The sequence below is a fragment of the Ostrea edulis genome, chromosome 7 (genome assembly GCF_947568905.1).
Source record: "Ostrea edulis chromosome 7, xbOstEdul1.1, whole genome shotgun sequence".
Classification (NCBI taxonomy): Eukaryota; Metazoa; Mollusca; class Bivalvia; order Ostreida; family Ostreidae; genus Ostrea; species Ostrea edulis.
Genome location: NC_079170.1, coordinates 68,436,045 through 68,724,402, shown reverse-complemented (window position 1 = coordinate 68,724,402; position 288,358 = coordinate 68,436,045). Strand labels below are relative to the sequence as shown.

The 288,358-nt window shown below is 35.5% G+C and overlaps 12 protein-coding genes and 3 long non-coding RNA genes across 26 annotated transcripts; 11 read left to right on the top strand and 4 right to left on the bottom strand.

The window, feature by feature from the left end:
• Positions 1–163: 163 nt before the first annotated feature.
• LOC125653804 (uncharacterized) lies at positions 164–19,911 on the top strand. Its single transcript, XM_048883423.2, has 8 exons — positions 164–242; positions 680–790; positions 8,251–8,355; positions 10,663–10,767; positions 14,410–14,454; positions 16,528–16,650; positions 17,041–17,151; positions 19,237–19,911. The coding sequence occupies exons 2-8, from the start codon at positions 736–738 to the stop codon at positions 19,254–19,256; spliced, it is 564 nt and encodes a 187-aa protein (XP_048739380.2). The 5' UTR covers positions 164–242; positions 680–735; the 3' UTR covers positions 19,257–19,911.
• A 6,201-nt stretch (positions 19,912–26,112) lies between these two features.
• On the top strand, positions 26,113–30,458 carry LOC125653788 (long-chain-fatty-acid--CoA ligase-like). The gene has a single exon (XM_048883397.2). It carries the CDS (start codon positions 28,643–28,645, stop codon positions 30,335–30,337), a length of 1,695 nt encoding a protein of 564 aa, XP_048739354.2. The 5' UTR covers positions 26,113–28,642; the 3' UTR covers positions 30,338–30,458.
• A 23,766-nt stretch (positions 30,459–54,224) lies between these two features.
• Positions 54,225–55,307, bottom strand: LOC125656340 (uncharacterized). The gene has a single exon (XM_048886951.2). It carries the CDS (start codon positions 55,305–55,307, stop codon positions 54,225–54,227), a length of 1,083 nt encoding a protein of 360 aa, XP_048742908.2.
• A 1,770-nt stretch (positions 55,308–57,077) lies between these two features.
• On the top strand, positions 57,078–72,621 carry LOC125653808 (uncharacterized). 4 transcript variants are annotated; one of them, XM_056145190.1, is made up of 8 exons: positions 57,078–57,122; positions 58,245–58,438; positions 63,619–64,015; positions 64,605–64,659; positions 67,146–67,284; positions 69,334–69,470; positions 71,267–71,369; positions 72,313–72,621. In XM_056145190.1, the coding sequence occupies exons 3-8, from the start codon at positions 64,001–64,003 to the stop codon at positions 72,533–72,535; spliced, it is 672 nt and encodes a 223-aa protein (XP_056001165.1). In that variant the 5' UTR covers positions 57,078–57,122; positions 58,245–58,438; positions 63,619–64,000; the 3' UTR covers positions 72,536–72,621. The 4 variants fall into 4 exon arrangements, with proteins under 4 accessions (XP_056001165.1, XP_056001167.1, XP_056001168.1 ...); XM_056145192.1 differs by lacking the exon at positions 63,619–64,015 and having other exon boundaries at positions 57,082–57,122; XM_056145193.1 differs by lacking the exons at positions 63,619–64,015; positions 64,605–64,659 and having other exon boundaries at positions 57,083–57,122.
• A 3,205-nt stretch (positions 72,622–75,826) lies between these two features.
• LOC125653802 (uncharacterized) lies at positions 75,827–86,019 on the top strand. The gene is made up of 5 exons (XM_048883422.2): positions 75,827–75,986; positions 81,497–81,641; positions 84,959–85,095; positions 85,496–85,619; positions 85,710–86,019. Exons 1-5 carry the CDS (start codon positions 75,920–75,922, stop codon positions 85,975–85,977), a joined length of 741 nt encoding a protein of 246 aa, XP_048739379.2. The 5' UTR covers positions 75,827–75,919; the 3' UTR covers positions 85,978–86,019.
• A 5,996-nt stretch (positions 86,020–92,015) lies between these two features.
• Positions 92,016–128,499, bottom strand: LOC125653786 (lysine-specific demethylase RSBN1L-like). Its single transcript, XM_048883396.2, has 5 exons — positions 127,935–128,499; positions 112,164–113,436; positions 98,619–98,789; positions 97,692–97,800; positions 92,016–95,512 (listed from the first exon to the last, which is right to left on the bottom strand). Exons 1-5 carry the CDS (start codon positions 128,467–128,469, stop codon positions 93,617–93,619), a joined length of 3,984 nt encoding a protein of 1,327 aa, XP_048739353.2. The 5' UTR covers positions 128,470–128,499; the 3' UTR covers positions 92,016–93,616.
• Positions 128,500–128,588: 89 nt separating this feature from the next.
• Positions 128,589–142,446, top strand: LOC125653800 (protein SET-like). The gene is made up of 8 exons (XM_056145189.1): positions 128,589–128,968; positions 133,080–133,151; positions 133,735–133,852; positions 136,300–136,463; positions 137,771–137,850; positions 138,433–138,500; positions 138,645–138,722; positions 140,065–142,446. Exons 1-8 carry the CDS (start codon positions 128,708–128,710, stop codon positions 140,190–140,192), a joined length of 969 nt encoding a protein of 322 aa, XP_056001164.1. The 5' UTR covers positions 128,589–128,707; the 3' UTR covers positions 140,193–142,446.
• A 5,291-nt stretch (positions 142,447–147,737) lies between these two features.
• Positions 147,738–160,185, top strand: LOC125656341 (uncharacterized). The gene is made up of 3 exons (XM_056145797.1): positions 147,738–148,152; positions 153,960–154,158; positions 157,758–160,185. Exons 1-3 carry the CDS (start codon positions 147,738–147,740, stop codon positions 158,422–158,424), a joined length of 1,281 nt encoding a protein of 426 aa, XP_056001772.1. The 3' UTR covers positions 158,425–160,185.
• Positions 160,186–160,381: 196 nt separating this feature from the next.
• On the bottom strand, positions 160,382–211,366 carry LOC125653793 (histone deacetylase 11-like). Of its 4 annotated transcripts, XM_048883405.2 has the most exons (12): positions 206,984–207,115; positions 201,915–202,160; positions 201,476–201,576; positions 199,325–199,354; positions 180,507–180,623; positions 173,524–173,706; positions 169,342–169,438; positions 168,935–169,004; positions 168,042–168,150; positions 165,491–165,671; positions 163,647–163,693; positions 161,559–161,652 (listed from the first exon to the last, which is right to left on the bottom strand). In XM_048883405.2, the coding sequence occupies exons 2-11, from the start codon at positions 202,117–202,119 to the stop codon at positions 163,674–163,676; spliced, it is 1,113 nt and encodes a 370-aa protein (XP_048739362.2). In that variant the 5' UTR covers positions 202,120–202,160; positions 206,984–207,115; the 3' UTR covers positions 161,559–161,652; positions 163,647–163,673. The 4 variants fall into 4 exon arrangements, with proteins under 4 accessions (XP_048739360.2, XP_048739359.2, XP_056001159.1 ...); XM_048883403.2 differs by lacking the exons at positions 163,647–163,693; positions 206,984–207,115 and adding an exon at positions 211,285–211,356 and having other exon boundaries at positions 160,382–161,652; XM_048883402.2 differs by lacking the exon at positions 163,647–163,693 and having other exon boundaries at positions 160,382–161,652; positions 206,984–207,119.
• On the top strand, positions 181,961–184,238 carry LOC130048456 (uncharacterized). The gene is made up of 2 exons (XR_008797247.1): positions 181,961–182,362; positions 182,876–184,238. It is a non-coding gene; the product is annotated as an uncharacterized LOC130048456 (long non-coding RNA).
• On the top strand, positions 189,527–193,835 carry LOC125653789 (tripartite motif-containing protein 45-like). Of its 2 annotated transcripts, none has more exons than XM_056145185.1 (2): positions 189,527–189,828; positions 191,889–193,835. In XM_056145185.1, exon 2 carries the CDS (start codon positions 191,910–191,912, stop codon positions 192,495–192,497), a length of 588 nt encoding a protein of 195 aa, XP_056001160.1. In that variant the 5' UTR covers positions 189,527–189,828; positions 191,889–191,909; the 3' UTR covers positions 192,498–193,835. Both variants share the same exon structure in this region, with proteins under 2 accessions (XP_056001160.1, XP_056001161.1).
• Positions 211,367–211,573: 207 nt separating the features above from the next.
• Positions 211,574–238,409, top strand: LOC125655203 (protein lin-37 homolog). Of its 4 annotated transcripts, none has more exons than XR_008797245.1 (9): positions 211,574–211,702; positions 214,837–214,912; positions 219,284–219,328; positions 220,320–220,426; positions 223,825–223,997; positions 224,105–224,224; positions 230,118–230,191; positions 237,768–238,216; positions 238,259–238,409. XR_008797245.1 is itself a non-coding variant. In XM_048885397.2 (8 exons), exons 1-8 carry the CDS (start codon positions 211,678–211,680, stop codon positions 237,859–237,861), a joined length of 714 nt encoding a protein of 237 aa, XP_048741354.1. In that variant the 5' UTR covers positions 211,574–211,677; the 3' UTR covers positions 237,862–238,409. The 4 variants fall into 4 exon arrangements, 2 of the variants coding, with proteins under 2 accessions (XP_048741354.1, XP_048741357.1); XR_007362628.2 differs by lacking the exon at positions 238,259–238,409 and adding an exon at positions 224,303–224,368 and having other exon boundaries at positions 237,768–237,827; XM_048885397.2 differs by having other exon boundaries at positions 237,768–238,409.
• Positions 233,640–234,037, top strand: LOC130048454 (uncharacterized). Its single transcript, XR_008797246.1, has 2 exons — positions 233,640–233,707; positions 233,922–234,037. It is a non-coding gene; the product is annotated as an uncharacterized LOC130048454 (long non-coding RNA).
• A 9,614-nt stretch (positions 238,410–248,023) lies between the features above and the next one.
• On the bottom strand, positions 248,024–254,873 carry LOC130048453 (uncharacterized). 2 transcript variants are annotated; one of them, XR_008797244.1, is made up of 2 exons: positions 254,222–254,873; positions 248,024–248,350 (listed from the first exon to the last, which is right to left on the bottom strand). It is a non-coding gene; the product is annotated as an uncharacterized LOC130048453 (long non-coding RNA). The 2 variants fall into 2 exon arrangements; XR_008797243.1 differs by lacking the exon at positions 248,024–248,350 and adding an exon at positions 249,857–250,218.
• A 1,815-nt stretch (positions 254,874–256,688) lies between these two features.
• LOC125654365 (angiopoietin-related protein 7-like) lies at positions 256,689–276,918 on the top strand. The gene is made up of 5 exons (XM_056145183.1): positions 256,689–257,734; positions 259,259–259,407; positions 262,957–263,053; positions 263,830–263,991; positions 275,543–276,918. The coding sequence occupies exons 1-5, from the start codon at positions 256,825–256,827 to the stop codon at positions 275,785–275,787; spliced, it is 1,563 nt and encodes a 520-aa protein (XP_056001158.1). The 5' UTR covers positions 256,689–256,824; the 3' UTR covers positions 275,788–276,918.
• Positions 276,919–288,358: the final 11,440 nt, after the last annotated feature.

Genomic DNA, 288,358 nt, shown 5'->3' with positions numbered 1-288,358 from the left:
TGAACTTCACTCGAGAACATCCGTAGTCACACATTTAACATACTTGACGAAATAAACAAAAAGCTACAAGAGTGATTTACACGTAAATTCCACGATAGTGGTACACAATGCTCAAATGCATCGGGATCGAATCCGGTGTGCTATGACAGCGGGATCGGTATCCTTTAAAAGACTGTGTTTACATCCAACTGTATATCATCATCATGGTCATTTGACTTATTTGATATTTGTTGTTTATTGTGGTATGTATGAGTGACTGTGTCTTTCCTGGGTTTTCTTTTTGTTCTATACCCATTGTTATGATGTGTGAACATCTCGTTTGTGCATGTGTACGACATATACGGAAGGGTGTCATGGTTGCATTGTGTTTATCTGTTTATCTATATATATATATATATATATATATATATATATATATATATATAATTCAATAAAAAAGCAGGAAAATATACAGTTCCAAAATATATTTAAATCACTAGCGCTTTCTGGATTTTAACATCCATCCTCAGGTGAAAATTATATATACAAATTTACATGTCTTCTCCTTAATTTGCTAAAGAACCATGAGCTTTAGTATAATATCATAATATCATTTAACTGTAGAGGGCTCGATGGTCTGGAGAAATATAGAAATCTTTTGAATCATATTAAACAAAAATTCTCTATTTTTTACTTCAAGATACACACTTGATCAATGATGACTTTCAGCAAGTGGGATTATCCTGGGGATCTGAGATGTATCTATCACAAGGAAGATTTAATGCAGGGGGTACTGCTATACTGCATAATAGTATGTTAGAATACAGTATATGTAATCAACACATAGATGAGGATGGTAATCTGCTTGTACTTGAAATTAATGATTTTAATATATATGATTTTATTTTGGTAAATCTATATGGTCCAAATAAGGACAATCCTGTATTTTTTCAGTCAGTGGCTGATTTGATATCAAAGTTTGATTGGGAATTTGTCATCATTGCAGGTGATTTTAATTTGGTACAAGACACAACCTTAGATTATTTTGGTGGTGTGGGGTCTAAAAGAATCATTTGATCTGGTTGACCCATGGAGAATTGAGAATGAAAATAGTAAAAGGTGTACATGTACATGGACAAAACAAAATCCTACTAAGAAGGTTAGATTGAATTATTTTTAGTTTCAAGTGAATTGATGAATTTAATTGATAAGGTAGACATTTGTCCTAGGTATAGATGAGACCATTCCATGATTGAACTTACAATATAACATCACTTTCACTAAATTTGATAAAGGTAAAGGTTTCTGGAAATTTAACAATTCATTGCTGAATGATAATTTATATGTTAAACAAATCAAAGATACTACATGTATAAGAAATGTTTAGGAAAAATATACTGTCTTTCCATATACAATGTAGAACCTCTGTTGTTTATACAACAGCAGATGCAAATCTATTTTTGTCTATAGGTGATCAATTATTTTTTAAACAATTATTATTAGAAATAAGGGGTATAACAAGCAAAACAAAAACAAAAAGTTCAAGACAATGGGGAAAAAATCTAGAGGAAAAAATAAAAACATTGGAAAAACTCTATGATTCTGATAGTTCTACTGAGATTTTAGAACAATGAACTCAAGCTAAGAATAAGCTTGAAGAAAAAAGAAAAGGTTACATTAGAGTCTTATTTTCTGGAACAAAACTAAAGTGGATAGAAGACAGAGAGAACCCTACAAGATATTTTAAAGTTAGAAAAAAGAAACTGTCAATAAAACTGTAAGGAAGCTTGTAACTGATAATGGTATTGTTACACACCAATAAGATATTTTGTCAGAAATTGAAAGTTTTACAAGACACTACTCAAGTAATGACTATAATTTACAAGATGTGGGGTAGACAATTACAATGTAAATGTTCTAGATAATACTAGCTTCAAAGGAACTTCAAGGTGTTATCTCCAGATAGGAAGACCTTTCAACTCTTAAAAAATGAAAAACAATAAAAGCTGAGGAAGTGATGAAGTGATGGGCTTACTGGTGAATTTTACAAATTCTTTTGAAATGATTTAGGAATGTTTTAGTAAAATATCTGAATTATGGTTTTTTATCTGGTAAATTATCAATTACACAAAAACAAGAAATAATTCCTATACTTCCCAAGGGAGATAAACCAAGAGACTTCCTAAAACAATTTTGCTTTTAAGGTGGAATGTTACACCTGGTGATTGTTGCTGTATCAATTCCTCATTCATTTAAAGAAACCTCTGTAATAAACCCAGGTCACAAGTATTTGTCGTAATTTTTTCACAATTTCTTATTCATTTTTAAAAGAAAATTGAGTATTATCAATTATTAGAATTTTCAATTGCATGCTCCTGACCTCTTCATTTTGTCTTTTAAGATATTCCTGTTTACAATGTTTGAATTAAAATACAACAAAACAATATTATTTTTAGCCATCATATTGATTTTTATTATTTCTGAAAAAAGAGCTGTTTTAACATCAAAATTCAATTTCTTGAAAATAGGTGGTTAAATCTGTACCAACTTCTGTAAATAGAAAATACACATGTATATTAATGATATGAAAAGGTGAAATTGGAAAAACAAAGTTTCTATACAGCCATATATAAAAAACTTTATCAAAAAATTCCAAATGGAAGAGTTATCTTTCCACAAATTGCAAGATCCAAACAACATGGTACTTTTTGTAAGAAAATTATACAATTGTCATATATTTTTGTCCAAAAGCCATGAAATCTTTCTCAGATAGTGAGAAATAATACAGGAAGAAACATATGTAATGCTATTGTAAGAATCAACTTTTTGTACAGAATTTTAGTGCACACATGGATTGATTATCCATACATTTGCATATCAGAATAGCAGTAAAATAAAATGCATGTGCTGTTAAGGAGTATAATATTGTTAACATAACAGACTACAACAGTAGGATAAATATTTCTTCAATAGAAAATAGAAAAATATCTGCAGCCAACAAACATTTAAAACAAAATCTGTGAATTTCAAACTAAAACAAGATGAAACAAAGACCACATACTGAATTAGAATGGATGAGTGTTAACACACACAAATACTACACACAGCGATACACACTGACACGAAATACTATATACAGCAAAACACACAAATATATACTACACATAGGGCAATGCACACAAATAATAAGATTTAATTAACTGATACACTGTAATACATCTTACAGCAATTTCAAGTTAATAATAGGATAAAGATGTATACTTTTATTAGTTACCTAGGGAAAATCAAAATAACATTCAAATAACATGCAAAATAAAAGCTCATGTATGAAAATAGTTAAACTTGCCAAATGTTTTAGCAATGAAGAGGCTGATAATTTGGCAACAATTGATTTCATTTTGGTCACTGGTATTTTCATGTGAATCATTTTCTCTGAATTTCAATGTATGAAATGTTTGTAAATGTATTTACACATTATGTTTACCTGCTTATTTTATCTACAGACTGCATCACTACTGTATGTTTCATTAGAAACTGCTTCAAATACAACTCATGTTTCCCTTTCCCACCCTTCTCTTTAGAGTAAAATCTTTAAGGTAGAATGGAATATGCTGGGAAGGTTTGAAGCAGCTAGTATAATATTTACAATATACACTCTTCAATACCGCAGAAAATCATGGATTGAATTGATGATTAAATATATAATGTATACATTACATAACATATGCACATTTCAGTTACACTTCAATGTATTTTGTTTTTGTAAATCCCACTAAGCAAAAGGATTTCCAAAATAAAATTTCAATTCGATGTAGTTTTTCTGCCAAATATCAAGTTCAACAATGTACATCCTTCCACATACTGTTGCTATGTACATAGCCCTTTAAAGTCATCATAGACATCTTCAGCTACATCAGATTGTCAGATTCATCTTCATCAATGGACTGAACAGGTTCACAATCTGACACAAAAGTAAATGTGATCCTTTTAAGGAAGAAATGTTACAGTCTACTTAATAGAAATTTTTAGTGACTGCAATGATCTACTTTACAACAATTTGTATTTTACGTAAATATTCACCTAATTTAAATATTACACCATTAAACTTGAATAAAAATGGTCAGGACCAATGAAACAGGGTGCACATATAGCAACCTAATCTGTGATGACATATTCTCTTCCCTTTTAAAACATAAACAGAATTGACATTCGTATTCATGTATGTACAAAATATATCTTTCAAAATCAAAACCACTATTTCATATGCAAGTACATGTACTTTCAATAATAAGGATAAGGTGACAGACATACTTGTAGCATTATATGTAATCCTTTCCTTACACGTGATACATGTATGTATATTGTAAAAGTCAAGTTAATTCAGTAATGATATTGATGATGAATTGGTAATAAACATTCGTTTATTCTATGCTTGAAATGCACAACATTATAAAATCATGTGAACTTACCTTCTTCTCTTGACAGGTCGCGGTAGCTCATTGGTAGGGTGCTCGCTTCGTAACTCAGAGGTTGTGAGTTCGAGCCCTGCTGCTGCCAAGGCCTCGTCAAACATAAAGTGTATACTTTTGGTAGTTCGATCTATTAATATTACTCCTTCACCAAATACTCGGCATTAAAAAGCGAGAGTCACGGTTATTTAGGACATGACCTTAAAAGTGGATGTCCCGTATCACGGAAGACGTTGGCACAAGAAAGAAACTTAACACTAGGCCTATGGTAAATCACGTTTTCTCTGCGCTTCTAACGGTATCGCTTTGTTTATGAACAAGTTATTTTAGCACTCGTATATCCGTCAAATAACCCCTTCAATAAACTTATAAAGTGTTGAAAAGAACTTCAGCTGAATTCACCTTCATGAAAAGAAGAATTCTGTTTACGGGTTCCTAAGCTATTTCTCAAACGAATAAATCTGGGTTTTTTGCTGGGTTTTTTTTTTGTTTGTTTGTTTGTTTGGTTTTTTTTTTTTTTTTTTTTGTTTGGCCGGAAGACAATAGAGTTTCACCGGAATTACCGCCATTATGACGATGGCTCACTCCTTAATGTTTCTTACAAAATTGCCTCCTCCTGTATAGCAAAAATAGTCAAATAAGTTTAAGACTATTTCATTCATGACAACCAAAAGGGTTTCCTTTAGGGATTGAAACCCAATACATGTATTCATAAAACCAAGGCTATTTGTATTGGTTCAAAAACTGGTTCTAATGAAACACTGAATGGCAATACAGGACTGCGCTGGACTATACAACCATTTATGATTCGTATCATTATATATACACCAAACCTTGAAAATATGGAACAATTGAACTTTCATAACAAATTGGAAAGGATTCAAAAACAGATATCATAATAGTAAAAAAATTAACTTTGGTAAAATAACAGTACTAGTTAAAAGTACATTGTTCTCCAAACTCACTCATTTACTTAGCATTCTGCCTAAAACAAGTGCATAATTAAAAAAAATTAAAAATCTACTGTTTAAATTCATATGGAATAATAAACCAAATAAAATAGCCAGAAAAACATTACATCTAGACTATGAATATGGAGGTTGTAGAATGATTAATTTAAACAGTTTTATAAAATCCCTGACACTCACTTGGTTCAGGAGAATGGTAACTTCCGAAACATTGTGGACTTTGTTATTTACAGAAATTACAGGTTGTGAAGTTACACACATGCGTCATTTAGAGTTGGCTATATTAAACAAAAATGAAAACAATTTCGAATCCTTTCTTGAAGGAAACACTATCTTACTTTGTAGACTTTGCTAGTATTTTTACGTGTGCAAAAGAATACAACATGCTTTAAGAACCATTATGGTACAATGACAGGATTAAGGTACAAAATAAATGTATTTTTTTATGAATCCCTGTAGAAAATAGGATTCCTTGTAGTTCCTGATATTTGTACAAGTCAAGGGTGGGGTGTTTTTTTTGAGATATAAAAGCATAACAAATATTTTTTCTGTAACATTTTCTTTCACTGTATATGAGGGACATAAGCATGCTAGAAGTGAAACTTCTGGATCCCACTTTATTTGTAAGATTAGCTCGTCTTGAATTTATAAAAGTTTTATGTCAAGTAAGATGGGTTCAAGAAGAATACATGATTTCTTTATGTCTCAACTACATGTTCAACAAAAACCCGTTTTTTTGAAAACGTGGACTAATATTTTAACAATTCAGGATGATTTTAAGTGGAAACGAGTGTGTACTAATCTGAAATGTTTGTGAAAAGACACAATCCCTAAGTGACTTCAATATCGAATGTGCATATTATTTTGGGAGTAAAAAAGTTTGCATTTTTCATAGATTACTGACAACCAACTTTGTACCCTCTGTTCAATGGAACCTGATACCACTAAACACTTATTCTTTGATTGTGATGATGTTAGAATAGTTTGGTCATCATTGGAAGATTTTATCCGAGAACAAATGGGCAAAACTAGTTATGTCCAATGCATGTAATATTATATTCTTGGTGATGTAGAAAAATATGTTGGTTTAAATCTGATTATTTTATTAGTTAAGAAATATATATTTCAAGTGTCAACGTACAATTATATTTAATGATGTCCTTTTATATCTTAATGACAATTATCTATTAGAAAGGAAATTGTGCTGTGAGGATTTGTTTGAAAATAGATGGTCAACGTGGTGGTGCCTCTTAATAGATGGTCAGACTGGAGGTGCCTCTTAATAGATGGTCAGACTGGAGGTGCCTCTTAAGAGATGGTCAGACTGGAGGTGCATCTTAAGAGATGGTCAGACTGGAGGTGCATCTTAAGAGATGGTCAGAGTGGTGGTGCCAAAATAATACCTAAGACTACAGTGTATATTGCTGTGTATTTTTCTTGTAATGCATGTGCAAACAGTTATGATATATAACCCCTTCCGTCTATGTCTGGACATGTTTGTGTGGAGGGTTGATAGTATGTGTACATGTGTAAACGATTTTAGAAGATAATGATAATTATGATTGAAAAAGTTTAACAATTTTTGTCAAAATACCTCTAGTGAATGTGAAACTAATTGTGTATCAGGTATCTACTTATTCAATAACCACATATCAGAGTTCTGATCCTTAGGTCTTGTTGAGAAAAGTAAAACAAACTGCAATCGGCATAAATCTTGTTAAAAGCAGTCGTCTGTGAGGAAACTTAGACTTGCCTTGTTAATATATGCTTCGAGAATAAAAACATGGTGACAAAAGTCCGGAAAACAAAACTCAAAGAACCTCATTCAACCATAAAAGTAAGTCTTACCATTTTGGTTAGGATAGGTCAACCGTAACAAAATGAACCTTGATTTGTATCTGAACATTATAACCCTTAGGTAACCATGTGTCTTAGATTTCTAAGTTAAAGCATGGTGGGAAATAATCTGGAAAACTAAATTCGGCACAACATACCAATGATACATGTACCATGTATTTCGTACAAAATCACTCAACTATGACAAAATGTAAACTTAAGGAGGTATGCTACATCAGAGAAATTTGATGTAGATGAAAAGTGGAGGATATGTACAACAATATTTTGAAGTTGAAAATTTTCAAATTTACTTTATTTTGTCAAAAAATAGTTTTAGTGAAAGGTAATCTGAAAAAAATTAAAACCCCTGCTGGACTTGAACCTGTAACCTACAGTTCAGCAGTCGGTATTCTAACCTATTGTGCTACTCGGCTAGGTATTTAGATGGAAAAGGAAAAGCCAAATATTGCTAATATCGATTTTTTCATCCATGTTTTTAAAGGAAGTCAGCCATTATGACGATGTAGAGTACTACCTTAATCTGTAAACATACAGAAGTAAACCACATACTGAATTTCTGCTTCATAAAACACGATGAAAAAGTGCGGAAAATCAATGGGACACACAGACAGACGGACGCAGAGAGAGAGACAGACGAACAGCTGAAGAGGAAATCTATGTCGTTCGTCCCCTCTGGTTTCAGCTGTCGGGAATCGATAATCATAATTTTAACTTTTTATCTACACTTTTAAATATACTACTTACTCAGCACACATCAGGTGAAATTGATAGAACGGAATCGACTGATTCAGCTTACTCGATACCGGTTTTGTCCGGTTTTATGTTACGACTTCAGTGTCAGACGCGAGGGTTTCATTAGTTCATAAACAATGTAATATAATCAGGGGGAAATGCAGTGGAACATTTATGTAACATGTTTCAAACATTCTGATGTGATTTTTATGTAATATGTTTCAAACATTCTGATGTGATTTTAGTTCTGCAGTCGCTCCCTACAAGATGGCTACGTATCGTTGTGAGTGAAATGGAGAATGACTTGAACACAGAGAAACGGACTTTGGCACAACTTGGTAACATTCCAGGTACTTGAGCAATGAGAAACACGAATGAAGTGTGCCTTTTCGAAAGTTTAGAATTGATGTGAATATTGATCATAGTTCGTCGTCTTCACTTCTTTTACAATATGGCATGCCGATGTAACAGTTTTATCACTGTGAAGTTCTTTACAATATTCTATCAAGTGAAGCTTTAAAAAATTGAATGAAAATTAAGAATATATCATTTCAATATATACATGGGGATGCTTACACCTCTGGTGTGTTCAGGGGTCCGTGTTTGCTCAACTATCTATTTTGTAGTGCTTATAGGAGTTATGAAATTGATCACTGTTCGTTATCTTCACCTTTCATCCATATAATTCCATATATCCCAGTGAACTTGCAATGAAAGACACTACAGAGTCCTCCACGTCTGCTTCGCAAATAAATATTTTACTGAAAATAAATGTTACATTCTAACGGCAAACTATCAATTCAACTTTATGATATAGGGATGACTTTTCAGCTTCTCCATTGTGAACTTCTCATATCTATGCATCAATATTACATTATCATCTGCATATAGTGTTTATTTATCTCAACTGATTGGATACACAAGAACGTTTTATGAGTATGCTCATTTTTTAAATATAGACAGATTATTACCAAACAAGTTGATGTTCCAGGGTTTTCAATAGTTTAAAATCGTTTAAAGTCAACATTTCGCAAATTTCATGGTCGTTGTAACGATGTAGTTTGCAAATACAATCTGTCATTGAGTCAAATGATGCCTGACGTGTTTCTTACCGATTGTTAGGCGGGTCTTGGCACACTGATTCTGACTACGGATACTATGTTTAACTGATCAAGATCTAGAGTCCACGACTGGTGTAACCAGTCGACAGAGTATGCTTATTGTCCTAAAGACGTAATCCCACCTATGGTATATCCAGGGGTATGTGTTTAACCAATTCTCTATCTTGTATTCCTTATGAGTTTTAAGATAAATCACTGTCCGTTATCGTCACCTTTCCATAAACAAAGCAGCGGATCATGTATTTGGCTATGGATATTGCAGAGATGAAAGAAATGCAGCGTCCTTTAGTCTCCAATATATACCAATTAATCAATGATCAGAGTAGTAATACCTATTAATCTTCCGCAAGACAAATAGATATACATTACAGTATGGATTTAGAATGTAATGCGTATTAAGACCAGATCGGTATGATATCGTCTACCTGATTAAGCGGCATGTATTACCGGTGTGATATCGTCTACCTGATTAAGCGACGTGTATTACCCTAAAACAATTGATAAATGTAGTTCTAAACTCATCGATGGCTTTTTCTTCTTGTTTTGTTAATACAACAATAAAGTCGACAACTGACAATTGCATTCACTAGATTTATCACAGAAATATTATAATAATTGTATGTTACAAGGATATTCGACACTCAACATAAAGGGCTCATGGTGGGAGTGTCCGGTCGACAAGGGATGTTCACTCCCCCTAGGCACCTGCTTCCACCTCTGGTATATCCAGGATTCTGCGTTCGCCCAACTCTCTCTTTTGTATTGCTTAAAGGAGTTACGAAATTAATCACTGTTCGTTATCTTCACCTTATAAAAGCAATGGTCTGCTTTTCGAGATAGATACACGTGTGAACAAACATGGTGGGACACAGACCGGCCGATCCTCCTCCACGTGTGTGTAGTTTTGTAGGATTGTGTCAGATCAGTCCGTCAACATTATTTTAAATACTTGAAATATCTTTGAAAACAGCCTCACCTTTCTCGTTCACAAGAAAAATTCGTAGTCTACCATGAAGTCACCGTGACTTAATTCGTAACTGTGTAGGGTTATGTGATCGGTTGTATATTTCTTATCCATAGTAGAATAGAAATCAAGTTCTTATTTTCGTGGACGATGTAAAATGATCTCCTCAGTCTCATATTGGTGTTTGAAATATAAGTGCCGAGGCATTCAAATGCCTCCAATTTCAAAACAACATCTCTTGACCCCAGAGGTCATCCTGTACATTTAATCGGTGTTGCCACCCTGACTTTGCGCTGGGATGCATTTTTTGATTCAATACTGTATGACACAATATTCTAACATTTTCAGTAAACCCCCTTCTTTCCATTCCATTCTTTTATAATGGTCATCTTAATATGCGTCCAACAAAATTGTTAAGATTTGAAATTGTAATTTATTTTGTGGAAAGTAACGGTTTCTAAGAAGTTGCATAGATAATAGTGATGGTAAGAACGGTTCCCATGTTGTAAATCCCAACGACAGACAAATCTGTGTTTTGTTTGACACAATGATACGCATGTTTTCTTTTCTAGAACCAATCGGAGAGGACATGAAACTGGACCCTTCGTTCATGAAAGAGTTGGACTTTCTCTCCGGGGTCATTATTGGATTTGATGTAAATAACAACATTATTGAAGGTAGGTTCCCACCCAGGGGTAGTATATTTACTTCCAATATCTTCATTTCCGATATACTATACTATATATTACTTGCAGTATCATTACCACAAGTAACTTCATTTTCAATGTCTTCACTTCTAGTATCCTAACATTCAGTCACTACACTTCAAGTATCCTAACATTCAGTCACTACACGTCAAGTATCCTAACATTCAATCACTACACTTCTAGTATCCTAACATTCAGTAACTACACTTCTAGTATCCTAACATTCAGTCACTACACTTCTAGTATCCTAACATTCAGTAACTACACTTCTAGTATCCTAACATTCAGTCACTACACTTCTAGTATCCTAACATTCAGTTACTACACGTCTAGTATCCTAACATTCAGTAACTACACGTCAAGTATCCTAACATTCAGTCACTACACTTCTAGTATCCTAACATTCAGTAACTACACTTCAAGTATCCTAACATTCAGTAACTACACGTCAAGTATCCTAACATTCAGTCACTACACTTCTAGTATCCTAACATTCAGTCACTACACTTCTAGTATCCTAACATTCAGTAACTACACGTCAAGTATCCTAACATTCAGTCACTACACTTCTAGTATCCTAACATTCAGTAACTACACTTCAAGTATCCTAACATTCAGTAACTACACTTCAAGTATCCTAACATTCAGTAACTACACGTCAAGTATCCTAACATTCAGTAACTACACGTCAAGTATCCTAACATTCAGTCACTACACTTCTAGTATCCTAACATTCAGTCACTACACGTCAAGTATCCTAACATTCAGTAACTACACTTCAAGTATCCTAACATTCAGTCACTACACGTCAAGTATCCTAACATTCAGTCACTACACTTCTAGTATCCTAACATTCAGTCACTACACTTCTAGTATCCTAACATTCAGTCACTACACGTCAAGTATCCTAACATTCAGTAACTACACTTCCAAATTATACTTTTCCAGTATCTTCACTTTCAGTATCTTAACTTCAGCTATTTTCACTTTCAATGCCTTCGATTTCAGTATCCATTCACTTCCATATCTTCATTTCCAGTATTTTCACTTTCAGTATTTTCACTTTCAGTATTTTCACTTTCAGTATTTTCACTTTCAGTATGTTCACTGCAGTATTTCTTACTTTCAGTATCTTTACTTTCAGTATTTCTTACTTTCAATACCTTAACTTCAGCTATTTTCACTTTCAATACCTTCAATTTCAGTATCTTTACTTTCAGTATCTTTGATTCTAGTTTTTTTTCACTTCCATTATCTTCATTTACAGAATCTTCATATTTAGTGTCTTCTTTTCCAGTAAATTCCAGAACCTACACATTCAGTATTTTCATTTCCAGTCATTTTACTTTCAGCATATATACAAGACTCCATAGTGCGTTGAAACGCTACTTTACCCCGCACAATCAAACGTTACTTTATCCTGCATAATCGAACATTACTTTACCCTACACAATCGAACGTTACTTTACCCTGCACAATCAAACGTTACTTTATCCTGCATAATCGAACATTACTTTACCCTGCACAATCGAACGTTACTTTACCCTGCACAATCAAACGTTACTTTACCCTGCACAATCGAACTTTGGCGTGTCAGACCACAACACTTTACGCTGATATGTTAAGGCAGGTCATAATCCAAATATGTTCGTAATTTACACAGTCTTTAAAATCTGTGTTAGACAGAGGGAGGGGGCATTTAAAACTATTTTAGATGTTTATACGAGAACATTTTATATGATAACAACATGACATGTCATTACATGTATATAGAGATCAGGAATGCACTAGATAGAAAATGATAAAGTAACACATTACCCCATGATTTAAACATTCTTCTGACTGGTGGTATAAATGACGATAAAAAACACCCATATTTTATCAGAAGTGCTGCTAGAATCCTGCCGCTGTCAATGCGAAATGATTATTAAACATTTAAATACGAAACCATATGTTTTTCACATTTAACACTGATGTTTTACAGTTTGCTTTAAGAATTTTCTTAACGGATGATTTTAACAGTAATGACCGGGTGTGTCAGTATAGGACATTTTACACACTGTATAGACTCTAAAAGTATGCGGCATAGTGTATTACTTTGCCGTTTTATTTTAGTGTGTAACAGAGGAAATTCGGATCTCCGTTAAACTAAATGATCAATGAATGAAATCAACATACCTTCATACTGAAAGGCTAGAACAACTAGAATAAGGACGTGATCAATCTTATAAATCTCACAAGGAACACAAAATAAATAGTTAGACAAACAAGGATCCCTGGACACACCTGGTGGAATCAGGTGCCTAGGAGGAGTAAGTATCCTCTGTCGACCGGTCACACTCGCCGTGAACCATATGTCTTGATCAGGTAAACGGAATAATCCGTTGTCGAAATCATAATACCAATAATTTTTTACTGTTTTATATATATTTTATATGCAAGGTGAAGATAACGAACAATCATCAATCTCATAACTATATATATATATATATATATATATATATATATATATATATATATATATATATATATATCATGGCATATATTTCACATTTTGTCGATATTTACATAACACAGTTAAAAACTTCTTTACATGTGTCATCGTCACTTGTTGTATAGTTATGATGTCAACGTTTTGATGAAAAGTGAGAGTAACGAACAGTGATCCTTCTCAAACAACACGACAGCAGTATAATATTTAGCATTTTGGGGATTTTTATGTATGAAAACTTATATGAAAATAGAATGGGAATTATATATATGTTCTTAGTGATATACTTATTTCACTTATGACGTCATATTGTTTTGTTGATTTTATCCCAGCAAAGATTTTTATAACCTGCCTTAACTTTTGCGTAGGGTGTCAAAAGAAGAGAGGACATCGCATTTTTACATGACCTTCACTCTTTGGCGTCCTTAACGTCAACAAACCATCGCACTTCTAGTGCGGCCATCGCACTCTAGAGTCTTGCAAATATACATGTACTTCAAGTATCTTTAATTCCTATGTTTTCAATTTTCACTTTCAGTAGTTTTGCCTTCAGTATCTACACTTCGGTGTCTTAACTTCAGCTATTTTCACTTTTTTCACTTCAGCTATTTTCACTTCAGCTATTTTCGCTTCCATTTTCAGTATCTTCAATTCCTCTGTTTTCACTTTCAATATCTTCACTTCCAGTGTCTGTCCGTCCATTAGCTTCACCTCCTCTGACGTGTATAATACACTTACATGTACATTTGTCCGCCGCAGACCGGTAATAACACCTTATAAAACTTACAGAACATCACACCGAGCTGTGAAGTTTGGAATTAATATGGCTGACTTATCTATGTCCTTTTTCAGATCCATCACCTGTTTCGTGAGATTACTGGAAGACAGCGTTAGATTGGTAATGTGTTGGTCGTGAGTTCGCGTTCCACAGGGTTTTTATTAAGAATTGTACATCTAAATTCCAATATTTATTCATGCCAGTTTTGATCGATGTGTTTAGGCTTACCTGTGGAATGGATTAAATCAGGCTAACGCCCTAGTACCCAGGCTTGTAACATTGACACTTGACTCGTTTATTACATCTGTTGTGTATTTTGTTTTCACTGCACGTTTCTTTTCAGATTTTTTAGATCCATCGACACATTTTCTGAAGAATTGCTTTGGAGGTATACTGTACTCTCTCTCTCTCTCTCTCTCTCTCTCTCTCTCTCTCTCTCTCTCTCTCTCTCTCTCTCTCTCTCCTTTAATATAAACATCGCACCAATCACGGCAATATTCTCAGTATCTTGTATACCTTTCCTCGAACACATACATTGTAAATGTATACTGTTTTAATATGCAAATACAAGTCATCATTTGGTCATATGCTGTCTGAAGTGTTTCATACCAATTGTTAGGCCGTTCTTTATATACTGATTTTGAGCACGAATTATTCTGTTTACCTGATCAAGATTTTGGTCTCACTGTGGGTGTGACCGGTCGACAGGAGATGCTTACTCTTCCTAGGCATTTGATCCCACCTCTGGTCAGTTTTAATTTTATATGAGTTAGGAAATTGATCACTTGTTCATATACATTGTTTACGTCCCAATCAGGAATTTTTCACTTCAGTAGAGACGCCACCAGTATCAAGTGAAGTGTCACGAATTTTGCCCAAAACATGACAATCAGGGTCGTAGTGGGAAAGGTTCTTTATGGCGCCAACATCTGACACGGGGCCTCAGCGTTTAAGGTCGTATCTTTTCACTTCTAATGCCGGACGCATGACGATGGAACAGTCACTACCTATGTAAGGCGAAGAGAACGAACAGTGATCAATTAAAAGTTTAACGATCGAGAATTGAATCCGGGATTTCACCATTACGAGGCGAGCGTTCTCACTGATAGGTTATACTTTTCATACATTATGTATTAGCACGTTTTACATTCCATTCACGATGTCAGTAATTGCCCTATCAACAGTGGTATATAGGTATCAGAGTTACGGAGTTTACCATGGTTTTTATGTTGTGTTTATTTTTATTTTTAATTGAAGATTCTACATTCTCATCTATCAGATGTTTTATTTTTCTTTCACGTGCATCTTCAATCACCAAAGTGTGTCATGAAACACATGATTTCTTCTGTTCAAATCTCATCACGTGATAAAATGAATAGTATTGATTGTCTTAGACTCTCTTATCACGATAAATTGTTTACCTTTGTCTTGAACCAGCATGAAAATGATTAGCATTATCTTAGTTTAGCTTACATGTAACATATGATAAAACGACTACTATGATCTTACACCAAGTTATAAGAATAGAATGGTTACTACTGTCTTAGACTAAGTTATCACGTGATCAAATGATTAGTAATATCTTAGATTAGCCTTTCACGATAAAATTATTACCATTTTCGCAGACCAGAAATAAAATTATTAGTATTGCCATAGACTAGTTTATCACTAGATACAATGATAACTATTGTCTTAGACTTGCTTATCACGTGATTACTATTGTCTTAGACTTGCTTATCACGTGATTACTATTGTCTTAGACTTGCTTATCACGTGATTACTATTGTCTTATTCTCTAGACTTGCTTATCACACGACCACATGATTACTATTACTTAGGACTTGCTTTTCACGTAATACAACGATTAGTATTGTCTTAGAATAGCTAATCAAGATAAAATTATTGATATGGTCTTGAACTATCAGGATAAAATGATTAGCATTGTTTCAGACAGGTTAATCATACAAGGCTAGGGAACTCAGATGTTCGATAACAAGTATGTTCATTACTACTTTAATCTTTAACATTGAGACAATGTTTTTAATGGCCCCGGGTAAAGGACCACAAAGGTGAAGATAACGAACACTGATCGATCTCATCAATACTATATAAGCAATACAAAATAGAGAGTTGGGCAAACACGGATCCCTGGACACACCAGAGGTGGGATCAGATGCCTTGGAGGAGTGAGCATCCCCAGTCGACCGGTCACATCATCCGTGAGCCTTATATCTATAAAAGAAATAAGAACTGTCGCTTCAAATGCAAAAATATATTTTGTAGCATTTATTCGCAACTGAAGGAAACACGCAAACTTCGCGCCCCTCCTTTTTATTTCTTCCACTCGCAACTAATTCACCCTGTGTGCTCGAATGAAGTCCTCGAATAATTGATATAATGCAAATTATACAGTTACTTTCACAATAATATGTACTCAAATTTACCTTTTGCTATTCTGCAGGGAATAGTTTTGACTTGATAGACGATCCTGTGTATCTGAATTCTGTCGTCAACGATGTTCTCGATTGTGCAGTCATAGGCGTGGATCTGTTGATGGATTTGGTGGACATTGCTCCCGTGAGAGGTAGGACTGAATCTCTAGCGAGTGAAAGTGTTCTTATTTCATTCTCTGGAGGATGGTGTCAGTCAGATAAACTTTACTGTATGCCCCCTACAGACTCGTCCTAGAAATTGATGATGTATATGAGAGAGAGAGAGAGAGAGAGAGAGAGAGAGAGAGAGAGAGAGAGAGAGAGAGAGAGAGAGAGAGTGTGTGTGTGTGTGTGTGTGTGTGTGTGTGTGTGTGTGTGTGTGTGTGTGTGTGTGTGTGTGTGTGTGTGTGTTTTAATTCATTTTCAAAAAATGAATTCCTTCTTTCATTAATCTTGTAAATGACACCAGTCTTTGGATATCGATTAATGAAAAGAAAGATGGTCGTTCTAAAGACCTAATCAGTGGTTGATTTATTTACTAGATACGGATCTCAGGTCAGAACTAATCAGAAGAATGCAGCTGATGGGAGAAATTGCTTATGAAATACAAGCGCTGACTGAACTTCTGAACGAACTCAAACGAAACGTAGAAGGTGAGTAGCTGACGCATAAAGCGTAGATATAGGTATTCCTTCTCCTCAAATAACCCCTTTTATTGCACTCTTCGTCAACATCAACAGCGACAATCAACAACACACTTCATAACTACCTACAATCAACAACACACTACATAACTATCTACAATCAACAACACTCTACATAACTATCTACAATCAACAACACACTACATAACTATCTACAATCAACAACACACCACATAACTATCTACAATCAACAACACACCACATAACTATCTACAATCAACAACACACTACATAACTATCTACAATCAACAACACACTACCTAACTACCTACACTCAACAACACACTACATTACTATCTAAATCAACAACACACTACATAACTATCTACAATCAACAACACACTACATAACTATCTACAATCAACAACACACTACATAACTATCTACAATCAACAACACACTACATAACTATCTACAATCAACAACACACTACCTAACTACCTACAATCAACAACACACCTCATAACTATCTACAATCAATACCACACTTCATAACTATCTACAATCAACAACACACTACATAACTATCTACAATCAACAACACACTACATAACTATCTACAATCAACAACACACTACATAACTATCTACAATCAACAACACATTACATAACTATCTACAATCAACAATACACTTTATAACTATCTACAATCAACAACACACTACCTAACTACCTACAATCAACAACACTCTACATAACTACCTACAATCAACAACACACTACATAACTATCTACAATCAACAACACACTACATAACTATCTACAATCAACAACACACTACATAACTATCTACAATCAACAACACACTACATAACTATCTACAATCAACAACACACTACATAACTATCTACAATCAACAACACACTACATAACTATCTACAATCAACAACACATTACATAACTATCTACAATCAACAACACTCTACATAACTACCTACAATCAACAACACACTACATAACTATCTACAATCAACAACACACTACATAACTAGATACAATCAACACCACACTACATAACTATCTACAATCAACAACACACTACATAACTATCTACAATCAACAACACACTACATAACTATCTACAATCAACAACACACTACATAACTAGATACAATCAACAACACACTACATAACTATCTACAATCAACAACACACTACATAACTATCTACAATCAACAACACACTACATAACTATCTACAATCAACAACACACTATATAACTATCTACAATCAACAACACACTACATAACTATCTACAATCAACAACACACTACATAACTATCTACAATCAACAACACACTACATAACTATCTACAATCAACAACACATTACATAACTATCTACAATCAACAACACTCTACATAACTACCTACAATCAACAACACACTACATAACTATCTACAATCAACAACACACTACATAACTATCTACAATCAACAACACACTACATAACTATCTACAATCAACAACACACTACCTAACTACCTACAATCAACAACACTCTACATAACTACCTACAATCTACAACACACCACATAACTATCTACAATCAACAACACACTACATAACTATCTACAATCAACAACACACTACATAACTACCTACAATCAACAACACACTACATAACTACCTACAATCAACAACACACTTCATAACTAGCTACAATCAACAATACACTTCATAACTACCTACAATCAACACACTTCATAATTAGCTACAATGATCAACACATTACATAACTACCTACAATCAACAACACACTACATAACTATCTATAATCAATAAACGCACTGCAATAGCCACCATTGTCTGTATGGCACAATCTGACTGGCTGATAGTTCTCATGAATATTCCAAGCAAAAGGTCTTGTGGACATGACCCCTATTGGGTTATGGCAGATCCTATTGTAGCGATTGTGAACGTATCGTAGGATCTTATTTTAATTCAATTGAGCTTCTTCTTGTATAGTATATGTAGTTATCAATCTGCATTCTTCGTGTGTACATATATATTATGACACAACGTCTATTTCAGATGATTGTATTGATCAGTGAATTGAAAGCCCTCTCTGTCCGTCCCTGACCTTGACGGAACTGACGTAGGATCTATGATGACCATTACGCTACGGAGACTTCCTGTAGTGACATATCCGTTCTTCTTTCTAATTTAATTCATTTATCTCTGTCTATCTTATATTTATCTCTTTATATCTTGTATTTATTTCTGTATATCTTATATTCATCTCTATATCTTCTATTTATCTTTATATCTTGTATTTATCTCTCTATATCTTAGATTTATCTCTATATCTTGTATTAATTTATGTATATATTGTATTTATCTCTTTATATCTTATATTTATCTATGTATATTTTGTATTTATCTCCTTATATCTTATATTTATTTCGGTATGTCATGCATCAATCTTTGTATCTTATATTTATCTCTATATCTCATATTTATCTCTGTGTATCTTATATTTATCTATGTGTATCTTATATTTATCTCTGTAGATCTTCTATTTATTTCTATATCTTGTATTTATCTTCTATTTATCTCTATATCCTGTATTTATCTTTAAATCTTGTATTTACCTCTATATATATTGTCTTTATCTCTGCATATCTTGTGTACAATATTTTATCTGTCATCATACTAATTACGTATGTATATTGTTTTCTTTCTGTACGAATACATTTCCGTGTAAAACCCACGTGTTCATTTGTTTTTCTATCTCCGTCACATAGCGCTGGACATTCCCTGTATATTGTTCTTGTAGATTTAATTTACTTTTAGATAATGTGAACCAGTCAACAATCACATTCCCACCAATCCTACTTGTCCATTGTTTTTCTGTCCCGTTACACACTGTTGACCATTCCCATCCGTTCTATTTATAGATTGCTTTTCTGCCCCGTCACAGACTGTTGACCATTCCCATCCGTCCTATTTATAGATTCTTTCCTACCCTCGTCACATAACATTGACCATTCCCGTCCGTTCTATTCATATATTGTTTTTTTTTTTTTGCCCTCGTCACACGCTGTTGACCATTTCCATCCGTTCTATTTATAGATTGTTTTTCTGCTCCGTCACACACTGTTGACCATTCCCGTCCGTTCTATTTATAGATTGCTTTTCTGCCCCGTCACACACTGTTGACCATTCCCGTCCGTTCTATTTATAGGCTGTTTTTCTGCCCGTCACACACTGTTGACCATTCCCGTCCGTTCTATTTATAGATTGTTTATTGTTTTTCTGCTCCGTCACACACTGTTCACCATTCCCGTCTGTTCTATTTATAGATTGTTTTTCTGCTCGGTCACACACTGTTGACCATTCCCGTCCGTTCTATTTATAGATTGTTTTTCTGCCCCGTCACACACTGTTGACCATTCCCATCCGTTCTATTTATAGATTGTTCTTCTGCCCCGTCACACACTGTTGACCATTCCCGTCCGTTCTATTTATAGATTGTTTTTCTGTCCTCGTCACATAGCATTGACCCTTTTCCTCTAATTTACTTATACACTGTATTTCAGATTTATTTTCCTTTCTGAAAATGTGAACCAGTGGAAAGTCACGGTAGCAGAAAGAATTGAAATTAAATCTTTATGAGAATATGCTAGTTACGGAACCTCTACACACTTAAAAACAACCACAATAAAGCACACATGTTCAAGGCAAGCTGCTTAACAATAAGTTGGTGTTACATAGCTTTCAACAGTCTCGCTTAAAATCGGCATTTCACACATTTTATGATTGTTATAATGCTATAATTTGCAAACAGATTTTGTCAAAAGGTTGAGTGCTGTCTGACGTGTTTCATATCGATTGTTAGGCCGATCTTAACTACGGATTACTATGTTTATATGAAAAGGGATATCAAGCTCATAGCGGATGTGACCGATTAACAAGGGGCGCTTACTCCTCTTAGGGGAATCAAAAAACACAAAATTAATACACTATATTGCATTATTATTTAGTAGTACGCAGTGCATTTTTCAATTGGCTTATCATGAAAGTTTATATTCATTAGATCTGGTATAATGAGTGAATATATATAGGTTTACCCTGCTGCCCAATCCCATTCAGAATTGAATAAAATCATGACAAAAATAAACGAATATACAAATTCCTCAAGGAAAACATACCGGAACAGGCAGCTCCTAACTCAGAAATAGTGTGTTCATTCTTCAACGGGAGCATTCTAACGCAAGCGATTCCTAACTTAGAAATTACATAAAGCTACTATTGATACAGTAGGGTCCTTGTCACTCACAGCAGCGAATTACCCTGATTATGTGGAGCAAGGATGACACGTCACAAACATCCGGGTTTGAGTAGGTCCCCAGTATCCCTTGCTTGTCGTAAGAGGCGACTAAATGGGGTGGTTCTTCGATTGAGACCGCAAAAACCGAGGTCCCATGTCACAGCAGGTGTGGCACGATAAAGATCCCTCCCTGTTCAATGGCCATAAGCGTCGGGCATAGACCTAAATTTTGCAGCCCTTCACCGGCAGTGGTGACGTCTACATATGAGTGAAATATTCTCGAGCAGGACGTTATATAATATTCAATCACTCAATCACAAACATATTGTTATTGTTATATTCACATTGGCGCACACCTGCAGCGGCACGGGACCTTTGTTATAAAGGTGAAAAGCTTAAGAAAACGAACAGTGATCAATCTCATAAATCTTATAACGAATACAAAATAGAGAGATGGGCAAACACGGACCCCTGGTCACACCAAAGATGGAATCAGTGACCCTATTCACAAAATATCTTACGACTAAGATCAAAATTTACAAACACTAATTTTCTTATTTTTCATTTCTTGTAGATTTTCTTAATCAATGTGTGAAGTACATCCATATTTTATAAAACTTGAATACATGTGTATGACCTATTAATCGGTATTTGATTATCAGACAGATTCTTTTTCCAGCTTTTACCAAGTTTGACTAATATTAGCCTGCTGGTTCTGGAGAAGAGAAATTTTAGAATTTGTCAGTGTATTTTGACTATTTCGCCAAAATTATTTCCCCTTGGTGAAGGGCACTGTCCCACATTTGAACAAACTTGAATTCCCTTCGCCTAAGGATGCTTTCTGCAAAGTTTGGTTGAAATTGGCCAGATGGTTCTGAAGAAGATGATGAAAATGTGAAAATTGTACAACAACAACGGAATGCTCAAGTTATTTCAGATCTAATCAAGAGAAAAAAGTACCGATCCCGATCAAAATTGATAGAAATTACTAAATTAATCATATTGTAGCTAATTGTATGCACTGTTCATCAAGAATTTAGTTTCCTTTATAAATTGGTTTAATTCCTGAACCATTTTACATCATGGGAACATAGTTTTCTTATTACAATGCTCTCTATGACTACTTTTTTTTTAAAGTCCGATCGGGCTTGGTTAAAATTTGAGAAATCGTAATATATCTGAATTTTGACCATTTCATTTCAACTTCTTTTCAAAATATATTTCTCTGATATATCTTCTTTTTTCTAACTGACTTATGTTTTGAAAATTTTATCCGTAGATTTAAGAAATATTAGCAAATAAGATTTTAAACATATTTATTTAAAAAATCAGAACTTCTACCTGAGTCGTTTAGGCATGTTTTCTTAGATATTCATATTATGCATCAAATCACAGCGAACTTTGGACTCCAGAGTATCTTTATTGCAAAGAAAGTACCTTTTTTATCATTCCGGGATAAATCGCAAAAAATCATATAAAAGTACTTGAAAGCTCGTATCACTCTTTCGATGGTGAAATCATACTTCATCGGAAGTGTTTTAACGAGCCATTAAATAAAACTTTAGTGTAATGAACTACCTTAAACCTGCAGTGAACTTAGTCTGGTGTGGTGCTCGCCTTTATACAGGTAAATCTGAGTTGTGTTCAAATCATATCACAAATGTATACAATATAAAGAGAATCTCTTTAAGTACTCTTGTCTATTGTTATTAAGGGGGTACTCTACATCGTCATAATGGCTGATTTCCTTTTAAAACATGGATGAAAATATAAATATCAGCGATATTTGACCTATCCATTTAAAAAAAACATTGCCTAGCTGAGTAGCTCAGTAGGTTATGGTGCAGCACGTCGACTGCTGAACTGTAGATCGCGGGTTGTTGTCCAACAAGGGTTTTAATTTTTTATCAGATTGCTTTCAACTAAAACTGCATTTTTTTTTTTACTAACTAAAGTAGATTTGAAAGTTTTCAATTTCAAAATATTGTTGAACATATCCTCCACTTTTCACCCATATCAAATTTTTCTGGTGTAGCATACCTCCTTAACTATAAAAGCTTGGAACTATTTTCCAATACTCAAAAACGGAAACGTAGTCATGGATATCGTTCATATAAAAGACCAAGTATAAATGATCTCACGTTTGATTCACTTTTACCTTACGTCAATAGACAATTAGGTTCACGTCATATTCGTACAAAACTTTATTCTGTTTCATTGAGAGTTTTACATATGTTATTTGAGCAAGCCACAGCTAATCTATACTTGGATTTTTCAACATCTGAATATAGACTGAACTCTATGATTATGGATGTTGCCCATCACAGGCTATTTAAACCACCACAGGTCATGGATGATATTTCTTCCAAATCATGCCGCCAGTTCCTTAAGCTCACATTTACAAACAAAGGAATAGATGCCGTCAACATGAGCAACATTCTTCATCAAAAGAGTTCAGTCGTGTATTCCACCTTATTACACCCAGTGTTTCCTAGTAATCCCCAGTTATGGGTTAAATAACTGGACAGGAAGAGTTCATAAGCTTTGGTTAGCAGTCCTCCTAGGAGAAAGTCACTCCAAAATCAAACTAGGACAGATGGGGTTCTATAGCCATGTCAAGCAGCCCATCTAGGAGATGGATCACTCTGATCACAAAGCCTGGGCGGCCAGACTCATCCAGGTGGAAATCCGGCCTAGGCTGCGATAGGCCAGCAACCTATCCAGCTGAATTTATTTATCTAGCTACAGAAACCGCTATAGTAAACAACACTATTCCAGGACGGGGGACCTCAGGTCAAATACCTATCATGATGGCGGGCACTGAAAGCCGAGTGGATAGTGTCAACCTGACGGGGAAACCTAAATGGAAATCACAACTGATACCATAGCGGCACTGATGTGATAACAATCACTAACAGTATCCACAGACAGACAGACAGATTTCCTATTAATATACTTCTACTTTTGCATCCAAAAGTTTTAATTAACAAGATGCGAACATGTCCACATTTACAGTGCTCTCATGTGTGAGTATTTAAACTACACGTAAAAATATCCTCATTTTACAGTACTCTCGTGTGTGAGTATCAACTACGCGCGAAAATATCCTCATTTTACAGTACTCTCGAAAATATCCTCATTTTACAGTACTCTCGAAAATATCCTCATTTTACAGTACTCTCGTGTGTGAGTATTAATTACACACGAAACTATCCTCATTTCACAGTGCCTAGTGCTCTCATGTGTGAGTATTAACTACACGTAAAAATATCCTCATTTTACAGTACTCTCATGTGTGAGTATTAAATACACGCGAAAACATCCTCATTTTACAGTGCTCTCGTGAGCGAGCTCGGCTCAGTTTATAGTACTCTCGTGTGTGAGTTCGGCTCAGTGGTAAAAATAACGCCCATTTTTTCAATTATATGATGAACTGTAAATAATTGTAAATAAATTGCTGGACTTGAGTGTTCTTGACCCATAGCATAATCAAATATATATCATTTACGTATATATATTGTGATAAACTTTATCTTTGAAGTATTGGATTTCCATAAAGCCCCAAATACTAAAACCGAGTTAATGTATTTCGCGAGTGATATTTCCCGCGAAATTGGGTGATAATAAAGTCCTCTCGTATATTTAGAAATATACAGTATAGAAAATGTATGTACAAAAGGAATGTGATATTTCAAAAGATAACTAGTTCTAGGGCTTGTTATAATGAAATGCTATCTGATTTTAAATCAATCTTATTGAGTAAGCTATGCTATACATGTTGATTGACCTTGAGTCCCTCTGCACAGTGCTAGGAAGAACAATATGTTCCAGACATCAACCCTTTACCTTTCATGTACTTTTGGGTCTATTCTGTATTTCCACAAAGTTCTCTCGGTCAATAAACAAAATCAGGATATACCAGGTACACCTGTAATCGCCTCGCTCTCGTGTCACCGTTTACTGACCAGTCACAGCGGTATCTTCGTCCGCTGACCTGCCCTTTTAATTTATTCTCGGACAGTATCTCCGGTGTAATGCAGGTGACCTGTAACGAATTGACAATCTACTATTAGTCGGCTTCTGTTCACAAGCGGTCAGTTCGACGGACGGTCAGGGTAAGTGTACATTATTTAATTGATTTTATCCGTGTATAGGATTAATTAACAGAAAAATATTAATTTATGGTGTGTTTTGTAGATTGCAATAGAAACCAAACAATGGTTATGTTGAACGAGATTTACTAGGCTGTACCAAACTTCATCAAATTGTGATGTTTAATATATAAGACCAGTAAATTTATATAAATTAGAATTAGTTGGCAGATTGTAATAAAACTTAACCAAAAATAGCATCAAGGTGATATTTTACTAAACGGTGGAAAAATGAAATTGGATACAAGAAATAAAAATTACATCGCATTACGAACTTCTATGTGAACCTACATTTGTACAATCAAAACAAATATGTACATGTACATTAATTTAACAGTATGTGCTCGATGTCGCTTTGATGTCAAAAGTAGAGTTTGCTAACATGTGTATTTGAGGGTTGTTTTGATACTGATAATCCACGCCCCAGCATTCACTCACAGACATAACACTCCTTTCCGTTTTTTTTTTTTTTTTTTGTGGTTTTTTTTTTTTTTTTTTTTTTTTTTTGCATTCTGCTGACATCCCAAGGTTGATCTGAAATATGTATGGAAAATATAGGACAAGGTCTCGTGATACCGTATTGTAATAAACACGATACGGTCAGGTGAAGTAGCTCATAAAACGGTGTTAAGAAAACAAATCAAAAGTAAACAATTTTGGCAGTTATATGAAAAAATAATACATGACAAATGTTTCTTGCTTTCTTTGAAATACGTTCCATTAGCAAATGCATCTCAAAAGCTATGGCTCCTCAGTTTTCCGCGGTTTTTATAAGATTGATTTTGCATCACAGACAAATTATGCATTTAAAGTGATGGCGAGTAATTTGAAAATTAATGTTTATCATGCATGAAAATTATCAAAAGGATTTAATCATGCATACGCAAATCAAATGCATGTGATGAAGTCTCGATTTTTATTATTTTTTTAATTTTGTGTGTTCACATGAGATATGAAAAGAATGTTACATGCTAAGATCCACATCATATATACATGTATATGTCATATCAGTCTGATTGGCACCATAACAACCCTTGGGTTTATTTGGGACCTGTTGGCTGATATGACGCATGATATATGGATTTCAGCACGTAATATTGTATTATCATATACTGCAGTCTCTCATACTTTACAATACAGTGTACATATTGTATGCATACAGTATAGTATTTTTGAGGAAAATATCTTTTGACCTGATATGGAGCCCGACTGGTGATTTTACATAATGATATTCTTTTTATCACATGTGGGTTAATTTATTGCATTTTAAAGGTAGATTTTTAATATCTGATAGTTGTCGAACTATTGTAAAAACCTTGATTCATTGATTAACAATGTTAAAAACTTCCATACATTGATTAAATACAGCAAAAACTTTAATACATTGATTTACTATAGCAAAACCTTTGACATATTGATTGTTACGAGGGAATACGCAATTCCCGGATTGATATGCATTTTTGTACGCCGGCCTGATATGTGATATGGATTTTCGGACCGGTCGTTGATATTGGCTATTGTGACGTCACACGTATCGTGCAGTGCAGAATCTGCATAATCATTACCAAGTTTATGATGAATATTTGTTTTAATTACTCCATATATCTTGATATAGATAGATTAGATAAATACAAAACTGTGTTTAACGTTACAATTTGGTTTATTTCAATATTTAAAGCATTAATACTAGCTGTCATTTTGGTGTTGGGAAATTTAGTTCTAATATTGTGATTTTCTATATCAATGACAGAAAAAAAATTAATGTTTATAAACTAGTTATTAATATTTAATCTGAGGCTCTGAAGGAAGCATAATTACACTATTGTCTTCCCATACAAAATCGATTTTTATATAATACCATATGTTTAATAGAACCAAATTATTTAACTTAGTTTTACGTTTATTGACAATAATGGTTAAAAATCATATTAGCACATTTTTACTACAAGATAGAATTTCCAGAACTAGAGCTAATATCGCTTTGATTTATTCGCTGGGGAGGGATGTCGCTTAGAGATTGTTCATAGTCAATACAAGGAGTAAATCAAGAGAATGCCAGCTTAGAAAACGTCGCTTGATATTTGTCAAGTTTGTTTGTTTTTGTTTTTTGTTTGTTTGGTTGGGGTTTTTTTATTTTTATTTTTTGGGGGTTTTTTTATTTTTATTTTTTTTTTTTTTGGTTGTTTTTTTGTTGTTGTTTTTTTGGGGTTTTTTTTATTTTGGCGATTTTTCTGTAAATACATCCTCGTCAACGTTCCGACAAATTGAATAGCAGGGGATTAGGTACCACAATCAATGTCAACAGAATGTTGATAACCAGCGCACTGAGATTACGCAGTCTGTATCCGTATGTTAAACTACATGTACATTGTAATTGTGAATCAGAGCTGGAAATTTTCATCAGTAATTAAGAATTAATAGCGAACATACATGTAATATCATATATGTAGTTTTACTGGATATTTGATAACCGACTGCTCCACTTTACTCCTATAGTATAAACCAACTTTATTTTGCGATTTACCCATGGTAAACTTGTAGCGGCGACTAATTTTCAATCCGCGATAGTTTTAAACAAATACAATTAGACTGATTCGCGGTGAGATATAATCGTGATGACGATTTTCTAGTGAATCTCACGAAAATTTCTCTCTCGCAAATAGAAATTGGTTTAGGGTGAATTTAGTATCTTAGGGATTTGTTTGTAACAAAGAATCAGGTGAAGCAGAACAATGTTTAAACTTCTGAGAGTAAATTGTTAAACGAATTGCCATCTGCCTCTTTGATAAGCATAAATAACCTCTTTTCTCTTTAGATTTTGAAATTTGTCAATAATGTAAATAATGACGCGGCAATAAAAGTGATCAATACTAAGGAGAGTAACATTTGAATGAAGTGAACTGATTTTTAATTGATTTCTTTGACCACTATCATGAAAATTATACAATCATACACTCCTATATTTTTCACAATGTGCGTTCCCTGACATACATTTTGATGTTTTAGGCCAATCAACATGTCGAAATTCAGCTATCTGTCCAAACCACGGGAAAAACCGTACAGATACTGCACCATAACGGAACTAATAGAGAAAAACACGGAGCGATTCCCAGACCATGAAATCCTAATTCACCGGGGCGTGGAAGGATCACGTGAGGCGCTGACGTATAGAGAACTATACCTAGAAGCCTCCAAATTAGCCAGGTTTCTCGTCTACAAGGGTATTGAGAAAGGCGATAAGATAGCTCTGTTCGGACCAAACACACTGGAATGGGTAGTTGGAGAACTAGCAATTGTGTTGGCAGGAGGCGTAGCCGTTCACGTGACAATCAGCGTCACTGACGCTAGAGACTTATGGGATATTTTTCACGAAGCTGATTGCAAAGCATTCTTGATTGATCCGGGGAAAGGTGAAGCGTATCTGGATGCCATTTTTCAGCTTTTAGCGCTCTTCCGACGTCGTCGTCCTTCGAGGGATTATAAGGACATTGATTCGAATGACGCTACTGTTCTATTTCTCAGACAAGTTGACGGAATCCAAAGTTACCGCGATCTGCCTGGGATTCAGAAAATGGAAGACTCCAGGGTACAGCTGCCCCCACTGTACCCGGAGGACGAAATTCTCATTTTCACGACATCCGGCAGCACAGGAAAACCAAAGATGGTTTCACATTCTCATTTTGATGTCACCAATATTGACTTATTTGAAAAAGAGCCAACGTCGGAGTCAATTCGGGAGAAGATGTATAACGACAGACCGTTTGGTTGGGTAGGGGGGTCACCTGTTATCCAAGTTAGTAATGGCATCACAAGAGTCTTTAGTGACTCCTCAGTAGCGATTAAAGGCGCTGACGTGATGAAAGTCTGGGACATGATCAAAGATGAAGGATGTTCTAAAGCCCTATTGATGCCATATTGCCTCGGTGACTTGATCAGTCTTAAAGACTGTTATAAGGATGAGTTTAAGCTCGATGTGATCCTATGTGGAGGGCAGATGATCGATAATTACTATACGCAAGTTGTGGGAGTTTACACGAAAAGTCTCGTGGTGGTATATGGATCGACAGAGGCGGGCTTTGTGACGATGGGGTCAGCCTTGGATGAAGGAGACGTGTTAGAAATCGGCGATGTAGGCGGTCCGTGCGGAGGAGTAGAACTTAAAGTCGTGGATGAAAATGGAAAGGTGGTTTCTAGAGAAGTATCGGGAGAACTCTGCATCAGAAGCCGTATGACTTTTAAGGGGTATTTCAAGAATGAAGAAATCAACAAAACGTCATTTCTTGGAGACAAATGGTTTCGTTCGGGCGACACGGCCATGATCACAGAAAACGGCAGCGTTTTCATTCAGGGGCGGATCAAAGATATTATTTCCCGTGGCACCAGAAAAATCATGCCGGACTCGGTGGAAGACGTCATCATTCAGATGGGCGGTCTTCTCCACGTGGCCGTTGTTCCTGTTCCAGACAGACGTCTGTATGAAGAGGTCTGTCTCTGTTTTGTTCCGGAGAAAAAAGAGGATGTTACGGTTACAGTGAATGACGTCAAACGGTTTTGCGAGGAACATTTTGAAGTCAGGCAATCTGCAGACGGTCTTGGTGAAAAGCCGACATATTTCCTACAGTTCGAATCGTTTCCCATGCTCACCACTGGGAAACCAAACAAGCGAAAGATAAAATTAGAAGCAGAGAAACGCATCAAATCACAGGAGTAGTTCTACAATTCTTCATTTCACATGTATCTACAAACTATCTATCTTTAATTGGATCTTCTTCTTTCGATAAGAAGCCATATCTATATATTTTGTACTACATGTATGTTACTCGGATATGTAATAAATATTGTTTTTATAACTATTGTTTTGTATAGAAGGTCACCAATCAGTCAATCAATCAATCAATCAGTCAATCAATCAGTCAATCAATCAATCAATCCGTCAATCAGTCAATCCGTCAATCAATCAGTCAATCCATCAATCAATCAGTCAATCCGTCAATCAATCCATCAATCAATCAGTCAATTGATCAATCAATCAGTCAATCAATCAATCAATCAGTCAATCAATCAATCATGTATAGTAGGTCAGCCTCGTCTCTTCTCTAATAATAAGAGTTTCTGTACGATGTTACTCTCCTTGTGTGCTCGTAGGATGTACATTTTCAGAGATCCCACTATTATGATGGAATTTTTCGTGAACTTCAGACCCAGTACTGTAGAGATTTCGAGGCACATTCTTACGTTTTAGTGACTGTTCTTTACAATAATCTACTTATACGTACATTGATATTTCTTACTTTATCTTGTATCTATGATCGAGTGCACTGACAATGAATGCAATGTGACCGATCAACAAGGGATGCTTACTCATCCTAGGCACCTGATCCCGCCTCTGGTGTGTCCAGGGGTCCGTGTTGGCCTAACTATCTATTTTGTATTGCTTGTAGGAGTTATGAGATTGATCACTGTTCGTTATCTTCATCTTTCATGTTCCCTGGTTTGTCTGCATTGGCAAGGCTATGATAAACCCTCTATTTTGTTTTATGCATCCAATGAGTATATAATCTCTCCATTTATATATATATATATATTCAATTATGTAAACTCCCCATTTTTTTCCGATCTGTAGGATTTTTAATTACTATAATTTCGGTGCAAAAACACGTTTTCATTGCGCAGCCATTATATAGCTGTTTTACAGCGTTTTACAGTCAAACGTGGCTGCGTTAGACCAGATCTTCCATTTAAGGCTGAGAATGAATTCTATTGATAACGGATACGTCATTCTCGTCATGCATATTTATGAGAAACGAAGAAATTGTCACGCAGAGAGCCACGGGTGAAAGGGGAGATGAGCGTATACGATGATTTATACAAATATATAGATAAATTTTGTGGAATACACCAGCATTTTTCATGCAGTAAGAGCGTGGATAAAAAAAATGCTGACCCTGGAAAAACATCATATAGCTTAAGTCCATAAGTATGTCAAATACTCACACAATTTTGAAATATTACAAATCAAAATATTTCTATGAAATTCTTAATCAAAATAACCCAGTCTCACCTGGCAAAACACGATGGAGTGAACTTTTAAATGTAGACGATAGGGAATGGAAATAATTCATAAAATTCATTTCAGAGTGACAAAAGACAGTAAACTCCATTGGTTTCAGTACAGAATTATAAACAAAATCTCAGCTGCTAAATCCTTCGTATTCAAAATAAAAAAGTAGGCTCTAAATGGTGCACCTTATGCCACTCCGAGGAGGAAGCAATGGAACATCTTTTATGGGAATGTGATTGCTTACAACTATTTCTAGCAGAATTTGAACAACGTTTGGAAGATCTGATTGGGCGACAGATAGCAACCCTTATGTTCGCTCGTATTCAAAACAATAGTGATATAAAACACTATCAATTCATGACTGAAGAAAATATTGAGAGCATCACGAGTATATGCATGAGTAGTATAACGCGACTAGATGGCTGGTTCAATTGAGTGCAGTTTTGAGTGCGGTCCGATAGGGAGTTCAACGGAGTGCAGTTTTGAGTGTAGTTTGGAGTGCGGGGTTTTATAGACAGGTCAAGCAGTTGGCCAGGTGGCCGGGGCCACCTGGCGCGGTCAAGCTGGGCAGGTGGGGAGAGGTGGTGCTGTGTAGCAGGCGCGGTGTGGGGGGATAGCGTGTGAGCGTTTTGTATTCCTGGTGTATTCCTTTATGTTAAATTTTCAAATAAAAAGAATTAAAGAACAATGGTTGAAAGTTTACACATTTAGTAGTATAACGGGTCCCGATAGGGAGTTCAACTGAGTGCAGTTTTGAGTGCGGTCCGATAGGGAGTTCAACGGAGTGCAGTTTTGAGTGTAGTTTGGAGTGCGGGGTTTTATAGAGGGGGTCAAGCAGTTGGCCAGGTGGCCGGGGCCACCTGGCGCGGTCAAGCGGGGTTGGCGCGGTCAAGCTGGGCAGGTGGGGAGAGGTGGTGCTGTGTAGCAGGCGAGGTGTTGGGGGGGATAGCGTGTGAGCGTTTTGTATTCCTGGTGTATTCCTTTATGTGAAATTTTCAAATAAAAAGAATTAAAGAACAATGGTTAAAAGTTTACACATTTATTCAATGAACAATTTACACGCAGATAATTTACTGGTCCGTAGTATTGCATCATGTCTAGAAAAATAGATAGGCGAGAGGTTTCGTTTTCATTTCTCGGAAACGCGGCTATTTCTGAAAATCGCTATGACTTTGTTTTGTAAACAATGAGCTCAGCTATTCGGTAGTTCTCTAAAACTGAATTCGGTTAACATGCAAAGAGTTTCATCATATGTTCACTATATTGTGTGGTTTGAGTCAGATCTTTCTGCAGGAGAGGTCATTACTGCCCGTGAAGGACTGCAAAATTTAGGCCTATGCTCGGTGCTTACGGCCTTTGAGCAGGGAGGGATCTTTATCGTGCCACACCTGCCGTGACACGAGACCTCGGTTTTTGCGATCTCATCCGAAAGACCGCCCCATATAGTCGCATCTGACGACAAGCAAGGGGAAGTGAGGATTTATTCTAACCCGGATCCCATATAGTTTTGCGCAATATATTTAAAAATAATTCATTTTACTCTAAAAGTACTTTGGACCTAAACTCTAGTATGGATATAGCAGAACAGTTTTATAGTATATAAAAACAACTATCTGTGCACTTCGCACCCTATGAGATCACAACGAAAAAGTACGTCACGACGTACATTTTACAATTCATGTCTATATGGTGTCGTTCTATTGATAGGCGTTATCAAGTGATAAGCCGTATACGTGAAAAATTTTCTTGTCAAATAATATATTATTTCAATTTCGTATCAAATCACTCAACATTTTTTATATTTGCGCGAAGGTCATAATTCACATTGTGACCTTGAAATCGCTCCTCTATTTTCTCCCGATCCCAATCATCACTACGTTATGTAAGAAAATCTAATTTACATAATGATTGCGAGCAGAGTGTAAAGGAGTGACGATATACGGTGTATGGTGGTGTATAAAGTATATATATATATATATTTATATTCCTGTTACCATAGGAAAAGTTAGGACACACTTCTGACACCTAAAGAAACCCCCCCTTTCCGCATCTGATTATGTCTGCCCTACTCTTGAAAATGAAAAAAAAAAAAAAAAGAGTATCCTGCATTAGATGCATTTTAAATTTCCCTTTATCGGAGCACTTGGTCTCTATAGATCTGGGTTTTTACTATATCAACTATCTTTTTCTTTTTCTTTTTTTTTTTTAATATAAGAAGTCTCATAATTGTTCATGAAAAAGTGAAGATAATGAACAATATTATATAATGATTACACAATTGAGAGTAGGGTAAACACGGATCCTTGTTAAAGTAAATATGAGTGGTGGCAACTGCTATGCATTATTTTTGTATGGGGACGCCTTAATTCAATGAGAAACAATTTCTCGGAATTAGTCAAAGATAAACCAGTTTGTATATTTTACATTTTATTGAACATGCAATTTTTAAAACCATTATAAGAACACATGGACACAAGTCATACAGTTTGAACGCAATCACACAAGTTCTCTCTTCTTTTTAGGGGTTCCAGGGTTTTGATGGCTCGTTCACCTCGTTGCAGAAGTCATTACTTCGATTTCTAGTGGCTGTCAGTCACTTATCCAGGGTCCTAACTGTCCGCATTTGTAACAGGGTACATGGGGAAATCTAGCGATCAATGCTCCATTTCACTACAGATGTACCAGAGGTTGTTATTTTTCGATGCTGCGAGTTTGGTTTGATCTAGTTCCTCCACCTTTTTTTATTTTTTTTCAAGGATAGCCATGTGCTTGGTGACCTTCTGTTCAATTCAATGATTCTGTTCCCAATACTGAGGTGATATAGATAATGAAAAACTTTTTTTCTTTGTGTCTTGAGGGTATTCCCAGCTCTCTCCTCAGGCTAGTTCGGGGAATAAATAGATTTCTGACAGGGCAATGCATGGCCTGAACCATTTTCACTGGTGAGTATCTAATGTCAGCTGAGCAGACCTCTCATACGTTAGATAGTCAAATGCTATCTGACGTATTTCATACCGATTGTTAGACCGTTCTTGGCACACTGATTTCGACTATGGATAACTCCTTTAACCGGATCAGGATATAGGGCTCACGGCGGGTGTGACCGGTCGCCAGGGGATGTTTACTCCTCCTAGGCACCTGATCGCATCTCTGGTGTGTCCAGGGGTCCGTGTTTGCCCAACTATCTAGTTTGTATTGCTTATGAGATTGATCATTGGTCGTTAAAGTCGCCTTTCGTGTATTAGGCTGTAATAACCCATTAGGATACTCTTGGGGAGACTGTCGGTTTTTAAACACGCTTTTTATACTTTGTACGACGCCTCTTTTTTCTTTTCTTTCCTTTACCCCCTTGGACGGCTCCGGCTATGGCACTAACAACCATAGGGAGGAGAATGGAAAATATTCCGTGTCCTTTCTGACGCCTGACTCCGCGATGATACTTCATCGTAACTCGACTTTTCTCTTCAATACACCTTTCGGAAATGAAGTTTCACCAGTGTTCTACCATTTAAAAAGGGCATGGGGGTCCCCAGAGAGGTCATGATGTGAATGTCGATGGTATCGAAATGTTTTTTACTCAGTTTTAAATATTCGGCCCTGATGGGTTCCCATTTGGCTTGTTGTCCGTCCACCAGGTGAAACGTACAAGGAACCACCCTTAATAATTTCAATTCGTTGGACCCCACCACTTGAGGGTTCACGACATCGCAATACACGTACATGGATTTCTGATTTTCGTACACATCCGTGGTATTGTTCCCCAAGTAAGTCACGTTGACCCACTTGGTCTCCGGTTCGTTTGGCAGGATGGGTTTCTGACTATCCATACCGAGCTTGTAAGCTAAGGATGTGGGGAAGTGAACGCACAAGGGGATTTTTTTTTTAGTGTTTTCCCTTTAAACTGATACATGATTCGCTCGTATTTTTCGAAATTAACTAATTTCATGAAACTCTCTTCTTTAGGGTTACCCATCGTTTTCCATATCTTTTTCATACTTCCTGCCAGTCCTTCGTTGATTTCGTCGATTAAAGCCGCGGAATGAACGTAAGCTCCGGATCTGAAGTGAATTCGGACGATAGCCATCTTGCTATCGATGATTTGAGTCCAGGGGGTATTGGGCCATTCGACCAGTACGGGACACTGCCTCAAAGGAAGCAGCTTGACTTTTTCCAGTCGAAACCGTCCCCATTTGAAAATATCCGGATTTTTGACGTGGGGAAGGAAATCTTCGGGGACGAGGATATCGAAATAAGCCTCTTCCACTGTGATGTTTTTCAAGGCATTGGGAAACATCATTTCGGTTAAACCGACTTCCCAATCCCCGTCCGTCAAATCCAGGGATTGGGGTAATAAGATTTTAAACTGAGCTGCCGTATTGTTCGGAAAGGATTCCTTAGACCCATCACTGGGGAGCGTAAAATAAAACCCTTCACGTTGAGCCATGATGACTCAAATGATGAAAATGACCAACTCCCGTCTCTTCATACTGGTGCCCATCTTGTAAAGTATCTTATGTGAGTTCGCTTCGTAATACCCATGTGATAAAAAATAACACATTTTTGTAGGTTTACAACGTTTATTTATTGCATATTTTAGATGAAAAATGTCATTTGATGTAGCTTTTTCCTTCAAGTAGATGCAGGTCAATATTTGAATGAATTCAGTTTTGAAAGACGGTGTTTCTCGTTATACAGTGGTGTGATTATGTCACATCGGTTAGTCCTCCTCCTCCTCGTCTTCCTCCTCCTCCTCGTCTTCATCATTGTCATACTTATCTAGGTAAGATTCAAGTAGATATTTGTGTTTGCGAAGAGCCATCTTGGTTGATTTCTTTAATCCATGATTGTCGGACACAAATTCATCGATGGCGTCCGTCACCTTTTCGTGCGTTGTGTCTTCTTGCAACTGATACTGATCGTAAAGGAACCGCTCATACAGTTTTCTAAACTGTTGGTAAGTTTCTCCTTTGGTCTTTTCGTCTGCTTTCTTACTAGCTTTCTTTTCTGACATATTTTGGTTCAAGTATTTCTCGTATCTCTTCTGCCACTCCCCGGCAATATGTTTTCGCGCTTTATGTGCCATTTGGCGAAAGACGATATTCTCTTCCTCTGCGTCACTGTCAGTATCACTCTGTGTTGGAGAGACATCACTCATGTCAATATCCTCTTCCTGATTGCTGTCCCCGTGTTTTAGTCTTTTGTGATGCATCATGGCATCTCTTCGAGAAAATAAACCATGACACTCTGAACACTCAATCATGTTAACTGCTCGAATGCATAAAAGTGAATGAATAATTCCTGGATTTTAGGTTCTTTATATGTTTTCACCACCACCACCACCACGTAATTACCGGTCGCATTGCTCAGTGATAAGAGTGTTTGTTTCCTAACCAGAAGTTCATGAATTCGATTCCTCCTCATGTTATCGCCAACCTCAGACGTAAACATTGGTAGTGATTGGTCCTCCAGATGCACCGCATTTACGGGTCTTATGGTGGTAGGCGTTTTCAGGCTAAAGAGCCATCAATGCTACGGGTAGAACCACCAAGCATAGTATTTCAACCACAAGTGGTGTATATAAGGGTGAAAATTTCTCGGGATACGTGAAATAACCACCCAACTACTACCATCCACACTTTCGTTAACATCACACATACACTCTACCTACACTTTCGTTAACACCACATACCACAACCATTATTTTCATTAACATCACACACCACCACTTATATACCACGTACCACCATTCACATTTCCATAAACACCATTTTCACACAGCTAATGCCACATCAGATGCTAACACATGTGTTTTAACACCTTTTTGTTCTACACCAATCACACCACTACCTATACAGGTCTTAGAATTGATAGTTTTACATATCAATATCAACGAAAGAGATAGATCTACCGTTATTAGTTTGCATGTATCACCATCGTACTACCATTCACATTTCCATTAACACCACCTATACACCACATACCACCACTCACACACCACTTACCACCACCTATACACCACATACCACCACCTGTACACCACTGCTGGCACATCAGATGCCATCACTTACATATTCTTTAACATTACTCACACCACTACCTATACAGGTCTGAGAATTGATAGTTTTACATATCAATATCAACGAAAGAGATAGGTCTACCGTTATTAGTTTGAATGTATTACCATCATACTACCATGCATATTTCCATTAACACCACCATACCACCACTCACATTTCCCATTAACACCACATACCACCACCTATACACCACATACCACCACTTACCACCACCTATACACCACTCAAACACCACATACCATCACCTATACAACCCATACCGCCACCTGTACACCACTACTGGCACACCAGATGCCATCACTTACATCTTCTTTAACATTACTCACAACATTACCTATATAGTTTTGCATTTCTGGACATGACAATATTAATGAAAGAGATTGATCTACCGTTTTTAGTTTGCATGTGTCACCACCATACAATAACTCACATTTCCATTAACACCACATACCATCACCTATACACCACATACCACCACTCATACACCATCTATACACCACATACCACCACTCAAACACCACATACCACCACCTATACACCCCATACCACCAACTGTATACCACTACTGGCACACCACATGCCATCACTTACATCGTCTTTAACATAACTCACACCACTACCCATTTAGGTCCCAAGTTATGTATTTCTCACCATAACAATATTAATGAAAGAGATTGATCAACCGATATTAGATTATGTGTCACCACCATACTACCACCCACATTTTATTAACACCACATATCACCACTTGTACACCACACACTACCGCTTATACGCTAAATAACACCTACTCCCCACTATCGGCACACCAGTCCTATGACTTTGGAAACTTTAACACTACTCAGACTATTATCTATATAGGTCTCTTTCCATAATATTAATTAAAGAGGTTGATTTAGTTTTATTAGTTTGCATGTTTCACCACCATAACACCGATCACATTTTCGTTAACACCACACACTACCAACCAAATTTTCACTAACACCATATACCACCAAATTTGAACCACATACCACCCCTCACATTCTCATGAACACGACTACTGGCACCGCAGTTGCTACCACTCATATTTACTTTAACAAGGATCCGTGTTTACCCTACTCTCAATTGTGTAATCATTATATAATATTGTTCATTATCTTCACTTTTTCATGAACAATTATGAGACTTCTTATATTAAAAAAAAAAAAAAAAAAAAAAAAAAAAAGATAGTTGATATAGTAAAAACCCAGATCTATAGAGACCAAGTGCTCCGATAAAGGGAAATTTAAAATGCATCTAATGCAGGATACTCTTCTTCTTCTTTTTTCATTTTCAAGAGTAGGGCAGACATAATCAGATGCGGAAAGGGGGGTTTCTTTAGGTGTCAGAAGTGTGTCCTAACTTTTCCTATGGTAACAGGAATATATATATATATATATATATATATATATATATATATATATATATACACTTTATACACCACCATACACCGTATATCGTCACTCCTTTACACTCTGCTCGCAATCATTATGTAAATTAGATTTTCTTAACGTAGTGATGATCGGGATCGGGAGAAAATAGAGGAGCGATTTCAAGGTCACAATGTGAATTATGACCTTCGCGCAAATATAAAAAATGTTGAGTGATTTGATACGAAATTGAAATAATATATTATTTGACAAGAAAATTTTTCACGTATACGGCTTATCACTTGATAACGCCTATCAATAGAACGACACCATATATAGACATGAATTGTAAGATGTACGTAGTGACGTACTTTTTCGTTGTGATCTCATAGGGTGCGAAGTGCACAGATAGTTGTTTTTATATACTATAAAACTGTTCTGCTATATCCATACTAGAGTTTAGGTCCAAAGTACTTTTAGAGTAAAATGAATTATTTTTAAATATATTGCGCAAAACTATATGGGATCCGGGTTAGAATAAATCCTCACTTCCCCTTGCTTGTCGTCAGATGCGACTATATGGGGCGGTCTTTCGGATGAGATCGCAAAAACCGAGGTCTCGTGTCACGGCAGGTGTGGCACGATAAAGATCCCTCCCTGCTCAAAGGCCGTAAGCACCGAGCATAGGCCTAAATTTTGCAGTCCTTCACGGGCAGTAATGACCTCTCCTGCAGAAAGATCTGACTCAAACTACACAATATAGTGAACATATGATGAAACTCTTTGCATGTTAACCGAATTCAGTTTTAGAGAACTACCGAATAGCTGAGCTCATTGTTTACAAAACAAAGTCATAGCGATTTTCAGAAATAGCCGCGTTTCCGAGAAATGAAAACGAAACCTCTCGCCTATCTATTTTTCTAGACATGATGCAATACTACGGACCAGTAAATTATCTGCGTGTAAATTGTTCATTGAATAAATGTGTAAACTTTCAACCATTGTTCTTTAATTCTTTTTATTTGAAAATTTCACATAAAGGAATACACCAGGAATACAAAACGCTCACACGCTATCCCCCCAACACCTCGCCTGCTACACAGCACCACCTCTCCCCACCTGCCCAGCTTGACCGCGCCAACCCCGCTTGACCGCGCCAGGTGGCCCCGGCCACCTGGCCAACTGCTTGACCCCCTCTATAAAACCCCGCACTGCAAACTACACTCAAAACTGCACTCCGTTGAACTCCCTATCGGACCGCACTCAAAACTGCACTCAGTTGAACTCCCTATCGGGACCCGTTATACTACTAAATGTGTAAACTTTCAACCATTGTTCTTTAATTCTTTTTATTTGAAAATTTAACATAAAGGAATACACCAGGAATACAAAACGCTCACACGCTATCCCCCCACACCGCGCCTGCTACACAGCACCACCTCTCCCCCACCTGCCCAGCTTGACCGCGCCAGGTGGCCCCGGCCACCTGTCCAACTGCTTGACCCGTCTATAAAACCCCGCACTCCAAACTACACTCAAAACTGCACTCCGTTGAACTCCCTATCGGACCGCACTCAAAACTGCACTCAATTGAACCAGCCATCTAGTCGCGTTATACTACTTGCATGATAACGTCTTGAAGTAGTACTATTTACATATAACACAACTAGTGACGTAAAATGCAGTCTAGTACTGGTTACATATAACACACTTAGTGACGTAAAATGCAGTCTAGTACTGGTTACATATAACACACTTAGTGACGTAAAATGCGGTCTAGTACTGGTTACATATAACACACTTAGTGACGTAAAATGCAGTCTAGTACTGGTTACATATAACACACTTAGTAACGTAAAATGCGGTCTAGTACTGGTTACATATAACACACTTAGTGACGTAAAATGCGGTCTAGTACTGGTTACATATAACACACTTAGTGACGTAAACTGCGGTCTAGTACTGCTTACATATAACACACTTAGTGACGTAAAATGCGGTCTAGTACTGCTTACATATAACACACTTAGTGACGTAAAATGCAGTCTAGTACTGGTTACATATAACACACTTAGTAACGTAAAATGCGGTCTAGTACTGGTTACATATAACACACTTAGTGACGTAAAATGCGGTCTAGTACTGGTTACATATAACACACTTAGTGACGTAAACTGCGGTCTAGTACTGCTTACATATAACACACTTAGTGACGTAAAATGCGGTCTAGTACTGCTTACATATAACACACTTAGTGACGTAAACTGCGGTCTAGGTTTGATGCTGTAGAAGATAAAATATTAGTACTGTATTCCACAAACACTCATCCGCGTGACCTAGAAATGTTATGCAAAAGATGTAGACTCTCATTATGTTATGCATTAAGATATATTTCAGCAATTCATATCCCGCTTGTATTAAATATATACACGACGATTGTCTCAGTGTTGACTTGACTATTAAAAGTAAATAAGCGGTCGAGAGTCCGAAAGCTACATTAGAGGGTCTGCGGGGTTAGAACATTGAATTTGTTAAAAAAGAAATCAAAATTAAAATGACTTGTCAATTAAACTAAAATGTTTACTTATTAGTAAGGTGAAGATAACGAACAGTGATCAATCTCATAACAAGTACATTTCATTTGAATCCTGCGTCTGTGCTTCGTGATATATTTCTGTAGTTGTTTTTTATTGGGGGGGGGGGGGGGGGGGGTTCTTGTGTACGAGGTTCGTCATGCATTGTTTATCCCGTGAATGGATTGATAATCAAACACTCCTGATATACTACCGTACGATCACATCTATATATTGATTTAAAATACTATGCATGACAAATGGCTACATCAACTGGCCTTGAAAACAATGAATAGTAGTCCAACATTTGTATGCCGACATTTGTCAATGGTTTCTGTATGTACGCTTATGATATAACAACCTTATGAGTCTGCATGTGGAGATGTTCAATTTACCAATTATTCTTTTTAAAAATCGTGCATATGGCAACCATTCTTATTTATGATTAAAGTCTAAAATTTACATATCAATGTCTATATGTTGCAGATTAATGTGTAAATTTTACAGATTAAAGATTAAAATTTACAAATCAAAGTGTAAAATTTACAGATTAAAGTATAAAATTTACAGCTTAAAGTTAAGATTTATAGATTAATATGTAAATTCTGCGGATTAAAGTGTAAATTTACAGTTTAAAGGGTAAAAATTACAGATTAAAGTGTAGATATAGTGCAAATTTTACAGGTTAAAGTGTGGGAAATACAAAATAAAAAAGTGCTGATGTGCCACTAATACGTTTCCGTATTCATGATATTTAATTCATTCGCGATAAATGTTCCATTAACGAATTTTATGCGCTTGGGTTAACTAAGGAAGAAACGTGTATTCATAACCACTGATTATATTATCGTCTTTATTGAAAAAGATAGCATTAGAAAATAGGTATCGGTAAGTCATTTATTAATAATGAAAATCGATTTTCTTTTTCTATTATTATGGACACTGCGCTTCTAACATTTTTTTTTTTATCATTAATGGACGATTCGTCTGTGCTCTAATGAAAAAAGTTAATCATTAGTGGTTATGATGGTGTGTCATTAATGTTCGGTCACGAATTATTGTACACCCTGGGCGTGTAATAAACTGACAGAAAGTTAACCAAAACAAGGTCCAGATTTATTCCGTGACAATATATGGTAAAAGACTGAAATACAAATTGTAACAATCCTAAGGACATCATTTGAATACAGAAATTATTTTGATGTCACGAATTGCGTTCCATAGTTTTGAAATTTGAACAGCATCTTAGAGTAAGAAACTTATGCAATAAAATATCTGATTCCTATCAAATGTCTATAGTTATTTCGCTTAAACAATTATCAAGTAAAATGCTATTCAATAATATAAACTATTCACTAAATATGCATTCATGAAACACAGATGCTTAGAGAAGACAACAAACGACGCGACAGACATCTACATGTGGCGACAGACATCTACATGTGACTTACAGATTGTGCAGAAAACAAAACAACAAAGCATTTATCTCCTAACTTATGCATTGAACAGAATATTCTACATATTCATTACAAAGTTTCTGCATACATACACAATTACTTACACTGTAATTTCCTGAGATTTAGATAAAAAATCAGACGGAGACTGTCGACGCGTCTGCATCATGACGTAACATAAAGGTAACCAAAAATAGCAAGTCGTACCAATTCGACTCGCTTATCGCGACAGCACAATTAATATACTTTTTTGCATTTGCTAATGCAGAGTTCATGATTAGTGGATTTCTATCATTAATGGTTGTTACAACCCTCACTGCTACATACCTGACTGCTAAACATGGGTTTAAATTTGTGGTACTTCACATACAGTCGGTGACGTCTCAGTATGAGTGAAAAATTCTCGACGGGACGTGAAACAAACAATGAAACAAACAAACCAAAAAGAAATTGTGACACTAGTGAGAATTGTATCCAAATGTAAAGTACAACTTAGTACAACAAACTGTCACTTCACCTGGGAAAATTGAAAGTACAAACTGTCACTTCACCTGGGAAAAACTGAAAGTATTTCGTTTTCAGCTTCCTTTACTGATACATAGGCGGTTCAAATCATTTTGGGGTATTTCAATAGCATCAATTTGAACCCCATGAATATCACATTAAATTCTCTATGACGTAGTTATTATTCTCAGTGAGTTTAGCAACTAGAGATGATAAGACACTTTTAAGGTTTCCTACTACACCTTGAAAGGGTTTTTCAAATCCGTACTTGTAAACTTTAATGAGTTACTTAATCATCAAAGATATGATGATACGTAATAAGTACACATGTCATAAAGGCAAAACAAATCCAATCCTGGAGAAAAAGAACATGATTTTCAAAAAAAAGGTATTTCAATAAATGACACAAAAGACACTAGCAGGATATGCGGGTTAGTAAACTGATACCTTGTCCGTAAATATACAAACAATCCATCCATACCAGTAATTTCACAAAACATTTTCATCACGCCATCTGGTGACCTAGTGTTATAGAATATAAGTATTGATGTAGTTACGATGAAATCATCCCTGAGTATCTACATGTATAATGTACCATACTATTATTGTTTATTACTGAAGACATACGTCTTATGGCATACATGTTTACAAAAATAATAAACAAGTTAACAATTGTATTGTATGGCATGGCATTATATGGTATGTTACACAATACTGATGTGAATTTATAGACAGAGAATGCTATATAAGTAAATCATTACGTAAATTAAAGGCACAGTAAAGATATTTCCCCAAATCACACAACTCTTTGCAATATTTTACACTTAATAATTGTATAAGTTTCACACCAGATGGGTTTTTCCAATAATACCTCTTGATATGATTCCTGCGCAATTCAATAAAGTAAGGATATTTTAAAATAAAATGAAATTCATCCTCAATATCTAAATTACAAAGTTTACAATAGCGGTTATTTCTTGTTACATTAAAATGACGTCCACTCTCAATGGCAAGATTATGCGAAGACATTCTAATTCTACTAATATGTTTTTTATAAACATGTGGTATAGCCTTCATCAAGTACAATTGCAATGAAAAATAGTCATAAATGTACATATAAATTTTACATCTTCGTGAGTAGTTGATTTGTTCAACAATACTCTGCACAAAAATATCAGAAATTCTTTGCTTAATTATTGGGAAATAAGTATTACAATATACGCCTTTATATTCTTGATTACACCATATATTACCCAAACCTATATTAAATAGTTCTTTTTTTTTTATATGGATAGCCCAATTAATCACACGATTTCCATCCTTGTCAGCCTCTTCATGTAAACTTTTGTAACATGTTTTCAAAATGCAATTTTCACTTTGTAATAATTTAAACCAAAATTTAAAAATTCTAAACCAGCGAACAATGTGCATGGGCAGTCTGCCTCTTTCTATATACACCATAGCATTATTTGCAGTTTTCCTGACACCCAATACAGACTTCAAATATTCCAAGTGCACTTTTTCAACATCTTTTGCACTATGGCTACCCCAAACTTCACAACTGTAATTAAGTATACTTGCAACATATGTATCAAATGAGGATAACATTGTTTTTGTCTTTAAATACATTTGGCTGACTTTAGATTTCAAGGAAAACATTACGTTTCTGCCCTCACTGGCCAATTGCTTTTGTGTGGTGCTAAACTTTCCATTGTAATTCATTAAAACATCCAGGTATGTGAATTTATCAACAATTTCTATAGGTTTCCCATTCCGATGCCACCTTTCATTACTGCTAATTTTACTCCCATTTCTGAAAATACCTATTTTTGTTTTTTCTACATTCACTGAAAGATCCCACTTTGTGGTATAAGTAAAAGATGTATCCAGCATGCTCTGCAAATCATTAGCACTTTCGGAAAACAAATAACCATGTCGTCTGCATACATCAAGACAAACAGATTTAATTCTTGTATTTGTACACGGACCATCCCTTTTGTTAAGAATTTGATCCCAAAATCATTAACATATAATGAAAAAAGTATGTATGACAATACTTCCTCCTGTAATAAACCTATATCATTTTTGAAAACCTCAGACAACAATCCTGCTGATCTGACACAAGACTTCATATTTTTATAAATCACACGAATAATACCGAGTAGTTTCCCCTTTATGCCAACAGTGCTAAGTTTTTTCCATAATTTTATTCTTTCAACTGAATCGAAAACCTTTTTAATAATCTACAAAACAGCAGTACAACTTTGTTTCTTACCTGATGTCATATCAATAATTGAACTCGGCTAAATATAGCCTCCATTGTGTCCCAGTGTGGCTGAAAACCAAACTGCGCATCGGTAATAACATCATTGGAATTTGACCATAACAATAATCTCTGGTTCAAAATAGAAGTAATAGTTTACAGAAACAACTAACTAAGCTAATACCTCTATAATTATTTGGGTCTAATACATCCCCTTTCTTAAGTATTGGAACAATGACCGACTTTGACGACATTTGAGGGAAGAAACCTGATGAAATAAAAGCGATTAAATAATTTGTAAATAATAGGTACAAGAACATTTTTAAATTCAATAAAATGTTCATTAATCAGCAAGTCTGTCATACAATATGTTTATGTACTGTTTAGACTTATATAGAGTCTGTCTATGTACTGCTTAGACTTATGCAATCTGTTTATGTACTATTTAGACCTATACAATATGTCTATGTACTGTTTAGACTTATACAATCTGTGTATGTAGTATTTAGACTTATACAATCTGTCTCTGTACTGTTTAGACTTATACAATCTGTCTATGTATTGTTTAGACTTATGCAATATGTCTATGTACTGTTTAGATTTATACAATCTGTATATGTACTGTTTAGACTTATATAATCTGTTTATGTATTGTTTACACTTATACAATCTGTCTATGTACTGTTTAGATTTACATGTATACAATCTGTCTATGTACTGTTTACACTTATACAATCTGTTTATGTACTGTTTACACTTATACAATCTGTCTATGTACTATTTAGACTTATACAATATGTTTATGTACTGTTTACACTTATACAATATGTTTATGTACTATTTAGACTTATACAATATGTTAATGTACTGTTTAGACTTATACAATATGTTTATGTACTATTTAGACTTATACAATCTGTGTATGTACTGCTTACATTTATACAATATGTTTATGTACTATTTAGACTTATACAATATGTTAATGTACTGTTTAGACTTATGCAATATGTTTATGTACTATTTAGACTTATACAATCTGTGTATGTATTGTTTAGACTTATAAAATCTGTTTATGTACTGTTTACACTTATACAATCCGTTTATGTACTGTTTACACTGATACAATCTGTTTATGTACTGTTTAGACTTACATGTATACAATCTGTCTATGTGCTGTTTAGACTTATACAATATGTTTATGTACTATTTAGATTTATACAATCTGTCTATGTACTGTTTAGACTTATACAATATGTCTTTGTACTGTTTAGACTTATACAATCTGTATATGTACTGTTTAGACTTACATGTATACAATCTGTCTATGTACTGTTTACACTTATACAATCTGTTTATGTACTGTTTACACTTATAAAATCTGTCTATGTACTATTTATACTTATACAATATGTTTGTGTACTGTTTACACTAATACAATATGTTTATGTACTATTTAGACTTATACAATATGATAATGTACTGTTTAGACTTATACAATATGTTTATGTACTATTTAGACTTATACAATCTGTGTATGTACTGTTTACATTTATACAATCTGTTTATGTACTGTTTACACTTATACAATCTGTTTATGTACTGTTTACACTTATACAATCTGTTTATGTACTGTTTAGACTTACATGTATACAATCTGTCTATGTGCTGTGTAGACTTATACAATATGTTTATGTACTATTTAGTCTTATACAATCTGTCTATGTACTGTTTAGACTTACATGTATACAATCTATCTATGTTCTGTTTAGACTTATACAATCTGTCTATGTACTGTTTACACTTATACAATCTGTTTATGTTACTGTTTACACTTATACAATCTGTCTATGTACTATCTATACTTATACAATCTGTGTATGTATTGTTTAGACTCATACAATATGTCTTTGTACTGTTTACACTTATACAATCTTTCTATGCACTGTTTAGACTTATACAATATGTTAATGTACTGTTTACACTTATACAATATGTTTATGTACTATTTAGACTTATACAATCTGTTTATGTACTGTTTAGACTTATACAATATGTTTATGTATTATTTAGACTTATACAATATGTCTATGCACTGTTTAGACTTATACAATATGTTAATGTACTGTTTACACTTATACAATCTGTCTATGTACTGTTTAGATTTATACAATCTGTGTATGTAGTATTTAGACTTATACAATCTGTATGTACTATTTAGACTTATACAATCTGTGTATGTAGTATTTAGACTTATACAATATGTATATGTACTGATTAGACTTATATAATCTGTCTATATACTCTTTAGACTTATACAATATGTCTTTGTACTGTTTAGACTTATACAATCTGTCTATGTACTATTTAGATTTATACAGTCTGTCTGTCTACTGTTTAGACTTATACAATCGGTCTATGTACTGTTTAGACTTACATGTATACAATCTGTCTTTGTACTGTTTAGACTTATACAATCTGTCTATATACTCTTTAGACTTATACAATCTGTTAACAGAAGTAGCGTCTTTTTCAGACATAGTCTTTATTTCTGAGCATTGGCTTTGTAAGGACAACTTATCAATTCTAAATACATCTTTCCCAAACTCCATATACAGTATTGCTACTCCTGGTATTTTTAGAAACAACATTACAAGAGGAGGAATTGCCTTTTTAATTCGCAAATCCACTGAATTCAATATTCAGGGTGTAAGGTCATATAGCGAAAGAATTATGAGTATTAAGCTCGCTTATGGTGCAAATGAACTGTTTATAATTGGATGCCTTCTGCCATCTACAAATGTACATTTCGAATAATACAAAAATGTATTATCAGAAGTCTTCGATTTATTTGATGAACTGTGTGAAATTGGACCTGTACTTATTTGCGGTGACTTCAACACTGACTTTATAAGCAAAACCACAAGCTCAAAGTCAAAGCTTCTTACAGAACTAATGCATGACAGAAACGTGTGTAGTATATTCAAGATGGAAAATCAATACACATTTCAAACAAAAGACAAAACTTCCAAATCTATCATAGATTACATTTTAGTTCCTGAATGGCTAGAGTGTGAAGTAAAGTACAAGGAAATCTTTAACGACTTCAAATATGAAATATCAGACCATTCACCTCTACTTTGTGAAATAAATACCTCAAATATTTTTCAACTTCTGCCACCTGATATGTCAAGAAATATTCCTAAATGGTCATCTGCTGATCCCAAAAACCTTAAGAACTTTACAGAAACAACTCAACATCTTTTGAATAAATCCAATGTAACTAATCTTTCCACAGATGATATTGACCAACACCTTGTTTACGTTACTGCCTCACTTCTATCTCCCGCAGACCAACTTATACCATATGGAAGATTTAGACCTCATCTCAAACCCTACTGGAAAAGATCAAACCTACAAATTGTTCATTATGAAATGAGGTGTGCGCGACGAATATGGAAATCAGAAGGATCTCCCAGAGATAAAGACAGCACATCTTATGTAAATTACAAAACCAAAAAAAAAAAGATTTTTCGACAACAACACAGACAAGCAAGAAAAGACTGGAATCTTTCAATATTTGATGAAATAGACAAAGCTGCAGAAATTGACATACGAACATTCCATAAAACAGCATGGAGAAACACAAAACGTACTTCAACAGCAATTCCACAAAAATTAACTTACAACGGTAATACAGCAGACGATGTCAAAAGCATATGTAACTTATTGAGAGACTATTACTCTGATCTTGCTGAGGAAAAATATGTACCAGATAAATTTGATGACGATTTCAAGCAAAATATTGATAATGATATTGAGCGCATAGAAAAGAATATCAACCTTCAAAATAAACCTTATCCAAAAGAAGATCACATAACTCGAAATGATATTATGGACCAAGTGAAACACCTCTCTAAATGCAAGGCTCCTGGACCTGACTTCTTAACAAACGAACATCTTATACACGGAGGAAACAAATTGATTGAACATTTATGTATACTCTTCAATAATATATTGGAGTGTAAATATGTACTTGAAATGTTTAGAGTAGGTAAAATTATATCGATATACAAAGGTAAAAACAAGGATAAATATAATCCTACAAACTATAGAGGTATCACACTTACTTCTGTAATTAGCAAATTGTTTGAAAAAATACTTTTGTCACGAATTGAACAAGTTTTACACATAATAATGTGACTTTTCCACACGATTTACAGTTTGGTTTTAGATGCGAATATGGAGCGATTCCAGCTTGCTTTGTTTTGAAAGAAGCCTTAAATTATTATATCTCAAGAGGTTCACTGGTTTTCTGTGCATTTTTAGACAATGAAAAGGCTTTCGACCGAATATGGTATAATGGCTTTCTGATTAAATTGTATTATCTGAATATTGACAGTAGATTTTGGCAAATTTTAAAATACTGGTATAATGATAGCAAATGTTTTGTATCTTTTGGAGGTCTTAATTCAAGCCTGTTTAAAATATTTGTAGGACAAGGAAGAGTGCTGAGTGCTTTTATGTTTCTTGTATAAATAAATGATCTCTTGCATGAACTGTGTAAATATAATTATGGACTAAGACTTGGAGATGTACATATCCCGAGTATTTTATTAGCTGATGATACTGCACTTACTAGTTATTCACCAAAGGTCTTACAAAATATGTTAAATATTGTCGAAGAATATGTTTACAAATGGAGACTACATTACAATCCATCTAAAAGTGTTTTCGTTACATTCGGTAAATCACAAAAAAGGATTACTGTATTACTCTTTTTGGTAATGATATTCCTCAGAGTGACTCAATACTATACGCTGGATGCCTTTTACAAGGAAATATGAAAAATGATAAATTAACAGAACGTGTATGTAAAACTGCGAAATGTAAAATACATTCGTTATATTCAATCGGAGTCAACAAAACTGGATTACACCCAGCTGCCTTCTGCCTTCTATTCTTGTGAACTCTGGCCGACTTTATCAAATACTGAAATTCAAAAGCTTGAATATATCCAAAAACACTTTTCTAGGATCGTGCAAGGTTTTTCGAAATTCTCACATTCACTTGCAAGTATATCGAACCTTGGACTTTGGACTATACAAGGCTATATAGATAAATGCCAACTGCTCTTTCTTGACAGACTCTAGAGAGCGCACCATTCCTCTATTTTTCCCCAAATATATCGATTTATTACTGACACTCCGGTATCTTCAACGTTTTTACCAACTAAGACTTTATTAAAAACAGCAGAAAAATATCAACTCTCTGACACTATGAATTCCGCAACTGTCTTCAACAAAAAAGAATTCTCAAAAATCGTTGTGAAAACTATACGGACAACAGAGAAAAGACAATGGAGAGGTGCATTATCTTCTGATCCATCTCTGTCTACATTTGGAAAAATCCACACAAGACTGTGTCCAAACAAACTCTGGTACCTGATGAAAGAAGATCCGTCGAAACGGTTGCTATTTAATTTTCTCATACACCTTTCATCTATGAAAATCGTTTCTAAATTGTGCTCATTCAGTGACAAATATACGGATAACTACAACTTGCACATTCTCCTCGAATGCTTTTACACATTAGATGATAGACAATGTCTTTTAGAAATGATATTAGATATTATTGATGTTCATGAATATATTCTTTTTGAAAATCAGGATACAGAAAAACAATATCTATCGTTACTGGGTTGTATTGATGAAACTAGTTTCAATGACATATCCTTTTGTAAATGGAAAGAAATAATGCTGTGTGTTGCAACGATAATCTACAGAATAAGAAGTTGCTTTATTGTAGATTGCCGAAAGTTCTAGTTGATTTGTTACCTGAATATATGGTTATATATATTATAGACATGTTACTTATATTCTCCACTATGTAAATATGTTCTATGCTTGATACATGTAATTTCCACAAACTCTCCGTTAAGTCGGAGGAAATAAAGAATATCTTATCTTATCTTATCTTGTTGTTTAGACGTATACAATTTGTCTTTGTACAGTTTAGACTTATACAATCTGTGTATGTAGTATTTAGACTTATACAATCTGTCTATGTACTGTTTAGACTTATATAATCTGTCTTTGTACTGTTTAGACTTATACAATCTGTCTATGTACTGTTTAGACTTATACAATATGTCAATGTACTGTTTACACTTATACAATCTGTTTATGTACTGTTTAGACTTGTACAATCTATGTATGTACTATTTAGACTTATACAATCTGTTTATGTAATGTTTACACTTATACAATCTGATTCTGTAATGTTTACACTTATACAATCTGTCTATGTACTGTATAGACTTATACAATCTATGTATGTACTATTTAGACTTATACAATCTGTTTATGTACTGTTTAGACTTATACAATCTGTTTATGTACTGTTTAGACTTATACAATCTGTCTATGTACTGTTTAGATTTATACAATCTGTCTATGTACTGTTTATTCTTATACAATCTGTCTATGTACTATTTAGACCTATACAATATGTACTATTTAGATTTATACAATCTGTTTATGTACTGTTTAGACTTATACAATCTGTCTATGTACTATTTAGACTTATACAATATGTCTATGTACTGTTTAGACTTATACAATCTGTCTATGTACTGTTTAAACTTATACAATCTGTCTATGTACTGTTTACACTTATACAATCTGTCTATGTACTGTTTACATTTATAGAATCTGTCTTTGTACTGTTTAGACTTATACAATCTGTCTATGTACTGTTTAGACTTTTATAATCTGCTTATGTACTGTTTAGACTTATACAATCTGTCTATGTATTAGTTAGACTTAAACAATCGGAAGTCACCTTATTTTTCTATTTTTTTATGTTTGTATTTAACAAGATTTAGAAAACTTAGGGAGGCCTCAATGTTATTCTTGTTTAGGTTGTCTGAGTTATAGTTTTTATGCTCAGGGATCTCCCTATTATAGGGGTTGTAAATAAGTTGTCAACTTCTTCAATCGTCATTAATAAATGATAATTTTCAACCAACAATATGTATTATGTTGTTAATTGCCATGCAAAATAACAAAGCTTCACGGCATGAGAAAACCGGTTTCTTCGAATAGCATTTTATATTCTTATAGAAATGGAGAGCATAAATATATTTTGATGGATTTGCTTTCGGGTTATTTTGATTTGCTTTCAGGTGATTCTGATTTGCTTTCAGGTGATTCTAATTTGAGAGGTATACAATTTCTTGTTACATTGTTTGACAAGTTTCTCATCAGGTTTGCTATATACCTATTTACATGTGACACTCAATATCTACATGTACATATGGAATGCATTAATATGTTGACTGAATAATTTAGTTTGGTCATCTCTGTCTCCCCTTTAGAATGTTCACAAACTCTTCCAGCCTCGTCTTGATAAACTGGATTAAAATTAGATATTGCGAGTAAGAAAATCTAATCTACAGAGACCACTTAGAGACCGAGTCATTCCTACTGAGAGAACATATTACCCCACCTCTGACAAGTTAGCTGGGAGATCCTGAATAGTGATTGGCTCATTACTGTCACACGAAGACGTGGGGTATTCTATCCAACTTATACCAGGCTTCCTTGCGAGTTATCTTTCTTGTTGCATTTGTCAGCAACAATGGCTGCCAAACGGTTTGCAAGTTTGGCAGCAGACGAGATCGAAGAAAAGAAGTTCGTTTAAATTCAGTTGTCTTTAAACAAGGAATATTTATGGTATGGTGTTGTCTGTAGTTCTGGCTGCAATAGTCTCATGCATATTATCATAATAGGTCATCGGTGGGGTAAATCCGTTACCTAGTAATCTAGTGATGACACCAGGTCACTAAGGTTTATACCGTGCGAGGCGAAGCCGACCCCGGTATAAACCTTAGTGACCGTGTCATCCAGTACCAGGTCACTAGATGACTAGGTAACTAATAATCTACTCACGCCACTGAGAGAGTCTTCCTACAAGGTACCTCCCGTTAGCTGGACATGTTTTCAAGGTAACAAAACAGTAATCCAATATTCCTCTGACTTTTACACCCGCTTTAATATTGTGACATGTCCCCCGCCCATATCACAATGTAAAAGCGGGATAAGAGGAGTCTCGAATTAGCATGCATGTAACAGGGTGTTTTTATTTAAACAGTATTTTATTATGATAATTCATTATAGGATTTGACAGCAGGCAGTACCTATATATAAGTCTTCTCCGTGTAGCAATTGTTCTACATATATGCAGGTCTTTGAAAGTTCTCAATATAAGTACATTTTTATTTCCAGCATTTGAGAATTCTTTTGATTTCTGATCTTAATTTTGTGTCCAAGAGTCCGTAAATGAATGGATGGATTGCTGAATCTATGATATCGGAATTATAGGCCAGCAGACTCACGGACAACTCCGCGTAGGTCAGACGGTACCAGAACGTGTGTTCTCCCAGGACCATGGACAGCAGAGTGATGACGGTGGAGGGAATGAGATTGATGGCGTATATTCCAGTGAGGAGCATGAACGTGTAAGTGAAGCGATGTCTGCTGAAGTGTCCATATAAATTTTGTCTGGAGACGGTTTTCTTTAACATCGTATTAAGGCGTTCTCTAGTCTTGCTCATTTCTTTCTTCGGTGGCGTGTAGGTGTCGCTTTCTGCAGAGCGCGAGTCTGGGTCAGGAGAAAGTTTACTAGATGAATTAGATGGGGTTGTTCTCGTCTTTCTGATTCTCGTTAAGCCCCTGTAAATGACGCGAGCTATAAGGGAGTACAACACGGCCATGATGATCACTTGACAAAACACGAAGCCGATACGTAATGTGGTGTGTATTATTGCAGATTTCTCATATTTATCGCCGTGGATCTCGCTGCACTGATAGAAAGACATGTTTCCCAGAGAGTGTTTCCGGTGTTCTACGGATTTGACTTCTAGTTCACCAATGAAAATCCAGATTGGAGTCTGTGATATGAAAGCAATTAATAGTATCCCGATCAGGGACATCCACTTGAATTTTAACGCGAAAGGTTTTGAACCGCTGTAGTAGACAAACAGAAAACGGTCAATCGTTATCAAGAGCAGAATCATGGACGACACCGCGACAAACACATTAATGAAATAGGCCCCGCTCTGACAGATGACGTCCGATTTACGCACAATGAAATTAAAATTCAGATACACTCGAAAGACAGGTCCTGTGATACAAACAATGGCATCGTTTATGGCCAAAAATGGGACGAAAAATCGACCTGAAGCCCTCCAGTTGGGCATTCGAGACATATACACAAACACAATGATAATGTTCGATGAAACTCCGACGACACTGGTTACCATGAGAACGATGGATATCGGCAGTCGGTCTACAGCCATTAGGTGGTTAATTGATTCTAAAGCTGCTCTATCGGATACTGTTGTCGCCATATCTGTACAAAAATGTCAATACGATTTTTTGGTTTTTTTTTAAAACTCGGTGAAAAGTCTCCTTCACATCGAACTACTTGCAGTGTTTCGAGTTCCCGCGGTTAATTACAATAACCGTCTGCCTCCTTTAAGAGCGGATGTCTGCGTTCAGAGAGGAAAGGAATATCCGTCAAATATGCACCGATTGTCGCTACTGAGTTATCAACGCACTCTCTGCTCAGCAGTATCAAAACTGATCGGGTGATATTTTTCTCTACAGAAAAAAATGTGTTATTCTGACTGGAAATCCCATCATTATTTCGTCAGGAGAGGTTGATTATTGTAAGAAGTATATACATGTATAATGAAAACATTTCTGTCACAAAGAACGATATATCGTTGAATTACCCTATGAACTTGATTGATCTAATAACAATTCAGAAACAGATTTAAATGATAAGTAATAAAATTATTAGTTTTTCGTTGGATTGAGGTATGCTATGAAAAAATAAAAGACGGGAAACTTTGCAACATGCGCTACGCGCAATGATGCAGTTTTTCTGTCTCTTATTGTGGTATATCTATCCACACAACGACAGGGGCGGATTCAGGAATTGCGGTTACGGGGGACGCCACTTTATGAGGCAGGAGGTCTGGGGGCCGCCTTGAGACCCCCAGTGGGTCCAGAACGAAGCCCTGGTAGCGGATCATGGAGCGAAGCCCCCGGAAGCACCTGGATTTTACAGATTTTATAGGGCTTGAAATATGTTTCCTATTTATAGTCATTTGTACTATTTTCTATCATTTTTGATAAGGTGAAATAAATGACACAAATTTTAAGGGTTTTGGGGAAAAAAAATAAGTTCTCCCAATAAGGTAATTCAAGAAATCAAAAGATTTTGCCATTTATTTCTCCGGGAGTGGAAGAAATTATTGCTTTTATTGTCGTTTAGTACATTTTTCTAAACAAAATACTACGATTTACCTTAAATTTAAAAATTTTAGGGTGGGATGGGCGCCGGCTGCGCCCCCCCCCCCCTTAAATCTGCCACTGAACGAAAATATGTTAAATTAATTCCATAAGGACAGAAAGGTCGGTGTGAAATTGTAAAGGAATAATATGTATGATGTCTGTATGATGTCTGCATGCAAATAATATACATTGTACAAACTCCTCCTAGGCACCTGGTCCCATCTCTGATTTATACAGGGGTCCGTGTTTGTCCAACTTTCTATTTTGTATTGCTTATAGGAGTTACGAGATTGGTCACTGTTCGTTATGTTCACCTTTCAGTTGTATTTCTCAGTTGTCATCACAAATCATCATGAGGAAACATAAATTAAAGACTCATTCAAAAGAAAGAAAAAATATCGTTTATAACAGATCTTTGACTTTTTATAACAAGATTTCAAATACATTTTAAATGATGAAGCAGATCGTTGAATTAGGAAATGAATCACATTTCATGGACTGTATCGTGTGTACAATAGTTATTCCGGAAATCAGGGAAGTGCGTTATCATTCATGATTATTCATACGCCACTCACAGTCCTGCTATTGTGGCCTGTTCACTTCTTTTACTGAGCTGCATTATCAAAATCAGTTTCCTTCTAGATACCCAATCAAAACACCTTTTACCACTTATCACTGACGTTTAAATGTCATCATCCTCTTAGGAAAACAATAACCGCTGTATGAAATATACAGTCACGATATCCGTGTTGTATATACAAGTAAAATGTAAAGTTAGATAGTTATCTTATTTTTATTGTAACAAAATAAAGGTATGTACGTATCTCTTATTTTTGCGATTAAGAAATGATTTCCAATAACCTTATGAACTTGAGAATGACGTTTCAAATTTCCATCTTCTTCACAAGATTTACTGCCACAATAATTTATTTCACCCAAGCTTAACATAAAACATAGGGAGATATGATGTTTGAGAGGGAGATATGAAGTTTTGTTACCGTCTAGACCAATTAGATTACGCGTTGCATAGAATTCTCATACTTCGCACCATATGACGTCAAAATAAAAAAGTACGTCACAACGTACAAGTTCTTATACATGTAGTTGTATCGCGGGAAAATGTCATAATAGTATGTTGATATTTACTACAGTTATCGAGTGATAAGAAATATACGTGAAAAAATTTCTTGTCAAATGCTTATCATATAATCATATATTATTTCTTGTTCATATCAAATCACTCAGCATTTATCATATCTAGTTTGCGCGAAGGTGATATTCATTTTATATTGTTACCTTGGAATCGCCCCTATATCTGATTCCGATTGTCACTGCATTCAATTTGCATGACTATTACGACCAGCTGCAGTAAATGTAAAAGTGCAACGATGTACAGTGTATGGCGGTGCTTGGTGTTTATGTATTTATGTTCTTATCACATTGATATATCAGAAAGTGTAGGATGCAACTTTTGACACAAAAAGAAAACCCTTTCCGTATCTGATAATCTCTTGCGTACTCCTGAAAATTAAAAAGTATGGTGCATTAGATGCATTTTAAACTTTCGTCCTTTGATCAGAGAACTTGCTCCCAAGACTTTTCAGATAACGTAAAGTAGGTTTTGTTTTTCAATATAAAAAGAATTAGCCTGCATATAACCGATATGGTTGTACTGTCGTAATTATTACATTCATTTTTGTTGGTTCTATATCCATAATGTCACGTGATAGTCTCGTGATAAACACGTCTCGATGAAAATGTATGGAAGCTTACGAGGTATCGGTTTAAATGTCGATTCGTTCTCAAATATTTTTCATTAGATATTATCCATATAAAACACTTAAGACTATTTCATGTTTGTATTTTACTCTATTTTTGTATGGGACGACTTAATTTAATTGAGAAGGAATCAAGTTCTTTTTCATATTTATTAGCCCATCGTCTGGTATGATCTTCGACAGCATTCATAATAGAGAAGACGTTCTGTCGCCAATTGAACGACCGAGGTTCTCTCTATTTAGGACCTTTTAGAACAAGTGATTTCGGTTCCTCATTTTCATCTGTATCAACATCACAAGTAACGACATATCCAACTGGACTATAGTTGAAAGAAGACAAACAATAACACGTACGTGGATTAAGTTTATATTTCAATGTTCCATTATCAAGTGTACACTGTGTTTATGTCTATCAACTGATTCCACACACAACAGCTTCTTCTGCAAACATACAATTTTGTTTAAGGTTGGCCTCAAAGAAATGTACATGTGCACAAATACATCGGAGAAATGTACACACATGCATCAGACAGAGAAATGTACACACATACATCACACAGACAAATGTACACACAGACAAATGCACACACATACATCACACAGACAAATGTACACACATACATCACACAGACAAATGTACACACATACATCACACAGACAAATGTACACACATACATCACACAGACAAATGTACACACATACATCAGAACAGACAAATGTACACACATACATCACACAGACAAATGTACACACATACATCACACCGACAAATGTACACACATACATCACACAGACAAATGTACACACATACATCACACAGACAAATGTACACACATAATATCACACAGACAAATGTACACAGATACACCAGACAAATGTACACACATACATCACACAGACAAATGTACACACATACATCACACAGACAAATGTACACACATACATCACACAGACAAATGTACACACATACATCACATAGAGAAATGTACACACATACATCACACAGACAAATGTACACACATACATCACACAGACAAATGTACACACATACATCACACAGACAAATGTGTACACACATACATCACACAGACAAATGTACACAAATACACCAGACAAATGTACACACATACATCACACAGACAAATATACACACATACATCACACAGACAAATGTACACACACACATCAGACAAAGAAATCCGTACAAATACATCATACAAAGTTTTACAACTTCAGCATGATCACTTGCATTGGTGAATATCTTCACTGCTCCGTTTAATGAACACATAATAATGAAGAGTGATGAAATGATAAATTTTATACAGAATACAAAATTGAGAGAATGTAGAAGTATTGTATTTTATATTCGTTAAATTACATGTCATAAAAATCAGCTAACACGTGGATTTAACTTGTCATCTTGTTAACGGGAGATAACCATGTGTCACTCCTCGGGTCTATTGTCTACAAGGACGTCGTCATTAAATTTCATAAAAACTGTCATCTCTCCAGGACAGGCTATAAAACGATCGTAGAAAGAAGGTAACTTATTGTCAAAAGTTCATCATTATACTTTGCCTTTGTTGTACCAAGTATTTGACGGTATAGCTATGAATTTAATGTGTATGTCAATATTTGTTATAGTAAAATTGTCAAGGAACGTATAAACGTACAATAATCTGTCTTTATGTATAAAGCTTTTCACCAATATGAATACTAATTATCATTTCTTAAAAACACAATACATACATATACGTAACTCAAGGTCAAGTTCACACCCTGCATTTCCTGCAAATATGCTTCTATTTTTGGCATCCAATTTCTTAAGTATAAGTTTTTCAGTGCCTAAATATAAACCATTTTATACATGCTTCCCTACTATAGCCCTGATAGACATGTTATTGACTCATTATTAATATCATTATTATTCATATTATATTATGTCGATGTAATTGAAAATAAGGACCTGTAGTCATTCATTTTATACGGCTCTAAATTCAGAGAACCCTGTTCTTTCAATTGGCGATCTCTATTATGAATTATGTCGAATAGTATGCCAGACGATAAACTAAATATGAAAAAGAAGAACTTGATGCCTTGTCAGAATGGATTAAAATTATAAGAGGAATATTACACACATCAAAGAGAAAGTGGATATATCTATCTTTCTGTGTTTGGTAAATAAGAAGTGATAAAGGATTAGATAGGTTACATCAAATAAAACGAATTTGGCATTAACTCCATATTTGGTCCTCGTACTTATACTCCAACTGCCCTCTCAATACATGAAATTCTTCAAATTCATGCCTCAGTTTTAAACACATTTGATATCCCAGTCAATGAGACAAATGAATATGAGTTACCGTACCTATACTGGAGTCCTAAACTTCATAGAAACCTGTATAAAGATACATCGCTGTATCCAGCAGATAGTCTACATCGCTTGATCCAGTAAATGTTTTACCAAGCCCCTATCTTTGCTCCTCACGAAAACATTAACAGCTTTAAAGGAGAACTTTAGACGTACTGTGGCACATTGATTTTGACTACAGATAACTCCGTTTACCTGATCAAGATATGGGGTTCACGGCGGGTGTCACCGGTGGACAGTGGATGCTTAAGCCTCCTTGGCACCTGATCCCATCTTTGGTATATCCAGAGGTCCATGTTTACCCAACAATTCCTCACGATAAATTAAAGACTACACTTTTTGATATCATAGACAGTTGCTTCTTCAACAAAAATGGAAATGTTCATATCTAGTGATCAGGCATTCAAAAACTTACTTTGTTAAACACCACTCTGATTCCACGCACAGGTACTCTGAAGTTGAAATAAAAAATATGCTAGAGTTCCTCATTGACAATATCTTCGTGGTCTTTGGTGATCAGGTCTTCAAACAGTCTGTTGGAATCCCCATGGGCACGAATTGTGCCCTTTCTTAGCTGACCTGTTTCTATATTCATGTGAAGCAGATTTTATTCAAAAACTTCTACTTCAGAAGAAAAAAATCTCTCGCTGTGGCCTTCAATTCGACATTTCGATATATCGATGACGTTTTGTCTATTAACAATAATAACTTTCATTCATATGTCGATTTAATATATCCCCTGCAAGCTCGTAATAAAGGACACCACAGAGTCGTCCACTTCTGCTTCATACTTAGATATTTTATAGAAAGTGGACATTAACGGCAAACTGACAACACAACTGTATGACAAAAGGGATGATTTCAGGTTCTCCATCGTCAACGTCCCATATTTATGTAGCAATATTCCATTATCACCTGCATATGGTGTTTATATATCTCAACTGATTCGATATGCAAGAGCTTGTTCAGCGTATAGTCAGTTTTTAAATCGAGGTAAGCTACTGACAAACAAGTTGATGGTACAGGGGTTTCAACAGTCTCGATTGAAGTCAGCATTTCGCAAATTCTATGGTCGTTATAACGATCTAGTTCGTCAATACAACCTATCATTAGGTCAAATGCTGTCTGACGTTTTGCATACCGATTGTTAAGCCGATCTTGGCACACTGATTTTGATTGCGGATAACTCCGTTTACCTGATCAGGATATAGGGCTCACGGCGGGTGTGACCGGTCAACAGGGAATGCTTACCCCTCCTAGGCACCTGATCCGTGTTTGCCCATGTATCTATTTTGTATTGCTTATAGGAGTTATGAGATTGATCACTGTTCGTTATCTTCACCTTGCATAAAGAGTTTAATTTATAAAGAGTTTAATCTATAAAGAGTTTAACTTATAAAGAGTGTAACTTATGAAGAGTGTAACTTATAAAGAGTGTAACTTATAAAGAGTGTAGCTTATAAAGAGTGTAACTTATAAAAAGTGTAACTTATAAAGAGTGTAACTTATAACGAGTGTAACTTATAAAGAGAGTAACTTATAAAGAGTGTAACTTATAAAGAGTGTAATTTATAAAGAATTTAATTGATAAAGAGTGTAACTTATAACGAGTGTTACTTATAAAGAGTGTAACTTATAAAGAGTGTAACTTATAAAGAATTTAATTTATAAAGAGTGTAACTTATAAAGAGTGTAACTTATAAAAAGTGTAACTTATAACGAGTGTAACTTATAAAGAGTGTAACTTATAAAGAGTTTAATTTATAAAGAGTGTAACTTATAAAAAGTGTAACTTATAAAGAGTTTAATTTATAAAGAGTGTAACTTATAAAGAGTTTAATTTATAAAGAGTGTAACTTATAAAGAGTGTAACTTATAAAGAGTGTAACTTATAAAGGATGTAACTTATGAAGAGTTTAATTTATAAAGAGTGTAACTTATAAAGAGTGTAACTTATAAAGAGTTTTATTTATAAAGAGTGTAACTTATAAAGAGTTTAATTTATAAAGAGTGTAACTTATAAAGAGTTTAACTTATAAAGAGTGTTGCTTATATTCCCAAAAGATTCCCACTTGAGTCTTGTAAATTTCTAAAAAGTTTTTCTCTTTTTCTCCCAAGTTTCTCTAATGCGTCTCATGAAATTCTAAAGTCGGTATTTTATTTTTTTCTTCTTCAGCGTCTCTAGGTATGCGTCTCACAAAATTCACGACATTCCTTTAATGATATTGGGTATATTTCACTTCTTTAAATAACTCATTGTTTCATCATAGTTTCTAAAAAGAATTCTCGTTTTTGTTGTTACTGAATTCTAATATCAATTATCAGTTTCTTTACAATATGTGAATTGTATTTAAAATTCTCAATTGCTTGGATACTAAAATGATCTCTAGATCCTTTAACAACTTATTTAAATGTTCTATTCACAGTCCCAATAAATTCTTCTTTATTGAATGTATATTAATTTCTGTCTTAATTGTTATCGTATATGCTATATTGACACCACAAATAAAAATGTTTCGTTTTATATGCTTGAAATATATATAATGCAAAAGTGAAGACGACGAACAGTGATCAATCTCATAACTTCCACAGGGACTTCTATTTCCCTACACTGTAACTTAATTAAATGGTTGGCGCTTTGGGATTACGCAGGAATCCCCATAATCTTTATTTACTTTCACTCAGTCTGTAGGTTTTCACACACAGTGGGATTAGATCAACCTTAAAGGCTACTTGTCCTAATCTGGGGAATCCCCTTTATCATTCATTGTCTTCACTGTCTAAATACCTTTAATCGTTCTATTGGTTTTCGTTGATAATACTATTTCAACTTTTCATTCACACTATATGACTTTCAACCACGCTACATGTACCTTCGTTATAACTATTGAATTCTTCCACAAATTTTAATTCGAACATTTTAGAATATTGAATTAAGTTCAAATTATAAAAATTTGGTTATATGTGAAATGACATCGAATAGAATTTTGTTAACAGAGCCCCTGTGTAAATACTGTGAACCCAATTTGTTTTCTGGTTGATAGAGGACTCTAACAGGAAGTAAATGCTAACGCATGCGCTAATTCAGGACTTGTCAGGCTATCCCTACAGCTACTGAATTGAAAATTTATACATGTACTTATATCAATTATGTTACAGGTCAAGTTTGAGTCTACTCTGAATAATGGCACAAAGCAAGGCCCTTTGTGATGCTTGCCATCAAAATGATATCCAGTTTTAATCAGTTTCATCCCCAATAGATATGTATCAGTCTAGGAGCTTTGTTACAGCTGTCATCAAATGATGCGCAGTAATAAAACATCCGGGAGAGTGCTTCAATATTTTTCGTGATGCTGTATGCAAATCCGTACCCGATCACGTGATTTATGCGAAGTGATTCATGTGAGAGAGAAATAGGCGGAGACTGATGATTTAACACATGGCAACGTGACCAATACGTAAATCGTGTTCATTCGTACAAATAAAGATGATTTATCAGCTTTATTGCCAGTGAGGAACGCATGAACAACACAAGATTAACATGTACTGGTTAGAGGTAAGTCAACCATTCTTGGAGAAAGTATGAATTGATTAAATCTAAACAAACAAAATCACTATGATTGATTGATTACTTGATTGATTGTTTAACGTCCCTCTCAAGAGTATTTCACTCATATGGAGACGTCACCACTGCCCATGAAGAGCTGCAAAATTTAAACCTATATTCGGCGCTTATGGCCATTCAGCAGGGAGGGATCTTTATCGTGCCACACCTGCTATGACACGGGGCCTCGTTTTTTTGCGGTCTCATCTGAAGGACTGTTCCATTCAGTCGCCTCTTACGACAAGCAAGGGGGTGCCGAGGTCATATTCTAACCCGGATCCCACGAAATCACTATGAAGAATAACATTAAACACATACTTGTATAAGTATGATATAGTTCAACTCTGCAAAATAGCATCACTCTGAACAACGCATACTTGTGTTTTGTATTTGTTATCTATTCGCTATGCTTCGAGGAATTCATTCTACCCGTTAAATGCAATTTCATTGGTTGATATAACCCTTTATACGTAGTTCTCCACGTTACCATTTGTGTTCGTAAATGATATGAATATGAATAAACTCTCATTTTTACAAGCAGATTTGTTTTGTACTTGCTTTGATGCTGGGAAACATTTGCGGTATACACACAGAGAGTAAGTATTACTAAGTACTAAGGTAACGGAGAGAGAGAGAGAGAGAGAGAGAGAGAGAGAGAGAGAGAGAGAGGGATGGATGGATGGATGGATGCTTGGCTATCGTCTTGAAGGGCGAGGGGAAGAAAATGTGATAGGGCCCACGGCAAGTGTGACCGGTCGACAGGGGATGCTTACTTCCCCTAGACACCTGATTCCACCTCTGGTGTGTCCAGGGGTCCGTGTTTGCCCAACAATCTACTTTGTATCGCTTATAGGAGTTATGAGATTGATCACTGTTCGTTATCTTCACCTTTCATACATGTAAAGTGTATGTTCTGAATGTCCAGTGGTCTGTGTTTGCCCACCTCTTTATTTTGTGTTCCTTGTGGGATATATGAGATTGATTATTGTTTGTCATCTTAGCCTTTCAGCTTTTCCATCACCGCCTAGTTTTGGGGGTAAGTGAGGTGATTAACTACAATGGAAGACGTGATAATTTGCATCAATCATTACGTTTTCCACTCTAGTTAAATCTGAATAATTATGCCAATCTAAATTTTGCGAGCAATAATTCCGCTAAATTAAACACCATATTATGTTGGTGATCATGGAATATTGCTCCATAAATATGGGAAGATGACGATGGAGAAGCTGAAATCATCCCATTTATCATACAGTTGGGTTGTCAGTTTGCCAGTTTGCCGTTAATATCTACTTTCAATAAAATATCTAAGTATGAAGCAGAAGTGGACGACTCTGTGGTGTCTTTTATTTCGAGCTCACAGGGATATATCGAATCGACATATGAATGAAAGTTATTATTGTTAATAAACAAAACGTCGTCGATATATCTAAATGTCGAATTGAAGGCCACAGCAAGAGGCTTTTTCTTCTCAAGTAGAAGTTTTTTAATAAATTCTGCTTCATATGAATATAGAAACAGGTCAGCTAACAAAGGAGTACAATTCGTGCCCATGGGAATTCCAATAGACTGTTGGAAGACCTGATCACAAAAGACCACGATGATATTGTCAATGAGTAACTCTAGCATATTTTCATTTCAACTTCAGAGTACTTGTGCGTGGAATCAGAGTGGTGTTTAACAAAGAAATTTTTGAATTACTGGTCATTAGATATGAATATTTGCGTTTTCCATTTTTATTGAAGAAGCAACTGTTTATGATATCAAAAAGTCTGGTCTTTAATTTATCGTGAGGAATGGTCATGTAAAGTGTGGAAAAATCAAAGGTTTTGATGTTAGTCATTTGAGAAAAATTTTGCGATTTCAAGTTTACTAAAAGTTCTCTAGGATGTTTTAGAATCCACATTTGATAAACACCACTTCTGGCATATATAGTCGCACAGTAAGATTGAAGTTTCTCCTTCACAGCTGTTAACATTTTCATGAGGAGCAAAGATAGGGGCTTGGTAGAGCACTTACTAGATCCAGCAATGTATCTTTGTTTATAAGTGTTTTTATGTAGTTTAGGACTCCAGTATAGGTACGGTAACTCATATTCATCCGACCCATTGACTGGAATATTGAATGTGTCTAAAACTGAAGAATGGTTTTAGAGAATTTCATCTTTTGAATGGGCAGTTGAAGTATAAGTGCGATTACCAAAAGTGGAAATAATGCCAAGTTCGTTTAAAATACAGTTGTATTAATGAGCCTTACAAACAAAGACAATGTTGTTTCAAGCTTTGTCAGCTGGAACCAAAACATATTCTTCTTGTAACCTATCTAATTCTTTTATCACTTCTGGCTTACTAAATACAGAAGGATAGATGGTATGTACTTTTGTTTTAATATATCTAATACGGGATTTTAATATTCCTCTTATGCTCTTAACCCATTTTGACAATGTATCAAGTTTTTTTTCATGTTTAGTCCATCGTCTGGCATAATCTTCGACAGAATTCATAATAGAGATGAAGTTCTGTCGTTAATTGAAAGACCGAGGTTCTCTATATTTAGGACCTTTTAGAATAAGTAATTTGAGGTCCTCATTTTCAACTATATCAACACCACCAGTAATGAAAGGTCCAACTGGACTACAGTTGAAAGAAGATGAAGAACAAAAACACGTAGGTAGGTTAGGTATAATATGGTCTATATCTAGGCACTGCAAAGTTTGTTTATGATTAAAAAGTTTGGATGCAATAGTAAAAGTATATTTGAAGAAAATACAGGGTGTAGACTTAAACTTAAACGTATAAGAACTTAAAAAAAGCCAGGTCTCGTGTCTTGTTAAAGAACCATCACTGAGTGTTAGGCGTGGATCTAAATTTGTGGAATTTCACCTACAACTGATATGTGTGAAAAATTAATCCCGAAGCGACGAAAAATAAACATACTAACAGAATCTTTCAGGCGCCTGTAGTTGATTGGTAGTAAACTGATTGAAATGTTAGTATGAGTGTGGAGTGTCTTCATCTTGCGCTCTTTACTTCCTTTTATTTTATCATAACATTCAGCATGATATCTGCTTGGTACTTTCAAGGATGTCCTGTTGGTTCACGCATGACGAAGCAGTTCGACTTCGTAACAGAGATTAGAAAACGAGTACATGTGTCACGTGATGAATGCGGCGAAATCCGAAAAGTCCACTTCCAACCAAAATTGTTTAGTTTCCTTTGTAGGTAAGTTGACGTCCATTAAACATTTCTGTAGGTCAGTTAAAGTCCATTAAACATTTCTGTTGGTCAGTTAAAGTCCATTAAACGTTTTCCTCCCCAAATCAGTTGACTGTCCTGTCTGTTCTGCAGAGTGAATGTGATCAAGTTAGTGGAAATCATTCAGCCACGGAGAAGGCTTGATCACGTGCTGTTTTTTCGAATTAAAGATTCTCCGGTATCTTTCGTTGTCGTTTGACAAAGTCTTTAGAAACCCCTTTTGAGCCATTTTTTTTTTAATAAAACCACATCCATCAAAGGGATTTCATATTTGTTTTCTATCAGAGGTGAAGGTAACGAACAGTGATCAATCTCATAACTCCTATAAGCAATGCAAAATAGATAGTTGGGTAAACATGGATCCCTGAACACACCAGAGGTGGGATCGGATGCCTAGGAGGAGTAAACATCCCGTGTCGACCGTTCACACCGCCGTGAGCCCTATATCCTGATCAGGTAAACGGAGTAAAACTATGGGAAATAAAATGAAACAGAACTAATGAAAACAATGTATATCATTTCCTGTCCGTCTTCAGTTTGGGGCTGTAGGGCTACCACCAGGGGTGTCTGATGGGGGATCACTGTTCAGACCTCTCAAATGATCGAATATAGGGGGACCAAAACAAAACAAAACAGATGATTGATTGATTGATTAATTGATTGTATTTTGTTTAAGGTCCCTAATACCGGTGAAGGGCTTCAAATTTAGGCCTATGCTTGGCGTAAATGGTCACTGTGCAGTAAAGGTTCTTTAGCGTACGACACCTACTGTGACAAGGGGCATCCGTTTTTAAGGTTAACTCAGAGGACCCGTGGCATTTACACCTGATGCCGAGTATTTGGCAATGGAACTGTCACTGCCTGTTTTAACGACTTAGGTATGTTGCGGCAGGGATTCGAACCCCGGCCTTCCGCATGCGGGCCGAACGCTCTACCTCTAGACTACTGCGGCGATTTCAAAAACTGATGAAAAGATAGAGAACATTGTAAATCCTTTTTAGAGACCAAAAGAAGCATAGAGAAGAAATCACGATGAATTATATTGTTCCGTGTTGTTGGTCATCTTAGTGCTTTACATATCCTTTTATATTTGACCGACAATGCTAAAATTGCTTCGTAGTAGAAACATATATCGCCATATCGTTTAGATACAAACAGTAGCCTTGTTTACCTGGTGAGTACAGACTGTCATATCATTGCTTTGTGGTGTTCATACAAACAGTAGCCTAGTTTACCTGGTGAGTACAGACTGTCATATCATTGCTTTGTGGTGTTCATACAAACAGTAGCCTAGTTTACCTGGTGAGTACAGACTGTCATATCATTGCTTTGTGGTGTTCATACAAACAGTAGCCTAGTTTACCTGGTGAGTACAGACTGTCATATCATTGCTTTGTGGTGTTCATACAAACAGTAGCCTAGTTTACCTGGTGAGTACAGACTGTCATATCATTGCTTTGTGGTGTTCATACAAACAGTAGCCTAGTTTACCTGGTGAGTACAGACTGTCATATCATTGCTTTGTGGTGTTCATACAAACAGTAGCCTAGTTTACCTGGTGAGTACAAACTGTCATATCATTGCTTTGTGGTGTTCATACAAACAGTAGCCTAGTTTACCTGGTGAGTACAGACTGTCATATCATTGCTTTGTGGTGTTCATACAAACTCTGACGTCTGATGCCAAACAACACGTGATAGAAAGGATGGAGTCGCACATAGTTAACGCTGGCAATGCTACCCACAAGGTCAAAATAAGGTCACCAAAATGAGGCAGAGAAAATATATGGTATACCTGGAACATACAAAATTTATTTCATTATTAGATTTTACGAAGAACAATTGAATACCTTTGGAGAAAATCTGTGGAATATAAATTCACATGAATCAAAAATATACTAGTTATTTGGAATGCGTCGTAAAAGCTTATATGAATGTGACTTCGAAATGTGGGGCATTCCGAATTTGTTCATACTTATTGAATTCAAGTGATGACTCTGTGTGATTTGTGTTTCAGCTCATTTGACATATTCCAGTCCTATGTCAACGTTTTGAATTGTTCGGAAATGAATGCTTGTGTTCCTGAGAAGAACCACTGGAAATTTGATGCGTTTCTGGCTTTTGGGAACAGAATTGTGTGTCCCAAAAATGACCGTGAGTAAGCCATTCACCAAGTTTGAAAAAGTAAATACTTAGATTTAATTCGGTCTTTACATGTCTGCTCCTCATTTGTGTCTACAAGAAGGTTGTAGAATTTTGTATAAAGTATTAATGCATATTCCATATTCTGTATTTCATATTCCATATTTATGGAGCGCCAAATTAACATAAAAACAAATAATTGAAGATATCATCATTTTATTTGGTGCGCGCAACAATTCAATTAAAAATATCTTCAAATAATCAATGATATCTTCAATTCTGAATTATGCACGCATTAAATCAATTATTGCTCTTATTAATTCAATTGAGGAGAGCAATAATTGAATTGAAGTGCGCATTAATTCATTTGATGAGAGCAATAAAGATTTAATGCGCACATTAATTCAATTAAAGAGAGCAATAATTGAATTTATGATATCTTCGAATAATTGACATCTTCAGTTATTTGAATTTATGTTAATTTGACTCTCCATACATCTTTCATATTCTATATTTCATTTTCTATATTCCATATTTCATAACCTATATTCCATATTCCATACCCGCAAAAGAGGAGGGAATATATTTACTGATATTGACCTCTGCGTCAAACACTTATGCAAGTAGGTCAGAGTACTAATGAATGATCAGTAATTGTTGTGAATTCCAAGTAGATTATTCTTCCAAACAGTCTGCTTGCTATAAAGATTGATTATGCACTGAGAGGATTTCTAATGATTTCTAAGCTAAATGATCATGCAAACATTGATTATTCACATCGATGATTTTTTTTATCTAGGCTAAATGATTATACAAAGATTGATGATATACAGAGAGGATTTTTATTTTAGGTCAAATGATCACACAAGGTCAAGGACAATCAAGGATGACCTAATTTACCTTTAGAAGTGTAATAAATATGACTGAACATCCCCTGACTCATTTATAACAAACATTTGTAGCATTTTTTATCATTTCTTATAATTCTATCATTCACATAATATATATAATCATTCAATGATGTCATTATAGGATTAAACATTCTTTTTGAAGAATTTATCGATGTGTAAACTCCGGACATTTTACTCACAAACTGAATAAAAGTGCGAAGCACTTTTATGTTAAGTTTGTGAGTAAAATGTCCGGAGTTTACATATCGATAAATTCTTCAAAAAGAATGTTTGATTCTTATAATTACAATTCATTCACTTTATTTACGATTGCAAAAATTTGAATACTTTCCTCGCACTATGTTATTTGTTTTCAGGCGTGTATGAATACATCGCGTTTTCGGATTTATTGATGTATAAACTCTTGTTCAGCTTGATGTTTGTCCAATCAAAACAATTGTAATAAATAACATCGGAATTATTTATGTGTATTAATCAGTTATATCAAACATTGATATCATAAATTCACATCACATATTTATATCATATGTTTATATAATTCAATTATATCATATATTTATATGACATGTCTATATCACAAGTTGATATCATGCATTTGTATCATACATTTATTACATTCATTTATATCATATATTTCTATCATTCATTTATATCATATATTTCTATCATACATTTATATCATGTGTTTCTATCATACATTTATATCATACTTTTATCTCCTTCATTTCTGCGGAGCCTTTCGGTCACACGTAAACTATACAGAAATTTATTTCTTGATTCAGTTGTATCATACGTGTCTTTGATTCAGGTGTATCATACGTGTCTTTTATTCAGTTCATACGTGTCTTTCATTCAGTTATATCATCCATGTACATGTCGATCACACATTCATTACAGGACTGGATATCATGGTGGATTACATGAACGACGACCTGATCCAGAAGATGGTTTTCCAGGATCTGATTCCTAAACTCTTGAAGAATGAGTCCAGTGAATGCAGGTTAATAGTAGGATATGTAGGGGGTAGTTGGTACTATATAATAAGAATGAGTCCAGTGAATGCAGGTTAATAGTAGGATATGTAGGGGGTAGTTGGTACTATATAATAAGAATGAGTCCAGTGAATGCAGGTTAATAGTAGGATATGTAGGGGGTAGTTGGTACTATATAATAAGAATGAGTCCAGTGAATGCAGGTTAATAGTAGGATATGTAGGGGGTAGTTGGTACTATGTAATAAGAATGAGTCCAGTGAATGCAGGTTAATAGTAGGATATGTAGGGGGTAGTTGGTACTATATAATAAGAATGAGTCCAGTGAATGCAGGTTAATAGTAGGATATGTAGGGGGTAGTTGGTACTATATAATAAGAATGAGTCCAGTGAATGCAGGTTAATAGTAGGATATGTAGGGGGTAGTTGGTACTATGTAATAAGAATGAGTCCAGTGAATGCAGGTTAATAGTAGGATATGTAGGGGGTAGTTGGTACTATATAATAAGAATGAGTCCAGTGAATGCAGGTTAATAGTAGGATATGTAGGGGGTAGTTGGTACTATATAATAGCTAAAGGAAAATCAATACTACGATATCTAGAGAGGAGTTGCATGTCGGATATCTTGAGGAGAGTTGATTCTAAAATATCTAAAGATTTAATACTAGGATATCTATAGATTTAATACTAGGATATCTAGAGATTTAATACTAGGATATCTAGAGATTTAATACTAGGATATCTAAAGGAGAATTGATGCTAGAATATCTAGATGGGGTTGATACTAAGATATCTAAAGGAAAGTTAATACTGGTATATCTAGAAGAAAGTTAATACTAGGATATCTTGAGGAGAGTTAACAGTAGGATATCTAGAATAGGGTTAATACAATGTGAAAAGACAGTCTCGTCCTCGTTATAAAATGCTTGTTAAATGATTTTATCAATTCAGTGATATGAAATCTTGGTACACCGCGGCCGTGGCCAAGCTCTCATCTACCTGTAACAAAGACGGCACACGAGCTCTGATGGAGGTCATCAACGAGATGTTAGCAGAGTTCCAAAATGCATTTGTGGGAATCATCGAAGATCTTGAATATGGCGTGGTGCCTGAGAATCTTTGTCTGGACGACATTAAGGAAGCCGCGTCGTGTGCGTTGAGATCTATGTCATAAATGTACACGCTATGAGACAGTGAATGTACTTGAATAGATTAATAAAGAATGACGTTTTGATAAGAAAACGATCAAATTATCCGATATAATGTGTGTAGTATTGTTAAGGTGCAAACTTTTCACCCTGTTAGATCGGGGACTCGAATAATGGCGCTATGTAGCAAACACTAATGTATAAAATCCGCTAATGATAAAATTTACATTTACGGGTGCATTTGCATCATTGGTGGTTGCTACAGCGCTATACATGAATCAACCATTAATACGCATCATTTGTAAAATTTCACGTGCATTAAACAATACACCGCTTTACAAATACACATTATCGACCATCTTATATAACATCTACCTACATGTTCTAGTTTTCATCTTTCACCTATAATACAGCTGAACATGTCATCACTGCTGATGTTGATATCATTGAAAATTTCCACTTCATCTCTATCATGACTTCTGTTGAAGATTCTGGCAGGTGATGATCTAAATATGAAGAACTTAATTCACACCTGGTCAGAATGGATCAATCGGAACTCCTCGAATGTCTCGCGCACTCGACATAGATCTCGGATGTAATACGATGGCATCCATGAGCGAATTTGATGCATTGTCAATTGTGACGTCACAGCAATGCATCAAATTCGCTCATGGATGCCATCGTATTACATCCGAGATCTATGTCGAGTGCGCGAGACATTCGAGGAGTTCCGATTGCAGAATGGATAAAAAAGTATAAAAGTAATTAATATTAAAATCTCGTATTAGACACAATAATCATAGTTTCGGGCAGACAGACAGATAGACAGATATGATCCATAGGGCCTCCGTGGCCGAGTGGTTAGAACATCGCGCTCAAAATCACACGGCCTCTCACCTCTGTCGGCGCGCGTTCGAATCCTGCTCGCGCCGGTAAGTGAGAAAGTTTCCCAGTTTACTTTCGGAAGGTCGGTGGTCTCTTCCCAGGTGCATTGTATCTGGGTTCTCTCTCCCACCAACAAAAAACTAGGCGCCTCCATATAACTGAAAAATTGTTGAGTGTGGCGGAAAACATCAAATCAATCACCCTGAGTGCATGAAAACCCAAGTGATAAAACTTTTGTTGAGTTCGATATTGATTGTGACTGAACATGACAATTACATGCAACACATTTGATGGACAATAATGATTGGAGGTTAAAGGTCGCAATTTGTGGTGGAGGGCTACGGATACCAGCAATAGTACTGCTTAAACCGATGCATTACTGATCACACACATACCCTGCTTGTAAGCAGAATGAGGGGACAACCAGGTACTGAGGGCATTTTGTCCCGACATTATTAGTTTAGCCTTCCCCCAATATGTTTTTTTTTTAAGGACCCCATATGTTTCCGTATTACCTCTCTAAGTGTTTACATAACGAATCTATCCTGTTGATTATTTTTCGTATGCATTAATTAAAGGTATAGTGACATCATTCATTCTTCATGCTTTATTAAATATACAACAATAATAAATGACTGTAATATATGTATTCATGAGATACTTCATCAAATGTACAACGATGAAAAATGGCTGCGACATTTAAAATAAAAAAATGAATTCATTTGTTGATAGTATTTCAAAATGTTTTACCAATGACTTCATATTAAGGTAACTCCATGCCTGCAGTTTTATCTGATACAAGTTTTAAAAGGGTATTTATTTCCATTCATTAAAGTTAAAAGTAACAAACTATCAAATAAAATACACAGGTCATCACACTTTTTAAGATGCGAGACGTACATAAACAGAATCATATATCACCGTCAGAAAATTGAAATTTTCCTTAAACAGCGTTATCAAAATGTCATACAAACTGGTTATGACGATATAATAGCATTCATAACAATTTCATGAAACTGTATCTTCACAAAAAAAAATGTCTGTAAAAAATAAAGGAAATATATCGTGTAATAGACTTGTTTAAGAAATCAATGAAAACAGAGTTATTGCCCTTGGATTCAATATTTTAAAACGTATCATTGAATATTCATCTATAACGTAGACTTTTGAAATAGTCTATTTTTAACAAGATTTTTTACAATTCCTATCGGAAAACACTCCAACAAAATATATGTTCCTATCATGCATAAATCTAAATAGATAATAACTTTTGCAAAATTTGATGACATCACAGAAGGGTGGAATTCCTTTAAATATGAGCTGACGCTGACTAATGTCTAGTGACAGGGTATATGACGTTGCAGAAATGGCGTGGGAAGGACGAAATTTCCGGTTTAAGGCAATGTTTGGAATTAGTTGGTACTAAAATTCGTTTCCCTTACAAATTAATTCGTACCATAGCTTACATGATATGCAACTGATTGAATATACAGAGGCCTGTCCTAAATTAATAATTGATCCTTTTTTTTTAATTATAAAATCAAATAACTTTGATTAAAACAAATGCGTTTATCCTTCTGTGTTCAGTAAACCGGGGTCCGTGTCTGCCTATCTGTCTAGTTTGTATTGCTTATAGGAGTTACGAGAGTGATCACAGTTCGTTATCTTCACTTTTATAGGAGTTATGAGATTGATCACTGTTCGTTATCTTAACCTTTATAGGAGTTACGAGATTGATAACTGTTCGTTATCTTCACTTTTACAGGAGTTATGAGATTGATCACTGTTCGTTATCTTCACTTTTATAGGAGTTAAGAGATTGATCACTGTTCGTTATCTTCACTTTTATAAGAGTTATGAGATTGATCACTGTTCGTTATCTTAACCTTTATAGGAGTTACGAGATTGATAACTGTTCGTTATCTTCACTTTTATAAGACTTATGAGATTGATCACTGTTTGTTATCTTCACTTTTATAGGAGTTATGAGAGTGATCACCGTTCGTTATCTTCACCTTTATAAGAGTTATGAGAGTGATCACTGTTCGTTATCTTCATCTTTATAGGAGATACGAGATTGATAACTGTTCGTTATCTTCGCTTTTATAAGAGTTACGAGATTGATCACTGTTCGTTATCTTCACCTTTATAGGAGTTATGAGAGTGATCACTGTTCGTTATCTCCACTTTTATAGGAGTTATGAAATTGATCATTGTTCGTTATCTTCACCTTTCTTTCTGTGCAGAAAATGTGATCACAATACATTGATAAAATACTATACACACGGAAAATATGTTTAAATGGCTTGAGCTGTAAAAATCCTCACGTTGGTATTTCATGAAAGTTTGATCGTCCCTAAATGCCTTTAAGTGGCGTAGATTATATAACAATTGTGACAAATTATATATAGGATGTTAGACTATCTGACATTCATTTTTGTTAACTATAATACATACACATGTGTATATAAAGCACTCTCGGCTCCTCGTGTCATTACGTTTGTGAAGCAGAGCTTGAAAACAGCATGGTCACCGTCAGAGGCTTCCTTGTTCTTTTATTCGTGGGGGCGTGCCTCCAAAGTCATGGCGCATGTAAGTTTGCTTTCAATCTCTCTCTCAAAAAGAAGTTTTAAATTGATTGTATTGTTATTGATTGATGTTTTCCGCCACACTCAACAATTTTTCAGTTATCTGGGAAACTTTCTCACTTACCGGCGCGAGCGGGATGAATCCCGCGCCCACAGAGGTGAGAGGCCGTGTGATTTTGAGCGCGATGCTCTAACCACTATGCCACGGAGGCCCCTAGGATTAAATTAAATTAAAAAAGAGGAATGAAATTAAATTACAAAGTTTAATTGATTACATGGGACACTTGTTGTCACTAGAAGTTATATACATGTATTTCATATCATTTGTTTTCATTTGTCAACATATGACTCATTCATTTACTGACGATTTTACTTTCACCCGGAATATTCCACTGCTTCGTTTGACTTTATCAACATTGATTATTATATCGTATAAATCAAGTTGCCATGACATCGCGACATATGACGTCCTGGGAAATATGAACGCATAAACTACAGAAACTTTTTTACCGTATGAAACTGAGCCGAGTCTTCACTTCTTATGATTTAATTCCTGTTATCGTTCGATATTGCCTGGTGGTTTTTGGTGTTCGCTTTTTGGTATGCCCTGAATTCGATTCTCGTCTCTGGTTCTGTGTTAACCTCTAGGAGCGACCTTTCCTTCACATATGGCCTAACACTAGAAATGAAAAATACAGATCTTTCAGATGTGACCAAATAACGGAGGCTGGCATTAAGAGTTTTCGGACATATCAAAAAGAGTGGATATTGCTTTTGTCGACCTTGGGTTTTGGCGGCCGGAGGCTGGAACCTGACCTCGTCATCATGTTTACTCTATTGGGTGTATTTCCGATCACTTAGATTTGAGTTGTCCAAACCGTACAATGCCATTGCGACACCTTTTAGAATTATTCATCCAAATTGTAGTTAATGACACACGGAGAAACTTTTTTTTAGTTGTAATTCGATATAACACCCCCACCGGCCTCCTCGTGTTCTAATAAATTTATAAAAATTATCAAATTATCAAAAATGAATATGAATTTTGGATCATTCGTTTTTATCTAAGCCATGTAAAATTGTTAAAACCATTGATACACGACTTCCGACGAGTGTAAGAAGAAGGGAGGGGTGTTTGTTTGTTTGTTTTACGTTCCGTTGAGAATTTTTCACTCATATTGAGACGTCACCATTTGTATGAAAAGCCACAAATTTAAACATATGCTTAGGCAAACAGCCGTAGCAGTGAGAGTTCGTTAACGTGTCAACGCCTGCCGCGATACGGGGCTTCCGTTTTAGCTCACCTAAGCTGAAAGCTCAAGTGAGCTTTTCTGATCACCCGCTGTCTGTCGTCTGTCTATAAACTTTTTATACTTTCAACTTCTCTTGAACCACTGGGCCAATTTCAACCAAACCTGGTACAAACCATTCTTGGTTAAAGGGGATTCAAGTTTAGTTTTTTTTTCAAATGAAGGGCTATTCCACCTTCAAAGGGGAGATAATCACAAAAATGCAAGAATAAGGTGGGTCATTTAAGAATCTTCTAAAGAACCATTGGGCCATAAAAACTGAAATTTACAAAGAAAGACCCGTGATTCTCACTTCTAAATGCCGAGCATTTAGCGAAGGAGCAATCACTACCTATGTTTACGTCTTAGGTTTGACACGGTCATGGCATGATCGGGGCTCGAACTCATGACCTCCCGGTTGCAAAGCGGACTCTCTATCACTGAGCTGCCGAGACCTGTCTCCATGTTAAATGAAAGTACGCCTAGATTTTTCACATAGCTCGTCTTTTATACTATCCTTTTATACTATCCAAATTATTCAATTTCTAGTCAGAGTCTATAACATGGTTTAAAAACTCAGATTTTCATTGTATTCAAAATATTTAATGTATTTTTCGAAGAAAATATACAATGTACATAATACTACGGTTTTAATGATCTACAGTACTCATAAGTAGCTTTGATATCTGCAATATACAAAATAGGTCTGACGAAAAAAAGGCCTTTTTATAACAAAATGAATTTTCGATCAATTTCGCTTGTCCATCTCTTTATTTAGTGATGTTCAATGTTTCTGTCTATGTATACAGTGTCTATCTTTTTATTTAGTGATGTTCAATGTTTCTGTCTATGTATATACAGTGTCTATCTCTTTATTTAGTGATGTTCAATGTTTCTGTCTATGTATATACAGTGTCTATCTCTTTATTTAGTGATGTTCAGTGTTTCTGTCTATGTATATACAGTGTTTATCTCTTTATTTAGTGATGTTCAATGTTTCTATCTATGTATACAGTGTCTATCTTTTTATTTAGTGATGTTCAATATTTCTGTCTATGTATACAGTGTTTATCTCTTTATTTAGTGATGTTCAATGTTTCTGTCTATGTATATACAGTGTCTATCTCTTTATTTAGTGATGTTCAGTGTTTCTGTCTATGTATATACAGTGTTTATCTCTTTATTTAGTGATGTTCAATGTTTCTATCTATGTATACAGTGTCTATCTTTTTATTTAGTGATGTTCAATATTTCTGTCTATGTATACAGTGTTTATCTCTTTATTTAGTTATGTTCAATGTTTCTATCTATGTATACAGTGTATATCTCTTTATTTAGTGATGTTCAATGTTTCTGTCTATGTATATACAGTGTCTGTCTCTTTATTTAGTGATGTTCAATGTTTCTGTCTATGTATATACAGTGTATATCTCTTTATTTAGTGATGTTCAATGTTTCTGTTTATGTATACAGTGTCTATCTCTTTATTTAGTGATGTTCAATGTTTCTGTCTATGTATATACAGTGTCTATCTCTTTATTTAGTGATGTTCAATATTTCTGTCTATGTATAAACAGTGTCTGTCTCTTTATTTAGTGATGTTCAATATTTATGTCTATGTATATGCAGTGTCTATCTCTTTATTTAGTGATGTTCAATATTTCTGTCTATGTATAAACAGTGTCTATCTCTTTATTTAGTGATGTTCAATGTTTCTGTCTATATATGTATACAGTGTTTATCTCTTTATTTAGTGATGTTCAATGTTTCTGTCTATGTATATACAGTGTCTATCTCTTTATTTAGTGATGTTCAATGTTTCTGTCTATGTATACAGTGTCTATCTCTTTATTTAGTGATGTTCAATGTTTCTGTCTATGTATATACAGTGTCTATCTCTTTATTTAGTGATGTTCAATGTTTCTGTCTATGTATACAGTGTCTATCTCTTTATTTAGTGATGTTCAATGTTTCTGTCTATGTATAAACAGTGTTTATCTCTTTATTTAGTGATGTTCAATATTTCTGTCTATGTATACAGTGTTTATCTCTTTATTTAGTGATGTTCAATGTTTCTGTCTATGTATACAGTGTCTATCTCTTTATTTAGTGATGTTCAATGTTTCTGTCTATGTATACAGTGTCTATCTCTTTATTTAGTGATGTTCAATGTTTCTGTCTATGTATACAGTGTTTATCTCTTTATTTAGTGATGTTCAATGTTTCTGTCTATGTATAAACAGTGTCCATCTCTTTATTTAGTGATGTTCAATGTTTCTGTCTATGTATATACAGTGTCTATCTCTTTATTTAGTGATGTTCAATGTTTCTGTCTATGTATACAGTGTCTATCTCTTTATTTAGTGATGTTCAATATTTCTGTCTATATATGTATACAGTGTCTATCTCTTTATTTAGTGATGTTCAATGTTTCTGTCTATGTATATACAGTGTCTATCTCTTTATTTAGTGATGTTCAATATTTCTGTCTATATATGTATACACAGTGTCTATCTCTTTATTTAGTGATGTTCAATGTTTCTGTCTATGTATATACAGTGTATATCTCTTTATTTAGTGATGTTCAATGTTTCTATCTATGTATACAGTGTCTATCTCTTTATTTAGTGATGTTCAATGTTTCTGTCTATGTATATACAGTGTCTATCTCTTTATTTAGTGATGTTCAATGTTTCTGTCTATGTATATACAGTGTCTATCTCTTTATTTAGTGATGTTCAATGTTTCTGTCTATGTATATACAGTGTCTATCTCTTTATTTAGTGATGTTCAATGTCTCTGTCTATGTATAAACAGTGTCTGTCTCTTTATTTAGTGATGTTCAATGTCTCTGTCTATGTATAAACAGTGTCTGTCTCTTTATTTAGTGATGTTCAATGTTTCTGTCTATGTATACAGTGTCTATCTCTTTATTTAGTGATGTTCAATGTTTCTATCTATGTATACAGTGTATATCTCTTTATTTAGTGATGTTCAATGTTTCTATCTATGTATACAGTGTCTATCTCTTTATTTAGTGATGTTCAATGTTTCTGTCTATGTATACAGTGTCTATCTCTTTATTTAGTGATGTTCAATGTTTCTGTCTATGTATACAGTGTCTATCTCTTTATTTAGTGACGTTCAATGTTTCTATCTATGTATACAGTGTCTATCTCTTTATTTAGTGATGTTCAATGTTTCTGTCTATGTATATACAGTGTCTATCTCTTTATTTAGTGATGTTCAATGTGTCTGTCTATGTACACAGTGTCTACCTCTTTATTTAGTGATGTTCAATGTTTCTGTCTATATATGTATACAGTGTCTATCTCTTTATTTAGTGATGTTCAATGTTTCTATCTATGTATACAGTGTATATCTCTTTATTTAGTGATGTTCAATGTCTCTGTCTATGTATATACAGTGTCTATCTCTTTATTTAGTGATGTTCAATGTTTCTATCTATGTATACAGTGTCTATCTCTTTATTTAGTGATGTTCAATGTTTCTGTTTATGTATATACAGTGTCTATCTCTTTATTTAGTGATGTTCAATGTTTCTGTCTATGTATATACAGTGTCTATCTCTTTATTTAGTGATGTTCAATGTTTCTATCTATGTATACAGTGTCTATCTCTTTATTTAGTGATGTTCAATGTTTCTGTTTATGTATATACAGTGTCTATCTCTTTATTTAGTGATGTTCAATGTTTCTGTCTATGTATATACAGTGTCTATCTCTTTATTTAGTGATGTTCAATGTTTCTGTCTATGTATATACAGTGTATATCTCTTTATTTAGTGATGTTCAATGTTTCTGTCTATGTATATACAGTGTATATCTCTTTATTTAGTGATGTTCAATGTTTCTGTCTATGTATATACAGTGTCTATCTCTTTATTTAGTGATGTTCAATGTTTCTGTCTATGTATATACAGTGTATATCTCTTTATTTAGTGATGTTCAATATTTCTGTCTATGTATACAGTGTCTATCTCTTTATTTAGTGATGTTCAATGTTTCTATCTATGTATACAGTGTCTATCTCTTTATTTAGTGATGTTCAATGTTTCTGTCTATGTATACAGTGTCTATCTCTTTATTTAGTGATGTTCAATGTTTCTGTCTATGTACACACAGTGTCTATATCTTTATTTAGTGATGTTCAATGCGTCTGTCTTATTGTGGTTCAGTGATATAATTTCGGTGTACCGTTTAAGCGGCTGGTGATGATTGTCCTATGGCTTCCTGTATGGATAAGAAAATTGACGTTGGTGCAGAAATGGGAAAACGAGTGAATGTAACACGCGATGAAAATGGTGTCCGGATGCAATTCCAGCCGAAGTTCTTCACTTTCCTATGCAGGTCGGTTAAATGTCCAATTCCTCCGCACTTTTTATAGTGAGGGGGTCGACAGTTTAGTTTCCTATGCAGGTCGGTGAAATCATTTGATATTGCGAGTTTCCGTGTTGAGGCTTTAATGGATATTTGACGGTATGGTTCGACACAGCTATAGTAGGAAAATATGTAAGGAACTTTTTACATTAAATTTTTGAGACAGTGATACAAGTATACGGTGATATAAGGCCTCAAGTGTGTGCAGATTTTTCTGCGTTGTAAATTGCAGATTTTAAATAAGGGGGTGGATCTGTAGCTCTTAGATTTCTGTCTTACTTACTCCTCCTAGGTACCTGATCCCAACACTGGTGTGTCCAGGGGGTCCGTGTTTGTCTGATCCCAACACTGGTGTGACCAGGGGACCGTGTTTGCCTGTTCCCACCACTGGTGTGTCCAGGGGTCCGTGTTTGTCTGATCCCACCACTGGTGTGCCCAGGGTCCGTGTTTGCCTGATCCCAACACTGGTGTGACCAGGGGTCCGTGTTTGTCTGATCCCAACACTGGTGTGACCAGGGGTCCGTGTTTGTCTGATCCCAACACTGGTGTGACCAGGGGACCGTGTTTGCCTGTTCCCACCACTGGTGTGTCCAGGGGTCCGTGTTTGTCTGATCCCACCACTGGTGTGCCCAGGGTCCGTGTTTGCCTGATCCCAACACTGGTGTGACCAGGGGTCCGTGTTTGTCTGATCCCAACACTGGTGTGAACAGGGGACCGTGTTTGCCTGATCCCAACACTGGTGTGTCCAGGGGTCCGTATTTGTCTGATCCCACCACTGGTGTGCCCAGGGCTCCGTGTTTGCCTGATCCCAACACTGGTGTGTCCAGGGGTTCGTGTTTGTCTGATCCCAACACTGGTGTGCCAAGGGGTCCGTGTTTGTCTGATCCCAACACTGGTGTGTCCAGGGGTCCGTGTTTGTCTGATCCCAACACTGGTTTGTCCAGGGTTCCGTGTTTGTCTGATCCCAACACTGGTGTGCACAGGGGTCCGTGTTTGTCTGATCCCAACACTGGTGTGTCCAGGGATCCGTGTTTGTCTGATCCCAACACTGGTGTGCACAGGGGTCCGTGTTTGTCTGATCCCAACACTGGTGTGTCCAGGGATCCGTGTTTGTCTGATCCCACCTATGGTGTGTCCAGGGGTTCGTGTTTGCCCATCTAGCTATTTTGTTTTTCTGATAGGAATTATGAGATTGACCACTGTTCGTTATATTCACCTTTCATAATATGTTCAGCTTTGTTAATATGTTTAAATATAAAAATCTAGCCTTCTACATGTATGATATTAATGACAAACTAACAACTCAATTTTATGTCAAATGGGATGATTTATGCAGCTTCTCCATCGTCAACTTCCCATATTTATGTAGTTATATTCCATTATCACCTGCATATGGTGTTTATTCGACTGATTCAATATGCAAGAGCTTGTTCTGCTTATGGTCAGTTTTTAAATCAAAGCAGGCTACTGGCAAACAAGTTGATGGTGCAGGGGTTCCGACAATCTCGTTTAAAGTCAGCATTTCGCAGATTCTATGGTCGTTACAACGATCTAGTTTGCCAATACAACCTATCATTGGGTCAAATGCTGTTTGACGTGTTTCATGCCGATTGTTAGGCCGTTCTTGGCACACTGATTTCGACTACGGATAACTCCGTTTACCTGATCAAGATATAGGGCTCACGGCGGGTGTGACCGGTCGACAGGGGATGCTTACTCTTCCTAGGCACCTGATCCCACCTCTGGTATATACAGGGATCCGTGTTTACCCAACTATCTATTTTGTATTGCTTACAGGAGTTATGAGATTGATCACTGTTCGTTATCTTCACCTTTCAGGATAAAATATGTCTTAAACATGCCATTTTTAAATGCATTATTCAAGTTCTATCAATCAAAATCTGTCAAAATTCTGATACTAGTCTTATACTGTTTTTTGGGGGAGGGGGTGTTGTTTGTTGGGTTGGTTGGGGTTTTTTTTTTTGGTGGGGGGTGTTTGGTTTTTTTAGGGTGGTAGTGGGGGTTTTTTTTGAAGGGGGGGGGGGGGTATTTGGGGGGGGGGGGGGTGGTAGTGGGGTTTTGTTGGGTTTTTATTTGGGGGGTAGTTTTTTCAGGGTGGTAGTGGGTTTTGTTGGGTTTTAATATATCATTATGATATATCTCATATTATTCATGTTACTTATTCTTTAATTGTTATTGTTGCATAATGCAATAGATTGCCATATTCTAAATTTATAATCATGATATTGTGTGATATTTTACACCTGAATAAAATGAAACGATTTTTTTTTTCATTTTTTTAATATTTCATATCTTTTTATCATTTTCAATTTCATTTTGGGGGGGGGGGGGTGTTGACGAAGAGAAAATATGTGCTCCAAATTAAAACACCGAATTCCTCATCATGGCTGTTAGGAATGTTTTGAATTAATTGCTCATTGGTTTAGTTTAGTTCTTTAGTCCTTACACTATCTATAACGTTCGCGGTACGCCATTGTATGAAGCGTAGTCCTTACACTATCTATATACGTTTGCGGTACGCCATTGTATAGAGCGCTTGCTTAACAACTGGGATTTCCTATTCTGGCGAGGCGTCAATTAAAGTGACTGTGTCTTCAACAAGCAGCTGGCATTACAGTCAAAGTCGTTATTTGACATTGAAAAAGAGACCCTGTGTCAATGTAGGCCTTGTCTTAAAAACACATTGTTGGAAACAAAAGCTCCCTTAATAGATTTTTGGTGTGCTGTTTTACCTTAATATATGGCGCTGTTTTCCCCCTGGTTTTAGCCTGTTGATATTGTTTTGTGGTTTTAGCGTGAACCGCATGATATTTTTTTTCCTGGTTTTAGTGTGAACCGCATATTTTATTTCTGGTTTTAGCCTGTTGTTTTTTCTAGTTTTACCGTGAACCGCATGCTATTTTATTTCTGGTTTTAGTCTGTTGATATTTTTTCTGGTTTTAGCCTGTTGATATTTTTTTTTCTAGTTTTAGAGTGAACCGCCTGACATTTTACTGGTTTTAGCCTGTTGATATTGTTTTCTGGTTTTAGCGTGAACCGCATGATATTTCATTTCTGGTTTTAACTTGTTGATATTTTATTTCTGGTTTTAGCCTGTTGATATTTTTCTGATTTTAGCGTGAACCGCCTGATATTTTATTTCTGGTTTTAGCCTGTTGATATTTTATTTCTGGTTTTAGCCTGTTGATATTTTTTCTGGTTTTAGCGTGAACCGCATGCTATTTTATTTCTGGTTTTAGCCTGTTGATATTGTTTTCTGGTTTTAGCGTGAACCGCCTGATGGAGACTTGCTTAAGTGGACTAACGTCCCAGGAACTGGACAAGTGTATTGAGAGAGAGGAGCAGCAGTTGTATACGTCTATGATACGTACCCAGAAGAAAATCGTCTGCTCCAAAGACGAGCGTGAGTATGACGTCACGAGACGTAGAACCGATTGTGGTTATGGTTCAGAATGTTTGTTGGTGTGTTTGCTAGGGTTCTAGTAATCGATGGGAGATTTTCTCTAGTAAATGAGGATGTCATGTTGTGGGATATAAGATGATGATTCGGGATTTAATGAGACGTGACGTTTATAGTATTGATGGAGGTTTGCAATCATTGAAGATGCCATGTTGTCTCCGATGGAGGCCTTGTCAACAAATTTTGTCTGCTGGTTTGAATAGGGATTTTTCACAACTATGGTGTAGTTTAGTTTTAGTTTCACACAGGAATATCCCTAATGATTAATAGATGTTCACGATCTCTTTTGTTGTTGATTTTTTTATGGTATTTATTTACTAATATTTTTTTTTTGTTATTGCAGGACTTGACAAACTGGTGGACTGTATGAATAACGAAGCTGTCCAGAGATTGTTTTTCGATGACCTCGTGGTCAAAGTCGGGAAATTCAAGAGTGAAATAGAAAAGAATAACTCCAACATCTGCAGGTATTAGTTTCAAAATCCATAATCATTGTTGTTTATATCATCTGCCTTTTGTATCTTTTCCTATTCTTTGAGATAAATTAATAATTTCAGTGAAATGAAATCAGAAATCCGTAAAGCAGTGACGACACTTTCCGATACCTGCGACCATGACGGCCTGCGAGCGCTGCTGGAAGGCATCAACGAGTTAGTGGTAGAGTTCGAGAACGAAATTGTCAACAGGCTTCCAAAGCATTTGTCACGTGATGACATTTGTCTGGATGAATTCAAGGAAGTGACGGAAACTGCCCAGACCTCCCTGTCGAGACGGGTACTTCCCATGAAGACTTCACGGATCATTGGAGCAGTTCTCGGATTGTAATTGAATACAGTGTGTTTTATCAATAAAGAAGTACTGGCATTCTATAGTGTAATATAAATACATGTACACTACACGTGAATATACGAAAGAAAGGTAAACAAAACAAGATGTTTTTGTGAAACACTGATGCCCCCGTATGCTAGCCACAGAAATATACATTGTACATGTGAATGCACATGTGAAATATGAACGACCCATCACTAACCATTTAAAACTTATGGCCTAGGTAAAAAAATTGTCATAAGTAGGTTAAACTCCCAGGTCAGGGTCATGAGGTTACAATTTAGTTACTAAAAGAAAGGTCTTGTCAAAAGGAAATACGCGTGTGAATTATAAAAGCCTTTTCACCAACCATTATTTAAGTTATGGCCTAAGTTGCAGTTTTTCAAAAGTAGGTCATACTCCAAGGTGAAGGTCACAAGGTCAAAAGGACTGGTACCAAAAGAAAGGTCTTCAGGAAATCTTTTTACCCTCTTTATTCCCATGAAAAATTGTGACCCCATTATGATCCGACCCTTGCCCCACGGGGTCATGTCTTAATTGAATTAAAATTCATGAATAGTCTACGTCAAACACTTGATAACCATCCCCCCCCCCCCCCCCCCCCCCCCCCCCCCCCCCCCCGCGTTCTAGCCCATGAATGAGAACCCTGCTAAAATTGATCCCTCACTACCCATATAACTATTTTCTAATAAACTATTCACAAATACGCTCATTTATGATAAATACACATGTTCTTATGACTATAGTAATGATAAATGAAGTTATATAATGTGGGTAGCTTACAGCATCAACAAAAAACCCACATAAAACCAACAAAAAAATAAGACTTTACGTTTCACAATAGAACAAGCACATCGACTGTTTAAACTTATTTATCTTTAAAAATAGTAAAGTTAAACACTCGCTGAGCTGTGGCGTATTGACACAATGTAAACATTCTGCAAATACAATGCGAGTACTAGGTCTTGTCTCACAATGCCACCACAAAACATAGGTCTGCATCTCCAGAACACTCAGCAAAAAGGTCTGCATATTAAGGAAGTAGGCTACACCAGATAAATTTAATATGGATGAAAAGTGGAGGATATATGTACAACAATATTTTGAAATTAGAAACTTTAAAATTTACTTTTATATGAAAAAAATGCAGTTTTAGTAGAAAGTAATCTGGGGGGGGGATTTCAAACCCCATGCTGGACTCGAACCCGCGATCTACAGTTCAGCAGTCGACGTGCTAACCTACTCAGCTACTCAGCTAAACAACATATATTTTATTGAATAGACAAGTATTGCTGATACTTATATTTTCATCCATGTTTTTAAAGGACGATGTAGAGTAACTCCTTAAGGATACTCAGCATAAGAAAACAGAAAAATTAAAAGAATAATGAGAAAAAAGAAAAACATAAATACTAAACATGGGAAAACAGAAAATCAAGAATCCTGAGCACGGGAAAAACAAGAATACTGAATATGGGAAAACAGAAAAACAAGGATACTAAGTATGAGAAAACAGAGGGAAAAAAAACAAGAATACTGAGCATGGGAAAAACCAAAAATACTGAGCATGGGAAAAACAGAAAAAAACAAGAACACTGAACATGGGGAAAAAACAAGAATACTGAGCATGGGAAAACAAGAATACTGAGCATGGGAAAACAGGGGGGAAAAAACAAGAATACTAAGTATGGGAAAACAGAAAAAACAAGAATACCGAGCATGGGAAAAACAAAAAATACTGAGCATAGGCAAAACAAAAAACACTGAGCATGGTAAAAACAAAAAATACTGAGCAAGGGAAAAACAGAAAAAACAAGATTACTGAACATGAGAAAACAGAAAAACAAGAATATTGAACATGGGGAAAAAAACAAGAATACTGAGCATGGGTAAAACGAAAAATAAAAATACTGAGCATGGGGAAAACAAAAAAACAAGAATACTGAAAATACTGAGCATGGAAAAGCCAAAAATACTGAGCATGGGAAAACAGAAAAACAAGAATACTACGTATGGGAAAACAGACAAAACAAAAATACTGAGCATGGGTAAAACCAAAAATACTGAGCATGAGAAAAACCAAAAATAGTGAGCATGGGAAAAACAGAAAAAAACAAGAATACTGAACATGGGAAAACAGAATAAACAAGAATACTGAACATGGGAAAAACAAAAAATACCGAGCATGGGAAAAACAGAAAAAACAAGAATACTGAAAATACTGAGCATGGGAAAAACAAATAAAATAAAAATACTGAGCATGGGAAAAACAAATAAAATAAAAATACTGAGCATGGGAAAAACAAAAAAACAAGAATACTGAAAATACTGAGCATGGGAAAAACCAAAAATACTTAGCATGGGAAAAACAGAAAAAATAAGAATACTTAACATGGGAAAAAAAACAAAACAAGAACACTGAGCATGGGAAAAACAAAAAAAAACAAAAAATACTGAGCATGGAAAAAAAAAACAAGAATACTGAAAATACTGAGCATGGAAAAAACCAAAAATACTGAGAATGGGGAAAAACAGGGGAAAAAAACAAGAATATTGAACATGGAAAAAAACAAAACAAGAATACTGAACATGGGAAAAACAAGAATACTGAACATGGGAAAAACAAAAAACAAGAATACCGAGCATGGGAAAAACAGGGGAAAAAACAAGAATACTGAACATGGGAAGAACAGGCAAGAATGCTCAACATGTGAAAACAGAAAAAACAAGAATACTGAGCATGGGAAAACAGAAAAAACAAGAATACTGAACATGAGGAAAAATAAAAATACTGAGCATGGAAAAAACAAGAAAACAAGAATACTGAAACTACTGAGCATGGGAAAAACCAAAAATACTGAGCATGGGAAAAACAGAAAAAATAAGAATTCTTAACATGGGAAAACAGAATACTGAGCATGGGAAAAACAAAAAATAAAAATACTGAAAATGGGAAATACCAAAAATACTGAGCATGGGAAAAACAGAAAAAACCCAAGAATATTGAACATGGGAAAACAGAAAAAACAAGAAAACTGAACATGGGAAAAACAAAAGAACAAGAATACTGAACATGGGAAAAACAAGAATACTGAGCATGGGAAAAACAGACAACAAGAATGCTCAGCATGTGAAAACAGAAAAACAAGAATACTGAATATGGGAAAACAAGAAAACAAGAATACTGAGCATGGGACGACACAAAAACAAAAATACTTAACATGGGAAAAACAGAAAAACAAGAATAATGAACATGAGAAAAAAGAAAAACAAGAATACTGAGTATGAGAAAAAATAAAAATAAAAATATTCAGCATGGGAAAAAACTCCACATGGGAAAAACAGATAACCAAAAATGCTGAGCATAGGAAAATAGAAAACCAAAAATATTGAGCATGGGAAAACAATCAAGAATACTGAGCACGGGAAAACAGAAAAACAACATCCTCAGCATGAGAAGACATAGGTAGATTCGATATATCCCAATAAACTCGGAATAAAAGACACCACAGAGTCTTCAACATCTGCTTCGTACTTCGATATTATATTGAACATTTTGATGCTAACGGCAAACGAACAACTCAACTTCATGACAAACGGAATTCTCTCAGCGGCCATCAACTTCCCATATTTATGTATCAATATTCCAATGTCATCACCTGCATATAGTGTTTACGTCTCTCAACTCATTCGATACGCAAGAGCTTGTTCTGTGTATGATCATTTTTCTGGTCGAGGCAGACTACTGACAAACAAGTTGTTGTTACATGGGTTCCAAAAGTATCGTTTAAGGTCAGTATTTTGCAAACAATCTAATTTACCCCTACAACCTGTCATTGGGTAAAATGCTGTCTGACATGTTTCACACCGATTGTTAAAGACCCAACTTTAAGTTAACACCCTCAAATTGTTAGCCGTCTGTCAATCGAACAATTAACAATAGATCTCAAGTGGAGTGATATCTCAAGAAACTGTGGTATAGAGCTACCCCAGAGAGGTGTTTTGATAACAATAACAGTCAGTACCTACAGACATTCTTTAGATCTTGAGGAAGCCTTGTATTTGAGTGTTTTGATAGCATTGACCTGTCCACAACTGCTATTTTCTCGTAATTTCATTGTTTTAAAAAAGACCCCTGAACAACACAAATTTAATATAATTGTAATTGCCCCCTCTATATACGTGTATTATAAAATTACACAATCAGAAATCAAACAATAATTACCCATTCATTTCTAAAACTTGTAACTTACTGAAATAATTTATATTTTCAATTTATGATAGCTCTATATTTATAAAAGAAATTATTCATTGAGCCAATGACCGATAGTAAAAGAGAGAAAGAGGGGGTGATGTAGACTGTGCCATCTAGCTATAGGGATACAACCATTATACAAACACTATGACCAAAGAAACACTGCAGACGGCCCCGAGACCCTTCCTGTGTACATCAAAAGTATACACAGCACCCTAACCTCTTGGCCAGGTAAATAACAATAACCATAAATGAGCTCCGCCCACATCCAGTGATCCGTGAAGAAACCGTACGGTATTTTATTTGGGTCTTTAAGTCGTTCTTTACGAACTAATTTTGACTACAGATTACTTCGTTTACCTGACCAAGATATAGGTTTACGACGGGTGTGACCGGTCGATAGGGGATGCTTACTCCTCCTACGCACCTTATCCCACCTCTGGTATACCAGGGGTCCGTGTTTGCCCAACTCTGATTTTTGTTTTCCTGTTGGAGTTATGAGATTGATCACCGTTCGTTATCTTCACCTTCTCAAAAACACTATATGACTATTTTGGACCAGCCTTAAGAGTCAGTGGGTATCCGACGATGGTCCAAAAGATGCTTCATACCTAACTGAAGAAAACTTTAAATTTGAAAATGTAGGACATGTATCTTTGGAACAAGGGGGACATAATTTGTAAATTTCTGGACTCCTGTACCCTTGGGTCAGGGTAAAAGTGGACCAAGTTTTCTTTTTCAATTAGGTATGAAGCATCTTTGGGACCATCGTCGGATACTCACGGCTGATATCGTCTTCTAGTAGAGTGATAACTTATTTATTTTCTTCACATTTCATCATAATGCTGACGACAGTCACATAATCACAATTAAGGAAAAAGTCTCATTTGTTTGGGATAGGTAAACATGAAAAGCAATGCATCCGTGCCCCGCACATTTCATTCGGTGTCCATGTTGTTCTCAAAATTGTCAAAGAAATCATACAATCTGTGAATATCAATTAATTTGTGTAAGCAATCTCCAGTAAAACATGCTTACTGCAAAGTGCTGCGGACGAACTCAGTTATTTATATCCAATAAGTGTTGAGGACGAACTCAGTTATTTATATCCAATAAGTGTAGAGGACGAACTCAGTTATTTATATCCAATAAGTGTTGAGGACGAACTCAGTTATTTATATCCAATAAGTGTAGAGGACGAACTCAGTTATTTATATCCAATAAGTGTTGAGGACGAACTCAGTTATTTATATCCAATAAATGTAGAGGACGAACTCAGTTATTTATATCCAATAAGTGTAGAGGACGAACTCAGTTATTTATATCCAATAAGTGTAGAGGACGAACTCAGTTATTTATATCCAATAAGTGTTGAGGACGAACTCAGTTATTTATATCCAATAAGTGCTGGGGACGAATTCAGTTATCTATTTCCAACAAGTTCATATGATTCAAATCTACAGAGAATAAAATTCACTTTACTGAAAGCGAAACCAGTCGCGGTAGCTCAGTGGTAGAGCATTCGCTTTATAACTGGGAGGTCGCGAGTTCGAGCCCCGCTCGTGCCATGGCCGCGTCAAACCTAGGACGTTAAAATAAGTAAAGATTGCTACTTCGCCAAAACGCTCGGCAAAGAATCACGGATCTTTTGGATATGGCCTTAAAAACGGAGGTCTCGTGTCACAGCAGGCGTTGGCATGATAAAGAACCCTCACTGCTACAGCCCCGAGCGCTAAGCATACGTCTAAATTTGTCTCCAACAACAACACAACATTTTAAATCATAGATATATATCTTTATACTGTTAATCAACACATACAAGACAACTTTATATACATGTAGTTAATCAACACATAAATTACAAGAACACCATATTAAAACGGCATCTAAAACCAAAATTCATGACATCATGTTTAAATGAAAAATGTGACATGTGAAATTAAGCTTCCACATGAAGGCATAGATTGGCTGAACATTTGTTGCTTTTCTATGTAATGTAGTGGACTAAAAACTCTTATTTTTATCAAGTTAAATTTTACTTCAAAGTTAAAAAAAAAAAAGAAAAGAAAATGCATTGTAATTCATTGTGTCATTGACGTCAAAGACGTAACTTATATACAGCCCTATTACGTGACTAAACAAAGTTGCAGAGTGTGTACAATGTGATGGCATCAAACCTTGGTGTAAGTGTACATGTACACAGTAGGACATAAACTACCCCCTCACTACCTCGTCTCTAGTACTACCAATTCAAACTAGTACATCAGTACAATAGTACTCTGTACCTGTAAGTTTATTTTCCGGACTTTCAGTGTTCAGTGAGCGCTCTCCTGTGCGGTGTACTAATCATCTGCTATATGTACAACTATTTTATCATGAAAAACAATAGAAATTGCAATACACACAATGATATTTTGTACATTAACAATAAATCTATGTACACTGATAATAAAAGTTATGTACATTAAATACACAAACTTGTAAACAGGAGAGAGATGTCAAGCTTTTAATTTTCTAAACTTTTCCTCTCACTTAGGAAAGTTCACATACATGGTTCAGTGCACTAAAGTTTACAAGTAAAACACACATGGTTACACGGTTCAGTGCACCAAGAGGTAGCTGCCTTTAAGACTAAAAACATTTATCATAAAACAAAAATTACAACCCCAAATCCTTGAAATCATAGTAATGAAAACAATCTAATAAAAATATTGTAGCTTGTCATTTTGAGCAAAGAACAAGATTAACTAGGTCACAGAAATGGATTTTCCATCATTTTTTTCAGCAGATGAAATGTCGCTAACTTTCATATCTTTGCAATGTATAGGTTGACGTCAATTGTCAATTATGATCAAATTGAGAAAACCTGACATTCAAATCTTATTAATGATCTAAATCAACGAAAACAATTTGGGTGGACACATGATGTCTATGAATGGACTTTTTAGACAGTAGTCCTATAGTGTAAAAATCACCAACTCTTTTATGTCGCTTTGTTTTCCTGACTATTTCCACACGAAAAAATTACGGAACTTAACAAAAACATGTAAACTAAATTGTAAAGTTTCTGGACCAAAATCAGCTGTTCTTGCAGCCAGGCCTTTGCAATAACTGATAAATACTTTTGTGAAGAAAAGCAGACATCTTCGACACTATACCCAAATATTAGGCGTCTGTTCTACAACCTGTCTGACAGCTTAAAAGTTATAAATACCTTTTCCAACTTATATAATGCTACACTTCTCATGTGTGAATTTATAATATATCTAAATAAATCCATTGAAATTAAGGAGAGAGAGAGAGAGAGAGAGAGAGAGAGAGAGAGAGAGATGAAACAAAATAAATAATAATATGATAAACATTCTAATTCCCTGACTTTCTTCAGGTTGACATAACCTCTCCATTCGTATCCAGTGAATGTGAACTGTCCACGGGTTCTTTCGATACAGTCAACATTTCACTATCATGAAGCCCCATTAACGTTGATTGAACAGAAGAGTTTCTTTCCACTAAAGAATTTCCATCCTCCATCGATGGAGCAGAATCGGACACATTCACAACAGTGTTCGGGACATCCGACGGCACATTCATCATGCTTTTCTCACCTTCTGAAATTGTAATTTTCCCACATGGTGAGGTATCAGAATTCTTATCATTGAGGTGATCAGTACCATCAGCCTGTGTCCATGACATGCAACTAGTTTCATCGACCTCTGGTTTGCTGCTGGGAGTTCGGAGATCACAGTTCCTTGCTTGGGGTTGAGATAAAGATTCCGATTCACAATCCACTTTATCTTTTGTGACTTGAGAATCATTTAACATAATCTTTCCATTCTCACTTGCACTATCTTTCAGATCACCCCCGTCTTGCACAATGCTATCTGTCAGGTTTGAATGAAGTTTCTGTGCACTACTTGATGTGTGGCTGTGACTGTGCTTCTTTGGTGTTGACTGATGGTGACCTTTCTCTTTCCCACCTCCAGAACTGGAATAAGAAACTAGGAATTTTATTGGAGTCTTTTCTACATTTTGCTGCCATTCTAATTTAGACATTTTCACAGGTGTTCTTTCTCCACTTCCATCCACAGATGAAATGGGTCTTTTTTGGGGTGTTCTTTCTCCACTTCCATCCACAGATGAAATGGTTTTCTTTTGGGTCATCCTTTCTCCACTTCCATCCACAGATGAAATGGGTCTCTTCTGGGTCATCCTTTCTCCACTTCCATCCACAGATGAAATGGGTCTCTTCTGGGGTGTTGTTCCTCCACTTCCATCCACAGATGTGATGGGTCTCTTCTGGGGTGTTCTTTCTCCACTTCCATCCACAGATGAAATGGGTCTCTTCTGGGGTGTTGTTCCCCCACTTCCATCCACAGATGAGATGGGTCTCTTCTGGGATGTTCTTTCTCCACTTCCTTTTCCTGAGGAACTAGAATGATGCTTTCTGGACTTGTCCTTGTGATCTCCTTTTGGAGAATTCAAATGATGCTTGCTTGTTCTCTCTTTGGAATTTTCTTTAAGATGGTGAGATTTTGTGGGACTGGGCTTTGAGCTAGAATGTTTATGATGCTTTTCAGATAGACTTGAATGTTTTTGTACCTTTTCTGAATGTGAATCTTTCAAATGCTTTTTCTTCCCTTCACCATCTTTGTTGACCATTTCTTCATGAGGTCTTTTCACAGATTTGTCCGATTGACTTGATGAACTCGAGCTGTGTTTGTGGGATGTTCTTTTATCGCCTGATGAACTACTATTGTGCTTGTGAGATTTGTTAGAGCTCCTCTCTCCAGTGTTGTGATGCCTATGAGACTCCTTCTTATCTGGAGTGCCAACAGAAGAAACCTCTCTTTTACTTGGCGTACTAGAAGAATGCGACTTGTCTCTTTTGGCCAGAGTTTCATGATGCCCAATCTTCTGTTTCTTCTCCAGACTATGAGATGAGTGAACCCTTTCCTTTTTCTCTGGTGAGTTTTCAGGATGGGTCTTAACTGCCTGCACCTTTTCCTCCGAGGTGTTCCTAGGTTGGTCCAGGTCTTGAGATTCTGTTGCTTTTGTAATGTTGTCCTCTGTGATTTCTTCCTCCTCCAGTATGTCTGGGTGGTAATGTTGCAGACGACAGTGCCATGCTATGCTGGTCACCGCAGACACAGTCTTAAATTGATGGATCACATTTCGGGGAATAAAGTATATGTCATTATCTCTCAGTTGAATCCTTGCATAGCGAATTCCATCCCTGCGGAGCTGGTTCAGTTTTGCATCTTCCACCCATGTCACACACTGAAAAATAAATATTTCTATTACATTTCTGCCTTTCCTCTTTCAAAGAACCAGAGCCACAAAATACTAGAATTTTGGCCCTTTCGACAAAATAAATGAGACTTTCACAGTTAATGTTCTAGGATTTATAGGTTATAGAACAATTTATTTAATAACTATATCTTTTCTAGTTTTGGTTATACAGTCGTTTAAACTTTGTGTTGTTTTTCAACAGAAAAACTATGTAACGTCACGATGTTGACGTTATGAGAATCACAATGTTATACACAAAAATGGATGCATAGGTTAATATTTATATATCTTTTGGGCTTATTCTGGTTGTAAATCACAACTGTTAAAATACTAGGAACTTGTATATTTTTTATCACGATGTTTAAATTTGTGATATACCCCCCCCCCCCCAACACTTTACAATTTTTTTTAAAAATTAAAACACGGTGGACCTTTAAAATTGCCGGCACCTCTGAAGTCTTAATTTTCTGAGCGAGGTAGACCTTTAAGTCCACGGAGGATCTCCGTGGATATCTGACATCTGTGCCTCCTTTGTGCCACCGTGCACCTTCGTGTGATAAAACAAAGAAATAAATACTAAGGGAAATATTACTGGGTGAATATTAAAACATAAAACGGCGACTTGTATATACAGTAAAATATCTGTATCTCGAATATGGTTTATCTCAAATACCCCGCTTGAGTCGAAGTCGACCACCGGTCCTAGCCGTTTTCCCTATATAAAGGATTAAAAAAACTTCTGATATTTCGAACACGGTAATCTCGAATACTCCACTTATGTTGAAGTATTTTCAAGGTCCCATATCCTAAATTCACCTTGTTTATCTCAAAGTGCAGTCAATTTTCCGCTCTGCTTACCATACTTGGCGTCATTAAGTCACACCTTCACACCCGCGGCTACATCAACTGTAATTAATGACCGCTAATCCACACTCGCCTTTTCCGAGTAGACCCAGGTCTCAATAAATGGTTCAACAGCTTGGGTGATTAGTGAAGCCTTCCAACATTATGGCTAAAGTTCATCGCCAATTATGAACTAACACACCCGATTCCAGAGATGGTGTTTTGAATGACACACACTCTATCATTAACATGTGGGTTAGACAAACGCATAAAATCGTCGAAGTACGCTTGAAGGTATTGCTCTTGATAACGAAGCATAAAATGCGTCATGAATGTCTTACAACAGATGACGTAATGTCTCATCGACAACCTGTGGATTGCTATCTATGAATTGCTTACATAATTTACTGTGTCGGATTAAACTGGCAGCAATGCTGCATGCTATATGGTAAGTCATATTGTAGTTTAAATCTTTTAGTTTGAATTCCTTTTTTCCTGACCAGGCCATGCTAATATTCAGCCCGAATCTTGGGTGTACTGTAAATCAAAGAAGGACTTGCTCCCAGTGTACGTAAAGTTACGTTAAATAAAACAGTTATTTAGAATGTTGACAGTCTAAAGCTGCGTAGTAACAATTTTGTAAAATAAATAATATATGTATAGTAAAAGGGCAAAACAAGCTGCAACCGAAAACTATTATTAGGTGAGGAATTTCCCTTGCTTTAAAAATAAACACTGAACTAAAATGACCTATACATGACATGAAATAAAAAATGTAGTTTCTTTCTCTATAAGATACTTAAATCAGCCATATTATTTGTAAAATTCAAGTTTACCACCACCAGCGCATTATAACCGTAATATTTTTCAGCAAATTCGGAATATCGTTTTTTGAAAAATAAAAGTAGTGCTCCTAGCTCGCCCTAAAAATTTTTTGCATTGGTCAATTGAAAAGGTGTAATACTATAAAAATACTTTAAATATTTTGGGCGAGATGAAACCAGTATGGCTAAACCTTAACAAAATAGCCAGTTTTTGGTGAAAAATAACAAAAATACGGTACCATATCCAGTTCTAGTATGTATACAGCTTTAGTTGTGCTCCTATTTTCAAAATCTAAATTTTTTTTTAAACCCCGGATTCCGATACATATTTATAACACCAATACTCCTATTCAACATTTACTTTAATTTTTATATATTTTAAGGGCCATAATTTGGGGTTTGTGAATCAGGTTTTTTCTCATTAACTAATGAAGTATTTGGCCGCATTAAACCCATTCTTTTCCCAAGTTTATGCCTCATTGGTAAATCTGACACTATACCTGAGACACAGGCGGCTCATGAAGATCCAGCTGAAGTTTGTCTACCAGTTGCATAAAGTCCCCCGAGTGAAAGCAGATCACATCCTTCACAACCCGCGTGTCACAGCCCCTGAGAATGACAGAAAGAGAATTCATTATTTTCAAACAGCAATTGACTCATCATCCACCAAAAGTTAAGTAGACCTTTTTTGTCTGTCTGTGGAATATTTTTCTTCTTTTATCTTGCTCAGCCTCATACCTCTATTGTGGCCTTAAATTCACCCAAGGGGCCATGAATTAATACCATGTCAATACGTTTTAGGTTTGATATGCCTACACAAAAGGCCATGGGCTACATCGCTCACCTGAGTAGCTATGGCCCATAGTTAAAGATTTCCCAAACATATTCACATGTAAAACTTTGATCCTTATTGTAGCCCTAACCTACCCCCTTTTCATATGTTACAATTCACAGATATATGTAGTAAAACAATTACATGATTTTCTAATCTGTATAAATCAAATTTAATTTCATTGATTTACTTCCGGTTGGCAAGAGGCGTAATGCACTCACTTCACAATCTGATGGTCCGGGGTTGATACTCAATATTGACACTGTGTCAAACCAAAGACATATAAGATTGGTAGTGACCCAACATTCAGAAGTGAAAGTAATAGGTTCAAGCACCGAACATTCAAAAGTGAAAGTAAGAGTTTTGCTGTGCAAGTATACCATGTAACCATGTTTTACTGTATAAGTATACTAGATAACTGTGTTTTACTGTGCGAGCATACAGTATACAGTATACAGGGGGTCCTGGTTAATCCAATAGCCCATTTGTTAGAGAAAAATAATCAGATTAGCCAAACATTTGATTAGCCGATTGGCTATTTACATTCACAAAACTTTATACATCTCCATCTCTTCTAAAAGTTGTAAACACAAACCCCTCAGTTTCGGATTTCACTGCTTTTAGCATCCCCACAGCTGCTGTGGTCCTGCGGTCAAATCCATGCCCAACATGATCAGCATGACACCTAGTTCGATCCTCCACCAAGTTTTCCCGAGGTTCAGAAGCCCGAGGGAGATAAGAGAGATTCTTCAACTCATTAAGTCCCCTGCAATGAGTTTAAAAATAGATTTATTTCATACATGCAAGTACTAAGTAATATTTTGAAGGCAACCCATGCTCTCGTGAATCATATCTATTAAAATCCTAATTTAATACCAAATACGTTTCATTCATAAGCACATGATGTCTGCCATTGAATCCTTTTAAAGAGAGTTTGACAGACTGACATACAGACATTGTGGAGACCCTGCTTATGCAGAGGGAGACCCTGCTTATACAGAGGGATACCCTGCTTATACAGAGGGATACCCTGCTTATACAGAGGGATACCCTGCTCATACAGGAGACCCTGCTTATACAGAAGGAGACCCTGCTCATACAGAGGGAGACCCTGCTTATACAGAGGGAGACCCTGCTTATACAGGAGACCCTGCTTATACAGAGGGAGACCCTGCTTATACAGAAGGAGACCCTGCTTATACACAGGGATACCCTGCTCATACAGAGGGATACCCTGCTCATACAGAGGGATACCCTGCTCATACAGAGGGAGACCCTGCTTATACAGAGGGAGACCCTGCTTATACAGGAGACCCTGCTTATACAGAGGGAGACCCTGCTTATACAGGAGACCCTGCTTATACAGAGGGAGACCCTGCTTATACAGAAGGAGACCCTGCTTATACACAGGGATACCCTGCTTAAACAGAGGGATACCCTGCTTAAACAATGTTTTGTTTTGAAAAGGATGCATGCTGACTTAGTTAGATAATCTATCAGGTTCAAACTACATGTAGTGATTTCTACTCGGATACACATGCATTGTCATTTCCAAAATTTTTACAAAAATGTCTCTGTATCGTGGATTTTTCCACCTTCGCCATTATGTAGACAGGTGAACGGGTGTGTAACAGTCCTGGACATTAGTAGACGCTGATACATACTGTGTAGGTAACCCAACAAAAGCACAAAATCGCAAATGGAAGATTCCAGTCCCAATCCAGAATTATGTTTTCAATTACGTATAAATGTTTTAAAATGAAACGCATTTGTCGTCAAGTTCTGCTCGGTAAATTTTATGAATTCATGCTTCTAATGCATACACACAGTGTGCGAAACATAAGGCATAAATTATCATGATTATATAGATAACTCATTAAATAACTGAAAAATACATCTAAAAGGCAGAGTGACATTTCAAGGTTTCAATTTACACTGTAAATACTGTCACTCATCCTATATTGGTACTATCAAAACCACATATTAAGTACATTTCACAAAATTGCTGATGGTCGAATTAAGCAATTGTACATGATGTATATGTCAAAGATAACGTTTGTAGGGCTGGCCACCTGCTTTATATGCTGAAAATGACCGACATTTTAAAATCAAATCAAGGTCCCTTCACTTAATGTATGCAATTACTATCTAGCTCATTTACTGTATTATAAATATCTCAAAGCTTTCGAGAAAATCTAAATGCAGCGTCTCCATCGATATTAGGTGTTTTTTATGTACAGGGCCTGCATATTTTAGTGTCCGCCACTGGAAATCGGCCATCAATTTCACTACATGACATTGATCTCTATCTCTTCCTATTTGAAATTCTAACTTCAACATTCAATAAACTCCTTTTAACAATAACATGAGTTTGATATCATTTATACCTGAAAACAAATGGTTAAGAAAACTAACTCTCAAGATTTTCGGGTGCAGTTCATGCTGAAAGTTTTGCCACATACTCAGTTTATTCAGACGTCAGACATGAAATCATATGGTAACTTTCATGATACAACTTACTCCACTTATACTGAAGACGCTTATTTTGAAATATCGCTTATTTTGAAGTAAAACAAAATCCCCAGTCTCAGTCTCTTATTTTCTTTGCATTAAAATATTGGTTAAATTGAAATCGCTTATATTGAAATATCACTTATTTTGAATCCGTCTGCTGAGTAGATAATGTATTGTTTTTATAACCCCTATATTGAAGTCACCTTCAATGGTAGTTGTCCAGGTTGGTGGCCTTGATCCCAATTACACAGGTAGATGTCAGTTAATTGGTTTCCCATGGCTTACTTTTCATTGTGTGTTTTTATAGGAATAAAATAACAGTGGGGTATAATCACTCTTTAACAGCTTGATGACAGGATCATTTGTAAAATTTGACCTCCCCCCTCAAAAAAGGAAAACTTTATCATTGGACACCAAATACAAATTAATAACTGCATTAGATGTAAAGATTGAAGTCAAAATATGAAATGACAATTTTGCTTCACCCCAGTAATTTAAAACACCTTACCGCTATCACAGTGCGTTAAAAATAGTTTTTGAAAGATTGGGTTCACATTAAAATCTCCAAATAAAGTCTATAACATCTGACACGGACAACGACAATACCTTTACAGACAACATGATCCCACTTGCTTATGTTAGTGAACTTTATTTAAAAAAAATAAATCAGAAATTCTGATGTTAGACATACTATTAGTTACACAGTTAGTTAGTGACCTGATACGGAAAAATACATGGTGTGAAAAGAAAACCCGTATCTTTTCTTTTCACACCATGTATTTTTCCGTATCAGGTCACTAACTAACTGTGTAACGAATTTATCACGTCGAAGACCTCTAACTGTATATGTGGGGGTCTATATCATACAACTTAGTCAAATGTCTTTCCTTTTGACACGGCTGCAAGTCGAACCCGACGATAAATAAAATTACTCGCCCAATATGGATTTTACTCGCATGATACGGTTTTTTTCACGGCGTCATGTGACCAAGATCTGACCAATTAGATTTCAACAATTTTGTCTGAGGCGTGATAAATGTACATGTGTGTCAAACGTTTTCACGGTGATCGTTTCCAGGGAAGAACTTACTTCCGATATTATATACATGTACATATTGCAAGGGAAATATCGGCGACAAGAGCAAAAACGAAATTCCGGATGAAAATGTGACGTACAATCAACCTCGAAATTGTATGTGTAAATTTAATAATAAAAAGATTATTTACAGACGCAACCCAAATTAGACGACGGAATTTTTGTAGACATCGGAAATTGAAATATTCAGCATTCTTGGTCAGCTCAATAAGAAACAAAAGTTAACAAAACTCACAATCTTCAGTGGACTAAATTCAATCAATTATCTAAATGTTGTAAATTGTGTAATGTAATAAATTTGTATTTCTGCTTTTGTAATCGGGATCGAGATGCCAGATGAAACCTCCGATATGGTCGACATTTCCGAATTCGCTTATTTTGAACTTCGGTTATATTGAAAGCAAAAGATTGGTTCCTTGAATTTCAATATATCTAGAGTAAGCTGTATAAAAACAACAACATGCCATAAATATATTCTAAGTTTAAATGTTTCATTATATACATGACAGTACATGTAGTTTGATAGATAGAAATACAATAATACATAAATTAAAACTTATTGACATGTAGGAAACAAAAAAAATTCTAGTTTAGTAATGCATTTGATATCAAATGAAATTCCAATTATACAAAGAGAGCTAACTCATGCAATACCACAGAACTTAGTAACAAGAGGCCCATGGGCCACATTCCTCACCCGAGTTACCTTGGCCCAACATATTTAAAGATGTTCCTTATATTCACATGTAAAACTTAGATCCCTACTGTGGCCCCACCCTACCCCCCGGGGGCATGGTTTTTACAAACTTGAATCTGTACCATGTCAGGAAGCTTTCATTGTAAATATAAAATTCTTTGGCCCAATGAATCTTGAGAAGATTTTCCCTATAAATTTGTATGTAAAACTTTGTTCCCCTGTTGTGGCACCACCCTTTTCCTGGGGGTCATGATTTAAACAAACTTGAATCTGCACTAATTGTCAGGAAGCTTATGTGAATGTAAACCTCTCTGACCCAGTGATTTTTCAAAAGATTTTTAAAGAATTCCCCATTATAATTGCATGTAAAACTTGGATCCCCTGTTGTGGCACCACCTTACATCATGGGGGGGGGGGGGGGGGGTTGCTTTTAAGAAACTTGATTATGCGCACTTAATGTCAGGAAGCTTTCTTTGCAGGCCCAGTGGTTCTTGAGAAGAAAACTTTGATCCCCTATTGTGGCCCCATCCTACCCCCGGGGGCCATGATTTTAACGAACTTGAATCTGCACTATGTCAGGAAACTTTCATGTAAATATCAGCTTTTCTGGACCAGTGGTTCTTGAGAAGAAGATTTTTAAAGATTTTCCCTATATATTTGTTGTATGCCAGGGCTCGAAATTAATATGCATATGCCCGTCAGTCTGTGACTGGTTAAAAGTGTGACGGACTGACATACATTTGTTTTAGTCAGTCCGATGGGACTTATTACAGGTCAATTTTCTATAGCATCATTTTGTAAAATATATTTATGGAATCTTAAAACACACATTTGGCATGCTTTGATCTGTAGATATCAGACGAATCTGATTCATAAATTATAAATCCACATAAGTGTTACAATACTGTCTGAGCTAGGCATATTGAGTTAAATTTCATTTTGATAACATAAAAGAAATATGTTTAATTATTTCTGGAAAACTTTAGCTGTTGGACTGGTAAATTTTTCTGCGGACTGGTTGAAATTATACCCCATCAGTCCAGCTGGACTGGTGACTGTTAAAGACATAAAAAGTTAGCTTCAAGCCCTGTATGTAAAACTTTGATCCCTTATTGTGGCCCTATAATCTTACCCCCGGGGACTATAACTTTTACAAATTTAAAATATGGGGAAGATTTTTAAAAGTTGTTAATGGTTTTTTTTTTTTCACTCTCACTATTTTGCTATTAAATGTATCTCCCTTGGAAGGTAGCGTGACCCTTCATTTGAACAAACTTTTGGTTGAAATTAGACCAGTGGTTCTGGAGAACATTTTTAAAAGTCACCAATGTATTTTCACTATTTCACTATTATCAGGGTTTGACACTAAGGCACGTCCAACCGACCCAGTCTACTACTGTACATGATAGGCCCGGTCAGGTAAAATGTCGATTTACTTAAGTCCGACTGGTCGTGTTGAAAAAATAAACAAATTTAAGAAACTTTACTTTAAACCATTAGATATTTTATTCTTAAAAAACAAATAACTGTTAAGATTTTGCGAGCAATTTTGAATCGCATGATGACATATATGATCTTTATCTTTAGTTCTAACAAGTCATGGTCGGGAAGTGATGTTCTACGACATCTACACAATGTTAATGTGTGTATATAAAGTTATGTTTTGGATAAATAGAATTATTGAATTAATTTTCATTTAAAAAACAAAACAGTTCATTTTAATTGAAGAAAGTGTTTATCAAATTAATAAATTACATCGTAAACAGCAATTTTTCGGTGTTTACATATGTGCGGGAATGTCTATATTCAAATATGACTTCTCGTCCTCAAGAAAAGCAAAAGATGTCCCAAGAAAGAGAAAAAAGGAAAAGGTTGGGGAGAAACAAAATAGGGCTAAAGAAATAGAAATTTTAAAATAAGATTGAGGTTATCCTATTCTACATGGACTAAAGAATTTCTGTGCCGGTAGAATCTAAAGAAACTGAAAATGTGTTTGAAAATAAAAGCATCAAATTGAATGACAAGACTATATATAGATTTTTTTGAGACAATTAAGGCCACAGTTTTTTTTATTTCTTGGTTTACGGATCCACCAACCCTAATTTCTGGGAAATCGGGAAAAAAAATAAAATGCAAATTTCTACTTTTTTTTTAAATTCCGCAGATTCTACCCAACGAGTCAAACCGAAAATAAAAATAAAATGCATTTTAAATTTTACGAATAGAAAATCATGAAACGTAAACCTATTGATTTGTATTTGGTAATCACTATTCGTTTTGCGAAATATCTTTATTCCGTATTTTCAAAAACCATGCAAACAAATATGGCCATGATGACAGTAACGATACCTGTATATCGTTCTTGTCGACAAAATATATGCCAGATGGCATTTCGTCACCCCAAAAAAGGAAATTTGATAGAAATAAATATTTCTCATACAATTGGCGGTATTTTTGCAGTGCTATTTGGGTGTTTAAGGATGAGTGGAAAGGTACGGTTATTAGCGAGTTTACTAGATAGGATGTTCTATCGTTAAAGTGATAATGTCCTACGGATCCGGTTTGAGTGTGGTGAGGGCCTGTACCGAGACAGTTAGATTATTCTAACTAGTGACTTTATACCACAGCAGTACATGCCATATGGCGTCGGTGGCCGAGTGGTTAGGCCGTCAGACTCTCGACCGAAAGGTCGTGGGTTCGAGTCCTGGCCACGGTAGGGCTGACGTTTTGTCCTTGGGAAAGGCACTTTACATGAATTTCCTCACTCGACCCAAGTGTAAAAGGGGTACTTGGCTATAGACAGTGAAAGATATTGTTAGAATGTTAGTGCTCTAGTGCTTGTAATCGCAGCTTGCACTGTATGCTTCCTAGGAGGCTGAGAAAGTTCTAGACTGATATAAGGTCTGCCGGGGTAATAATGTACATTGATTATTGTAAAGCGCTTTGAGCAGCATACGCTGGAAAAGGCGCTATATAAAACCAATTATTATTAATTATTATTATTATAATAAACGTATTTGAATACATTGTATGTGCATCTCTGTCGTCAAAAATCCGAACAGGGAATAGAACTGTGTGAGAAATTGTTAGACGCTTTTGATACTATAATGAACGCCCGTAAAAAATATGACGAATTCCCAGATGAAACTCGGAAAGGTATGCATATTTCTCAAAAATTAGTGTACCTTGAATTGTGTAGTGGTGGAGAGAATTTGAGTACCAAATAAAAATGAAAAACTGAAAAAACTTTTCAAAAAAGGTGGTAGAGAATATTCTAAGGGCATATCTATGTGGGGAAAATGGGGTTAAAATTATTTCATGGGGTATGAACATTCTGAAATTAAAAATGGAATTAGTACATAAAATTGTAATAATGCTCCTATATTAATTTTTTTTTCATTATATTTACAATTTGTAAATGTAAATTCTTTGTTGAGCATATATATACTGCAAAATTACTGAACAATGTAATATACAGTGAAACTTCTCCAAACCGGCCCCTCAGAAAACCGGTTCTCCCTGAATATTGGCCGATTTTCAAAGTCCCGGCAGAAACCTTAACATTTCCTTACAAAGAAAGTCTCACAAAACCGGCCACCCCTGAAAACCGGACATCGGCCACTTTTTAAAGTACAATTGTTAACAAACATGTGTAATTTACCCTTATAATACAGGCCACAATTTGAATACTAGAAAATTTGGGCCAGAGTGGTGATTAAGATTGGCCAGGTGTGAAAAATGACTGACCTACAGGCCAGGTGGGAAATTATCCACCGGAGGTGTGAAAAACACAAGTGGCCTCTATAAGTTCTATAGTTTACCTGTGCTGTCCAGGGTGTTAATTGGTGCTTGGCTAATCCAAGTGACCCTTTCAAATTTCTGTAGGAAATGTTATAAACAGATATGCACATATTGAATGAATACAATCAATTAACGCCATATTGTTGCACCATGGATATAAGCGGTAGTTAATTAATAACAAACTCATGACTGTTAATGATAATTTTCAATAGATAAATGATTTTGGGGGGGTTTCCATAGACTTAAAATTCCTTAGAAACATCAAAATTAAAATTTTCAAAAACGTCAAAACAAATTTGTTAACGATATAAGCAATGGACGTAAACAGAGATTTTATAGGTAAGAGGAATTCCAATAATAGGCCTCTGTGTTTTCTTTATGTATCCTGTTATAAATTTTTAGTTAAAATTAGATGATTGCAGCAAGACTATTTCTCGTAATAATTACCTGTAGGTACTAGCGGTCTAGTTTGATCTCCACCGATAATTGATCATAGATCCCCATATCAAAGTGAGCAGTACCTACTCTGTGTATTAATTGCAGCAATCAAATGGCGATGTGTTTGTTTTGTTTATTAAAACATAAGCCGAAATTCTACATAAATGCTGCTAGTCTACAGATTTCTATACATATATATCAAATGCAGTTTTATTTAAACGGAATGTTTTCCATTATTTATGCATGTCAATGTAAAAATGTTTATTCATATTTAATTAGTTTTAGTGCTATAAATTGAAAATAAACATGTTAGTAAATTATTTTGTTTTATTTCCAATAGTGAAATAATAGTCCTTGAACACCATATCATATGGTTTGTGGTATGTCAATGAAATATCTAATACAAATTGAGCTGAAATGTCTTTAAATGCTAAATTCTCAGTATACCGGCCACCCCTCTAAACCGGCCGTTTTTTTCGGTCCGACAGCTGGCTGGTTTAGAGAAGTTTCACTGTAAATACTGGATACTTTACAATACCAAAGAGATATGACCTTACATATTTTCTCAGCTTATGCTTTACCAAAGTGTAACATAGATAATAATTATACACTGAATTTGAAATTGCATTTTTTTTTTCAAATTCATAGCATACTAGTCACTCTGAAGAATTTTTATCTAATATTTAGCAGTGATTTAATACATGGTTTGTTTATTTTTACTCACAAAATGATTTTAATAATTTATTGAAAATAAAACGTTAGATATCAAAAATGTTTATTTTAATTTAATTTTTTTTCTCCCGACCGACCCTTATTTTTAAAACAAAAATCCGTAAACCAATAAATTAAAAAACTGTGGCTAGCTAAATGCATTTTAGTTCAAACTTAACATTTGTCATTTAAAATAAGTATTTAGATATGAAAAATCTATCAGATTTTTTCTGGAAAGTTGGTCAGGGCTAGTGGATGTAAGGTCAGGTCAAGCAAAAATAATTTGAAGTAGCCCGATTGGTCTAGTGCTAAAAAAAGTTAATATCAAACCTTGGAACACTCATGTGAAATATCAAAGCTCTATCATTTACTGTTCAAAAGTTACTAGCAAGGTTAAAGTTTTCAAAAAGTAGGTCAAACTCCAAGGTCAAGGTCACGGGATCAAAAATGTTGGTACCCACGGAAAGGTCTTGTCACAAGGAATACTCATGTGAAATACCAAAGCTCTATCACTTACTGTTCAAAAGTTATTAGCAAGGTTAAAGTTTCAGACAGAATGACAGAATTACAGAATGACAAAAACAAAATATGCCCCCCGATCTTCGATCTCGGGGGCATAAAAATCACGGTATAAAATGTTATGTCTTGCCATATGGCATCTATATATACAAAATATGAAAGTCCTACCTTAAATAGTTCAGAATTTGCCTAGGTTAACTTTTCTTAAGAGTAAGTCAAAATCCAGGGTCAAGGTTACAAGGTCAAAAACTTTGGTACCAAAAAAAGGGGGTCTTGTACCAAAGAATGCATATGAAAAAGGTATCACTCAACATTCAAAAGTTATGCAGTGATTCATTTTGAAAATGGTTATCATGAGTTCAGCGGACTCCCCTTGATTACAATAATGAGTCCCAATCTAAAATCAACGAGTCCACATTTCATTATTTCAAACAGCCTGACAATCACAGGAAAACCACGTTAAGGAAGAAGCTTACTGTTGTCATCCACTTCTAGAGAATAAATATTTTGCTTTTTATTAAAAGCCATCAGATAATTCATTTGGAGAAAATTCTTATTCATTGTTCATATTGCAAAATGATTTTGAGATGAAAAATTTCTCAAGACCAAGTTCATTCAACAGATCAATCAAAGATTTGAATTTTGAGAGTGGTACAATGTAAATTTTCTGAAACTATCCAATCCATACACACAGATAAGTTTATGATCCGCCAAGTTAACTACGGCTGTCACAGTTCAAAAAATTTTCGGGTCGGGTCTGTTCTAAATTTTTTACTTCCGAGTTCGGGTATTTCGGTTCGGGTCTATATAACTATTTTTAAAATATAATATACAGTTAAAATCAAAAACCTTCAATGTATTTTGTCACAATAATTACTCGGGGACGTCAGGACTGAGGTTTAGACTCGATATCCATGGTACTAGAAACAGCATTGTCACTTTTACTTGTTTCCATCCATGCTTTCAATGTTTTCTCATTGATGATGTTGATCCTGTGGGGTATTTTCAATGTGTCTGTCATATGTTAGGGCTGTTCCATTAAAACATATGAGGTACCCGGGGACGGCAATTTAAAAAAAATCTATGGGTGCTTGTCATTGGTAGAAAATTGCATATATGGTGGGTACCTACTGCCAGAAAACTGCATCTGTGGGTGGTTGTTTTGATAAAATCTTTATTTTTTACCAAAACTAAGAGGAATGCAACAAGAGAAGGGAAGGGTTGAAAGTAGAATGTGAAACGAACGCCGTTTTCTGTCTTCATTTTATCTCGGTCGATGAGGTTCCGCGATCCGGTTATTGTTTCCAGTTTGACTCTAAAATTATAGCGACCGGAAATTAGGATTATCTCCCTTGTCCAAAATGGAAAACGAAACGTGCTCGTGGTCCTTTGAAACGGTTTTTGATTTTTTCTAGCTGCAATAATGTAGCTCGATCTATCCAATTTTTTTTTATTCTGACGTTTTCGGGATGAGGCTACAATTCCATAGGATCTACGTAATGGTGCAAAATAATTTTATGAATAACCGATAATAAACTCTTCACTGTGTATTAGTCCCAAATGTTGTTTACAAATTACACCAAAAGGAGTACCAACTTTGTGCTCGGGCATGTCTAATAAAGGTGTTTTTCATTAAATATAATGTACAGCATGCAAAATTCTTCGTCTGCTCCGCCATGCTTGTTAACGCGAAATCTCGTAGGTGGATCTAATGAAAAAGCTAAACATTGACAATCGGCGCGAAAATGTAGTTACTTGAGCCACTTCGACAAAGAAAGGAAAATCATATTGTTGCAGAAAGAATTTACACTCTGCTGTTCGGTTTTTAACTTGATATTAAATTCAAACTCAATACCGACGAAATAGCTTTAGCCTCCATACTTGTCCATTGATGTAAATACTACTTTATATGACATATGCAAATGACTTGACAATCGGAAGTTGAAACTTCAGTACATCAAACATGGCGCACAAATATGAATCGAGAAATTGGAATTTATCGAAATTGTTGAAAACGGTAGAATAGAGCTTCACAAATCTTAAGCTGCAGGTTGTAAATTTATATATTGACTAAGAAACATAGAATATCATTTTATTTACGTAAAGAGACACAATTTCTTGTTTTTTAATACTCAAAATACTAGTCAATTTTAAAACTTTTAATAGTTGTTTTTGAACATTTACAATACTAGACTTTTTATGAACAGGTAGACTTATAAAATTAATTTAGTTCATCATGTTTAAGAAAGACAGTCTTGATAAAATAAATTGATGGTTCTATGATCAAGCTTCATTGATGGCCAGTTATTTGAATGGTGATGACACCCAAGATACTCTTCTTCTCTTTACTATCATGCTTGGGAACATCTGAAAATAGACCTCTATTCAGGGGTTATAAATAGTCATTCATGCATATTGAATTTAAAGAAAAAGTGTATTTCACATTTATTTCACTTCTATGGGTGGTGCTGCACTAACTAAAATTGCTTCTGTGAGTGGTCCCTCATTACATTTTTATGCTTCTATGGGTGGTTACCCAAATTTTAAAGTGCCTTCCCCGGGTACCTCATATGTTTTAATGGAACAGCCCTTATTATATATTGTCATTATTTACAGTTTTGTCCACAATGCCATCATTTAACAATTGATCAATATACCGACACCTTTGAGGATTTTAACGACATTTCGTTTAAACATATTTCTAATAATGATTCTATTTTAAAAACCAAACCCGAACCGAAATAAGGGAAAATGGAACCGAACCCGACCCTAACAACACGACCCGCAGTTTTCGGTCATTTCGGGTACCAGTTGCAGCCCTAAAGTTCACACATCTGCTTAAAGTTGAATGCTGGAAGTTTTTATTCCTAGCTACATGTACTTTGTTCATGCCATTTAGTTTTTCTGTGTTCTGTGCAAATGCGGCAATAAATACATTTTTCTCCATTTTCTTCATTTTTCTCAAATCTTATGCCAAGAATTAAGTGTAAGCCATTTTTGGTGACATTTTTTTCACCTTTCAAATTTTCTCAACCTCTACTTCGTTTTCAGGAACGACGTTTGATTTCGGGGACTCTGCATTTAGTTTTTTTTACCCATAGTTACTGGCAATATTATCCTTCACATCACTTTTCAAAAATGTTGTTAACTTTCCCTGATTCGGAGGTTTTATAAAATAAAAACAAAATTCAGTGGAATTTGATCACATATTGCGAGGAAATTCAAGTTCCCAGTTTTGTTTACCTGCCATAATAATGCCACATATATCATTTGGTTTCATTGGTTAATGCAATGCGAGTTGACCAATGAAATATATCACAATTCTTCATTCAAAATATCTCAGGTGTGTAGTACGTTCTGGAGCTTAGATTTTGTACTAATTACAGGGGGGAATATGAAAACATTTAATCATAATTTTAAATTTTTATGCGTCCACTGGGATGCACAGTTATTGAAATCATGCGTCCTAAGCAAATTCTATGCGTAATTTACGCAGGACGCACGCAAAAATGAATCACTGGTTATGAGCTAGGTTAAAGTTTCAGATAAAATTTTGAAATTTGGGTAAAAACTTTAAGGTCAAGGTCATAAGTTCAAACATCAAGACATCAAATGTTTCAAGAAACACTGAAAAAAATAAATTGAAACTGTATCAGATTTTATGGTTCAAAGAATTATGAGAATGATTTTGCAAGAGTTAACACTTTAATTGCCCCTTGTTCAAGATTGTTTAACGTCCTGCTCGATAATTTTTCATTCAACATTGCTGGTAAAGGGCTGCAAAATTTAGTACTATGCTCAGCACTTACGACCTTTCAGCAGGGAGGGATCTTTGACGTGCCACACCTGCTGTGACACAGCACAAGTTTTGGTTTTTGCGATCTCATCTGAAGGACTAGCTGCCCCATTTAGTTGCCTCTTATGACATGAAAGGGGTGTGGCCCTTCATTTGAACAAACTTGAGTCCCCTTCACCCAAGGATGCTTTGTGCCATTAGTTTGGTTGAAATTTAGCCTACGTGGCTACCAAAGTTTTCAAGCTAGTTTCAAACCCTGTGACACTGTTTATTCTCATGATCTGTTTATTTCTTCTAGTTCATAACTTTAGATGCAGGCCCTATTGAATAACATTGTGGTCTCCACTCAAGAGAATAATCAAACTTGAGGTGCTGGTCTCCAGTTTTTGACTTTGTTTTAATACATCAATATGAACAATCATGACAAAAGAAAGTGAAACCAAAATCCTAACACGAGTAGCTATCTGCATGGTTTTCTGATAGACACGCACTTCAAATGCAATCTGCCTCAATTTGTGGCCCATGAATAAAAAAGATCAATATTTTTAAAGACTAAACGTCTACCTACCTTTTACGTTTAAATGGAGACTTGGGCATGTCAGCTGTGGGTACTGTCTGTTCCCCTGGTCTCGCCCAGAGAATGGGACCGTCATTGCTGCGATTCCTGGGCATCTTCGGTACGGCGGACCGGATTCCCCAGGGCATGACGACCTTTAGAAAGGGATTAGATTCCAACAGATTCAAAAACTCTGGAAAAAACCCACCCACCTCTTCATGTACTGTCCCCACCAGACTGATCTGTAAGAGCGGGCCACATCTAAAAGTCCCATTCTTGTATGACTTGATCATTTGTTCTTGGTATTTCGACATAGTAATGGTCTCAATGTCCGATTTTCCCAGTACGCCCGCTTTGACCGTGATTTCTGGGTGGTTTTCTGTGAAGTAATCTATGAAATCTGGCAGGTTAGTTATGGCATCGTGTACAATACCCATCACACAGTGCCCCACGCCTTCACTACTCTCACCGTACACAAAGTCAAAGTAGTCCTTCACGAATTCTTCCATCTGCTCCGGGGACAATTTTGAGATTTCGTTCTGATACACATGAAGAACCAATGCGCCACCATTTGGATACTGCTCAATGTGCATTAAATGCTTGTATTTCGAGTTCACAAGAGGGTTATCTTTGTTAGGGACCAGATCCTTATGAAGAGAGAAGACTTTAGAATCTGTCAATATTTCACTCTTTTTAATTTCCTGGTTGACCTCTTCTGAAGCCTTCGGAGTTTCGGATGGCGGTGCACTCTTTGCTGCTATGTTGTGTGTACTTGGTGTGGTACTAGTCTGGACCCCTCTGGACACCTTGTGACCGGTGATGGTGCCATGTTTTATACTGTGTCCATTCATACTGACCTTCTCTGGAGTCTGCACACCTGGCGTGTCATGCCTTCTGGATAAATTCACCTGCACATATCGATTTTCCGTCCTCCGCCTTAAGTTCACCTGCACCCCACAATTGTTGACAATGCGCTTCTTGCTGGATGATATTCTTATTGTATTTGTGACGTCATCACGACTTAGGACGTATGTTTTCTGAGGAGATTCTGTGCTTTCACTACCTACAACTTTTGCAGGACATGGTGTGTGGTTCTCATAATGGCCTGTTAAATCTGAGGGGAGCCGCTTTTCACTGTGGTGCTTATGTTTATGGTGCTTGTGGTGTTTTGGGTGGTGGTGGTGCTTCATCTTCTCCTTCCTCTCTGGACTATCCAAGGTCGGCTCTGACGGACTGTCATTTACATCACTACCGACAGGGACCTCCTTTTTCACCGGAGAAGACACTGAAAACAAGAATTAAACAATGGTTAAACAGTTACCCTGAGTGTGTATAAATATTCACAGCTCATCATCAGGTTTTGTGTATACATCACGATCATCATTATCGTGTATACATTACTGCCATGCAGAGCAGATCATCATCAGGTATCGTGTATACATCACTACCAGTGCAGATCATCATCAGGTATCATGTATACATCACTACCAGTGCAGATAATCATCAGGTATTGTGTATATATACATCACCAGGGGTCGAAATTAACTTCTTTTACCACAGGCTAATTTTAGCCTGTGGGTAAAAAATCCACAGGCTAAAATGAAAACCTACAAGCTAAAATAAAAATAATGAAGCAGTGCTCTTTTTAATGTTTTTTTTTTTTAAATCAATGGTTTTCCCCATCGTTATTCATTACTGAGCCTAGTGGGTCAACAGACATCGTTTGGACAAGACACTAAGTTACATAAGTCATATGGTGCAATGTTTAGGTCTCTTGATTATCGCACCTCTAATCCACAACCTGTTTACCGCAGGTCTAGATCCTGTCTTCCAATTTCATGTCACATCAGGGTTGTCATTAGTGATTTTTCAAAGCGAATCCGGGACTTATGGTTTTGTAAGCAGCAAGATCACGTCAGCCCCATGAACTTTTTAAATAATTGTCTATGCGGTGAGCAGTGCACTCGTGTCATCACTACAACCCGACCTCATTGACAATAAATTAATTTAGATAGGATATTTTCATGATTCTGATAAAAATAACTACCAGAAGACTTGGTAAAATATAGACTCCGATTTTTTTTTTAGATAAATGAACAAAAACCTTATACTTGCAATTCAATTTAATCACCCCTATAGGTGAACATGTCTATATTGTTCATCATAATGCGATGTCTGACCTCCAAAGCATCTGTTTGACTCTGAGTTTCTTAAAAAATTGTAAAAGAAAAATCCGGATAGAAACCGTTGTTGAAATCGGTCTTTCATGTAAGCGTTTGTATGATTCAGAGTGCAAGTTTAAGAAAAGCAAATAGCGCATCACCATATAAAATGGATACGATACGATCATAGTTTGTAAATCACCACTCGCTAAGATTTTCGAGTGTCCACTATTTGTACTTGCTATTTTTCAAATGTACTCGCATTTTGCGAGTATTTCTCGCTAATTTCGAGCCTTGATCACTACCAGTGCAGATCATCATCAGGTATTGTGTATACACATCACTACCAGTGCAGATCATCATCAGGTATCATGTATACATCACTACCAGTGGCAGATCATCATCAGGTATCGTGTATAAATACATCACTACCAGTGCAGATCATCATCAGGTATTGTGTATACATCACTACCAGTGCAGATCATCATCAGGTATCATGTATAATTCACTACCAGTGCAGATCATCATCAGGTATCGTGTATACATCACTACCAGTGCAGATCATCATCAGGTATCGTGTATACATCACTACCAGTGCAGATCATCATCAGGTATCGTGTATACATCACTACCAGTGCAGATCATCATCAGGTATTGTGTATACGTCACTACCAGTGCAGATCATCATCAGGTATTGTACATACATATCACTACCAGTGCAGATCATCATCAGGTAATGTGTATACATCACTACCAGTGCAGATCATCATCAGGTATTGTGTACACATCTCTACCAGTGCAGATCATCATCTTTATCGTGTATATATCACTATCAGTGCAGATCATCATCTTTATCGTGTATACATCACTACCAGTGGCAGATCATCATCAGGTATTGTGTATATACATCTCTACCAGTGCAGATCATCATCAGGTATCGTGTATACATCACTACCAGTGCAGATCATCATCAGGTATGGTGTATACCGGTACATCACTACCAGTGCAGATCATCATCAGGTATTGTGTATATGTCACTACCAGTGCAGATCATCATCAGGTATTGTGTACACATCACTACCAGTGGCAGATCATCATCTGGTATTGTGTATGTACATCACTACCACAGCAGATCATCATCAGGTATTGTGTATACATCACTACTCAGATTGGAATGCAATTTGATAGGACAGAGGGCCTAAATGATACAAAAATTATTATAGGCCATTTTGGCCTAACTCCATGAAAACTTTAGGCCCTAAATACATATGAAGCAATGCTGCAAAATAAACTCAAAACCTTAAAATTAAACTGACTTTTTATTTTTCATTTCTTCAGTTTAATTATCATGAATGCAGTCAACTGTTTCGGAATTTTTCTTGGTCGTTCCTGTGTTGCAATGCGTTGTGAGACGTCACCAGTTGTAGGTGAAGTATCACAAATTTAGACCTATGCTGAGGGTTCAGGGCCATAGCAGTGCGGGTTTTTTAACGTGCTAATGCCTGCAGCTACACAGTACCTTCATTTTTGAGGTTGCATCCAAAAGACCCGTGATAATCTCACTTCTAAATCTAGTAAATGACAAGCGTTTAATTGGCAAAGGAGCAATCACTACCCTAACCATGTTTACTTCTTAGGTGTGATGCGGCTATGTCACGAGCGGGACTCGAAGTCACGACCTCCTAGTTACGAAGCACTGAGCAACCGCAACCGGAAAATCTTATGTTTAATAGGGTTTGTTGCCAATCATGATCATCAAACCGGACTCTCTTCTTTGAAGCCGTTTTCTTTTTCAAAACTGGTTCCCGCTGATTGTTGCAAACACAAACGAGATCAACAGGGGCACCAATTAATTTTTTTCTCAAAGTATTTTGATTGGACGGGAAGTTTTTCAAAAGTAAATCAAAATCTTCTTTACAAACGATCGATTGAGTACTTGTATTATGACAAACTAAGACAGATAGCGGTTATTTTCCTGTGGCCGATAAACACTAAAAAACGATCGGCCGTACTGAACCAAAAGCAAAAATTTCATAGGCCATGTTGGCCTTTATCGAGAATTTTAGTCGGCCATTTTCAATATTTATCGGCCATTTGCCGATGGACGACGCCAATCTGAATCACTGCCAGTGCAGACTGATCATCAGGTATAAATGTGTATATACATCACTACCATAAACACCTGTGTCCTAATTCAACTACTTTTCATACCGCATAATGTACTGTATGCTGTATATATAGAACTTCTTCTCCTAACAGTCTAAAGGGTGCTTTGTGCCAAGTTTGGTTGAAATTGGCCAAGTGGTTCTAGAGAAGATGAAAATGTGAAAAGTTTGCGAAGACAAGAAATTTTGGTGCACCGCGATTCATACCATTCGATTCGATGCATCGATTACAAATTCCGGATTTCAGTTTGGTTTACATGTACACCAAAACAACAAATATGGCGTTCGAGTGATGTGCAGAATGTGGTTTTTATGCAACAGGGATTTAAATCACTACCGTGTTGAGAGTTAGCATTTTCACCACTCAGATACCACCAGAATATGGTCCGTAAGGTCATTGCAGTTCATCTTTTTAATTACATATATAGCATTTTTGTCAGTGGTGGAGTGAAATCAACATCGTAGGTATAATGACACAGATTTGACAGTTAATATGAGAGAAGTAAATCAATAAAGGAGATATTTTCAAAGACTCTCAATTGATAGAATTGTTGAATTTTTACATATCAATGAAAACAATATCATATACATTTTAGATTCACTATAGATTTGTTTAATAATCCAAAACTTATGCAGCACATTAATATAACAAATTTTAATAGTCTCACTGTCAATGTTTTCTTTTTTCTATCAAAGTTATAAAATGTCATCATAAATAGATATGATGTTTACAAATGACGACATATAGTTATATAACTTGAATAAAATAAAATCAAAGATGCTATACTCATTAAAATTGTTAATGTTTATGCTATTCTGATAAATTGGACCTAACAATTTAAAGAACCGAATCTAAAATAATCAAACCGTGGTGTTCTGAATCGAAACCGAACCGAATCGAGCTAACCCTGAATCGTCCCAGCCCTAGATGACAACGCCAACAGATAAACTTCGATCAGAAAAGCTCACTTCAGCCTTTGGATATTTTTTAAAAATATAAATGTTTGTGTAAAATAACTAATATATATATATATATATATATATATATATATATATTATTTTTCAAATAACATGTTTTAATGATGCCCCTGACTGTTGATTGCACAACTAAGATAATGGACATATAAAACATAATTATAAATCTAGCCTTATGGTGGACAGTGACAGGTATATATAGGGCTGAAACGATACGCCCCTTCACGATACGATACATATTGCAATATACTTATGCCACGATTCAATACTTTCAATACAATACAATTTACAGAAGAAACCAATAATAACATTGAAGAAAAAATTAATTATCAAGATTCAAAATCATAATTTTAAAAGCAAAACTGCCAAACGGTGAGATGCCTGTTCGCTGTATATTAAACTGATATAGTTTATTATTATTTTCGTCAACCTCAAGGCAAACAACAGTTTGCACATTATTTGACGCTATTTTGTCCCTCATGCAGGTAGAAATAAGGCCAAAATTAAAATTAAGTTTGTTTCCCCTTACCCGACCGACCCGATTAAAATCCGCCGACTGAAATAATTTTATCGCCAAAATAGCAGAGTTTTTTTTCCCCGTTTCCCTCAAAAAGTTCGTTTTTATAGTTTCGTTTCGTCGTATGAGCCGTAATCTTAGTAGTCTTTAAAAATCATTGTTGCCAGCGCGTTTGAAACAATTGAAAAATACGTTTGTAATTGGAATTCAATTTAGAAAGGGATAATAATTCATTATGGACATGGATACGGCCTGCATACTGGTAAAAGAAAATTTGTACAGGAAGAATTCTTCAGCATTTGTGTCACAGCGGCCGCGAAGTGCGGCAACAAAAATACAACAATATGTAAAAATGGGATCTTCGAATATTCTGTGGACTGTACTTGGGATGATGTCTACCATAACATCACAAATGATTCGGACTTTCGTCCCCACAAAACTGATGTTGTTGAGGTAGTGGTGTTCCAATCATCGATTATAATTGAAAATCAGTCGATTGTTGGCAAATTCTAAGCACTCAATTATGAAATTTTTATTCCAATTAAAGGGATTTTAGATTTTGTTTTCTCAGCGACTGTAGTTTTTGAAGAATATTCCTGCCGTGACTAATATCTAGTAACCTAAAAGTTTTTTTTATCGTAATGACGGCGCACACGAAATCGGAAGTATCCATACACGCGGAATAAAGTATGTTCGCTTGGTCAGATACTGAGATAGACGTACTTTGATTCAAGCATATAAACGAAGGACCATTGATCAAAGAGAATCTTGATACTAGTAAATCCATGTGTGAATTATGCAGATAAAAACCGCTTTTAAGGGCCACTGTTACTCTGTGCGTGTTTTCAGTTGGTGACAATTAATAGATCTGTTTTATTTTTTGTTTTTAATAAAATGAATTTCTTTCCTTATTTTGCTTTGCTGAATGTTAATCATATTCTAATTATGCCGGACCATCGTCAGTTAATGAATTGTAACTTTGATATACGGAGATATAACTGAAGCAAACAATATCCATTTGGGGCGACTTTTATATATATGTAATTAAAAGAATAACAAATACACAAGAAAATATTCACTTACACTCTCTCAGCTATATATAGAAACAACAAATATGAATGTGGATAATATTTATTTACACTTTTTCAGAAGTTGAATTAACTTTAATCATTATATAATTTTTCTGTCCGATTATAATCGATAATTATAGTTACAGTAAACCAATCATCGATTATGAAATTCTCACAGATTCCCATCACTAGTATTTATCTGACAAACTTGTTGGAACTACAACTTTTTTTTCATGACAAGTATGAAGACCTTCATGTAGTGAAAGACTTAAACAAGTGTCTCAAAACACAATATTCAAAGTAACATTGTTCTGAATATATATATATATATGTACTGTACCTACAGAAACATTTCATTATCTAACTTGTATGGCCTTTAGGTCTTAATGATATCTAGTCAACACACAAAAGACATTGAATTTGAGATTATTACTTTATTTAGTTAGCCTCATTATACATGTATGTTAAAGTGATATTAACAAACAATTTCTAGTCAGAAAAAATCCTCTCTGCTCGGTGTTCAGTGTCAAATTTTATACTTTTAAGTATTTCATTCATGTTTTGAATTTTTACTAATCAAAAAATACTCGGGGCTATTTTTACTTGAATAGCCCTTTTTCAAAGTTATCTAGTCATGCTATAGTCACTCATAACTTGTTCATATGTTGTATTAGTACCAATAAATGATTTGTTTGTCTGTTTCTTGTGTGTTTGATAAATTTCAGGAATTTCCAGAAAAAAATAAATAAAAAGCCTACCTACCTACCCACTTCCAAAAAGTTAGGTAGGGTAAGGGGAAACAAAAATATTTTTAATTGTAGCCTAGCTAATATGTACTGGCCGAGACTGATGTATTTTACTGAACCCGTTTGTAATAAACATATCGAACCGAAAACCGGGGCAATGAATCGAATATTGAATTGAAATATCGGAATATTTACAACGTAATACTGAGTCCCTGCATTTTAGGACAACGTAATAACGAGGTCTATTTTATATAGGTTTGTTAAGAAATGGTTTTGTGCTTTGAAATTCCAACGTAATATGCGGACTAACATAATAAAGGGGGAACGTAATAACGGGGTTCCACTGTATGTGAAAATGCTTGTACGTTATGCAATTTTATAAAATTCCAATGTTTAAACTTACAAGTAAAAAAACTACATGTTAATTCATTATTTCAACTTTTGTTTTGCATTGAAAATTGAGTTGAATACTAAATGAAACATTATAGAAAAGTTTGAGTGGATTATTCATAACTAGAAAAAATTATGCATTTTTCTCTAACTGGAATAAAAATGTCCCAAAAATTCTGTAGTGAGCTCCGCAACATGTGCATATTTTGGAATGCCTGATGACTTATACTTCTATACTCTTACTGGTAAGAGCTAGGCAATACAGTTACTAATGTGTCTACCAAAGAAACAGACTCTAGCTCAGGATTTCTAAGTTTTCTGACAGATATATTGTGTTTTGTAGTGTCCGCAACCCTGTAGTGTAAGACTACCAAAGAAACAGACTCTAGCTCAGTATTGCTAAGTTTTCTGACAGATATATTGTGTTTTGTAGTGTCCGCAACCCTGTAGAGTTCGCAACGGCTTTTTGATTTCATAGATTGTTTCAAGAAAATGTATTATGATTTATCTTTATGATAAGTCTATAACTATTCAAGTATTTACTTTAAACATGTAATGGATTAAAATATTGTGAAAATATATGTTCAAACTCGGAATTTACACCCATAACATCTAGTGTACATACATATTCAAAATCCTTCAATTTTCAGTCTAAAGTTACATATTTGAAGTGAATTTTCACATATTTCAAACTGAAGTGGAAACTAATTAAACAAATAAATGTTAAGATGTTAATTGTTTAATGATAAATCTAAATATATTCTAATTTAATTATGTTGCGGACACTACAGTAATGATATGTATTCCAATTTTCTTAAGTGTCTTAGACTAAAAGATTTCAATGAGCCACTAAGATGAGCAGCCCAGAGAGGTTAATGAAATCAAGGGAGAAGATAGAAGAAAGAGGGTGAAATTAAAAAAAAACCAGTGAAGCTAAAGAAAGACAAAATAAGGAAAAGGAGAGAGAGAGACAGAGAGAGAGAGAGAGAGAGAGGAGGAGGGGGGTAAAAAACAATCCCCAATTTCTTGCCACAAAAAGAGATTACATGAAAGAAAAAATACAGACAGAAAGAAACATTGAGAGAAAGTAAAGGTTGAAATTGAAAAGGAAATGCAAGAAACGGTGAACAAAAATTGGAAAGAAAAGAACAACTTTAAAAAGGAAAAGAATTAAAACCAAAAAGGGCAGAGAAAGAAATGTTATTTGTGACAAACATAATTTTCAGACCATAGTTATGGACAAGGAGAGGTTGACCCCCCACCCCCACCCCACGTACTGCTGGATATCTGAATACAATTCCTGTTCACACGAAATACAGAAAGTAGATTCCTCCTGGGGAAAACTAATGATAAAATTAGCGTCATACTTTCTGAGCCAATTTTATCCCCAAACAGTACCAATGACAAGTTATTTCATTCTTTTGATAATTAGTACTGTTTATATGCAAACATTATTTCGCAATCAACATTTAGTTCCAAGTTCAAGTTTGTTTGAATTTGAAAAAATAAATAATAGTTGTTCATAAATTTATCTACAGTACTTGCAGTGTCTACATTAGCAATAATTATCATTTCACTTTTATTTCATTACAATATTTCTGAAATAAGTGAATATAATAAAACATCTCTAATATTCTGTTCTTTTGATGATAAAGTTGGATAACTTGATTAAAAAAACAAATGGTTAGTTTGAAAGATGACACTTCAAACTTGTATACACTTTATAATTGATTTATAGGTATTATTTCCAAAAGTATCATTCTAGCCCCCCACCCCTCCCCCCCCTTTTTTTTTTATTTTCCCATCATATTATACCATTCACTAGCATAGAAAACAAGTTAGAGGTTAAGGTTTTTAATTTACTTCATTCAAATCAAATATGGATTCAATCAGAAATACTTCAGTATATTTGTAGTGTCCGCAACAATATAAAATCTGAGAGAAAACAAATAAGAGTCCTCAGTAAATTCTTTAATTTATGAAATTTACTCTATAAAATCATTCCTTAGAACATGTTTAATAGAATGAACATCTGTGACACCATCAATATTTTTTGAAACTGCATAACAATATATAATGAGGAAAAATTAATGGTCAATGTTATATGGTAATTTCCATTTTAAAAAAAAACCCATTCTACAACTTTTGATATCTAATTTTCCAGAGTTGATCCTATGACACGTGAATTAGTCGAGAAAGAAACATTTATCAACATTGATTTTAAAATAAATGACAATATATTAGATATGTGGTGTAGGATAACCTGTAGTGTCCGCAACAAAAATATCTATGTATTTTCAAAATTTAAGAAGAATGAAATGAACACATACACAATATTATGATAGATTTATTTGAATTTAGGAATATTCCATGTCATTTTCACATGATAATCATATAGGTCTTATGAGTATTTGTAAATGTAAATAAACCTACAAGATTGGAGACAAATTGGGCAAAAATATTAGTAGGACATTTATATGAAATTTTTTCTTGTTTTCAAAGAAAACCACAAAATTTTCTTTTTTATAATTAAATTTACTTCTTTCTGGTACATAGTCCAAACCAATTAGAAATTTGACCATGAACATTATCTTTGCATATTAAGTTTACTAGTTGTAACAGGTGTAATCTAGTGTCCGCAACACAGGTTCTTTACCAAAATTTGACGTGGCATAACTTTTTTTATAGGAATGCTTATACAAAAAAAATTTGGTTCTTGTATGCATACATATTGCACTTTCTAGGCAACATGTCAAAAATGTGCTATGTGGATTTTTATTTTTTGCTCCAAGTGCAACATAATTTGCACAAATACCGTGAAAATGGCGAATGCTATAGAACTGTGATCCTCTCGTAGGTACTGAAGATATTTTGGTCAGTTTCAGCAAACCAAATATATTAAACTCATGAAATTACATTTGATTATCTAATGAAAAATATTAATCAATAATTGATCCATATAATGAAAAGAATTTATCTTTATCTTTGGAAGAAATGTAAAAGAAATAGGACAATGGACAGTTTAATTATAAATCACAATTGACCACTTGGGGAGTATTGACCGGGACATGCAGTTAAAACCACTGCATGGTTAAAACTGGGGGCGGATTTAACCGCCCAACGCTGGGCACGGACCGTCTAAAGTATTATGCGGGAGCGATCCCCGGTAAAAGAAAGCTGACGTTAGGCCTACTCAAGAGAAGAATATGGACTATGAGTCATTTTTTTAATGGCCTGCGAGAAGATTCAATACGTACGGTTTGGAAAAATGGCCGACCATGGCATTTTCACATGTTTCACTTTTTTACATTAATTTAGGTTTTTCGGACTGACAAAATTTGGTTCTGTCCTGTGTGTTCATTGATTACACAGGACCGAATGTCCTGTGTGGTCCAAAAAACTTTCGCATAGATTGTGCATATCAACATACATATTTTCGATTGACGATAGATTTGTTTGATAATCCAAGAATTATGCAACACAGTGCTGCATAATTCTTGGATTATCAAACAAATCTATCGTCAATCGAAAATATATATGTTGATATAAATATGTAAAAATTCAATAATTCTATCAATTGAGAGTCTTCGAAAATCTCTCCTTTATTCATTCTCATGATATAAGTGTCAAAACATTTAGTCCTTGTCATTATCTACGATGTTGATTTCACTCTAGCACTGACAGAAATGCTGTATATGTAGGGCTAAAAATTAGCGAGAAATACTCGCAAAATGCAAGTACGTTTGAAAAATATTGAGTAAAAATAGTGGACACTTGAAAATCTTAGCGAGTGGTGATTTACAAACCATGATCGTATCGTATCCATTTTATATGGTGATACACTTTTCGCTTTTCTTAAACTTGCATTCAGAATCCAGGGACTGACACTAATTTTAATACCAACCTGTCCCTTCGGACAAGTTAACATGAAATTTAGGTTGTCCGAATGGAAAATGTACTTGTCCGAAACTGACCAACAAAAAACTGTAATGTATATGCATTGCATTCTCATGAGTGTTTTTTTATTAATAGTGTTACCCTGGTTTTCTTGTGATCTCCATGTGAAATCATTAATTAATAATAATGTATTGAATGGTTTCAAAACTCCTGTCACTCAGACAGCAATCTATGTATATACATTTTTACCTTAATGTTTGCAGGCAGAACACTTAGTTACAGACAGAAGTTGAGCCATATTTATGTACTTCCAGATCTGCAGCAAATTGCACAGTGACTTATTGTATTTTTCATTTTGGACATGTTTTTCGTAAAAATTATTCAATTTTAACTTCGGAAAAAGTGTTCTATATCTGTTTGTTCACTTCCAAGAATCACGCGACAATAGAGACATCTGATTGGCGCGATTAAAATACACCGTGAAGCTGATTGGTCGATATTAATGAACAATCTAAATTTAGATCAGGGAAAACCAGAAAAACGCCATATTGATTATCAGATTATTTCTATCGACGAGATGTACTTCAAAAACTTTAAGGACTCTTTTAACGTAGAATTTATTAAAATTTCACGGATACCCTTCATTTATTTTTGGTTGTCCCATCGGACAGGTAAACTACAGAACTTAGTTGTCCGACCACCGTTTTAAGTTGTCCCGGACAATCGGACAGCCGTTAGTGTCAGTCCCTGGAATCATACGAACGCTTACATGAACTACCGATTTCAACAACCGTTTCTATCCGGATTTTCTTTAAAGTGTTTTTTAAGAAACTCGGAGTCAAACAAATGCTTTAGAGGTCGGACATCGCATTATGATGAATAATATTGACATGTGCCACGAGTCCTGTTCACTTACAGGGGGTGATTAAATTGAATTCCAAGTATGAGAAATTTTGTTAATTCATTTAAATCTAAAAAGAAGAAAAATCGGAGTCTATGTTTTACCAAGTCTTCCGGTAGTCAATCTTATCAGAATGACCTACATCATATCTACATTAATTTATTGTCATATTGATGTCGGGTTGTAGTGATGACACAAATGCACTGCTCGGCGTGTAGACGATTATCAAAAAAGTTCATGGGACTCGTGATCATGCTGCTAGATATAAGCCATGAGTCTGGGATTCGCTTTGAAAAATCACTAGTGACACCCCTGATGTGGCATGAAATTGGAAGATATTGGATCTAGACCTGTGGTAAACAGGTTGTGGATTAGAGGTGCAATGGTCAAGAGACCTAAACATTTCACCATACGACTTATAACTTAGTGTCTTGTCCAAACGATGACTGTTGACCCACTAGGCTCAATAATGATGGGGAAAATCATTGATTTAAAAAAAAATGCATGATAAAAGAGCACTGGTTCATTATTTTTATTTTAGATTGTAGGTTTTCATTTTTGCCTGTGGATTTTTTACCTACAGGCTAAAATTAGCCTGTGGTAGAAAAAGTTAATTTCAACCCCTGATATGTCAATAATAAGATAAACTGCAATGACCTTACAGACCAAATTTGATGCGCATTTGTATGAACGAGGCATTAGAACTCAGTAACTAGCTAGATTTAAGTGTGTAAACATTAATGTTGCATACATTCTAACTTTAACTGCTGTAGCCGCTACATATATTTTTTCAGACATAGATATGATGTGACTGACAAATACAGGGGTCAAAATTAACTTTTTCTTCCACAGGCTAATTTTAGCCTGTGAGTAAAAGATCCACAGGTTAAAATGAAAACCTACAAGCTAATATAAAAATAATGAAGCAGTGCTCTTTTTTCATTTTTTTTTTTTTAAATTAATGATTTTCCCCACCATTACTGAGCCTAGTGGGTCAACAGGCATCGTTTGGACAAGACACTAATTTACGTAAGTCATATGATGCAATGTTTAGGTTTCTTGACCATATCACACCTCTAATATTCACAACCTGTTTACTGCAGGTATAGATCCCATGTCTTCCAATTTCATGCCACGTCAGGGTTGTCACGAGTAATTTTTCAAAGTGAATCCCAGACTCGTGGTTTATAAGCAGTACGATCACGAGTCCCATGATTTTTTTTTGTTTTGGGTAATCGCCTACACGGTGAGCAGTGCACTCATGCCGTGACTACAACCCGACCTCAATATGAAAATGAATAAATGTAGATAGAAAATTCTGATTAAATTAACTACCGGAAGACTTGAATTCTAAGTATGAGCTTTTTGTTATTCATTTATCTAACAAGAAATCGGAATTTATGTTTTACCAAGTCAATTTAATCACTCCTATAAGTAAACAGGTCTATATTTTTCATTATAATGCGATGTCCGACCTCTAAAGCATTTGTTTGACGCTGAGTTTCTTAAAAAATCATAAAAGAAAGTCCGGATAGAAACGGTTGTTGAAATCATTCGTTCATGTAAGCGTTTGTATGATTTTCAGTGCAAGTTTAAGAAAAGCGAATGGCGCATCGCGGCTTAAAACGGATATGATACGATCATGGTTTGTAAATCTCCACTCGCTAAGATTTGCGAGTGTCCACTATTTTTACTCGCTATTTTTCAAATCTACTCGCAATACGCGAGTATTTCTCACTAATTTCGAGCCCTGAAATAAGTCCCCATTTAAGAAATAAGGCGTTAATTGTACATATATATACACTCAGTCAGGTCCAGTCCAAAGACTATTTCTACCTACGTAGGTACTTATAGCTACGTAGGTATTTAAACCTAATCCAGGTAGTTATTTTACCTACTTTTTCCTTTACTTGCATTTCGTGGCCAAACGCAGGAACGGCGTGTACCAAATTTCTTGATTCACTTACACTGACGATGAATACCACAAAAATATTGGACAAAAATGATTACTTTCTAACTTTTTCAAATTTGCATCAATAACAGCACCCAGTTCCATTTTCTATGAGTTTAGGATCAAAGCTACGTGAGAAAAAGTGTAGAATGTCTAACAAATCTATTAATTCTAAAGTTTACATTCATGCAGTTTTACATTAAAGGTTTTGGGGGCGAATTTTCATGCATTTCCTCTGCATTCTTCACCCTCGTAAAATATTCAAATTTACACTCCGAATTTTGCTGTGCACGTGCACAACATGATGCATGAAACGACTGACCTGTTTAAAAGATGCGCTTTAATTATTATTTATTTATAGAGGGCGAAGCCCTCTCACGGCCCGAAGAGCCGTGAGAGCGGAGCTCTCCCTATAGGTAACACGTATATACTTGTTTTAAAGGAAAATAATGAAAAATTAACCCATACCTATGGAACTTGAAAAGTTTGGTACCAATGGCACACACGTCGTTCTGAGATGTTACATAAAATCCGTAAAAGCATGTAAACCTTATTTTGTTAATCATATATAATCACTCCACGATTAATGCCATGTTTTTTGTTGTGGTTCAAACGCTATGTTTGTAAATTTGCTAAATAACGACGCTGAATATGACGTCACAATGTACTGTTTACATTGATTGCGTTATATTTCCCGCGTTCAATATATAGGCGGATCAAATGTCCAAAAGGATGCTTTGATACAGCTCTGTCCTCGTGCTAACTTCGGGTTATTTTTGTCCTGTGTTGGATATAGATACTAATGCCAAAACTTTTTTGCTTCGCCCTCAAACACGGTCACGCCGAAAAACATTATTTTCAAAAACAGATAAACGTAGGTAGAAGTAGCTACTTTAAGTAGGTTTAAATACCTATGTAGCTATTAATAACTACGTAGGTAGAAATAGTCTTTGGCCTGGACCTGTCAGTAGCCATGGTGAAAACAGTATGAATTGTGTAGTGTTCTAACCTTTTGTAGATCCATTGGATGCACCATTAACAACTGGTTTCACTTTGATCTTTGGAGGTGAAGGGGAGATTCCAATATCTGAATCACTTGTAGATGAAAATCTCCCTTCACGACAAACATAATCATCCAAATAACCAGATTTTGACAAGCGTCGGTAATCGTGCTGTATGCGTTTTCGTTTCCCTGTATCAGGACTGATGCAAGGGTCGGGAATATGTCCCCCTCCTTGTTGTGAAACTGTTAAATGTGGTAGTTTCTTCTCAGGTAACAAATTCGACTCTTCAAACGAATTAGAACTGTTGTCTGATGAAGCATACATTGCATCAACAGCATGTGTAACATGGAGTCCAGGTAGGTTACGAAATAAATATTGATCTTTCTTTCCTTTCCCACCTGTGTCAGCTATGTCTTCTAGCTTTACACATACTTGCGTCTTTGTAGCATCATTTATTGGTTGCTTTTGTAAAATTTCAAAGATATTATTCCCTCCAGAGCTGTTCACATCATCGCGATCTGCCGCAGCTTCGTCGGCCATTTTGTTGACAAAACTCCCGGATGTAAACAGAAGGCCCGAACCTGGTTTTGTTCCATTTCACCTGATTGGATACTTTGGAAATCTCTTACTTCCGGTTAGAAAAATCAGCCAATAGGATTTAATTTCTTAGAAAATCGTCAGAAACCTCAAAGTAAGCGTGCATCTTCCCGCAATTTGTGAAAAACGTATAACTTTGGAAAGTTTTGATTTACAATCGTAACAAGAGAAATTGGTCAGTATGTCTGCAGAGGGTGCATCACCCGCTAAGCGGCCCAAAACCGACACGTCCTTTGAAGGGGATCAAAGTCAAGATTTTGATTCTGCAACACAGAAGTCCTTAGAAGACATGGATGCATGTCAGAATGAAATCGATGCTCTAAACGAACAAGCCAGTGAAGAAATCTTAAAAGTGGAGCAGAAGTACAACAAGCTTCGGAAACCATATTACGAAAAACGCAACGAAATGATCAAGAACATAGCCAACTTCTGGATCAATGCAGTATCCTTTGTGTTGTGTGTGTGTGTGTGTTAGATTGTGTGATGACATGATACTGTTAGATTGTATGATAATGTGCTATTGTTAGATTGTGTGATGATATGATATTGTTAGATTGTTTGATGATATGATACTGTTAGATTGTATAATGATATGATACTGTTAGATTGTATGATATGATACTGTTAGATTGTATGATGATGTGCTATTGTTAGATTGTATGATGATATGATACTGTTAGATGGTATGATGATATGATACTGTTAGATGGTATGATGATATGATACTGTTAGATGGTATGATGATATGATACTGTTAGATTGTATGATGATGTGATACTGTTAGATTGTATGATGATATGATACTGTTAGATTATATGATGATATGATACTGTTAAATTGTATGATATGATACTGTTAGATTGTATGATGATATGATACTGTTAGATTGTATGATATGATACTGTTAGATTGTATGATATGATACTGTTAGATTGTATGATGATATGATACTGTTAGATTGTATGATGACATACTGTTAGATTGTATGATATGATACTGTTAGATTGTATGATGATATGATACTGTTAAATTGTATGATGATATGATACTGTTAGATTGTATGATGACATGATACTGTTAGATTGTATGATGATATGGTACCGTTAGATTGTATGATGATATGATACCGTTAGATTGTATGATGATATGATACTGTTAGATTGTATGATGATATGATACTGTTAGATTATATGATGATATGATACTGTTAGATTATATGATGATATGATACTGTTAGATTGTATGATGACATGATACTGTTAGATTGTATGATGATATGATATTGTTAGATTGTATGATATGATACTGTTAGATTGTATGATGATATGATACTATTAGATTGTGTGATGATATGATACTGTTAGATTGTATGATGATATGATACTGTTAGATTGTGTGATATGATACTGTTAGATTGTATGATAATATGATACTGTTAGATTGTATGATGATGTGATACTGTTAGATTGTATGATGATATGATACTGTTAGATTGTATGATGATATGATACCGTTAGATGGTATGATGATATGATACTGTTAGATTATATGATGTTATGATACTGTTAGATTGTATGATGATATGATACTGTTAGATTGTATCAGTGATTTTTTTTGGGCCAAAATGCCACCGATATTCGGCTGTTTCCCCTCACAAAAATTAGCTATTTTTTCCCAATTATATATATATGTTTTTCCCATTTTCAAATCTAGGGAAATTAGGTCATTCTAAAAAAAAAAAAGATTTCCGTATATTGCTGACAAAGAGTAAATACGTTTCTTTCGTCAGTTTTATTCTCCAGACCACTGCACATGCAAAAGGTTTTGTAAAGAATATATAAAACAATAGAGGCATCCATATAAGCAGATATACAGCGAAGTATAGATAGTTTCCAGATACACATTAAGCCATATTGTTGACACTTTCATTTTGACTGCCATAGTATATGTAGGGTCAGGCTAATAACAGGAAGTGGCCAACAGTATAGGGTCTAAAATCCGAAAAATACAAACAGGAGAAACATTCTGGAAACTTGATTATTAATATAATATTTACAAGATTATGGGTACAAATGCTGGTGAATTAATAATTTATTATTTTCTTTATGAAATTAGACAATAAGTATTTCTTAGAAAAAGTAAATAATATTGATACAAGGTGTGACTTCCAATACATATTTAATGTTAAATAATGATTTATTTTATGATTTTAAATCAGATCCGAAATAAATCTCAAACAAAACAATTGTTACTTGATTATCTTATGCATCTTTACCATTTTAATTTACTATGAATGATTTTTCCCAATTTGAGGAAAATGTCGCTAATTTTTCCCAATTCAAAAGGAGGGGTGGTAGTTTGAAATACAAATAAAAATCACTGTGTATGATGATATGATACTGCTAGATTGTGTGATGGTATGATACTGTTAGATTGTGTGATGATATGATACTGTTAGATTGTATGATATGATACTGTTAGATTGTATGATGGTATGATACTGTTAGATTGTATATGATACTGTTAGATTGTATGATATGATACTGTTAGATTGTGTGATGATATGATACTGTTAGATTGTATGATGATATGATATTGTTAGATTGTATGATATGATACTGTTAGATTGTATGTTGATGTGATACTGTTAGATTGTGTGATGATATGATACTGTTAGATTGTGTGATGATATGATACCGTTAGATGGTATGATGATATGATACTGTTAGATTGTGTGATGATATGATATTGTTAGATTGTATGATGATATGATATGGTATGATGATATGATATGGTATGATGATATGATATTGTTAGATTGTATGATGATATGATACTGTTAGATTGTATGATGATATGATACTGTTAGATTATGATACTGTTAAATTGTATGATGATATGATACTGTTAGATTGTATGATGGTATGATACTGTTAGATTGTATGATGATATGATACTGTTAGATTGTATGATGATATGATACTGTTAGATTGTATTATGATGTGATACTGTTAGATTGTATGATATGATACTGTTAGATTATATGATATGATACAGTTAGATTGTGCGATGATGATGATATGATATTGTTAAATTGTGTGATGATATGATACTGTTAAATTGTATGATGATATGATACTGTTAGATTGTGTGATGATATGATACTGTTGGATTGTATGATGGTATGATATTGTTAGATTGTATGATGATATGATACTGTTAGATTGTATGATGATATGATACTGTTAGATTGTGTGATGATATGATACTGTTAGATTGTATGATGATGTGATACTGTTAAATTGTATGATGATATGATACTGTTAGATTGTATGATGATATGATACTGTTAGATTGTATGATATGATACTGTTAGATTATATGATATGATACTGTTAGATTGTATGATATGTCATCCATGGGTGTTTTTCTTGGTTGTACTGTCCCGGATTTATTTACTAGAGAGCAGGGCTTGAAGCTAACTTTTTATGTCACCAGTCCAGCCGGACTGATGGGGTATAATTTTAACCAGTCCGCAGAAAAAATTACCAGTCCAACAGAGTTTTCCAGAAATAATCAAATATATTTTGTTGATATCATTAAAATGAAATTTAACTCATTATGCCTTAGACAATATTGTAACACTTAAATGTGGGATTTATATTTACGAATCAGATTCTTCCGATTGATTAAACAGATCGAAGCATGCCAAATGTGTATGAAATTTCATATTAAGTATATTTTCCAAAATGATGCTTTAGAAAATTAACCAGTCCCATCGGACTGACTAAAACAAATGTCGGTCAGTCCGCCAGACTTTTAGCCAGTCACAGACTGACGGACATATGTTAATTTCGAGCCTTGGAGAGAGATAATCACGTTTTTGTGAGAATATATCGGTAATGGGGAATTGTTCCCAACCTGTTTATGGACAGAGTTAACAAATAGTGTTAAATCTAGGATCTAGAGAGGGCACACATAACATATTTTCAAAAGGGCACTTTTCGTCGCGGCAAGACAAATTTGGGGCTTTTCATTGTATCATACTTTGATAGTAATAGAATAATAATTTAGCCTCTTTAAAAGTTAATACCTGCTGCTTTGATTTTAAACTTTTCAATCAACCTTGTGAAATAAAGCACAATTGTTTATAAATAAGAAATATTTTTAAAAAATTTATAGAGAAAAAAGGGCATGGTGCAGTGCCATGCTAGTTTGCTTTAGATTTAACACTAATCTAAGATTTGTTAACTGTTTGATAATTATAATACATTTATAAATTCGTTGCTTTGCAAATAGTGAAGGAAAATCTTACAGGTACAATGAAACACACTTACGATGGATTCATACTTATCAATATGATGATATTTTTAACATGAGAGAAAAATCCCCAAAAAATTATTGGATATAATGAAGTTGGGTTATAACAAAATGTTTTTCACTTGCCCTGGGGTTTGCTATTGCTTTGTTTTACTGTATTAGGGAAATTAGCATCAGGTAATAAATAAAAATAACAGTATATGATTTTGTAATATGTCCTTGACTGTGACAAGTTCTTGAACCATCCACAGATCTCAGCAATCCTAGATGATGAGGAAGAAGAATGTCTGCATTATTTAAACATGGTAAACATCAGCTTCGGCTTTCAGTCTCGGGGTGTGTGTCATGTGATACGAGATTTAGATCAGGATGTTAAGAGTGTACCATGGACTGTTAAAAAATGGATATCACATTGCTTAATATATTTGTTATGGGTTTTCTTCATTATGTTCCTAAAGAGAAAGTTGAAATTCCTATGTTCATGCAAAAGTCTAAGTTTTACGAGTATTGTGGGTTTGAGCTGGAAGAGTTACTGTTCTTCTGTTCATCATCACAGAATTTCTTGGGGGGGGGGGGGGGGGGGTAAACAAAGTCGTATGTGTCTAAAATGAGTTCCCTCAAATACGTTATTTAATTAAGTGATGAGTTTTGCTTTTGAATAAGGAGTAACAATCGTTATCATTAAGTGATAAGTTATGTTGAACGACAGAATTTTCAAGGCAGAAAACTATGAAAAGTAAAAGATTTTATAAATGTCAACATCTTTATTAAAGTGAATTTGGAGAAGTTTGATGATATTGTCACTTTTTTTTTTTTATTATTATTATTAATTTTTTTTTGGTGAATGTGGAGGAGTTCGATGATTTAAATGTCATTATTTTTTTGTAGGTGAATGTGGAGGAGTTCGATGACATCAAATCAGGGTACAGAATCAGCTTTAACTTTTCAAAGAATCCTTACTTTAGCAATGAAGTCATATCTAAAGAGTTTCATTTGGATACTATAGGTAAAACAGCATTTCACACAGCATCCATAAAAAAGGGTCACGAAGTTTTGTGCAATAAGATTTTCATGGTTTCCTTTCCCGCCCTTTCATGCGAAACAGGTGACCAGGAGTCATGTTCAACAGGGGAGATAATCACAAAAATGCAAAAATAGGGTGGGGTCACTTAAAAATCTTCTTTTCAAGAACCACTGGGCCAGAAGAGCTGAAATATACATGAAAGCTTCATGACATAGTGGGCATTGTGATTCAAGTTTGTAAAAGTCATGACCCATGAGATTAAGAAGGGGCCACAATACGGCATCAGACTTTTACATGCGAATGTATAGGGAATCAAACTTGGCTGACTGAAGCATCCTTAGTTGAATTTGTTACCATGAAAGGTTATATCTGACTACAAGGGCATATGATAATTGATTAATATGTAGTCAAGTTTGATAAGTAAGTTTGAAAATTGTTGAATGTTTAGTCGTTACCTTTGAAAAAAATTTTTCTAAACCATGCTGCTTGTATCATGATAGTTTTGCTCAAGCTTGTTTATTGCTAGGAATTGCTGCTCAGGTGAGTGATGTGGCCCATGGGCCTCTTGTTAGCTCACCTTAGCTGAAAGCTCAAGTGAGCTTTTCTGATCACCCGTATTCCGGCGTCCGTCCGTCTGTAAACTTTTCACATTTTCAACTTCTTCTCAACAACCACTGGGCCAATTTCAACCAAAGTTGGCACAACACATCCTTAGGTAAAGGGAATTCTAAATTATTAAAATAAAGGGCCAGGCCACCTTCCAAGGGGAGATAATCAAGAAAAGGTAAAAATAGGGTAGGGTCATTAAAAAATCTTCTTCTCAAGAACCACTGGGCCAGAAAAGCTGAAATTTATATGAAAGCTTCCTTATATAATGCAGATTCTAAATTGTTAAAATCACGGCCCCCGGGGGTCGGATGGGGCCACAATAGGGGTCAAAGTTTTACATACAAATATATAGGAAAAATCTTCTTCCCAAGAACCACTGAGCCAGAAAAGCTGAGGTTTATATGAAAGCTTCCTGATATAGTACAGATTCTAAATTGTTAAAATCATGGCCCCCGGGGGTCGGATGGGACCACAATAGGGGATCAAAGTTTTACATACAAATATATAGGAAAAATCTTTAAAAATCTTCTTCCCAAGAACCACTAAGCCAGAAAAGCTGAGGTTTATATGAAAGCTTTCTGATATAGTACAGATTTTAAATTGTTAAAATCCTGGCCCCCGGGGGTCGGATGGGGCCACAATAGGGGGTCAAAGTTTTACATACAGATATATAGGAAAAATCTTTTCCCCAGAACCACTGAGCCAGAAAAGCTGAGATTTATATGAAAGCTTCCTGATATAGTACAGATTCTAAATTGTTAAGATCATGGCCCCGGGGGTTGGATGGGGCCACAATAGGGGGTCAAAGTTTTTTTTTTTTTTGTTTTTTTTTTTCGTTTTTATTTTTTTTTTTTTTTTTTTTTTTTTGATATAGTGCAGATTCAAGTTTGTTAAAATCATGGACCCCGGGGATTGGATGGGGCCTCAAGGGGGGCATCAAAGTTTTACATACAAATTTATAGGAAAAATCTTTTAAAATCTTCTTCTCAAGAACCACTGAGCCAGAAAAGCTGAGGTTTATATGAAAGCTTCCTGATATAGTGCAGATTATAAATTGTTAAGATCATGGCCCTCGGGGGTCGGATGGGGCCACAATAGGGGGTCAAAGTTTTACATACAAGTATATAGGAAAAATCTTCTTCCCAGAACCACTAAGCCAGAAAAGCTGAGATTTATATGAAAGCTTTCTGATATAGTGCAGATTCAGGTTTGTTAAAATCATGCCCCCCTGGGGTAGGATGGGGCCACAATAGGGGATCAAAGTTTTACATACAAATATATAGGGAACATCTTTAAAAATCTTCTTCTCAAGAACCATTGGGCCAAAGAAGTTCACATTTACATGAAAGCTTTCTGACATAGTGTAGATTCAAGTTTGCAAAAACCATGGCCTCCAGGGAAAGGTTTGGGCCATAATAGGGACTACGGTTTTACATGCAAATAGATATGGAAAATCTTCTGATATGGACCAAGGTGACTCGGGTGAGCGATGTGGCCCATGGGCCTCTTGTGTTATTTACTTTGGATTTTTCATGTTCATGGTTTGTGATATGCTTAATCAAGCAAATTTGCTGTAGATAATCTCATTTCTCACTCACTTTAATCTGAACAGGAGATCCGGAGTCCTAGATAATCTTATTTCTCACTCACTTTAATCGGAACAGGAGATCCGGAGTCCTAGATAATCTCATTTCTCACTCACTTTAACCTGAACAGGAGATCCGGAGTCCTAGATAATCTCATTTCTCACTCACTTTAACCTAAACAGGAGATCCGGAATCCTAGATAATCTCATTTCTCACTCACTTTAACCTGAACAGGAGATCCGGAGTCCTTTTCAACAGAAATCAAGTGGAAGGAAGGAATGGACTTGACCAAACGGGCACAACAGCAGGCCAGCCGGAAAAGGCGACGAGGGAACGGACGAACATTTTTCTCTTGGTTTAATGACAGAAGCGATCCATCAGCTGACGACATAGCAGAGGTAAGAATGCGATGTGATGGTCGAGCTTTCCCACACTAAAACAAAAATTCTGATAAATTATCCAATCCATAGGGACTGGGTCCAACTGCAGTGACAGTCCAGGAATATATAGCGAACTTTGTTACGACTGGGCAGTTAGGCCTCGGTGTTTAGAAACGATGATTGGAAGGTCTACGATTGGGCAGTTAGGCCTCGGTGTTTAGAAACGATGATTGGAAGGTCTACGATTGGGCAGTTAGGCCTCGGTGTTTAGAAACGATGATTGGAAGGTCTACGATTGGGCAGTTAGGCCTCGGTTAGAGACATTGATGATTGGAAGGTCCTGAGTTCAAGCTGTGCTCGTATCTTGGCTCTGTTGAACCTTTAAAGGGACTGATTCACGATTTTCACCAAAGTTTTATTTTTCATTTTTAATTATCAAAATCTACTGTCTAATGTATTTAAAAGATTTCAAATAAAAATTAAGGTTATATATTATCACAGAAGCTCATTTTAGAGAGTTTATTTGTTTTGTAAACAAAGATTGCAGTATGTTATTGTTTACGAAATTTAAAAGAAATGGATATTGATCTAATTTTATTATATCTTTCACATTTCAAGCATTTTTGGGGTAAAATGTGTCATCTAAAAGTTAAAATTTGTGACTATGCAAAATTAAGATGCTTTATATTACAAAATCAATATTTCACTTGTTTGTTTGTATGCATAAAAAGACTTGAGTCTTTGTTTACATAACACATATTTAAGGCTAAAATATTGCTTTTATTGTTGCATTCAGAAGGTCAAAATTTTGACTGTCAACATTAAATGAGTTATATTTTTGATGTTTAACATAAAAAATGAAAAATATTTTCATCAAAAATTGTGAACCAGTCCCTTTAATATTAGTTGAGTGACTGCTCCGCCGCAAAATGCTCGTGCAGCGTTAATGAATGTAGCAGGTCTTGGATGAGAGCTTGTAAATGGCAACCTCTTTACAGGGCCATATCAGTGAGGGTTCTTTATCAAAGCCTGTCGTGACAAGATGCACCTACAGCTGGAGTAGTCTCAACATGAATGAAAATTTTCAAAGGGACTTGAAAACAAACTAAGCAAAATTATTGGGAAGCACAATTTTTATAGTTTAGATATTTATGACAATGACCCTGTACATAGGTGGTAAATGTAGTAAAGCTTTAAAATGAATTTTCCGTATTTTTCTTTGCGTAGGTGAAGAAAGACGACATGTTTTGAAATAATTTTTCTTTGCGTAGGTGAAGAAAGACGACATGCTTTGAAATAATTTTTCCGTATTTTTCTTTGCGTAGGTGATTAAAGACGACATGTGGCCGAACCCCTTACAGTATTACCTAGCACCAGATATTGACATGGAGGAAAATGGAGTGAGGTAATGAAATCTGCAAATGAAAACCAACTTCAAGATACAGTTCAGATTTCATGGAAACTTTTTATACCCCCCCCCCCCCCCCCGCAACAAGTGGGGGAGGGGGGGGTATACTGGAATCGGGTTGTCCGTCCATCTGTAGACGCAATGGTTTCCGGGCTCTAAAGCGTTATCCTTTCCACCTACAGTCACCATATCATACATATGGACTACCCATGGGATGAAGATGTTCCCTATCGATTTTGGGGTCAAAAGGTCAAAGGTCACGCACACTGGACATCGAAGTAGCAATATGGTTCGGTTTGTCACGCTATTTGTTTTTTACACTCAGAAAAGAGGTAGTTTATACCTATTACCAACACCCTTTGGAAGATTTGGGTAAGCGGGGGGTATTCTTAGTGAGCATTGCTCACAGTACCTCTTGTTGAGTTGGGTGTACAAAGAAATTGCTTTCAGTGTGTATTTTAATGTCACATATTGTAAGGAAGAGACAAGAAAACCTAGGTTTTATCAAAGAAAGATGGGGTAGAGTAATTTGTACATTATGAGTTATTAGATTATTAATATTCATTCTGATATTCCCAGTGAGGAGGAAGAGGAAGATGATTTAGACGACTCTGTCGTGGTGCTGGACGAGGATGACGATGAAGACGGTCTCTATCTTTAGACTTTAGCAATTTTATCATTCTGAATTTTCTCTGTTGTAAGCGATTGATTTAAATCATTTGAATTGATTTTATCATTCTGAGTTTTCTCTGTTGTAAGCAATTGCTTTAAGTTATTTGAATTGATTTTAGGTGAAGAAGTATACGAGGTAGAAGATGATGATGATGAGGAATTTGAGACACTGGACTCAATAGGAGGAGAGGACGATGGTATGGGAACCAGTAAATAATTACTGTGTAAACCAGTAAATAATTACTTTGTGATTAAAGACTTATTGGCCCTTTATTCTGGAGAAGGAAGGGGGAGTTAAAGGGAACCAGTAAATAATTACTGTGTGATAAAAGACATATAGACCCTTTATTCTGGAGAAGGAAGGGGGAGTTAAAGGGAATGAGTAAATAATTACTGTGTGATAAAAGACATATAGACCCTTTATTCTGGAGAAGTAAATAACCAGTGAATAATTGCTGTGTGATAAAAGACTTATAGACCCTTTATTGTGGAGAAGGAAGGGGGAGTTAAAGGGAACCAGTGAATAATTACTGTGTGATAAAAGACTTATAGACCCTTTATTCTGGAGAAAGAAGGGGGAGTTAAAGGGAACCAGTGAATAATTACTGTGTGATAAAAGACTTATAGACCCTTTATTCTGGAGAAAGAAGGGGGAGTTAAAGGGAACCAGTGAATAATTACTGTGTGATAAAAGACTTATAGACCCTTTATTCTGGAGAAAGAAGGGGGAGTTAAAGGGAACCAGTAAATAATTACTGTGTGATAAAGACTTATAGACCCTCTATTCTGGAGAAAGAAGGGGGAGTTAAAGGGAATGAGTAAATAATCACTGTGTGATAAAGACTTATAGACCCTTTATTCTGGAGAAAGAAGGGGGAGTTAAAGGGAACCAGTAAATAATTACTGTGTGATAAAAGACATATAGACCCTTTATTCTGGAGAAGTAAATAACCAGTGAATAATTGCTGTGTGATAAAAGACTTATAGACCCTTTATTCTGGAGAAGGAAGGGGGAGTTAAAGGGAACCAGTGAATAATTACTGTGTGATAAAGACTTATAGACCCTTTATTCTGGAGAAAGAAGGGGGAGTTAAAGGGAACCAGTAAAACATAATGCATATGGTCACTTGTATTCTGTACAGAAGGGAAAAGGGGGTAAGGGAACCAGTAAATTATCATCAAGTGTAAGACTGCTGAGTTGCCGTATACCAAATGAGGTGAATTTTGGTCGGGTTAGAATATTTCAAATTATTTGTCCCAGGCCATATATAGAGAGATGTTGATATCTAGTGTGTGTGTGGTAGAATGCTTTCATTAGAGATGACAGAAAGAGAAGGTGAAGGTCATCCACTAGTACAGATAGATTGCATGGTTTCGTTTTACATGCTGTTTGTGTAGTTTCCTTTTACATGCTGTTTGTGTGGTTTCGTTTTACATGCTGTTTGTGTAGTTTCGTTTTACATGCTGTTTGTGTGGTTTCGTTTTACATGCTGTTTGTGTAGTTTCATTTTACATGCTGTCTGTGTGCTCACGTTGTAGACGGTGTTGAAGTCATTGAGGACGGTGATGATGAAGAGGAACTAAAAACAGCAAAGACCCCCACAGACAGCTCAAGTGATGCTCCCGTGGTGGTGAACGGTTCCAAAGAAGAGGGAGGGGGAGAATGAGGCCCCGCCCACTTCAACATCCGAGAAACAGTGTGTCAAACATCCGTCAGCTGAATTTTTTAACCTAGCGCATTTGTACTGTTCCATTATTTATTGTTGTTTGTTTGGTCTAGATTTCATCTTGTCTCGCATATATATATTGTACAATCACCCTCTGAATTGATCAGGTTACGTTTGTGTAAATCACAAACTGACTATGAACAGAATGTCTATTTCTCGTCTACAATCTGGACGCTTGTCCCTAAACCATCCATCCAAATATTTCAGTACAGCTCACAATGCATCATTCTCCTCACCTCTAGAAAAGCAGCATTTGCAATCTAACTAAGTACTCGATAATTTATGTCTATAGTTTAATATAGGACAGTATATAATTAACAGTTACATCCTACCCTATGTAAGATGAGGGGGTGTGGTCTGCGCAGGTCTATCTGTCATTAAACCGAGGGCTGTCTGCTCTACATCTTGAGAGCATACATCAAATTTGGTAAACTGTTTGACCAGGATTATTAGAAGATGACCCCCATTGATGATCAGTTCAAGGTCTTGGGGGTGGGGAGGGGATGTGGGGGGCTAACATGCATATAGGTATTGTTGTCTGACTGGTAATTAGGGAGCCCTTTACTCAATGGTCATGAAATTTCATAGGAGGATTGGTCATTACCACTGAGTGGGGGATTCCCCGCAATGGTGTTCGGGTCAAAGGTCATAATACTTTCCAGCATTCGTACATCAATTGTTGTTTGACCAACAAATGTAGATCTCTTGATCCCAATTGTCATCAAACTTCATGGGCAGCTTAGGCATGGCTAGGAAATGATCCCTATTGATTTTCAGGTCACAGGGCCTTTTGCTTGACCACAAAAGAACTGGAGAGCCTTTTACTATATAGTCACTACTATATGAAAATTGATGTATCTGATTGCATCTCAGGTCAAAAGGTCACCCTGTTTTCTAAACATGAATTTCAATATGGGGGAAGGGGGCATGTGTTTTACAAACATACCTTGTTTAATGGGAGTTTGAGGGCTAAGTATTTATTTAAACATGGCAGCACCATGCAAACTAAATGTGGCATATAAAGCACTGTCCATAGGTTTATTATTGAACAAGGAGAACTTTATTAATTTCGAATTACGCTAATGAATAAACTGATTGAATAGGCTTATTATTGAACACAGAGAACTTGATTAATTTCAAATTACACTAATGAATAAACTGTATGAATATAATTTATTTTCAGCTTTTAAATGACACAGACCTTACAAACATTCATACTGTATTGTACAGTTAAGGAGGAATAAGACACCCGAGAAATCTGATAGAGATGGAAAGTGCAAGATATGTACAGTATTATTTTGAACTTGAAAACTTTCAAATTTTCCTTATTTAGTTTTTTAAAAATGCTGTTTTAGTGGAGAATTATTTAAAAGAAATTGAAAATCTGGACTCGAACCCACTCTAAAGATCAGCAGTTGACACATTAAACTACTGAGCTACCTAACAAGGGAATTGGGTTTGAAAGAAATATTCATGTATATATACATCATGTTTCAATAGGAAGTCGGCCATTGTGATGATGTGCTTTTCCTCCTTAACTGTAATGAATGGACAGAAAGTCGTATCTATCTTAAATTCAAGTACAAATCATTTTAAAAATTTGCTTTAATAAACCTACAAATTTTGTTGACAAGAAATAGAATTTACTTTGGACGGCCTAAAATGAAAGCAATTTTAGCATGCCTTACTCTTCAAAATTTTTTAAGTATCCCTTTAAACATGATGTTTTTGTAAATGAGTTGATTTTTCATAGCAGGAGTTATTGGCCTTCTCATAGGGACATTGCATCTCCAGTTTACATTGGAAACAAATGACTAATTTTTTATTAATGATATATACACAGGGTCTACGTTGTATGATTTAAGCGCATTATAAACTATAATGTTTCTGACATACAGTAAAGCACGCCTATAGCGAACACACAGATAACAAAATCATGTTTATTGCGAAGTCCAAATTATTCCTCAATGAGAGAAAAATAAAATTAAGAATTTATTGGACATATTTTTGGTTATAATGAACGTTATGTCCCTGGAAGTTCGCTATAACCGTGTTTTACTGTAGTTTGTTGAACCATGAAACAATAGTTTGTGTTTTAAACAGGGCTGAAAAGTCTGGTATAAAATTACAGCATTGTATAACTACATTGTGTATAAACAGCAGTTACTGAAAATATACCACTAGGAGAACACCCTGTGTTGTTTGTAGTTCATTTGTTGTTTATATCTTGGAGATTTGATAGAGAGATTCTGATTAGAATGACTTAGGACGTTTTCTGTTTAGTGATATGGGTGTTAAGGTACTAAGACACCCGTAAGAAAATAGACTAAGCCCCGTAATCAAAATTTTATTGTCAACTTCAACTTGATTCTTATTGAATTTTCTACTTGACTTTACTCATGAACTGCAGTTACAGCCAATCTCAAGGAAATTTGGCACAAAGCATCTGTATAGCTGTCAGACGGGTTCGATCACTGGTGGCTCGGGTAGACCACCTGACCAGAGATTCAGGGGGCCTTGGTTTGAATCTCGGTCTGGTCTGTTGAATTTTCTCCCTGTTACATTTGGTGCGGTAGACCAGTCCCTGGAACTGACGGATGAAAATGCCTGTCAGGGGATAAAGATCCTGGTTTGACATTTAAGGATGGAAGAGTGTAGCGGTCAGTCGGGTTCAATCACTGGTGGCCGGTTAGCTCAGATGGTAGAGCATCTGCCTAGTTATTTAGGGGGCCCGGGTTTAAATCCTGGTCTGGTCTATTGCATTTTTTCCTTTCCTGTTACATTTGGTGCCGTAGACCAGCCCCTGGAACTGACAGGGGATAAAGATCCTGGGTTGATATCTTCGTAAGTGTGAAGACATTTAAGGAAGGAGGAATGTAGCGGTCAGTTCAATCACCGGTGGTTAGCTCAGTTGGTAGAGCATCTGAAGCTCAGTTGGTAGAGCATCTGACTAGAGATTCAGGGGTTCCGAATCCCGGTCTGGTCCGTTGCATTTTCTCAGTTTCACATGTAAGGGGGGATATGTCGGTCAGACGGGTTGTTTACCTGTGCCCAAATATATGATTTATAGCACCTGACTGGAGATTATGAGGCCTGGGTTTGAATATCGATCTGGCCCGTTGCATGTCCTCCCTTTCGGTCATATTTAGTGCCATTGACCACCCCTGGATTTGTAGGTGAATGTCCTGCCAGGGGCAAAATAATCTAGGTTGTGTGTCTTCGAGGGCGAAAACAATTTAAGGAGTGTAGCCGTAGTACGGGTTTAATCGCCGGTGACCTATTCCAATCTGGACTGTTATATTTTTCACTTTCGGCACCATTGTGTCATCGTACCATCGCGTCGATGTCCCACACCTAGCAGTAAAAGGAATCCATGGGATATTACTTGTTCAAAAACTTCTATTTTCTACCTAGAGTTCTATACGATACTCGCACTATTCCTTTGTCAACGGCTTTTAACAAAAATCTTGTAAAAGTTTCCATTATCCAACAATTATGTTTTGGACTAAATATTCAGTCATTATGAAATCGCTGTTTCCTGATCCTAAAAAATGGAACTACTTCGTAATATGCATATGAAAGTAGGGCATTCACGTGTTGGGGGATTGCTAAATATCCCTACGTGGGATTCATCTTGTGTTCCCGAAGTATCAGTCTTGGATTGATTGATTGATATTATATTGTTTAACGTCCCTCTCGAGAATATTTCACTCATATAGAGACGTCACCACTGTCGGTGAAGGGCTCCAAAATTTAGGCCTATGCTTGGCGCTTATGGCCTTTGAGCAGGGAGGTATCTTTATCGTGCCACACCTGCTGTGACGCGGGACCTCGGCCTTTGCAGTCTCATCCGAAAGACCGCCCCATTTAGTCGCCTCTTACGACAAGCAAGGGGTACTGAAGACCTATTCTAACCCGGATCCCTACGGGATAACTAAACGTAACTTTCGATATATTGATTTGGTTGCTAAAGGCGCGATGTTTTATCCAACCTGTAGAAAAACCTACACTAGGTCCAATGACAGAAACAAGTCAGAAACTAAAGATGATAGAAATAAGAAACTAAAGATGATATAATTCTTATCAAGGAAAGGCATTTGACTTTATTCAAATATATGGGGAGGAATATAGGGCAGAATGAGAGAGAGAGACTTGTCATTTATCCCGACTCAAACAACAGTGATTACAAAGCTTGAAACCTGAAATCCAAAACAAAAAGAAAATTTGGTAGCAAACTCGAATTTTGGAAAACTCCAAAAGGCGAACTTAAGTATTCCGCAAGGACAAGTCAAAGAATCTGCTATGATAATCAAAAGGCAGATTTTTGACTATACCACAAAAATTGCCAATAACCTACCATGGCCACCTCTCCATCATCTTTGAATACATGTGTTTAGTATTCTTACAAAATAGAGACTTTGGATATATATATATATATATTCTTCGAGGCCAAAACTATTTATCAAATCATACTCTTAGGACACATGTGCCTCGGCTATGAATGGTAAATGAATATTACCTAAGCACCCCACGTTGGTAATGAGTGTGTACCATATGATAAGAAGTACTATCAAGTTAAACTCACTATTAAACAGGTCGCTGTAGAAGTTACTCACAGCTGCTGGAGTGTGAAACGGCTATTTACAATGCGATTACAAATTCTGGATTAATACTGCCTGCAGGCATATCTCTTAAAAATATTTAAGTAATTCATAAATAAGTGGCCTTAATGTCAAACAACTCGATATACTTACAAGCAAAATATGTATATACACTCTACATGTTTGCAAATTTCCATATTGTGTTTGTAAGATTCTCGAAGTTTTTTCCCCCATATTTTAACAATATTTTAAAGCAAAGGTGCATATTATCTATATATGATTCAAAGACGTTTTCCAGTTTGCCACGAATTTTAAAGAGAGAAAAAAAAAATCATATTTTAGCCCCAAAAGTTGTAAATGTCCCCACATATTTATGTCAAGCATCTTGTCAATCAAAGGGTATATACATACGTTTCACATAATACTTGTTTGCAAATGTCAATTTACATCTATATAGGATCTGAAGAGTTTTTCCAGTATTCGGCATTATTATTATTTTAATACAGATTTTAGGTTTTTACCCCAAAACAGGAAAAGATCTCCATGCAAACAATCTGATTTATAGTTAAAGGGTTACATATTTTCAGGAAATAATTGTTTTCAAAGGTCCTTATTATCTACACACACATACACACACACACATATATATATAGGATCTGAAAAAGTTTTCCATTTTCGGCGAGTTTTTTAAAAAAAACAAACCCATGTTTTAGCCCCAAACCTTGTAAATGCCCCATATATCAAAGACTGAAAACTGTTGACCATTAGGATGTGGACGTAGGTTTACTATAGCTGGACTGACTGTGTTGACCATTGGAATGTGGATCAGAGAATCTCTGCATTGATCCTGCTTCTGATGAAATTTCAGATATAAAGCTGGATGATGGTTTTTATGGAATTCTGAGATTATTTGGATTATTTGTAAAAACAAAACCCTGATCATCACTATCCGACTCGGTTTCTGATCAAACCTTTTCCTGTACTTTATGTTCTTTTTCCTGCACTGGTCTTTTTAAAGTAGATCGATCCTCGTGTGATGTCATAGGTTTTTGCAAAATTCTCTGTTAAATCAAACTTTGCGCGTGGTAGAAATATATCTTTTAGAGTGATTTTATATACTGGGTGAAATACAAAATCTGGTAAACTATTGATAATGAAAAGGTTTAAATATTTTCCAGAGATGATCAACTATTTATAACGAAGAAATTTTTTTTTTGTCGATGGCACCTACATGTATGCTAGTTTTCCCTATATTGTATGTTTATTATACAATGATTTCCCTAATAGCCACGATTAATTTATACATATCTCTATATATTAGCAGTTTTTCTAAAGTGTTGTAATTTTTTAAAACAATTTTTTAAAATCTGTTTTTCATTATTCTGTTTAACGATTATGTGTGATTTTCTGATGTTGACCTATTCTTCTATTTTTGTTTATAAAATATCTTTTAAAAAAGTGGCAACATAAATACATTTTCTTTTCAAGTTATTAATGAAATTTAACTATTTTGAGTGGAAATTAATACAGTTTTTAAAATTTTAACCATTAATATTGAAAGGCCACACTAGGGTGGAAGTACTTTAAATGGAAATTGTGTACTATCTGAATTTGAAATACACATGGATGATTATAAAATTTCTTAAAATTTTTAATAAAATAAGTTTCTATGTGATGTTCAGATTTTACCATAACCGGATTCTTTCCGAACTCAAACTTGAGCGTATAACTACTAAGGGACGTGAAGGTCGAATCTCTCACAGATAATAACTTTGAATGAAATCGACTAAAGAAAAATGGAAAATCAAGGGAAAGCTTTATAACATCAAATGAGTGAGAGATAGGCATACTTAATTCAAAGAAAATGCAATCCTTAGAAGACCTGACCTTAATTTTGTAGATTGTAGTAGATACACATAATGCAATTGTCTCTGATTGCAGAAACCAATTTCCACTATTAACACCATAAAGTAGGAAAGAGTCGAGACTGTGCGCCCTCAAGATCAAACATGAGGTATTTTAAAACAATTAATTTTCAATTCTGAATTTGTAAAACATTTGATTAAAGAACTAAAGAAAATTCGCAATTATAAAATCACAATCAATGATTTTTAATTTATAAAGCTTTAATTAAATACACATACATGTACACGACACCCTGACGTTGTGAGGATATGGGGTAGGTTTACTTTTAGTGTACATATGCCGACTCAATATTATAAAGGATAAGAGTTGTCCAATAGTTCTTTCCTTTTGTGGAACTCTTACGCTTAGTGAGACGTAAGACATACTTTCGTCCACACGCGGTCGATACAATTTCAAGCTCATCTCTGTCATGATATAATGCCTAAAGAATGATTATCAGACATTATGCAACCACCCAACTGCTGGGACACACAATTTTAGGAAGATTATGATTATTTGATAATAGGATAGCTCAAACAAATATCAGCAATCACCATCTTTCTTTAATTAAAGTATCACTCGTGCAAAAATAGATTCATATTTAAGCAAGTTTAATGGCCAAATACAAACAAATGTTATTCTTCATATGGTCAGTTTATTGTATACCAATGATATAAACCGCTTTCATAACTATTATCCTTATTCACATAGCTAGTCTATAATATATGTATACATCTTGTACCCACCCAAGCGTTCAACAGAATACTGAACGTACCTCCATCCCAGAGGAACTGAAAATTGAGTTTTCTACAGCAGCTTTTAAAGATCGATATTGATAAAGATTAGTGTTGAATGCTAACTGACAAACTAAATGTAGCAAGTAACAACAACAACAACAACAAAAAAGATAGGCATATTTGTTCCCAGTACATTTTGTGCCGAAATACCTATGTAACGAAACGAGTAGCACCTATTGAAAATGGCGCGTTCAGTACGATGCAGTGCCTTGTTTAAAAAGTTTCGGACACCGTTTTTGGAAAGAAAATGTCATGTTCACATTAATTTGCAAGATACAGCTTTCAGAAATTATTTAGAACGTTACATCAGTGAGTATGATTACAGTTTAGCAGCTTTAAAAATATACGGAAACCACGAACTTGACGATGAGAACGAAATTTTATCGGAAACATTCGATGAAACAACATTTTGGAGATTTGGATGGTACGAAGTGCGAGAAAATGTTGAACCCACGAACACTTATAAACACGGAGTGAGGTCGTCAACGTTATTCGCTAGAGGGTACAACGCGATTGAACGTTACCTTAGAAACCAAGTGCAGAATTTACAGGAAAAAGAAGCTTTTGCAGCTTTGCAGAGGTTTTATTCAAACAAAGGTAATGCTTTCTCACCTACATGTAGGTAGGCTACTAAGGCTAGTTGTGGATAAACTTATAAAGCTTCATATATATTTTGTTCTCAATCAAAAAGCTCAGCACATGTGGTATTAGAGGTAAATTACTACGCATTATCCTGGTTATATATCAAAGCATGAAATCTAGTGTTAAATCTGCAGGTATGATGTCAGAAGTTTTTAAAAGTAACGTAGGACTATTACAAGGAGGAGTGTTATCTCCCATCCTTTTTTCGTTATATGTGAACGATTTTGAAGTAGAATTTTTAAAACACGATAATTGTGCCATTACAGTTGCGAGAGCTAAACTTGTATGTTTTGATGTATGCAGATGATATGGTCATTTTTGCTGAAATCGTACATGAGCTTCAAAATATGTTAGATGAGTTATATGAATATACAACTGAGTGGGATCTTACTGTTAATATTGATAAAACAAAAATTGTTATTTTTAGGAATGGAGGTAAAATCAAACATACAGAAAAATGGAATCTAAATGGTCAGCCAATTGAAGTTGTTGATAAATTTGTATACCTTGGTGTTTTATTTAAGTTTAATGGTAACTACAATTTCACACAAAAACAATTAGCCTGTCAAGGTAGAAAAGCTATGTTCTCATTAAAATCAAAAGTAAAAAATATGTGCTTTAACACAGAAACACTATTGGCACTTTTTGACATATATGTAGCAAGTATCCTGAATTATGGTTTTGTGAGGTATGGGGAAGACATAATGCCAGAGATATAGAAAAGATACAGTTAGAGTTTATAAAATCTGTTTTAGGTGTGCGAAAAAACATAAATTATGCCTCGGTGTATTTTGAAACTGGGAGGTATTACCTATGAAAATCATTCGATTCTTCAGAATGTTCAGATTTCGGTTTAAAGTGTTGCGTAGTGAAAATTGTTTAATTAGAAATTGTTACGATGAATTATATTACAACTGGGATTGAATGAAAAATTGTAGCAAAAACTGGGCCTATTGCATCAAACAAAAATTGTACGATATAGGGTTAGGAATTTAGGATATATTTGGTTTGATCAGGAGAATGCAACTTCTAAACTTTTCTTTCCTTTATAAAACAGAGGTTGACTGATATGTGTGTTCAAAGTTTAGTTGAACAAATTAATTGTTCTTCAAAGTGTATTATTTACAAACATGTTATTGATCACTTTTCGTTACAGTATTACCTTTGTAAACCTATACCTATTATGTATAAAAGACACATTTGTCGAATTAGACTATCCTCTCATAATCTTGAAATTGAAACAGGCCGCCATAACAATATACTTAGAGAAAATAGAGTATGTAAATTTTGTAAAAATGACATAGAGGACGAATACCACTTTATATTAATTTGTCCTCATTACGAGGAATTTTGACATAGATATATCTGTAGCGGTCAGCCGGGTTCGATCACCGGTGGCCAGATAGCTCAGTTGGTAGAGCACCTGACTAGAGAATTCAGGGGGCCCAGGTTCGAATCCCGTTCTGGTCCGTTGCATTTTCTCCCTTCCTGTTACATTTGGTGCCGTAGACCAGCCCCTGGAACTGACAGGTGAAAATGCCTGCCAGGGGATAAAGATCCTGGGTTGATGTCTTCAGGTGTGAAGACATTTAAGGAGGGAGGAATGTAGCGGTCAGCCGGGTTCAATCACCGGTGGCCAGATAGCTCAGTTGGTAGAGCACCTGACTAGAGAATTTGGGGCCTGGGTTCGAATCCCGGTCTGGTCCGTTGCATTTTTTCCCTTCCCGTTACATATCAAAAAGTATTATTAGCAAAAACCATCTGTTTTCAAATTTGTACAATTATTAAGTGTTCATAATGTACACGAACTTTGTAATTTAGGGAAATATTTATGTCTTGCACTTAAGTTGCGAGAAAACCTTGTTTAAGTCATTCTCCGTTGCTTGCTTGAATTGGTACACTGCCATACAATGTCATTTTTATGTACATGTATTTATGAAATTGATGTGATAAGACATGTGTCTTAAGCAATAAAGAATATATAAGATCTATTGTTTTTCAATGTCAAAGGTCAAGGACGTAGTATCAGTCAATAGAAAAACCTTGTTGGCAGAATACAGACCAAACTATTGGATCTGGGACCTTACAACTTATAATATTAATCACTATGATGAGAGGAAGGTTAATATTTATGGAAAACCCTGGTGGAATGGTAAATATTTCTGCGGACTGGTTGAAATTAAACCTCATCAGTCCAGCTGGACTGGTGACATAAAAAGTTAGTTTCCAGCCAGGTGTGTGTTGGTTGTGATTCAATGGTCAAAGTATAATACACAGGATTAAGAAAGTTGCCCTACTAACTCGGGTACAAACCGAAGTTGTGCTGGGTATCAGTGTCTACGCAGTAATGTATGGTCACCTGAATTATGTTGAGTTAAATCTGTTATTTATGATTATGTCGTTAAAATTCGTGTTGCCTGGTGCAGAGATCAATACATTAGCTAGATGTAATTAGGCTAAATGATAATAGAATTTAACTCAGATCTGCAGAAAAGGCAAAATAATTAGAGATTTTATAGCCCTTTGGGCTAGTGATACTTTTAACTTCAGGTGAGCAATAAGGCCTGTGAGCCCTATATTAGTGTTACATGTTTATGCCATGCAGTCAAATGATCTAATATTTGTACATTCAGCTGTTCCGGTAATAAATTGCTTTGGTGCAAGTGGAAGATTAATGTGACATTGAAATATAAGATAATTTACAGTAAAACATGCTTACAATGAACACACATACACTGAATTCACTCGTATTGTGAATTTGCATTAATTCCCAAATGAGAGATAAATAATGAAATCTTTGTTGGATAAAACAAAATTTATTTAAACAACAAATTGATTTTACATTCCCTTGGAGGTTTGCTATAACCAAGGTTTACTGTATAATGAGGTTTGGTTATGATGAACTGTTTTGTTACAAGTTTTAATGTATAATGAGGTTTGGTTATGATGGACTGTTTTGTTACAAGTTTTACTGTATAATGAGGTTTGGTTATGATGAACTGTTTTGTTACAAGTTTTACTGTATAATGAGGTTTGGTTATGATGAACTGTTTTGTTACAAGTTTTACTGTATGATGAGGTTTGGTTATGATGAACTGTTTTGTTACAAGTTTTACTGTATAATGAGGTTTGGTTATGATGAACTGTTTTGTTACAAGTTTTACTGTATAATGAGGTTTGGTTATGATGAACTGTTTTGTCACAAGTTTTACTGTATAATGAGGTTTGGTTATGATGAACTGTTTTGTTACAAGTTTTACTGTATAATGAGGTTTGGTTATGATGAACTGTTTTGTTACAAGTTTTACTGTATAATGAGGTTTGGTTATGATGAACTGTTTTGTCACAAGTTTTACTGTATAATGAGGTTTGGTTATGATGAACTGTTTTGTCACAAGTTTTACTGTATAATGAGGTTTGGTTATGATTGTTTTGTTACAAGTTTTACTGTATAATGAGGTTTGGTTATGATTGTTTTGTTACAAGTTTTACTGTATAATGAGGTTTGGTTATGATGAACTGTTTTGTTACAAGTTTTACTGTATAATGAGGTTTGGTTATGATGAACTGTTTTGTCACAAGTTTTACTGTATAATGAGGTTTGGTTATGATGAACTGTTTTGTTACAAGTTTTACTGTATAATGAGGTTTGGTTATGATGAACTGTTTTGTTACAAGTTTTACTGTATAATGAGGTTTGGTTATGATGAACTGTTTTGTTACAAGTTTTACTGTATAATGAGGTTTGGTTATGATGAACTGTTTTGTTACAAGTTTTACTGTATGATGAGGTTTGGTTATGATGAACTGTTTTGTCACAAGTTTTACTGTATAATGAGGTTTGGTTATGATTGTTTTGTTACAAGTTTTACTGTATAATGAGGTTTGGTTATGATGAACTGTTTTGTCACAAGTTTTACTGTATAATGAGGTTTGGTTATGATGAACTGTTTTGTTACAAGTTTTACTGTATAATGAGGTTTGGTTATGATGAACTGTTTTGTTACAAGTTTTACTGTATAATGAGGTTTGGTTATGATGAACTGTTTTGTTACAAGTTTTACTGTATGATGAGGTTTGGTTATGATGAACTGTTTTGTTACAAGTTTTACTGTATAATGAGGTTTGGTTATGATGAACTGTTTTGTTACAAGTTTTACTGTATAATGAGGTTTGGTTATGATGAACTGTTTTGTCACAAGTTTTACTGTATAATAAGGTTTGTTTTGTTGCTGGCCCTAGAGGTTTAATTGCTATAACTGTGTTTTACTGTATAATGAAGTTTGTTTATAATAATGAACTGTTTTACTGGATAATGAAGTTTGGTTATAATGAACTGTTTTGTTGCTGGCCCAGGAGGTTCGCTATAACCGTGTTTTACTGTATAATGAAGTTTGGTTACAATATGAACTGTTTTGTTTCTGGCCCTGGAGGTTTGCTATAACCATGCTTTACTGTAACATCATGAGAGACATTTAAAGCATTGTCAGGTTTACATAGAATGTCATAAAATTCCTAGCATTGTTGATAATTGACAAATGTCAAATATTGTCAAATATTGTCAAATCTGAGGGTATTTAATGGATCATGACAGTACTATAATAGATACACTGTACCTTCCCCCAACAAGATTCACAGAGATACACATTTATCTGCAGACAATCACCATCTTCAATTTGCACCAAGTTGTTTACACACACCTGACCAGTATGTGTTTACACACAGCTGACCAGTATATGTTTACACACAGCTGACCAGTATGTGTTTACACACAGCTGACCAGTATGTGTTTACACACAGCTGACCAGTATGTGTTTACACACAGCTGACCAGTATGTGTTTACACACAGCTGACCAGTATTTGTTTACACACAGCTGACCAATATTTGACTCAATTGAAGTGTAGCACGTGTATGCTAGCTATTATTTAGTAAAATTTGGAAGCTTTTACAATTATTAAAAAAAATATGAAAAAAGTGGTAAACAAATTAATACATGTATAAATATACAGCTTAAAACTAGATAGCTTCAACAGGCTTTCAAGCGGGCCCTTATTTTCTTTGTTTTTCTACAACAGCCCTTATTTTCCTTATTTGTGCTTTAGAATCCTAAAAAAGCCCTAATTTTTTGTTGAAATTCCAACATTTTCAAATTATGAAAGTTTAAATAAATTTGACATAAAGTAAGTGTTGGAATTTATTAAATTTAGTCTTAGTATACTTTCAGAAAATGAATATGTTGATTAAATGTACATCTCAGAAGGTTATCAGCTATATATTCAGCATTGATTGTGAGCCATGGGAGTTATATTATGAATTATATCATGGTTTGTGCTGAATGCCGAATATGGCTGTTGATGACCACTGGTATGATCTTCTGAGTGGGTAATTAGTTTTTGTATTATTGCTATTGTAAATGGTGAGTAAAACATTTTTTCTTTCTTATTGATTTGTAAATTTAACCCTTATTTTTGTCTAAAAAGCCCTTTAAAATCCTTAAAAAGGTCCTTATTTTTTTTTTTATTTTTTTTTTATAATTTTGCCCTAAAAATGGCCCTTATTTTTTGCAGAATGTAACTTGAAAGCCTGTTTCAAGTGTCAGCTAGAACATTAACAATTTGAAAATATGATAAATCATGTGGATGCAAGTTTTTTTTCTGACTCCATGACTATAGGGGAGGGGGGGGGGGGGGGTACATCAGGCGTGTCGTGTGGACAAGGGTCTCCTTTTATATCTAGCCTTTCTTTTTCTTATTTTTTCAGAGGAACATGAAAGATATTTGATGAAAATAAGGCACAAAATGTCTGAAGCTCATCTGGCATCTATTGTTTCACAACATCTGCTTTCTCAGCTACTTCCGGTTCCATCTAACTACTTTATAGACAGTATTCACACAGAATCACACACCTGTCCATGTGGATGTGGAGAATTACTCCACTTTGGAAGCACACAACTTGGTAAGTTCCACTAAGCCCATGTTAAATAGTGCATGGATCTCCAATGTGTCCTTGTGTGATAGTACTCCAATGTGTCCTTGTGTGATAGTACTCCAATGTGTCATTGTGTGATAGTACTCCAATGTGATAATACTCTAATGTGTCCTTGTGTGATAATACTCCATTGTGTCCTTGTGTGATAGTACTCCAATGTGATAGTACTTCAATGTGTCCTTGTATGATAATACTCCAATGTGATAGTACTCCAATGTGTCCTTGTGTGATAATACTCCAATGTGTCCTTGTGTGATAGTACTCCAATGTGTCCTCGTGTGATAGTACTCCAATGTGATAATACTCCAATGTGTTCTTGTGTGATAATACTCCATTGTGTCCTTGTGTGATAGTACTCCAATGTGATAATACTCCAATGTGTCCTTGTATGATAATACTCCAATGTGATAATACTCCAATGTGTTCTTGTGTGATAATACTCCATTGTGTCCTTGTGTGATAGTACTCCAATGTGATAGTACTTCAATGTGTCCTTGTTTGATAATACTCCAATGTGATAGTACTCCAATGTGTCCTTGTGTGATAATACTTCAATGTGTCCTTGTGTGATAGTACTCCAATGTGTCCTTGTGTGATAGTACTCCAATGTGATAGTGCTCCAATATGTCCTTGTGTGATAATACTCCATTGTGTCCTTGTGTGATAGTACTCCAATGTGTCCTTGTGTGATAGTACTCCAATGTGATAATACTCCAATGTGATAATACTCCAATGTGATAATACTCCAATGAGTCCTTGTGTGATAATACTCCATTGTGTCCTTGTGTGATAGTACTCCAATGTGATAGTACTCCATTGTGTCCTTGTGTGATAATACTCCAATGTGATAGTACTCCAATGTGTCCTTGTGTGATAGTACTCCAATGTGATAGTATTCCAATGTGATAATACTCCAAAGTGTTCTTGTATGATAATACTCCAATGTGTCCTAGTGTGATAATACTCCAATGTGATAGTACTCCAATGTGATAATACTCCTATGTGTTCTTGTGTGATAGTACTCCAATGTGTCCTTGTATGATATTACTCCGATGTGATAATACTCCAATGTGATGGTACTCCAATGTGTCCTTGTGTGATAGTACTCCAATGTGTCCTTGTATGATATTACTCCGATGTGATAATACTCCTATGTGTCCTTGTGTGATAATACTCCAATGTGATGGTATTCCAATGTGTCCTTGTGTGATAGTACTCCAATGTGTCCATGTATGGTAGTACTCCAATGTGATAATACTCCAATGTGTCCTTGTGTTATAATACTTCATTGTGATAATACTCCAATGTGTCCTTGTGTGATAATACTCCAATGTGATAATACTCCTATGTGTCCTTGTGTGATAATACTCCAATGTGATAGTGCTCCAGTGTGTCCTTGTGTGATAATACTCCAATGGGATAGTACTCTAATGTGTCCTTGTGTAATAGTACTCCAATGTGTCCTTGTGTGATAATACTCCAATGTGATAGTACTCCAATGTGATAATACTCGAATGTGTCCTTGTGTGATAATACTCCACTGTGTCCTTGTGTAATGATACTCCAATGTGATAGTACTCCAATGTGTCCTTGTGTGATAGTACTCCAATGTGTCCTTGTGTGATAATACTCCAATGTGATAGTACTTCAATGTGTCCTTGTATGATAATACTCCAATGTGATAGTACTCCAATGTGTCCTTGTGTGATAGTACTCCAATGTGATAGTACTCCAATGTGATAATACTCCAAAGTGTTCTTGTATGATAATACTCCAATGTGTCCTTGTGTGATAATACTCCAATGTGATAGTACTCCAATGTGATAATACTCCAAAGTGTTCTTGTATGATAATACTCCAATGTGTCCTTGTGTAATAATACTTCAATGGGATAGTACTCTAATGTGTCCTTGTGTGATAGTACTCCAATGTGTCCTTGTGTGATAGTACTCCAATGTGATAATACTCTAATGTGTCCTTGTGTGATAGTACTCCAATGTAATAGTACTCCAATGTGATAATACTCTAATGTGTCCTTGTGTGATAGTACTCCAATGTGATAGTACTTCAATGTGTGCTTGTTTGATAATACTCCAATGTGATAATACTCTAATGTGTCCTTGTGTGATAGTGCTACAATGTGTCCTTGTGTGATAGTACTCCAATGTGATAGTACTCCAATGTGTCCTTGTGTGATAGTACTCAAATGTGATAGTACTCCAATGTGTCCTTGTGTGATAGTACTCCAATGTGATACACTCCAATGTGTCCTTGTGTGATAGTACTCCAATGTGTCCTTGTGTGATAGTACTCCAATGTGTCATTGTGTGATAGTACTCCATTGTGTCCTTGTGTGACAGTACTCTAATGTGTCCTTGTGTGATAGTACTCCAATGTGTCCTTGTGTGATAATACTCCAATGTGATAGTACTCCAATGTGTCCATGTGTGATAGTACTCCATTGTGTCCTTGTGTGATAGTACTCCAATGTGTCCTTGTGTGATAATACTCCAATGTGATAGTACTTCAATGTGTCCTTGTATGATAATACTCCAATGTGATAGTACTCCAATGTGTCCTTGTGTGATAGTACTCCAATGTGTCCTTGTGTGATAGTACTCCAATGTGATAGTACTCGAATGTGTCATTGTGTGATAGTACTCCAATGTGTCCTTGTGTGATAGTACTCCAATGTGTCATTGTGTGATAATACTCCAATGTGATAATACTCCAATGTGTCCTTGTGTGATAGTACTCCAATGTGTCCTTGTGTGATAATACTCCAATGTGATAATACTCCAATGTGTCCTTGTGTGATAGTACTCCAATGTGTCCTTGTGTGATAGTACTCGAATGTGTCATTGCGTGATAGTACTCCAATGTGTCCTTGTGTAATAGTACTCCAATGTGTCATTGTGTGATAATACTCCAATGTGTCCTTGTGTGATAGTACTTCAATGTGTCCTTGTATGATAATACTCCAATGTGATAGTACTCCAATGTGTCCTTGTGTGATAGTACTCCAATGTGTCCTTGTGTGATAGTACTCCAATGTGATAGTACTCGAATGTGTCATTGTGTGATAGTACTCCAATGTGTCCTTGTGTGATAGTACTCCAATGTGTCATTGTGTGATAATACTCCAATGTGATAATACTCCAATGTGTCCTTGTGTGATAGTACTCCAATGTGTCCTTGTGTGATAATACTCCAATGTGATAATACTCCAATGTGTCCTTGTGTGATAGTACTCCAATGTGTCCTTGTGTGATAGTACTCCAATGTGATAGTACTCGAATGTGTCATTGCGTGATAGTACTCCAATGTGTCCTTGTGTAATAGTACTCCAATGTGTCATTGTGTGATAATACTCCAATGTGTCCTTGTGTGATAATACTCTATTGTTAATTTTGACTGATTTAAGTGAACAAGAACCGATTTACTTGATATTAATGTACAATGTTCTAAGTCTGTAATGTATAATTAATGTGATGGGATTGATTACTCTTTGTTATCTTAACCTTTTCGTGGTAAAACTTTAGAACTGTTTTTCTTGGATTTTTCGGGAAGTCCTCACCTTTTCTATGGTTTTGCAGATATTGTTCTTGTACCCACAAACAAAAATCTATTTTTAGACACTGATTACGATAAATCTGTCGTGTTCACAGTGAAAAGAAAAATGGACGAGGTTTACACTCGTAGATTGATGTTCAGAGACCAAATGAACATCCGAGACTTAGATGATGAGGAAGATATTTTAACTGGAGAATACAAATGTGAAACAAAATTAATTGATGAAAAACGTTTGTGTAAACAAGCGATATCATCATCTTTATGCAAGTACAGAAAACACATTGAAACTGGGGATGTGGAAAATGGCTGCCACATGCCAGTGTGTGGCGTAACCCAGGATTCCTGTGAGGTAGCTATCTATGACCCCGAGTATGACTTCCTTTTGAAAAGCAGTGAGCCATTGAATCTTTTTGAGGACAATAGTCATTGCCTGAAGCTTTCTACCATTGTAGACCTGTGGTTTGTAATTCACCACAGTTTGTTCAGCAGCCAAACACCGCTCTCGGTTGCTTATCAGCTTGAAGGGACAGCGAACCTGATTCCAGAGCTCGGGAATAAAAGATTTCAAAATGTCGTAAAAAATTCAATGTGGTTGTGTTTACCACATCTCCAGCAACATTCACTTTCACACGTTTCTAAAGATGTCATAAAATTCACTGATTAAAAAGATTGTATAAATTTTCAATTGATCAGGAATTTTGACAATTTCTGATTGGTTCAGACGATTTTTTTCTGGTGGGTGCAGCAAGAGTGGGTTCACCTTAATGTTATCTTTAGAAGGTTCAGTTAGGATTTCTCTCTTGACCAACCAAAAAGATTTGCTGACATTTTTATTGGCCAATCAAACTGCATGTTTTAAGGCATGTGTCAGTATCTCAAATTCAATGTCATTGATGGTTGTACCAAACACTGTACGTATTTATGGTCAAATTACCATCAACTACAATGTAAAAAATTGAGAATACATTTTATTATTGTTACAGTTTCTAGTTTTTGACCATTGAAATATTGTTACAAATCATGTTTAATATTTGTTGAAGAAATAAAAAAAAATTGCAAAGAACTGTTGTAAAATTCTGCAACATTTGATAAGCAGTTTTTTACTTTTGATTCGGTCTAATGGTGACTATATGGACTTGGCCTATGACCTCGGTCAACCGATACCTGAGCACTGAGCAGGTCCACATATAGTCGCAAATCGGCGGTTTTTATCCTCAAGTCAATAACTATAATTATATATTTAGTGCATGTAACAAAATTCACCCTTTACATGTATTACATTGAAGTATTGAAATCTGAATGGGTGTTTTTTTTTGGTTCGATCACCCTGTATTATATTGAAGTATTGAAACCTATTTGAGTTTTTTGGCTCACCCTGTATTATATTGAAGTATTGAAACCTGTATGGTTTTTTTTTGGCTCACCCATGCAAGTATTCATTTTTTTATATTAATTTCTTCCAGAGGAAAATTTAACCATGGATTTCTTATACATTGTATATTCACGTGTCTTTAAACGTTAGCCATGTTAGCTCAATCAGTGAAGCTGTGATTGGAAGGTTGCAAGCTCAAAAGTGATTGTTCCTTTGCCAAATGCGCAACTTTAAAAAGCAAGCTCAGAAGTACAATGAACATTTCTGAAATATATTTTACTGTTCATATATACTCGTTCGTGATTAAAATCAGAACTCTTGGCTTCCTGTGGGGCCATCACCCTGTAACTATACGGAGTCCGAACATTTTCTTCACCTTTTTATGTATGTATTTATAACAAAGGCAAAACTATAATTTTGAGAATCTACAACACACACACATACATGTGTACATACTCCAAAGTGATGTACCAACATGAACAATTTAACGAATTTTGGGGATGACCTGCTCCTTCCTTGGGACAGACGAAAAAGTTTTACCCTTAGAGAGCAAGAGAACTGCAAACGGTACATAATACGCCCGTGAAAATGCTTACATAGGGTGTTTTTCTTAATCCATAATTTGTAGAACTTTGCTTCAGGTAGTATCAGCCATCACCAGGCTGTGATATAATTTCTTTACATTGTATGAATAAAGGGTTTTGGCTTAAAATTGTGACAAGAGGTAGATAGACAATCCAAGAGTTCTGTTTGTAAAATATTTCCCCAAAGAAGTTCAACCTGCAAATATTTAAAACATCAAATAAAATTAAAAATTGTTGAGAATTATGAAGTATGCTGGCATGAAGTGTCAGTTCATACCCTCATACATTTTCAAAAATGAAATTCCTTTCTTAATTTGTATAGTGCTTCTATGAAATATGAGTCAGTCACAGGGCTGGCTACACTCAAAAGTCGCCAGTCCTGTTCAAAGTCTGATAGTTCTGTTTTTTAGTTTTGTGATGTTTTTTATTTCACATGAATGGATTTTACGAATAAAGCTTATTTGAGACATTTGTTGTTGTACAATGGCTGCTTCAATTATTCCGACAGCTGGTCTATCATACCCATTTTTCTCCCAGCCTGCTTGAGAAGGAGACCATCTTGGATGGTCGAGTTGGCTGTAATTTACAACCCTAGTGTCAATACAGTACATGCATGTGTTAAAACTTGGCTTTAAAAGATTGGAAAAATCAAACTAGACAAACAATATGTTCTTCTCATTTATTACTGAAAATGTACAGTAAAGTGATTTCTAAAAAATTAACCCCACAGACTACTCATCCACAATTTCAAACTGTCAATGTAAAAATACTGGTGGTACCAGCATAGTTTGGTCCCCAAATCAACAGTTTTACCGTAAACATACTAACAATTCAGCTATATGCTCAATGCATTAAAATACATACTGTGCTAATTCTTAAAAAAAACAACTAAAAAACTCAAGCTGGTGTATGTTGGCTGTCAGGGAGGATTATGTGTGTGCAACTAAAACTTTATAAGTTTTGGACCTCAACGGATCATTTTAGAATGCAATTTAGAAGAAAGTATGCAAATAATTTTCTTTATTTGATGGGTACAAGTTCAGTGTAGAAGTTCACTGTACCGCGTTTTGTACGTAAATCTGTGTATATTCTTTTAATAATTATGGTTATGTATACAGCCGAAAATTATAATTTTTATTTATAAAGACATGTTTTAAAACACTGGACACGTCTGAAATAGGTAAAAAAAAAAAAGGGGGGGGGGGGTAAATCCAATGCAGTATAATTCTGCTTTACAAGATACATTTCTAATTCTTTGTGTATTCAGCACAGCTATACTTTGTAGACCGTCTGTCTGTACTCACTGTGGTCATCACCCTTATATAGGTACCACGTTAATAATAGTATAGGTATATTAATTACAGGTCAATTATATACACAGTTACATACCAAGAAAACAGAAAATGTGTCAATTATTTCAGAAATAACGAAAAGGAATGTGTGAAGATAACGAACAGTGATCAATCTAGTAAATCCTATTAAAGAATCATGAGCGGGGCTAACACGAACCCCTGGACATATCTCACTCTCTCAACAGTACACACATTGTTCATGGTATGAATTATATAAACAAAGATGCAACTCAAAGGTTTTGACAATAAGATGATATATTATATACAATATATATCTATATATGTAATCTGTGTTAAATTCTCGGCACTGGTTTCATGAGTTGCACACAAGCCTGGGAAAACAAAAAATAAAAATACACTATCTAAACATTTATATTCATTGTTCATAATTGATATCACAGTATGTTGAGGACTCTGGTTTGTGAACTAAAATTCAGCCAATGACAAGCCTCCATCAGCCTCCTTGTGATTGGCCAATGATAAGCCACCCTCAGCCTCCTTCTGATTGGTCTCTGGCTGTGATTGACAGGTCCTCTTCAGTCTGGCCAGAAATCCTTCACTCTGACTCCTAGGAATAGTCATCCCTAATTGAAAGGTGAAAGGTCAAATCAGTATCAGTAGTCACATGTACACTGGTCACATGACCAGGATTACAGAAAAGATTCCCATCAACAAATACAGAATAAAAGGGTATGGGCATGACTTTTTATCATTTGAATGTATATATAATAAATTAATAATTATAACTATCTTTTTGCTATATAAAAATCTTTTATAAATAAGTAACTGAGTAAATTAAAAATATTTCTGCACAAGATGTGCACTTTGTATTTATATACAACCCGGGTCCCAAAATTGTGTTTGTAAACACGATTTGTCTCTTTATAGAGTGAGACATATGCTCAAGAAATCCTTTACACCAAGATTTCTAAAAAGTACATTAAAAAAGTTCAACATTTCAATATAGGTTAAGGATTTAATAATCAATTTAGGCTGCATGTATGAGGAAAACAGAATTTTTTTTGGTAATTTTTATTTTCATCTACACTGTATGTTGTGAACTATGGTGCCCTGTTGATAAATGAGTCATGTAACATGTAAACATAAATACAGCTCTTGACATGTTTTGAAAATAAAACATTCGATAGATGTGTCTAATAAAATCTTGCATCAGCTTTTCAAAATATTTGGGTTTGTTACATGTACGAAGTTTTGCATGCATCAAATACTTTCATATTATTAGATACTTAATTATTTTTTAAAAATCAAAGTCACACTCATATATCTTTAAAGCCAGAGAAAATTTCTAAAACGTTTATACCCCTCAAAATAAATTTTTTTCAATCTTTATGAGGCAGTAAGACTTTGGAGGACAGAGATTTTTGTATAGATATTGTATTCAATTAGGCGTTAGTTCCGATAGGACAAGTCTAGACAATATAGGATCAAAATCTAGTCTATTTATAAGAGATGTAATACATTACAGAATCATAATGTAGTCTATAACTGTGTAATACAGGGCTATATAGAATCATAATGTAGTCTGTAACTGTGTAATACACGGCTATATAGAATCATAATGTAGTCTGTAACTGTGTAATACACGGCTATATAGAATCATAATGTAGTCTGTAACTGTGTAATACACGGCTATATAGAATCATAATGTAGTCTGTAACTGTGTAATACACGGCTATATAGAATCATAATGTAGTCTGTAACTGTGTAATACACGGCTGTATAGAATCATAATGTAGTCTGTAACTGTGTAATACACGGCTGTATAGAATCACAATGTAGTCTGTAACTGTGTAATACACGGCTGTATAGAATCACAATGTAGTCTGTAACTGTGTAATACACGGTTCTATAGAATCACAATGTAGTCTGTAACTGTGTAATACACGGCTGTATAGAATCACAATGTAGTCTGTAACTGTGTAATACACGGCTGTATAGAATCACAATGTAGTCTGTAACTGTGTAATACACGGCTGTATAGAATCATAATGTAGTCTGTAACTGTGTAATACACGGCTGTATAGAATCATAATGTAGTCTGTAACTGTGTAATACACGGCTGTATAGAATCATAATGTAGTCTGTAACTGTGTAATACACGGCTATATAGAATCATAATGTAGTCTGTAACTGTGTAATACACGGCTGTATAGAATCATAATGTAGTCTGTAACTGTGTAATACACGGCTGTATAGAATCACAATGTAGTCTGTAACTGTGTAATACACGGCTATATAGAATCATAATGTAGTCTGTAACTGTAATACAGGGCTATATAGAATCACAATGTAGTCTGTAACTGTGTAATACACGGCTATATAGAATCACAATGTAGTCTGTAACTGTGTAATACACGGCTATATAGAATCATAATGTAGTCTGTAGCTATGTAATACATTGTAGATGTAGGTATGGAATAATATAATGTACTTTTTTGAAAAAAATATTCTCCACTTCTACTAGTTAGTGGTAGTAGGACAGATCTTGTTTTTATGATAGTTTCTTGTATACCGTTAAAGAATGCATACCAAAACAATGGTACTGATTTGTTTTTACCTCATTCCATCAGTGGTTCTTCAAGTTTTACTTAAATAATTTTCTTGCTGAAATATGAAATAAAACTATAATCAATCAAGCAAAATGGTGACAACGATTATGTGCACATGCATAGTTTTTTGTGTATCAAACAGAGCTCGTTAAACCGTTGGGCCTCTGGTCCGGACAGACATTTTCTAAAAGGCATCATTTAAAATCTTGTTGGTCATAGGGTCCACCAATTTTTTTTTAGCAATGTTGATATTCCCACTTTTTGATATAATTTGGAAATTCTTATCAATTCGACATTTCAATTGACTAAAATTGGATCTTCCATCCGCTCCCCAGTTTCGACGCGACGTATGGAAGATCTAATATTAATTAGATTGAATTTCTTATTGCGTATTTATTTCCAGTTTGCATAGGTAACATTGATTCCGGGAAATCTTCCGAATTAGCATAATGTTTCAGTGACTAATCAAACTGTCTAGTGGGCCGCGGGGGGGGGTGGGTGGGTGGGGGGGGGGGGGGGGGGGACGACGTTTATACAGAATGATAATAATCGTGATACAGAGACACAAGCCGAAAGGGAAAGCACCCTGAATACTATTTTTCAGCTACAGACAAGAATTTCTCTTAATAAAATTTACAATAAACATGTCATTAAACAATTTATATCACTGTGTGTTATTTATTTTGGGTCCTGTTGATGAACATGCATGTTCTCCCAGGATGACCAGCTGCTTATTGGTGAATGTTTTAATGAGCTCTGGTGACACACATGTAAACTGTGACACACAGTATCCACATAACAAAATGTGTAAAACAAGCAGAAAACAAAACAACTTTAACAAAAAATTCATAAAAAATCTGTCTGATCAAAATCTGGTACCCCTACATCCAACATAGCGCGATCAACTGATGATTATCCAACATGATAGCGCGAACAACTGATGATTAAAGTTTGTGTCATCAAATTTTGAAATTCTTTTTTTTAAAAATGTAGTTTTATAATAAAATATTATGTTTATCATTAAAGGGACTGATTCACGATTTTCCTCCAAATTTTGTATTTCACTTTAAGTAATCAAAATCTATAGTCTAATATGTTTTAGAAGGTTTCACAAAAAATTAAGGTTATTCATCATGACGGAAGCTCATTATAGAGAGTTTATTATTTGTTTTGAAAACAAAGATTGAGGTGTGTTATTGTTTACGAGTTTTCAAAATAAATGAATACTGATCCAAGTTTATTGTATATATCACATCTCAAGTATGCTTTAGGTAAAATGTGTCATTTAAAAGTTAAAATTTGTAATTGTACAAAATGAAGATCCTTTGAATTACAAAATTAACGTTTCACTGTTTGTTTGTTTACATAAAAAGACTCAAGTCTTTGTTTACATAACACAGAATCAAAGCTGAAATAATGCTCTTATCCTTACATTCAGACGGTCCAAATTTTGGTTGTCAACATTAAATGAGCTATATTTTAAATTTTTAACATCACAAATGAAAAATATTTCTTTCGAAAAACGTGAACCAGTCCCTTTAAAGGATTGGACATGAAACCAAAGTTATTGTTATGCATGTAAATGAGACAATCAATCAACCAAGCTGAATTTCTTATAAAAATGATTTACAAATCTTTAAACTAAAGATACCGAAAAAGGCATCATTGTGCTATATAGTTAAAATGCTCAACAACATCAATTAAATGAAACCAGGATTTCTACCATAAATCTAAAGCATGTCTAAAACAACATTACTACATACTAGGTGTGGGGGTGTGTTCTGTCTTCTAAAACATTACTACATACTAGGTGTGGGGTGTGTGTTCTGCCTCCTAAAACATTACTACATACTAGGTAAGGGGGCGTGTTCTGCCTCCTCGCAGCCAATCAGACCATTCTGTTTCAGGTTCAGGATGGAGTCGGCAATGATGCGCGCTGTGCTTCGTTGATAGCCCCCGCTGGTCACCATCAGGATGGGGATATTCTGATGACGCACATGACTGAACACAATTCTGTCTCTTTCAATAATTCCCTGAAAAGACGAAGTGTTTTCCATGAAAACAAAAAAAATTCACTCAAGTCTGAATAATTTCATTGTCTCTGCCATAAATTCGTTAGGGTGTATAGAGTTTTCCTATTACTCCCCTCTACGTACAGCTTAGTCCCCTTGACGTACAGCTTAGTCCCCTCTATATACAGCTTAGTCCCCTCTACGTACAGCTTAGTCCCCTCTTTGTACAGCTTAGTCCCCTCTACGTACAGCTTAGTCCCCTCTATGTACAGCTTAGTCCCCTCTATATACAGCTTAGTCCCCTCTATATACAGATTAGTAACATTTTCTGGACATTTGTGCTATGCTCGAAGATAAAGAGATAATTTTTGGAGTGTAACTGAGCTACAGTTTGAATATATTAAAAGTCCCTCTGACTGACTTTCAGTGGAGTTATGGTACATGCCTGTCGAAAAATTTTCATATTTCTCACCCTGCTTGACAATCCTAAATAGCAACATTTAAATCTTATAAGCTTTATCTCGTGAAATACTTTCAGCAGAGTTATGACCCATGGACTCTCACAATTTCCCAGACATCAGTTTTTTGAGACTTTGTTTTTCTGCTATGCTTGCAGCTGTAATTGAGTTGATTTTTGCTGTGTAACTGGACGTTAAAGAGTTTTGCTTTAGTCGAATTTCTATAGATCAGTAATATTTTCCTAAGAACTTGACGAATTTCAGAAAAGCAGAAGTTGGCTTAATTTTTACTGAGATACATAGTGTTGACATTGGTATGTTGACTTTTGAAATAGACCAAATATATATATATTAAAGTTCTTAGTATTAAGTTTTCTTGATTTGTGTTTAACAATGAAACATTTTACAGATCTCTTCAAAATCCAAATAATGAAAACTATACATTGAATGTCTAGAGTTGAGTGATATTACCAGTATAACGATACATGTATATTGCAATATTTCCACTGGCGATAATATATTGCCATACGTAAAATGCATACTGCTATATCAAAATATCATTCAACTTTATGAAACATTCTCTTGTTCCAGTAGCTTAGTATGTTGTTTAATTTGCAAAATATTGTTGATTACTTCAATCTTAAGTACGGGAAACTGTTATAGATTACTAAATAGGGAACCAGACATGTACATGTACAACATGCAAGAGACGGAGGGGATTTTTGGGAAGCTTTCAGGCCTATACTAAAACTTAAATGAGTACATAATTCTAAATATATTTCTCTTTTTAAGGTAATTCCACCCGTTTTAGAATTATAGGTTCAATCTTGTCTTTGATTGCTGATTCTTCAAATAATATATCTTAGTAATAAATGAAAGTGATAAAATATGTATGTTGTGGTATTAATAAAGTTTTATCAATTACCATAATATACCTGTTATCAACGTCAGAAAATTGCAATTTTCATAAAACAGCATTATCAAAATTTCACAAAAACTGGTTGTAACATTTCATTAAACTGTGTATCTTAAGAATTATACAAAAATTTTGTGAAAAATAAAGGAAATCTATCGCATAATGGACTTGATAAATAATTAAATGCAAACAGAGTTATTGCCTTTGGATTAAATATTCTGAAACATATCATTGTTTATTCCTATATGACTAAGACTTTTGAAATATTTTATGGTTAGCAAGATTTTTTACAATAACCATAGAAAAAGACTCAGACAAAATTTACGTTCCTCTCATGCATAAATCTTGTTATATCATCATTGACTTTGCAAAATATTATGACATCACAGGAGGATGGAAATACCTTAAATGCATATAATATATACCGATTTTTTCTGGCACTATTCAGGACTTAGCTGTGTGTGATTTTAACATTTAGACTATAAACTTCCTGTTTAACTATGGACGCTAGAAGAGACCGTTCTGTGGTGTAATTCTGATTTTTTTGTTGTTGGTTTTATTGAGCAAGTTCTCAATAGAATTATTTAAAGACTCAGGGATCTATTCAATAATTGCTTAAGAAATCTTGTTATTTATATGAAATTTGAAAAAGACAGACGAGTATATTTCAATAGGGAGAGGGCTTAAAAAGGCAATGCCTGCTGCCCGATCCCATTCACTTTGTGAATAAAATATAGTTTAAATCAAATATTTCAATATATCGCAATATTTAAATTGAATACATTGCAATACATTGAAATATTGTTTTCGCTGCCAATACTCAACCCTATGAATGTCACACATAAAAAATAATCTTGTCTAAATAACCAACAACATGAGTCACAATTTTGTGAATGGAGTGAAGTAGACCATACACTACCACAGCATTCTGTGGTGCCCCCCCCCCCCCCCCTCCCCTAAAGTTGGTGGGGACATGGTGTTTCCTATATATCTATAGATAATTGGAGATGTCCTAACCTGAGGTGTGACTGAGAGGTTCCCTAGGGGGTCTCCCTCCAGGATGTCTGTTCCAGCGTTGTATACCACAGCGTCTGGCTGGAACTCCTTCAAGGCCTCGCTGGTGTGTCTGTCAAATCAGAGGACTGAGAGTCAAAGGCTGGCCATGTCAGTGTAACGCATCCATGGCAACTGCCTCCATGCATTAGAATGTTATGAGAATTTGACTGCAGGTTGAACATACATTAGAATGTTAGGAGAATTTGACTACACATCGTACATACATTGGAGTTATGAGAATTTCATTACACATCTACATACATCAGAACATTATGAGAATTTGATTACATCGTACAAACATTAGGAGAATTTGACTGTATATCGTACAAACATTAGAAAGTTATAAGAATCTGACTGCATATTGTACATACATTAGAATGTTAGGAGAATTTGACTGCACATCGTACACAAATTAGAATTTTTTTTTTTTTTTTTCATATCAGTCATTAATTCCAAAATACATTACTATTTCGGGGTAAAGTCTCCGCAGAGACCCCCTTATAATCTTTACCTAGGGTGCCAGGGGCTATTAGGAGAATTTGATTGCAGGTTGTACATACATTAGAGCAGTTTCTTACCTGTCTACAAGTTTCTTACCAGTCTACAAGTGTCTAAAATAGTCTTACCTGTCTACAAGTTTCTAACCAGTCTGCAAGTTTCTTACCTATCTACAATATTCTTACCTGTTCACAATATTCTTGCCTGTCTACAAATTTCTTACCTGTCTACAAGTTTCTTACCTATCTACAAGTTTCTTACCTGTTCACAATATTCTTACCTGTGTACAAGTTTCTTACCTGTGTACAAGTTTCTTACCTGTCTACAAGATTCTTATCTGTCTACAAGTTTCTTACCTGTCTACAAGTGCTAGGTAGTGCTCATCATTAGTAAAATGTTGAAGCTCCACTTTTCTTTTTATAGCTCCTGTAAAATAAATCTGCCCGATATAAAAATCATTTGAGGTGTAAAGAAGTCATTAAAAATAAAATTTCCTTTGCTTCAATTGTACACACTTTTATTTAAACAATGATTCATTATTTTATATAGGCTACTAATACTCAATAAATTTTTACTTGACATGTCCTTTTAGTTAAATAAGAGCTGACTGCATTAAGTGAATTATTCCTGACCTAGATAATGAAGCTATCTGTCCTACTTTACAAATCATATACACCGTACTCTAGCAAATAAAATAAAAATGAATCAGATCACATTCATCAGTTTTACTCAAATCTCTACATAATATAGCTGGTTATTGTACGTTTTGCGTAGCCATCATGGGGGTAAATTCCTCTGTTGTATACGTCCATTATGTATACTCGATCATCATCCATGAAATCTCTCTCATGACCATTACCCTACAGTAATAAAGACAAGAGATATTTGAACATACCACTAAACAAATTAGACAACCACAGGATAAATAAGACTTCCTAAAGTTAGAGACAATTACCACCGGATAAATCAAATTACCACCAGATAAATCAAACTACTGCCAGATAAATCAGACAACCACCAGATAAATCAAACTAACACAAGAAAATCAAACAACCACCAGATAAATCAGACAACCACCAGAAAAATCAAACTAACATCAGATAAATCAAATTACCACCAGATAAATCAAACTACTGCCATATAAATCAGAGAACCACCAAATAAATCAAACTTCCACCAGATAAATCAGACAACCACCAGATAAATCAAACTAACACCAGATAAATCAAATTACCACCAGATAAATCAAACTACTGCCAGATAAATCAAATTACCACCAGATAAATCAAACTACTGCCAGAAAAATCAGACAACCATCAGATAAATCAGACAACCACAGGATAAATAAAACTTCCTAAAGTTAGAGACAATTATCACCAGATAAATCAAATTACCACCAGATAATTCAGACTACCACCAGATTAATCAGACAACCATCAGAAAAATCAAAATACTGCCAGAAAATCAGACAACCACCAGATAAATCAGACAACCACAGGATAAATAAGACTTCCTAAAGTTAGAGATAATTACCACCAGATAAATGAAACTACTGCCAGATAAATCAAATTACCACCAGATAAATCAAACTACTGCCAGAAAAATCAGACAAACACCAGATAATTCAAATTACCACCAGATAAATCAAACTACTGCCAGAAAGATCAGACAACCACCAGATAAATCAGACAACCACCAGAAAAATCAGACATCTGCCACATAAATTAGACAACCACCAGATAAACCAGACAACCACCAGAAAAATTAAACAGCCACCAGATAAATTAGAAAACCATCAGAAAAATCAGACAACCACCAGATAAATAAGACAACCACAAGATAAATCAGACAACCACCAGATAAATTAATACTACTGCAAGAAAAATCAGACAACCAACGGAAAAATCAGACAACCACCAAATAAATCAGACTACCGCCATATAAATCAGAGAACCACGAAATAAATCAGAGAACTACCAGATAAATCAGACTACTGCCAGATAAATCAGTGAACCATCAGATAAATCAGACTACCGCCATATAAATCAGAAAACCACCAAATAAATCAGAGAACCACCAAATAAATCAGACTACTGTCATATAAATCAGAGAACCACCAAATAAATCAGACAACCACTAAATAAATCAGACAACCACCAGATAAATCAGACAACCACAGGATAAATAAGACTTCCTAAAGTTAGAGACAATTACCACCAGATAAATGAAACTACTGCCAGATAAATCAAATTACCACCAGATAAATCAAACTACTGCCAGAAAAATCAGACAACCACCAGATAAATCAGACAACCACCAGAAAAATCAGACAACCACCAGAAAAATCAGACATCTGCCATATAAATTAGACAACCACCAGATAAACCAGACAACCACCAGAAAAATTAAACAGCCACCAAATAAATTAGAAAACCATCAGAAAAATCAGACAACCACCAGATAAATAAGACAACCACAAGATAAATCAGACAACCACCAGATTAATTAATACTACTGCAAGAAAAATCAGACAACCAACGGAAAAATCAGACAACCACCAAATAAATCAGACTACCGCCATATAAATCAGAGAACCACGAAATAAATCAGAGAACTACCAGATAAATCAGACTACCGCCAGATAAATCAATGAACCATCAGATAAATCAGACTACCACCATATAAATCAGAAAACCACCAAATAAATCAGAGAACCACCAGATAAATCAGACTACTGTCATATAAATCAAAGAACCACCAAATAAATCAGACAACCACTAAATAAATCAGACAACCACCAGATAAATCAGACTTCATAAAGCTAGATATCCTGTGGGGATCCGTGTAGAATAGGTCCTTAGTGTCCCTTGCTCGTCATAAGAGCTGACTAAATAGGGCGGTCCTTCGGATAAGATCGCAAAAACCGAGGCCCCATGTCGCAGCAGGTGTGGCACGATAAAGATCCCTACCTCCTCAAAGGATGCAAATTCCGAACATAGGCCTAAATTTTGCAGCCCTTCACTGGCAATAGATGTATTAGATAACCACCAGATAAATTGGACTACCACACACTAAATAAACCAACCACAAGTTAAATGAGAGGATCACAGACTGGATAAATCAGAGCACTACCAGATAAATTGGACTACCAAACACTAAATAAACCAACCACAAGTTAAATGAGAGGATCACAGACTGGATAAATCAGAGCACTACCAGATAAATTGGACTACCAAACACTAAATAAACCAACCACAAGTTAAATGAGAGGATCACAGACTGGATAAATCAGAGAACCAACAGATAAATTGGACTACCACACACTAAATAAACCAACCACAAGTTAAATGAGAGGATCACAGACTGGATAAATCAGAGAACCACCAGATAAATCACACTTCAGGGTTGCACTTAATACCACATCTTTAAGATTACTCATTACTTTCATGTTCTACTTTCCGAATTCAGAAATATAAAGGAAGGAATGGCAGAGAGAGGAGAACCAATCAGAAATGAAAGGTGATCAATCTCATAGCTCCTACACAAGCAATACAAAATAGATAGTAGGGCAAACACTGACCCCTGGACACACCAGAGGTAGGATCAGGTGCCTTGGAGGAGTAAGCATGCACTGTCGACCGGTCACACCCGCCGTGAGCCCTATATCCTGTTCAGGTAAACAGAGTTATCCACAGTAAAAAATGTGATGTTAAACTGAACACACCAAAAGCAGTGAAATACCAGCCTAGTTATCATGTGATGTTAAACTGAACACACCAAAAGTAGTGAAATACCAGCCTATAGTTATCATGTGATGTTAAACTGTACACACAAAAAGTAGTGAAATACCAGCCTATAGTTATCATGTGATGTTAAACTGAACACACCAAAAGTAGTGAAATACCAGCCTATAGTTATCATGTGATGTTAAACTGAACACACAAAAAGTAGTGAAATACCAGCCTAGTTATCATGTGTGTTAAACTAAGTACACCAAAAGTAGTGAAATACCAGCCTATAGTTATCTTGTGATGTTAAACTGTACACACCAAAAGTAGTGAAATACCAGCCTAGTTATCATGTGTGTTAAACTAAGTACACCAAAAGTAGTGAAATACCAGCCTATAGTTATCATGTGATGTTAAACTGAACACACCAAAAGTAGTGAAATACCAGCCTAGTTATCATGTGATGTTAAACTGAACACACCAAAAGTAGTGAAATACCAGCCTAGTTATCATGTGATGTTATACTGAACACACCAAAAGTAGTGAAATACCAGTCTATAGTTATCATGTGATGTTAAACTGAACACACCAAAAGTAGTGAAATACCAGCCTAGTTATCATGATGTGGACTCATCACCACAAGCTCTTATTCAGACTGAAGAATGGGGGAAGGGGAATAACTCTTCAGCTTTTACCTACCGGTAGATGTATACATATTTGGAATTATATTTGAATAAGAATAATTTTTCTGAAGATAAAAAAGATGGATTGACAAGTGAGATTGAATGTTATCTGAATAAAGTAAGAAGCAAGAGGAGGAACACACGACACCCCAGCTGCAGTAAATACTTAAACAAGATTCAGTAAATACATAAACAAGATTGATTGTATATTGTTTAACGCCCATCTTGAGAATTTTTCATTCAAACGAAGACGTTAACATTGCCAGTGAAGGGCTGCAAAATTTAGGCCTATGCTCGGCGCTTACGGCCTTTTGAGCAGGGAGGGATCTTTGTCATGCCACACCTGCTGTGACACGGTGCCTCAGTCTTTGCGGTCTCATCCAAAGGACTGTTCCATTTAGTCACCTCTTACAACAAGAAAGAGGTACTGAGGATTTATTCTAACCCAAATCCCCACGGGACCATAAACATTAACATTGCTTATTTCATCATTGTCAAAAGTATAGAACTGCTCCATTTAGGAATAATCTCTACCTGATGAGCATCTAGGTCTATAATTAGAATTTTAGCTATCCCCTCCAGGCGGTCAAACATGAACCTGATGGACAGTGTGATGTCAGCATAGGCACAGAAGCCTCCTCCCCGGTCAGCTGAGCAGTGGTGGAATCCTCCTCCTATGTTGATGGCCCACCCCCTCTCCTTGGCCAGTTTACCTGCCTGAGAAAATCAAACATATTGATTGTTTACCTGCCTGAGAAAGTTAAACATATTGATTGTTTACCTGCCTGAGAAAGTCAAACATAATTATTGAGATGTTACAGTGAAGATAAGAAGACCTGAATCTAATGATGAGATGTTACAGTGAAGATAAGAAGAGGGAAACCTGAATCTAATGATGAGATGTTACAGTGAAGATAAGAGGGAGTCCTGAATCTAATGATGAGATGTTACAGTGTAGATAAGAAGAGGGAGACCTGAATCTAATGATGAGATGTTACAGTGTAGATAAGAGGGAGACCTGAATCTAATGATGAGATGTTACAGTGTAGATAAGAGGGAGACCTGAATCTAATGATGAGATGTTACAGTGAAGATAAGAAGAGGGAAACCTGAATCTAATGATGAGATGTTACAGTGAAGATAAGAGGGAGTCCTGAATCTAATGATGAGATGTTACAGTGTAGATAAGAAGAGGGAGTCCTGAATCTAATGATGAGATGTTACAGTGTAGATAAGAAGAGGGAGACCTGAATCTAATGATGAGATGTTACAGTGTAGATAAGAGGGAGACCTGAATCTAATGATGAGATGTTACAGTGTAGATAAGAGGGAGACCTGAATCTAATGATGAGATGTTACAGTGAAGATAAGAGGGAGTCCTGAATCTAATGATGAGATGTTACAGTGTAGATAAGAAGAGGGAGACCTGAATCTAATGATGATATGTTACAGTGAAGATAAGAGGGAGACCTGAATCTAATGATGAGATGTTACAGTAAAGATAAGAGGGAGTCCTTAATCTAATGATGAGATGTTACAGTGAAGATAAGAAGAGGGAGACCTGAATCTAATAATGAGATGTTACAGTGAAGATAAGAGGAGTCCTGAATCTAATGATGAGATGTTACAGTGAAGATAAGAAGAGGGAGTCCTGAATCTAATGATGAGATGTTACAGTGAAGATAAGAAGAGGGAGTCCTGAATCTAATGATGAGATGTTACAGTGAAGATAAGAGGAAGTCCTGAATCTAATGATGAGATGTTACAGTGTAGATAAGAAGAGGGAGACCTGAATCTAATGATGAGATGTTACAGTGAAGATAAGAAGAGGGAAACCTGAATCTAATGATGAGATGTTACAGTGTAGATAAGAGTGAGTCATGAATCTAATGATGAGATGTTACAGTGTAGATAAGAAGAGGGAGACCTGAATCTAATGATGAGATGTTACAGTGAAGATACGAGGAAGACCTGAATCTTATGATGAGATTTTACAGTGTAGAGAAGAAGAGGGAGACCTGAATCTAATGATGAGATGTTACAGTGTAGATAAGAGGGAGACCTGAATCTAATGATGAGATGTTACAGTGAAGATAAGAGGGAGTCCTGAATCTAATGATGAGATGTTACAGTGTAGATAAGAAGAGGGAGTCCTGAATCTAATGATGAGATGTTACAGTGTAGATAAGAAGAGGGAGTCCTGAATCTAATGATGAGATGTTACAGTGAAGATAAGAGGGAGTCCTGAATCTAATGATGAGATGTTACAGTGTAGATAAGAAGAGGGAGACCTGAATCTAATGATGAGATGTTACAGTGTAGATAAGAAGAGGGAGTCCTGAATCTAATGATGAGATGTTACAGTGAAGATAAGAGGAAGTCCTGAATCTAATGATGAGATGTTACAGTGTAGATAAGAAGAGGGAGACCTGAATCTAATGATGAGATGTTACAGTGAAGATAAGAAGAGGGAGACCTGAATCTAATGATGAGATGTTACAGTGTAGATAAGAGGGAATCCTGAATCTAATGATGAGATGTTACAGTGTAGATAAGAAGAGGGAGACCTGAATGTAATGATGAGATGTTACAGTGAAGATAAGAGGGAGTCCTGAATCTAATGATGAGATGTTACAGTGTAGATAAGAGGGAGACCTGAATCTAATGATGAGATGTTACAGTGTAGATAAGAGGGAGACTTGAATCTAATGATGAGATGTTACAGTGAAGATAAGAGGGAGTCCTGAATCTAATGATGAGATGTTACAGTGAAGATAAGAAGAGGGAGTCCTGAATCTAATGATGAGATCTTACAGTGAAGATAAGAGGAAGTCCTGAATCTAATGATGAGATGTTACAGTGAAGATAAGAAGAGGGAGACCTGAATCTAATGATGAGATGTTACAGTGAAGATAAGAGGGAGTCCTGAATCTAATGATGAGATGTTACAGTGTAGATAAGAGGGAGACCTGAATCTAATGATGAGATGTTACAGTGTAGATAAGAGGGAGACCTGAATCTAATGATGAGATGTTACAGTGTAGATAAGAGGGAGACCTGAATCTAATGATGAGATGTTACAGTGTAGATAAGAGGGAGACCTGAATCTAATGATGAGATGTTACAGTGAAGATAAGAGGGAGTCCTGAATCTAATGATGAGATGTTACAGTGAAGATAAGAGGAAGTCCTGAATCTAATGATGAGATGTTACAGTGAAGATAAGAAGAGGGAGACCTGAATCTAATGATGAGATGTTACAGTGTAGATAAGATAAGAAGAGGGAGTCCTGAATCTAATGATGAGATGTTACAGTGAAGATAAGAGGAAGTCCTGAATCTAATGATGAGATGTTACAGTGTAGATAAGAAGAGGGAGACCTGAATCTAATGATGAGATGTTACAGTGAAGATAAGAAGAGGGAGACCTGAATCTAATGATGATATGTTACAGTGTAGATAAGAGGGAGTCCTGAATCTAATGATGAGATGTTACAGTGTAGATAAGAAGAGGGAGACCTGAATCTAATGATGAGATGTTACAGTGAAGATAAGAGGAAGACCTGAATCTAATGATGAGATTTTACAGTGTAGAGAAGAAGAGGGAGACCTGAATCTAATGATGAGATGTTACAGTGAAGATAAGAAGAGATGTTACAGTGTAGATAAGAAAAGGGAGACCTGAATCTAATGATGAGATGTTACAGTGAAGATAAGAAGAGGGAGACCTGAATCTAATGATGAGATGTTACAGAGAAGATAAGAAGAGGGAGACCTGAATCTAATGATGAGATGTTACAGTGAAAATAGGAAGAGGGAAACCTGAATCTAATGATGAGATGTTACAATGAAGATAAGGAGAGGGAGTCCTGAATCTAATGATGAGATGTTACAGTGAAGATAAGAGGGAGACCTGAATCTAATGATGAGATGTTACAGTGTAGATAAGAAGAGGAAGACCTGAATCTAATGATGAGATGTTACAGTGAAGATAAGAAGAGGGAGTCCTGAATCTAATGATGAGATGTTACAGTGTAGATAAGAAGAGGGAGACCTGAATCTAATGATGAGATGTTACAGTGAAGATAAGAGGAAGACCTGAATCTAATGATGAGATTTTACAGTGTAGAGAAGAAGAGGGAGACCTGAATCTAATGATGAGATGTTACAGTGTAGATAAGAGGGAGACCTGAATCTAATGATGAGATGTTACAGTGTAGATAAGAAGAGGGAGACCTGAATCTAATGATGAGATGTTACAGTGAAGATAAGAAGAGGGAGACCTGAATCTAATGATGAGATGTTACAGTGAAGATAAGAGGGAGTCCTGAATCTAATGATGAGATGTTACAGTGTAGATAAGAGGGAGACCTGAATCTAATGATGAGATGTTACAGTGTAGATAAGAGGGAGACCTGAATCTAATGATGAGATGTTACAGTGTAGATAAGAGGGAGACCTGAATCTAATGATGAGATGTTACAGTGTAGATAAGAGGGAGACCTGAATCTAATGATGAGATGTTACAGTGAAGATAAGAGGGAGTCCTGAATCTAATGATGAGATGTTACAGTGAAGATAAGAGGAAGTCCTGAATCTAATGATGAGATGTTACAGTGAAGATAAGAAGAGGGAGACCTGAATCTAATGATGAGATGTTACAGTGTAGATAAGATAAGAAGAGGGAGTCCTGAATCTAATGATGAGATGTTACAGTGAAGATAAGAGGAAGTCCTGAATCTAATGATGAGATGTTACAGTGTAGATAAGAAGAGGGAGACCTGAATCTAATGATGAGATGTTACAGTGAAGATAAGAAGAGGGAGACCTGAATCTAATGATGATATGTTACAGTGTAGATAAGAGGGAGTCCTGAATCTAATGATGAGATGTTACAGTGTAGATAAGAAGAGGGAGACCTGAATCTAATGATGAGATGTTACAGTGAAGATAAGAGGAAGACCTGAATCTAATGATGAGATTTTACAGTGTAGAGAAGAAGAGGGAGACCTGAATCTAATGATGAGATGTTACAGTGAAGATAAGAAGAGATGTTACAGTGTAGATAAGAAAAGGGAGACCTGAATCTAATGATGAGATGTTACAGTGAAGATAAGAAGAGGGAGACCTGAATCTAATGATGAGATGTTACAGAGAAGATAAGAAGAGGGAGACCTGAATCTAATGATGAGATGTTACAGTGAAAATAGGAAGAGGGAAACCTGAATCTAATGATGAGATGTTACAATGAAGATAAGGAGAGGGAGTCCTGAATCTAATGATGAGATGTTACAGTGAAGATAAGAGGGAGACCTGAATCTAATGATGAGATGTTACAGTGTAGATAAGAAGAGGAAGACCTGAATCTAATGATGAGATGTTACAGTGAAGATAAGAAGAGGGAGTCCTGAATCTAATGATGAGATGTTACAGTGTAGATAAGAAGAGGGAGACCTGAATCTAATGATGAGATGTTACAGTGAAGATAAGAGGAAGACCTGAATCTAATGATGAGATTTTACAGTGTAGAGAAGAAGAGGGAGACCTGAATCTAATGATGAGATGTTACAGTGTAGATAAGAGGGAGACCTGAATCTAATGATGAGATGTTACAGTGTAGATAAGAAGAGGGAGACCTGAATCTAATGATGAGATGTTACAGTGAAGATAAGAGGAAGACCTGAATCTAATGATGAGATTTTACAGTGTAGATAAGAAGAGGGAGTACTGAATCTAATGATGAGATGTTACAGTGAAGATAAGAAGAGGGAGTCCCGAATCTAATGATGAGATGTTACAGTGAAGATAAGAGGGAGTCCTGAATCTTATGATGAGATGTTACAGTGTAGATAAGAGGGAGACCTGAATCTAATGATGAGATGTTACAGTGTAGATAAGAGGGAGACCTGAATCTAATGATGAGATGTTACAGTGAAGATAAGAGGGAGTCCTGAATCTAATGATGAGATGTTACAGTGAAGATAAGAAGAGGGAGTCCTGAATCTAATGATGAGATGTTACAATGAAGATAAAAAGAGGGAGTCCTGAATCTAATGATGAGATGTTACAGTGAAGATAAGAGGGAGACCTGAATCTAACAAGAGGTACTGTGAGCAATGCTCACTAAGAATACCCCCCGCTTACCCCAATCTCCCAAAGGGTGTTGGTAATAGGTATAAACTACCTCTTTTCTGAGTGTAAAAAACAAATGGCATGACAAACCGAACCATATTGCTACTTCGATGTCCAGTGCGCGGGACCTTTGACCTTTTGACCCCAAAATCGATAGGGAACATCTTCATCCCATGGGTAGTCCATATGTATGATATGGTGACTGTAGGTGGAAAGGATAACGCTTTAGAGCCCGGAAACCATATTGCTACTTCGATGTCCACTGCGCATGACCTTTGACCTTTTGACCCCAAAATCGATAGGGAACATCTTCATCCCATGGGTAGTCCATATGTATGATATGGTGACTGCATGTGGAAAGGATAATGCTTTAGAGCCCGGAAACCATATTGCTACTTCGAAGTCCAGTGCGCTTGACCTTTGACCTTTTGACCCCAAAATCAATAGGGAACATCTTCATCCCATGGGTAGTCCATATGTATGATATGGTGATGGTAGGTGGAAAGGATAATGCTTTAGAGTCCGGAAACCATTGCGTCTACAGACGGACGGACGGACGGACGGACAACCCGATTCCAGTATACCCCCCCCACAACTTGTTGCGGGGGGTATAATGATGAGATGTTACAGTGAAGATAAGAAGAGGGAGACCTGAATCTAATGGTGAGATGTTACAGTGAAGATAAGAAGAGGGAGTCCTGAATCTAATGATGAGATGTTACAATGAAGATAAAAAGAGGGAGTCCTGAATCTAATGATGAGATGTTACAGTGAAGATAAGAGGGAGACCTGAATCTAATGATGAGATGTTACAGTGAAGATAAGAAGAGGGAGACCTGAATCTAATGGTGAGATGTTACAGTGAAGATAAGAAGAGGGAGACCTGAATCTAATGATGAGATGTTACAGTGAAGATAAGAAGAGGGAGACCTGAATCTAATGATGAGATGTTACAATGAAGATAAGAAGAGGGAGATCTGAATCTAATGATGAGATGTTACAGTGAAGATAAGAAGAGGGAAACCTGAATCTAATGATGAGATGTTACAATGAAGATAAGAAGAGGGAGTCCTGAATCTAATGATGAGAAGACCTGAATCTAATGATGAGATGTTACAGTGTAGATAAGAAGAGGGAGACCTGAATCTAATGATGAGATGTTACAGTGAAGATAAGAAGAGGGAGTCCTGAATCTAATGATGAGATGTTACAGTAAAGATAAGAGGGAGTCCTTAATCTAATGATGAGATGTTACAGTGAAGATAAGAGGAAGTCCTGAATCTAATGATGAGAATTTACAGTGTAGATAAGAAGAGGGAGTACTGAATCTAATGATGAGATGTTACAGTGTAGATAAGAGGGAGACCTGATATTGATGAAGACTTACCAGAATTGTGCCCCCTGTCTGGAACCTGAATGGACGTAGCACCTTCCTCTGGACGATGAAATTCGGTAGGAACGCGACGGGCGGGACCTCTGTAATCTGAGCAACATTGAAGCTCCACTACAAACAAAAAATAGATAAGCAACAGAGGAAAGAGAATCTCATTAGTCTCCTTCTTAATTAACATGTGGACTACCTCATTATCACTCATTCAATCTCATAAGTCTCCTTCTGAATTAACATGAAGACTGTAACCTCATTATCACTCATTCAATCTCATTAGTCTCCTTTTGAATTAACATAAGGACTACCTCATTATCACTCATTCAATCTCATTAGTCTCCTTCTTAATTAACATGAAGACTGTAACCTCATTATCACTCATTCAATCTCATTAGTCTCCTTCTTAATTAACATGAGGACTACCTCATTATCACTCATTCAATCTCATTAGTCTCCTTATTAATTAATATGAGGACTACCTCATTATCACTCATTCAATCTTTAAGGTAATAAATGTTGGTACAAATTTATGAAAAGTCACAAGATTGAAGACAATAAACCAAATTCAAATGTTTTAGTTCTGCAAAAATGGGAGAAAAACACCAACTCTTCATGATCATATACTTAGAATGTGTGATATATTTAGAATGTGTGATATACTAGAATGTGTGATATACTTAGAATGTGTGATATAATTGAATGTGTGATATACTTAGAATGTGATATACTTAGAGTGTGTGATATACTTGAATGTGTGATATACTTAAATGTGTGATATACTTAGAATGTGTGATATATTAGAATGTGTGATATACTTAGAATGTGTGATATACTAGAATGTGTGATATACTTAGAATGTGTGATATACTTAGAATGTGTGATATACTTAGAATGTGATATAATTAGAATGTGTGATATACTTAGAATGTGTGATATACTAGAATGTGTGATATACTTAGAATGTGTGATATACTAGAATGTGTGATATACTAGAATGTGTGATATACTTAGAATGTGTGATAGAATGTGTGATATACTTAGAATGTGTGAGATTCACAGCTATTGTTTTGTGTTGAACCTTTCATTTTCATCTTATTAATCAATCCTCCTGTAATTTTTATAACTTATATAACTTATAATAAAATACTCAATAAAAAGTGTTCAATACAAATATATATATACATATATATAACCTACATTATGTACATATACAATTTCTGTAATTTTCTACTATGGAAAAAAATTGAATTCAAATCAATTTTAAGTTTAGATAATCCTTATACTTAATTTTCAATGATTAACTCAATAAAAAGTTTACTTTAGCTTATCATACTAAAGTGCCTGGCTGGTGCTAATTAAATATCCATCATATTACTGATAAGGCAATAAAACAGTCACTGTGGCTTGGGGGGGGGGGGGGGGGGGGAGTGTACTGTAAAAGTATGATGTGACGGTGGAGGTGAATAAGTGCAAAACATCGATATAGAAAGTATGATATGTTCAATGTTACTAAGCAACACTCCATTTCCTAATTAAATGGGTTCAGTTTTGTCGGTTGAAGCCCCCACCCCATCTTAGCATTGCTCACTTCTTGCGTAATTCAATTGACGTATACAATTTACAGCACTGTAATTATAAAATAAAGAATTTACAGCACCGTTTACGTTACTTTTAATGTGATATGTTCACAGATTTAGTGTATTATATTTGACTGAAATAAAGATTTACATAAAGATTTACTTCTCTCAATCATATCAGCTATAACTTTGAAACATCATGCACAATAGAGAGTTACTGCATTGCTGTACAAATGTAAATATAAACATCTTCATAGTCTATCTATCACTACATTAAAGGTAGTGATGAAACGATTGTCGCCGATGATCGATTGTCGGTCGTTCAGAGACCTACGATGCTACTAATCGATTACAAAATAAAAGTCGCCGACATCGTTGACCAAACAAAATCCTGAAATCACTTCAACTTTGTTCAAATTTTATTTTCTGTATGTCAAACCCGATCAAAAATAAGCAAACAAAATGGCGGGAGATATGAAGGACGGTAACAACAATGACATTCAACAATCAAATAAAGGATTCTATCACTGATATCTTTGATACATTGAGATTATAGATAAATTCCATCACTTGATATATTTGAATCCTGATTTATTTACCTGTGAACAAATGAAACAAAAAAGAATTCAAATGTTGTTTCCATACATTTAATGATTCTGTTACATCTAATTTAAGGGGAAAACACTTAAATGCCAATTCCGATTATAATCGATTATTAATCGATTACTTGTGTCCGATTATTGCCGATAATCGATTATGGTTTTTGGTCCGATTGCCCATCACTAATTAAAGGGAAAGGCAACCCCAAAGATTTTTACATGATAATTAAATGATAGGATCAATTATATGATAAAAATTTGTCATACTATTCTGTTGATATACGGCCTTGATAAGCGTCAGTACTAATTTGAAACTGTTAAAAATCGAAATTCCCGCCATCTATAGAGGCTGCCAGTTTAATAAGTAACTCTCTTGTATTCAAGACCACTAAAATCAATAATTTTGACCTCACACCGTCCGTTCCGGTTTTTAAGATCATCAAAAATGTGTATGTGGTAGATCCTACAAATAGATAGGTTGATGCCTTTCTGTCAAGCAGTTAATTACACTAATTATGCAAAGGGGAAATATGAAAAAAGTTTTTCTCTCGAGAAATTCCAGACCCAATCAAAAGTCATCTGAAAAGAAAAGAAAGAAAAGACTGTGTAAACTGTGGATCCATCATTTGCCTAATGACAATTTGAGGTTCAAAACATTTGTATGAAGAAACGTTTACCAATCTGCCTGCATTCAGGTCTGCGACTCGATTGAACGTCTTTTCTCAAATTCTTCTTGCCAAAGAACGGGCTCAAATCTATACGGCTCAAAACTTAACTGTTCGTTACTTGTCATGTTTACAGTGTTACTGATGTTAGAAATAAACCGGAACAGACGGTGTCTCAGCAGTCTCAATTAAACATCAATGGCTGCTCTCTTGGCGGCGGGTAACTTAAAATGCATGTCTTGATAGATAATATTGATTTAATTGTTAAGCAAGGATTTTTCTTGTTAAATTTTTAGACTCTGACTGTAATTTACGATATCAGTAAGTGATACTTTATTCATAAAAAACAACAATGTGATTAGGGCAATTGTCTTTCCCTTTAACATCAAAAACACAGAAATACTGTATTTACAGAGAAATTACGCCTAGGATTCTGTCCTTTACACCCAAAGTCAACATTAATCCAAACTGGACGACTTTAAATTGAATGAAACAACTTTGTGGTGGAATTAAAATGGAGAAGAAATATGAAGTTAATTAATCAATTGAGATTATGGATGAAAATAACACAAGGCCAAAATATCCCAAAGGCACACAGTATTCAGACCCTGTAACAACAATGCTAGAATTTCACACAGTATTCAGACTGAATGCTAGAAATGATGAAACCATTGCTTCATACAGTCTATGTACTGTGTTCTACCCTATATCTCAGTCATGCTATTTATTCTTCATTCTCTACAAATAATTTGTCATTCTATGTACTAGCTGTATTTCTACTCTATATCTCTATCATGCCATTTATTCTTCATTCTATATAAATGATATGTCATGCAATCAAACCTCTAAAATATCCAAATATTGACCATTTTATCAAATTTATATGAAACTAAACTGTCTGCAGTGTTCACCTCCTACCATGCCTTTTCCCTCTCCCTCGAGACTTCCTCTTTTATACTTACTTGTTTGTCTACTCCCATTCTTCCTCCCCCTAGATCCCATGTCACTCTCCTAACTCGATCCCTTGTCACTCTCCTAACTCCATCCCTTGTCACTCTCCTAACTCGATCCCTTGTCACTTTCCCAACTCGATCCCTTGTCACTCTCCTAACTCGATCCCATGTTACTCTCCTAACTCGATCCCTTGTCACTCTCCTAACTCGATCCCTTGTCACTCTCCTAACTCGATCCCTTGTCACTCTTTTAGTTCCCTTGTAACTCTCCCTCTTCCACCTCCCATAACCCTCTTCCACCTCCCCATAACCCTCTTCCACCTCCCCTAATCCTCTTCCACCTCCTCTAACCCTCTTCCACCTCTGCTAACCCTCTTCCACCTCCCCTAACCCTCTTCCACCTCCCCTCATCCTCTTCCACCTCCCCTAATCCTGTTCCACCTTCCCATATCCTGTTCCACCTCCCCTATCCCTCTTCCACCTCCCCATAACCCTCTTCCACCTCCCCTAATACTGTTTCACCTCCCCATATCCTGTTCCACCTCCCCTAACCCTCTTCCACCTCCCCATAACCCTATTCCACCTCCCCTAATCCTCTTCCACCTCCTCTAACCCTCTTCCACCTCCGCTAACCACCTCCCCTAATCCTGTTCCACCTCCCCTAACCCTCTTCCACCTCCCCTAATCCTGTTCCACCTTCCCATATCCTGTTCCACCTCCCCTATCCCTCTTCCACCTCCCATAACCCTCTTCCACCTCCCCATAACCCTATTCTACCTCTCCTAATCCTCTTCCACCTCCTCTAACCCTCTTCCACCTCCGCTAACCACCTCCCCTAATCCTGTTCCACCTCCCCTAACCCTTTTCCACCTCCCCTCATCCTCTTCCACCTCCCCTAATCCTGTTCCACCTTTCCATATCCTGTTCCACCTCCCCTATCCCTCTTCCACCTCCCCATAACCCTCTTCCACCTCCCCTAATCCTGTTTCACCTCCCCATATCCTGTTCCACCTCCCCTAACCCTCTTCCACCTCCCCATACCCTCTTCTACCTCCCCATATCCTGTTCCACCTCCCCTAATCCTGTTCCACCTCCCCTAACCCTCTTCCACCTCCCCAAACCACCTCCCCTAACCTCTTCCACCTCCCTCCCCTACCTCCCCATACCCTCTTTCACTTCCCCTAACCCTCCTCCACCTCCCCCTAATCCTCTTCCACCTCCCCTAACCCTCATTCACCTCCCCTAACCCTCATTCACCTCCCCTAATCCTCTTCCACCTCCCCTAACTCGATTCCTTGTCACTCTCCTAACTCGATCCCTTGTCACTCTCCTAACTCGATCCCATGTCAATCTCCTAACTCGACCCCTTGTCACTCTCCTAACTCGACCCCTTGTCACTCTCCTAACTCGACCCCTTGTCACTCTCCTAACTCGATTCCTTGCCACTCTTTTAGTTCCCTTGTAACTCTCCCTCTTCCACCTCCCCTAACCCTATTCCACCTCCCCTAATCCTCTTCCATCTCCACTAACCCTCTTCCACCTCCGTTAACCACCTCCCCATATCCTGTTCCACCTCCCCTAACATTCCTCCACCTCCCCTAATCCTCTTCCACCTCCCCTAACTCCCCTCCACCTCCCCTAATCATCTTCAACCTCCCCTAACCCTCCTCCACCTCCTCTAACCCTCTTCCACCTCCCCTAACCCTCTTCCATTTCTTCTAATTGTATTAATCCCTTCCTTGTATCTTTAATTCCACCTCCCCTTAGATACTCCCCACTATTCTCAATCCTCACACCTCTCCTAACCCCTTCTCCCTCTCCTAACCCATTTCTCTCAATTATATCATGATATCATGGACACACAATACAATTATATCATGATATCATAGACATACAATATATATATATAATTATATCATCATCATTGATATGCAACAGGACTATACATCATATCATAGACACACATAAAAACTATGATATAATGATATCATTGATATGCAGCAGAACTATACATCATATCATAGACACACATAAAAACCATGATATAATGATATCATTGATATGCAGCAGAACTATACATCATATCATAGACACACATAAAAACTATGATATAATGATATCATTGATATGCAGCAGGACTATACATCATATCATAGACACACATAAAAACTATGATATAATGATATCATTGATATGCAATAGGACTACATCATATCATAGACACACATAAAAACCATGATATAATGATATCATTGATATGGAACAGGACTATGCATCATATCATAGACACACATAAAAACCATGATATAATGATATCATTGATATGCAATAGGACACAGACATGCAGGGTTAGTATCTCTGTGTATATGTGCAATGTGTTATTTAGCCACCATTCAGATTCTTCTGTTTAATTGTGATCCCAGCAAAATTGGTACCCTATGCTGTCATAACATTTGATATCTTATGCTGGTGATATATTTGATATACGTGTATCATGCTGACAATCAACTTCATCCAGAAAGCTCTCTGAACATGAGATTTCCAAGACGAACATTGACGTTACAACAGGCAGCTTTTGACGAATCTGGCTATCTCAGATTTCAACACCCTTGGGATTGAGACTTTGACATGGACTAAACGCGTGCAATTGACAATATCTAACATTCATGGAGAACAAAAAAATTCAAAACAAAATAGCTATAATGCACAACACAGTGTGTTTTACTCCACGTCTTACAATCACAACACAGCAGAAATCTCTCAGAAGGAGAAGGCTTAATATATAGGCGCTGCCTAATTCTTATTGTGTTATTCATAATAAAATACTGTTTAAAAAAAAAATCTCTCAGAGAACCCCAGATTCTGCATTGTGTGACCTGAACTTGTCTCTACAAATCAGCAACGTGCCTCAGATAGCTGCCATTTTGAAGGTTTATGACACTCTTTCTACAGAGGCCTAATTTGCATGAATTTGTTTGGTGGAAATTTCATCTAGATTACAGCTAGGTTCAGTTATTGATATGTGGGTACAATCTGAGGGAAATTCTGCCGTGTTGAGCTACTTCAATAGATGATCTGCATGCTTGTTATCTACCTAACTTACATTGTGTTTAATGAATCTAAATATTTCTACAATGTATTCATTACATAATCACTCATAATAAAATATACCAGTTGTTAATGTAACAGGGTTTCTCCCAACAAAAATGACTGACAAAACGCCTGTAGGGTTCAGGACTCAATATATTTATTTGGACACAGTCACTGTGATGGAATAGACATGCAATATATCTCGAAAGATAGCCCTTTCTATGGGAAGAAGCTTCCCTCAGAAAATTTACAGCTTGGACAATATTTCAGGATTGACGCAGAAATCAAGGATTTTGCAGTCTGCTGTCAGTATTAAACTCTTTCTAAAAATCAAGTCAATTCAAATGTCTACCCTAAGCTTCTGAATTATATTAATACTGCTCAAAACTGGCGGTAAAACTTAACTGAGAAAACCAACCAAATGCAACTTGACAATCACTGACCAATAAAAACCCTTCATACAAAATGACCACACTCAGATCCACGACCAAAGCCCCCAAAGTATACAAGAGGCCCAGGGGCCTTATAGGTCACCCGAGTATCATGTAACAACCTTCCAATGTTTGAATTAGGTTTGTGTTTAAATATAAGAATTTTACTTTTGGATGGAAGAAACATTGAATAGCTATGTGGTCATGAAGTACATGTGTCATTTTTATGTTCAATCAATAATCCTTTTTAAAAAACCTAGGTCTGAGACATCATAAAGAAAAGGGTTATTTACTCCTTAGATAAAACCAATATACATAATAATTTCATGTCTGTCAAGCAAAGGGTGCACCAGAACCCATGACCCAGGGGCCATAAATTTCAGTTTTGAAAGAAGCATCCTTGATCATCATTATCATACTATTAGTTTGTCTACTTAATACCCAGCAGCTGAGGAGAAGATTTTCAAAGAAATAAAATGCATTTTCACTATATGATCAATAGGGCCCCACCCTAATACCAGAACCCCTGACCCAGGGGCCATGAATTTCACAATTTTGAAAGAGGCATCCTTGCTCATCATAACCATGCTATTGGTTTGTCTACTTAATACCCAAGGACAGAGAAGAAGATTTTCAAAGAAATAATGCATTTTCACTATATGACTTATAGAGCCCCACCCTAGCACCAGAACCCCTGATCCAGGGGCCATGAATTTCACAATTTTTAAAGAGGCATCCTTGTTCATCATTACCATGCTATTAGTTTGTCTACTTAATACCCAGAGACAGAGAAGAAGATTTTCAAAGAATTTCTACATTTTCACTATATGACCAATAGAGCCCCACCCTAACACACCAGAACCCCTGATTCAGGGGCCATGAATTTCACAATTTTTAAAGAGGCATCCTTGCTCATCATTACCATGCTATTAGTTTGTCTACTTAATACCCAGAGACAGAGAAGAAGATTTTCAAAGAATTTCTACATTTTCACTATATGACCAATAGAGCCCCACCCAACACAAGAACCCCTGCCCCAGGGGCCATGAATTTCACAATTTCTGTAGAGGGCTCAACGCTCATTATAATTATGCCCACAGTTTGGCTTCTTGATGTCCAGGAGTAAAGAAGAAGATTTTTTAAAATTACACTCATTTTGATGGTTTTTGCCCCATCCCTCAGGCCACAGGGGGGCAGGGACCACAAATTTCACAATTTTTGTTCCCCTTTACCCACAGATGCTATATGCCAAAATTGGTTGAAATTGGTTCTCGGGTTTCAGAGAAGAAGCTGAAAATGTTCAAATGTTAACGCACGACGAATGATGACGGACAAAAAGAGATAGCAATAGGTCACCTGAATGATTCAGGTGACCTAATAAATTGTAAGTGCACCTTTGTGTAGTGGTGTAAATAAAGGGGTGGATCTAAGATCTAAATATGTATGAATATAAAAACATACATTTGTCAGTAATGGATTGTCAAAACTTAATACTATTACTGGTGCCTATACAAACTGAATCTGACAACTATAACTCCATTTATCTGATCAAGATAGAGGACATTAAACTTTTCAGCACTGAACACTAAAGATAAATACACAGTACAACACAGGGCCCCAGACTTTGGTAATCAGCCAGGTAAATTGAAATCAACCAACACAGTACAATACAGGGCCCCAGACTTTGGTAATCTGCCAGGAAATTTAAATCAATCAACACAGTACAACACAGGGCCCCAGACTTTGGTAATCAGCCAGGTAAATTGAAATCAACCAACACAGTACAACACAGGGCCCCAGACTTTGCCTGGTAATCAGCCAGGTAAATTGAAATCAACCAACTCAGTACAATACAGGGCCCCAGACTTTGGTAATCTGCCAGGAAATTTAAATCAAGCAGGAAGTAGAATTAATCAAACCGAAAGTACTTCCCAACCTCGTGAGAATATCGGGGCGGGTGCCATGGATTTCTTCATACGAAGTAGATACCAGAATCCAAAGTGAGAGGTACGTAGTACATCCCCAATAGTGTAGTAATCTATTTCATTCAAACACTTAAACAGTCAGTGTTGTCTCACCCCTCAGCTGTCATCTAACACTTAAACAGTCAGTGTTGTCTCACCCCTCAGTTGTCATCTAACACTTAAACAGCCAGTGTTGTCTCACCCCTCAGCTGTCATCTAGCACTTAAACAGTCAGTGTTGTTTCACCCCTCAGCTGTCATCTAACACTTAAACAGTCGGTGTTGTCTCACCCCTCAGCTGTCATCTAACACTTAAACAGTAGGTGTTGTCTCACCCCTCAGCTGTCATCTAACACTTAAACAGCCAGTGTTGTCTACACCCCTCAGCTGTCATCTAACATTTAAACAGTCAGTGTTGTCTCACCCCTCAGCTGTCTTCTAACACTTAAACAGCCAGTGTTGTCTACACCCCTCAGCTGTCATCTAACACTTAAACAGTCAGTGTTGTCTCATCCCTCAGCTGTCTTCTAACACTTAAACAGCCGGTGTTGTCTCACCCCTCAGCTGTCATCTAACACTTAAACAGTCGGTGTTGTGTGCACCCCTCAGCTGTCATCTAACACTTAAACAGCCAATGTTGTCTACACCCCTCAGCTGTCTTCTAACACTTAAACAGTCGGTGTTGTCTCACCCCTCAGCTGTCATCTAACACTTAAACAGCCAGTGTTGTCTACACCCCTCAGCTGTCATCTAACACTTAAACAGTCAGTGTTGTCTCACCCCTCAGCTGTCTTCTAACACTTAAACAGTCAGTGTTGTCTCACCCCTCAGCTGTCTTCTAACACTTAAACAGTCAGTGTTGTGTGCACCCCTCAGCTGTCATCTAACACTTAAACAGTCTGTGTTGTGTGCACCCCTCAGGTGTCATCTAAAATCATTCTCAAAGTTTGTACCTCCAGGGCTATAGCTACTGGAAATAATCCTGCACCAGAGTATTCATTATAATAAATCAGGAGATACATCGCATCAGGAAGTCAATCTTTGTCATCTTATAGGGCTCACGGCGGGTGTGACCGGTCGACAGGGGATGCTTAGTCATCCTAGACACCTGATCACACCTCTGGTGAGTTAGGGGTTTGTATTTGCCCAACTATCTATTTTGTATTGCTTGTAGGAGTTATGAGATTGATCACTGTCCGTTATCTTCGCCTTTCATGTAGTAATGAGTAAAGATACATGTACTATATTTAGTAACAAACTGTTGGGTCATGCATGCCTACGTAGAGGTACAATGCAGTGACATAAACACTCAATATATACAAGAGGACACCGAAAGCTCCAGGGGTCTGAATGTTAATTAGCCCTGCTCTTAATTTTGTATTCTTTATAAGAATTATTAGATTGATCACTGTTCGTAACTTCACCTTTCATTTTTCCATGGGTATTTTTCACCTCGTTTCTTCATATTGTTTTTTTTTTTTTTTTTACATGGGAATGTGTTTTTAATCTGAAGTCCTATTTTTTCAACTTGACCATATTTTTCACCTGAGGGCTTATTTCTCCTCATGCCCTATACTTTTTTAAACAGAAGCCATATTATTCTCCAACCCCATTTTACACCTTAAGCCATATTATTCACTTGGGGGTTGTTTGAGGCCATATTCATATTTTCATAGGAATGGAGTATCATTGACAAGGTATTGATTGTGCAGTTAACCTCAGCAAAGAACATGCAATTTTTCAAAATCAGCCACATGTAAAATATTTACTCCTCCAAAGAGACATCAAGCAAAAATCGTCATATCATTTCATGTCACTGGTCAGAAAAGTATTCCATATAATTACAATCAGTGTGAGACATCTAATTAATATACAATATAATGTGTATACCAATACAAGGAGAAGGGGTTGAAGAATGTCTAATCGCAATACAAATAAATCTTAGTATTTTTAGATATTTAGGTTTATTGCCTCCACATAGATAAAACAATAAAAATCTACTCAGTTTTTCAATCACAGTCATTTTTTTTAAATTCACCAACCAATCTTTATCATTAAATGTAGTGATTGTGTTTAATTATTTTCATGATCTATTAATTTATAGATCCAGTTTCAAACACCGACAATGGCCACATCTGCCACCTGGGCACAGGAGGTCATCACCTGTGACCTTTGTGTCAAGCCTACCCAGCAGTTCTGTAACAGTTGTCAAGTCAGTTTGTGTGTGGAGTGTGTTAATAAACATGTGGACAAGCTCAAGTACCAACCACATGACATCGTTCCTTTCAAAGACAGAAAGGTGGCTTTCCCCGAGTGTGAATTTCATTCCAACCAGAGATGTGAGGCCCACTGCCAGCAATGTGATGTTCCAGTTTGCCTGAAATGCATACTTGGTCCCCATAATGGACACAAATATAGAGATATGTCTGATATTTTCCATGACAAGAAAAAGAAACTTGAAAAGGATACCAAAGAAATTGAATCTACCATTATTCCACAATACAAGAAGAAAAATGAAAAAACAGAAAACAAAATATCCATTATAAAAGGTGAATTTGATGAACTCGACAAAGAAAAAGAAAAGCACAGAAAATTCTGGCACCAAGAAGTAGACACCATTTTCAATAAGCTCGGTTCTTTGATGAAGTCCATAAAAGAGAATCTCCTGGCTGTTCTAAACTCCCACCAATCCAAAATCAAATTCCAGACATGACCCAAACAGTTCAACAAAACAAAGAAATTCTGAAGTCAAACAATGTGTCTGCAGTCACTATAACTACAAATCCAAACTCCAGGAATACAGAAACATACCTACTGATATTGATGTCAAACTGCCATCACTCAAAACCAACACAGTCCAAGGGAGAGAACTCAGTCTGGAATTAGGAGAATACAAGGCAAGCCTGACACAGACAACACTGTCCAGTCTGACAGAGGAAGTCTCCTATTTATCTTTACAAAAGCTGTTAGAGCAAGCCAAATCAATTACAACCATTCCTACTGGACTTAGTCCTCTATACAATATTACCTGTGTGGGAGTGGATGAAGCCTGGGTTAGTGGTGAAGATAAAATCATAAGACGTGTTGACATACACGGGTCTGTACGGGACACTGTCACCACCACATCTAAAACCTTGCCTACTGACATCGCAGTGACCAGACAGGGAGAACTGGTATACAGTGATATTAACAATAGAACTGTGAACATTCTCAGACACGGGAGAACAGAGACACTGATAACCACACCACAGGGCTGGAAACCAGACACACTATGCTGTTCTAAGTCAGGGGACATACTGATCAGTATGTATACTACTGATGATAGCCAATATAAAATTGTCCGTTATCAGGGACACACAGTGAAGCAGGAAATAGAGAGAGATGAAGATGGAGAACCAATCTATAAAGGAGGGAAATATGCACTGTGTGTGGTGGAGAACAACAATGGAGACATCTGTGCCTCTGATGGTAATGCTGACACCGTGGTCGTGGTGAACAAGTCAGGAAGAGTTCGATCCCGATACGATGGTACACCAGCCAGGAGGAAGGAGTCATTTAATCCTAGACACATAGCAACAGACTCCATCAGTCAGATCATTGTGACAGATATCGACAATGCCTGTCTACACATCCTGGATCAGAACCGACAGTTCCTGAGATGTGTGGACAATTGTGGACTAGATGATCCTAATGGACTGAGTGTGGACAGTGAGGGGAGGTTGTGGGTAGGGTTGTATGATTCAGGAGAAGTGAAAGTGATTCAGTACATGAAATAAACACATGATATCACATACAGACATCAGATAATGACAGAGTTCACACAGTGCTCTTGATATATACATGTAATGTCTGAAGTGAACAGAGATATATACGAGGGCTATATCTTTGTATGAAAAATGTACACAAGTGTGACAGCTAGACTATATAAATTTTAAATCAGGAATTCATCTCTTGAATTCGTTTTAGGCAACACACCTTTTTCTGAGATGTACCATACCCTTCAGGTACCTCCATACTCGCATATAGTTATCTAATAAAAGTTTAAAATGTGTACTTATTTCAATTTATTAGAGTTAAAACTAATAAATTATAGATTATCACATTTAATAAGATGCAAGGCATACATACAAAATCATATACCAATGTCAGAAAATTTAAATTTTCCTTCAACAACATTATTAAAATTTCACAAAAACTGGTTAAAACGATATAGTATTCATAACAATGTCATGAAACTGTTTATTTTCAAAACTATTCAAATTTTCTGTAAAAAAAATTGAAAAATTTATCACTTAATGAACTTGATAAGAATAAAATGAAAATAGGGTTATTGCCCTTGGATTCAATATTTTGAAACATGTTTATTGATTATTTATATATATAACTTCTAAAGCCTTTTTATATATTATTTTATGTTAAAAGAGATTTTTGACAATAACCATTGGAAAGACTCCAACAAATTTCATAGTAATATATCACACAAAAATCTAAATGAATCATTAGTTTTGCAAAATCTGATGACTTCCTAGGAAAGTGGAACTATTTTAAGACCCTTTCTCATAATATATCCATAGTTATTTTCCAATGTTTTTGCCTTTGATGTTGTCTCAATGAAGCTTTTTTCTCATGAATGTGATGCAGTTGTAAATAATGTACTGAATTAATACACTTCAAGAACTTTGCCCCCCCCCCCCCCCCCCCCCCCCCCCGGTAAATTATGGATTTAGACTAATGCTTTGTAAAAAGCTTGTGCCCTTTGGGCTAATTAATCTGATCAGAAAGATTATTAAAATTTGTCAACAATCAGGCTAGTAAATTAGACGAGTTTGGGGTCTTCATACATGTAAGTTGTACTATGAAGTAAGACAAAGTAAATTAATTCATCTTCAGAGGAGTAATCCTATGAATGAATTGTCATTAACGGTATTTTCTTATAATGAGTTGTCGAATTGTGATACTAGTACATACTATCACATGACACCATGTTTCCACATATGACAACAAGAGACCCTTGGGCTACCCCATATTGCAGCCCCAATCTAGCCCTATAGGGTCACAAAGTAACCATGAGACAATGTCACAAGATAAAAAGAAATCATGCCATGAAATGCAAGATCTTATCATAAGGAATATATATACAAAAGAGGAAAGCTCTATCTCAAACAGTTCAGGATATTTCCTACACTAACTTTTTTTTAAAAGTAGGTCAAAATCACAGGTCAAGGTTTCAGTTTCATAAAAAGATCTTGTCGTAAGAAATGCATACATGAAATATGAAAGATGCATCACTCACCATTCAAAAGATCAGAGTGGTTAGAGATTTAAAATTTAGGTCAAACCACTAGGCCTGGACTAGCGGTTCTTGAGAAGATTTTTCAATGACCCCACCCTATTGTTGCTTTTTGTGAATTCATATCTCCCTTTTGAGCGGGGCATCACCCTTCAATTGAATAAACTTGAATCTCCTTTACCCAAGGATGTACCAAATTTGATTGAAATTAGCCTGCTGGTTCTGGAGAAGAATTTTTAAAAATTTGTCTGTGTATATGTATTTTCACTATTTTGCTATTGTTTCCCCTTGGAGAAGGGCACTGCCCTTCATTTGAACAAACTTGAATCCCCCTCACCCAAGGATGGTTCATGCAAAGTTTGGTTGAATTTGGCCGTATGGTTCTGAAGAAGATGATGAAAATGTGAAAAATTTACAACAACGGCAAGCTTTGGTCAGAAACGCTCACAAGAGCCTTATCAAGCTCCAGTGAGCCAACCCCCCCAGGGATTATCAGTACCGTCTCTAGGCCTGATATTCTGCCCTATTCACAACAAGAGGTACTGTGAGCAATGCTCACTAAGAATACCCCCCGCTTACCCCAATCTCCCAAAGGGTGTTGGTAATAGGTATAAACTACCTCTTTTCTGAGTGTAAAAAACAAATGGCATGACAAACCGAACCATATTGCTACTTCGATGTCCAGTGCGTGTGACCTTTGACCTTTTGACCCCAAAATCGATAGGGAACATCTTCATCCCATGGGTAGTCCATATGTATGATATGGTGACTGTAGGTGGAAAGGATAACACTTTAGAGCCCGGAAACCATATTGCTACTTCGATGTCCAGTGCACTTGACCTTTGACCTTTTGACCCCAAAATCGATAGGGAACATCTTCATCCCATGGGTAGTCCATATGTATGATATGGTGACTGTAGGTGGAAAGGATAACGCTTTAGAGCCCGGAAACCATATTGCTACTTCAATGTCCAGTGCGCTTGACCTTTGACCTTTTGACCCCAAAATCGATAGGGAACATCTTCATCCCATGGGTAGTCCATATGTATGATATGGTGACGGTAGGTGGAAAGGATAACGCTTTAGAGCCCGGAAACCATATTGCTACTTCGATGTCCAGTGCGCTTGACCTTTGACCTTTTGACCCCAAAATCGATAGGGAACATCTTCATCCCATGGGTAGTCCATATGTATGATATGGTGACGGTAGGTGGAAAGGATAACGCTTTAGAGTCCGGAAACCATTGCGTCTACAGACGGACGGACGGACAGACGGACAACCCGATTCCAGTATACCCCCCCCACAACTTGTTGCGGGGGGTATAATTATCATTAGTATTATCATACATTTATATATTAAATGCTTTATCTAATTAAGAATTTTTCTAAAGTGCTGTCAAACGACAATGGAAAATAGGTTGAATTTTATTCATTTTGCGGGGAAAAAATTAAAATACTGAATCCTTTTTTCTTTCAAGAAAATTATGCAGATAATGAATGACCATAGGTGCAATTGATGGGGAAATATCTTCGTCATGTAAAAAAAAACTTTACAGCTTTTAAATGAAGAGGGAAAGTTGCTGCATACTTTTTCATTCATCTTATCCATGAATTAGAAGAGAATTAATGCAGTGTTTTCACAGAGGGAGTTCATTTTGTTGTGTTAGTGACACAGTTGTTATCATTAAGTGTGTTGCAGCAAGTGCTATTTTTAAATACTATTGGCGCGCATAGCCAATCGACTACGAGGGTGTAAGATACATGTAGTATGAATGAAAGATTGTGAGTTTGTTTAGTCATGTGGTGTATGTCGACCTTTCAAATAATGACAATCGAGTAATTGATATCCCACCTCTGGTGTGTCCAGGGGTCCGTGTTTGCCCAACTATCTATTTTGTATTGCTTTTAGGAGTTATGAGATTGATCACTGTTCATCATCTTCACCTTGTATTCATACTAACCTCACTCATATAAAAAGACAAGTTCCCGCCGCTTTCATTAACCCCATGCGATATTACTGAAGTACAACCTTAAGGTTGTACTAATTAATTCACAGTCACTCACAGAGACGTTGAGAAATATTATCTTCATTTTATATTACTGAGGTCCTGGTAAGATTTACACTTACTTGTAATTTTTTATTTTATTGATAGGTAATTAATTTCATTGGCAGTGTAACTTAAAATATTGTGTTTTACGTGCTGTTAATGTATGTTTAAATGTGCTGTTCTACATGCTGTTAATGTAATATATGTTTAAATGTGCTGTTTTACGTGCTGTTAATGTAATATATGTTTAAATGTGCTGTTAATGTAATGTATGTTTAAATGTGCTGTTCTATGTGCTGTTAATGTAATATATGTTTAAATGTGCTGTTCTACATGCTGTTAATATAATATATGTTTAAATGTGCTGTTCTATGTGCTGTTAATGTAATGTATGTTTAAATGTGCTGTTAATGTAATGTATGTTTAAATGTGCTGTTCTATGTGCTGTTAATGTAATATATGTTTAAATGTGCTGTTCTATGTGCTGTTAATGTAATATATGTTTAAATGTGCTGTTCTATGTGCTGTTAATGTAATGTACGTATGTTTAAATGTGCTGTTCTATGTGCTGTTAATGTAATATATGTTTAAATGTGCTGTTCTATGTGCTGTTAATGTAATATATGTTTAAATGTGCTGTTCTATGTGCTGTTAATGTAATGTATGTTTAAATGTGCTGTTCTATGTGCTGTTAATGTAATGTATGTTTAAATGTGCAACGTCTAAATGTCTGTTTAAGGTGTTACTCTACATCTTCCTTTTAAAACATGGATGAAAAATATACATATCAGCAATATTTGTTTATTCATTTCAAATATGATCGCCTAGCTGAGTAGCTCAGTAGGTTAGCATGTCAACTGCTGAACTGTAGATCGCGCGTTCGAGTCCAGCATTTGGGTTTTAATTTTTTTTCGGATTACTATCTACTAAAACTACATTTTTTGACTAAATATAGTAAATTTGAAAGTTTTCAATTTCAAAATATTGTTGTACATGTACATATCCTCCACTTTTCATCCATATCAAATTTCTCTGGTGTAGCATACCTCCTTAATGTTGTGCGAGTGTTAATGTGTTGTGAGAGTTTGTGTTTTACTTACAGTTTTTTTTCCTTACACAATAAAAATTAAGAAGCCAGATCAACAATTTGTTTTATCTTGGTTGGACCCTGCAACATTAGTGTCAGGGTTTAAACCTTTAGTAAACTGGGTTTAAACCTTTAGTGAACTTAGTCTGGTGTGGTGCTAGCCTTTACACAGGTAAATCTGAGTTATGTTCAAGTCATATCACAAATATATACAATATAAAAATAATCTCTGATTACTATTGTCTATTGTTATTAACATTAAAAAAGCTTAAATATGGTTAAATCTCGATTGTTAACGTCAAGTCATATTCCACATATTAAAGTAAAACCTTTCTAACACTCTCCCTTATCAATTTAATGCATTGCTTCTATGGCAAAGTGAAGTGTTCTAATAAAAAGAATTCACCTTTTTTCCAAAATTTGATTATCTTTAAATATTTGACTCAAGTATAACCCTTTCATTTCACGCTGAATGTCATTCAAATTGACCAAAATAAAGATAATTTATTAAATGTTGCCTAGCTATCAATAGCATTGTTATCATTATCAAAAATTACTTCTAACAAAAGAAAACAAAAATTATACTTGATGCATGAAATGCTGATCCTCATTTACATACACAGATATCATAAACTGACATGACAAAACCAAATTAATTAAAATTTGTAAAATAAATTTATAGGAGCACTTCAAAATACCACAAAGGTTTGTATAAATAAAACAGGAGCACTTCAAAATACCACAAAGGTTTGTATAAATAAATTTACAGGAGTAAACTACCACAAATGTTGCAGATACAGAAAATATCCCTTACAATTCTGCTCTTGAAGAACATGACTACAAACTGTCAAGACAAGTATTCTTATGTATACACTCCATGTCTTGTGTGAGGAGAAAGAGCTGGGGGGGGGGGGGGGGGGGGGGGGTGAGCATTCAACAATGCAGTGCAACAATCAGAAATCATCTTTCATTTTCATTGCTGTACTCTCTAACTTTTGTGATATAAATGACCCATTCTTTTCAAACATATATTCTTTCTTATAAAGGGAGATAACTTAGCATCAGATCATCTACTGAACAAGACAAAGATTGAATGAGTGACACATATAGATTACCTCCGTCAAGCCCTCTATAATAGACGACAGCTGTTGGAAACAAGGCACCATAACATCATTAACATTTCTAAACTTGTTGACATTAATATAACGTATAAACCTTATCTTGAAATGTTCTAAATCAAATTTGTGGATTACAAATTCCTATGTTTCTGGATTGTAAAATCATATCCTTCAAATTTCATTACACACACTAAACTGCCCTCTGAAATCTATCAATTATTCATGTCCAACATACTTTTTAATTTTCTATGAATAGTAATAAATACTAATTGTATAATTGGTGGTACTACAAAATACCACAGTCTGATGTTTTATTTTGCTCTAAGGTATAGCAGACTGTAAATTACTTTTTCGTTAGTGAGAACTTTCTTTCTGCATGTATTAAGCTGCCTAATTTAGTGGACATTTTTTACATATACATGTATTTACAGTACTGGAAACTAGAAATATTTGTAGAAATTTTGTCTCACTGCTAAATTTCACTTAAAACACTGGTAGAAATAAGTCTCACAAAATTCAAACTTGTCTTTCTAAAGACAATCATATACTGTCATGTTAATTACCAATCTCGTTAACATACCTTTAAGTGATTGATGTAGTTAACATACCTTTGGATTGTTTGATGTAGTTAACATAACTTTAGGTTGTTTGATGTAGTAACATAAGTTTAGGTTGTTGATGTAGTAACATAACTTTAGGTTGTTTGATGTAGTAACATAACTTTAGGTTGTCTGATGTAGTAATATAACTTTAGGTTGTTTGATGTAGTAACATAACTTTAGGTTGTTTGATGTAGTAACATAACTTTAGGTTGTTTGATGTAGTAACATAACTTTAGGTTGTTTGATGTAGTAACATAACTTTAGGTTGTTTGATGTAGTAACATAACTTTAGGTTGTTTGATGTAGTAACATAAGTTTAGGTTGTTTGATGTAACATAACTTTAGGTTGTTTGATGTAACATAACTTTAGGTTGTTTGATGTAACATAACTTTAGGTTGTTTGACGAAGTAACATAACTTTAGGTTGTTGATGTAGTTAACATAACTTTAGGTTGTTTGATGTAACATAACTTTAGGTTGTTTGACGAAGTAACATGACTTTAGGTTGTTTGATGTACTTAACATAACTTTAGGTTGTTTGATGTAGTTAACATAAGTTTAGGTTGTTTGATATAGTAACATAACCTTAGGTTGTTTGATGTAGTAACATAAGTTTAGGTTGTTGATGTAGTAACATAACTTTAGGTTGTTTGATGTAGTAACATAACTTTAGGTTGTTTGATGTAGTAACATAAGTTTAGGTTGTTTGATGTAACATAACTTTAGGTTGTTTGATGTAACATAACTTTAGGTTGTTTGATGTAACATAACTTTAGGTTGTTTGACGAAGTAACATAACTTTAGGTTGTTGATGTAGTTAACATAACTTTAGGTTGTTTGATGTAACATAACTTTAGGTTGTTTGATGTAACATAACTTTAGGTTGTTTGACGAAGTAACATGACTTTAGGTTGTTTGATGTACTTAACATAACTTTAGGTTGTTTGATGTAGTTAACATAAGTTTAGGTTGTTTGATATAGTAACATAACCTTAGGTTGTTTGATGTAGTAACATAAGTTTAGGTTGTTGATGTAGTAACATAACTTTAGGTTGTTTGATGTAGTAACATAAGTTTAGGTTGTTGATGTAGTTAACATAACTTTAGGTTGTTGATGTAGTTAACATAACTTTAGGCTGTTTGATGTAGTTAACATAACTTTAGGTTGTTTGATGTAGTAACATAACTTTAGGTTGTTTGATGTAGTAACATAACTTTAGGTTGTTTGATGTAGTAACATAACTTTAAGTTGTTTGATGTAGTAACATAACTTTAGGTGATTTATGGTTGTTGATGTAACATAACTTTAGGCTGTTTATGGTTGATGTAGTAACATAAGTTTAGGTTGTTGATGTAGTAACATAACTTTAGGTTGTTTGATGTAGTTAACATAAGTTTAGGTTGTTGATGTAGTTAACATAACTTTAGGTTGTTTGATGTAGTTAACATGACTTTAGGTTGTTGATGTAGTAACATAACTTTAGGTGGTTTATGGTTGTTGATGTAACATAACTTTAGGCTGTTTATGGTTGATGTAGTAACATACCTTTAGGTTGTTAATGTAATCCTGGGTGTGGACTACTTTGAGATCCCCGTCTGTGGCCTCCGTGGCCCGTACTGTTGTGTCATCCCGAAGCAATTTTGCATCTACAACAGTTGAACATATTCTCTGTTAAAAAGAATTAATATATGAGGGTAGTTTGTTACATTCATACCAGACTGTCTTAATTCTTTGTTGTACTCACAAAATACTGTCGTAGTACCATGTTATACTTATAAAATACTGTTTTAGATTAACCAGTAAAATTTTCATTACCAACAAACAATGGTGATTTCACAGTACTTATATCCTTACATTTTTGTTTTAAAAATTGGAATGCATACATTCATATCATGACATCTGATGTTTGTATAAAAAATACATTTCTTAATTTGGAGTGAAGACTGTGCAAGATTAAAACTTAAAACATCTCGGCTGTTGAGACCTTTCAAGAAGGCAAACACCTTCCCCCATTTTCCAGCATCAAAGGGGTGGAGTTTCTCCAGTCCCAGGAAGCTGATGTTGTACTCTTCCGAGTAGATGATGGGCCACTGTGACAGCTTCACATCGTGGTATAGGGCGGTCTCATGAAGTGCTTTACTGGTATGCTCTGACGAATTTTCTCCTACTTCCCCCGACTCCTTAGACATTACTTAGATCTGACAGAATTCCCTGTACTCCTCAGACATTACTGAAAATGACAATGTGACATACAGATAAAAAAATGTGTGATTTTCAAGAACCATGTTTTGTTATGGGTTCAAAGTGGGAGAGGTTAAATCCTATTGACCCTTTAAACAAGAGGCCCACAAGCCTTAGTGATAAACTGAGCATTAACTGGCCAATTTTTTGCAGTTTTCCCCTACCCCTAAGACCCAGGGGGTAGAGGTTATGTTGGAACCCTGAAATTTTCAATTTATGCCCTTCTTGTTCCAAAGATGCTTCACATCAAATTTAAAACGAATTGGAATGGTAGTTATCAAGAATAATAACTTAAAAATGGTCAATTGTTAATGCACGACGACATGAGACACAGACCCATTTCAATAGGTCACTTGAGTTAGACTCAGGTGACTTAAGGTCTTACAACTAAGATAGATTAAACAAAAATTTCCACCTTCATCCCCGGATGAAACCACGTCCCAGACCTCCGAAGAGACTCTACCTGAAGAAGGCCCATTAAACAACAGGCACTACGCTGCCACCATTTTGTAATGTGTATAGTGGTCAACAAGACAATGCACTCTACCTCATCACTACAAAAGCTAGCTCTTTAACGAAGCAGTACAAGATTCCTACAGACTGCATGCTAAATTATGTTAAATTTATCTAGAGTTCAATGATCGACTGTCAATCTTAATAACAAGAGGCCCATGGGCCACATCGCTCACCTGAGTCACCTTGGTCCATATCAGAAGATTTTCCATATCTATTTGCATGTAAAACCGTAGTCCCTATTATGGCCCCAAACCTTTCCCTGGAGGCCATGGTTTTTGCAAACTTGAATCCACACTATGTCAGAAAGCTTTCATGTAAATGTGAACTTCTTTGGCCCAATGGTTCTTGAGAAGAAGATTTTTAAAGATTTTCCCTATATATTTGTATGTAAAACTTTGATCCCCTATGGTGGCCCCATCCTACCCCAGGGGGGCATGATTTTAACAAACCTGAATCTGCACTATATCAGAAAGCTTTCATATAAATCTCAGCTTTTCTGGCTTAGTGGTTCTGGGAAGAAGATTTTTAAAGATTTTTCCTATATATTTGTATGTAAAACTTTGACCCCGTATTGTGGCCCCATCCGACCCCCGGGGCCATGATTTTAACAATTTAGAATCTGTACTATATCAGAAAGCTTTCATATAAATCTCAGCTTTTCTGGCTCAGTGGTTCTTGGGAAGAAGATTTTTCCTATATATTTGTATGTAAAACTTTGACCCCCTATTGTGGCCCCATCCGACCCCCGGGGGCCATGATTTTAACAATTTAGAATCTGTACTATATCAGGAAGCTTTAATATAAACCTCAGCTTTTCTGGCTCAGTGGTTCTTGGGAAGAAGATTTTTAAAGATTTTCCCTATATATTTGTTTGTAAAACTTTGATCCCCTATTGTGGCCCCATCCGACCCCCGGGGGCCATGATTTTAACAATTTAGAATCTGCATTATATCAGGAAGCTTTCATATAAATCTCAGCTTTTCTGGCTCAGTGGTTCTTGAGAAGAAGATTTTTAAAGATTTTCCCTATATATTTGTATGTAAAACTTTGATCCCCTATTGTGGCCCCATCCGACCCCCGGGGGCCATGATTTTAACAATTTAGAATCTGCATTATATAAGGAAGCTTTCATATAAATTTCAGCTTTTCTGGCTCAGTGGTTCTTGAGAAGAAGATTTTCCCTATATATTTGTATGTAAAACTTTGATTCCCTATTGTGGCCCCATCCGACCCCCGGGGGCCATGATTTTAACAATTTAGAGTCTGCATTATATCAGGAAGCTTTCATATAAATCTCAGCTTTCCTGGCTCAGTAGTTCTTGAGAAGAAGATTTTTAAAGATTTTCCCTATATATTTGTTTGTAAAACTTTGACCCCCTATTGTGGCCCCATCCGACCCCCGGGGGCCATGATTTTAACAATTTAGAATTTGCATTATATAAGGAAGCTTTCATATAAATCTCAGTTTTTCTGGCTCAATGGTTCTTGAGAAGAAGATTTTTAAAGATTTTCCCTATATATTTGTATGTAAAACTTTGATCCCCTATTATGGCCCCATCCGACCCCCGGGGGCCATGATTTTAACAATTTAGAATCTGTATTATATCAGGAAGCTTTCATATAAATCTCAGCTTTTCTGGCTTAGTGGTTCTTGAGAAGAAGATTTTTAAAGATTTTCCCTATATATTTGTATGTAAAACTTTGATCCCCTATTGTGGCCCCATCCAACCCCCGGGGGCCATGATTTTAACAATTTAAAATCTGCATTATATAAGGAAGCTTTCATATAAATTTCAGCTTTTCTGGCCCAGTGGTTCTTGAGAAGATTTTTTAATGACCCTACCCTATTTTTACCTTTTCTTGATTATCTCCCCTTGGAAGGTGGCCTGGCCCTTTATTTTAACAATTTAGAATTCCCTTTACCTAAGGATGTTTTGTGCCAACTTTGGTTGAAATTGGCCTAGTGGTTGTTGAGAAGAAGTTGAAAATGTGAAAAGTTTACAGACGGACAGACGCCGGAATACGGGTGATCAGAAAAGCTCACTTGAGCTTTCAGCTCAGGTGAGCTAAAAAGTGAAGATAACAAACAGCGATCGATCTCACAAGTCCTACAAGCAACACAAAAAAGAGAGTTTGACAACGGACTTTTGAGCAGGATAGCTCTTTTCAGCTTTCAACTCAGGTGAGCTAAAAAGAAGGAAATGATTTTAAAAATATGACAGGCCTAGTATGATTAAAATATGACAGGCCTATAATGATGAAAATATGACAGACCTATTACAATTAAAATATGATAGGCCTAGGGTTAAAATACGACAAGCCTATGGTTAAAATATGACAGGCCTACGATTAGAATACAACAGGTCTATTATGATTTAAATATGATAGGCCTACAATCAAAGCCCTACCGTATATACTTTCACCTATAAGTCGGTTGTTTATTTTGTAGGCTAATTTGGAGGGATTTGCCATTGACCCGCTTGTAAGTCGGTATAACTTTTTCAAGAATCTGTTGACAATTTCTAACATTTTCACCCCTGTTTCAAATAATATTTTGTGAAACGCACTGATATTTATTCATTTTCTCAACAAATCGATTTCAATAATATACACTTAAGATGAATAAAATCATTAATCTAAAAATATGCAAACACTTGTACTTTATGCATATAATCTTAGAATACATGAATAATATATGTCCAGTCAACGTTAATCATGATAATCATCGGAGTATTGAAAAAAACACACTCTATGCTGTCCAGAGAAAAGCTAATCTTAGGGCTAACCTATAAGGCGGATATAAAGTTCAAGATCAATTTTAACTCCAAAAATCAGACTTATAGGTGAGTATATACGGTATTACAATTAAAATATGATAAGCCTACGATTAAAATATGACAGGCCTATGATTGAAATACGATAGGCCTACGATTAAACTATGACAGGTCTATGATTAAAATACAACACGCCTCTGATTAGAATATGACAGGCCTACAATTAGAATATGACAGGCCTACAATTAGAATATGACAGCCCTACAATTAGAATATGACAGGCCTAAGGTTAAAATATGACAAGCCTACCATTAAAATATGACAGGCCTACGATTGAAATACAACAAGCCTACGGTTAAAATACGACAAGCTTATGGTTAAAATACGACAGGTGTACAATTAAAATACAACAGGTGTACAATTAAAATACAACAGGCCTACAATAATAATACGACAGGCCTACAATTAGAACATGACAGCCCTACAATTAGAATATAACAGGCCTACAATTAGAATACGACAGGCCTACAATTACAATACAACAGGTCTATGGTTAAAATTTGACAGACCTACGATTAGAATATGACAGGTCTATAATTAAAATTAGGGCTGCAACGGGTACCCGAAATAACCGAAAACCGCGGGTCGTGTTGTTCGGGTCGGGTTTGGTTTCATTTTTCCGTATTTTGGTTCAGGTTTGGTTTTTAAAATAGAATCATTATTAGAAATCCATTTAAACGAAATGTCGTCAAAATCCTCAAAGGTGCCTGTATTTTGATCAATAGTTAAATGATGGCATTGTGGACAAAACTGTAAACAATGCCAGTATGTAAGACGTATTGAAAATACGCCACAGAATCAACATCATCAATGACAAAGGATGGAAACGAGTAGAAGTGACAATGCTGTTTCTAGTACCATGGATGTCGAGTCTAAACCTCAGTCCACATCCCCGAGTAATTATTGTGACAAAATACAATAAAGATTTTTGATTTTAACTGTATATTAGATTTTTAAAATAGTTATATAGACCCGAATCGAAATACCCTAACCCGAAGTAAAAAATTTAGAACCAACATGACCCTAAAATGTTTGGAACCGTGACAGCCCTATTTCAATACAACAGGCCTACAATTAGAATACGACAGGCCTACAATTACAATGCGACAGGCCTAAGGTTAAAATATGACAGGCCTACATTACAAGTCCATGGCGATACCCACAGGGTTTTCGAACAATCTGAGTAAACTTGTACATGTACTATAATACTAAAGTTCTCATATACACAACTTGTGTATATGTACTATATTACTAAATCTCTCATATACACAAGTTTGCTCAGATTTAATTTCTGTGGAAACGAGGAGTTACTTTCACCGAATTTAAATAACCTCCTCGTTTCCACATAACTTAGCTCAGATTGTGTCAAAACCCTGAGGTGGTACCACTGGCAGAATACACCCAATATATATACATAGATTAGTATAGAATGAAGAAAGGAGAAAACTAGTGGATTGCATACTCAGTATGTTTTAAAATTCAATCGGCTCCACTCTGTCACTTACTTAGTCCGAAATATCTGACGTTTTCTTGGCTTTTTTACGATTTTGATATTTACCGTGCCAGGAAAATATCAAAATCATAAAAAAGCCAGGAAAACGTCAGATATTTCAGACTATCACTTCCCAAGAATAGCTGATCAACCTCGATGCAAGTTGTTTCGGCCTTTTTACAGTTCGGCCCTAGGTTTGTTCGGCCTCAAGTTTTTTCGGCCTTTTGTCGTTTCGGCCTTAGATACCAAGTCGTTTCGGCCCAAGTTTCGTAAGCTACAAAATACCGACAATGTGATGTTGTTTTTGTTAATATAGATGTGTATTGAATTTATGAGACTTTAATGAAGAGGAAATTTTGTATGATGAGGAAATAATTGGAGGTAGGCCTAGTGTTAGAAAAGATTATGAAATATATGCAAAATTGTTCGAACTTTCTTTTCCATATTATGTTTGGCAAATTGTGATACCATGATCATTGAGAATAGTTTTTGAAATCATCAAGGCAAACTTTTAACCCCGAAATATAATGATTTCTTAACAAATTTGTGCCGTAAAATTTCAATTTAGCATTTGACATGTGATTTTGACGCAAAACCTATAAAAATCACTTGGAAATCATGTGAAGACACTACAAACAATTGTGCATTTTTTGTTAGTATATCTATAAAAAATTAGCTACAAGTAATACTACACTAACTTTATTCAAAAAGGTATTTTTTCAATGAAATATATTTAGTGAAAAAATAAACAATTATGACTCATGACCAGGTATTGTACGATGTAAACTGATATGTTGTTATTTGCGTAGTTAGTGTATGTTAGGTTCAGTTAGTAATTTACGGGTGAATACAATGATGTTGATAATAAAATCTACAGTACAGGCCACGAGTATTCCCCAACACACGGTGTAAAATGTCCGTGAACACGGTGTATGTGTATTTCGAATACACAAGAAGACTGCCTTGTCTAAAAAGTTAGTCCCTGATACCCACCGTAAGATCAGTATCTTGTTTAGAAAAAATGTACTAAACGATTAAAAAAGCAATGATTTCTTTCTTTCCCGGAGAAATAAATGGCAAAATCTTTTAATTTCTTGAATTACTTAATTATTACTTGAATTACTTTATTGGGAGAACTTAATTTTTTCCAAAAACTCTTAAACTTTACGTAATTTTATTCATTTTACCTTATAAAAAATGATAGAAAATAGTACAAAATTTTTGATGAAGTAATAGCGGTTTAAAATCAGTGAAGCTCCAGGGTATGGTCGTTTTTTAAGTTAACATTTTTCATCGACTTGATGCATTCAGCTACAAAGCTTTATCCCATCTTTCACCTTGATGAACAGAATTATTTATTTTTTTCTATCAGAAATTCATATTATGAATTATTTTTTACTATAAATGTAACGTGTTCAACTTTGTATACAAATAAAGAAGTCGATCAACAGAGACGCGAGTGATTGATTCCATACTGAAGTGTTGTAAAATCTTATTTACAAGTTTAGATGAATATTAATGAGTCAAGTATCATGGAAAATTGTTTAACCATATTAAACTAAACACTTGATTGTAATACACGAGGTCCGCGTGCTTCAATGCTTGAAATTCGGTCACGGCCTCCCGGGAAGCTGAGTTCACACTTTTACGCATGGAAAATATGTTGCAAAAATGCTGTACATGTACAGTGTATGTCCAATTCTTCGGTTTTGTAAATTAGCTGTGCTTAGGATACCCAACAACATTAGCTGTAGAATTTTGTAATACTATTTCTAAGGGTTTAAAATATTTAATGATAACCGATGTGATCTCTCTTTCTCTCTCTCTCTCTCCCGACCAAACCTATTAAGTGAGGACGTCCTCACAATGTGTAGAAGATAATACACACATATACTATTCCAAAGGCAAAAAAGTACTATGTTAGGTATAGCTATAGGGATACCTGTAAAAGTTTATCTAATACTATCTCTCTCTCGTGCGCGCGCTCTTGCTCGGGATGTTTTAGATTCAGTTGTGCCTTCCTTATTTTAATGCATCTAAATTAAAAAATAATTCAATATAGAAATTAGAAAAATGTTAATGATCGATAGCGTATATGAAACCATCATCGCAAACCACGGGTTATTGTTTCATTCTATTTCACAAACGTTTGTGAAATAGAATGAAATAATAGCCCTGGTTTGCGACGATGAGAGAGAGAGAGAGAGAGAGAGAGAGAGAGAGAGAGGGGGGGGGGGAGTTCCCTCCCACTATTTTTGACGACGATATTAAAGATATATTGGGTCTCCCACCTATGTTGATAGTAGCAGTGATGGAATGCGAGAACAATGTACAATATTACATTTATGCTTGAAAGTTATTAATTCAATCCATGTAGTGACCCATGCACCCACTTCACAAATCATCAGGTGGGGGATGCAGTTTAAGTTACCCCCACTCACCCATGTACACGATTTAGGGTTTTGAAGTTCGGACAAAAGCACAATTTTTTGTTGTTATTGTTTACTTTTGAATTTTGGATAAGTCAACATGCAACATGCCACCTCTCATACTTTGAAAAAGATAAGTAATGTTAGCAGGAGGCTCTGAAAAGTTCAATCTGCAGTTTGATGATGTTTCATCATTCAATAAAAATTGTTTATCAGGACTGCTTGATTTAATTAAACAATATTTTATGTAGTTATATAATGTAAACAAGATAAAATATATAGAAAGAAGAGATTCAAAAACATATATACATATACTAATGAAAATAATCATGAAACAATAGAAGAAAAAATAGTTGGGAGTAGAAAAATAACCGAAAAAAAAATCCCACAAGCCTGTATGGATAGTACAATGATCTATGTATAACTTGTATATTCCATGCAAATTCAAAAGGTTTTTCGTTGGATAGAACAAGTGGGGGTCGCGGATATTTGATGTTTGACTTCTAACAAAATATGTGAAATATATTGGGTCGGCGCGGTAGCTACAGATATTGAAATATGATCACCCATTTTCAATAAATGTGTGCAATTCACAAATTTATTTGCTGACAATTTTTAAAAAGAATTCCAAAAACTGTCTCTCTGTACATTTTCATATAGCTAGTTACACGTAATTGCAGAAAGGAGAATATGATTATCAATATGTCATGCGTTTTATTTTTACACTATGTCCATCTAATCTATATAATATTCACGTTAAAACATAAGCCCCCAAATAAATTAACACTTGAAATGAATGTTAGATTTTGAAAGGTGATATTGCGTGAGTTTCTGTCAATCCGAATTTCTGAAAACGAAAATGTCGCCAGAATATTGAAAACATCAACGGAAACAAAGTCTTGGGGTATATTTCATGTTCATATAAAATACTTGCAGATGAGAACATGATCTTTGTCATTAAAATATTTGTGCCTTAAAAATAACTGCATCATATGGTACCGGTTTATAATTTAATCAGCATCATACTGTGTAATGTAATCTGTAAATGGCATATCATTTTCTTTGATGGTGTGGACTTCCTTGTTTACACCAAAGACATATATAATCGTTTTCGAAACAAAGAAATATCAATTTTGATATATTAAGATGAGAAAAAAGACTTAATTTATTGGTACTACAAAGGTATTCCAAAGTAAGGCCGAAACGACATTAGGCCGAAACTACTAATGGTCGAAAAAACTTGGGGCCGAACTGAAAAAAGGCCGAAACGACCAGAAATCATCCAATCTCTCACCAGAGGGCATGTTACGCTGCGCTACAACACCTCTGTCAACGTCTGAATGTCAAGATTCTTGGCAAAACTTATTTCTACCTATTGCATTATAAAGTATGATTTTACAAGTTTTAGTGTTAAGCTTAAAAACTTACAGTAAGTTCACAAAAACAACGAATTCCATGATTATTCTAGTATTATTGAATGAATGAATATGTATATAAAACCTTTTAATTCGCTCAGGTGTCTCATAGTTGCCAGCTTCTACATTTATAAAATTCAGACAAGTGTTGATTTGCTTTGATATGATCATTACAGTTTGATATGCTAAGTTAGTTTTAGTACGTTTTGATATGATTTTTAGACGTTGACAGAGGTATTAGTGAAGCGTAGCGGGAACGATAACTCTGGGTAGAGATTGGAAATCATCAACCTTACAAAACGTTTGGAGTTCGACACTCGAGATGGGCTCTAGGCGCTCTTATACTAAGTGTAATTTACAATGGGTATCTAATGCCGTAAAATATTAAATTCACTAAAGTATCTTGCAAATTTCTACCGTAATTTACCATTTAAATTCATGTTGACATTGCAACGACTTGACGGTCTCCGATTTTACCCATATTCTACGTGTAAAATTCATCAGTCGTACTAAGAATATTCTCAATATTGTTGATGATGATAATGCATGTATCGATCAGATTTAACTTGCTGTCGATTTTTCAATTCTTGTAGTATCATTTGTTGTGAAAAAAATACAAATTTTATTCTGATTTCATCTTCCTTTTTTACTACAGCAGATCAGATTTTAAGAATGACACTTTTAGGAACAATTTAACAAAAGACAAGTTTAAAAGAGAAATCAGCCAATCGTCGTGTACGTTACCTACACTTTTCGTTGTATCTCTAAAAATGGCGGAAATTTGAGTGTTAGAGCTGGAAGAACAATTTTGCGGGTGAAAATGTCGACGTCGAAGAATAAACAGAGTAAGTGAAAATAAAATGTTATGACACTTCAAGCCTACGAAAGTTTGAAAGCACAGGAAGTCGGCAGTTTTATCTGTAAGGGTCTACAAATTACAAAGGAAGCAACAACCACTGAGCTTCCCGTGCACAGATATTAAAAAATGCCGACTCCTGTGGTGGTAGGCCTCCTATACCTGGATTGATTAGATATGAATCAAGTAGTAAGTGTCATGGGGGTTGTCATCGTGGTTTGCAATACCGGACATACCAAGGAATTGAAATTGGTAAATAGATTTGTGCAGTTCACTGTTCTTATTTTTTTTTTTTTTTACATAAAACGAAACCCTTAGATCCGCCTCTGTTACAGTCGTATTAATATGTTGTACGGTGTGACCGTTGAGACGAGCGAAGCCCAATAACATCTTGCAACACGACTTATAGACATTTTATCCGCCTCTTCATTTAACGCGGTGGATGTAAACAGTTATATTGTGACGTCATATTACCTGCAATTTCTTCTTCTTCTCTCAAACCAAGCAAAAACAAAACGTTTGAAGCTAAAAGAAAGCTTGTCTGGAATTTAAAAACGTTTATGGTACTTTCTAAACAATCTAATTATTTTAATTATGGGTTTGTCCATGAAGTATGTGAACCGCAGTGACGGCGACATTTTTCCAGAAGCATTATGGGTAATACTCATCTTTTTTCAGCTGATGAAGAGCAAACCACGTGACTCAATTGCGTAATCATTGGAGCGAGCTCGTTGCGTCGCTTCGCGACGTGAGCTTAGCTCGCTATGACGTACGTTAAAACGTAGACGTCACACATCTTACCCTGTCTTTATCAACATTGAACTTCGGTAAACATTAGGCCTAATAATGCACTGTATTTTGGAGCTAGGATACTACAAGATTGGGATGATAATCCATGCAAGTTCACAATTTTAGTCCAAGATGTGACTTTGCGAGATTTCTGCCATATTTGACGAAGGATTTCTATGTTTGGTGTAAAAAACATCTTGTTAAAAGGTTCAAATTTAGCTCGGATTATTTCGCACACTTTAGTCCATAGAACTCACAGTATGAGCAGAGCCAGTGCTCTATGCTGACTCACTGCGCTTGCTATGATATGATAGCTCTCATATTTTGCCATACACACTAGTGGTTAGGGCTAAAACGATATGCCCCTTCACGATATGCAGTCTTCACAAAAACATTTAAAACTTGCTGGCCAGCTGAATCCATTGGCCCACAGTGAAATTTACTGGCCTCAGTCTCCAGAGCAATGAGTTTTTGTGAAGACTGGATATGATACATGTTGCAATATTCTTATGTCACAATTCAATACTTTCAATATGATACACCAATAATAACATTGAAGAAAATTTTAATAACCAAGATTTACCATCCTAATTTTAAAAGCAAAATGTTTCCAAATTGTCAAATGGTAAGATGCCCGTTGGCTTTGTAGTTTAAACTGATGAGGTTCTCAATCATTATTATTTTCGTAAGACTCGAGGCAAAAAACCGGTGAGTTTTATTTGACGCTATTTTGTCCCTCATGCAGGTAAAAATAATAAGTACAGGCTGAGTCTGATGTATTTTACGAACCCGTTTGTAATAGACGTATCAAACCGAAATTGAGGTAATGAATCAAACATTGAATTGAGCATTTATATCAAACAGTATCGATATTTTGGTGAATCGTTTTAGTCCCAGTGGTGGTACCACTGAAATTTGGCTCAACTGAATATTTGGACTGACACTTTCACTGAAACTCAGAGCAATCCTTCATAATTTATGTCTGAAAATTTACTTTAAGCTTCAGAACTTTGGTTCTAGCAATTAATGTGCATTTATGTGACACTGCTGTTCGCTTCAAAGAAGTTGACTATTAAACCAACTCTAGGGTTTTATCCAGCTTTTAAATGTTACTACCCTTTTAATATCTAATGGAAATTTTTGAAAATGTTATCATGGGCTTCCAGGATTGGGGTAGTGAAGGGGAACATCATCAGATTACAATATCTCGAAACAGGCATATTAATTGACTGATGGCTGATTCATATCTATATTGTAAAACTTTGATAATTACAGAAAATGACTTATTATGTATTAATAAAATTTATTTTTGTATTAAAATTTATCACAATTTTGTTTGGTTTGCACAATTGAAGGGAAATTCTGATCTGTGGAAGGGGAAATACTCTTTTTTTGGTCAAAGGGAAAGGGTACCTTTTACCGAAAGTAACAATAATCTAGATAAACCCCTGTCACAGTTCATGCCCTCATGTATTTTCAAAAATGAAATTTATTTCTTAATGGAAGACTTGATTCAGATCATGTGACAACACAGGAGGCCGGCAATACACGAATGAATGTTTTTGGATATTGGGGCAGAGTAGTTTACAGTTGATTTAGTACTGAATGATATGGGTGTCTTAGCTGCAAATTTAGATATTTCAGGGGACTGTTTTGACCGCAAAGTAATAAAGATACATACAAAGTTTCTTTGTGACATTCCTTAAATTGTCCTTGAACATCTGATTAAATGTAACATAACATCGTCAATTGTCCCATAGACTTTTTGTAGAAAAAATCCCAAAGTGGTTTCTGAAAATTATGGTGCGTATGGATGTTGTTTTTATACCGGTATATATTATATGTATACAAATATACATGAAGAAACAGCGCTTCATAAGAAGTATGTCGGTGCGAAATGCTGAAGTTCATGCCCTCATGCTTCACTATACTAAAGTGAGTGTACATTTAAGAAACGACGCCTCATGAAATGTATGTCAGGGTGACGTGTGAGTGTGTACCCTTGTGTATCGCTAAGATAGATCTATTTTGGTTTCATTCTGCCCTTATCATGCAGCTACCATAAGTAAGTACCTTAGTAAACATAATTAGCATTCAAACCATTGAACTATGTTAGCATTTAGACAGTAATCATACGAAATGTTGACACATCGACATCAATGTACAACATCAAGTGTACGATAGTAAATGTACAAGACATATTCAAGAAAACATCACAAGAAATAATTGAACTGAGAGAAACTTCACGCTGCCACACAACATGAAGAGGTGCTTTAGTGTAATATGTTTTTGCATGACTTGCCAATATCAATGTGCTGATGTTATAAATTGCAGACATGGCTGAAGTTGCCTCCGCGAGAAACCGATTTGATGCTGCATTACAACTTCTGGTGGACAAGAGAGATGAAGGGCAAGTAGATAAACATACACACATACACATGTAATACACATACATACACGCATGTAATACACATACATACACACATACACATGTAATACACATACATACACACATGTAATACACATACATACACACATACACATGTGATACACATATACATACACACATACACATGTAATACACATATCATACACATACATACACACATACACATGTGATACACATATACATACACACATACACATGTAATACACATATCATACACATACATACACACATACACATGTAATACACATACATATACACATGTAATACACATACATACACACATACACATGTAATACACATATATACACATGTAATACACATATATACACATGTAATACACACATACACATGTAATACACATACATACACACATACACATGTAATACACATACATATACACATACACATGTAATACACATACATACACACATGTAATACACATACATACACACATGTAATACACATACATACACACATGTAATACACATACATACACACATAAACATGTAATACACATACATGCACACATGTCATACACATATATACACATGTAATACACACATACACATTAAATACACACATACACATGTAATACACATACATGCACACATGTCATACACTTATATACACATGTAATACACACATACACATGTAATACACACAGTCATGCACATGTAATATATACAAACACATGTTAACACTAAGGGTGAAATGATACAGTACCTTCTTGATTCGATTTTTGATACATGTACTTTAGTCTCGATTCGATACAATAGCACACGGTACCAAATTCTTTATAATGCTAAGATTTTTTATGTTTCGTTGTATTATTGCTCTCTGCAAATAAATTCTACATAATGTAAAAACGTTTAACATAAAGCAACACTCTTATCACTTGTAGCCGAAATGTCGCCATACCCAGGATTTATACATTGTGGGGTGCATTTTTCAACTCGACTGTGTCCATTTTGATACAGCAAAGTTTACTCGTATGTTGATTGGGCAATTTTCAATTCCTTTGGCTAATCAGAAACTGTGTTATCAAGAGCAATGTGTGCTATGATTTTAAAACCATATCGAACCGAAACAGACCACGAATAAATCGAACATCGAATCGAGACCACTACATCGCGATTCGGCCGCATCGCGATGCATCGTTTCACCCCTAATTAACACACATGTAATATATATACATGTATGCACACACATACACATGCTTACACACACAATAACATGTGGTTGTATGTTGTTTAATGTCCAGATTGAGAATTTTTTGCTCATATGGAAATGCCACCATTGCTAGTGAAGGGCTGTAAAATTTAGCCTTATTTATGCTCGGCGCTTATGGCCTTTGAGCAGGGAGAGATCATTATCGTGCCATACCTGTTGTGACATGGGGCCTTGGTTTTTTCGGTCTCATCTGAAAGACCATTCCATTTAGTCGCCTCTTACGACAAACAAGGGGTACTGAGGACCTATTCTAACCTGGATCCCCATAGAACAGAGGTATGGAGTTTAACTATTAGGGTAATGTGTACATGATGTCACTATAAGGAAAAACACTTGAGAGAACATACTGTATATTAGTTTTTATGCCCCCAAGATCTAAGATCGGGGACATATTGTTTTTGTCCTGTCTGTCATTCTGTCTGACACTTTAACATTGCTAATAACTTTTGAACAGTAAGTGATAGAGCTTTGATATTTCACATGAGTATTCCTTGTGACAAGACCTTTCCGTGGGTACCAACATTTTTGACCCCGTGACCTTGACCTTGGAGTTTGACCTACTTTTTGAAAACTTTAACCTTGCTAATAACTTTTGAACAGTTGGTGATAGAGCTTTGATATTTCACATGAGTATTCCTTGTGACAAGGCCTTTCCGTGGGTACCAACATTTTTGACCCCGTGACCTTGACCTTGGAGTTTGATCTACTTTTTAAAAACTTTAACCTTGCTAATACCTTTTGAACAGTAAGTAATAGAGCTTTGATATTTCACATGAGTATTCCTTGTGAGAAGACCTTTCCTTTAGTACCAACATTTTTATGCCCCCCTTTGAAAAAGAGGGGGCATACTGTTTTGCACCTGTCGGTCGGTCTATAGACCATGTGTTGTCCGCTCAATATCTTGAGAACCATTCACGTGATGATAATGATATTTCATATGTGGGTTAGTTATGAGTAGAAGAGGATCCTTATTGTTTTTCAGGTCAAAGGTCAAGGGTCAATCTACTCTGGACATAGGAATATAATGTCCGCTCAATATCTTGAGAACCCTTTGCTTGAAAGACATCAAACTTGGCACACTGGTACATCCTAAAGAGTAGATGACCCCTATTGATTTTGAGGTCATATGGTCAAAGGTCAAGGGTCAAACTGGGCATAGGAATATACTGACCATTCAATGTCTAGAGAACCCTTTGCTTGACAGACATCAAACTTGGTACGCCAGTACATCTTCAAGAGAAGATGACCCCTATTGATTTTGAGGTCACATGGTCAAAGGTCAAGGGTCAAACTTGACATGGGAATATACTGTCTGCTCAGTATCTTGAGAACCCTTTTCTTGACAGACATCAAACTTTGTACACTGATACGACTTCAGGAGAAGACGACCACTATTGATTTTGAGGTCAAAGGTTAAGGGTCACACTAAACAGGAATATACTGTCCGTTCAATATTTTGATAACCCTTCACTTGACAGACATCAAACTTGGTACACTGGTACATCTTCAGGAGAAAATTACCCCTATTTATTTTGAGGTCACATGTTTAAAGGTCAAGGGTCAAACTGGACATAGGAATATACTGTCAGTTCAATATCTTGAGAACCCTTTGCTTGACAGACATCAAACGTGGTACACTGGTACGTCTTCAGAAGAAGACAACCCCTATTGATTTTCAGATCACATGGTCAAAGGTCAAGTGTTAAACTGGACATTGGAATATACTGTCTGCTCCATATCTTGAGAACCCTTTGCTTGACAGACATTAAACTTGGTACACTGGTACATCTTCAGGAGAAGATGACACCTATTGATTTTGAGGTCGCATGGTCAAAGGTCAAGGGTTAAACTGTACATAGGAATATACTGTCCGCTCAATATCTTGAGAACCCTTTGCTTGACAGACATCAAACTTGGTACACTGGTACATCTTCAGGAGAAGATGACTACTAATTATTTTAAGGTCACATGGTCAAAAGTCAAGGGTCAAATTGGACATAGGAATATACTGTCCATTCAATATCTTGAGAACCCTTTGCTTGACAGACATCAAACTTGGTACACTGGTACATCTTCAGCAGTTGATGACCCCTGTTGATTTTTAGGTCACTTGGTTAATCCACTCTTGACATAGGAAGATATGTCTGCTCAATATTTTGAATTGATAATACTACTCTCAATTAAATGATGTGTGTGTGTATAACCCTTTTCAATTTTGCACCATGGGGGGCATATGTGTTTTACAAACATCTCTTGTTTACCCTTGACCTTGGAATTTGACCTACTTTTTGAAAACTTTAACCTTGCTAATAATTTTTGAACAGTAAGAGATAGAGCTTTGATATTTCACATGAGTATTCCTTGTTACAAGATCTTTCCGTTGGTATTGAACCTTTTGACCTTGACATTTGACCTACTTTAATTTTTTTTTTTTTACATTGGTCATAACTTCTAAATGGTAAATATTAGATCTTTCATATTGTACATGACTAAAATGAGCATTTCTTTTGACAAGATCTTTCTACTTGTACCAAGATATTTGCCCTTGTGACCTTGGCCATCTTCGGAATTGGCCATTATCGGGGGCATTTGTGTTTCACAAACACATCTTGTTAATGGATAATTTTGGCACGCTGCATATTTTGGCATTTTTTTTGGTGGATGAAGAAAATTAACCAAAAATGAAAGTGCCAAAATTTCTATCCATATAAATGATACAGTTGTTAAGTGAATTAAATACACTCAAAAATAAAGTGCGTAAAGTTTCCAAACTATATTTTCTGCAGCAGAAAAATTCACTTATATTCCTGATGCCCAAAGTACTCCATATATATACAGTAGTCTAATTGCCTTAGGTCTATAATTTCAATAGTTACTTTTTGTGTGAAAAGATTGAAAATATGTGTACCTGTGTTTTTCAGATGTTAAAATTTGAAAACCAACTATCCAGAGACATTTCCTTGCTTGTCATTTGAGTCCTCGATTGGCTTTTCGGCACATAGTTGACTTCAATATGGGAGTGGACCACATGATGTATATTTCATGTATTATTATTTGTTTTTGTTTTATGTCCATTGATAGGAATTTTCTTTTTTTCTGCAGACAAGAATCCAGTGATGAAGGAGGTGAAATCGATATTTGTCTGAGGTATGAAAAAACTCATTAAAAAATTGTGATTTATATGGAATTGCAACATTGGATTAATTGTTTTACAAATAGCATTATGCATGTGATAATGAAGAATTATGGGTTAGAATAAATCCTGTGACCAGCAAAAATAAATCACAAAGAACTCGAGGATTTAACAATTTATTCTCAGTTATTTATAGAAAAATGTATCAATGATAAAACTACTAACTTAAAGTAGGTCTAACAAAAATTCACAAAAACACGTTCCAATCCTGGTTTACTGCCGAGCTGAATTCACACACAAGAACTGTCACAAATTGACTGTTAAGTCCAATCCAATCCCCAGATGTTAAAAGTCATTCTGTAGTGTCCTTTTAGAATGCTCCTTACCAAAAAATTTAGTCTATTTACACTGAAACAACATTCTGGATAATTCTTTTCTAGAATGTACAGTATTATGGCAAAACAAATAGATTGTAATGTCATTATTAATTTGTTTACATTTATCCTGTAGTGTTTACATTTATCCTGTAGTGTTTACATTTATCCTGTAGTGTTTACATTTATCCTGTAGTGTTTACATTTATCCTGTAGTGTTTACATTTATCCTGTAGTGAACCCTCTCCCGTGTTTTAGATCGTGGTGTCATTATAAATTTGTTTACATTTATCCTGTAGTGAGCCCTTTCCCGTGTTTTAGATCGTGGTGTCATTATAAATTTGTTTACATTTATCCTGTAGTGTTTACATTTATCCTGTAGTGTTTACATTTATCCTGTAGTGAACCCTCTCCCGTGTTTTAGATTGTGGCGTCATTATAAGTTTGTTTACATTTATCCTGTAGTGTTTACATTTGTCCTGTAGTGTTTACATTTATCCTGTAGTGAACCCTCTCCCGTGTTTTAGATTATGGCGTCATTATAAGTTTGTTTACATTTATCCTGTAGTGAACCCCCTCCTGTGTTTTAGATCATGGCGTCATTATAAATTTGTTTACATTTATCCTGTAGTGAACCCTCTCCCGTGCAGTCTCCGAGTAAGCGTGCTTCCTCCAACAGAGGGAGAAAGAGAAAGCGGGCGAAAGATGATTCTGATTTCGAACTCGGGCAGTATCAACGTAAGTTTTTCTGTGACAACACTGTATCGGGCAGTATCAGTGTAAGTTTCTCTGTGACAACACTGTATCGGGCAGTATCAGCGTAAGTTTCTCTGTGACAACACTGTATCGGGCAGTATCAGCGTAAATTTCTCTGTGACAACACTGTTATCACACAGAAAGGTGTAAGTCTATTTCGTTAATAACATGGAACGCTTACAGAGCTCACATTATAATAAATATATATATAACAAGGAATGCTTACAGAGCTCACATTATAATAAATATATATTTATAACAAGGAAAGTTTACAGAGCTCACATTATAATAAATATATATATATATAACAAGGAACGCTTACAGAGCTCATATTATAATAAATATATATATGTATGCACAGTTTCGTATTATCTGCACAGTTTCGTATTATTACAGAACTCGCATTTTAATGATACGATGTCTGCACAGTTTCGTAATTCTTTGCACAATAGAGTGAGAATGATGATTTAATGCAAGTATTTTAAAAACAATTTCAAGAAAAGTACTTTAAGGGTTTTGAAATATATCGGTTATTGAAATATATCGCTTACTCCATATGTGTATTTGAAATTCACAAAGCAGCTACAGCTGCCTTGGCCTGCTTGATGCCGGTTTTGACTGGTTCCTTGGCCTGCTTGATGTCGGTTTTGACTGGTTCCTTGGCCTGCTTGATGTCGGTTTTGACTGGTTCATTAAATCCCTGTTTTTTGTAGTGGTATAGCAGGGACAAAAATAATTTCATTTTGTTGTGCAGCTAAGTTAGATGCAAAAAATACTTTGAAATGCAAATATAACACAATTGTTTAAGATATAATCATGTCATTGATAATAGTTACATTGCACTGATATTCAACGTACATACAAAACCATGTTCAGGGCTTGAAACTAACTTTTTATGTTACCAGTCAGGGCTCGAAATTAACATATGCCCGTCAGTCTGTGACTGCATGGTTAAAAGTCTGGCAGACTGACTGACATTTGTTTAGTCAGTCCGATGGGACTGGTAAATTTTCTAAAGCATCATTTTGGAAAATATACTTATGAAATTTTATACACACATTTGGCATGCTGCGATCTGTAGATGTCAGACGAATTTGATTCGTAAGTTTATATAAATCCTACATTTAAGTGTTACAATATTGTCTGAGGCATATTGATTTAAATTTCATTTTGAGAACATTAACGCAATCTTATTATTTCTGGAAAACTCTGTTGGATTGGTAATATTTTCTGCGGACTGGTTGGAATTATACCCCATCAGTCCGGCTGGACTGGTGACATAAAAAGTTAGTTTCAAGCAAATTTCAACCAGTCCGCAGAAAAATTACCAGTCCACTAGAGTTTTTCAGAAATAAATTTCGTTCATGTTATCAAAATGAAATAACGGAATTTAACTTGATATGCCTCAGACAATATTGTAATACTTATGTGAGACTTCTATTTACTAATCTGGTCAGTCTGATATCTACAGAGGAATGCCAAATGTGTGTTTAAGATTCCATAAGTATGTTTTCCAAAATGACGTTTGATGAAAATTGACGGGTCCCATCGGACTGACGAAAACAAATGTCAGTCAGTCTGTCAGACTTAATATGAAATTCTATTTTGAATAGGTTAAAAATAAAGGCGACTTCTGTTTGTTGTCTTATGTGAGATAGATAACATTTAAAATTTTCATGCGTGTGAAATTATTTGCTGTCTATGTGTGAACAGATCGGTGTCAACACTGTCTATGTGTGAACAGATCGGCATCAACACTGTCTATGTGTGAACAGATCGGTGTCAACACTGTCTATGTACATCAGATTGGTGTCAACACTGTCTATGTGTGAACAGATCGGCATCAACACTGTCTATGTGTGAACAGATCGGTGTCAACACTGTCTATGTACATCAGATCGGCGTCAACACTGTCTATGTGTGAACAGATCGGATCAACACTGTCTATGTGTGAACAGATCGGCATCAACACTGTCTATGTACATCAGATCGGTGTCAACACTGTCTGTGTGAACAAATCGGATCAACACTGTCTATGTGTGAACAAATCGGCGTCAACACTGTCTATGTGTGAACAGATCGGTGTCAACACTGTCTATGTACATCAGATCGGCGTCAACACTGTCTATGTGTGAACAGATCGGCGTCAACACTGTCTATGTACATCAGATCGGTGTCAACACTGTCTGTGTGAACAAATCGGATCAACACTGTCTATGTGTGAACAAATCGGCGTCAACACTGTCTATGTGTGAACAGATCGGTGTCAACACTGTCTATGTACATCAGATCGGCGTCAACACTGTCTATGTGTGAACAGATCGGTGTCAACACTGTCTATGTGTGAACAGATCGGTGTCAACACTGTCTATGTACATCAGATCGGCATCAACACTGTCTATGTGTGAACAGATCGGTGTCAACACTGTCTATGTACATCAGATCGGCGTCAACACTGTCTATGTACATCAGATCGGCGTCAACACTGTCTATGTGTGAACAAATCGGATCAACACTGTCTATGTGTGAACAAATCGGCGTCAACACTGTCTATGTGTGAACAGATCGGTGTCAACACTGTCTATGTACATCAGATCGGCGTCAACACTGTCTGTGTGAACAAATCGGATCAACACTGTCTATGTGTGAACAAATCGGCGTCAACACTGTCTATGTGTGAACAGATCGGTGTCAACACTGTCTATGTACATCAGATCGGCGTCAACACTGTCTATGTGTGAACAGATCGGATCAACACTGTCTATGTGTGAACAAATCGGCGTCAACACTGTCTATGTACATCAGATCGGCATCAACACTGTCTATGTGTGAACAGATCGGTGTCAACACTGTCTCTGTACATCAGATTGGTGTCAACACTGTCTATGTACAACAGATCGGTGTCAACACTGTCTATGTACAACAGATCGGTGTCAACACTGTCTATGTGTGAACAGATCGGATCAACACTGTCTATGTGTGAACAGATCGGTGTCAATACTGTCTATGTACATCAGATCGGTGTCAACACTGTCTGTGTGAACAAATCGGATCAACACTGTCTATGTGTGAACAGATCGGTGTCAACACTGTCTATGTACATTAGACTGGTGTCAACACTGTCTATGTGTGAACAGATCGGTGTCAACACTGTCTATGTGTGAACAGATCGGTGTCAACACTATCTACATGGTTTATGTGTGAACATGAGAAATGTTAGCTATCACCTGTTTTATTGACAGATACGAACATTATGAAGCTGTTTGTAATTATCTGTTTTATTGACAGATACGTACATCATGTAGCTGTTTGTAATGATCTGATTTTTTGACAGATATGTGCATCATGTAGCTGTTTGTAATGATCTGATTTTTTGACAGATACGTACATCATGAAGCTGTTTGACAGAAGTGTGGACCTGGCTGTGTTTGATGAAGATTCACCTCTCTACCCTATCTGCCGTGCATGGCTAAAAAACAACCCCCACAGCAGAGACCCTCCCCCTCATTCCCCCTCCCCAGAGCCTGAAGCGACGGCCTCCAGCGAAGAAGAGGTATTGTTGAACAGGACAAATATCATGGTGTTTATTTACGTCTTTAAAAAGTTGACATTTTTGGTACGCTAAAGCAGTTCTTAGTTGTATTTTTCTGTATTTTGTAGACAGAAAGAATTCCAGATATTTATAAAATGCCTCCCCCGATAAAACAGGACCCCGATGACCATACCGACTACAGGATTCCCCACCCAGTCCCCCAACCCAAGACCTACTTTTTCATATCGGTACGTCTCAATCTGCTCAATACTCAGGTTACAACTCAATGTACATTCATTTGTATTTTTACACCAAGAAATGGATAGTCTTGTAGCAATCTACATTTACTAAAGAAGTGTGGATCCATAGTGCCCTGCTCTATCTGTTAACAGGTATGTACTATTGCCCTGCTCTGTCTATCTGTTAACAGGTATGTACTATTGCCCTGCTCTGTCTATCTGTTAACAGGTATGTACTATTGCCCTGCTCTGTCTATCTGTTAACAGGTATGTACTATTGCCCTGCTCTGTCTATCTGTTAACAGGTATGTACTATTGCCCTGCTCTGTCTATCTGTTAACAGGTATGTACTATTGCCCTGCTCTGTCTATCTGTTAACAGGTATGTACTATTGCCCTGCTCTGTCTATCTGTTAACACATATGTACTATTGCCCTGCTCTCTGTCTTTCAACACCTATGTACTATTGCCCTGCTCTTTCTATCTGTCAACACGTACATACTATTGCTCTGCTCTCTGTCAACACGTTCATACTATTGCCTTGCTCTGTCTATCTGTCAACACGTTCATACGATTGCCCTGCTCTGTCTGTCAGCACATACGTACTATTGCCCTGTTCTGTCTGTCAACATGCTCATACAATCACCCTGCTCTTTGTCACTCTGTCAACACTTATCTACTATTGCCCTGCTCTCTGTCAACACGTACATTCTATTGCCCTGCTCTGTCTGACAACACGTACATACTATTGCCCTGCTCTATCAACACGTTCATACTATCGCCCTGCTCTCTGTCTGTCAATACGTACATACTATTGCCCTGCTCTATCTGTCAACACATTCATATTATCGCCCTGCTCTCTGTCAACACGAACATACTATTGCCCTGCTCTGTCTGTCTGTCAACACGTACATACTATTGCCCTGCTCTGTCTGTCTGTCAACACGTACATAATATCGTCCTGCTCTGTCTTTCAACATGTACATACTATTGCTCTGCTCTGTCTGTCAACACATTCATACTATTGCACTGCTCTGTCTGTCAACACGTTCATACTATCGCCCTGCTCTCTGTCAACACGTACATACTATTGCCCTGCTCTGTCTGTCAACACATTCATACTATCGCCCTGCTCTCTGTCTGTCGACACGTTCATACTATTGCCCTGCTCTGTCTGTCAACATGTTCATACTATCGCCCTGCCCTGTCTGTCAACATGTACATACTATCGCCCTGCTCTCTGTCTGTCAACACGTACATACTATTGCCCTGCTCTGTCTGTCTGTTAACACGTACATACTATTGCCCTGCTCTGTCTGTCAACACGTTCATACTATTGCCTTGCTCTGTCTGTCAACACTTTCATACTATTGCTCTGCTCTGTTTGTCAACACGTACATACTATTGCCCTGCTCTGTCTGGCAGCACATATGTACTATTTTTAGTTTACTCAGGTGACCTATTGTAATTGGTTGTCGTCTGTTGTTGTCCGTCGTTCATCATCTGTTAAAAATTGAACATTTTAAAATTCTTTTTAATTGCTACCATTCCAATTCTTTTCAAATTTGGTATGCAGCATCTTTGGGACAAGGGGAACATAAATTGTAAATTGCAGGACCCCAGCACCCCTGGGGCCCTATGGGAGGGCAAAAACTGCCCAAAATTGACAAATTTTAAAAAATTCTCTCAGTAACCACACACATGTAAGAAAAACTAAATTCATAGTGGTGTAGCTGCAATAATGTAGCCCTCTCTGATTTTTTTTTTTTTTTTTTTTTTTTTTGGGAGAGGGCTACAACTCCTTAGGATCTCCGTAATGGTGCAAATGCGGGAGTGATTCACTCCCGCAACATTTGCGCTCATTCTAAACATTTCCTGACATTCTTTACGTAAATAAAATGATATTCTATGTTTCTTAGTCCATATATAAATTTACAACCTGCAACTTTAGATTTGTGAGGCTCTATTCTACCGTTTTCAACAATTTCGATAAATTCCAATTCTCGATTCATATTTGTGCGCCATGTTTGATGTACTGAAGTTTCAACTTCCGGTTGACAAGTCATTTGCATATGCCATATAAGGTAGTATTTACATCTATGGACAAGTATGGAGGCGAAAGCTATTTCGTCGGTATTGAAAAGGTTTGAATTTAATATCAAGTTAAAAACCGAACAGCAGAATGTAAATTCTTTCTGCAACAATATGATTTTCCTTTCTTTGTCGAAGTGGCTCGAGTAACTACATTTTCACGCTGATTGTCAATGTTTAGGCTTTTCATTAGATCCACCTACGAGATCTCGCGATAACAAGCATGGCGGAGCAGACGAAGAATTTTGCATGCTGTACATTATATTTAATGAAAAATACCTTTATTAGACATGCCCGAGCACAAAGTTGGTACTCATTTTTGTGTAAACAACATTTGAGACTAATACACAGAGTTTATTATCGGTTATTCATAAAATTATTTTGCACCATTACGGAGATCCTATGGAATTGTAGCCCTATCCCGAAAACGTCAGAATAAAAAAAAATTGGATAGGGCTACATTATTGCAGCTAATAGTGGTGTAGAGCAGGAAAGCCTTTACCAAAATTGTACATTTCATGATCCCTGGGGTAAGAGTTCAGACTCCAGGGTGGGGCCAAACTTGGTGGAAGTGTTTATGTGTAAAACACTTAAATAACATCTTTTTAGTGCTATTGATACTAAATTGAAAGTAAATGGATAGAGCAGGTAGTCTTTTACCAAAATTGTAAATTTGATGATCCCCAGAGTACATTTATGGGTTTTGACCCCCAGGTGGGGCCAAACTTAGTATATTATATAATAATTCCAATGTTATTTATTACAGTTGTTTTGATTGGACAAAAATAAAGCTGAACAAGAGTTTATACATCAATAAATCCGAAAACGCGATGTATTCATACACGCTTGAAAACAAATAACATAGTGCGGGGAAACTATTCAAATTTTTGCAATTGTAAATAAAGTGAATGAATTGGAATTATAAGAATCAAACATTAGTTTTGAAGAATTTATCGATGTGTAAACTCCGGACATTTTACTCACAAACTTAACATAAAAGTGCTTTGCACTTTTATTCAGTTTGTGAGTAAAATGTCCGGAGTTTACACATCGATAAATTCTTCAAAAAGAATGTTTAATCCTATAGTATTTATGTGTTAGTTTGCTGATACTGTATCAAATCTAAATGCATAGCAGAAAATGATGTACAAAAATTGGTGATTTTCACAACCCAGGGTTATGACTTTAGGATGGGTCCAAATTAGTCATATCTTTTGATGTTTTAAATTAAGTTAATACACCTATTATATTATTTAAAACCTTTCATCAGTGTATGCACTAATGAGGGCAGTGAAGTTTTGAGAACACATCTTGCTTTATGCTGTTGCTGAACATCATAATTTAGCTTAGATATTCAGAACAGGAAATATTTTCTAGATTTCATAATCCGTGGGAGTAGTGATACTTTTTCACTAGTATTCAGGTGACCGATGAGGCCTGTGGACCTTTATTATATAGATTTGATATATAATGCTACAATTAGGCAGAGGGAGACCTCTTTTGATTTTCATATTTATCACTTTTTCATTACTGAGTTATCATGCAGGGGTGTGATTCTTCCTCTTTTCAGAGGAAATCCTCTGATTTGCTCAATTTTCGAAAAAATAGAACACTCTGGATTTGATCTAAAGTAGCAGAAAATATTTTTCCAGGTAGGGTGAGGTGTTTTCCTCCCTTTTTGACCAGTTTTATGGTGCAAATATTATGGAACACACACGTGGCAACATCAGTTTTCACAATGTATTCTATATTAATCAACCATGTGAATGTGTTGCAGACGCCTAAATCTTACTTTTATTACACCAAAAGCATGTCCAATTACGGCCCTGGCACTGCTAAGTTTTTTGTTTAAAAGCTTTTCAGCTGCTGTCACATTCTGCCTTTCACGGTACAGTTTCATCAAGAATGATGAAAGTGGGTATGCTCCATTTCCTACGAGATGATTTGGTCCACATAGCTGTGCCTGACATTGACAAACTTCAGAGTTCCTGAAGACCCTGGCATCATTGACACGTCCAGGCCATCCACAGTTTTTATCAATAAATAGTCAGTCATGGCGACATACAGCTTATAGGATAATTGAATGAAAACTTTTTCGATTCACGTAATCAACCTCATTTTCACCTGGGGGTGTTATGGATATGTGAGTTCTGTCAATTGCTCCAATGACTCCTGGAAACCCACTGAAATCTTCGAATTCTGACATTATTTCTTGTTTTTCTGCATTGTTTGGCCACTAAACAAATTTCTTGCACAAATCACTAAACACATCTATGAGTCTTCTATTATGAAGTATAAATGTGGATTCTTGGGCATCAAATCTATCAGATTGACCGAACAGTTTCTTGTGTACCCAAGTACCAAAGCAGCATCATAAGGTCTTCGTCAAGAGTTGTTTGTAACCTTCCACCTGTTTGCCGTCTTCTTTGTACTGTGGGTAAATTTGCCATATGTACCAAAATACATTCAAATGTCTCCCTTGATACTCTGAAATGTCTTTTGAATTGTTCAGGTAAATACCCTGGAATCACTCTTTCCACATACCCATCTATTTTGTGTATATCATCTCTTACTCTGCAAAACAAGCATACAACTCTGGTAATGTATTACAGAAAGCATACTCTGGGGTGAAGATTTGACCATAAAAATTTTATTAACTCAAACTTTTAATAATATAATAGTATACTTTTAGAGTTTAATGTTCTTTTGTAAACATGTTACTGTATATAGGTATTCTCCACTCTTAGTTTTTTTGGATTAAAAAAAAATGAATAGAATTTACTTACATGGCTGAGCTTGCGGCGCATGCAAGAATAACGAAGTCATATGGATCATTTCTCCGTCTTTTAGATCTGACAGTTAATGTTTTTAAGGATTCAAATTCTAAATAAGCCACAGCTGCTGTGATTGCAGAGCAATGCAGTCGATAGTCCGCCATATTCTATACCCTTCTAAACACTCGATTGAGACCTATAAATTCCCAGCCCTTCTGACATTCCCTTCTGCTTCTCGAAGGGTCCCAATCAAGTGGGCCCCAGTTTTCCTCCGATTTCTGAGGAATTCAGTCACATCCCTGGTTATTGGACTTGGAATTTTTTGATTTTGACAAGATAGTAATAACAATTTCCATGGCATGCAATAACTTGAAATTACTTTAAGCTATTTTCATAGAATTTAAAGTTAATGCTCTGAGTTCGGAAGAGGAAGACCCCTTTTGATTTTCAGATGTATCTGTTTTGTTGTTAAGGAGTTATGGGACTTGGAATTGTTTTTTGATATTGATTACATATCAGCCATTTCAATGACACATGATATCTTCTAGTCCCGAAAAAAATTCAGGGTGGATGTTCTAATCATGCCGATTCAATTTCCTGACCAGATACACACAGTTTAATGATAGAGCACAGGAAATATATATTTATTGTAACTAGTATGACTGCTAACTAAATCCTTTATTATGTCTAAGTATATATTTACAAATGTGAGCATATTTCATTGCAATTATCCTAGTTAGAATATATTTTCTGTGCAATGATTTTTATTAAGAAGAGACTCTGAATTTTCAATCCATGTCTGGATCCCATTTGTTTATAATACAATTCTCATGTCAGAAAAAAACGACAATTTCTCTCCTATGTGTAAATGACATGTCTGAAAGAACCAACAATTTCTCTCTTATGTGTAAATGACATGTCAGATGGAGTTGACAATTCCTTTCTTGCAGTCCTACAATGTTATACAGGGAATTTACAACAACAACAAAACAGAATTGGAAAATATAAATTTCAAAAGTTCAGTTTTATTCTGACTAGGATGCTGAGGATGCACCACCAGCCGAGAGTTTGCTACTGAAGCACATGGAGAGATGGAAACAAGTCCGTCAGAGGTAAGAATTACGTAAAGTAATGCGTAACAACTGAGAGTATGAATTACGTGATACCATATGTAACAGCAGAGAGTAAGAATTACATAATGTAAAATGTAACAGTAGAGTAAGAATTACATAATACAATACATAACAACTGAGAGTAAGAATTACTTAATGTAATACGTAACAACAGAGAGTAAGAATTACGTAATGTAATACGTAACAACAGAGAGTAAGAATTACTTAATGTAATACGTAACAACAGAGAGTATTAATTACGTAATGCAATATGTAACAACAGAGAGCTAGAATTACGTAATACAATATGTAACAACAGAGAGTGAATTACGTAATGTAATACGTAACAACAGAGAGTAAGAATTACTTAATGTAATATATAACAACCGAGAGTAAGAATTCTGTAAATGTCTTTCATTCTGAACCCAGAAACAAGTCCAACAGAGGTACATAACCATCACATAATAATGATTTCTAAACCTAGAAAAAAATAGAAAATCAGCTGACTAGGTTTTTGAAGTTAAACTCTGAAGGAAAATTAAATGCATGGTAATGTAGAGCCAGAAGCCCTCTACCAAAATTGTAAATTTCATGATCTCTGGGGTAGAGGTTCTGACTCCACAACAGGGCCAAACTTGGCATATAGCGATTAAGTGTAAAAGATTTAAATAACATCTTCTTTAATATACTAACTTTAAATATACTAACTTTAAATGGGCATTTAGAAGGAGGAGGTAGCTTTTTACCAAAAATTATAAACTTCACAATCGCAGGGTAAGGGGTATTGGTATCATGGTGGGCTCAAGATAGTTATTATGATTATACGGTGTATGTCTGTTAACAATTGAACATTTTTAACTTCTCAATAGGGTACCCTTCCAATTCTTTTCAAATTTGGTGTGGAACACCTTTGGGACAAGAGGTACATAATTTGTGAATTCTAAGACTCCTACACCCCTATGACCTAAGGGTAGGGGGAAAAAAAGTGCTGCTGCTGTACAATCTCACATTTGTGAGAAAAACTAAATGCAGAGGCATATGGAGGAGGTAGGCCTCTACCAAAATAGTGAATGTCATGTTCTCTGGGGTAGAGGTTCTGACTCCTGAGTGGGGCCAAATTTGGCATATAGTGTTTAAACATTTGAATAACATCTTGTTTAATGCTGTTGGTGTAAATTGAAATTAAATAGGTATTTAGAAGGAGTCCTTTACCAAAATTGTAATATCCTAGTAGTAGGGGTTTCAGTTCAAGGGTGGGGCCAAAATTATCATGATTATGAAACACTTTGTCTTTAATTTTTGCTGATTCTGTATAAAAACTAAATGTATATTCAAAAGAAGCGAAACAGGATGTATCAGAATTGTGAATTTCGCAACCCCAGGGTTCTGACTCATGGCATAGTTGGTCCAAAACAGTTACTACATATAGTGTTAATGTAACATAACCATCCATATCATTTAAAGCCTTCTAGCAGTATGAGTACTTTCTGAAGGATTCATATCATTTAAAGCCTTCTAGCAGTATGAGTACTTTCTGAAGGATTCATATCATTTAAAGCCTTCTAGCAGTATGAGTACTTTCTGAAGGATTCATATCATTTAAAGCCTTCTAGCAGTATGAGTACTTTCTGAAGGATTCATATCATTTAAAGCCTTCTAGCAGTATGAGTACTTTCTGGAGGATTTATTAAGAACACATCTTGTCTTATGCCACTGCTGAATTTTAGATTTCAGCTGAGATATTCAGAATAAGATTTTTTTGATTGATTTCATAGTCCTTGAGGTTAGTGATACTTTTAACTCAGGTGACTGATAAGACCTGTGGGTCTCTTGTTTCAGAATATATTGCTATATAACAATTAATATAATATTATACTAAGTAATTATTTTGTTTCCAACAATAATGACAAGTGCAATATTGTACTATAGAAATGTAAAGACTTGAGAAGCACATCACTCAACAGACAGGGGAATTGTCTCATGGGAGTAATGATCTAAGACATGGTGTAATTGTCTCACGGGAGTAATGATCTAAGACATGGTGTAATTGTCTCACGGGAGTAATGACTTAAGACATGGTGTAATTGTCTCACGGGAGTAATGATCTAAGACATGGTGTAATTGTCTCACGGGAGTAATGATCTAAGACATGGTGTAATTGTCTCACGGGAGTAATGATCTAAGACATGGTGTAATTGTCTCACGGGAGTAATGATCTAAGACATGGTGTAATTGTCTCACGGGAGTAATGACTTAAGACATGGTGTAATTGTCTCACGGGAGTAATGACTTAAGACATGGTGTAATTGTCTCACGGGAGTAATGACTTAAGACATGGTGTAATTGTCTCACGGGAGTAATGACTTAAGACATGGTGTAATTGTCTCACGGGAGTAATGACTTAAGACATGGTGTAATTGTCTCACGGGAGTAATGATCTAAGACATGGTGTAATTGTCTCACGGGAGTAATGACTTAAGACATGGTGTAATTGTCTCACGGGAGTAATGATCTAAGACATGGTGTTTCAACAAGTTCACGTCTGCAAAGATCTTTTTTTTTCTCCCAGGTTCACACAACATTTATTCACGTAATGACAGTCAGGGTTTTAACATCATGCCCTTACAAACCCACCTGACTAGGGGGTACAGGGTATTTTATCTATCAGTTACTCACACATCCACTCTAATAGGCATTCATTCAAAGATAGAAGAAAAGGAAGAGGATTAGAAAGGAATGAAATTACTCTGGCTTACCATGTACACTATACAAAATAATATTAATCTAATAAGTTGCCACAAACTAAAGGTTTCAAATGTATAACAAATGTACTGTTATGGCATTGATAATAACTTCCGATGATATACATAGGCAATATTCTGGATGATCTAAAATCTATAAATCTTTTAATTTATGAAATGTATTCCATTTCTTCTCAAAAACATCTACATAATCATTTTTGCATGCTAACTGCCTTTCTACTTTGTACACATTTGTCCAAAGATCTTTTTGATCAGAGTCAAAGATTAATAAATGAGTATATTGTAACAAGCATACATGCCAACTTTCCCGATTTGTGCGGGATTTTCCCGATTTCAAGCAGTTGAAAAGGCAAATCCCGATATCCCGATCGGGATTGCAAAAATACCCCGAAATCCCGATTTTCTAAAAATATCTCCCATTTTACGACAACAAACCCCCATTTCCAACCGGAATTTGAAATCCCGCGTCATTTCTGAACTGGCCAATCAGAAATCGGGACAATAGTCAGCCATTGCTGTTTACCTGTGTCGCATGGTATCGGAGTGATGTAATTTACTTGGTCTGCCTGTGTCGGGGTGCTTATTGGACAGTGCAAAGCATGTTTTGATAGTAATTAATCGGGAAGACGGATTTCAAATTGACATATCCTTTACACAAACGTGAATGGCAATGATAATAGTGTCACCACGAAACAATCGGACATTCCTGATTTTTGCCTCTCGCTGACAGCATCCAAAATATGCAATATTAAAGGTACGTAAAATATATGTTTTTCCAACTATGATAATATAGGCTACCCGAATCTATCTGTCTATAGCGATGTATTACATAGTCTATATAGTGTAGTATTCAATAGACTTTGTGATGCGTAATTTGCACAAGTCTGTACTGAATTTTTATTTTTATATTAGTATTTTACAAGTAAAAACGTATATTTTGATGTGTGTTTTCCTGGTAATTATTTCAGATGTCATGGGTGCAAAGGTTTTGTTCGCAAACTTCATAGCAGGGCAGATCACTCCTTTTCTGGTTGCAATGCAGATTGTTCCACCAGACTCTGCAAGCCCATGAAATTGTTTACAGACAAGCAAGATCGCCTTTGTAGTCGTACCTAAATGCATGTGCTTTAATTTAAATGTTGATATATAGTCCAGCCAATGTGTATATGGTGTAAAAGGATGCAACTTTAAGTATTATTTGATATGTATGTGACTTGTTGGAGAGGATTTTTTGCTGAATAGATGATTTTAATAAAATACCTATCTATATCTTTCAAAGTTTTTTTTAATATAGTTTTGTTAAAGTTAATGGTCAAACACACTTGATGTATGATACATGTATAATGATTAGATTGATATTTTATTTGAAAAGACAAATATTTATTTTCATGGTAAAATGTCGTGAATTTTGAGCGTTGGAAAAAGGTCGTCGCGCACAAAATCCCCCATGGGGATTTTCAAAAGTTGACATGTATGAACAAGGCTGTAAAAATAATTTGTCACTCCTTTAGTTATGAGTGTAATGTAAGAAGGCTGTGGAAATGATCTGTCATTCCTTTAGTTATGGAGCACTTCTTTGTACGACCCACAATTGTTAAGTAATCCATACTATGTGAAAGAAATCAAGATGCATGTAATCAAATAAAACATGTTTTGAAATTTAGTTATTTGAGCAATTCAAGAGATCAAATATTGTACCAAGGTTGTCCCATTCACTCTCATCTGTTTAAGATCATTATTAACTGTGACACCTAACCCCGCCTCTGGTATGTCAAGGGGTCCGTGTCTGCCCAACTCTTAATTTTGTATTCCTTATATGAGTTATGAGATTGATCACTGTTTGTTGTCTTCACCTTTTTTGATAGCTTGCTGTAGCTTGCTTCAAACAGGTGCTGAAATTTGCTCAATACGTATATCCCTCTGGGATAGGATATATTTCACAGGGCATATCTGTCAAAATTTATTATTTACAGAACAACCTGACTACTAAAGTAAAACATGGATATACCAAACCTGTTTATAATGAATTCACGCTTACAGTGAAGTGATTTTCATTCCCTATAGTTTTTAACATATTACAACCTTTTTGGATATAACAAATTATGTTTATAATGAATTCATGCTTACAGTGAATTTAAGTGATTTTCATTCCCTATAGTTTTTATACGCCCGTCTTAAGACGGGACGTATTATGGTATGGCATTCATATCCGTCCGTCTGTCTGTCCATCTGTTAGCTTTTTCGTGTCCGACCCGTAACTTAAATACTACAAGGCCTAGAATCATCAAACTTTGTCTGTAGACACATCTTGGGTAGAAGGTGTGTCGCACATTAAAACCAGGTCACTGTGACTTTTCATTAAGAAGATATCCATCTGTCCGTGTGTCTGTTAGCTTTTTCGTGTCCGACCCGTAACTTAAATACTACAAGGCCTAGAATCATCAAACTTTGTCTGTAGATACATCTTGGGTAGAAGGTGTGTCGCACATTAAAACCAGGTCACTGTGACTTTTCATTAAGAAGATATCCGTCTGTCCGTCCGTCTGTTAGCTTTTTCGTGTCCGACCCGTAACTTAAATACTACAAGGCCTAGAATCATCAAACTTTGTCTGTAGATACATCTTGGGTAGAAGGTGTGTCGCACATTAAAACCAGGTCACTGTGACTTTTCATTAAGAAGATATCCGTCTGTCCGTCCGTCTGTTAGCTTTTTCGTGTCCGACCCGTAACTTAAATACTAACAGGCCTAGAATCATCAAACTTTGTCTGTAGATACATCTTGGGTAGAAGGTGTGTCGCACATTAAAACCAGGTCACTGTGACTTTTCATTAAGAAGATATCCATCTGTCCGTCCGTCTTTTAGCTTTTTCGTGTCCGACCTGTAACTTAAATACTACAAGGCCTAGAATCATCAAACTTTGTCTGTAGATACATCTTGGGTAGAAGGTGTGTCGCACATTAAAACCAGGTCACTGTGACTTTTCATTAAGAAGATATGGCCATATATGGCAAAAACTTGTCCGGCTCATAACTTGAAAACTATTAGACCTAGAATCACCAAAATTGGTCAACTAATGCATCTTAGGTAGAAGGTGTGTCGCATCCTACTTTAAGGTCACTGTGACATTTAATTAAGGTGATATAAAAAAAAATGTTTTAATGGGTACAATCTATACTGTTAACAATATGTGACGGGCGTATCATGTGCCGTGGCGTTGCACTTTATTAAACATATTACAACCTTATTAGATATAACGAATTATGTTTATAACGAATCAAAATTGTCCGTTCCCAGCACTTTGCTGTAAGCATGTTTTACTGTATTTGACAATTACATGTAGACACAATATGTAATTATTTGTGTGTTATGTAGAATAAGAAAGTTGAAATCATTAAACTGTAAACAGATGGAGTATATGTAACGTCAAAACGCCAAACACACACACCTTATTTTCTACCCTGAACACTCTTTAGATGTACACCATTCATATATATGTGTCAGATCAAAGTGGTTTAGGTATTAATGTGACATATAACTATCAGACAAAGGTGATTTAGGCGATCAATGTGACCTATAACTATCAGGCAAAAGTGATTTAGGCGATCAATGTGACCTATAACTATCAGACAAAAGTGATTAATGTGACATATAACTATCAGACAAAGGTGATTTAGACGATCAATGTGACATATAACTATCAGACAAAGGTGATTTAGACGATCAATGTGACATATAACTATCAGACAAAGGTGATTTAGGCGATCAATGTACCATATAACTATCAGACAAAGGTGATATAGGCGGGCGATCAATGTGACATATAACTATCAGACAAAAGTTATTAATGTGATCAATGTGACATATAACTATCAGACAAAAGTTATTAATGTGATCAATGTGACATATAACTATCAGACAAAGGTGATTTAGGCGATCAATGTGACATATAACTATCAGACAAAAGTGATTTAGGCGGGCGATCAATGTGACATATAACTATCAGACAAAAGTGATTTAGACGATCAATGTGACATATAACTATCAGACAAAGGTGATTTAGACGATCAATGTGACATATAACTATCAGACAAAGGTGATTTAGACGATCAATGTGACATATAACTATCAGACAAAAGTGATTTAGGTGATTAATATGACATATAACTATCAGACAAAAGTGATTTAGGTGATTAATATGACATATAACTATCAGACAAAGGTGATTTAGACGATCAATGTGACATATAACTATCAGACAAAAGTGATTAATGTGATTAATATGACATATAACTATCAGACAAAGGTGATTTAGACGATCAATGTGACATATAACTATCAGACAAAGGTGATTTAGACGATCAATGTGACATATAACTATCAGACAAAAGTGATTTAGGTGATTAATATGACATATAACTATCAGACAAAGGTGATTTAGACGATCAATGTGACATATAACTATCAGACAAAGGTGATTTAGACGATCAATGTGACATATAACTATCAGACAAAGGTGATTTAGACGATCAATGTGACATATAACTATCAGACAAAGGTGATTTAGGCGATCATGTGACATATAACTATCAGACAAAGGTGATTTAGGCGGGCGATCAATGTGACATATAACTATCAGACAAAAGTGATTTAGGCGATCAATGTGACCTATAACTATCAGACAAAAGTGATTTAGGTGATTAATATGACATATAACTATCAGACAAAAGTGATTAATGTGATTAATGTGACATATAACTATCAGACAAAGGTGATTTAGACGATCGATGTGACATATGTTGATCATTATTACAGCTGGGTGGACCAAGGCCGGATTAATGAAATGCGGTATGGAGAAAGCATGCAACTGCTGAGGGACATTTTTGATTGTCAGATGAAGGACGCATAGCCAGATGTTGATTGCCTGACAGTCAGATGTTGATTGCCTGACAGACAGATGTTGATTGTGTGACAGTCAGATGTTGATTGTGTGACAGACAGATGTTCATTATGTTCATTGTGTGATAGACAGATATTCATTTTGTGACAGTCAGATGTTCATTATGTGACAGATGTTCGTTGTGTGACAGTCAGATGTTGAGTGTGTGACAGTCAGATGTTCATTGTGTGATAGACAGATGTTCATTGTGTGATAGACAGATGTTCATTGTGTGACAGACAGATGTTCATTGTGTGACAGTCAGATGTTCATTGTGTGATAGACAGATGTTCATTGTGTGACAGACAGATGTTCATTGTGACATGTTCATTGTGTGACAGACAGATGTTCATTGTGTGACAGACAGATGTTGATTGTGTGACAGTCAGATGTTCATTGTGTGACAGTCTATTGTATATACTATAGTGGTGTTGATGTGTATACGTATACGTGTATGTAAGTAAGAATGTATGATTAGACTGATGTACAAATCATTATTAAAATATCATTACAATGCATGTACTATGCTTATTTTTATTAGAAACTACTAGATTTGTGGTTTTCATGGTTAATTTATATGGGTACATATATGATTACGATATAGGCACCTATCCCCACCTCTGGTATATCCAGGGATCCATGTTTACCCTACCACATCCAATTTCAAAAAAATATTTCAATGAACAACACAAAAGACACTGCTGGATTTGAACTCGGGATCTGCGGGTTAGTGACCCAACACTCTAAATCCGCCACTGAATATCGTAGTCTAAGTCATACCAATGTAAGATTTCTTAAGTTAGATCTAAATACTCCATGCCTCGTTCACACGGATGAGCATTAAATTAATTCAAATTAATAGCGTTCACACGGCGGTAATATTTAATGCAAAGTAAACTAATGCGCATTAAATTCGTATGCTTCTCTAAATTCGACCTAAAGGGTGTGGGAAATGAATTAAAGGATAGACTATATTATTGAAAATTATTTTTATAGATATTTGAATATTGGTTAGATACAGAATTCATTGTTCAGAACACTAGGCCTATATATAATGTACATGTTTACATTGTACATGTAACTTATCTACACACAAGGAGTTTTGTCGTGTTTGTTTTTATATGTTCCCAAGAAATCACTGTGCGGGCAAAGGCAATTTTTATTTTCTTAATAAAATGTCGAAGTACAACTCATCAATTATACAAATTTTATAAAAATCGCTAGGGCAGAAATAACTATATTCGGCCCCCTTAATAAATTTGTTTTAAAAATGTGAAAAAGAAAATCATTATCATTATTGTAAAACATTTTTGTCTTGTATTACTCATTACAGGTGCGGATCCAGAATTTTTTCCAGGGGGGGGGGGGGGGGTCGAACCTTTTCACAAAATCGAACCCGTGATATAACTCATTTTTCCTATAAATCGTTATATTGTAATTTTTTCATCTTTGCAAGTTCCAGGGGGGGGGGGGGGGGGGGGGGGGGGGTCGGATCCCCCCCCCCCCCCCCACCCCCCCCCCCCCCGACACCCCCCTCTAGATCCGCGCATGCATTATGTTTATATAAAGCACATATTTACGTCTGACATTATCTAATGACATGATGTTTTTACATGTTGTTTTAGTGATTATTATGATTTTGATTAGTTTTTCGCCCAAATCTAACATTAATATATATAGCTGACCACAGGTGATGCATGTGACCCAAAATTTGCCATTACGCATGCGTGTACATTTAATGTGAATTAGCTTCGCTTTGCGTTCATACGAAGCTAAAGCGAAGTAAATTTAATTCGCATTAAATCGCGACGTAAATTTTAATTCGAAGTAAACTAAAGCGCAATAAAATATCCATGTGAATGCTGTTCAGATTCAATTCGCATTAACATACGTTTAATGCGAATCAAATTCTTCGTGTGAACGAGGCACTAAATCAATGTGCCCGACGGTTTCATTGTCATGTTATGTTTGGATGGGTCTTGGTAAATCAAGTCACACGGTTTACATACACTAAGACTTTGGTATGGGGAATATACCACTGTTTAGCCAAGAGTTTTATGAAAGAGATGTCGTAAAATTGCTACCGTGGTGTTACGTACTCTTGCCGGAAATTTAGTGGTATGCAGTTGCTGAAATAAGATACAATCAGAGTCTGATTTCGACCGAATATTCCACATCGTGACGTAAACTGATGGCGCCGTTCAAGGTGGTTTTCCTCGTTACGCCGTCTGGGAATCTAGAATGTAGTAAGTCATTAACCAAGAAGTTGTTGCAATTCAGGTTGCATAATTTCCAAAGAAAAACAAGTTATTTTTGTCGCCTTCTGAGATAATAAGATAAGTCCCATGGACGATCTTGGAAGATTTCCGAACATACTTTCGTCTTGAATCTCTTCAGATCCTTAAAGATGTTGGATGAGCAGGGATATGATCAATGTGTTCAATTTATTTGAAGGTTCTAAATAAACGTAGAGGGGAAATGTGATTATAACTTTCTTTGACAGACTTGCAAGAGTGAAATGATCTTTATTCCTACATCAATCATCCGCTATAGAGAAGTATGTTTTGTAAGAAAGCAAATAGTTTGTTATAGGGACATGGGTTATGCGGAGTCTGTGCATAAATACATACAATAGACAGGGAACTACCCGTGATAGTCGTGCTAATTGTTTACGCGGTTTGTTTAGTTCGTTTTAACTAATGGAAGCTCTTTTGTAACCTGTTTATAGTTAGGAATTTAAAACAATAAGGGGTGTAACCGTGTAAAACTTCTCTAATACTTATATGCGCTGCATGGTTATCAATTTTTCTCGGGTATATTAACACCATGTTCTATCAGGTAAACAGATTTCATCTTCTATCAAGTAAACTGGTGTCAGTCTCTATCAAGTAAACTGATGTCAGTCTCTATCAAGTAAACTGGTGTCAGTCTCTATCAAGTAAACTGATGCCAGTCTCTATCAAGTAAACTGGTGTCAGTCTCTATCAATTAAACTGGTGTGGGCCTCTATCAAATTCAAATATCTACTGAGCTTGTTCTGCGTATTGCAAGTTTTTAAAACGAGGCAGGTTACTGGCAAACACATTGATGGTGTAGGAGTTTCAACATTCTCGCTTAAAGTCAGCACGCAGAGCATTTGAGGTTCCTGGAAGTGGACGTGTTCTAATCTATACAGGAATGTGTATTGTGACATCACAGATCAACAACGAAATATCACAATCCTTCAAAATATCATGAAATAAAATAATTAATGTTTTCTAAATTGCAAGGAAGTATAGCACTACACAAAATCTTAACATTATAGGGTTGTTGTTTTTTTTTTTTGGGGGGGGGGGTTGTTTTGTTTTTGACGTTAGTGTCACAAATCGATCGCAATGTATTCGTCATCACGACGTCATCATGATAGTCTGACGCATTTCATTTGCAGTATACAATGCATGTAGTGGCGGATCAACTGTTTTTTCTTCATGAAAACAATATTTTGCACTAAAATGAGAGAGAGAGAGAGAAAAAAAAAGAATGTTTGCAGATATTTATAAGACTGTTCATTTTAGAACAATGTCTTCCTTATATATTCACTGAAATATTTTCTATCCATGCCATACGAAAACATTAATGCTTTATTTATTGATCAGTGGGCCTAACAAATCGGTGTATTGCAAAAGCATACCCCCAATGCATCACAATTGGCTTTTTAAATTGAACTAAAAATATTAAGCTATTTGAAAAGTGCTACTATCCTGATAACATTTTAGAAATAACTTATTTATTTATTTTATTTATTTATTAATGGACCAGCAAAGAATTTAACAGGCAATACAATATCATTTCAACAATTATAAATCGAAATCTGTAGACCTTCGTAGCGTTTTCATAACTAGAGAGGTTGTTTAAAACGTTCCTAAATTAAATTTTGAATTTCAACCTCAATATGCACTTGAAATATCAAATTTCATTGATGACATCAAGATACATGTAACATGTATATTTGCTAAAACCACGTGACGCCGAATTACCTCATCAGTTTAAATATGAAATATGATCGTCCTGAATATGAAGTTTCAGTCCATCATATTTTGATCCACTATCAGTAAAGTTCCAAAAACAATCAATCCATCCTAATAAATGCTGTTTTTTAATTGCATACCGTATATAAATGTGCTGAGCATTTCGCAAATTCTATAGTCGTTATCACAATCTAGTTCGCCAATATAACCTATCACTGGGTGAAATGCTGTCTGAGGTGTTTCATACTGATTGTTAGGCCGTTTTAGACACCCTGATTTGACAACGGATAACGCCGGTTACCTGAGTTACAAGATATCGGGCTAACGTCGGGTGTACCCACTCGACATGGAATGCGTACTCCCCCTATACACCTGATCCCACCTCTGGTGTGCCCAAGGGTCCGTGTTTGTCCAACACTCCATTTTTTATTGCTTATAGGAGTAATGAGATTGATATCTATTTTGTTATCTTCACCTTTTACTCATCAAATAAAATTATGTCAAGTTCTATTAAAGACCCAATTGCAAGTTAACACCCCAAATTGTACGCTGCCTGTCAATCAACCAGTTAACAATAGATCTCAGGTGGAGTGACATCTGCAGAAACTGTGGTCTGGAACTACCCCAGAGAGGTGTTTTGATAACAATAACAACCAGTACCTATATGCATTCCTTGAATCTTGAAGTAGTTCTGTATTCTAGAGTTTTGATAGCATCCTGTAAATTTGATGCTTTTAGAAAGACCCCCGAACAATGCAATTTCAATTGTAATGTTTTCCCCTCTATATACATGTAATTTAAATTACACAATCAGAAATCAAACAATAATTTGCACATTAATTTCTAAAACTTGTAACTTATTGAAATAATTTATGTCATCAATTCATGATACTTTTATACTTATAACAGAAATTATTCATTGAGTCAATGACTGCGATTAAGAGAGAGAGAGAGAGAGAGAGAGAGAGAGAGAGAGAGAGATGGGATGGGCGTTTCAGCTACCCTTTGGAATACAACCATTTATTCAAACACTATGACCACAGAAACTGCAGAGGACCCTCAGACAGGTCCTGTGTATATTAAAACTATACACTACACCATGATGTCTTCGCCAGGTAAATTCCAGGTTAATAGCATTTACCATGAGCTCCGTCCACATCCAGTGACCCGTGAAGAAACCGTACGGTATTTTTGCCGGGTCTTTATAAAAGTAAACTGTTTTAAAGGAATCTTGTCTCGGGTTCTACCAGATAGAATGTTTCTCTAGTCTCTACCAGGCATATTAGCCCCAGATTATCTCGTACACTCTGTCGCCAAGTTCTATCAAGTAAACTGATCTAAAGGAAACTTCTTTGGTTGTTAAATTCATGTTGCAAAATACACGTCAGGGATTCGCATATTTTAGTTATATATAGGGGAAATAATTTAGGTTCACAGCACCTTTCAAGAAAAATATAATTTTTCTGGAGAAAATTCTGATTGAGATACTGGTATACATGTATATGTAATCAATATATGAATAAAACTGAGTATTGCTGATGAATAAAACGTCTTTGATATGTCTAAATGTCGAGTTGAAGGACCTGTGTTTGCAATACTTGATCTTATTGGTGGCCTAGTTACTAGTTTAATTTTAGATATATCACGTGATTTATCAAACACTTGATCGACATTCATACATGCTTTGGTAAAAGAGTACTTTGTGTGGAGAAACACGCGATCAATACTAAGGTTGAAAAGACAGTGGACAGGAGTTGTTGATTCCCCCCAGGCTCTGGTACATCAAAGGATCCACTGTTCGGTATATTCACCTTTCATTGAAATAACGAAGCTGAAGCATTTGGACATGTGTATGTGCTTTATTTTACTAAAATACACTACAAATTACCATAGCGATGGTGTAGACCGTATGATTTGGAAAATGGCGACATCAAACGAAACAGTTCAAACCCCTGCACCAGCAACTCATTTGTCAGTAACCTGCCTCGAATGAAAAAAGCATCATACGCAGAACATGCTCTCCCACACTGAGTTAGTTAAGAGTTATAGACACTACATGCAGGTAATAATACATTATTGCTGCGAGAGGCTTACGATGGCGAAGCTGAAGTCACACTGCTTGTCATAAAGTTGAGTTGTTAGTTTGCTGTTATCACTTGTGTTCAATGAAATATTTAAGCACGAAGCAGGTGTGGAAGACTATGTTGTGTCTTTCATTTCGAGTTCACTGGTATATATGTATTCGACATATGAATGTAAATGAGTATTGCTTATGAATAAAACGTCGTTCATATGTCTAAATGTCAAGGTGAAGGCCACAACATATTCATTCTTCTCACTTTGAAACTTTTAGATACATCATTTCTCATAAAAAATAATGTAACACTCTCAAAGTCTTCACTTCTGAAATGTTAATTATTAGCACATCAAATAAAAAGATGAATAATATATTAGATATGCAGATGTATGATATCTAAGTCGAAGGGTAGAGGTATTCAGCTACACTTGTCTAACAAGTTTAAACTCCGTTTGTCTGATCAGGATATAGGGCTCACGGCGGGTATGTCCGGTCGAACGGGGATGCTTACTCCTTCTAGGCACATGAGCCCACCCCTGGTGTGTCCAGGGGTCCGTGTTTGCCCAACTATCTATTTTGTATTGGTCATAGGAGTTATTAGCTGCAGAACTGTAGCTCTCTGAAAAAATATTTTGACATAACAGAGAGCTACAGAGCCACCCCTTATAAAAACCTTCGATTTACGGCGCACAAAAAGCTGCGCACGGTTGAGGCCTTATATCGTTGTATTCTTGAGTTACTGTCTGATAAATTTAATATAAAAAAATTCTTAACATATTTTCCTACTATACTTGTGTCTAAACATACCTTCAAATATTCATTAAAGCCCCATACGACCTGAAAACTACCAGCTTTAAATGATTTCGTTTGTTGACGTAACCATGTTAGGTAGCCGGTCAATTCGAATCCTGGTTAATTTCCATACTTGCACAATAACGTCTAGATGTGAACTAATATCCCCACAAATATTTTAGCTAAATATTTTAAATAATATATCACCCCAGTGCCTTTAAATAATAATTATTCAAATAGCTAAACTCACGGCAATGCGGCTTTCATTAGTCTGGTCCGGCTCCACCCCTGCCACACGAGTGTTAAGGACTTTAGTAGCATTTTCATGAATCAAAAGCTTATTTTACCTTTAGAAAAACTTTATTATTTTAATTTCTATAAATTATTCGTATTGATAATAAATGAAGAGCGAATACATAACATATAACGAATTTTATGAATAAGATACCAACAGCAACAGGGTACGAATTGACCGGCTACCTAACATGGCTACGTCAACAAACGAAATCATTTAAAGCTGGGAGTTTTCAGGTCGTATGGGGCTTTAATGAATATTTGAAGGTATGTTTAGACACAAGTATAGTAGGAAAGTATGTTGAGAATTTTTTGATATTAAATTTATGAGACAGCAACTCAAGAATACAACGATATAAGGCCTCAACCGTGCGCAGCTTTTTGTGCGCCGTAAATCGAAGGTTTTTATAAGGGGTGGCTCTGTAGCTCTCTGTTATGTCAAAATATTTTTTCAGAGAGCTACAGTTCTGCAGCTAAGGAGTTATGAGATAAATTGATCACTGTTCGTTATCTTCGCCTTTCAAGAGAAACATCTACATGTTATTACAGTGGTTATATGTCCAATATGTGTACCTGTGTTCTAGATCTAGATATCACAGTGGTCGTATGATCTATTATAGATATATAATATATGTACCTTTATCCTATATATTGATATCATAGTGGTCATATGTTCTATATGTGTACCTTTATCTTATATCTTGGTATCAGAGTAGATGTGTTTTGATATATGTACCTTCATCTTATATCTAGATATCATAGTGGGTATATGTTCTATATGTGTACCTTTTTCCTATATCTTGATATCACAGTGGGTATATGTTCTATATGTGTGCATGTATCCTATATCTTGGTATCAGAGTAGATGTGTTTTCATATGTGTGCCTTTATCCTATATCTTGATATCACAGTGTTCATATGTTCTATATGTGTACCTTTATCCTATATATTGATATCACAGTGGCCATATGTTCTATATGTTTGCCTTTATCCTATATCTTGATGTCACAGTGGGTATATGTTCTATATGTGTGCCTGTATCCTATATCTAGATATCACAGTAGTTATATGTTCTATATGTGTACCTTTATCCTATATCTATATGTCACAAGGGTCATATTTTCTATATGTGTACCTTTATCTTATATCTTGATATCACAGTGGGTATATGTTCTATATGTGTACCGTAATCCTATATCTTGATATCACAGTGGTCATATGTTCTATATGTGTGCCTTTATCCTATATCTAGATATCACAGTAATTATATGTTCTATATGTGTACCTTTATCCTATATCTAGATATCACAGTAGTTATATTTTCTATATGTGTACCTTCATCTTATATCTAGATGTCACAGTAGTTATATGTTCTATATGTGTACCTTTATCCTATATCTAGATGTCACAGTAGTTATATGTTCTATATATGTTTACCTTTATCCTATATCTAGATATCACAGTGGTTATATGTTCTATATGTGTACCTTTATCCTATATCTATATATCACAGTGGGTATATGTTCTATATGTGTACCTTTATCCTATATCTAGATATCACAGTAGTCATATGTTCTATATGTATACCTTTATCCTATATCTAGATATCACAGTGGTTATATGTTCTATATGTATACCTTTATCCTATATCTAGATATCACAGTAGTTATATGTTCTATATGTTTACCTTTATCCTATATCTATATATCACAGTAGTTATATGTTCTATATGTTTACCTTTATCCTATATCTATATATCACAGTAGTTATATGTTCTATATGTTTACCTTTATCCTATATCTATATATCACAGTAGTTATATGTTCTATATGTTTACCTTTATCCTATATCTAGATATCACAGTAGTTATATGTTCTATATGTTTACCTTTATCCTATATCTATATATCACAGTAGTTATATGTTCTATATATGTACCTTTATCCTATATCTTGATATCACAGTGGGTATATGTCCTATATGTGTACCTTTTGTGAGTATATGTTTTCTATATGTACCTTATCCTTATATCACAGTACTTATATGTTCCTCAGAAAACTGGTCTTCCCTACATATCTGCCGATTTTCAAAGTCCTGATAGAAATTTCAGCATTTCCCTACAAAGAAATTCTCACGAAGCCGGCACCCCTAAAAACCGGACGTTGGCCAGAACATCTAAAGATGAAGATAACGAACACTAATTAATCTCATAACTTCTATAAGCAATACCATGACTGTTAATTATAATTAGCAAAAGATATTTTTGTTTTCACAGGCTGAAAATTTTCTAAGAAATATTCAAATTACAATATTATATTTACTACTGTACTATTAAGTCAAAACAAACTTTAAAAAAAAGAATAAACGATGAACATAACCATATCTTTCATAGGTAAATGTATTCTCGTTTAAAGTCAGCATTTCGCAGATTCTATGTTTGTTATAACGATCAAGTTTGTCAATACAACCTACCATTGCTGTCTGACATGTTTCATACCAATTGTTGGCGGTTTTGGCACATTTATTTTGACTACGGATAACTCCGTTTACCTGATCAAGATATAGGGCTTAAGGCGGGTGCAACCAGTCGACAGAGGATGTTTACTCTTCCTAGGCACCTGATCCCATCCCTGGTGTATCCAGGGATCCATGTTTGGCCAACCCTGTATTTGGCATTGCTTATAGGAGTTATGAGATTGATCACTGTTCGTTATATTCACCCTTCATTCTGTAATATATTTCCAATTTGAAATTAAATGATTTGAGAGAGAATATTTCTTGTACTAATTTTGTATTGCTTACAGGAGTTTTGAGAGTGATCACTGTTCGTTATTTTCACCTTGCATGTAGGTACAAGCTGATTAACTTGACCTCCACCGTTAATCAACTACACCACCAGATCAAACTGGACAGCTTCTACTTTGTGTATATACGGCTCAGGTTGGAAATTAGAAATAAACATGTCAGTCCTTGATGTTTTATTTCCACGAGTGAAACAATAGTCCTTGCACTAAATCATAGTTCGTGGTATTAAGAAGAAGCATCTAATGACAATTGAGAGAAATTGTCTTTAAATTCAATGTCTAGGTAAACCGGTCGTCCCTCTAAGCCGGTTGTTTTTTTGTTTTTTTTTTGTTTTTTTTTTTGTCGGAGAGCTGGTCGTTCAGAGAAGTTTCACTGTAGTATCTTCTCTCCAGTCAGCAATGGGTAAGTATGCAATTCCATGGAAATGAATTGATATATTTTGTAAGACCTGTTTTAATATTTGTTGCGTCCACTCTGTATCAATGCTGTTTACAATAGAAAACAGTTTGTGAACATTATAAATTTAATTCAGTCACTTCTTCTGTATGAACTACATATTGAATTAGAAATGCGAACAGTTTGTTGTGTACATTTGTTACTTAGAAATTCAAAAACTTATACTCTTGATGTGGCCTTCAATTCGACATTTAGATATATCGACGACGTTTTGTCTATTAACAATGATAACTTTCATTCATATGTCGACTCGATATATCTCTGTGAGCTCGAAATAAAAGACACCACAGAGTAGTCCACTTTTGCTTCATACTTAGATATTTTATTGAAATTAGACGCTAACGGCAAACTGACAACTCAACTGTATGACAAACGGAATGATTTCAGCTTCTCCATCGTCAACATCCCATATTTATGTAGCAATATTCCATTATCACCTGCATATGTTGTTTATATCTCTCAACTGATTCGATACGCAAGAGCTTGTTCTGCTTATAGTATTGATGGACATGTGTCGGAATTTCGTGAAACTTAGTATATATGCTTTAGATAACATAGCTTGAACATAAAGATGATTATTTTTATTGTACTCGATCGGTAACCATGGAAACGAGTGACACTTCGTTTTCCCCTTTTTCTATATTTACATCTATTGAAAAAAATCAGACAATGTACTATTCTTTTTGGTTTATTTCAAAATCCATGTCTTGCAATTTAATGATACTTATTTCATGATATTGCAGAGACAAATAGGAATTAATAACACATAAGCAATCAAAATTTAATACACAGTACATTAAATTATCAAAGTTTTAAAATGAGGGAAATGCTGAAATTTTACCAAATTTCACCTATTTGCACTAAAACAGGTATAGTTGCCCAAGAAACGCTTCAATTGATATCATATTTGATACTTGCGTAGAACCTATAAATTTCTAATACATGTTAAAGCGAATTTGGTGCAAATTAAATTTAGTGGTATATTGGGGGGGGGGGGGGGGTGTGCCAAAAAAAAGGGGGGGGTAATAATGTCGGTTATGTAGATTTAGAATCTTCATATAACAAAATAATATCATTGCACATGTGATGCATGAGGATTGATGAAGGGTGAAAAATATTGTTTGTTGCACTTTGACCCAATATTGGAGGGAGGGGAGTAATATTAAAAATAATCTTTCACCATTACCTTCCACCAATAAATACTACATTTATGGCAGTCATCTACAAGAATCGTCTATTTAAAGCGTTTTTGCTTTCTATCAAATCCAGCAGACAATTGAAACATGATATATCTCTCATGTATTAAATTCACTCTGCATGTGTAGTTTTATTGTAAGTAAAGGCATAAAGGATTGGGGGGGGGGGGGGTTCCACAGTGAGTCAGTTAATGTAAAAATTCCTGAACGTCACATGCAAGATCATGAATGACACATTCAATATAAACAGACAGATTCAATCAATTCAATTCTTTTTCTTCTTCTTCTTTTTTGTAACTTTCAACTGAAATTATTGGCAAATAAAACAAAAAAATAACATTCAATTTTTCTGTACATTTATTTAAAAAAAAGTTTAAGTGTGATTTTTAAGAAATCTGACATCTAGAAAATCCTGAGAGATGTAAAATAATCTACAAACAGCAGGTATGTATTTCAACCTAAAGGATTATAACATGAACAAAGAAATTAAAACATTTTCCTTTACTACTTATGAGTTCAGTCATAGATAATATTGGATAATAATTGGCTACGTTCAATTGCAACAATATCACTGATGACAGTCTGAAGGTCTTCGTCATTTTCTGGACTCCCCCTCCCCCTTTTCACCATGTCAATACAAGGAAAATAATTGTTTGGTTCCATGGAAAATAGGGGTATGGCTGTCTTACTTCAGAAAACATCTGCAAAATGCCAAAACAATTTCTATTATTTCATGAGTTTGCCTCTGGTCAGGACACTCCGCTGTCATATAGAAACCCAGACATATTAGTATCATACATGTGTTTTAAACTTTTTATGGCTAGTTTAATAATAAATTACAACAGCTCACCCTTTGGTATTAAAATCCTCCTTGCAATTGTTCACCTTTTTTATTGCACAATAATATGCATATGTATTTCTTTTACTAATAAACTTGAATTTAGAGACCGAGCTAAAGATTTTCATTTGGCCTATTCAGTGTGAGAATTTTCTATGTCAAATGAGTATGCACTAATATATTCTTTGTGATCTATTAAAATTAACATTTTGATAATTAATTGATTTATAGACTGGTTTTTTTTCTAGTGTTCTCATAAAAACAATATTTCATGGGTCAATTTGTCTAAACAAGGGGTGACTTGTCTAACCAAGGGAGATGAGTTGTCTAAACATGGCTTGTATGAAGCATAAAACTGAAAGCAACAAAAGATGTGTTTGTGAAACACAAATGGCAACAAAGAACAATAAACAAGGTCAAAAATTTTGATACCGAGAGAAAGTTCTTGTCACAAGAATTGTTTATATGAAATATGATAACATATCATTCACCCTTCAAAGGGTTAAAGTTTTGAAATTTGGGTCAAATTTCAAATTTAAGGTCACAAGGTCAAAAAATTTAGCACAAAACGTAACTTGACCTGTAACCCATTGCTATAAATGCATGTATAATTTTTCAAATCAATAGTTGCAGACACACTGTCACAAAAGTCAGAAAAACTGTTCATGCATAGATGCACATGCAGGCTGATCACTGTAGGGCTCCTGACTATAGAGAGGACTTTAATTAAAACAAATGTCTGATATACTCTTAGATAAGTTGCAATTTTTTATTTGTCTGCAGAAAGATTTATACAATACTGCATATACATATGGTATATGCTAAATCTATAATGTGAACTTGTTGTCTTACATCAAACAAAATTCTTTTTATCGAAATCACAGGAAAGTTTCAAAGTGATTAGAAACATTCCACATCCCCTAAACCTGCATTTATCATTAAGTGTGCAAAAAACATATAATGTAAATTTATAACAGAATCATTAATAAAATCTTACTTCTTTTTGATTTTCAATTCATTAATCATAGATCTCAAAATATCTCCAGAGACTCATACATGAATAACATTTAATTTTATTCCAAAACTAGTATTTAAAATTATCTTGATTCCAATATGCACTGGTAAATAAATTTTCTGTCTATACTAAGAACACAAAAACTACAGTTACATTAATAATGCATCCCCCTCCCTTCAACAGGGTTGGGCGGTTAAAACCGGCCGGGGTTATAAGCAGAGGTTTTAAGCAAGGTGAAGATAACGAACAATGATCAATCTCATAACTCTTACAAGCAATACAAAAGAGATAGTTGGGCAAACACGCACCCCTGGACACACCAGAGGTGGGATCAGGTGCCTAGGAGGAGTAAGCATCCCCTGTTGACCGGTCACACCCGCCGTGAGCCCGATATCCTGATCAGGTAAACGGAGTTATCCGCAGTCAAATCAGTGTGCCAAGAACGGCTTAACAATCGGTATGAAACACGTCAGACAGCATTTGACCCAATGCGAGATTTTATTGACGAACTAGATACTTATAACGACCATAGAATTTGCGAAATGCTGACTTCAATCGAGACTGTTGAAATCCCTGTACCATCAACTTGTTTGTCAGTAGCTTACCTCGATTTAAAAACTTACTATACCCAGAACAAGCTCTTGCATATCGAATCAGTTGAGATATAAAAACACCATATGCAGGTGATAATGGAATATTGCTACATAAATGTGGGAAGTTGACGATGGAGAAGCTGAAATCATCCCGTTTGTCATAAAGTTGAGTTGTCAGTTTGCCGTTAATGTCTACTTTCAATAAAATATCTAAGTATGAAGCAGAAGTGGACGACTCTGAGGTGTCCTTTCTTTCGAGCTCACAGGGATATATCAAATCGACATATGAATGAAAGTTATCATTGTTAATAGACAAAACGTCATCGATATATCTAAAAGTCGAATTGAAGGTCACAGCGAGAAATTTTTTCTTCTCACGTAGAAGTTTTTGAATAAATTCTGCTTCATATGAATATAAAAACAGGTCAGCTAACAAAGGAGCACAATTCCTGCCCATGAGAATTCCAACAGACTGTTGGAAGACCTGATCACCAAAGACCACGAAAATATTGTCAATGAGGAACTCTAGCATATTTTCTATTTCAACTTCAGAGTACTTGTGCGTGGAATCAGAGTGGTGTTTAACAAAGTAAATTTTTGAATGACTGATCACTAGATATGAATATTTCCGTTTTCCATTTTTGTTGAAGAAGCAACTCTCTATGATGTCAAACAGTCTAGTCTTTAATTTATCGTGAGGGATGATCGTGTATAGTTTTGAAAAGTCATAGGTTTTAATGCTATTGATTTGGGGAAACTTCTGTGATTTCAAGTTTACTAAAAGTTCTTTAGAATTTTTTAGAATCCATATTTGATTAACAACACTTCTGGCATATGTAGTAGCACAGTAAGTTTGAAGTTTCTCCTTCACAGCTGTTAACATTTTCGTGAGGAGCAAAGATAGGGGCTTGGTAGAGCACTTACTGGATCCAGCAATGTATCTTTGTTTGTAAGGGTTAAGCGTCCCGGTCAATACTGAGTCTCCCCAAGTGGTCAATACTGGTCAATTGTGATTTAAACTGTTCATTTCCCATTTTTGTACATTTCGTGCAAAGACAAAGATAAATTAAGTCTTTTCATTATATGGATCAATTGTTGATTAATATTTTTCATTAGATAGATAAATGTTTTTATACATTTCCTTTGCTGAAACAGTCAGACCAAAATATCTTCAGTACTATACTAGAGGGTCACATATAGCATAGCTTGACAATTTGGAGACTGACCTGTTTATACATGTACCTTGACATATTAAGAATAACAAGTGGCTGGACATTAGAGCTGAGCAGCACAGGAAGCAGGGTTGACACACAGGTGTTATTTAGCATACTCTGGCACCAGTGATGACCTGTGTGTATGTTATCGTTAAGAAAACATCACCAATCCACCCCTCAAATGTTTACTTAACAGTTAAATCATTGATTGATTGATTGGTGTTTTCCTCCACACTCAACAATTTTTCAGTTATCTGGTGGCGCCCAGTTTTTATTGGTGGAAAGGAGAACCCAGATACAATGTTCCTGGGAAGAAAACACCGACCTTCCGAACGTAAACTGGGAAACTTTCTCACTTACCGGCGCGAGCGGGATTCGAACCCACGCCGACAGAGGTGAGAGGCCGTGTGATTTTGAGCGCGATGCTCTAACCACTCGGCCACAGAGGCCCCTCTTAACAGTTAAAATAAAGATTTGAAACAATAGGTAGTTCTTGTTAAACTAAGGAATTTGAACAGAAACTTTTACATCTTCCCCAATTCAACAGTCATTTATATTAGTTATTCAATATTAATGATATAAGTATATTGCATGTATAAACTGATAGTACAGTACATATATTTACCATAATGGCCACTTAAACATTTAAAATGACCTATAACACAGACTATAATGACCAATAACACAGACTATTATGACCAAATAATTTTCAATTGACCAGTATTGACCGGTTTTAACCAGTATTGACCACCGGCCTGGTTAATACTCATATTGACCACTTTTTTTGTCAACCCTGCCGGGCCTTCAATCAGTTCTTTGATAATTTTCTTTAAATGTTAAAAAAAAATGTTTAAAAACTAAATATAAATTGCTCTTACATTCTCCAAAAAAAAAAAAATCCTGGAGGGCTGGACCTGAATTTGTATTTGATTTGTTTGACTTAATTAAGGTTCCATCCATAATTCTGTTAGTCATGTTGTTAGAAGGTATACATGTCACTTAAACTCATATAAGATTTTATTAAGACACTTGTTTATAACATACCTTTCAACTCTTTTTTTTTTTTTTTTTTTTTTTAGATCTCTCTTAATCTGGATAAAAATGTTGTGCTTCTCAATGCTTTGTCTTGTCTGCAAACACCAAATACCTATATTTTATTATATATTGTAACAGTATATTTTAATCAAGAAAATTGTGCACCGAGCTAATTGATATCTTAAAAATTTAAAATAGGAGTAAAATTTCAACAGTTACATCCATAGATATTTGTGCATAAGTACATATTTCAATATCTGCTAGTGCAGAAAGATAAGATTTTGTAAACTTACCAGAACCAATGCAATGGGACATGTTGTCAGCTTGAGCAATATGGCAGATCTATCGGCTTTGGAGTCACCCCCCCCCCCCTCACATCCGAGGCAGATTTGTCATGTAATGGGTAACAACATGGTGTTCTTTATTCAAAATCCTTGTCCATGATTGGCATAGGCATGATGATGACTGTTAAGTCTATGCTGATGCACACCTGTGCGGCTAACAATTAACAATGATTCTGGAATTTACACAATGGATATTTAAGAATCCTGAAGTGTGATGAAGTGTACTTCTTGCAATCCTGATGTAAATAAACTCCCTCATTCCTTGAAATTTTCACCATGGCTATTTATCTTCCATCACTTTCCACCTACATGTTATTGTCATCTACCTTTAATATGAATAATTCTTTCTTACCTTCTTCACATGAGAGTTCCACAAAGGGAGATAATTTTCTGATAAATGTACCGAATTTTATCCCCAAAATAAATGACTTTCGATTTATTTGCAACCAAATTCCCGTTTAGTAGTGATAATTTATGCATAATTCTGTGTTTTAAACCATGAAACTATTTATTCCAAGCGTTTCGTGGGGTTTTATAACTCACTAAAATAGCATTTGATTTGAGAATTACATGATCTTATTACTTAAACACTATACCACTTAAATCTGGAGAATGGACTCAAAAGTTATGTTCACTAATTCAAAGATACCGTTCGAAAAGACTATGAGGAACTGAAATTATATGTGATTTTTCTGCTTTTGATCCGTGTTTGCCCAACTATCTATTTTGTATTGCATATAGGAGTTATGAGATTGATCACTGTTCGTTATCTTCACCTTGCATTTTAATGACTAGCTGAAATTACCCAACTTATGCATGAAATTGATGTGCATATTGTGCTAAAAATAGAACGGTCAATTAGGTGTTAGTTTTTTTTTGGGGGGGGGGGGGTACTCATCGAGTTTGCCACAAAATATGATATAAGTAGTAAAATACTTTTGAAATATCATAAAAAAACTCTGAAAATTTAATAACACATTCTATAATAATTTTTTGGTTTTGCATGGTTTTATCGTAGACAGCCTCCTAAAATATTTCATATAAAAAATTAGGTTATACATGATCACAGAAGCTCGTTTTAGAGAGTTCATTATTTGTTTTGTAAACAGAAATTGCGGTACGTTAATGTTTACGAAATTTTCAAAAGAAATGTATATCAATCTAAGTTTATTATATATTTCACATTTCAAACAGTTTTGAGGTAAAATGCGTCATCTACGTGTAAAAGTTAAAAATTTTGACTTGGCAAAATTAAGATGCTTTATTTTGCAAAAACAATATTTCATTTGTTTGTTTGTATACATATAAATACTCGAGTCCTTGTTAACATACCACAGATTCAAGGCTGTAATATTGCTTTTATTCTTGCATTCAGAAGCTCAAAATTTTGGCTGTCAACATTAAATGAGTTACATTTTTAATATTTAACATAAAAAAAAAATCTTTTTTTCAAAAATCGTGAACCAGTCCCTTTAAATCGAGGTAAGCTACTGACAAACAAGTTGATAGTACTGGGGTTTAAACAGTCTCGATTGAAGTAAGCATTTCGCAAATTCTATGGTGGCCATAACGATCCAGTTCGTAATACAACGTATCATTGGGTCAAATGCTGTTTGACATGTTTCATATCGATTGTTAGAACGTTCATGGCACACTGATTTTACCGTTTACCTGATCAGGATATAGGGCTCACGGCGGGTGTGACCGGTCGACAGGGGATGCTTACTCCTCATAGGCACCCGATTCCATCTCTGGTGTGTCCAGGGGTCCGTATTTGCCCAACTACATATTGTATCTATTTTGTATTGCTTATAGGAGTTATGAGAGTGAACACTGTTCGTTATCTTCACCTTTCATACCGAATTAGAAATGAGCTCTGTTTGTATTGTACATTTGTTCCTTAGATAACTATTCAGACATGTCGTATCCAACACACGCCAAATTCCTGTATCTAATATCTTATAATTGTAAATAATCGTATGTTATTATCAGAATGCAGCTGTAGGAAACTATTTTCCCAAACAGATTAATTGAATTGACGTCTTTATAAACAGGATACCGATGATATTTATCATACCAAGATGCCAAACAATATCAAAAAATCTCACGAAAATGGGAATGCTGAATGTATCTTGTCAGATTTGACTTAAGTGTTTTCTCTTGGCTGGTTGATTAACATAAATTGCTCTGATTTTCCACTCATATATAATCGGTCGTCTTTAACAGTTCAAGAAAACATAGTGTTGAAAGCCACACTTGATTACAATCATGCAGCTTTTCTTAGTTACCTGTTTGATTTGTGTGAGTGGAGTAATTCGTGTACAATCGCATCAGGAGATGAAATCCGACAATAAATCCGATGTTTCCTCCTTGACATCTTCTTCAAAGATTTCTAACGTATTACGAGACCTTTTGAACCAAGAGAGCCTAGTTAGGTTCTCTATGACCCAGAGAATCCAAAGTTTGGTGATGGATGCCTTAGACAATAAGAATAACAGTTTGATTTTGAAGAGGAAGCTACGCGACATAACAACAGAATTACAGTCTATTGAAAAAAAGGACGGGGTGATGAAGGAAGAAAACACTCTGCTAAAACAGGAGTTAAACACCGTTAAAGAGACAATTAGTTCTGATAAAAACCTCATAAAACAGGAGTTAAACACCGTTAAAGAGGCAATTAGATCTGATAGAAACCTCATAAAACAGGAGTTAGACACCGTTAAAGAGGCAATTAGAGCTGATAAAAACCTCATAATGGAACAAATTCAAAGTCTTAATAAGACAGGGATAAGTGTTCTTACAGAAAAAATGGAGGATGAGAATTCAAAATTCAGACAGGAGTTCAGGATTCTTAAAGAAACAAACCAAAGAGAGAACTCCAAACTTAGACAAGAATTAAGGATTCTTAATGAAACAAACCAAAAAAGTAGAAAAGAAATAAGTAATCTTAATGAAACAAACCAAAGGATTGACGAAGAGAACTCCAATCTGAGAGACGAATTAAACAACTTGAAGGATATGTCTAGTTACAACAAGAGAAACATTCAAAACCTCAACAACACGAACGAAACAATAAGGAAATACAACGACGATTTTAGGCTACAGTTCCAGATGATCAATGACTCTCTGCAGAAATATGATTTACAACTGCTAAATATTTCTACACAACTTTCATCAGGTAAGCGCATGTTGTTTTATTCTGACACAAATTATCTACATAAGAACGATGTTTTTGTCCAGTAGCTGTAGTGAAAATCTACTGAAATATTTACATTTTCTTTCAATCCTTTGAAAAAAAGCATTACAAGCTTTTAATAATATTGGTCATAGCTGCAAAGAACGAATCACTATTCTGTTAGGCGAAAGAGGAATCACTACATCTGTTAGGCGAAAGAGGAATCACTACATCTGTTAGGCGAAAGACGAATTACTACACCTGTTAGGCAAAAGACCGAATAACTATATCTGTTAGGCGAAAGAGGAATCTCTACATCTGTTAGGCGAAAGACGAATTACTACACCTGTTAGGCGAAATAATACAGTTGAGCATGACGTTTGCATCTTTGTCTACAGGAACCGTCAATTTTGTTTGCAATGATAATAGAAGGAGTCTATACTATACCATTTCCTCATAGAATTATCACCCATTGTTACTATTCCTTATTAGGGAATGATATGACACCATACTATGATGGACAAAATTACCGGTTCATGTGCTCAGCCGCACGTGTGTAGAATGAAAACAAATTTTGGTTGCCCGTTCAAGTCTCAGGCAGCGTAAATGCACCTCATTCGATGCCTATATAAGTTGATCTTACCTCTAACGTTTTTAATATTTCCCATTAAACACGAGAAAATAATCTAAATGCAAGGTCTTTCAACAATTCCTCAATCAGTAATTTGGGCCACCGTGGCCGAGTGGTTAGAGCATTGCGCTCAAAATCATATGGCCTCTCACCTCTGTCGACACGGGTTCGAATCCCGCTCGCGCCGGTAAGTGAGAAAGTTTCCCAGTTTACTTTCGGAAGGTCGTTGGTCTCTTCCCAGATACACTGTATCTGAGTTCTCTCTTCCACCAATAAAACCTCCAATAAAACCTGGGCACCACTAGATAACTGAAAAAAATTTGAGTGTGGCGAAAAACGTCATTCAATCAATCAATCAATTAATCAATTAATTCCTCAATCAATCAATCAATCAAACAGTAATTGCCCTGTCTGTAATTAACTGACCGTGGTTATACCTAAGCTGTTTACCATTAGATAAATGTGAAGAGATATGAACTGTTTATTAAAGTTCTGATTGTGCAACTTTGTTAATGATTTGATGTTTATGATATCTAATAAAATATCAATTGAACAATTATATTGGTGGGTTTTTTGCGGGATTTTGCAATCTAAAAAATCATCTTTATCGCAAATAGGTTGATGATTATTTTTATCATCAAAAGTTAACAAAGGATTTGAACGTTAATGTCTTCTCCATGCTCCCTTTTCGTTTGACAAATGATGTGATCTACCTCATAGGCAAATCTTCATTTGGCAAGCAAATCTTGTGGGGCATTCCCATTTTCATATATCATCCCAAAATAAAATTTCTGGAGTCGACAATGACATCATAATACGTGCATCAGTGTGTGCCTAAATCAGCATTAAGCGTATATCACTAGTAGCAACCAACATTTTACATACCTCTCTTGTAGTGCGTTTGAATTTACCGCATGAAAGCTGTATGGAGATTTTACAAAATAACCCAGACGTGAAAGGAAAAGATGGGGTATATTGGATATTTGATGGTGACAAGAAAAGGAAAGTGTACTGTGACATGACTACAGATGGAGGGGGCTGGACGGTGAGTACATAGAGATCAGGGTTTCCTAAGTCTGTACATTGGACTAAAGGATAATTCCGGAATGGTTATAAAAAGTTTATTACTAAAGGTTGAATTTGATGGATCATCAGAACTTCTCCAAATAACGATGGGGAAAACTACTAATCTATAAATATATATGTGACCAAGTTATTTTTCCGGCTCCCGAGAAGTATGGGATAAAGTTTAACCCTTCAAAATAGGCAACTCTAATATTAAGAATATAAATTAAATTCATAATATATCAAACAAACATCAACTCCCATCAGCGATTCCCAATAATATTTACCCATCTATGCATCTGTTTCCCTGACATGCTGGCGATAGATGAACCTGTCCAGTTATATGTTTTAACAAACAGCTGATGAACGTATTTATTGACGTCGGGCTCGATTGTTGACGTCACATGCAGCATTTAAACACCCGTCATTTTCAGTTGAACTATTTCATACTGAAAGTTGACACGTGTTATTATGCGCAATTATGGGCGTTTGTCGTTGCTTGGAGAATGGAGATCGCCGATAGCTTTCATTACGGGTTTCGTGGTGGGGTTGCTAAGTTCTGATATACCGATACCATCAATTAAAACAAATGATACAGACAAATTATCCGCGAGGAATTTTGGGATGACAGGTTCCACAACCTCAACGTCATACAACACTCGGTAAATATAAACCATATCGTATAAAAATACAATTCGTATATAAAACTACAATAAACTTCATTCCATTTATAATATATACCCAATTGGGATCGCCTCATATTTTGTATATGTATTATTTGGCACTGGGGTACCATTCTCGTAGCAAATATAGCATCTTGTCTAACTCATATATACTCTTCAAATAAAGAAATGCATAACTGATTTTGGGGATATGATAAAATCAAGGTTTATCAAGGATGATATGTTTAATATACACTAATGTCCAAATGTTAATTTGTAAGGAATGTTTATTGCACTTCAAATGTTCAAGGTCACTTCGTTCCAGTATCTGGTTTGTCCACAATTGACATTAATACTTGTTGGCATCGTCTTCTCATTGATGCAATCCGGTTTCGAATAAACTGTGATGGGATGTTATTCCACTCCATTTGCAACGCATTCACAAGTTGTTGCAATGTCTGAAGTGGAGGAAGACCTTGTCCGACATGCCTATGAAAGGTGAAGATACCGAACAGTGATCAATCTCACAACTCCTGTAAGCAATACAAAATAGATAGTTCGGCAAGCACGGACCCCTGGACACACCGGAGATGGGATCAGGTGCCTAGGAGGAGTAAGCATCCCTTGTCGACCTGTCGACCGGTCACACGCGCCGTGAGCTCACTTCATCCCAAAGATGCTCAATAGGGTTCAAATCCGACGATCATGATGGCCAACGTACATGTAGAACTTGGAGGTTGTTGGCGTAATGGAAAGCAGTCGTATAGTTAGCTGTGTGCGGTCTTGCATTGTCATGTTAAAAAATTGAACCAATTATTCTGCATAATACATGTAGGTACAATTGATGCCGTACAATTTCAGCATTGTAGCACAGGGCCGTCAGACAACCCTGCACATGCACCAACTGCGTTCTTCTGCTATGATATATTTCTGTCCACATCATTACATTTCCTCCACCAAATCTGTCGACTTCCTGGATACTGCTAGGGGCAAAACGTTCATTTTGACGTCGGTAAAACCTTGCTCTTCCATCTGCTCGGTGCAGTAGAAACCTCGACTAATCGCTGAATTAAACAGTTCTCAGTGCATCGGTGGCCACTCCCGATGTGTCTAGGCTCATTGAAGTCTGTTTTGTTGATGGCGCTGCGTCAAGACAACAGCTCTTATAGGTCACCTTACTATAATTCTGTTCTCACGCACTGTCTGGTCTGATATCTTGCGTTGTCCAGGGATAGCAGCAGCTGTAGATGAAGTCACTGTGAACCTTTCAGACAAATTGGGTAGTCTGATTACCATATTTTGGACCAGCATTGTTACCGTTAGTCGCCCGGAACGAGGACGGTCACGTGTTGATCCTTGTTGTTGATAACTGTTCCAAAGCCAATGTATGGTACACAGAGACACATTCAGGACATTCGCAACTACTGTCTGTGATTCGACTGCTTGTAGTCGACCGATTGCATTGTTCCGCTGGGCTTCGTTGGGATGTGGCATAACTTCGTTGTTGACTGTCTAAAGGCTGGTTTGAAAACCGAGAACCCCAGACTTGTACAGGCTTAATGTATATATCCCACGAGAAATGCATGCCAACAATTGTGCATATCAAGCGTATACGAATTTGTGCAAAACAATGGCCTGCCCCATTTGATAACCCTTGATTACAAAACTGGTTTGTTTTCTTAACGGTATAATATAATGGTTATGAAACATATAATTAATATCGAACAAATAATTTCTCCATAAGAAAAAATACGAAAAAGTTGTTATGCGTTTCTTCCTTTTTTTTTTTGAAGATTATATATCAATGTTTAGTACACACTTACTACGCAATGATACCTGTAGTTTAAAATGTTGTTGTTTGGTCTGTTAAACAGGATAAGTTCAAAATTTATCATCCCGTGTGGATCCGGGTTAGAATAGGTCCTAAGTACCCCCTTGCTTGTCGTAAGAGGCGATTAAATAGGGCGGTCCTTCGGATGAGACCGCAAAAACCGAGGTCCCATGTCGCAGCAGGTGTGGCACGATAAAGATCCCTCCCTGCTCAATTGCCATAAGCGCCGAGCATAGGCCTACATTTTGCAGCCTTTCACCGGCATATGAGTGAAATATTCTCGAGAGGGACGTAAAACAATATTCAATCAATCAATCAAACTTTGTCGAAAAATCATAGAACCGTAACAATGCTTTTAAATGCTATGATTAATTTGATAAGCTGTCATACCTAGAAAAGAGAAGACAGTCATTATTATGACGTGAGATCTTTGACATAGTACATTTCAGTCATGTGATCAGTGTCACGCCTGTCTTTGGTATATAGATTAGTCTTAGATTGAGATTGATCACTGTTCGTTATCTTCACCTTGCATTGAAAGGTGTAGTGAGTTTTAACATTTGAGGAAATATTAGACGGGTATTTGTATAAGTGATGAGGGCTTGATATTCTTCTTAGAAATACTACAAAAATGAGAAGTAATATGCTATGTTAATATATAGATTGTTACAGATAGACATGGAAATGAACCTCGCTTTCATAAAATTACGTCACAAAAGTGAAATGTGAAGGGTTTTTTTTTTATTAGACATGTTCACATTTTGTTGTTTGCACAGTTAAACATGATATGTTCAAATTTTGTTGAAATAGCAGTCGAGAATTTGTACCAAGTGAAGAGGGTTTCATATATTCTAGAATATTATATAGATGTGAGTGAAGTGCTATGTTACTATTTGGATTGGCACAGATAGACCTCGAAAGGAACCTAACATAAATTATATTACCTCATAAAAAATAAGATTTGTACAAATCTCGAAATGAAACCTAGGATGCATTGCATAACCTCACAGAAATGTGATTTGACAATTGTTTGTAGGTTATCCAAAAACGACAGGATGGTTCTACAGACTTTTATAAGACTTGGGCAGACTACAAGAAAGGATTTGGAGACCCATCAAAAAACTACTGGATTGGTAGGTTTACTATTCTTGTTACATGTTGAACTATTGAGATAAAACAGGTTTACATGAATTTATCCTTAGGTCAAGGTCTCCAAAATGACAAACCAAGGTCCTGCTGTTCTTCAACAGATTTTTCTCTATATCCCCATTTAAATGTTTGACCCCCTATGTTTACAGATAGACTGACAAAAGGTGATCAGAAATTTTGCCTCAGATGATTAAAAAGCATGTTATCAGTACAGGTGGATTCTTTTTAAAAAAGAGACATATAGCTTGCCATCTCCAGTTTTCGTTTGCCAAAAATTCCGATGCACTACTTTGATATTCTAATTTGGGAGATTATGTGAATAGTGACGTATAGTTCAATATTTATTTTCTTGAAATAAAACTTGTTGGCATGGAACCGTTAACGAATTCAGTACCTGAACATGTATAATGTAGTGAGTACTTTTTGTAAACTAGAAGTCAATGATGTGCTAAAATTTTTGAAAAACTACCCATTTCACATATCTAAAAAGTTCTTTTTGCATGTCTCTATAGCAAACTGTTATACAACACGTATATAGTAAGTGTTAGCAATGGATGTACATAAGTTCAAAGAGGTGTTGGGTTTAACACCCCAAGGTTGTAGAGTACGAGTATGTGTGTTAACAATATTAAAACAAAGAGGGATAGCAATGTCCTAACCACTCTAGATCCGCCACTGAATGTACACCTCTAGATCCGCCACTGAATGTACATCTCATTTTTTCCATGCACCAATATTCTTTTTTATTCTCACTGAACAGGAAACGATGCAATTCACTACTTAACAAAGACAAATCAGGAACTACGAGTGGAGCTGTTGAGTTTTTCTGGTGAGAAAGCGTACGCCCTGTACTCCACATTTCAAGTCGGAAACGAGAACAGTAAATACCGGCTTACAGTATCGGGATACTCAGGAACAGCGGGTATGAGTATTTTAAATATCATTCTAACTCACCATAAAGGGAAACACATCCAGATTTCACACAAAATATCACACAGAAAAAGTTAACATGGTCACCTGAATATACACATTGGTTTGTCTTTAGGAATCATTGTGTTACTTGCGTATTTTTATACTTCTCTATTTTATAGTTTTTACTAGATAATGGATATATTGGTATAAGTATCATGCACAAATGATCATTTGATAATCACTGCACGCTACCTTCACCTTTCATAATTTTACTACGTCACAGTCAAAAGCTATTTTCTATTTTCAATTCTAAAGGATCAGTTGAAATGCAACTCGCCGATACGTTCAGTTTTTGCAAGAAGATCATTCTTAAAGGACACATGACACAAAAAATTATGTGTCTGTAATCATTGTCTTTATAATCCTTAAGTCAGATTCTCACACTGAATCTGTTAAACAAGCATCTGATAACAAGGCACAGCTGGAAATAGTAATCTGTAAACACCAGCCGAAGCATTTCTCCGAGCAGTGCCGACAGTTAATGAGATAAGAGTCACATGTGTGTTATATACGTCAGAGGTGAGCTTCTTGCAAATTCTCACCGTAACGTATTTAATACAATGGCTGAAGACTTATCAGAACTCTGATTTATTTAAGAAATAACAAAATTCAATTGCAGTAAAATATTATTGGAAATCATGTAATAAACTTAAACTTTGATATTCACATTTGCAGCAGATTTAGGTTGTTGATCCTCCTTCCCCCCAAGCTCTAAATTGCTAAACATATATAAATATGTACCCAGACGCGTAGCTGCCTATACACAAGTACCCAACTGCGTACACATCATTTGCTTGAGAGAGGAATTATAATTTATAATCAACATCTTAATGTCTATTCAATCAAATTTATAGTCCTTTTTGAATATCGAATATTACTATTATGTACCTTAACTCTGTACTGTTGTTTGTACATGTAGTAGATGGATTTAGGATATTCTTTGTTATCAATAACATTTACCATATGTATCAGTCAAAAACAACAAAATAAAGCGGACAATATCATTCGCAAAAAAAAAAAAATGTAAAGTCAGTCCAAGTACACACGGTGAGTTGGCATAATAAAACACCTAAGAAAGTAAGTTTGTTACTTCTTTTTGCTTTGGAAATTGACAAGAAACTCTGTCTCTACGCACAAAAAATACTTAGGTCATTTCATTGGCTTCATTTCCAAGGGTAGAGGAAATTTTTTAAACATGTTGCATTCCCGGGATTTGATCAATTACGTCTCATCCCGGGACCTGAACCGCGTTTTATACCAGAATTGGTAGAGAATGGTTCAGTTGTCCCATTGAAAATGCGGGAAATATTTTCTTTAAAAATTACGTCAGACCCACGACGAACGACTAAAGACGAAAACAAATAGCAGTAAGTCACGTGATTGATCAGATATCCTAATTAACATACGAATGAAATATGGAATACACAGAGTGCAGTCACTGCTATGGTTGTAGTGGAGCATTTTCAAAAGTACTCGCCGTCGTGCTATGACACCAGAAACCACCATATTGTTAAAGCATATTTCTCGCTTCACGCCATCAACTACGTTGTGACAAAACGGCCATTTTACGTTAGCAAGTTCATTTAGTGGACGAACGGAAAAATAGGAAAGATATCTCCTGTTCACGCTCAACATTTTCAGTCATTTTTACATGCAAAGTTAGTTATTTACACGTGTAAAGTAAGATATACTGGCTGATTGCCCGGTCCTCATTTTGTAAGAGTAGAAAATTGAAGGGGAAATGTAAGAATCGAAGTTAAAAAGAATGAATTGATCCCATGAATTTTCAAACAATCATTTGCCCCCTCCCACTCCACTTTCAAATAAAATGCTGCATATTACGCGATCTATCGCCGATATGTATAGTACATGCATTATTACACAGAGGATAGTCAATGTTGTGTAAGTTGATATTTGAATAAGACAGTAAATTTATTTCATATTTTCATGAGACTAATACTATTCTATGATGGAAGTTTTTATTTTCAAAAGTGGTTACATGTTTAGTCGTTGTCACTTTCAATCCCTGCAGCGGACTTCAAAATATAGATTTCTATTTGTTAGTTATTTTCTATAACTTTTTTTTCTATCTGAAAGGTGGAATTACTTTCTTTAGTATCAAATTTCAATTAATTAAAAAGCGTATACAGATCACATCTTTAACCTAAATAAGTATTAGTATTGATTGCCAAGAAAAAAGTGGAGTTCTCTCGTTTTGGTATCCGGGGGTTGTACCTCCATGTTGTTTTGGTATCCGGGGGTTGTAGCTCCCTGTTGTTTTTATAAAGTGATACTGAGTGGTTTTCAAGATGACCTGGTGTTGCGTAGATAAGACCTTGTTTTTCATAGATCTCGCGTATTGGCTCCTGTTTTTGGTTTTGCTTGTCTCTCCTGACTGAGAACTCTGTATTCGAGCTTTTCCGCCTCGTCATAATTCACCTGGATCCCTCATGCGAATTTATATATCTATTTCCCGTGCCTCATTCCAAAGAACATTTTTAGACAGATCATCGGCTGTAAATGGCTTATTCTCTTTCTTGGGTGACTACAGCTATTTTTGTTTGTTTTGAAGACTTCACCCGTTTTGCTAAATGAAGGTCATTCATGATTTAGTATCCACACTCCTTCCGTTTCAAGTAAAGATCTAAGCTCACGGCGGGTGTGACCGGACGACAGCGGATGCTTACTCCTCCTAGGCACCTGGTCCCACCTCCGGTACGTCTAGCGGTCCGTGCTTATACTACTCCTAATTCTATGTTCTTTATCGAAATTCTAGAAGGTATGAACCTATCAGTGGATTGAACCGAATGGGGGAGTTAGTTCACGGACCCTATATTCCCTTTAGCCTTCAAGTACTCGTGTACAGACTAGTGTTAAAATAACATTTTCCCTGTTCTCATTAAATTTTAGAAATTACTGAATGCCATCATTGCTAATTCCGCAAAAGCCTTGTTCTCTACGGAGACATGTCAGTGTCAAAATCATATTTGAACATTTTTTTTTCTATTTTTGTTTTTGCTATTATAATTTAAAATTTTGTTTCATTTTCTTTTTTTTCTATGATTTTGTTTTAACGATGATGTTTCACTAGCTTTGATTTTGTTTTTAAAAAGTTCACATATATTTGTTTTAACATTTTCTTTCCTGTGAGATTTTTATCGGCTTCTAATTCGGATTTTATATTTTTTGTTTAATAGTTTCATATTAACATTTTTTTGTTAATGATATTTATTCTTATTTACTATTTTGATTTCATTCAATTTATTTAAAAAAAAAGTTATTGTAAAAAGTTAGTTTGAAATAGTGGCCCATATGATCATTTTACGATCAACAGGGTCGATCAGATCACTACTCTGAAGGTGAAAAAATATCGCACACATGAAATATCAGGCGCATATCATCACGTTTTAAATGGTGGAAGGGGGGATACCTGGAGTGGAATTTGAAAGTTGACTTGTGACAAATTCTTTAAAAACAAAAACAAAAAGGAGGCGGGCGGGTTGACTGAAATCGAGAGTGGGAGTGTAAGGCATTGGATGTTGAATCTTGAGTCTTCATCAGCTATAACCGCCTTAATTATTTTTTCCAAGCTTCCATTTTCTAATTTGGGATGGGGGGGGGGGGTGTCATATTTCACTACATGGTTTCGAATAGTAACCTTCCAAGCTTGTATCCTCTTCATTCACTATATCTATCAAAATTTTCACTCAATTTTCCGCTACCATTTGCATAACGGGCACGAGTTTCTGTATGCAGTTCACTTATACATGTGCCTAAATCCTTGTCATAATAATTAACGGAAGTTATATGTACTCATTTAGTCAGGAGAGATATCTCAATGAATATTGAAAAATTAGTCCCGGTTGTTGTTTTGACACTGTGAAAACATCACTTTGAATTTATTATTTTCAGTGTGTAAATAACAGCTGTGAAAATATGAATTTTTAATCAATGCATTAATAACAATATTTACTGTTCAAAATATAATGAAATTTTTATACACCACGCAGTCACACAATCACCCGACGCGCGGGAGCACGTTTAAAAAAGTAAAAAATTCCACATGAAAGTTTGACCCGGCCTTCACTGTCCACGTGATCAATTACTACGAAGGACATTGACAGCAGTACATTATAGAAAAAAATATGACGTGTTTACGTGAAATACTGTATCGAATTTCGATTATTGTTAAACAAAAGCAAACTCTTCATTGGAAATGTTAAGTGTACTGAACCGAGTTGTTTGATATTGTGAACGTATTGTATTTTTTAAAATTTATCTTTCCCCTCTTCCAAGCGAAGAAATATTGTTTCTGCACTTTCTGTCCGTCTGTCAATCTGTCAAGTTGTCCGTCTGTCCGTCTGTCAATCTGTCTGTCCGTCTGTCTGTCACAGAATCTGCTGTATGGTTTATCGGATAGAGTTGAAATTTTGTACAATGCTGCATTGCCATTTGTTAATGTGCATGTTGTCGGGAAAGGATGATTCAACCATTTTCTTAAAAGTTATAAAGGATCTAAGAGGGGTGGCAGATGTAAAATAATTTGCGAACGATTTTCCTCCTATATGACTTCTTCGATAGACTCGAAATTTTGTACAAATCCTTCATTTAGTTGACAATTATTATAATCTTAAGGTGGCTCACCCTGAAAGAGTTTATCAAATCGGCATGAAATTTATTTAATCTTCAGAGGTATGATGGCATAAATATACAATTTTGGAGAAGTAAACAATATGATTCTCAAAAATTTGTAGCAACCCCCCCCCCCAAAAAAAAAAAAAAAAAAAAAAAAAAAAGGAAAAAAAACAACCAACTCGGGATATGCGGTCCACTCACTCGATACCTTATGCTCTGAGCTACGTAGATATACAAAGAAATCGATCGATGTAAATATTTTCACAAAACATTCGAATCCCCATTTTATATTTACGGAAGCCAATATGTGCCAGGGCATAACATTAATTTAATATCCATCTAACTGGCAAACTTTTCTGCCGGTCACCATTTAATTTCACTGGCGTCGTCATTAATTTAACTGGCGACTGTCAACTGGATGTCGTCATTTATTTAACTGGATGTTGTCACTTATTTAACTGGATGTTGTCACTTATTTAACTGGTGGCCGTCACTTATTTAACTGGTGGCCGTCACTTATTTAACTGGATGTCGTCACTTATTTAACTGGTGGCCGTCACTTATTTAACTGGTGGCCGTCACTTATTTCACTGGTGGCCGTCACTTATTTAACTGGATGCCGTCACTTATTTAACTGGTGGCCGTCACTTATTTAACTGATGGCCGTCTCTTATTTCACTGGGCATCGTCACTTATTTATACATGGCGGCTGTCAATCTTCAGAAACAATTTACTTCCTACTTCTGAGTGATTATGTTTGAAAAATTTAGGGTAGTACGCAGACACGTAGCATCGTTTTCCAAAGTGTAAAGACAGTCGGAGGAGAAATTGTCTTCAAAAATTGTTGACAGGCAGAAAAAGAACCTAAAATTTAACGTTTGCCCAAACGTCATACTCCTAGATTGGAGGAAGGGGGCTAGGTTCCTCCTTCAATTCATCAGTTCATTCATTTTTACCATTCATTACTACCACCAAAAGAGTTGGCTCGGGGCCTATCCGCCAAAATATCTTATTTTGCATATGAAAATAACGGAAAATGAAGTTTGGCGACAAAGTGCAGAAGCAGCGTTCTGGTTCTACTTGCCTGATACGTTGGTACATTAAGTACACATTAAGGTTTTCTCGAGCGCGAATCTCTCGACATTTGATACCATGAATATTTATATAACTTAGTAAACTAACAGCACAATCGACAAACAATAATGGTCTTACTTGTATCACACATACATCTTACTAATTATTAGAGAGGGAGATTATAGAGGCTGCACTGAGAGAGAGAGTCAGAGAGAGAGAGAGAGAGAGAGAGAGAGAGAGAGAGAGAGAGAGAGAGAGATTGTGTGTCAATTTATATCGCAGCCGCCAGTTGAATTAATATTACTTCTATACTCTGGCACCTATTGGTTTCCGTATGCATGGCCTATTGCCATATAATGTATATCTTGATACGTTTGTATGTTGAGCTAGCTTTTATGCAATTTTAATGAGATGCGCAAGAAGATGCTTATTTTTTGACACAATAGCGGCTATAATTATATTTCACACAAAAATGAACATGTCAACCAGTCTATGACACATCTACTGATAAACGTTTCAATATATCGATATCTGCGACCAGCCATGACATTTTGGATCGAAATGAGGGGATTTCGGAAATGAGAATTTTGCTTAAAATGACACATATGACTTATTTTTGAATGTTATGATCGTATCTTTTATCTTTCCTGATTACGTAGATATGACGTCATAAAGTGAAACATCATGGCGTATAATTTTGTGCAATTCTAACATTTGCAACTCATTGATACACACAGTTTGAAGTCAATTCGAAGTAATTTTGATATTATCCATTATCAAAAACAAACATTTTTGGATCCATATTTTGTCTGAATTATTATCTTCAACAGTTACCATAGAAAACATTTCCATTTGAATACTGTCACCATATCAATCATTATTGTTATGTTTTTCTAAATGGGGAAACTGTTTAGGTTCGTAAATATGTTTACGGACAGGGAATTTACTAATTTCGTGTAGTGTGATGTAGCAAAAGTTGTCACCTCATTAGACAATAACTACAAATATTCTAGCATTCGGTCAAACTTTATACCATGCTATCAAGGCGATACAATATCTATAATACAGCCAAATATGGAGGCCTATGATCGCTGTATGTAAAGAGGACTATTAATAACTTGCATGATAGCTTTAAGTACAATCTACCAAAATCTCTGACAAATATTGCACTATACCACATATCAATTTTTTTTTATAACTGTGATGATTCATTCATAATATACTCTGTAATAAGTTAACTTTCAGCAACGTTTCCTAGCTAGCATGCCGATGTGCTGCATTTCCTCAGTCTATGTTTGGGTGAATCACGGTCAACTGTTACCACTGGTGTGTACACGTCTGGTTTTGGAGATCTATCCTTATTGAAACAGAACAGTGTACTCTCTAGATACAAATGTCATTGTCTGTGTGTCCAGTTCTTTTACTGGGATAAAACTGGACATAGTATAATATAATATCTCGTGTAATAGTGAGATCGTGCACACAACATGATATATCATCAACATGGTGTAATCGTGAGATTGTGAGCACAACATGATATATCGTCCACATGGTGTAATCGTGAGATCGTGAGCACAACATGATATATCGTCCACATGGTGTAATCGTGAGATCGTGCACACAACATGATATATCATCAACATGGTGTAATCTTGAGATTGTGCGCACATGATATATCGTCCACATGGTGTAATCTTGAGATCGTGCACACAACATGATATATCGTCCATATGGTGTAATATTTCGTGAGATCGTGCACACGACATAGCATCTTGGGTGCACTGCATAATATTTTGTGCGCGTGACTTATCATCTTGTGCACATGACATCATGTTTTACACAAAACTAATCTAATACTGCACGTTGGTCAACGGCAAATCATAAAACCAAAAATGAAATTAAAATAATATCTGAATATAAGTTCTGAAACTCAGGTGACCAAACCTTTCTAGTGACCAAGATATTTAATCATATTACATAAGATTATAAATACAGTGTGCTATCATATAATTACACTATACTTTTCCTATTGTTTTAAATATGCACAGAATTTGAATATCACTTAAAAATGTCAAGTTCATTAAAATTGATGAAGTGTTGTTTTTTTTTTTTAATAATTTGTGTATAAAAATCGAAATTGGATGACTTAAACTTCTGGGAACTATCTGAATTTAGATTTTTATCTGACATTGATTGTTTTAATATCTCCCTATTAAAATATCTTGAACTCACGTGACCATGGTAAAAATCTTTCTATGCTTCTCATTGGCTCAGTAGATTCCTAACACTCTACGCATTCTACATTGACGTATGTTTTATTGAGCAGAGTAGGATTATTATTTCAACACATCTTAAGACTTTGCTTCACCCGTGATATGTTCCGTGTTGAGTTAAGAATAATAAAAATGATTTAAAATTGATTCTCTATGATGTTCCTAATTTGTCAAACGATGATATTTCCAATCTAAAGTGACTTAGATCAATAATTGATTTCCATAAATACGCAAGTAACTGAGTTCATGTATTCAACTTTGGTGGTTTTATGTAGTTCAGCAATCCCGTTTTTTTTTTGTCCCATTTCTGTTGAATCTAGTCCTAGGGTGAAACTCCTACTAAGGTCTGATAATTTGCGATGTCTAATGCTAAACAGTCCATCATTTTACATTGTCAGTATACTGTAAGTATCATCAGTATAAGTCAGTATCAACAGTATATGTCAGTATATGTCAGTATTATCAGTATCTATCAGTATTACTAGTATGTGTAAGTATCGTCAGTATGCGTCAGTATGATCAGTATGTTTCAATAATATGAGTATGTGTTAGTAAGTATTATCGGTATTTGTCAGTATTATCAGTATCTATCAGTATTACTAGTATATATTAGTATCATCAGTATGCGTCAGTATGATCAGTATGTTTCAATAATATGAGTATGTGTTAGTAAGTATTATCGAAATGTGTCTGTATTATCAATATCTATCAATATTACTAGTATATATAAGTATCATCAGTATAAGTCAGTATGATCAGTATGTTTCAATAATATGAGTATGTGTTAGTAAGTATTATCGGTATTTATCAGTATTATCAGTATCTATCAGTATTACTAGTATATATAAGTATCATCAGTATGCGTCAGTATGATCAGTATGTTTCAATAATATGAGTATGTGTTAGTAAGTATTATCGGTATTTGTCAGTATTATCAGTATCTATCAGTATTACTAGTATATATTAGTATCATCAGTATGCGTCAGTATGATCAGTATATTTCAATAATATGAGTATGTGTTAGTAAGTATTATCGAAATGTGTCTGTATTATCAATATCTATCAATATTACTAGTATATATAAGTATCATCAGTATAAGTCAGTATGATCAGTATGTTTCAATAATATGAGTATGTGTTAGTAAGTATTATCGGTATTTATCAGTATTATCAGTATCTATCAGTATTACTAGTATATATAAGTATCATCAGTTTGTGTCAGTATGATCAGTATATTTCAACGATATGAGTATGTGCTAGTAAGTATTATCGGTATGTGGCAGTATTATCTGTATGTGTCAGTATTATCAGTGTGTGTCAGTATTATCAGTATGTGTCAGTATTATCAGTATATGTCAGTATTATCAGTATATAACAGTAAGCACTATCTGTATGTGTGAGTAAGTATTATCAGTATGTGTCAGTATTATCAGTATATGTCAGTATTATCAGTATATAACAGTAAGCACTATCTGTATGTGTGAGTAAGTATTATCAGTATGTGTCAGTATTATCAGTATATGTCAGTATTATCAGTATGTGTCAGTAAGTTTTATCAGTATGTCAGTATCAGCAGTATGTGTCAGTAAGTATTGTCATTATGTGTTAGTAGTATCAGTATATGTTAGTATTATCAGTATGTGTTAGTATTATGAGTATGTGTCAGTAAGTATTATCAGTATGTGTCAGTATTATCAGTATGTGTCAGTAAGTTTTATCAGTATGTGTCAGTATCACCAGTATGTGTGAGTAAGTATGATCAGTATGTGTCAGTAGTATCAGTATGTGTCAGTATTATCAGTATGTGTCAGTAAGTATTATCAGTATGTGTCAGAATTATCAGTATGTGTCAGTTAGTATTATCTGCATGTGTTAGTAAGTATTATAAGTATGTGTCAGTATTATCAGTTTATGTCAGTATTATCAGTATGTGTCAGAAAGTAATGTCAGTATGTGTTAGTAGTATCGGTATGTGTCAGTAAGCATTATCTGTATATTTGAAAAAGTATTATCAGTATTTGTTAGTATCGTCAGTATATGTCAGTCAGTTTTATCAGCTTCTGTCAGTATTATCAGCATGTGCCAGTAAATATTATAAGTATGTGTTAGTATTATGAGTATTTGTCAGTAAGTATTATCAATATGTGTCAGTATTATCAGTATGTGTCAGTATTTTCAGTATGTTTCAATATTATCAGTATGTGTCAGTTTTATCCGTATATGCTAGTATGATCAGTGTGTGTCAGTATTTTCAGTATGTGTCAGTATTATCAGTGTGTGTCAGTATTATCAGTATGTGTCAGTATGTTCCGTATGTTTCAGTATTATCAGTATGTGTCAGTTTTATCCGTATATGCTAGTATGATCAGTGTGTGTCACTATTTTCAGCATGTGTCAGTATTATCAGTGTGTGTCAGTATTAACAGTATCTGTCAGTATTATCAGTATATGATAACATTATCAGTATGTTTCAGTTTTATCCGTATGTGTTAGTATGATCAGTGGGTGTTAGTATTATCAGTGTGTGTCAGTATTATCAGTGTGTGTTAGTATTATCAGTATGTGTCAGTATTATCAGTATGTGTCAGTATTATCAGTATGTGTCAGTATTATCAGTGTGTGTCAATATTATCAGTATGTGCCAGTATTATCAGTGTGTGTTAGTATTATCAGTATGTGTCAGTATTATCAGTATGTGTCAGTATTATCAGTATGTGTCAGTATTATCAGTATGTGTCAGTGTTATTAGTATGTGTCAGTATTATCAGTGTGTGTCAGTATTATCAGTATGTGTCAGTATTTTCAGTGTGTGTCAGTATTAACAGTATGTGTCAGTATTATCAGTATGTAACAGTTATTAATACTCTGTTGTAGGAGACAGTTGATGTGTATAACAGTTATCAATACTCTGTTGTAGTAGACAGTTGATGTGTATAACAGTTATCAATACTCTGTTGTAGTAGACAGTTGATGTGTATAACAGTTATCAATAATCTGTTGTAGGAGACAGTTGATGTTTATAACAGTTATCAATACTCTGTTGTAGGAGACAGTTGATGTTTATAACAGTTATCAATACTTTATTGTAGGAGACAGTTGATGTTTATAACAGTTGTCAATACTCTGTTGTAAGAGACAGTTGATGTTTATAACAGTTATCAATACTCTGTTGTAGGAGACAGTTAATGTTTATAACAGTTATCAATACTCTGTTGTAGTAGACAGTTGATGTTTATAACAGTTATCAATACTCTGTTGTAGGAGACAGTTGGTGTTTATAACAGTTGTCAATACTCTGTTGTAGGAGACAGTTGATGTTTATAACAGTTATCAATACTCTGTTGTAGTAGACAGTTGATGTGTATAACAGTTATCAATACTCTGTTGTAGTAGACAGTTGATGTGTATAACAGTTATCAATACTCTGTTGTAGTAGACAGTTGATGTGTATAACAGTTATCAATACTCTGTTGTAGTAGACAGTTGATGTGTATAACAGTTATCAATACTCTTTTGTAGGAGACAGTTTGGGGTACCACAATGGACGTCACTTCACTACACATGATGAGGATAACGACATTTACAGTAATAACTGTGCGGTAAGACATCACGGAGCCTGGTGGTACTCTCAATGTGGTTACTCCAACCTGAACGGTCTGTACGCCGGGTCCGCTGTGTCTGGTAACAAATACCCGTTCTGGTGGTATTGGAAATCTACTACCGCATTAAAGGGTACATCTATGCTGATACGACCCAAGAATTAACATCAATATATACCGTGTTTGACAAATGACTAAGTAATGTCCTGGATTGACTTATTTTACATCAGATGTCCATGATGAAGAGGGATAGTAGCGGATGGTTCATAAATATCAATGAAATTATCAGAATGTTTACAATCCAACTGTTTCTTTTAAAGCCGTGAACAATATCATTTTGTGTAAAATGATTGAGTTGTATTCCATTATAAGTATAAATCACTGATTGCTAAACTCTGACAAATGATCAACATATTCTATGTACAACTTGATCTGTATTATTTTGATCAACACATGGATATTAATTTGTGACGTATCATTAATTATCATGATAAATGCTTGTACATAGTGTAAACATGTATGTCATTAAATAGCTTCTTAAAGAAATAGTTTGTATTCCAGATAATAATCATCATATAGACATTTTATTTTGATACAGTAAATAATCATCATAAAGACATCTTTTTTTAATACATGCACATGCACATATATTTTGATATAGACACCCATTTTACAATGTTAACAGTAAGCTAACATAACCCAAATTCTGTAGATATACAAAACGGATGCTAATTTTTAGATACCCCAGACAGTATTTCTCTCAATAGAGTCACGTGATCATATCAGTCAAATATTACACAACATTGGCATTTTCCATGTTTTTCCTTTAGTGACTTTACAAATTTTGATCATATCCATATTTCATGAATGTTATGCAGCTGTGAACAATGCGCGGATGAATCGTAACTTACATAGTAAATTTATAGTACCGGATAGTTAATATATTATAACTGATGCAAGATCTTCCATGATGGGAAATTTATCAATTGTTAAAAAATGTCGTCTTATTAACGTTCATTTAATATTGTGGGGTGATGAATGTCTTTCTGTAGAGAAAAATATAAGGCTTTGTGTTAGCTTTCAGAAAGATATTCGTGAGACTGGTTATTCTAATTTTGCTCCAAGTTAATATTTAAGCAATAAATAGTTTAACAATGTAAGCGATAAACAGTATCATAGTATCATGCTTTCTCTTGTTTACATATATAAATATCTGAATAGTCGCTTATATATTGTATGGCATTTATAATTGTATGATGTGTATTTCTTAAATAAATTGCTTCTGTACAAGTTCAACACATTTAGTATTTATTATTTCTATATACCTTCAACGGATCCGATTCTACTGCATTAAAAGACTTCATAAACCAGCACAGTTACTGTGGAATCACCATTATTCGTGGGGGATTGATGTTCGTGGATTTCGTGGGTCACCCTTATCCGCGAATTTACGTGTCCTCGGACATTTTAAAACAAAGTAGAGTTATCTCTCCTAGTGACATCGTATTGCTTACCCACGAAATTAAGTCGCCACGAACCAGCAACATTTTGCTTACCCACGAACATTGTCCCCCACGAATTAAAACGATTCCACAGTACGTAGTGCCCAGACTTCTATTAAATGCACTCCATCCTGAATTCTCTGCGCCTGCGCGGGTTCCATATAGGTGATGGTTGATTATTGGTAGAAAAGAGAATAAGAAATGCACACCAAAGCTAACAAACCTGTCATGGTCTGGGGTACACTGACAAAAAATATATTGAAACAAACGTTCTCTGCATAACGGAAAATTTGGAGTTGTGTTATTGCCTGTCGTTTAAGTATTCACTAAATTTGCATGACTTCCAGAGGTATCTAGAAGTTTTGTGTTCGTTGACGTTTTACAAATCTAAAGCTAATCATTAGTGTTATCTCTCTCTGTACGCGTGTGTGTGGTGTGCGTGGGTGTGTGCGTGCGTGATAGTGTGTGAGTTAGTGCTTGCGTGCGTGCGTGCGTATTATTTAGTGAATGCGTGCTTGCTTGCTTGTGTGCGTTCGCGCGTATGTGTGTGTGTCAATATGAAGTTACTACATTGAACTATGGAAAAACAGGTATATGTAGTTGTAACCTTGAAACAACTAGCCCACGTGACAAGACGCGACGCTGCATTGCAGGACACCCAAGATATGATCCTGGACGATGTACATCTATCTCTTGCTGAGCAATCATTCTTATAGTTATATCTGATACTTGGAAATGATTAATAGTTCACAAATGCAACATATCATTGTTCGGTGTTTATTTAAAATCTCATGAAGAGGCTCAGCATGTTCTTCTATAGTTGAAGCTCTAGTTGTCATGAAGTTTGAAACCAGCCTTCGATTAAGCATATATGTAAAATATACACACACTTTCCTTTAAGTTAATGTTGCATCAGGTTTTCCTCTGAAATTAAAGTTTAAGATACAATTGTCAAAGACCCAATGTTAGTTCTGATATAAAAGCATTTAAACAAACCCTGATGGCGTGAGCTGCCTCCAATGTATTCTGTGTTCTCCTCCTCTTCAGTCCCATGACTATCATCTCCCTCTTCAGATGTCTTACACTAATGAAACAGTAAAGTAAAAAGCCAAAAAAATGTGTTTGTGAAACACTGATGCCCTTCCGGATTACAACACAATGGAGAGGTTACAGGTCAAAGATGTTGGTATCAATGGAAATGCCTTGCCACATTGCCACACGGAATATACATACCAAATATAAAACCTCTACCTCTTATGGTGTAAACGATATGACTAAGATTAATATTTGTTTAGGAAAATTTCCAAAACTAATGTCAATGCCAAGGTCACAAGGTCAACAAACATGGAATCATTAAAGAGGTATTCTCACAAGAAATACACACGCTGAATATAAGCGCAGTACTTCTTACCATTGGGAGGATATTTTTCTGATCTGTACATATCCAAGACAAAGTAACACATCAATTTTTATTTGAATATTTCCATCAAATGCGGAGACTATTCCGGAAAACTAATTTTTACAATTTATTGGGGGGGGGGGTGTAATAAAAAGTAGGTCAAGCGCAACGAAACTGAAACTTGATCTGTGACTACCCAAGGCAAATCAATGCATAAAATTTCAGGTACTTATCTTCATTCAATGCGGAGAAAAGTCTGGAAAATCTCAAGTAGAATGACAGAGAGACGGACGGACAGACAGACAGACCAAGGGTAAAATAATAGTCTCCTTAGGCAGACAGACGGACGGACAGACAGACATACTGAGAGTTTCCTTAGGCAAAGCCGGTATGGGGGACAAAAAGCAATATTCTCGTGTAATTATATAATTCAGAATTAATTACATATCTACAAGGTATCCATTATTTACAATGTATAATTCTGCTCTGTGTCCATAATATATAAGAAATAGTACTAATTGCTTATTCTGAAATTGCTTCTTTGGTATCCTAGAGTTTTGAAGAACCTTAGGTACATGACTGAGTTATTTAAAACATATAAAAATGTGTCTGTATGGATTTCATGATGTGTCATAAACCTAAAATTGGTGTGCTAGGTTTGCTTGAACTTAGGTATACGCTTGTTTATCCAACAGTAGAGTTTCTCAACAAACCATATTTTCAATTCATGTCTCAGAAGAAGAATAACACAGATTTCTAGGTTGGTGCACCCGCTAAAAGACACTCCCCGAGAAGATCCGCTCCTGTAATGTAGGAAAGAATAACGTAAAACAATATGTATTAGGCATGACTGGGGCTATGAAGTTTTAATTACTTGTGAACATTCACTTTAATCAATAGAGATGAAGCATATCCCATACAAGATCTGAACGGTTGGTTGGTTGTTTGCTTTGGGTCCCGTTGAGATCTTTTTTTACTTCTTTTCACTAAGTACCCCAAATTTAGACCTTTGCCCAGCGCTCAGGGTCGTAGCACACGCCGGTGTAAAGGTAAATTTTGACCCCCATGGAATAATGACCGAGGGTCATTTTTCGACATCGAAAAGTGGCCCCCTAGCCGTAGAAAAATTGGATAATTTTGTAGAAAGAAGACCCAGGGGTCATTATTTTGCGTGTCATACCTGAAAAATAATGACCCCCGTAGAAAAATGACACCCCCTCCCTTTTTTAGCAGATTGATTGATTTTAAAGGAGTTAATACGGGTTTTCAGGTCATTATTTACCCAGAGTTATCGTTCCTGCTGCTCCTCTTATCAAATTTATTCCATGTTTAAACATTTTTTCACGGTTAATAAAATAAAAGTAAGAACTAGTTCATTAAATTTGAGGAAAACCCACTGTAGGTTCCATGACCAATTACAACTGAAAAAAAACCCGCATGATTCGGGGACGGATCCAGGGAATTTTCAAAAAGGGGTTCTACCATAAATTTTAGTTCTCAAAAGGGGAGTTCCATTCTGAAAATGTGTTCTATTTACATGTATAGATTTTGTGTAATCAAACACACACATAAAAAAGAGATGCGTCTAAATAGAATGCTTCTTGTGTCACAGAGAGGCGTGAAATCTTCTTAAAATTGACGAATTGACATACATTTTTTGAACTGAAGTCAACTTATTTCATTTACACATCATTATCGTTTTTCAAGAATTTTGAAAAATGAGTAAGTGTTGATAGAGGTATTAGTGAGTATGCGAATGATAACTTTGGGTAGACTATAGCATTTCACTGGATAATTTATGCCTATCAGGGATGTAGGACAAGGGGACGGGGGCACATGCCCCCTCACTTTTGGAAGATGGGGGGGGGGGGGGGGCACAAGTGAGTTTGTGCCCCCTCACTTTTTTAACACAAAATTAACATAGATTGATCAGATGAGAATATACCACGGTTAAAAAAATACTCAATTCTAATATGCAGCTTCTCAGCACTCAAAACATTATTTCTTGCATATACATAACCTATTCTCTCCGTACTAAATTTTTTTTTTGGACCGAGTTATGTTTTAAACCATCATAAAATTGTTAGTTGCAAGAAAAATGTCTCACGGTGAAAATAGTTACATCTCATTTATATTAGAAGGGGATCCCCCCCCCCCATTCCAATGTTCAAAAGTGCAGTATGTCGTACACAGTACAGGGGAGTAGGGGAAGATACAGCCGGGGCACATGTCCCCACACTTTTCAAAGGGGTAAGAAGTATGGTTGTGCCCCTCTCCTTAAATAAGGCTTTTTTTACAATCTGACTAGAATAAGATCCCCGATCCGCTCCTTTGTTTTGATATTGGCTCTACAACATAAATACAAAGGTGCAGATGGAGGATCTCATTTTTATCAGATTGGGATTGTTAGCTAGTACCCACAAATAAAAAAAAAATGAGTCATTACAATCGGAAACCCTCCAGAGGCCATGAATCTTGAATACTACAAAATTTTCTGCGGAAGACACGAAAATACATGAAACTTGATTAATGAAGTCATTAGGAAATGGCATACAAGCAAAGTATCTAAAGTGTAAAAAAAAAAAAAAAAAAACAACAACAAAAAAACAACAACAAAAAACTGAGAACGGAAGTGTAAAGTCCCCCCCCCCCCCCCCCGAAATAGGATTTTGGAGTGTCAGAAGGATATCCTACGTGTTTATTTATTTATTTTTTATTTGTTTTGCTTGTCAAGTCAAAATGTGTTTAAAGTGGATTTCTTTGGTGCCCCTCATTATTTTTAGCCCAGCTACGCCACTGCCTATTGTGTTAAATTATCAAAACACCCTAAATAAAACGCCACACTGTCATATCACAGTAAATGCAGTGCACCTGCTATCACCATGTAGAAACGCACTAGAGTAAAGTGTATCACCTACTCTCTCTCTCTCTCTCTCTCTCTCTCTCTCTCTCTCTCTCTCTCTCTCTCTCTCTCTCTATGTGTGTGAAGAATGTAGAGGAAGCAAATTTACAAAAAGATGTGATTAATTAAGATTAATTCCAGGTTTAGCACCCTATAAAAATGGCTGATGGGGGGGGGGCGCAATTTGTCTCCACCCCCCCCCCCCCCTTCGAAATTCCTTGGATATCCGTATGCGTACACAATTCCCGCCGCTGATCGGAATTAGAGGATTTCCAAGACATAGTAACCCCCGGCATGTCCATCCAGGTCTGCAGAGGTTGGGCTTATCGACAGAAAAATTACGAGTCACTCTTGTTAAAACAAGTAAATTCTTATTTTTGAAACAAAATTACAATTCCTGATATGTTTTAATCTGGTTACGTTTCATATGAATGATAGATTTACTTATAATATGACAATGTTGGACTGCCTCCCTTGGCATTACCAGAGAAATAATCCCTAATAAAATTTACAAGGGGGTCATTATTCTACGGGGGTCATTTTTCTAAACGTGAAATGGACTGATTTTTTTAAAAAGACATTTTTTCTACGGGCAAAAGGGGTCATTATTCTACGTCGAATAACGACCGGGGGTCATTTTTCGACATCGAAAAATGACCCCCGGTCATTATTCTATGGGAGTCAAAATTTGCCTTTACACCGGGTAACCGGAACGGACACTCTGGTTTAAAACGCCCTGACAGCAGCGAAGTCTATATATATTAGTGCATGGAGGCCTAGTAAATGAAATTGGAAATGATGACATGAACCCGTAAAGTGAAGGTGCAGTCCAATGGCTTATATAAAACACAATATCTGTCCTCTTTCCTACAAAGAACGGTTTTGATATGTTACATTGTTTAACTATTTTACTGGGGTTTTTAATCATTTCATTTATTTATCTATATACTTTTATCAATAGAGAGGGTATTGATAATAGCATAGAAGTTTAAATTACTTTAGGTTTTAGTGTCAAAATTCCGTGTTCCAATTTCCTTCACCTGTTCTTATCAAAATATATATACTAATATTATAAACTATAAATCTCAAGCTAAAGACTAATATTTAATGTATTTTCTAGTATAGATTTGTGGAGGTATTTAATTAAATAAAAATCATATCGCATCTCGCTCTCCTTCAGTAGATAGAGTAAAATAAAACTTGTCGATTTCTCAGAAACTTCTCATAATGAAACAGTCGTGTGTATTAAATATCCACTTACAACACTCAAACTTTGCAGTGGTGGATTTAAGGAAGAGGGGGCGCACCTGACACCACCCCTCTAAAACTTTCAAAATTTAAGGTAACTTATGATCTCTTGTTCAGAAAAAAAAAATAATAAAGGATAAAAGAAGCAATCTTTTTTCACTCTCAGAGAAATAAATTATAAGCTCCTTTGATATATTGTTAATTTTACTGGGAGAACTTTCTTTTCTTTTCTTTTTCTTTCACCTTATTAAACATGACAGATAGTAGTAAAAATGACTCGTCAGGAGACATATTTCAAGCCCTGTTAAATCTATAAAATACAGGTGTTTCCGAGGGCCCCACCACCTGGATCCACTGGGGGATTTAAGGTGGCCCCTAGACCCCTGCCTCAAGACCATCAATTCCTGGATCCGCCCCTGATTTGATTAGAACAAAGCACGATGATAGTTAAATGCATTTCTGTTGTGTACATCGCATACGCTCGATGAGGGTGAATGTTTTGAACTTATCCCAAAATGGGGTTTTACATCTTCGTATCCGAATACCCGACATGTAGCCATGAGGGTTCTTTCACATGCCAACAACTGCCGTGACACGGTTCCTCCGTTTTAAATGTCATATCCGAAAGACCCGTAGTTCTCACTTTTAAATGCTGAGCATTTCGTGAAGGAGCATTTACTACCCACGTTTAAGTTTTAAATTTGAAGCCGCTAAAGTATCAAAATGATTCGCGATGTTAGCTCAGACAGCAAATATATATATTCTTGAATACAAACACTGCTATTCTGGCTTCTTTTTTTATCATTTAAGTAATAAATTGACAAAACTTCCATCAATTATATCAAATGAAATCTATCATTCATCTACCATATAATAATCTTAAAAGAGGGCCCCCTACTCCATCCCCGCATTTCTTTTAATGACTGAGGTTACACAAAACATTTAGTGCCTCTTGTATTAAATTGCCAATCGTTCCTGAATCATCTGGTACAAGAAACATTGATACACGCACCAAATTTATTGACCGGAAATTTTTGGGAAGTGTAACAACTAAATATTTTCAGAGAAGGTGTTCCAAAGAATTCCTTTGTTTAAAAGCGCGAAAAAATTACACCGCGAAGGCTGGTAAAATTTAGAGAAATTTTGATCAAATCCAGCGATGAACGAATTAAGTGGGAAAAAATCGGTAAAGGGATATGAAACGATATGAACTGAAACTTTTCAGATTCTATTTTTCCATTTTCATTGTTTACAATGCTTAACTAAAATATTTCTATTGCTTAACCATACTTTGAATATCAATTGTTGAGTTACAGGCGTGATACAGCACTCACAATTTTTGTTATGTACACAAATCTCGTTCAATGTTTTTGTATAGCATGTTTAAAACAAATTTAGGTGTGACAAACACTAGAAACTATTCAATTATGTTAAGATATAACATGAAAATTAAAAATATCTGCTCTAAAAAAATGCTAGTATATATAACCAACATGTAAATAAAATCATGGCACAAGCCTTGTTTACATAACAATGAATTGCAAGCTCTGTATCTCCCATATTCTTCGACAGCTGACATTCATTTTTTGCTGACCATTAGAAATACTTTAGTTAAGCATTTGAAACATCAAAAATGGAAAAATAAAATTTGAAAATGTTCAGCTTAAATCGTGTCCATGCTGCACATTATTCTGTGATAAAAAAAAAATTACATTACGCCGTCGCATGACCTGTTACATGTATATTAAGATCGGGCACGGTCATGTCTCTTCGGCGATTCTTAAAAATCATGCGCAAACAAAAAAATATGGTCAATTATTAAACATATTTTGTTTAAAAAGAAGCTTTTTAAATGCTTGAGGGGGGAACTGATTTGCTATAATCGTGTTCCCTCAGGAGTCTCCCCCCCCCCCCCCCCCCCTCACCAGGACTCTGTAATGGACGTCCCCCTAAACCCTCGCCTGTATGGACTTAAAATATACTTCCAAGCAGGGCTAGCTATGTGCCTGATTAGTATCTCAATAAGGCAACTAGTCATGGAAGATTTTAACTTAATTCGGAATACGAAAGTCATCAGCAGGCTGCGTTCAAGATCGTAGCGGCTAGTCTAGGGTTAGGTATGGTGACTGATTTCTGTCATTAGTAGCGGCTAGTCTAGGGGTTGGGTATGGTGGTTGATTTCTGCCATTTTACACTTCATTTTCTGTTTATTATTTCAATGCGAAAAGACAACAAAGCGATATTTAGCAACTTTTCGACCCCCCCCCCCCCCCGCCCCCACAAAAAACCCCCGAAAAGACGACAAAATGATATTATTAACTACTTTTCATCTCAGGATCACGAAAAGACAACACATTGTTAAATGGCACAAATCAGCCACAATACCCCTAGGCTAGCTGCTACGATATTGACTAACCAGGCTATATAGAGTTTACGCTTGTCCGATCGATCGATACAAAAATACGTTTGTCTGTATGGCTGTAATGATCTGTGGATATTATATTCCATGGATGTCCCCCACCACCATCCCCTGGAAACTCAATGACTGCATTCTTAAAAATTCCCCTTAAATATAAAATAGATAGTAACATCTAAATCCTGGGTAAAACCCTGTAGGTTATATTATCCAGAACTACGATAGGTAATTATAGACTGTAGGTTACATTATCCAGGATTACGATAAGTAATTATAGACTGTAGGTAACATTATCCAGGACTATGACAGGTAATTATAGACTGTAGGTAACATTATCCAGCATTACGATAGGTAATTATAGACTGTAGGTTACATTATACAGGATTACGATAGGTAATTATAAACTGTAGGTTACATTATACAGGATTACGATAGATAATTATAGACTGTAGGTAACATTATCCAGGACTACGATAGATAATTATAGACTGTAGGTAACATTATCCAGGAGTATGATAGGTAATTATAGACTGTAGGTAACATTATCTAGGATTACGATAGGTAATTATAGACTGTAGGTAACATTATCCAGGACTATGATAGGTAATTATAGATTGTAGGTTACATTATACAGGATTACGATAGGTAATTATAAACTGTAGGTTACATTATACAGGATTACGATAGGTAATTATAGACTGTATGGTAACATTATCCAGGACTATGACAGGTAATTATAGACTGTAGGTAACATTATCCAGGATTATGATAGGTAATTATAGACTGTAGGTAACATTATCCAGGATTACGATAGGTAATTATAGACTGTAGGTAACATTATCCAGGATTACGATAGGTAATTATAGACTGTAGGTTACATTATCCAGGATTACGATAGGTAATTATATAGAATGTAGGTTACATTATACAGGACTATGATAGGTAATTATAGACTGTAGGTTACATTATCCAGGACTGCGATAGGTATTTATAGACTGTAGGTTACATTTTCCAGGGCCGGGATTCATAAACAGTCTTAGAATGTACTTAAGTATAAGAAAATTCTTAAACCAATAAAAAACTTAATTGTAAGATTTTGAGTTTTTCTACTTAGTTTTATTCATAAAACAACTTAAGTGTAAGAAAATTCTTAAACAGTTCTTAACTTTAAGTGTAGTCTTTAGCAGTCTTAAATTGTTAAGAAAAACTTAAGTCAAGAATCATAATGGCCGCCAATAGAGCACACAGGCGATGTTTTCGAGAAAGAAAGGACTATTTAGGTCAGTACAGTGATGCACAACTTGTGGAAAGGTTTAGACTGGATTCAGTCGGTATTTATTTCATTGAAAGTTTGATTGCACATGAAATTATCAGTAGTTCAGAGAGAAATCATGCAGTATCGCCACTTCAGAAAATCTTGCTGACTCTACGATTTGTTGCCACTGGAAAGATGCAGCTGTGTAACGGAGACGACATGGGTGTTTCCCAGTCCACCGTGTCTAGGGCTATAACTGCAACCCTCCAAAGTCTGTCCTCCCAAAGAATTGTTACACAATTCATTAAATTCCCACAGAATACTCCTGACATTCGTAAAAACCAAGAGGAATTTTTCTCTATCGCTGGGTTTCCGGGAGTTGTTGGGACCATTGACGGCACTCACATTCAAATAATTGCCCCGAGTGAATATGAAAATGAGTATGTAAATAGACACCATTACCATAGCATCAACACACAGGTGGTCTTTGATCCATTCTACAAAATCCTTGATGTCGTAACAAAATGGCCGGGTTCCATGCATGACGCTAGGATTCTGAACGAAAGCGGTCTCAAAGTACTGTTTGACCAAGGAAGGTTACCTGTCCATACACACTTGCTAGGAGATAGTGGGTATCCTTCGAAGAGATGGCTCTTGACTCCATTTTTGCATCCCAATCAAGGTTGTCAGACAAATCATAACAGGTGAGAATCATTGTTTTTCGATCCGCGTTCATGGCTGTACTGAAAGTCCTACTTTCTCTTTGCTCAAAAGCGCCCTCTACACTCAGTATAGTGGCGGATCCAAACTGACATTTAAAAATGTATTCTTATCTATTAGCAATCATTAAATAACATTATGTTTACAGGATTTTTTTTAACAATGTAAATCTACTTTGATTGTTATATTTAACTGACATGTAAAGGGTACATTACTAATATTATTTTGTAAATAAAAGAGTGGTACATTTATATAGCCATTTCACCTGTACCTGTGTCACAAACTCGGGTAATATTTACCAGAATAGATATTTATGTCCATTATTTTTTTAAATCAAAAAATTCAAACTTAAAAATTATTTCAATAAAAACATTTAGTGTAAAGAAATGTGGAGATTTTTTTTTTTAAAGAAAATAGATGAACATTGATTATATGGGGTGGGTGGGAATTTTTTTTTACTACAATAATTCATATGAAACATAATGCTTTTATTAAAAATTTTGTCATTCCCAGCACAGTACAAAGTCCCTATTTATTCCTATATTTCCCTATAAACTTGAAGGTTCCTATATTTTCCCTCTAAGTCCCCCTATAAAGCCCTATGTAGGTGTAGCCAATTGGCAGCAAAATTTAAGCCATATGCTTATTGATACAATCATACCTATGATACATTCAGATATGTATTTTTGTTACATGTATTTTTGACAAAACAACACTAATTTAAGAGAGTGGCTTTTTAAGAAACTGAAATACTTATCTCGAAACTTCTTTAATTTACATTTTAGCATATATTCTTATTATTTTAACATTTACTGAATCAGCAATCCATTTGAAGATTGTCATTATAAGCATGGCTTGCTATTAAAATCAATGGACTGGGCAAATATGAACTAAATTATACCATGTCATCTAGATCATATTTTTCTCCATTTCATTATATTAGTTTCAAATAAGCAATTTCAAACCTTTCTATTTTATTTTAAATGTTCAATTTATCCACTTCTAACATTTTGAAACTGTCTATATGCTGATCAATGTCAGTCCTTCTGTCAGCTCAATATAACAAACTTGTGGTTAAATCTGTAGTAAAATCCCAATATTTGCCCAATAAACTGCAAAAAAAAATATCTTATAATCCTATATTATTTAAACCAAAAGTGGCTTGACACCCTGACAATGGTTTTTCTTCAGATTTTCAAATTACCCCCATCCCATTTTCATAAATTTTACATACCATTATTATTATTATTTTTTTGTTTTGTTATTATTATAGTTTTCCTAATATATTATATAG

What these genes read in the sequence shown, in the direction of transcription:
- LOC125653804 (XM_048883423.2), top strand. Translation starts at nt 736, where the DNA reads ATGTATCTATCACAAGGAAGATTTAATGCAGGGGGTACTGCTATACTG. An exon ending in TACTGCTATACTGCATAATA is followed by an intron (nt 791 to 8,250) that starts GTATGTTAGAAT and finishes ATGTGATTTTAG; the next exon opens with TTCTGCAGTCGCTCCCTACA. An exon ending in TCTGAAGAATTGCTTTGGAG is followed by an intron (nt 14,455 to 16,527) that starts GTATACTGTACT and finishes GCTATTCTGCAG; the next exon opens with GGAATAGTTTTGACTTGATA.
- LOC125653788 (XM_048883397.2), top strand. Translation starts at nt 28,643, where the DNA reads ATGTCGAAATTCAGCTATCTGTCCAAACCACGGGAAAAACCGTACAGA.
- LOC125656340 (XM_048886951.2), bottom strand. Translation starts at nt 55,307, where the DNA reads ATGGCTGTAGACCGACTGCCGATATCCATCGTTCTCATGGTAACCAGT.
- LOC125653808 (XM_056145190.1), top strand. An exon ending in TTGCGGTATACACACAGAGA is followed by an intron (nt 64,660 to 67,145) that starts GTAAGTATTACT and finishes GGTACTTTCAAG; the next exon opens with GATGTCCTGTTGGTTCACGC. An exon ending in TTGTTTAGTTTCCTTTGTAG is followed by an intron (nt 67,285 to 69,333) that starts GTAAGTTGACGT and finishes TTTGTGTTTCAG; the next exon opens with CTCATTTGACATATTCCAGT.
- LOC125653802 (XM_048883422.2), top strand. Translation starts at nt 75,920, where the DNA reads ATGGTCACCGTCAGAGGCTTCCTTGTTCTTTTATTCGTGGGGGCGTGC. An exon ending in CCTCCAAAGTCATGGCGCAT is followed by an intron (nt 75,987 to 81,496) that starts GTAAGTTTGCTT and finishes GTACCGTTTAAG; the next exon opens with CGGCTGGTGATGATTGTCCT. An exon ending in CGTCTGCTCCAAAGACGAGC is followed by an intron (nt 85,096 to 85,495) that starts GTGAGTATGACG and finishes TTGTTATTGCAG; the next exon opens with GACTTGACAAACTGGTGGAC.
- LOC125653786 (XM_048883396.2), bottom strand. Translation starts at nt 128,469, where the DNA reads ATGGCCGACGAAGCTGCGGCAGATCGCGATGATGTGAACAGCTCTGGA. An exon ending in ATCCAATGGATCTACAAAAG is followed by an intron (nt 113,437 to 127,934) that starts GTTAGAACACTA and finishes TCTTGTTTTCAG; the next exon opens with TGTCTTCTCCGGTGAAAAAG. An exon ending in GTGAAATCCGAAACTGAGGG is followed by an intron (nt 97,801 to 98,618) that starts GTTTGTGTTTAC and finishes TGTCATTCTCAG; the next exon opens with GGGCTGTGACACGCGGGTTG.
- LOC125653800 (XM_056145189.1), top strand. Translation starts at nt 128,708, where the DNA reads ATGTCTGCAGAGGGTGCATCACCCGCTAAGCGGCCCAAAACCGACACG. An exon ending in CAGCTGACGACATAGCAGAG is followed by an intron (nt 136,464 to 137,770) that starts GTAAGAATGCGA and finishes TTCTTTGCGTAG; the next exon opens with GTGATTAAAGACGACATGTG. An exon ending in ATGGAGGAAAATGGAGTGAG is followed by an intron (nt 137,851 to 138,432) that starts GTAATGAAATCT and finishes TGATATTCCCAG; the next exon opens with TGAGGAGGAAGAGGAAGATG.
- LOC125656341 (XM_056145797.1), top strand. Translation starts at nt 147,738, where the DNA reads ATGGCGCGTTCAGTACGATGCAGTGCCTTGTTTAAAAAGTTTCGGACA. An exon ending in GAGGTTTTATTCAAACAAAG is followed by an intron (nt 148,153 to 153,959) that starts GTAATGCTTTCT and finishes TTATTTTTTCAG; the next exon opens with AGGAACATGAAAGATATTTG. An exon ending in GGAAGCACACAACTTGGTAA is followed by an intron (nt 154,159 to 157,757) that starts GTTCCACTAAGC and finishes TTTTTCGGGAAG; the next exon opens with TCCTCACCTTTTCTATGGTT.
- LOC125653789 (XM_056145185.1), top strand. Translation starts at nt 191,910, where the DNA reads ATGGCCACATCTGCCACCTGGGCACAGGAGGTCATCACCTGTGACCTT.
- LOC125653793 (XM_048883403.2), bottom strand. Translation starts at nt 202,119, where the DNA reads ATGTCTAAGGAGTCGGGGGAAGTAGGAGAAAATTCGTCAGAGCATACC. An exon ending in AGACAGGGGGCACAATTCTG is followed by an intron (nt 173,707 to 180,506) that starts GTAAGTCTTCAT and finishes TGATTTTCTCAG; the next exon opens with GCAGGTAAACTGGCCAAGGA. An exon ending in TACCTAGCACTTGTAGACAG is followed by an intron (nt 168,151 to 168,934) that starts GTAAGAAACTTG and finishes CTGATTTGACAG; the next exon opens with ACACACCAGCGAGGCCTTGA.
- LOC125655203 (XM_048885397.2), top strand. Translation starts at nt 211,678, where the DNA reads ATGTCGACGTCGAAGAATAAACAGA. An exon ending in CGGCCTCCAGCGAAGAAGAG is followed by an intron (nt 223,998 to 224,104) that starts GTATTGTTGAAC and finishes TGTATTTTGTAG; the next exon opens with ACAGAAAGAATTCCAGATAT. An exon ending in TGGAAACAAGTCCGTCAGAG is followed by an intron (nt 230,192 to 237,767) that starts GTAAGAATTACG and finishes TCATTATTACAG; the next exon opens with CTGGGTGGACCAAGGCCGGA.
- LOC125654365 (XM_056145183.1), top strand. Translation starts at nt 256,825, where the DNA reads ATGCAGCTTTTCTTAGTTACCTGTTTGATTTGTGTGAGTGGAGTAATT. An exon ending in ATCAAAAAACTACTGGATTG is followed by an intron (nt 263,054 to 263,829) that starts GTAGGTTTACTA and finishes CTCACTGAACAG; the next exon opens with GAAACGATGCAATTCACTAC. An exon ending in GGGATACTCAGGAACAGCGG is followed by an intron (nt 263,992 to 275,542) that starts GTATGAGTATTT and finishes ACTCTTTTGTAG; the next exon opens with GAGACAGTTTGGGGTACCAC.